Source organism: Thamnophis sirtalis, unplaced genomic scaffold (assembly GCF_051295495.1).
Source record: "Thamnophis sirtalis isolate CommonGarterSnake01/CBP01778 unplaced genomic scaffold, rThaSir2_p1.2 scaffold_3, whole genome shotgun sequence".
NCBI lineage: Eukaryota > Metazoa > Chordata > Lepidosauria > Squamata > Natricidae > Thamnophis > Thamnophis sirtalis.
The window spans coordinates 140,724,102-140,990,412 of record NW_028261383.1 but is presented as its reverse complement, the minus strand read 5'-3'; the positions used below and the strand labels follow the sequence as shown (position 1 = coordinate 140,990,412).

Here is a 266,311-nt window from a genome sequence, read left to right as displayed (position 1 = left end):
TTCAAGAAAAGTGTGATTGGAATTTTGAAAAACATGACTACTAAAATTTCAAAAGTTTGGATGGTCAACATTAAAGTTTTGACCAATTACATTCAGTTTTGTAGAACATTGTCATAAAGACAAAAAGGCTATACAAAGAATTGTTTTTGCTTCACAAATTGAAAAATGAAGATTTCCAGTCATTTTTGAGTGGTTAAAAAAAACCCTAGAATCTTTTTCATTTCTTCCTGGGAAATGGGCAAGACTCTTACTTTATTTATTTACATGTATATCCCAAGTTGGGCAAGTTGGGTTGAAAATGATTGGTCCAAAGTCACTTGGCTGGCTTTTGTATCTAAAGTTGGACTGGAACAGTCTCCTGGTTTCTAGGTAGTCCCTTAACAAAAGTGTCTCTCAAGTTTTAATTCAAGCAATCCTACTAGTTCAGCCATTACCAACTTAATGTTGACACCGATCATTTTCCAAATTGGGATAGTATTTCATTTTTACAAGAGCAGAGTAGAATGTTCATATCGTGGGATTTTTCTTACTCCTGGTTACTTACGTTACTTACTGGATACCCTAATACAGTACTGGAGAAAGAGCTCTTGCATAGATAAAATAGCACTCCATGCCAATTCCATCTGCAAACTTGTGCAATTATTTATGAACCTTCCTTAATTAGATGACACTTGAAGTGCAAAGTTACCGTGTCTAGAACAACACCACCTGCTATTCTAATAATCACTGGAAGTCAGACAGCATGTAAATTTAAATAATAATAGAAGATAAATGATTCTGGGTAAATTTCAGTCTGTTCAGTGGCAGAAATTTGTTCGGGCTTTATCAGATAGAAAAACTGAAGGAACGATGAGGATCATCTAGTTTCCACTGAAATTAATATTGAGTCGTTCTGTTAATGGAGATTCTCAATCACCCAGGTCACGGTTGTCCCAAAGGTACTTTTCAAGAGACAACTGGACGTTTTTCTTTGAAGACGTTTCGCTTCTCATCCAAGAAGCTTTTGAAGAACTGAGAAACCAAACATCTACTCTTCTCCCCCCCCCCCGAAAGTCCAGTTGCCTCTTGAAGAAGCAACCTTGAGTCTTTCTGTTGTTCTGGATTTTGGATTGGATTTGGACAAATTGTAGTTTTGATGAGATTTGTGAATATGATCATGCATCTTGAAACCAGTTTATTGAATGAATGATTAAATCTGTTCCTTTTGTCTATTGGGAAAAGCAGTTGTATCGTTTGGACTATTTGTCACATTTTTCTCTGAAACTCTCCCAAACCAGTCTAATGAGTGCCTGCTAATAGACAAGAGACTGTTTGGATAGTGGCGATACATTATTCCCCTTTAGATCTCCAACTATCAGTAAATCATTCTAGTCTCTATCTTAAGCAATGGAACTTGTCAAAGTTACAACTTCTTTTGAGATGGAGCTGAGAACCGAGGTGGCATAGTGGTTAGAGTGTAGTACTGCAAGCTACTTCAGCTGACTGCTAGCTACAGTTCAGCAGTTCAAATCTCACCAGCTCAAGGTTGACTCAGCCTTCCATCTTTCCAAGGTGGGTAAATTGAGGACCCAGATTGTTGGGGGCAATATGCTGATTCTGTAAACTGCTTAGAGAAGGCTGTAAAAGCACTATGAAGCAGTATATAAGTCTAAGTGCTATTGCTACTTTGACTTGCTCTGAGGGTTTCTCTTTTATGTCTTTATGTTCCTCAAGATGTAAGGAGAGCAATTTGCATGACTAAGTTTGAGTTATTACGCTTCTTCTTTCCAGGTCCAGCTTATGTGTAGTTAGTTTATAAAAGCCATCTTTTAAAGATTTTTTTAGAATTTTAAAGACTTTAAAGACGAGGATAACTGTAGAATTTTGAACTCCTGCCACAAGTTCTTACTGCATTTCAGATATAAAGTTAAAAGGTTGTCTTAGAGCAGGCCCAGGTGACATTCACACATTCATGAGTCTCTCCTTAAGAAACTGCATCTTATCCTGAAGTTGTTTCCAGCCCCATGAGCCAGGAAAACATGCATCTGATTTACGGAAGTACCAACTGTGCATTCCATACCTGCTCATACATCCCTTTTTGGTTTGGAATCCAAAGCCTGACACATTCCTGTTGGTTAGTATCAATACATTTTTGTTATACTGCTGTAGAATTGTGAAGTACCGTATTTTTTGGACTATAAGATGCACTGGAGTGTAAGATGCACCAAGATTTCAATGCCCCTGGCCCCAGGAGCATTCTGGAGGCCTCCCAAATCTGCGTGCCGAGTTTTTGTGAAAAACAGGTCCGTTTTTGGCAAAAATGGGATGTGCGGGGCAGGGTTTCAGGAAGGCAAAAATGGCCATATTCAGTCTATAAGACGCGCCAACATTTCCATCTTTTTTTAGGGGGTGAAAATGTGTGTCTTATACTCCGAAAAGTACATTAGTTTTGTTTATAAGCTGCTCAAATTTATGCCATGACAAACTATAAATGTAACTTGTAGAACATCATTGTAGAGACAGTATATTTCCCCTATAACATCATTTGGTATATTTAGTTTAAGAAAGGCCAAATTACGTTATATCTGTAGTCTTCAGATAAGATGATTAATATGACTTAATAGGGAGAAGATAAATGTTCATCAGAGTGAGAAACACCACAAGTATTTCTCTGAAATAGAATAAATGGCTCTTTACAAGAGATTCATAATAATAATTTAATGAAGTTGTGCGAATTTCAAGTAAGCTTTATAACTTCTATGGAATATAAGCCCTTGTCTTCTGGGTGGTTTATTCTCTGTAAATGTTTCAGACTTCCTTCAATCTTGTTCAGTTCTGAGTAAAAATGTACCTAAAAAGTAAAAGTAAAAATTTTAGTCAACAAGTAAACCTGCATTTTAATATATCATTCTTCATGAGAACCACGTAATAACTGTCTATGTAGAATGAGTAAAACAGCAGAGATTTATGTTTTTTGTAGGAATGGGAAGATAGATCTAGTATCCCTGTTGTTTACAATAATTACAATCAATTTCTGCTTGTGATTATGGTATTAACATGGAGGAAAACTTACTTGGGCTCTAACAAACTTGTGTAGCTTTGAAAGCAACCCTCTTGCTTCTGGCAGCATAACAACAACGGTGAAGTGAGCATCTAGTAGGAGGCACAACCAGTCCATAATCTGAAAATAAAGTCAAAATACACAATCACCATGAACATTTTAGTATTTAGCCACTAAAATGCAAGTCAGTCTTCTATGTATACAGAATTTTGTTGTGTACCTACTTGCAGTTCAGTCTTTTAATTTCAGTGTTGAAACTAAAAATTTTCAAGGCAGCATAATTATTACTTTTATTTGTTTGCAATTATCGTAAATCTGTGAAGAATTTACCAAATTAGGTATTTCTATAATTTTAATCTCAGGCAAGAGTGACCTTCACATCAGCGCAAATATATTTCTACTACAATTTCCAATGCCTTTTCTCCCATGAAATATAGAAACATTACAGCAATGCAATCTCACTCATAATCACAGCTAGCTGATCAGTTTGTTACCACACATTTAACTAGAAATATTTTGCTATGCTTTAGTTTTTAACATAGGAAGTACAATTTGGGCTACTAAAAACTAGTTAAAAGTGACATCATATTACAGGATGTTCCCAACACCTATGGTAAATCAAATAAAAACAAAGGCATTATAGGTGAAGCTCTAATGCAATCACTACAGTCAATATGCTTATATTGTTTACAGGATGCCACTCGTGATCTACAAGCAAGACTAGATTTTCTGTATTAATGGTTTCTTCACTTACAGTACAACAATACATTGAATCAAATTTAGCCATCCCATATTAAATTAATAAGAATAAATAGGCCTAAATCTGAATTTACCTGGATTGAATTTAGTAATAGGTGGCAAACAGATCCAATTAATCATTTTCTTAGACAGTCTATTATTACAGTGAGAGCTGGAAAAATTATCTCATTTTTCCAGAGGCACTAAATCTGAGTATGCACCTCTTAAAAGATTTCTTTGGGCATATTTAAGAATAACTTGATAGCTTTCGTAGGAAAAATTCTCTATACCTGTTGTATAGTCAGATGAAGTATTCCAGGGAAGTGTGTGGAAGACTCTTTACTACATTGCACATATACGTACTGAAGATACTGGAGGAATAACTAAAAAGAAAACAATAACATTAGATGTTGCTGAATACAACTGTATATACAAAGATCCTTTCAGTCATTTAAAAAAGAATGAATTGTTTTATTTGGTGGTGTAACTGAGACACCCCATATATTAATAAGCAAAATAAATATTTTCCAGACAAAGTTCCTACAGCAAAGTTCCCCTGACCTTTACGCCTTTGCAGACCACCCCCCGGGTGGGTGGGTGAAGGAGGGGAAGGAGGGGGGATAGTTTTGCATGAGCGGCAGGCAAGTGTGCGCACAGTTCCATTTGCTTGTCTGCTGCTCATGCAAATGAGGATGCACACATACTTGCCCAACACTTCTGTGGCCCAATTCCAAAGGGCTCAAAGCCTGGTAGTGGGCTGCAGCCTGGGGGTTGGGGACCCCTCCCTCCTTTTTTGGAATACAGTAAAGTGAATTTCAGTCTGGATTCTCCTCCCAGATAAAGTCTGATACATACAAAGCAGTCCAGGTGTGGGAGTTAAATTTCTGTTAATTTTATGATGTTCATGTGATTACACAAATATTATTTGTGCATTATTTATATTGACATAATTGAAATTTAACACACATTCATACATAACAGGCATCTCTTCTGCTAGAAGAGAATAAAAATAGTTATCGGCTTACAATAGTTCATTTAGTGACCGTTTTTTACACTTACAACCGGGTATCTTAACATCTTCTGTATCTAAACATTAAACTATCAGATATAAAAGGGACAACTTTAGTGAAGTGTCATAATCAAGTGTAAAATTAATTTGAATTACTGAATTCTGAAGGCACAAACCAATACTTACTATGACTTCCTTTGCCGAGAGGTCTTTCAAATGAGGTAAAATAAATGTTTCACTGTAAGCTGAACAAATAATTGTATTTCTGCATAAGGTAGAGATACTGAGTCAAGGATATACTTCTATTCAGATGTGTCTTATTTTATCCCTTCCCCCCTTTAAAAAAAGTACTTTTAAAATTCAAATATATATATTTTAAATTAACAAGTAAAGCAGCCTTTGTTTGTCAAACAAAGACCTGAATGATCCAAATTACAGAACAACAAGAATCAAAACCTGGGCACTTTGCAAATTAAAACTGCTGGTCCTAACAACAATTCTACCAAGTCTTTCAATCTACCAGAAAGAGAAAAAAATGTGACCAGTCCTTTACCTATATAGATTAGAAAGGGTTAACAGTGATTATGCATGTTGATATTTCTATGCATACATCATGAACGCCAACGTCAATTTTTCAGTGAAGATTTAGCAGAACCAAATAGCAGTATTGCTACTTCTTGATTCAAGAGAAAAGAATTCCTTTCTGCAGACCGCTTAGTGTAGAGAGATAAAGTTGGGACTGAGGAGGATGAGTTAAAAATAAACATATTGAGCAGTGGCTCCTCAAAGAAGGAATGCAATTAAGGAATGCAAAGACTTGTTTGGTCTTTATCTTTGCAATCAGATATTGTAGCAATGCAGCAGAGAACAGTACATGTAATCCTTTACTTTTCAGAGGAATTACTATAAGATTTACTTCTCACTGTATCCATTTGATTCTAGCACAATAGTGGGAGACTTATGGCTCTACAGGTAATTTCCAAAACATCATTCCTGAGTAGACACATTGCCTAAGGTGTGGCTCAAGCAAAATTTTTAATATTCTAGTGTGGTGTGCTAGTAAAGTCTAATCTTGTGGCACTTTGTTGAAAAATAGCCATAAGACAAATGAGGTTAGCAATTAAGACACTTTCAGACTTTAATAAATCTCATACACAACTTTGCTTCAGCTGCATACATATTTTTGTATCAATACTGGTAAAATTTGTTACGGATATGATAAACAATCTAAATACAATCCATAACAAAATCTATTTTCACATATTATTTAGGTCAACCAATTATTTCTATTAAAAACAAGCTACATTGATCGGTATTTCAATATTTTATTTAGACTTTTAAAAAAATACCTTACTATATTTTTTAAACATAGCTATTTCAACAAATGTTCTTTATGCAGTGGTTTCCTAAATGTATACTTTTATGTAAATTTTGGAGCTAAGACTGAAAGAAGTTGCTAGAATTTGTTCATTGCTTTTTGGTGCATTATTACATTTTGCTTCCAATTAATAATAATAATAATGTGTGTGTGTATGTGTGTGTGTGTCAGGGATGTGCAGTCAGGGGAGGCGGGGCCTCACCAGTGTCATGAGGAAAAGAATTTTTAAAGTAATTAAAAAGGCTAAGGTAGTTGCTGCCAGACTCCAGAGTCACAGTGACTCTGAGTCTGCTTAGTGCTAACTGTAGGGGGAGGCGAGAGAACTATGGGCCTCCTTTGCATAAGGAATTTTTTGCCTTTTAACCCTTGCTCAGAGTTAAGCAAGGGTTAAAAGGCAAAAAAATCCTTATGCAAAGGAGGCACGTGATTTTCTCGCCTCCTGATCTGGGAGCAGCAAATGATGCCTTGCTTAAGTAAGTTGCTTTTTTAATTTTTTACATTTTCATCATGGCGGGCGGACAAGAGGAGAATTGAAATCCACAGCTGGAAAAAGTATGTGGATCGGACAGAGGGAGGGGGGGATTCAAAATTATTGTAATTTAATTTGTAATGTTTTATTGTGAGGAATTTGTGTTTCTTTCTTCACAGCGGTGGGGTCGGAGGAGGCGGGGGGTGAGGCGGCGGAGCGTGGCAGCGACGTTCTCACCGCTGTGTCCAACAGGCCAGGGGTCTTGCGTTTATGTCCGCCATAAACGCGAGACGCCTGGCCTGTTGGACACAGCGGTGGCGGGCTGGCACTTGCTTTCTTTTGCCAGGCCCCTCGCACCCGTGTCCAGCCCGCTGGAGCTTGCCGCACTGGGGGAGGAATGGGATGGGTGGGCTGGCTGGCTGGGGAGGGGGGAATCATGGCTGCTCAGGCCCCGTCGGCAGGGCTTTAAAGTCTCAGTGCCGCGTCCACTATAGAGCGGGTCCCGGTACCGCTCTATGTCGGACGCGGCGTCGGGGCTTTGGCGCTTGCCTCACCGGCCATGAAGCTCACCGCACGTCACTGGTGTGTGTGTGTGTGTGTGTATGTATACATACATATGTATACATACATACATACATACATACATATATACACACACACACAGTGTCACAACCCTTGGTATGCCCAAATATGGGAGGGAGCATACTACTTCCTTTTTCTGTCTTTTGGCTCACCCTAGGAGCCATCCAGGCAGAAAGCCATTTTTTTTATGTTGCCTTTGTTACATTTGTGTTGCATTTGTGCTGATAAATAAATAAAGGGAGACTAGTATAGATCTATTTCAAGCTATTTAGCTCTCATCAGCTAGCCATACCCTTACTAGGAATAGAACCTGGGCTGTATTACATATTAGGCAGTTGTATTAGCCACTAAGCACTAATGGAACACACACACACAATTTACATTGTTAAACCACAATAATTCAGAGGCCAAAGACTATATCTGAGGGTTATCATTTTCAATTCAGATTATACTGAATAAGAGGAATAATGATATTTTCTTTTTAATCATTCACATCAAAAATATATTCCAAAAGATACAGTAAAGTTGCTTTGCGTGGCCCAACTGGACATATTTCACTTAGTTCTATTTCTTGGGATTTTTGTATTGTCTGCGTATCACAGCTATCTTCCTCTATGAGTTCAAAAGTGCAGCCATTCTGTACAACTTTAGACAGTTCATCCATTTTGTTGTTTTGAACATTATGAACATGATCTGGTACAAAATCTGAATTCATATTCATCGTTTCAAGGTGGTCATCACCAATGCTACAAAGAAACAAAATGTCCACAGATACTCAAATTAGTTTAAAATGTTATTTAAATCTAATCCTGAAATTGAAACCATAAGAAATCTAAGACAGATTGTTTGCTGTTAAAATAGAACATAGGGAAAAATTAGCTTTTGGCAGGCAAAATTGATAGGGATAATAGTACATCAAGGGTGATAAAAGCCATTATTGGTTAAGTGTTTGAAGATGAATTTTTCTCAATCTGTATCAATTAAAAGAAAAGAATCCACAATCTGGATTTTATAAAAGCGAAATTATTTAGAATTGTGCAGTATTAAGTAGACCTAAATAAATAAGCTTGTAAAATGAAAAGTTCTCCAAAGAAAAAGAGATGATTTATAGTAGCTGTCATTTCTTCAGCTTGTCCACATGCAGATCTAAGACTAGTGTCATCTTTTTAGAGCCTTTTTATAAACACAAATTAAACGGGGGGGGGGGGAACCCCACTATTTCAAAACAAACTTTTGCAAGAACTATTAATACATTTAAGTATAAATGGAAGTATATATATTTACCTCAGAAAAATCTTCAGGCAAGTACAAATAACTGCTTCAGGGATATCAGGAAATTGCTGCAGACAGAGTTGCAAGAGATGTATATCTGTTTTCTCCACTGCAATTGCCATCAGTTCTGGACACATGCTGGAAGATAAAATAGTGAAGTTAACTATGATTGGTTACATAGTCAGCCACATGTTTAGACTGGATTTGGCGTTTGTGTCCACCCTCTGAATCCCTATTATTACTATTATTTTCTCCTGCCCTTGTTTATATATAGAACTCAAGATGATATACATATCGAATACTCCTGGCTTTCTATTTCCCTCACAATAATAACTCTGTGAGGTGGATTGGGGTTGAGAGATAACAACAGGTCCAAAGTTACCCAGCTGGAGGCCTAGAACTCAGCCTCCTGGTTTTTAAGACAGCACCTTCACCATGACACCAAACTAGCACTCTACTATGTTAATGTTTTATTTTTTTTCTGGACGTTTTTCCATACATGTTTTAAAAATTTTCTGGTTTATAACATAACCAAGTCCTGAGAGCTATTGCTACAGAAATGTGAAGCAGGCTGTTTGTTAGAAAATATTAGATATTTATTACCTATAAGAGAGGCCTTGTGTTTGAATTAGTTGTACCAAGCAACTGCGAGGAAAGAATGAAGATTCTGCTTTACATCTATTCACAAGAGCAGATATTATATATCCAACTGAAGCTTGAAAGACTGTCACTGGAGTGCTAGACAAAAACGCCAGTAGTTTTTCTTCTACAGTATTCTGAGAAGCACCCTAAAAAAAAAATATTTTACTTATTTCTTCCAACGTAATTATTTCTTTTGTTGCTAATTAAAATTATTAACTACTGGAGTAGTCACCCAACATGGTTATTGTAAGAGTTTGGTCCATTAATTCTTTTTTTTAAAATTCTTTTTTATTTATTTTCAAAACAAACACAACACATAAAATCTTCCTTCCTACTGTTGAAAGTGTATCAGTTGGTTACAAAAGGTTTTCGTGCATCTCTTCCACAGTCATCAAACATACTTCATATTGACTCAAGTATTTTAACTCAGATATTTATACATATTATCCTTATACCTCCATTTATATTTGACTATAATTATTATTATTATAATTATCATAAAATATACTGAAATTTAATACATAACCACATACTGGCATTTCATTTAATATTTCTAAAATCCTCCAATAACACTGAATCCTTATGTCCTATTCTAGCTAAACATCCATAATATTTAATAACAGACTTTTCTAATCCTCCTTTCCAGATCGCTGTTGGCAATTTTCATCTAGTTTCCTTATATTATACTCATATATATGTATATAGGTTGTCATCATTATCCCTCCTTTATTTGACTATATCCTGTATCATAATATTTTACCCCTAATAATCAAAACTTAACTGTATTTAACTTAATTCACACTGACCAGATTTGTCAATTAACTTAAAAATGCTAATTAATATAATCATGAAATTCATCTTTAATTTGGTTTGCTGATACTTAAAGAATTGCAAATTAACAACTCATTTCACTACACATTTGTACATAGAGAAAATGCCATTAAAGATTGCCACGTCACCCTTTGTTTTCAATATGGAGTGTTCATAATTACCTTAATAATGTTAAGAAGCTGTTCCACTGTCAGGGTACCTTCTTGAGCATTCTTTCTTGATCTCAACTGCAATATTTGACAAAGAAATTAAGATTCTCTGAAACAAGTAGGTAACATTCTTTCAAAACTAGTAATCAAGATTATGTCTTCAATGAGATCTCCATTCTAACAGGAATCCCTGATTCATTTATTATGAAGGTACCATCTGGGCAAGAAAGACATTATCTGATGAAAAGGATCATGTGACCCAGATTGTCTAAGTAATGCATCCAAAGAAAACAGAACTCTGAGGCAAATGAGTTCCTCAAAGAACAGTTTATTAGCTACATCATATTGGCACAACTGGTGAAAGCCGACTCTGAAATTTCCCACCTGATTAAAAGTAAAAGTTGTCCCGTTCCTCCAAGCTGTCCAAGCCAAATGCTGGCCAGTCGCTTGGTTACTTGCTCCTCCTCTGGCCAGCCACCTGTGAGAATGTCCTGAGTTCCCACAGGAAAACTTTGTTTTGGCTACAAAATCCCATCTAATAATTTATTTCCCTCTCACTGTCGTGTGACAATCACCTGAAGCATCCAAGCTGGCTTCAGCCAGGCTCACTTCAAGGTTGATACAGGCATTCTTAACACATATGTCAGCAGTGATTTTACCCACTACAAATGTTAACAAATACATTTAAAAGAGTCCCTTCTATACCACAAAAACTCACGCTCCAGAATGGATGCAAAACAAACTGTGTAATAGGAAGAAATATGATGCCACCGCTGGCCTTGGTTAGATTATGCTGAAATCGTTAATAGAACTGGCTGTGGTTTGGATGCCTCTAATACATCAAACCAAAATTAGGCCCTGAGATGTGCAGGACAAGTCATGCAGAAGTTGAGAAAGTGAGGTGCTGGGGTGTAGTGCAAATGCAGGAAGGCCAGGGAAAGAGGTTGTGAGTGCATGAGAAAGCAAAGAGGCCTGGAAAGGATGTTTGTTTGAGTGTGAATGAAGGAGGATGATCTGTGTATAAGTGAGTGAAGGGGGGAAAGGAGGGTGTCATGTGTGTAAAGCCAGGCTGAGGAGGGGGAGATTTATCTAAGTGCACAACCTTACCTACATGCTTCCCCAATGACCTGGCTAGTGGCAGACTGGCAGGAAAGATTGCAAATGGCAATTTTATGATAACAGGACACTGCAGTCGTTCTTAAATGAGAGCTAGTTGGCAGTTGTGTAACCTTGGGGGCTGTGCAACAGTGGAAAGTTTGAGAACCAATCATAAGTCCCTTGTTAAACACGGTCATAACTCTGAACAGTTGCTGACAAATGGTCATAACTCGAGTTTTGTATGAGTTTTAGTGCTGCCTTAGGAATAAAGCTACCTGGATGACTTAGGGATAATCACTCTCTCTCAACCCTAGGGAGATGGCTACAGCAAACCACTTCCAAAAATCATGCTAAGAAAACAATGTACATGGACTATAAAATGAGTCAAAATCACAAAAAAACAAAAACATCCCTTCCCTCACAACTTCCCGGTTAGGATTAGATCAGTAAATGTTGCTTACTGGATTGTTTGAGGGACACAAGTTAAAATCTGAAGAAATCTTCAACATTATGTGAATATTATGTATTATTACACTATAATTAATTAATCAGCATTTGCCTATCCCAGGTCTTTGGGAAGGACTTGATAGGTGGATAAAAATACCAAATCCAATATGAACTTCTGGCTGACTTGAGATGAACTAAATAATATAAATATTATAGAAATAGAAGAACTGTGGCAAAAGAAAGCAATAGTAATAGGTGCCTTGGGTGCTCTGGCACTGGCAAAGTCACCATCCGTCAATTGCTACAGGCAGCTTTACTCGGAACAGCTTACATCCTGCAGTAATGTATCTGTAACATCATCAAATATCCACATTTGCTTATCCCAGATCCTTGGGAAAGACTCACTAGTCTGACTATCTGGCTGTGTGACAAACCATATTAAAATTGCATTGTAAGATTATGAATCTTATGTGAATATCTCAGCTCAGTTAATACATTTTGTGTTTTGAAAAAAAGAAATGGTGTTCTGAGAATCAAGGCTAGAAAGCCTGGGTTAGCAACCACATTAGAGACTTGTGTGAGGGCTGATGGCAACTGCTTCAGAGGTGCATTAAGAGAGAACAGCTTTTCCACTTGTTCAAAGATGATCCAGCTATTTCTTTCTATTGATGGGAGCCCCCTAGTGATCCCATCAAGAACTGCCATGTGCTGATTGGTTCCAAAATGACAACTTCTACTGCTGTTAAAGAAGGGGAAAAGAAACTTCCATCAAAGTCTATGGAAGGCTTTCCCTAAAAACATGCTGGGGACACTTTTAAAGTTGGGTGACTTTAATACTCCTTTAAACACAAACATGCTGGCTGCATGAATTTTTCTCTGCAGCTTCTGAAATACGCCCCCCCCCCCCATTATATGATGAAGGAGGTTGAAAAAAGGGCAAGAAAAGACTCAAGAAATACTTAGATGAGCCAAAAGCCTTATCATATAACAACAGTAATACAACGATGCATTGGAATATCTGCAAGAAATATAACTGGCTTGCAGGCAAGAATTGGTGGGACCACAAAATAGAGAAAGTAATACCGTCTTTCCCCGAAAATAAGACAGGGTCTTATTTTCTTTTGACCCCCAAAATATTGATTGGGCCTTATTGTTTTGAGGTTGTCGGGTGGCTGCCCTCATGCAAGCGGGTGCTCGAAGAGCCAGGAACAGCCTCAGGACAAACAGCTCTGTTGCGCTGTCGCAGTAGGGCAACATACCAGCCATGAGGTAACCATGCTCATGAGCCGCCACCCGGCAACCCCCCTTTCTAGCCGGGCAGAGAGCCACTCACGGACCCAGTAATATCCCAAGAGGTACTAATCTGCGTGGTGCTCTGCCCTCCCCCCCAGCTTACGCGGCTTGACGCATTCGTGATACCCTTAGGTCAGTGCATTGCGCTCTGCCCGGCTGGAAAGGGAGGTTGCGCGAGCGCCTGTTCCGTCCCCAGCTTGTGTGCCTCCCAGCCTCACCATGCCCTGGTCCAGCTCTCCCTGCAGGGCCAGGGTGCTGCTGCCGCGGCGCTCTGACCATAACCTATTCTCTGGCTTCCAAACTCCGGAGATCCACAGCTGAATCTTCAGGCAGCAGCCGCTCTGGGAGTACGCTCTATGATTGTGGACTGGCTGCCGGCAGAGCGTATTCCCAGAGCGTACAACCATAGAGCGTATTCCCAGAATGGCAACTTTTAGAAGACTCGGCATTCTACCTCCATGCTTTGGAAGCCGCAGAAAAAGCCAGGCAGCGACGACAGCAGAGATGCCCTGGTTCTTCAGGGAGAGTTAAGCAAGGGCATCGTGAGGCTGGGAGGCACACGAGCGGGGAGTGGAAAAGCCACTCGCGCAACCCCCCCTCTTCAGCCATGCAAAGCACCATTCACTGACCTAGGGGCATTCCGAAGGCACCAAGCCGTGGGAGCTGGAGGGTGGCTTATGCGGCCTGGCGATACCCCTAGGTCAGTGAATGGCACTGTGCCCGGCTAGAAAGGGGGTTTGCTGGGCGGTTGCTCGGCTGCTGCAACAGCGCAACCCAGCCATTCGACCCTGACGCTGTGCCCGGCTCTTTGGGGGCCCGCTTGCAAGAGAGCAACTGCCCGGCAACTCCCCTCTCCAGCTGGGCAAAGTACCACTCACTGACCTAGAGGTATCCTAGTGGTGCCAAGCAACGCGATCCTTTGCCCTCCCACCCCATTCCTGTGGTTGGCGCCTTCGGGATACCACTAGGTCGATGAGTGGCACTTTGCCTGGCCGGAAAGGGGGGGGGAGGTTGTCCAGAATGCTTATTTTCGGGGGAGGACTTACATTACAGCTTACATCAATGCAATGAAACATTTAACATCAACTCACAACATCTGCCCATCCCAGATCCTTAGGGAGGACTCAATAGATGAATACAAGTACCAGCTCCAATCTAAACAGCCAGCTGATTATGCAACCAACCATAATAATGTCACATATTCCTTAATTTACCTGGTAATTGTCACATGCTTCTCCTACAACAATACAAACACACATATAACACGCACTCATGCTCTGGGTTGGTAATAAATAGCCTCAGAAATAATGCTATGAGATATAATTCATTAGTTAATTGTATTCCATTTTCTACTGTATACATTTTTAAAATGTTGAAATACATGTTACTATAAAGGCAAATGATATATACATGCACACATTTTGAACCTTTTAAATGCTAGTATACTCAACATATGCAAGGTAAGATCAAGGGCACATTCCTGGAGAAAGAAGTTGCATTTAAGTAAGAGAAAGAGAGTGCTCTGTTCTCATAAATTTTGTATCTCAGAACATCACAAGGGAGAAAAATCAACTCAAGATTTTTCTTTTCTTCCATTTTCAAGCTAATTCTCCATAATCACTAACCCAAGCAACAGCTAGCCATGCCTGAGCACTCATCTTTCTTGATACTGATAAAAACACACAAATGGAAATATGCTAGCTCACATTAATTCCATTAAAATGTATGCTTTCCTGTCCATCCACAAGGTGGCACACTGGCCCTTTGTGGGGAAAACACAATCACATCATCCACCACTGTTTACACAAATCTGGACAATTAACAAAAGCAGTTGAGAATTTTTAGGGTTAAGCGGATGGCTATTAATTGTGGATTCCACTATGCAGTGATCGGTAAAGTAATATTAAGGTAGTAGTATAAAATATTTTGGTCTGAAAATATAGAGTTAATGAGTATGTACATCATAGAAGTTAATTACCAGGCTTAGCCTACATGGAAATTAATTAAGGTTTGACTGGTCATAATTTTTCACATCAAGTTTAGGGAGCATAAATGATTAATTTTGTTTCAAGTCATCTGAAGAAAAACCTTTCAGAAATCAAAAAGGTTGAAAAAAAGCAATTACATAATGCCATATTACTTTAGTATTAATTCAACCATTCAATTTAAGGGCCATGCAACTTCATGAGACCTTGTTATCATTCAGCAAAATCAGAATATTAATAATCTATACTGGGCTGAATATATATAAGAAATTGTATTATACACATAGGAAAGGTAATTAAAAATAATCACATCAAAATAAACATACCGGCCTCTTAGATTCATCTTTAGCAGCTTTATCAGGTTCGGCACAGATTATGCCATCTTCCTGAAGCCTATTCCAATCAACAGGCAGAGTTTTCATTTCTGGAAAAGAATTTTATTTCAAAGAATGCAAAATTTTTCTTGTTATGTTTCTTTCCACCCCCACCCCCAACGCAAACAGCCAGGTTCCTGGCAATTTGTTCATCTTCTGACTCAAAAATGTACAAGAAAATATACATTTTGATCATATGTTTCAAAAAGTTTTTATTTAGGATCCTGTGATGACAAAATTTCTGTCATCCAGTTCTAAAGAGCCTGCATTTTGTCATTCAGAAAATATTCAATTAGATATTCTTTCACCTTATAGAAGATTACCTGTATTATTTAATTGGATTCTTTCCCCTGATTCTTAGTAGAAATAATACTGCAGTGTTAAAAGAAATATAAGCAGCAAGAAATAGACCTTGGTCCTAAAAACTAAACATGCAATTTCCTTCAGGGTTCTGTGTGTCCTTTAAAAAATGATGTGGGTACTTTTAAAAAGGTGCTGCACTCCCACATATTCTAGAATACCTCTTCTGAAACATTTTTAAAGCTTGCCCAATCCTTTTTTTTTAATGCTGGCCTCCCACAGCTTCAAAGTCCTGCATGAACTTCCTCATATTTGCCTGTTCTCTTCTTCCACAGTGCAAATTTCTCCTCCCCTTTAAGTTGTAAGCTGGTCAGTAGCTCCCTTTCCTTATCATTTAAAGAACCATAAACACAGATGAACTTCAATCATTAAGAAACCGTTTTATTGGGGCATTTTAAAATCAATTCAGAATTTTCAATTAATTGACTAATAAATATTACAGTTGGTTATATTTAAGAAATAAGCAGGAAAATTGTCACCAGTTTTATTAATTGCATTCTTAGAACTTGGAGGAAGTCATTATAGCTTTAGTACTAAAAAGCCTGAGAACTAGGCCTTCTAATTTCCCCCCCTCTTTATGACCCTGTAATCCCTTTTATTGGGGTGAAGTCAGGGAGACTAAATGGAGCTGAGGGTTTACGGCTCAGATGCCTTTCTTGATGCCTATGCGGCATTCACAGCAGATATCTTTTCCTTGTATCCTGATAAAGGAACATTTGTTGCTACCTAGGATTGAACTCTCAACCTTCTGAATGGGAGGTGAGCATCTTCACCTCTAGGCCACCACACTACTCAACTATGCCTTATACTAATAAGCAAAGCATAATATAAATTCTTTTGGTTTTAACTGTTTTTAACTGTTCAGAGGGTGCTGTACATAAGTGCTACTGCTATTGCTATAATTGAAAAATATTGCAGTCAAATTCCTACCAGAAACATATGTATCCTTGCTTTTTCCAACTGCAGCAGCCAAAGAGGATGTTTTGCACTTGTATAGGATTACTTCTAATTCTCTGCCGTGTATTATGAATAGCTTATCATTGTAAGCCCAACACTGAAATAAAGAAATACACATAGTTTTTATATATTAGGCAGAAATAGTTAGTGAATATATAGACTTTCAACTTTTATATTTTTTATAATAATTGAAGGTGCCTTTGGGTTGGAGAGAGTAATTAATGATTAACTTTTCAGAAGAAATTAAATAACAAAATGCGACCTCTATATTTTATACACTAGAAAAGGAACCCATCTTGCCTGGTGTTTTGCAACTTGCCAATTTTAACATTATTTGTTTAATCTCTACTGTGGATAGAGGAGCAAATAAAAATGTTTTTTTGTAAATCATCTAAATGCATTAAATTAATTTCATTTTAATCAGAAAGGATTTACATTGGAGCTATGTTTGTTTGTTTAGTGTATGGCATCATACATGGATGGAGCTATGTTAGCCAGGAGAGAGGGAAAGCTATCTGCAACTCAATCTCTTCATTATTACCTGGTCTCTTATTACCGCAGTAGTATCTTGCTCTATTGAAACTGGGATTTAAGTCTTCGATTGTTACCTGTCCTAATGACAGGATCCTGGATATAAAGTATCAATAAAAGGCTTAGGAGGGAGATGCCCATTATCAAAGTTGCATGTCTTTTTTTTCAGACCCAAAATGTAGCTTTTTTTGACATATTATATTATACAATTTTAAAAATATTTTTAAAGTAGGAAAAAATGGCTTATGGCTCTGCCTTCTATATATTTTGTAGCTGTATCCATTGCCTTGCTGAATATTCAAATTATGAAGATAATTGTCCAAAATGACTTGCCTCCAAAATAATGTAATTTGAAAATGGAACTATCCACTTTCCTTGTTCCTGAGGCTTAGATATGCTTCTTTTAATTTTTTAGTATTGAACATTTTTTCCTTTTTGAGGCCAGATTTCATTCTTCCAGCAACTTTTAGATATGTCAGCCATGGTACATTCCAGCCTTTGCCCAGTAATCTTTACTTCGTCTTTAATTTATTCATGGGTCTGAGTGGACCATTTTTGGATATGCAATTTACACTTTTCTTACTGTAATTATTTCCAACATGAAAACCATTTAGGTGAGAAGCTAATAGTGATATATTTGGATTTACTATTTTCCTTATAGAGGTGCATACTTTTATCAAGCTTTGTCTTATAATGTGTACTTTTAGGTTTTTATCCTATTTTGTGTTGGGAAACTGCCAGCAAGACTGGATGGAGGAATCAAGCAGGGACCCAGCTTGGAATCTTTGCACAGTTGCATAAGCTTGATCTCCCATAAGATCAAGACCATAAGTTTTAGCTGGTCCTTCCCAGGGGAGATTCTTGTAACTTGGATAGAGAACAATAAAATTGCTTATAGTTCTTCATGGGCGGCTCTGGTTGCTTGTACCTGACATTACTGTTTCTGTACCAGAAACATCTATGGAACCCATTAGTTAGGCCAGCTCCTTCCAATATTGGTGTTCTGTTGCTCTAGGATTTTATTTCACAAAATCTTTTGGCTAATATTATGTAGGAGTTGTTCTTATCACTTTCCAAAAATATCTGTAGATACTAACACAGTAGGCTTTATTATAACCTATCCACAAATACTTAATTTTGGAATGCAATACATTCATCATCGTAGATTTCTGATAAACTCTGTTACTTGATTTAAAAACATTCTTCTTGTAATTGCCTTCATGGTGTCCCATTTTATAGTCAACAATCATAAAGCTGTCACTTTGGGGAAAAAAGATTGCCCACATTCTGGGGCAAACATTTTATTTGGAATTATATAGCAAATTAGAATTAAATAAATTGGATTTTGACATTCAAATTAAAGCCCAAAATTATTGGAGCAAATAAATAAGTTTTGTTAATTGATGCTTAATACCCCAAATATCATTAGTCCACAATTTATAAATTGTTTAATGATGATTTAAAGTTAGAATGGTCTTGGGAAAAATGATTTACAACCTGTCCTAAAAGTTACTACGGGTAGTCCTCGACTTTCCACAATTGAGCCAGGAATTTATGTGGCTAAGTAAGAAATTTGTTAAGTGAATTTTGTCCCATTTTACAACTTTTCTCAAATTTGTTAAGTGAATAACTGCAATTCTTAAATTAGTATTACGGTGGTTATGTGAATTTGACATACATACATATATACAAACATACAAACATACATACATACATATATGGAGGGAGGGAGGAAGGGAAATGTTATACTGTTATCACCAAAAATCTGTATTGGTTTTAAATAAAATGGCTACCCCTTTTGACTTGCTAGGCCCTCCCACCAAAAAAATCTTTTAAAATCTTATCTGATGTATGATTCCTGTAAAAAGACCACTGATTGAGATCCCTTCTCCCAACACACGTAGATAATATGTGAATTAATAGTTTAACAGATCTAATTTAAGAGCATTATGCTGAATGAAACCCAGGTCCTTGCTTTTCAGTTTACATTGTCCTTATATTAATTGTAATTATTTTTTAATTTTTTCCTCCACCACTCATGTCTTTCTTCAATGCCAAGTGTCTCAGTCATCCTTGACTCATTCAAGTAAGGCTTAATTCTTTGTCTGCTCAGGGAAATACCCTTCATAGTCATCCTTTTATTGCTCATTTTGCCTATTAGTTAGCAAAAATAATCTGAAAAGCTGAGTTGGGACGATGCTTGGTCTAACCCGTCAAATTTCACTTTATAAAATAATGAAATTCACCGCTTTGTTACATTACATAACAGCTATATTCACATGGGATAAACAACCTTTATCAAGCTGTATTTGATTTTGAATGGAATCCTGATAGCAGCACTCTCTAAAAAATGATGAAGCCATGGCAAAGTGAAAGCTGATTTAATTTATTTTCAATTAACAGTTACTGAATTAAATATATTAAATGTGCTAATTCCCCATATATTAAACTATTTCCCTCATCAATCAAATTAAAAATTGTATTTTGCTAAAACATTTGAAAGATCACAGCTATGATTTTGTAACCCCCATGGGACACAGAGGTTTCTGATAGGATAACCCTTGGCAAAACTAATGTATAATGCGTTTCCCTCTGTCTTCTGGGTGACTGATTGACTTTGGAAGCATTGTTGTGGGTTTACACACCTTGAGTTTTATATATAAAACATCTGATTTAGTGCAGCAAACGGATAATTTTTTTTTCTAAGTGAGGCAAATAGTGCTGCCAAAAAAGCCAACACAATGCTAGGCTGCATAAACAGTGTTAATATCACTTCATAATGCCTTGTTAAGGCCATACTTGGAATACTGCATTCAGTTTTGATCACCACAATGTAAAAAAGATGTGGAGACTCTAGAAACAATGCAGAGAAGAGCATCAAAGATGATTATGGGACTGGAGGCTAAAACATGAAGAACAGCTTCTGGAACTGGATATGTCTAGTCTTATGAAAAGAGGGCTAGGGGAGATGATAGCAGAGCTCCAATATCTTAGGGGCTATCACAAAGAAGAGGGAGTCAAACTGTTCTCCAAAGCACCTGAGGGTAGAACAAGAAGCAATGGATGGAAACTAATCAAAGAGAAAAGCAACTCAGAACTAAGTAGATGTTGGATAACCATTTTTCTGAAGCAGTGTAGGGTTTCCTGCCTAAGCAGGGGGTTGGACTAGAAGACCTCCAAAGTCCCTTCCAACTCGGTTATTCTATTCTATTCTATCCTATCCTTTCATATCCTAAATGTGTTTTATAATCCAGTGCATTCAAAGTCAAAACTTAATAACAATTCTGAATCCAAATGATAAAGAAAATAGAATGCAGAAAAGCACTTCCAAATATATGGATGTAAACTGTTTCATTTCCTCCCCACGAGATGCTGCTACAGGACACTGTATGCCAAAACAACTAGACACGGACAGTTTTTTTCCCTTGTGTCATCACTGTGCTGAACACCTAATTCCCACAATACTGTCTTATGTATATTTTACCCATGCAATATGGCTGTACTACTATTATCCTTCTCATCTTTTCTACTACCTTCTCTTATTGGTATCAATAAGATTATTATTACTCTGCTGTATATTGAGAGCTTCTGCACTGGAGACAAATTATTTCTGTGCCTAACCATACTTAGCCAAATAAAGTATGCTGTGCTGTTCTATTCTCTATTAGCAAAATAAGAAAAAGGCGCACCTAGGCTTGAGATTCACTTATGCTAATGGCTTAATATATTTATTGGCAAAATGGGAAAAATTTAAAACACTGACTTAAACTATCTCTTTTTAATAAGCATGGATTTCTATTATGACAGAATTGCTATAGATATGTTAAAATCAAGTAACTGGTCTCAGCTTACTTGTCCTGTTGTTCCTTGTGGCAAATCTTTTGATGCTTCCAGAGTTTGAAACTTAATATTCCATATTGAAAAGCAGTCTACCAAGAGGAAAGACAAAATTTATCAAACTGTGTGCGATTTACATATGCATAGTTCTCATTTATAAAATGTCACTTGGAAACTAATTAAAAGTATTCTGGCAATAAACCGTGTCCCCAAAGTAATTAACACATCAGATCATTCTTGTTGAATGCTATTAATAATCAAGTGTCTCATTTCAATAGGGCAGAGACGGGCAATCAATTTCCCCAGAGGCCACATGAGAAACTGAGACTAGTGTGGATGGCTGATGCCCTGCCCCCTTCCCCCAAGATGCTGCACCACTATCCCTGCTGTTGCTGACACTATGGCCCCTCTCCACTAGTGTGGGCAACTCAGATTGCCCAGGGGCCAGATGTGGTTGTGGACTGCAAAATGCCCAGGTCTACACTAGAGCATTGGAAAGAAAACAATATTCAAATAATGTTTTATGGAATCAGTGTCTCATTAAACATGAGTTATCAGATCAAAATAATCCATATCTCTTTTTCTACCACCTTATAGAATCTTCCCTGACTTCCTTCATTGTTGACGATTATCAGCAAGTTCCAATCAGGTTCCATTATTTTTTAATTCTACATTTTGTGTTGCAAACAATGTAACTTGAGGTCCTTATTGTTAATGCTTTTCCAAATGTCTCTTGGATGTTTTCCTTTTGTTTTGATCCAATTCTTAAGCTAAGTTATTTTAGTCCAATTGTTCAATGGTTTACCTTTGACATTACTTTCTGAGGAATCCAGGCCTCCTGTTACAGCAATATGGTCTTCATCAAGAATCACAATTGAAGTTCCTTTAAGAATATTTCCACCCACACTGAGTCTGAGTAGAATTGATTTTGGTAAAATCTGTGTTTCTGCTGTTTTACTCTCTTGTAGCGGCACCAGAATCTTATACACACAGCCATTGGAATCTGTGTACAAAATCAAGTCACATCTTGATTTACAATAATATGAAAACTAGAACTGACACTTAATACAGATCTATGAACTTCGTCCATTGGTATAGCCATCCCTTTTCTTCCCTCTGCTATGAGTGACCTACAGTATGTAGTGCATGTATACACTACACAAGCCTAAGCTAAGAAATTATAATCAAAGAATTAAAAATAATATGTATGCCACTTGCCAGAGTACTTCCAAGAGCTGAAAAAATGTATTTCCCTGCCATGTGTTTCATGGTAAAACCCTATAGTAATATAGCTGGCCAAACATTTACATACCTCCTCCCAGAGATTCTAAAGCAGCTTTAAATATTTAATATCTAAAGCAGCAATTAAAAGTAAAATAAATACTATTGTCTTGTAATATTGATCCATATCATGCACTATGATATCTTCTTTCTTGCTTGGTATATGGGAATTCTGCTGGTGTAATTTGTAAACCATAGTTTATGTTTAATGTTATGTGGGAACCAGATCATTATGACTTCCCCAAAGGCCCAAGACTACTAAAATAATGTTTAGCATCATGTGTAAATCTAATCATAGTGTCCAGAACTAAATGCATTTTATATGCTTATGTGACTGTAACAGAAAATAAGACCATTTATAACTACTGACTGATAAAGCAGAAAGAATACACAAAGCACACACTCAGGGCTTTTTTGGTATCTAAAGTAACATTGTCTATGATATATTAAACTGGGACTCTGCTTTAAAAACAAAATTGGAAAATACAGTTATACTTACACAAGCAAAAGAGTGTGATAACTTTGTTTTTCAAATATGCCGCAAAACTCAACGGAGTAGATGACCCAGCTCCTTGTTCAAATTTAAACTTCTGAAGGGTATATGGATTGCAATGCTGCACATATATGAAGTAATTCCCATCCTGAAAATAAAGGCTTTTTAAAATATCCACATCTATCTCGATAAAGTATCACAAAAGGAAGATAATAGTTTACATCACATACCCAAAGTAACTGAAACCCCAATTAAATAACAGAAATGATAATCCAATGGGAAACACATGCCAATATAGTCATTATAAAAAAAGCAGTGTCAAAGAAAAACAGTCTAAACAATGTATAGGTAGTCCTTGACCAATGACTATTATTGGGATTGGAACTTCCATTGCTAAGCAAAGTAATTGTTAAATACATCATGCCTGATCCTATTCAATGTTCCCTCTACACTGTGTGGCTGCGTAGCCACGCACGTAACAAGAAAACACCGCGCAGAAGTTTCAAACTGCCCCACAGTTTTTTAATGTCTTAAAATATGACTGAAAATATCCCCCCTCTCTCCCTTCTCTCTCTGCACCGAACTCTTCTCCATCTGGTGATTGGTGAAATCAAGGAAGACTGCCCGGAGACCGATGACGCTGCAGAAGGGAGAATTTCCATTGGTCCTCTGGGGCTTCGTCGGTTCCTGGGAAAACGCGATTCACGGGTTGTACCCTGTGTTTCTCTGCACATCCGGGGTTTCTCAGGCATTGCGTCATCTGAAGTCCCGTTCTGGGCTCGGCAGTCTTTCTGCGATGCCTTCGCTTTGCGGAGAGAGGAAAGCAGCGTGGAGTTGGACTGCCTGAGCCAAAGGGGTCCACGAGATCTTGAGACTTGATTTTTGAGCAGTACCAATCCATTCCACTTTTCCATTTCCTTTTCTGTCCTTCTATTTTCCTTTCCTTTCCCTTTCTTTCTTTTCCATTTCCTTTCCTTTTTCCTTTCCTTTTTTCCTTCCTTCTTTTCCATTTCCTTTCCTTTCGCCTTTCCTTCTTTTCCATTTCCTTTCCTTTCTCTTTTCCTTTCCTTATTTCCTTTTCTTTTCCCTTTCCTTCCCTTTCCCTCCCTTCATTCTTTCCTTCTTTCCCATTTCCTTTCCTTTCCTTCTTTCCCATTTCCTTTCCTTTCCCTCCCCCTTCCTTCCCTTCCTGGGGGTGTGAGGGAGAGGGAGGGGACCCTTTTCCTCCTTGCCCCCCATCCCAACATCTGCTCTGAAGGCAATTATGGCTAAAAAAAAATTCGGGTGCTCAGGCATGATAATGTGCCGCTCAAACACTAGACTTTTCCGCACACACTGAAAAAAAATTAGAGGGAACATTGATCCTATTACCTGTTTTTTTGGTCACAGATCTTAAGGGAATCACCATGGTAGTTAAGCAATCATGTGACTGTTAAGCAAATCTGGCTTCCCCCATCAACTTTGCTTGTCGGAAGCCAGCTGGGAGGTTACAAATAGTGATCATGTGACTGCAGTTAACTGCAATGGTTGTTAAATGATCAACTAGTTGTAAGTCAATTTTTCCCCCAGTATCATCGTAATTTTGAGGGGTTGCCAAACAAGTGGACATCAGTCAAGAACTAGCTGCAAAGTTTCTTTTATCTTTGTATCTGTAAGAATCAGGAAGATGAACCAAACAGAAAAATTCTATCCTCTTCCACCCAAGACAAGGCCTGGTTCATAAATATGGTATTTTAGCAGAATAATTTCTTAAAAATTCAATCTGGTAAATTACGGTGCTCAATAACAGAAAATAGCTTTTCTACATTTGAAGACTGCTTCACTATATTGTTTAAAAATATTCCATTAATTATCTAGTGCACATTAATATTTCCAGAGAGGTCAGTTGATCAGATCTGTAACACTGACATTGAATTTTTCAAAAATGAAGAAACACTTGATTATTATAGATTATCTGAACATTTGATCAAATCTTTAGTCCTCATAAAACTTCCAAGAGTCATCTGACTGCAGCAGGATATAAATGCAATAAAAATAAAGAAATAAAACAAAGTTCTCAAATATGTCTCTGGTGATTAAATTAATACTATTCAGCCTTCAGAAAGTCAGTATCTGTTGATAATGAGAAATAGAGCTGAACATTTTTATACCAATGTCCAAGGACTGGGAACTCTGTCACAACACTTACTGCACTGATATAAATGAAAGATACATCAATAATAAAACAATACATCAAGAATGGAACATACAGCTATTATCTTACTAGAAACAGCAGCCTTGCCAAATTCATAAAGTATCTATCATTTGACTACAACTATCTATAACACTCACCTGCTCAGTAATAAATAAAATAACTCTCTTTTCAACTCCAATTAAAGCATTGCTCCACCTAAAAATAAAATACATGGTTATCGCTATAGGGGAAAATGCAATCAAATAAAGTATCGGACATTATTGCAACTACCTAGCATTGTATGTTATGGATTGGGGTCAAGATAAGGTAATATCATGGGGATTTAGCAGAAAGAAGAGGAATCTTCTGTGATTACATTCAAGCAAGGAAAGAATCTCAATTCCTTCTTTTGAGGGATTCAAAATGATGAAATATCAGGATCACTACTTACATTTTGAATTTTAAAGCTACTACAGGGAATGGCACTCACCTAATAACTTCATTAGAAATAACATTTTCAACTTCTTGTTTTGGATCTGCTAGCAAAGCATCCAAATTTTTAACAGCTCCACCCTTGAACAGAACTAAGGGCTCAGTGTGTGGTAATGAATGTATCCGATATACATCTGATGATAGCTGAAAGATAATTTTAAAAAAAATGAAATGAGACATATACTCATATATACGTATGGCTACAAATGAAATATTTATTGTCAAAATAAATATTTATTCTAAATGATAATTTTTCTTCATCCAGCTTCAATAATCTTATGCTCCTAATGAGCAGGGTAAGTTTCATTCCAATTCTCTAGATAAGTGAATCTGCACAAGATTCATGTCACTTGCTCTTCATTCACTTTTCCAAAATGGAAATATTTTCTTGTTTCAGGAAAACAAATCTGATTATGATTTGAAAGAAGAAAGGAAGGAAGGAAGGAAGGAAGGAAGGAAGGAAGGAAGGAAGGAAGGAAGGAAGGAAGGAAGGAAGGAAGGAAGGACGGACGGAAGGAAGGATAGAAAGATAGAAAGAATCTTCACTGGCAAAAGGATCCTACTCAATTGAGCTGATCCGCTTCTTTATTTAATCTGGTCTTTAGGTCCCTGTTTTGATGAAGGACATCCCACTGTGATGTGTAAAAAAACAAACCAGTTTTATGGTCATGGACCAGCAAAGGGAGGGAGAGGAGAAAGAAAAATTGTCATTTTACTGATTCCTTATAACTCTGCAATTCTCTACACAATTCTGCATAATATGAACAGCTTTTCTCCACAGCAGGTTTTGAACTGAAGGAAAAATATAACTAAAAATAATCATTGCAAGCAAAAATCCACAACTTCCTTTACTAGAATCTTTTGTTGAATTCAGGGTTCAGCTGCACGAAACAATTACTTTAAAATATATTATCAGTACTTACTGTGGCTTTAAAAACTTTATCCAAGTCAGTATCATCTTCTTTCCAGATCTGTAAAACCTTTTAAAATTTACAGAATTACCATTTTAAAAAGATCACAATGAAGTGTTTGCTAACTATCCCTCATGAAGCTTGGAGAAAATCAAATGCTTTTGAGATATATTTAAGATGATCAATCTTGAAGTATTTGATTTTAATGGCACACAAAAGTATTTGGCTGAAGAACTGAAATATATCCACATATACCCTGGTAAAAATAAAGGAGTCCCCATGGACTTTACTCTGCCAGTCATTGCCAACTATAGAGGGTAGTGCTCCTCTCTGTTTCAATGCCATTGAACCAGCGTTGCCTGAAGACATTTCTGCAGTCACATGGCCAGAATGACATCACGAAGCACTGTTACTTTCCCACCAAAGGGTTACCTATTTATCTACTCGCATTTGCATGCTTTCGAACTGCCAGGTCAGCAGGATGGGAGTTCACCCCATCGCGTGGTGCTTGGGTCTCAAATTTGGGCTGCTGGTTTTCCAGCTGACAAGTCCAGCATCTTTAATCATTGAGTCACCATGTTGCCTATATATTCTGGAGCGGCATCCAATACATACATGAATTAAACGCATGAAAGACAGGCAAAGAGATAAAGATGCAGTTTTGCTTTTCGTTCTTCTACTGACTTCCTAGACAAGAGAACTCATTCCCATAAACATTTTGTTTCTTATCTAGGATTTCAACTTCACTTTACTAAGGAATAAAATATCAACTCAATGGAAACATAGACGACACTTTAAGCATACCTACAGCATGCAATGTCACAACATATTTATTTACATAGGCATTTCCTTTTCTCTTTTCATCTTTCCTAGAAAGGGAAAGTACTCGAAAATGGAAACAAACTTTAAATAAAACCTATCATTAACTTCTGATATGGTTCAATAAAACACTGATAAAATTGGTTTATGCCCACAATCATATGGATTAGATATCATACCTTGTCATCATGAACAAGAATGAATTCTTCTGTTTCATAGTTCCATGTGGCTGGACATGAAATTGTTTGCCCTTGTTTGACTGACCAGCAACCCAGTGGTTTTTGATCAGATACCTTGAAAAAAAAGAAAGATCCAAATAAAATGGGCTGCTCAGTAACACAGCAGTAATTAAGGAAACCAGAATAAAATATCACATGATTCTGAGTTCAAGTACATGATTTGGAGCTACTACGAAAAAAATCAATATCATTTTGAAACATTTAATAAAAATGAAATATGGATTAATTTTTAAATTGTAAGAATCATAAGATATATTATTTTATTTTACATAATATCTGGACCCGACTGTGTTCAAAATGGGTATTTCAAAATTATTCCACAATTCAGATACATAACTAATGCTAACTTTCATTTTACTTTTTAATTCCTTATAGAATTTAATTGTTAAACTATTTAAGAGCTGTATCTCTTAAGGATATCAATTTGCAAGTATCTTGGAGACTTCTAGTATCCAGGCTAGATTGTTTGGTTAGTATATGCCCAGTTGCATTCATTGACAACTTTAGTTTGCATGAATGTAGGCAAAATAAGCCCCAAAATGTGAGCCTCAGTAAATCCCACTATCTAAAATTATTAGAATTATATTTGAGTATAAGTAGTTTTTTCATATTACAATCTTTGCCTGTGTATTTTATGCATTTCAATACCATTTTCTGACGTTTTTACAAAGGCCCATTGCATGAATCTCTGGTCTAATTGAAGAAAACAATATTTCAAGAACCAGATTAAAGAAAGCAAAGGCCATACAGGTACTCTTCAACTTACAACCACAATTGAGCCCAAAATTTCCACTTCTGAGCAAGACAATTAAGTGAGTTTTGCCCCATTTTACAATTTTTCTCATCACAACTGTTAAGTGAATCATGGCATTTATTAAGTTAGTAACCCAGTTGTTAAGTAAATCTGGTCACAAATGATGATGACCTTGGGACACTGCAAGCGTTTTAAATACATGCCAGGTGCCAAGTGTCCAAATTTTGATCGTTTGAAGCTGCAAAGCCTTATAATATTGGTTAAAAACAATGCTAAAACATCTTTAAAAAATTTAAAAATTAGAATAAATGGTATGCATCTGTGTGCCTGTATGCAGAATACAAATAGTCCTCTACTTGTTATCACAATTGAGCCAGAGTTTATGTTGGTAAGTGAGAAATTTGTTAAGTGAATTTTGCTCATTTTACGACTTTTGTTAAATCAGTAACCCGGTTGTGAAGTGAATCTGGCTTTTTTCTGACTTTGCTTGTCAGAAGGTCGTAAAAGAGGATCACGTGACTATGGGACATGGCAACTGTCATAAATATAAACCAGTTATGAAGAATTCAAATGTAAATCAAGTGAATACGGGGATGCTGCAACGGTCATAATCACTCGTCAGTGCTGTGGTAACTTTGGTCACTAAATGAACTGTTGTAAGTTGAGAACTACCTGTAGTGGAAAATGGGACCACTTGCCACAGCCAACTCACCATGGTCAACTCATCACAGCCAACTCGCTGTGGGACATCTCACTATGGGTCAATTTAACAATTCTATTTAATGATTCAAAATAAATAAAAAATATTTTAATGTTTGTCATTCACATTTCATTCTGTCCCTCCTTTCTTTCATGATTCTATTTCACCATTTCTTTGACATTAGTGTAACTCTTGTCCCACACCGAGTTGTCCTGAGGCGAGATGGCCTTGGTCAGTTGTCTTGCAGCGAGTTGGCCATGGCAAGTTGGCCATGGCGAATAGTCACAGACCGCAACTGTCGCCTTCCCCAAGCCCAGGACTTCGGTGCCCAGAATCCCCAGTCCAACAGAAGCGGCTTCAAGTTGTCATTTCACGTGGGAACAAGCCAAGGAGGCATCCCGAGAAATCTTCAAAACAGAGAGGAGAAATACCCTCTACAGGACGATAAGTGGTAAGTACAGATTTAAAAAGGTCGCAACAGATTCGGTTTCGGGTATTCCACGGGGACCGGACACCAAACCCGCATCGCCCCTGCAGGGTCACATAACTGGGACGCTGCTTCCCAAGCACGAGGCTGCGCACGAAGAGCCCGGGCGGGCTCCCTCGGCCACGTTAAAAGGGGCGCACACGTCGCATCCGGGCCGCGAAGAGACACCGAAAATCCTCTCTCTGCTGCTGCTGCTGCTAACGCCGCCGCCAGGATTTCCGCGCCACGCTCGCCTTTCCAGCAGCCCTTGTGCGACCCCGTCCCTCCCTCGCTGCAGAACCCCAGGACCGCCGGCATCGGCCCTCTCGCCTTGCCCCAGTGGCTTTGCCTTTACCTTATACAGCGTTACCGTCCGGCCTCGATCCGTGACCAGCACCCGGTCCTCGTCCGGTTCCAATCCCAGCGGCGCCTGAGGGGGAGTCCCGGGCAAGCTGCACAATGTGAACCACTCTCGGAAAGCCGCCATCTTGCAAAGCGCGCGAGAAGCTGCGGCTCAAGCCTCGCGAGAGGGAAGACCGCAATGCGCCTGCGTTACAATTCTCTCTCCACCCCACCCCACCCCCTCTCTCCCCCTCCCGCTTCCTCCCCAACGCGCCGTACTCCAGCGGTACTCAAGCGCGGTTTCCTTCTGTGGTGCGGAAAACCTGCAGCGCTCCCTGTTGGAAAGCGAACGCGACGCAAGCGCGTGCACTAGATAGGTCTCTAGGCTAAGGAGCTTTAACTTTGGATGAAGAGAACGCCTGCTTATGCCTATAGCCCGGTTTTGTAAATTTCCCTGAAAGACTAAACTAGACATACAGGTTGGTTTTACGCAACAGTTAACTGATCGTTGTGTGGTGTGTAAACCCAGTGTGTGTGTGATGCAATCATTAGAGAATCTACACATTGTCTGAAGCTACCACTTCAGGTACCATTCTACCACTTTTCTTGTCACAGATATTCAGTGAATCACTGCAGTTAAGTTAGTAACATGGTTGTGAAGTGAATCTGGCTTCCCCATTGATTTGCTTGTTAAAAGGTCGCAAAAGATAATTACATAACCCTTGGACACTGCAACCATAATAAATATATGCCAGTTGCCATTTTGAATTTTGATCATGTGACACTAGGATGCTGCAATGGATGTAAGTGTGAAAACGGTCATTAGACACTTCTTTCTGTTCCATTGTAAACCTCAAATAAATGGTTGTAGGTCTAAAATAAGTAAAATGATAAGTAAAAAGTAGACAGAAAGCAATAATATTAATACAGAAACAATACAAATAGGGTCAATCCCCAAGATTAGTACCAGTTTTCATTTGCAACAAATAGAATAAATAAAGGCATAGAAAGTGCCACATTGTCCTACATAGAATTCAGAGGAGCATCGACTTATGTGGCACATGCCATTTGCCAACAGTGCCCTGCTGGATTCTATGTAGGGAAAACAGTAAACTTGGTGCAAAATAATTAATGGACACTAGTTTGCTATGAAGAGAGCCAGTTTGGTTTAGTCAGTAGGAATGTCCATCTTTGGAAACTTTAAGAGCTGTGGAGTTCAATTCCCAGAATTTCCCAATCAGCAATTTGGCATGGCTGGCTAGGGAAGTCTGGGAGTTGAAGTCCACAAGTCTAAAAATTGTCAAGGTTGTACAATTTTAAGACTTATGCACTTCAATTCCCAGAATTCTCCAGCCAGCCATTCCGAATGGCTGACTGGAAAATTATGGGAGTTGAAATCCACAAGTGGCAGTGGTTAAAGACACCTGGCTAGAAACCCGGAGACTGGGAGTTCTAATCCCATTTTAGGCACAAAGCCAGCTGGACGATGTTGAGTCAGTCACTCTCTCTTAGCCCTAGGAAACAAATAAGGGCTTCTGTAATCTTACTAATACAACTATAGGCAATCACCAAGAATCAACGCTATTTGGAAAACACACAAATTTGATATTAGGTTTCAAAACAAGGATGAAGTGGTGTCTGAACAGTTTAAGCCCCTAGGATATTCCATCACAAAATAAACCATTTTTTGAAAAAAAGAAACTTTACCAGTATAGTCCACAATTGAGCAAGACATGCTGAATACATCAACAAGTTTCTCAAACTTTGTTTCTCAACAAAGACACTGGATTTTTAAAAATACATTACAGTTAACAAATTTGTCGTTTGTCTCACATGTAACCTGCATCTGCATAACTAGCTAGTCTTTTCCACCTGTATCATTCCAATTTAAACCCTGTATCAGTTTAACTATTTTGTGCAATTCATGAAGTGAATTGAATTTCACTCCGGTGTATTTCACATGGTGCATTAGCCACAGTGAGGTTAGGTTTAGCAAATTTAGCAGACTATAAATTAAATTATGATTTGAGCAGAATGCTGCCTGCTTTTGTTAACCGACAGTATTTCCTGATTTGGACATAAAAGCAGCCACAAAGAGGGTTTCTAAGCTACCATTGTTTCCACTCCAATTCTTGCTAAGCCAATTAAGATTATTCCCATCTGTCTTCATATCTGCCACCCTTGAAATGCCAAAATCCAGGATCATTGGCTTGTTCTAAGTTGCTGCAAACACTTCAGTAAAAAAAAAAATCCTCTCATCCCACTACATGGAAAACCAAAAATGGGGAAATTGCTTGTATGCACACATATTTTTATCCTGCCTTTATTAATTGATAAGTGACTAAAGGCCGTGATATACTTAACAGTGCTTCCTCCTGTTTTCCCCACAACAATAACCCTGGGAAGTGGACTGGGCGCAGAGAAGGTGACTGGCCCAGACTTCCATGCCTAAGGCAGGATTAGAATTCTCCTGGTTTCTAGGTCAGAACCTTAACCCTACACCTACATCCCCGACTTTATTTCAACTTCTGTTTGCCTCGTTGTGTGCTCCTGGTTTGGCCCGGTTTGGCCAAACCAGTAGCAGTGATTTGGCCTGGATCGCAGAACTGACAGTGACCCAGGCTGACCACACCCCTGAACTGGTTCCCTGGTCTCTTCTGCCGTTGCCAGCATGTTTCTGCGCATGCGCAGAACAATTAGCAGTCAACTGCGTATGTGCGAGCAGCGCACAGATGTGTGTGAAGCAAGCATTTGCACGCGCGAAGTGAACTGGTACCAACTGGTACAGGAACCCACCCCTGTTGTGTGCAAAACAATTTCAGTAGTTTCTATGGTGAGGAATTGCAAAGACATCAAGTCATGCTTATCCTTGAAAGCTCCAGAATTGAAAGCATGATTTCCTATAAGCAGGGAAACTGACAGTCTATAAACTCCATATATGTTTGTTTAAAATGCTTTTAATGCACTTTCAGATACATCGTATATCTGAAAGCCAAAAATAAATGGACTCATCTGTTAAGCTGCTTTTGAACTGACACAGAATCCTGCTTTGTGTGAAAGTGCCCCAAACAGTAGAAACTCCAGCTACTATTCCATTGTTCCTTGTTTTATTTCCCCAGGTTGCAAACAAATATGCAAGATTTCAGCTGTTAATATAGTTATTTTATATGCTTGGTGTACTATACACACTGTCTTCCCGGACTCCAGATTATTAGAAGATTCAAGAATAGCATCCTTTAGACTTTGGCATTCTTCCTAATCGAGGGGCAGTAGTAATATAGTTATAGTTCCTTGTCAGGAAAAGAAATTCCCACTCTTCTGTGTGCAAAGGTTCAGCTTTATTACATCATATCATATTACATACAATACTTGCTGAGACTTGCAATTGAACCCAGGTTTAAGTAATTAATGTGGTGATTGACATTTAAATTGCAACCAAGACTGTTTTTGCCTGCTAGGGTTGTTTTTTAATAATGCTACTTCATGGATTATTATTATTCATTGTCAAACTGGATATTGTTGTGCAGATCACTTGGCAGCAACAGTAACAGAGAGGCTGACAGGGAAATATAAATAAGTTAATCATTTTCAAAATGTAATGAAAGGAAGAACATATTTCCAAAGCTCTTAGCCTGAAGTCAGGATGAAGTAATAGTGAAAGAAATATTTTCATTTTAGACAATATGCATGCTTTTATTTATTTTATTTATTTATATCCTGTCTTTATTATTTTTATAAATAACTCAAGGCAGTTAACATGCCTAATACTCCTATTTTCCTCCCAACTATAATCAGGTGAGGTGAGTTGTGCTGAGAGATTGACTGATCCAGGGTAATCCAGCTGGCTTTCATGAGTAAAGTGGGACTAGAATTCACAAGCTCCTGCTTTCTAGCCTGGTGCCATAAGTGCTATTACTATTATATCACTAACTGAAAGTGGTTTTTAGCTCAACAATGTCCCCAACTGCACTATCATGCTTCGAAAACATGTTTTACCCTTCATCCCCATGATCTCTTCATTATATCCTCAGCCAATGAATAAGATGATCTTAAATAATCCTCACAGATATTAAAGTATTTTTTCACCTTATTCTATCACAGCCTCAAGTTGTGTAGGAAGTCCAGTGACTAGCATTGACTGAGAACAAACAAAACAGAGGCAGGATAGGAATCAGCAGCTTAGAGAGAAGTGGCTTTTTTTTTTTTTGCCTTTCAGTTATCTCCCAATTGTGCAAACTAGGGGTGAAATCCAGCAGTTTCTGACAGGTTCTGGAGAGCCGGTAGTGGAAATTTTGAGTAGTTCAGAGAACCAGCAAATGCCACCTGTCTGCCCCCAGAGTGGGGTGGGAATAGAAATTTTGCAGTATCTTTCCCCCAGGAGTGGAGAGGGAATGGAGATTTTGCAGTATCCTTCCCCTGTCACACCCACCAAGCCACGCCCACCAAGCCACACCATGCCCACCAAGTCATGCCCAGAGAACTGGTAGTAAAAAAAAGAATGAATTTCACCACTGGTGCAAACCCAAGGTGACTACCTCAGTTTTCCATATGATGGGACCACCTTTGTGTATTAACAAGTTGGGGTAAGACTATGGTCTTAGAAATGGAGATGGGATCTATTATGTCCCCCTCACCCCATGTGAATTAATAATTCTTTTCTAGCGGTTGTTCAAACTGCCATACAGATGGTTAGTCATGCCAAATAAATTTTGTTGGTGTACTATGGATGAGTTTTACAACATTTGATAAAAATCTTCAGAAAAGATCAGCCATACTTGTCTGAATTATTTTCAGATTAAATTTGGTTGTAAGAAATAAAAAACATTATTACAAATCCCTTATTTTATTTAGAATCAGTACAGACTTGTATTAATATCCTAAAGTGTTTGGATTTTAAAAATAAAATTGCTACTATAATTTTTTAGGGACGGAGTGCACTTTTTTTCTCTCAGATACAATGCACAGTTTGGCTGAAGATTGGATTGCAACTTTGGCAGTTGCTGTTATGGTATATAAAGCAGGCCCACTACTGTAATTAATTTGTTCAAAATTCTTGCTTTAAGGCAGGGGTCCCCAACCTGCAGTGGGCTGTGGTCTATTGGCAACCGAGCCACCTGAGTGGCTGGCTGATATGTGCGAGCATTGCAGGGGCTCATGGCCCCACTTGCAGGAGCATTGGGGGTACTTGGGGGCCCACTTACGCATTGTGGGCGCTTGCAACCCCATTCACTTGAACATCACAGGCAGTTGTGGCCACATACATGCGAGAGTTCGCGGCCCCACTTACACAAGCAATGGGTACTCATGCACACACATGTGCCTTCCCCTCCCATAAAACCATCTCCTCTTTCCCCCCTCCACCCCGCTCTGGGCCACCAACCCAGAAAGGTTGAGGATCCCTGCTTTAAGGTATCTCAAATGAGTATTCTAGCTGTAACTTATGGATCACAAAGGTTTTTTTTTTCTGTTCAGAAGAGTACTCGTATAAATGAAAATATTACATAATTGTAATATCAACATATATATTTATATTGGGAGCCGTGGTGTTGCAGTAGTTAGAATGCAAGTTTGCAGGCTAATTCTGCTGATTGCCAACTGTCAGCAGTTTGGCAGTTTGATTCTGACCAGCTCAAGGTTGACTCAGCCTTCCACCCTTCCAAGGTCAGTAAAATGAGGACTCAGATTATTAGGGGCAATACGCTGTCTCTGTAAACCGCTTAGAGAGGGCTGTAAAGCACTGTGAAGCAAGTATATAAGTCTAAGTGCTATTGCTAAGTGCTATGTTATATAATTTATCAGAATGCACAGCCACCATTGCTGATTTTAGTTGGCACTTAAATTTCCTTTGGTTTCAAACAAATCTACACATTTCAGAAATAATCTGCTTTACAGATAATATGTAATATCTTCAGTACTTCTTCTGTGGATTATTTTCCAATTTATTGTATCTCAACATATTTTGTTTCCATTTGTTGACTTCTGTTATTTGAACTTAGATGGATCAAAAAAGTCTGAACAGATGACACAAAGGAAATGAAGGCAGAGGAGAGAATGCAGTCCCTGTCATGTAGAATCAACTCTCAGTGTAAAAGTTACACAGTCTTCTTTGTTTATTTGAAACAGGGAAGTAAATGTCTAGTTTTATCATCCTAGTTTTGCCTAAGTTTAAACAGAGGTGTATTTCAACAACAGGGACACTGCAGAGCTGGTATTCAGCAGGTTCTGAACAGTTCTGGAGAACCTGTAGGGGAAATTATGAGTAGTTCGGAGAACCAGTAAATATCATCTCTGACTGGCCCCACCCCCATCTATTCTCTGCCTCCCGAGTCCCAGCTGATATGGGAGGGGATTGGGATTTTGCAGTAACCTTCCCCTGGAGGGAGGAAATGGGGATTTTATAGAATCCTTCTCCTGCCACACCTAACAAGCCACACCCACCAATCCATGCCATGCCCACCAAGCCACGCCCACAGAACCAGTAGTGAAAATTTTTGAAACCCACCACTGGAACACTGAGCTAGAAATAGATCCAGCCTGTTCTGGATGAAGCTCCATTCTCTCTGAAGGTTCTAGATGTAAAGTTGTAGGATTTGGAACAGGACCACCTTGTTGATATCCAGAAGTCTAGATGGCTCCTTTATTTTTTTACCATAAAGAGTTTTTTTTAAAAAAACGATAATCTTGTTAGATTGTGATGAGTGGTTTCCTTTGGATCTCTTCCATATTGCTGCTGCCTGTTACTGCTATTTTAAATTGACTAGCTATTTTTTAAAAAACTCTTAAAGAGCTGTGGTTTTAATTACTATGAACATGGTCCCAAAGTAATATATTAACATTACTACAGTTGCAAAGCTACATGCTAGGCATTGATGAGGATAATAAGTGGCTTTCATAATATCATCAGCTTCAGTCAGTTTAAACAGGGTAGCACAAACCTTTATGTAAACAGTGTATTTTATGCCGGGTGGAGAGTGGGGAAAGAACAAACTGGAAGAAAGAGGCTGTAAATTATAAACCACAAAAAAGGATTTCCTGACATAAACAGCAGAGTGCAGTGGCCCAGCACATTCCTTCTATGCAGAAAATTCCAAGTTCAGGCTTTTTCATTTTAAATTAAAAATACACTAAAAAACTTTTAGTGAAAAGATCCTTATTTCTGGACTGCTCAATAACAGAGTGTTCAAAGGTCTTACTTAGCATAAGATCATTGCTTATACAGTTCACTCAACATATCTAAAATTATCATTCTCAATCATTTGATTTACATTATGAATGAAACTGAAACAAGTCACCCTGCAAAGTAATCCTTTATGACTTTAGCCTTAACTGACTAAATTAACTGAGAATGAACCCCACACCTTCATCTCTAAATCCCATTAATTGTACATTTTATGCATAGGGAACATTATAGGTAGGTTCCCCAATTGCCTAGATCTTGCATTCAGAATGTCACATTTTGGCAACTGCTATCATATAACTGTAATGACATGGGAATTACTTTATTTTATTTTATAAATGTATAAATATTATATTTTTCAAAAATAATAAGAAAGAAAGAAAGAAAGAAAGAAAGAAAGAAAGAAAGAAAGAAAGAAAGAAAGAAAAAGCCATACATGGCATTTCCCTCCCCATATTTTCTCCAAAACCAGCAATGTTATGAGTAGATTGGGTTGAGAGTGGGTGACCAAATTCTCTCAGGGAGCTTCCACAGTTGAGAATGAGCTTCAGCCTGGCTCTCTCTAGGCCTACTCCAACACTTCCATTACATGAATTTTTGTTTACACAAACAAAAAGCATCTTGTTGTACCTTAAAAACTGATGTGACCTGATCCAAATTCATTTCATCATACATCTGATGAAGCTATTTATTTATAACTGATATAGTACTCATTCCAGTAAACCCTTGACAAAAGGTTGTGCATTTGTTGGTCTTCTGATGTATTCAAAAACAATTCATTGGTTTGGCATCAAAAGTCCACCATGTTTTCCACTAGAAATTTTTTACTATCTTCTTATCCATCATTCGAAGACTCACCCTTTTTCCACCAGAGAACGTTCTAATGTTGGATCCATTTTGTATTATCCTAGATATTTTGACCCCATGGATTAGAGCTGAAGAGGTAACACCTTAAATATAGCAAGATGAGCCTTTTGCCATTACAGGAATTCAGAAATGAAGCAAGGCAGTCTTGGAAAGAAGATTGCTTGTAGTTTATTTACAACAGAATGTAAGAAAAGTCAGTTTTACAAACAATAATAAATAACTGAAAAAGCAACAATTATGTACGTATGGAAACCATGAGACTGACTCTTTTATTCACGTCTTGTATTGTGTAACTTGGAGCATTTGGTCCTTCCTTCATTACACTAACCTTTATCACCAAAAACAAACAAAAAAACAAAAAACCCTCAGAAACCTCACTACTATACACAACACTCAGTCACAAAGATTGTCACAGAAATAAAACAAAAAACTTATTTCGAGAAGGAACATTTTAAAATAACCCATAGTCAATTGTAATTGTAAGATGATGCCGTCCAAACAAAAAGACCTTTCCCCACAATTAGTTTAGCTTCAAGCCTTTATGAAAACAGAACACTGAAGGATGGTAATTAATGAGTTCCTAATGACAAGTTCATGAATCCTTCCCATCTTATGATTTAACTACCATGAAGTACATACATTGGATGTCTTTTAAACAACAGCCATGTTCTAAAGTTCCAGTGCAGCAAATCCCAACCCAAAATTGCATGAGAGGAATTTTGCTTGACTATCGGCCCTCAGCTAAGCATTGGGAAGGCTAACTGAGGTATTTGGTCAGCCTGTTTTGACTTCTTCCGCTCATAGAGAAGAACCTCAGGATCCAACCCTATGTGTGATTAAAGACACACATTCACATAAAAACAGCAGAGCAATTTTTATTTCTATTAACAAAATTTTAAAAAGTTTCATTAAAAAAATAAACATTGCCAATGAAACAGAAATCTGCAGTAAGAAAAATTGCCCAGAGCATTTCTATTCTAGACAATTCCATTCCAGGTGGGCTCATTAACAGTAACTTGATTTATTTATTATCCCACCTTTTATGAATAATTCAAGGTGGCAAACATACCTAATACTCCTTCCTTCTCCTATTTTCCCCAGAAAAACAACCTTGTGAAGATTCTACCTAAAAATTGATTAGACTGTTTCTATTCATTCAAATGAAATAATTGATCTAAACGTACATCAATTGCAGTATGTACACTGATATGTGAAAAACAGCTAGACTCAAATTTATTTTATGGCAATTTAACAACTTTTGTTGCAAACTTTCTTAGCAAATATAACCCCATGAAGATTTCTTGTACATGGATTTTTAAAGATTTGTTTGCATTACTGATGAAAATACACCAGAGTTTTCAACAACAAAGTTTAAGCAACCTTCTTGAGACTCTCATGAATAAACTTTAAAAAAGCTTTTTTTCTTTTGCTTAGGAGGTCCAAGATGGGTCTTGAAACAGATAATTTCAGGAGCCCCTTTTTGGATAGGAAAGGTTAATTTAAAGCCAGCAGTATATTCATTTTCAGAACATAGTCCTCCTTCCTCTTCTTAGCAATGATCAAATGTTCTCATTGAAAAAGGGGAACAGGCCTAAGGTTCAAAAGCCCAGTCTGGCTTCAGTTTGCTTTGCTGCACCAGACTTTATTGAAAGTGCCACTTTGTTCCACAAAACAAATAGATAAACATCCACAGGTCTGATCTCACAAAAAACAGATAGCTAAAAATATACAGCAGATTCTGTACAAAATAAATCAGACAAGTCAACAATACAGCTCAGCCAAACCTTTTTCCCCATGGAAAAGACACATTAGTGCAACCAAAAATATGCTAGAAATTTAATTTAATTATTATTCTTGTGTTAGAAATATGTTTTTTTTAAAGCAGATGACAAAAATCAAGAAGGGTAAATGGGATAATTGTCTACCTTAGTGACAAAATCTATGGAAGGAAAACAGAATGTGACAAAAGAGCGTAAAATAATTTGTGAAAAGCATAGGTGCCTGAGAGTGTATACGCTGAAAAAAACATCCATTTGATTTTTGCTAATTCCTGGAAATATAGGAACAGCAAAGAGTAGGCTGATTGACACATGGATTGTGTCAGCCATCATTTAGACATGCAGAAGAATCAAATGTTGTCTATTAATTAAGCACCCAATTTGGATAGCACATCAAGTTGAACAAATAATTCTTGCTGCAGCATTGAGAGCATCTTATTCCCAAGCCAAAGTATTGAGGAAGAAGTGACAGTTAATATAAATCAGCACAATGATTTTGATGTCTTGGCTTATCAATCCGTGCAAGATTCTAACAGCAGATACAGGGAGAGCAACATTTGGCTTAAAATTAAATAAATTGTCATAATTTTCTACTAACTTAAAGCCACAAACTCAAACTGTATGTATAGAAATGTAATAATAATAATGAAAACAGGTATTAACAAGTGTCGCACAGAACTTCAGAATGCTGAGCAAGAAAAAAGTTATTTTGAGTAATAACAAAGAAAAGGCATGAAGCTAAATGATTGGGGGAGGGATTAAATACAGAATTAGAGCTACTGCATATTTTGAGTTTTCAAATGCACATAGTGCATTCTATTCTCCCACTCTACCTTTTTATGACTAAAACCTAAACAACAGTTCTCTTGGTATGTACAATTTAAGTAAGAAGTCACTTGAGAGTTAATTGGAGATTTAAGTCTGCTACAATTTTTCATATGAAAATTCATGCTGCCGTGCTTACTAGATTTTTTTTATTATTCAAAGTTATATTTATCCCCCCTGAGGTCTGGATATATATTTTTTATATTTCCCTTGTACTAATGCTATATGTTTATAACACTTTCACAAATGATTCTACTTTAGATGTGGCTAACTACTGACTTCATTTACTAAATTAGACTCTGAATGAATTGTAAGGAAAGGAACAGATGCCAAGTGTCCTAAATTGTATATGGAGAAGTATCTTTAATTCCTGAGACTGAAGGGTGATGGAATTAGCAGGCCAATATTTTGTCTCTCCAAACTATGTGGCTGGGTGCAACTAATATCGCTTTCTGGGGTGCCAAAAGCCAAAAAAAAAAAACATTTCTATTTTCATTGTTGGAAAAGAATACAATTGAAGGAGCTCAGGAAGCTGGCAGGTTGTTTTGTTTCTGTCAGAAGATTCCCACATTAACTGTTTTGCTCTTAAACAAAGTCTAGACGAAGGTTTCTTAACAAGTTGTCAACTATAGCAGTTTTCCTTTTCCTTTTGAATTCAGCTGCCTGCACAGGTAGTCCTTGACTTACAACTGTAATGGAGCTGCCCGTTATGGTCATAAATTGTGACAGTTGTGTAGTGGTCACCCACATGACTAACCTGATTTTATGACCGGTGGTTGTTAAGCAAACCAATGGTTTCCTATGGGTAGGTTTTGCTAAAAAACAGAAGCAAATGACGCTTTTTGGCAAAAAATGTAATAAAACATGGTATGGGATATGGAATGCTACAAACAGCCATACATGCAGGCTGGTTGCTGAATGGCTGAAATGCTGTCATGTGACCACAGTAGTGGTGGTGGGGAGGGAGGGGGTAGCTGTTGGAACTTGGAGTCAAGTTAAGTTCCTCGAGATGGTCTGTCCTAACCCTGAACAATCACTAAGAAACTGGTTGGAAGTCAAGGACTACCTGTATTCAAAGGAAGTAATAATGATGAGCATAATTGAAAAAAAGTACCTCTTTTGGACAAAGTACTCATTCTCACTCTCTTGAGCATGATATACTAGACTTACTGGTAGACATATCTTTTCAAAAAATTGTTTGGATCTCTCCAAGTTTTCTTTCTTAATTTTATTCATGGCTCAGACTTACAATGTATTCACTATTTCATATATTTATATATGCATATGCAAGATTCTAAAAATCTTGTATGTGCATTTCATTCTAAAAACCCTGTATGTGCGTGTGTGCACGCACGTACACACAAACACAATTTTTAAAATGAAAGAATCTGCACAGTAAGCCTAACATATTTTATGCTGCAATCTGTTGCTTTTCTTTTAACAGGCCAGCATAAACACCCTCAGCAAAACTTCAAGTTGTTGAATAGATGAATGACTGCTCACAATGTTGCAAAAAATGGGCTGACTTTTTAATGGGGTTTTCAATCTCGACTTTCATTAATTTCATAGGAACTCAGAAGACCTGAATTGAATTATGAATTAATAATAGCATTGTTTCTTGGAATATATTTGTTCCATTTCGACTTTGGAGCCTATTTTATTTGTTTGTGTTTCCATTTTTCTTCCTTCAAAAGGTCCCAGTTCCCCAAAACCAACACAGAAAAGTTTCACAACAGCACAGAATAAAAAGGAGTTACAAATTTTTGTGCAAGATACAAATAGGATCTTGAAATGATTATAATTTAAGACAAAGCTAGAGCACGTTGGTTCTTTAATTTTTGAAGAGCTTAAAGTGTGCATTAGCTACACCCAAATCCTGAGTTGTAATCTGTAAAAAGGAATCTGAATCTATTAGTATTCAAGTGTTGATCAGTGAATCAGCAGTTTCAAGGTTTACTTTAAGGTGCATTCGGCCTGAGAGTAAAAAAGGATTTCAGAAATGGAGATATAATGGCTTGAAATGAGAAATGTAGCTAAGGAGAACCTCATTCTCTCTGGATGTCCTCGCCAGCTTCATGAAATCCCTGTAACCCTCTCCAGTCACCAACACTGCAATTTTAGATCTTCTGCTTGCAGCCATCACTACAAGAGACTGCTTTTACTTTTTTTTTTTTTTTTTTACAAGATACTTCATTCTGGTTTGACAGCAACATTTGTCATATGGCTTAGAGCTTTAGTTTGGGAATCAGAGCACATGAACCTTGCATGCATTTAGCTAACTAGTTTCAGGGGAAGCCTAAGGGAATGGGGGAATGGGAAATGCGTGATTCCAGATCAATATTTGTTTAAATCAAAACAACTACCATGAAACTTTGCAAATGATATTCTGTCAGTCATAGCTTGTCATAAGGGGAAAAAAAGCCATGCTGGGTTTAGAGAGCATTTTTATCTGGATCTGGCAGCGTGAGAGTTTCTGGGGCAGACTTTTTCCGTGGACGATCTTTGGGAACCGCTAGGAATTCCGGTGCGTCTGTGGACAGAGGTGTAGATGGAGCACTAGAAGGACCACTGCGGATCGAAGAGGGAAGGGAGATATTCGAGATGGATATCACAGGAGGGAAGATTCCAATTTTCTTGTTGGTGGCTTCCTGAGTTGCTCGTTCAAATTCTCGGACTTCATCCATAGTCATGTCTTCAAGGAGAAGAAAGAAAGAATTTGGTTAGAACAACTGTGCAAGTTGCCATCAGCACAAAGCTTTATTTGGGTGATTTGTCTTTAAGAAGTTCATGCCCGTCAGTGTGCATATTTACTTAAGAGGAGCTACGGTCACTAGTTCAGAAGTGCTGCTGAAATCTCAGGAGCCACATCTGAACAGCATTCATCTCACTGTTAAGAGTTGCTGACATGAAAAGAAGACTCTGGGCCTGCAAAACAAAACTATTTTTTCCATGGTGAGCGAAAAACCTAAGCTAGCAACATTTGTTTATTTCCAGAATTATGGTAGTCCTCGACTTACGACCACAACTGAACCCCCAATTTTTGTGGCTAAGTAAGGCAGTTGTGAAGTGAGTTGTGTCTCATTTTACAACCTTGGTTTTTTTGCCCTAGTTAGGCGAATCACTGCACCTGAATTTTGTTCACATGACCACGGAGATGCTGTAACAGTCGTAAGTGTGACAAATGGTCATAAGTCACATTTTTCAGTGCCATTGTAATTTCAAATAGTCATGAAATGAATGGCTGTAAATCGAGGATTGCCTGTATATTTTTATCTGGTTTCACTCAAAACAAGGACGAAAGTCATAAAAATGAAAGCTGAAACAAACTGTTGCAGATAAGATGGATCCTTTGTTTTAGCTAGTATCTAGTGGTCATTCTAACTTGTTTTAGGTCATCATGCTTATTACAGGTTCTCTGACTCTTTTGTATAGGATTTCCTTATCAATGAGTTATAATATAGCCACAGACATATATCCAGTGGGCTGCATCCAACTTTATGATATAGTTTTATTGTGCAGTAAAATTATCTTCATCTCTCTCCCACTGGCCTTTCCCTTCATCTGCTTTGGAGTTACTGCCTTCAAGCCTCTGGAAAATGAAATTACCAGTAAATTCCATGGGAATTCCGTGTTTCCCTGAAAATAAGGGAATAATAAATTATTTTCTTTTGACCCTCGAAATAAGCACTTGGCCTTATTTTTGGGGAGGTCTTATTATTTTTGAGGTGCAGGAGGCAGCGAGTGAGGTCACCTCATGGCTGCTGCTGTGTTGCAATATTTTCAGGGAGGACTTATTTTAGTGCATGCGCCCCAAAGCCTGATTGGGCTTATTATCCAGGGAGGTCTTATTTGCAGAGAAATAGGGTATTTCAAAGAGACACAACTTGCAATTATTTACCCATTCCATCGGCAGACAGTTAATGCAATTCTAAATGCAGGTTGAAAATAAAAATTGAAAGAGTTTAAAGTATTCTTATATTTTATATGGTAAGTTAGATTTCATGATGTTAGCATTTCTATTTTTATTGCTGATCTTTTTGCCCAAATGGGATAACTTTTAGGGTTTACTGGCATTTCCGACTAGACAACAAGGACAATTTTATATTGTTAAATGCTGCTTTATTATATAGTGAGCAAATGCTGTCCTACTATAAGTATTAATTGTTAATAATTCTGCAATTTTCACCAGCATGGATTATTTTTCCTTTTTTTTGTCCACATAGTATGGCTGTAATTTAGCCTTTTAGGACAAGAAGAGTCATTTATAATTTCACCTTTTTTTACAGTGAATAGGAAAACTAATTAGAAAACGATGATGTTTTATTGTTCTATCAGTTTCCATGCTGTAGAATACAACATAGCTGCAGTTCTCTCATGTATTTTTAAAGATATATAAATATACTTATGACCACAATTGAGCCGCAAATTTCTGATAAGTGGGACATTTGTTAAATGAGTTTTGCCCAATTTTACAATCTTTCTTGCCACAGTTGTCAAGTGAATCACTGCAGCTGATACGTTAGTAACCCAGTTGTTAAGTGAATCTGGCTTTTCCATTGACTTTGCTTGTCAGAAGTTTCCAAAAGATGATCACATGATTTTGGAACACAGCAACGGTCATAAATATGAACCAAGTTGCGAAGCATCTGAATTTTGATCACATGATGATGGGGATGCTGCACAGGTTATAACTGAAAAACGGTCATAAGTGTTGTTTTTCAGTGGTGGTGTAACTTTGATCATTAAACAAACTATTGTAAGTCAAGGACTATCTTTACCTCATATTTAGATAAGGAGAATAATTTAATTCTATCATCTTCCAGATACAGTGTGAAATTTTATGTGCTCACATACAACATGTATCATATGCCTATAAAAAAGCATTACAATATTGTACTAAAAATAGTTGAGATTATTTTAAATGAAGCTCCAGTGTTTTAAAACTCAACAAAAGTATTATTAAAAAATTCAGCCTAAGTATACAGTTGAAAAAAAGCCAACAAACATTTCATTCGTAACATGAGAAGAACTCAAGTGAAGGCAACAAATGAACAGTGCCCCCTGCAAGTTAAAATTGACTGAAAAATATATAGTGGCTTTTTTCCCCAATAACCATGAATTGTTAGAATTCAGTTGTTATATGTGTACACCTGAAATAACTGCACTATCTAATTATGGCTATAACAAAAGCTCAATGTAGCCAGATCAGATTCTTTACCTAACTGGAAAGATACATAAAATATGTATTCAGATACATAAAATATTACATCTTGAATAATTCCACCAGAGGGCAGAGTTACTTTGTGTGTGTGATTCCTTCAAACATACATTACAAATTTCATAGAGTAAATATCCCCTTGGCTTTTTCCCCTTCTAACAGTTCAAAATTCAAGATGGGTTCAGCAAAAGGTCATTTGAGGTTTCTGGACTTCAAAGCCAGGTTAATATTTTGAATCTTGGGGAAGAGTTTCTTTAATCACAATAAATTCCAGCTTCCTTTGAGTTTCAACTTTCCTGCAGTGAGCATGGATTCCTAAGGAAGGTAACTAAGAGAAGTTCAAACACAAATAACAAACAAATGGTTGTTAAGAGCTGTTTGAAACCATACACTCGGGAAAATCTAATTAGTAAAGTTTTAAATTACCACTCATCACTTCTGGGAGATGGATAGTGTGAAAGACTTTAAAAAGAGCATTTGGTACTGATATCAATATTATGTGGCTCCTCAATAACTTGGATTAATGGCTGGAGTCAGTGGTGGGATTCAGCCAGTTCGCACCATTAAGGGAGACATTTGTTAAGTGAATGTAACCCCATTTTACAACGTTTCTTGCCACAGTTACATGAATCACTACAGTTGTTAAGTTAATGACATGGTGGCTAAGTGAATCTGGTTTCCACATTGACTTTGCTTGTCAGAAGGTCGCAAAAGGTGAACAATGCAACCAGCATAAATATGAATCAGTTGCCAAGCATCTGAATTTTGATCATGTGATCCTAGAGATGCTGCAATCAATAAGCCATAAGTGTAAAAAAGGGTCATAAGTCAGGTTTTCTCAATGCCATTGTAACTTTGAACAGTCAATGAACTGTTGTAGGTTGAGGACTATATTATAAAACTCTCTATCTGTATTTAATTATTCCAGGAAACAAGGTTCAGTCCAGGGGTGGGATTCAGTCGGTTTGGACCGGTTCGGGCAAACCGCATGCTAATTTTACATCTGGTTTGTTGAACCGGTAGTTGCAAGGATTGGCTGGTCCCTTCCGCCCAGCTTCGCCCCTTCCAGGAATCTCCACTTGGTCTGTTTTGGATGCCAGGTAAGTGCAGAGCCCACGTGGAGGCTCTGGGGGGTTAAAAATGGGCCTCCTGGAAGTTCCAGAAGTCCGGAAATGGTGTCTGGAGCCCAGGGGAGGCCATTTTCACCCTACCAGAGGCTCAAGGAAAGACTCCAGAGCCTGGGGAGGGTGAAAAATGGGCCTCCCAGAAGTTCCGGTTTCTGGCCTCCAGAGAGCCTCCGAAGCCTGGGAGAGGCCCTTTCCCCTCTCCTGGAGGCTCAAAGAACAGCTCCAGAGCCTGGGGAGGGTGAAAATACCTCCCCCTCACTGTGGTGCAGGAGGTCGAGTAGGCCACGCCCACCATGGCCACGCTCACCCAGCAACTGGGCAGAGAACCAGTTGCTAAAATTTTTCAATCCCGCCCCTGGTTTAGACATATGGATCTATTGCATCAAAACTGTGGAGATAACCATGAAAGACTTCCAGTGCCCCTGTTTATTGAACATTTATGCCAAAACGAACACTGAGATTTCTTGTCCTTGTTTCCCCTGGCAACTCTATGTCAAGGGCTAGCAAGGGAAGAGATATCCTTTCCACCTGTTTCTACTTTTGTTAACAGCATAATTTAGGGTTATTTACTTTTGACCCATGTGAGATCTTAATACAGGTAATACTTGATTTACAATATTTCATCTAGTGACCATTCAAAGTTACAACAGCACTGAAAAAAAGTGATTTATGACCATTTTTCACAGTTACAACCTTTGTAGCATCCCCATGATGATGTTATCAAAATTCAGATGCTTGGCAATTGGCTCACACTTATGACTGTTGTGGTATCCTTAGGTTTTGCAACCTTTTATCAAGCGGTCAATGGGGAGGTCCAATTCACTTAACAACCAAGCCTCTAATTTATCAACTGCAATGTTTCACTTAACAACTGTGGCAAGAAAGGTAGTAAAATCAGTCAAAACTCACTTAACAAATGTCTCACTTAACAACAGAATTTTTGGGCTCAATTGTGATCATAAGTCAAGGACTACCTATATGAAAAGAGAGGACTTAGAAGGTACATTCTTAGTTAATATGAAAATTTTTGGTTTTTTTTTTTTTTTTTGCAAGAATTCCCATTTCATTCTTTGTCTATTCCAGTATCCAGCTAGGTGATACCATCTACCAGTAATTAAACTTATTAGATTTCCAAAAACTAAATGTGGTTAAACTTGGTTAGTTTTTGGATGGGGGAGTATAAGAAAAACCAGGAAACTATAATGGATGGTTTAAAAAAGATTGTGAAGAGGGCAATGGCAAAATACTTCGGTACCGTTGCCAAGAATCTTATCTATGAAGTCATCCAGAGCTGAGCTTGATTGAAGGAGAGTTTACTTTTCCTAAATTAATGCTTTTTTCCTTGGAGATAAAAGTGCCACTTTCATTTTCTTTTCCTATTTGATGACTGCTCCTTGAGTGAAATGCAGTAATTTTAATGGAACGAGAAAGTGAGAATGCCCACGCATACAATACCAGCCTGATTTGTACATAACAAAACATGTATTATTACTTAATTATTTTTCAGCATGGTATGAAGAATGAACTCATCCATTATGTCTGTGTATTATAACTGGACCAAACTGGACCATGATAGCTTGTTAAATAAACCAACGTTTAAAGAAGTTCTAGCTCAGCCATCTGAACCAGGAATATTATCTATTTCTGAAGAAAACTGTAGCATTGGGATCAGGGCTGGGTTTCAACCGGTTCGCACCGGTCCCTGCGATCCGGTTGGTCGCCGAACCCGGAAGTAAGTAACTTCCGGGAACGGCGAAGCCCCCCCCGCGCCCGCGCGCGCCCGCACACCCGCGCCCGCTCCTTACCCGGTTTTTTTGAATTTCGCGCTTTCCACGCATGCGCAGAACGCCTGCGCGATCCTCCAGGAGCAGCTGGAGCATCGCGCAGACGCTAATATGCATGCGCGCGCCGCGTGCGTGCACGCGCGTGCCGCATGCGCGCGCGAGGACGCCGCGTGCGTGCACGCGCGCGCCGCTGCGTGCGCGAGGACGCCGCCGGCCTCGTTCCAACCGATCCGGTTGGAACGGGGCGAGAAACCCACCCCTGATTGGGATATTAATTGCCTGAATCTGATCTAATAGATCACAGCCAGTGACAGAAAGGATTGTTCCATCAATAGGCACAGCGAACAGAGACAAAACTACCAAATGGTACCTTCAGTTAAGCCTAACCTGACGATTTCATTTTCCTTGGAGATAACTCACTGCAGCTAAAGATGAGCACAGACATGCAGTGCAATGCATCATCCCTTGGGTTTATTTTTGATTCATAATTCAAGGATAGATGTAATCAGCAACTCAAATGCCATTCACTTTGTCATGCCTATTTTTTTAAGCTTAGCAGAACGTTCGTTCAAGTGAGCACCGTTTTTTTCCTTTATTTCAAACACATACACCTTAAAGCCCCTTAATTTTTTTAATCCCAATGTTAAAAAGACAACGAGAGACTCTTTTGACAAAAGAGAAATGTTCTGAAGGCATCACAGGGAAACGAGACATCAATATCTCTGTCCAGCCAGCTCAGAAAATTCTGAGAATTCAATTTTTAAGCGACAATTGTATATGGAAACGCCTATCTGTCTGTCTGTCTGTCTGTCTGTCTGTCTATATCTCAGGCTTCTACTCTGAGCAAATCCACCAAAATATGTAAGCTTGCAAAACCCTTTTCAACCTTGTGTTGATCCTTCCAAAACCTGATGGGGATAATGGCATACGAGAAGCAGACAGTTGCAGTGACCAGGCCTACTCCCATAGCAATCTCCTAAAGCTCCGCATGTTCTGTTCCTTGTTTGCATTAGGAGATGGTGGGCAATATTTTTAAAGGCACTACATACACTTCCTTTGGCATGGCTCTCTATTTCATCCACAGGAGATGAATGTTGATCGCACACTTTAATGTTCGTTTTTTCATGCATATTTTTCTCATACTCTCGAACATCTCCGAAAGTCATATCTGAAAAAAGTTCAAGACGATGGGACCTTCCATTAATTCAAGCTCAATTTTTAATCAAAGGGAGAATTCTAGTGGGGAGGGGGAAATTCTTCCTAGCAAAAGCCACAAAGCAGGAAGCCAATTCTGGTATCAGTAGGCAAACAGCTAGATAAACCAGCCAAGGAAAGTAAGTTATAAGAAGGATCAGTTAAAAGGAATCACTGTATAGGGATTTGGAAAGTTGTTATTTCTGTGAAATGAACTAGGAAAGAAAAGTGTAGGGTGCAGGCTATGCCAAAGGCAGACATCTTCTAAAATAAATTTAGAAGATTTCCTGGTGGAAAAAAGAGGAAGGGTTAAAGAACAGCTGAAAAATCTACTTACCTTGTCAGGAACTTTGCAACACAATTATAGAGTACTACTTTAAATAACATTATGCTGCCTATCAATATATTAAATTGTTTTCACACTACCTAGCCTAGACTGTAAGGGATATTGAGCCATAAGATCAGAGCTGTCAAACTCGTGAGCCAAATGCGTCATGCGCTGGCCACTCCCACACCCAGTTTAGTAAAGGGAGGAAAAGTCCCAATATGTCACATGACACCACCGTGATGTGAATTTGACATCCCGAGTAATAGATTAACTAAAAATTTTAAATGCTTTGAAAGTCAAGCTACCATCAGTATCTCTTCATTTTTTTATTGCAAGGCTATCCAGTAGAATTATACACAGTCCAGTTCTCCCACAATAATGATAACATGAATATGTGGGCAATATTAAAAATATCTACTTGAACATGTGCACTTTGAATTTTGTTTTTTCCTCTGGAGGAAAGAATGTTCTTACGTTGCAGTAGAAGCCATTAAATTATATTCTTTTAGCACTTTCCTGTTTTAGCACATTCTAGTAATTCAACTCTCATAATACATTCCATTAATACTTATTATGATTCACTTATCACGTTTTCCTTTTTTTCCTCGTTTAAAATTAAGGAGCATTAAAAGGCACTGATCAAAGAAGCTTATAAGCAATGGGACCAGCATGATCAGAAGCATTTCTGCCAAGCAGTATTCATGCTCTTCATTAGCAACTTTGAAGTTAATGCAAGAAGGCTGTCTTATGGCAAAGCTAACGGTGTATTAGTCAACAATCTTACACATGTCTACAGGATAGTAAGTCACACTAAAATCATGGCAACAGGTCTTTGTAAACAAGTTTAGGATTGAGGATTAGTCTGCAATTAGAAGATGAAACCCTTGCATCAACAAAATATGCATTTCAAAATAAATTAGATTCTGAGCAGTTCTATATTAGTCCAGGGAATTCATTTGATACCTCTAAGAAATGTTAAGATTGGTCAAAGTTGTAAAATATTCTAATTCTATACATTCATCTAATGTTATTCAACAATAATAAGACCAAAGACTTTTGTTAAAATCTTAAAAGTTAAAACAAAAGGACTTTTGCAACAAGACATTTATGTCAAATGATAAAACAGTGGAAAGCAATTCTCATGAGAGAAACAAACTCCAGTGATATTTCCTTTTAAAGATTTACCCTTTTATACCTAAATAAAATTTTAATCTTTGAAAAGTGGTTCAAGTCTGGATAACAAAGGCTGGCTGGGAGGTTCAATTATACATCTGAGTAAAATCCTAATATTAATTGCAGTGCATTTAATGGAACAAAATGTCAACTTTCCTGATGACCAGACTCATTTCACTCTCCTTTCCGTATTCCATGTTTTCTAACTTAGATATATAGGGATTGCTTGAATTCAAATATTTATTACCGTGGATAACTTTTTTATTTTATTAAAGAAAAAATAAAATAATTTTATAATTTTATTTTATAAAATATAAAATAATATTAATTATATTGAAGTTTACAATTTAATCATTATGGTAATTTTTATGGTTGATATCTCTTTACAATGTAAGTTTAAAACTTAGTTATTTAATTGATTTATTGCATTTATACCAATGTATATTTATATTTGTCATCCAGTGCAACAAATCAATAGATTTAAATTGGATCTATTAAATGAGTTTTTCAACCCATTTCATACTCAATTCTTCTGATCCATGAAGCCCTTATTTAGCACTGAAGTGAACATTATGAACCAGGACAGAAACAATACAAAATTGTGGTTTGGAGCCTGGAAGAAAGCCATAAACTTGAGTGTTTGCCTGTCTCAATTTTGGAGAAGTAGAAACTTCTGCAGAATTGTTGCTTGGCAAGAATATCCCTAACACAATTAATTATTTCTATTTCTCCTTTACTTTAAGCACTCAAGGCCACCCATATTACTGTCTTCCTTCATTTTATCCTCACAAAAATTCCCTAGCCTTAGATAGATTGGTTGAGAGACTGATTGGCTGAAACTCATCTATGTGTTGAATTTCCATGATTGGGGATAGATTTGAAACTATGCCTAGGACAATATCTTAGCCATTACATCATGATGCTGATGCTGAAATTCAAACTATGTTTTTAATACCTATCACGGTTTGAGATTTGGTACTAGTCTTTAAAACAGATATGTTAGATTTGAACCAGAAAGATTTAGAATTTAAATTAGCTACTTAGATTTACAGATATTAAAGTACAAATTTGATAAAATTATGAAGCCAGCATTGCAGGAGGATTGTACCAGAGCTGCAAACAAGTAGAAACATTGTAAAATTCTTAGTATTTTGTCTGAAGGATAGAACACACCCTCCTCCATGTTAACTGTTTTAATAAAAACAACTAGAATAAAAAATAAACAGGTCACTCAGTACATGTCTGAAATAGTTCTTGTGCTTCTAAATAGTTCTCTTTAAAAAAAATCATGACTTACCATACCATTCATCCACCCATGCAAATGCTTGTCGGTGACCAATTAGCAATATGTCTTTGACCACCTAGGAGAATTAAGAAAGATTAAAAGACTGAGAGGACAAGAGCCAGAAACAATAGTTTGTGGTAGAGGTAAAAAACATGGAGTATTAGGATCACTTAAAGGTCTCCGAAAGCCTTAGGGATGGTCTTCCAAGACCTTCAGGAACTGTTAATTTGGTTTTCTAATGAAAGAAAACCATGAAATCCAGAGCTAGAAAGTAGAGTGCAGGTAGTCCTCGACTTACAACAGTTTGTTTATTGACCGTTCATAGTTTCAACAGCACTGAAAAAAACGACTGATGGCCATTTTCCCATTTATGACCATTTTCCATTTATGACCATTGCAGCATCCCTGTATGTAGTCATGTGATTTACATTCGGATACTTAACAACTGGTTCACATTTATAATGGTTGCAGTGTCCTGGGATCATGTGATTCTCTTTTGTGACCTTGTGATCAGCAAAGTCAATGGGGAAGCCAGATTCACTTAACAAAGGTATTACTGCTTTAACAATTGCACTGATTCACTTAACAAATGTGGCAAAAAAAGTGATAAAATGGAGCAAAACTCACTTAACAAATTTCTCACTTAGTAATATACATTTTGGCCTCAACTGTGGTTGTAAATCGAGTACTCCCTGAAATGTTATTTCAGTATACTTAAGTTGGAGCAGGGGGTTCTTTTTCAGTATACAGTGTCTTGCCTGGCTGTCTCAATGTGGTTTTACCCCAGTTTGTTCATTGCACAATTCTATCTCTGCTTCTGGGAATCCCACTTTTAATTTCTCCTTTGTGGCCGTGTGACTCTGGCTTCCCAGCAGTTTCCCACATTGTTTACACTACAGTGAGCAAGTCAGGTGGAGAAGTTTTGTCTTTGTGCTCTCCTTTGATTCCCCCCTCCCCGCCCCACTCTTAAATCTTTTGACAAATCTTTTATCCTTTCTGTAGGGTACCATCCTGGAAAGGAACAAAAGCAGCAACATGAAAACATTCCTCTCCCAGGTTCCTGAAGGTTGTAGGCAGCCTAAGAGACTTCGCACAACTAGAACCAAGTGACAAGCTGCTCGAAGCCACAATCTCATTTTTTCCAATTGTTTCTTTCTTTTTTTCATCTCCAAGAATCATAGAGGACAAGGTGGTAACAAGCTGAAGCTATCAGAGGGCAGCATCTGATTTTACCCTTTGCATTGTTTAGGTTTTGAGAAATTCTGTATAATTGGCATTTTCAAATATGAGAGGCTTAAGAGCTATTGGTTTTTTGGGGGTGGTGGTGGTGGTGGTGGAAGTAACAATTATTGTATGTATCTGCTATTCAACTGTTTGCCTCCATGAGAAGTTAGAAAGGTGTCAAAATGATATGGAGATTCATAGGGACTGAACTGAAAGCTGATTTCACTTCATCTGGTGAGGATCCTCTTGATATTCCTGGCCTCTTACTGGAAAATATATTTTCTGCAAGCTCTGGATAATTCCCCCATCCTCTTATGGTGAAGCTGGTGAGTGATTTTGTGGCTAGAACTAAAAGCCCCTTAACAGATTTACTATTAGCTTACTTTCCCATCTTCCACATAGTGGTGAATGAGCATTCTTTTGGTTTAACATTTTTATTGAGTTATAAGGTAAAATAAGATACAAAATGCAAAAGTAAATAAGAGAACAGAGGGAAGGAAGAGGGGGAAGAGAAGTAAGGACGGGTAGGGAAAAAAACAATAGCAAGTAGTAGTAAAATGAGCAAGGTTTGTGCAGTAAGAAGTGCACATTGTCTTGGAGTAGCTAGCTGGAGAAACATGCCCCTGCTTTGTACAACTGAGCAGAAGAGAATTAGAGTCATGGCAGTAGGCAACTTTTGAAGGATGGCTTATAAACTAAGCATGCATTACATTCTCGTCTACTGGATCTCTAGACATAAAGCAGTATATAAAAGTAGTCCTCGACTTACAACCATTGGCTTAGTGACCATTTGAAGTTACAATGGCACTGAAAAAAATAACTTATGACTGTCGCAGCTTCTCCATGGTCAAAATTTGGATGCTTGGCAACTGGCATGTATTTATGATGGCTGTCCTGTCCTGGGGTCATGTAATCACTTTTGGTAATCTTCTGACAATCAAAGTCAATGGGGAGCCCAGGTGAATTTAACAACCATATTACTGTCTTAAAAGCTCAGTGATTCACTTAACAACAGTGGCAAGAAAGGTTGCAAAATGGGACTAAATTCACTTAAGAACTGTCTTGCTTAGCAATGGAAATTTTGGCCTTAATTCTGTTTGTAAGTCGAGGACTACTTGTACCTGTATATTAAGATACAATTTTGGGCTTTGCGTATAAGACGCACCAAGATTTTGAGGAGGCAAATTTTTTAAAAAAGTTTTTGTACTCGGCAGATCTCCCCAAAATGGCCCATTTTTTGGGAAAAATGGGCCCTTTTTTGTCAAAAAAGGGGTATGCATAGCCTTTAGGAGGCCTATAGAGTGCTCCTGGGGGATGGGTGGCAAAATTGAGCAAAAAATGGCCTGTTTTTCGCTTATTTCTGCCCTCCCCAGCCCCCTGGAGCTCTCTGAAAGCCTTCTACAGGCTCTCCACGGCCACTTTGGTGAAGGGGGTGGGGTTTCAGGAGGCAAAAAAATACTGTATTCGATGTATAAGACACACCCAGATTTTCAGTCTCTTTTTTGAGGGGAAAAAATGCATCTTATACTCCAAAAAATATGGTGTATACTAAGATGCAATCTTTTTGTAGATGGGGTACAATGTTTTACTCAGTGTTAAAATATTTCTGCTTAAAACAAAGCTACATGGCCCCTGATATATTTAGTTTTGCTTCTAAATCCTGGGCGGGGGGGGGGGGAAGGTATTAAAATGGAGTATTTAGACTTCAGGCAACCTCCTCTCGAAAAAGCAAGTCAAGAATTGGGGCATAAGTCATAGAAAGTGAATTTTACTATCTTTGAAACATGGAACAGCTGTTTATCATCAGGGTAGATTTATCTGGACACCATATATAATCAGTTAGATGCAAATAATCATCAGAAATAGTCCTGCATTCCCTGAAAATAACATCCATATCCTCTTATATTCTGCAGAATATCATTTTCCATTTTGTTCTTCTTTGTCTGTTTCAGACCTTCAATCTAAAATAAACCCAAAAAATGTGCAGAATTGGAGGACATAAATTACAAGCAGATTACATTAGCAAGTGAACACATAGCTAAGGATTTATCTCTTTCACGCACATCAAAGGCATCAAAGGGAAGAGAAATGTTGGTTAGTTTCATTTTCATGTGCAGGTTTGTGTCAAGATAGACTGAAAAACAGTGCTGCAGTAGGTCAGCAGCCAGGGTGCTTGTCAGCAGAAACTACCTGAGAAAGTGTTAATCATGCAATTTTGGGAGAAAATTGGGGTTGGTAAAGTGATATAATGATAGGGCCTCTAAGAAAGCTTTTTCTAATAAACTGTGTATTCTGTCAATAGGATAAAGTTAATCTGATGGGATTAGAGCCAAGGAAGGGGCACAACTTCCTTGAAGATAAATACTTCAACTGTACAACTAAATTGTTTTTAAGAAATACGTAAAGGAAATAGCATTCAATGAAAATGTGTGTTGTAGAGAGAAACAGAGAACAGAGATAATTTATTATTTTTCTCTAATTACAGGACGTTGACTCAAATGAGGCCAGCTCAACTTGGCAATTCTCTACTACTCAATGGGTTGGTGGTGCCCACCAAGTTAGCAGTCCTAAAAATGGATTAGGTAAATTCATGGACAAGACAAAGGCTACAGTAGGTGATCTCCAGGACAGGAGTCCTGATTTGCCTTGACATTTTAGAAGCACCTGCCTTCTCTTTCCTTCTTAAAAGAAATCGTAATTATTTTGATTCCATATCTTCAGAATGACATGCAATTCTGAATTCAGGAAAACTAAGTCGTACCCGATAATTGCTTCTCTTGTTATGAGCTTTCAGAAGGACATAATTCATTTCAGTCTTAACTTTTCCCCTTCACCTCCTTCCCCAACTTCTTTTTGTTGGCACTGTTTCATAGTTCCATTGTTACTTTTTCTGAGTCAATCATTCCTTGCCTTCTGGTTGTTGTTTTTAATTCTGCTGTTCTTAATTCTTCTTTCTCTCTTTCTTTCCCTTATACACCACTGAGTGAAAGCTCAGTGGATTTATAAATGGATTTTCATATATAAATTGTCATGGTGCATTTCAACCGAGCTGAGATTTGCAATTATGGTAAAGCACATAGATTTTCATGGAAATCACTCTCATTATGGTTAAGGTAAAGGTAAAGGTTCCCCTCACACATACAGTGGGGCAAAAAAGTATTTAGTCAGCCACCAATTGTGCAAGTTCTCCCACTTAAAAAGATAAGAGAGGCTTGTAATTGACATCATAGGTAGACCTCAACTATGAGAGTCAAAATGAGAAAACAAATCCAGACAATCACATTGTCTGATTTGGAAAGAATTTTTTTTGCAAATTATGGTGGAAAATAAGTATTTGGTCAATATCAAAAGTTCATCTCAATACTTTGTTATATATCCTTTGTTGGCAATGACAGAGGTCAAACGTTTTCTGTAAGTCTTCACAAAGTTGGCACACACTGTTGTTGGTATGTTGGCCCATTCCTCCATGCAGATCTCCTCTAGAGCAGTGATGTTTTGTGGCTGTCGCTGGGCAACATAGACTTTCAACTCCCTCCAAAGGTTTTCTATGGGGTTGAGATCTGGAGACTGGCTAAGCCACTCCAGGACTTTGAAATGCTCCTTACAAAGCCACTCCTTCGTTGCCCGGGTGGTGTGTTTCGGATCATTGTCCTGCTGAAAGACCCAGCCACGTTTCATCTTCAATGCCCTTGCTGATGGAAGGAGGTTTGCACTCAAAATCTCACGATACATGGCCCCATTCATTCTTTCCTGTACACGGATCAGTTGTCCTGGTCCCTTTGCAGAGAAAAAGCCCCAAAGCATGATGTTGCCACCCCCGTGCTTCACAGTAGGTATGGTGTTCTTTGGATGCAACTCAGCATTCTCTCTCCTCCAAATACGACGACTTGTGTTTCTACCAAACAGTTCTACTTTGGTTTCATCTGACCATATAACATTCTCCCAATCCTCTTCTGGATCATCCAAATGCTCTCTAGCAAACTTCAGATGGGCCCGGACATGTACTGGCTTAAGCAGGGGAACACGTCTGGCACTGCAGGATCTGAGTCCCTGGCGGCGTAGTGTGTTACTGATGGTAGCCTTTGTTATGTTGGTCCCAGCTCTCTGCAGGTCATTCACTAGGTCCCCCCGAGTGGTTCTGGGATTTTTGCTCACCATTCTTGTGATTATTTTGACCCCACAGAGTGAGATCTTGCGTGGAGCCCCAGATCGAGGGAGATTATCAGTGGTCTTGTATGTCTTTCATTTTCTAGTTATTGCTCCCACAGTTGATTTCTTCACACCAAGCTGCTTGCCTATTGCAGATTCCCAGCCTGGTGCAGGTCTACAATTTTGTTTCTGGTGTCCTTCGACAGCTCTTTGGTCTTCACCATAGTGGAGTTTGGAATGTGGCTGCTTGAGATTGTGGACAGGTGTCGTTTATACTGCTAACAAGTTCAAACAGGTGCCAGTAATACAGGTAATGAGTGGAGGACAGAGGAGCCTCTTAAAGAAGAAGTTACAGGTCTGTGAGAGCCAGAAATCTTGCTTGTTTGTAGGTGACCAAATACTTATTTTCCACCATAATTTGCAAAAAAATTCTTTCGAAATCAGACAATGTGATTGTCTGGATTTGTTTTCTCATTTTGTCTCTCATAGTTGAAGTCTACCTATGATGTCAATTACAGGCCTCTCTCATCTTTTTAAGTGGGAGAACTTGCACAATTGGTGGCTGACTAAATACTTTTTTGCCCCACTGTATGTGCTAGTCATTCCCGACTCTAAGGGGCGGTGTTCATCTTCGTTTCAAAGCTGAAGAGCCAGTGCTTTCCAAAGACATCTCTGTAGTCATGTGGCCGGCATGACTAAGGTGACCAGACGTCCCGATTTTGGTGGGACAGTCACGATTTCTAACAATTTGTCCCATGTCCCGGGGTGTTTTTAAAAAGTCCCAATTTTCTGGCTTCATGTTGAAAGCCCAGTGGATTTGCTTAAGAAATCCTAACCTCTCTCTATGTCTCAGTACTTTCATTGAAGATATTAAAATGTTAAAGCAAGAAAACGGAACACACACCCCGCCTTTTTTACCTCATTTTATAAGAAAAGATGACCCAGTACCAAAGAGCTCCAGGAAATACTTTGGCTAGAGAAGTAGCGAGTGTTCCTCCCTGGATTTTCCACAGGGGAGGGGCACAGAGGTTGGAGGTCGGCTCGTGTGGGAAAAATGGTGAAATATTTTTCTTTGAAAAATATTTTTCTTTGAAAAATATTTCCATGGGACTAATTTCACCATTTTAATTTGCTCAGTTCTTTGTACTAACATCTACATCATTCTGGATTGACTTGGAGTGCCTGCCTGCTGGTAAGTGAGCTGGGTTTTTTTCTTTTATTTTTTTAATGTATTTTAAAATATTTTATTTATTGTGCCTAGGATTTTTTAAAATAGTTTTATTCTGTGTGGATTCTTCTTTTAAATTGTCTTAGATTATTTAAAAAAAGATTCTATCCAAAATAAATTGAAGTGAAATCATTTTTAAAAATTCTATGCACAATACTTTGAAATATATGGAATTTTTAAAAATAGTTTTACTTCAATTTATTCTGTGTGGAATAGTTTGAAATGTTTTACTTCAATTTATTCTGTGTGGATTCTTTTTTTTAATTGTCTTAGACTATTTAAAAAAAGATTCTATCCAAAAAAAAATACCAGCTGCAGTTATTCACTTAAGAACTGTGGCAAGAAAGGTGGTATAGTGACCAAAGTTACAATGGCATTGAAAAAAGTGACTGATGACCATTTTACACATTTAGCAACCATTTTCACTTAGCGACCGTTGCAGCATCCTCATGGTCACGCAATCAAAATTTTGATGTTTGGCAACAAATTCGTATTTATGATGGTTTCAGTGTCCTGGGGTCATGTAATTGCCTTTGTGACCTTTTGACAAAGTCAAATGGGGAAACCAGATTCACTTATGTTACTAACTTATCAGCTGCAGTTATTCACTTAAGAACTGTGGCAAGAAAGGTGGTATAGTGACCAAAGTTACAATGGCATTGAAAAAAGTGATGACCATTTTTCACACTTAGCGACCATTTTCACACTTAGCGACCGTTGCAGCATCCTCATGGTCACGTGATCAAAATTTTGATGTTTGGCAACAGTTACAATTTATATTTGTAAATTGTAGTTATATTGAAATAAAAAAAATATTACAATACTATTTTTGCGTTGTATGAAAATTTTTGTTGCTCCGTATAAAATTTTTAATCAAGCCCCCACCCCCACCCCAGTCAAAGGTGTCCCTCTTTACCAATCTGAAAATCTGATCACCTTAGGCATGACTCAACGCTGAAGGCACACAGAACGCTGTTACCTTCACACCAAAGGTGGTATCTATTTTTCTACTTGCATTTTTACATGCTTTCGAACTGCTAGGTTGGCAGAAACTGGGACAAGTAATGGGAGCTCACTCCATTACATGGCGTTAGGGATTTGAACCGCTGAACTTCCAACCTTCTGATCGACAAGTTCAGCATTTTAGCCACTGTGCCACTGCATCCCACCCTCATTATGATTAAAGAATGTTATATTTTGGAATAAATGTACACATTATTTCCTGCTTTTTTTTCCTTTTTGCATTGTTAACCGTTAGTAGATATCCTTTGTGGTTATGTTTAATCCTTGAATCAATTTATTGCAATCCTGATGTCGTGCAAACACTTTTTCAGTTTCGGTGGTGTTTTACACATTAGGACCTTGAATAAATATATACCATAATCAAAGAGACTTTCCTCACCAGGAAACCCAGCCCTTTCTGTAGTTTTATAATATCTTGGCAAGATAGCAATATGTACTCTGCGTCTTCTTGTTTCCTAGATGGCTAATAAACTGTATTATATTTATTGTGGTAGAGCAACTATTTTGAGGATGATTGGCATGAATTTCCTCCCTCCCTCCCTCTCTCTCCTCCTCCTCTCCCTCCCTCCCTCCCTCCCTCCCTCCCCCTCTCCTAAAATCCTGATATTTCCTTTAGGAATTAATCAATGACTGAACAAAACTAGTCACGGGGATGCATTTCCCTGGAAAAGGTGAGAACTCAGAACGAAGTGTATATGCCATAGCCTTGTAGTGGCAAGGTAGTCTGATGCCAAAGTAAGTGGAAAGTGACTAAAAGTCAGAGTAAGTAATTGTAAACATTTGTAAATATAATCGTATCAACTTTTTGAATAATGCTCATTGCTGATCGGTGGGGAGGGGAATATGCAGGCACTCCCCCTTACTCACCTTGTGAACAAACTGCTCAACTCGAGTCTGAAGTCCCCATACTTCAAATTTCACAGATACAAGTTTGTAGGAGCACATAATAGGGTCTTGCGTTTCTCTCCAACCTTCTTTTAATAGGCCTCTCCCAGTCTTCTCTGATTTGAAGCATTTAGGATCCTATTGAGAACAAGGAGACTGATTGAGCAATCTAGTTAAGAAACCTACCTTTGAAAGTCCACAATTTATGATCACAATTGAGCCCAAAATTTTTGTTGTTAAGTGAGACATTTGTTAAGTGCAAATTTTACCGCATTTTACAACCTTTCTTGCCACATTTGTTAAGTGAATCGCTGCAGCTGTTTAGTTAGTAATATGGTTGTTAAGTGAATCTGACTGCCCCATTGACTTGGCTTGTCAGAAGGTCACAAAAAGTGATCACATGACCCCAGGACACTGCAACCGTCATAAATATGAGTCAAATGCCAAGTGTCTGAATTTTAATCACATGATCACGGGATGCCGCAATGGTCATGTGAGAAAAATGATTATACGTCACCTTTTTCAGTGCCATTATAACTTCGAATGGTCACTGAATGAACTGTTGTAAGTCAAGGACTACCATTCTAGTAAGAATGGGACTTCACAACCTTATTTCTATCTATGTCAGGAACAATGTTCACTTTGTGTTTCTTTTCTATATTTATTAACATTAGGTCTGGGAGCTGGTTGCTTGGAAAAGCAGACTGGAGATTTTAGCAAAACAACTATATTAACCCCAATCCTTATTCTTAAATCATAACTGAAGCATTTTTCTTAGCCCCATTTAATATCCTCTCTAAATTACATTTGTGAGTTTGGCAGCCACATACATGAAATCAAATCAAATCAAATAAAGGTGTAAGCAAATAAAGAACTGAACTGTGGGAGAAGGCATTGATTGCCAGGTGAGAAGATTTCTGTGCACAAGCTACAGCAATAAGTCAATAAACTTTCATGTGTGGATGTGCCTGATGTAGGAGATGACCAGGCTGAGTCTGAGGGCAGGAGTCAAGTACATGAATCAGTTTGGAGACACCATGTCCCTGTAAGAGACCTATTTCTAACTCCCCTTGAAGTCTATTGACTCCTATCTGGCACCAATTTGCTTTGACCATTACTAGTTCAGGTTCTTGTTTATAGGTAGCGTGAACTTCTTGTACCTGATTGCATGAACCCAACTGGAGCTCCCTATGTCTTGAGCTAGGGCCTGACATTTGCTTAGCAACCATGTGATTTGCTTAATGACTTTCTGTAAAAAATGGTTGTAAAATCAAGTCCGGTCAAATGATGCCCTGACTTACGATCACAATGTTTTACGATAAAAATTCCAGGCTCCACTGTGGTCATAAGCCAAGGACTACCTGTACCTTCTCGGGTATCAAATAAAAGTAGCTTTGCAATGTTTAGTACACATAGTATAGTTACGTTAAGCTGTACAAAGATCAGGGCAGAGGTAGGATGGTGATTGGGTGCTGAATATTCCAGTTCAAAATTATAAATATAGGCTAAAAATTACCACATTCTAATAAGCTTCCATCAAATATTATTTCTGTTGTAAATGTATGCATTCGTTTGGGGCAGAGTAAGATTTACTAATAGGCGAGATCTTTTTGGAAAATTTAACCTGCTTAAATACCCTTTGGGTCAATGGCTAATGTATTGCACATTTTAATTTTGAAATTTCAAGTTGATTTGCAACTAGTTGGGGTCGTTTTGATACCAGATAATTCTCTGTTTTCCATTTTCCAAGGACTCATCTCATTCATAATCCTGACAATCTAAAAGTGCTTCTTCAATGTATTTGGAAGTAGGTTTTCCAAAATATATTTGGCACATTTCTCTCCTCCACTCCCACACCAAAAATAATTACATTTGGCAGCTTCTTTTTTCCCCCTCCCTTTCATTCCAAAGCAAATAAAGCACAGACAAAGCAGTGCATCTGCCTTGGGAGCGCTCAAGGCTGGAAAGTGCTATTTTAAAACATCCTGTGCTTGGCATCACAATGTACTGAAAACACGGAGCAATTTGTGCTATTTGGAAGGAAAATTATTCCATCGAAATGAGTTTGCCACATAAATTATGTTTGACTGAAGCCCAGAAGGGAGCAAAGGAGAATTCTAACACAAGTGATTGAAAAAGGTCTTTAACATAGTACTTGCAGAACAATTATAAAGCAAATCTTAAACTAAAACGTAAGTGGGTTGTTTTGCTTTTCACAGGTGTTTTTTGACAATAGGGAAAGAACACAGTGAAAAAGATCTCTGTGAGAAAGTTTTAACAAGGCTAAAAAATTTCACTGCTCTTGAAGGCTTGCGAGTATAAATGGTACCATTGATATTGTAAGAAAAATTCTGTATGCTTAAGGGAATGTATGTGGTTATGTATATCAGTGTCTGTACATACACATACATGTACATATACACCTATATCCTAAGGCACCTGACAAATTGCTTTGGAAACTCCTGCAAATCTGTGATATAGAATCTACTAATCTAGACAAAAATATTAATGAAACACAGGTAGTCCTCAACTTACAATAGTTCATTTAATGACTGTTCAAAGTTACAGAGACATTGAAAAAAGTGTCTTATGATCCTTTTTCACACTTATGACCATTACAGTGTCCCAAGGATCATGTGATCAAAATTCAGATACTTGGCAACTGATTCATATTTATGACGGTTGCAATGTCCCAGGATCACCTGATCAAATTTTGCAATCTTCTAACAGGCAAACTCAATGGGGAAGCCAGATTCACTTAACAACCGTGTTTGTTAACTTAACAACTGCAATGGTCCAGTTAACGAATGTGGCAAGAAAGGTTATGCAATGGGGCAAAATGTATGTAACTGTCTCCCTTAGCAACAAAATGTTTGGGCTCAATGGTCGTCGTAAGTCAAGGACTACCTGTATTACATTTACAAAGTAGAATTTTACTGTAGGATTGCTTCCCTTTATTAGTGGACTAGGATTTATCTGTATGGATCTGCTAAGTGTATTCAGCTAGCCCAGGGGGCGGCAACCTGAAACACTCAAAGAGCCACAAAGGTCCTAACTGGAAGCCTCCCGTTCAATTCTGGGGCTGGCCAAAAGTCCAGTTCCCCCACCAGAGTCTCCTCCTAGCACGGTGACCTTTTTCCACTACCAGTCCTAATTGAAAGCGCTATCAATTGTTGCTGACCGGTGACAGGGAGCCACAGCAGAGGGATGAAAGAGCCACATGCGGCTCTAAAGTCACAGGTTGCCGACCTCTGAGCTAGAATCTACCCTGGAGGAGACACACACCTCTGATATTTCCTACTGTACACATTTCTTGTTTATAGTTTAGTCTATGAAGGGTGCATAAATCAAGATTCCAAATTGGGAGATTTGAGATCTGAGTTGACTTCATCAAACTACTGTTGCAACCTTTTTACGATATCCTTTTTGTTATTGGGTTTGGAGGTTGTGGTTGTTTGGGGGGTGTTGTTGTTGTTTTGCTATTGTTAGATTTCTGCTGCTAAGTAAGATATTTATTGAGTTTTGCCTCATTTTATGATCTTTCTTGCCACAGTTGTTAAGTGAATCACTGCAATTAAGTTAGGAATACAGCTAAGTGAATCTGGCTTCCCCATTGACTTTGCTTGACAGAAGGCTGCCAAAAGCTGATCACATGACCATGGGATGCGGTAGTTGTAATAAATACATGTGACCACAAGGATGGTACAATAATCCTAAGTGTGGAAAAACTGTCATAAATCACTTCAAACAGTCACTAAATGAATGGTTATAAATTGAGGATGACCTGTATTGTTTTATTTGATATTCTTAATGTAAGGAAGGAAGGAAATGTAAGCCACTTAGAATCTCTCTGGATTGGAATGACGTATGAATCAGGGGTGAAATCCAGCAGGTTCTGACAGGTTCTGGAGAGCCGGTAGCGGAAATTTTGAGTAGTTTGGAGAACCGGCAAATACTACCTCTGGCTGTGATAGCAATAGCAGTAGACTTATATACCGCTTCATAGGCCTTTCAGGCCTCTCTAAGCGGTTTACAGAGAGTCAGCATATTGCCCCCAACAATCTGGGTCCTCATTTTACCCACCTCGGAAGGATGGAAGGCTGAGTCAACCCTGAGCCGGTGAGATTTGAACCGCTGACCTGCTGATCTAGCAGTAGCCTGCAGTGCTGCATTTAACCACTGCACCACCTTGGCTGGCCCCAGAGTGAGGTGGGAATGGAGATTTTCCAATATCCTTCTCCTGGAGTGGGGAGGGAATGGGGATTTTGCAATAATCTTCCCTTGCCACGCCCACCAAGCTATGCCCATAGAACCGGTAGTAAAAAAAATTGAATTTCACCACTGGTATGAACCCTATTAAATACTCTGTAACTTTGATCAATAGCATACCAGGGAATCAGGCCTAATATGCATCTTTTTAAAAAACCTTTATTATTATTTTTTGCAAAAGGGGAAGAGATTTGTGCAAAACTGACAAGAATAATTAGCTCTGATTGGCTGCTGATTCTGAAACTCCTTTACTGTAAATGTGCAAGGAAGTAAATACACTTATATTTGTGGTGATTGAGAGAGAGCCCCTTTCGTGTAGCGGTGAAGGCACCAGGCTAGAAACAGGGAACTATTGAGTTTTTCCTTCCTTACCCATGAAAGCCAGTGGGTGACTTTGGGCCAATCACTCTCTCTCTCGCTCTCAGCCCAATTCACCTCCCAGGCTTGCTATTGTAGGAAAAATAGAAGGAGGAAGGAGTGTTAGGTATCCCAAAGGTGCTTTTTCAAGAGGCAACTGGACCTTTCTTACTTTTCTTTGAAGATGTTTCACTTCTCATCCAAGAAGGTTCTTCAGTTCTGAAAAAGCACCTGTTGAAAAGTACCTTTGGGAGAATCATGACTTGGATGACAAAATCTCCATGGAGTGTTAGGTATGTTTGCCACTTTCAGTTTATTTATAATAATAATGAAGGCAGGATATAAATAGATAAATAAATAAGCCCACTTCTGAAAAGCCCTGACAAGAAAACTGCAGGGACCAATCCAAGCAAGGACCAAGGACTCAACATTGAGTCGAAAGTACACGCATATTTAGAGAGCCAGTTTGGTGTAGTGGTTAAGGCATCAGGTTAGAAACTGGGAGACTGAGTTCTAGTCCTGCCCTGGGCACAAAACCAGGTGGGTGACCTTGGGCCAGTCACTTTCTCTCAGCCCTAGGAAGGAGGCAGTGGAAAACCACTTTTGAAAATCATTGTCAAAAAAGCTGCAGCAACTTGACCAGGCAGTTTCCCAAGAATAAGACACAACTGAATGTTAGAAAAAATATTATAAATAATCAGAAGAGGCCATTCCAGTCTTGTTTCATTTTCATGGTAAAATCAGGTCCCTTAGCAGCTCTAAGGAAGTCTTGTCTCCTTGAGTTGCCCATAAAAATTAGTGCCTCTTTTCCTAGGATTCTATTTTTACCTGTGTTATATTAATACGGTGATACTATGCAAATGAATAACTATGGCTGAATGTAATACTGGATGCAACATTCAGCTTCCTGAAAACGTTTATCTTTTCAAATGAATTTTCATGTGGTTCCTTGTGGTTAAAGGAAAACATAGGCGTGTATATGCACCAACCATAAAAAAATTAAATAGCATTTTTAGTGAACAGGAATGTAATTAATATGTGTTACACAGTCTCCTCATGGGAGGAGCAATATAAAACAGCAGAAACACAAGGAAAGCAGGAACATAATCTTTGTTTGCACAAACTTAACAGCTCTTAACTTTTTGGTTCCTTAAAGCAAAATGTGAAAAAAAAACAATGTAAAGTGAAGAGGTGCTGGTTTTTGCAAACAAAGAACAAAGATGCATTTGTTAGTGGCTTTCTCGTAGGGCTACTGCCATCCGTACAGTAGCTCAGCACTATTGTTAGAAAAGCTGAACTTCTGTATGCTCTCAAGTTTTGGAAAGCAGGAAGGAATGCTCTTTGTGACTGATTGCTAGCAGCAATATCTATGTCATGTTTACTGTTTTAATCCAAATATTATATTGGGAGTTTAGGTGTGCGAGACTGTGTGAAGGAAACCAAGGAGGAGGAGGTTTAGTACATATGAGAAGAGGCAACACAAGCCAGTTATGAAAGCTCTGGAAAGAAAGTGCTTCAAAAAGATTCCATTAGCGAACTCACAATAAATCTGGCTGGGAATGTTTTCAAGATTAGTATCTAGTAGATTTGCATTCAAGAGGCCTTTCTGAAATCCAAGTGATTTCTTTGTTTCTTTGGTTTGCCAACTATGTGAGGCCATTCAGATTCCAATGTTTAGAGTGGCATTTAAGAGGAAGGAAAGGTCACATTTGACAATTTTTGGCTATTTTCGGCAACTATGAGTTCAGCAAAAATTTGTTGACCCATCTCCAGAATGTCTTCTCTCCTTCCTCTGTGTTCAAGATGCAATACAGGACTCAGAGGTTTCTTTTTTTCTACCAGGAGAGAGTCATAAAGCTGTTTTAAGGGGACTGACTGTGTTCTTACTGCTGTGCAGGTAATCCTTGGTTAAGCCAGGAGCGGCCATTCAAAGCTATAAAGGCACTGAACAATAGTCCTCAAAGTTCCAGCTGTCCCAGACACCCCACACTCACATAATCACAATTGGGATTCTTGGCAAGTGGCTCACACTTATGATGGTTGCAGTTTTCTGCAGTCTTATGATTGCCGTTTTTGAGCTTCCCTGCTGGCTTCCTACAAGCAAAGTCAATGGGGAAACTGACAAAGAAGATCACAAGTTGCTCCTTTAAGTTGCCCCCATTTTCACTGCTCTTTCTCTCGAGTACCCCAACTACAGAATAGCTCCATGGTGCACATCCCTAGCATCTCCTGCCCACACTTTATAGTTCATACATGCCTGGCCACAATGGCATGGTGCTGCAATAGCCACCAATGCCCCTTCATGCAACTGACAACAGCCACTTCCGGCACCACCATGCATATGCTACAGCAGGCACTTAGCTGCCTGCTACAGGCCTCCTTGCAGGACTTGGAACTTTCTGCAGCTTCTCCACTGATTTTGCCTGTTGGAGGCTGACAGGAAGTTGCAAGGAGGTCCTCACTTAACAACTTATTATGCCTTGGGGACTGCCTGGATTGCCATGGCTATCATATAAGTAGTTATATAACATTGTACATGATGACTGCATCACTTACTAATGGGAATTCTGGTCTGAGTTACCACTGTTGAATGAGAATTACCTGTAATGCATTCTTTCTTTTAAGAGAGCTAACCTGCTTATCCCTGGTTCTTATAATCAGGGCTTTAAGACATTTTAAAGATAAGTTGCACATGAGCCAGCCAGCAAGTAAATGGGCCCTACAGTTTGGAAGGGGATTCATCTTCTATTGCAGGAACACAGCATGCTGTCCCACAATATACTTGGCATCTATCTGTATAATTATAGAATAGAATGAAAAATTTCAGAAGACTCATATGTGGACATCATAGGATTTAAAAAAAAAATAAGTTCTAGCCATAGGATTTCTGATCTTGAGTCAAATTCCAATAGTTACTGTATTTTTCAGAGTATAAGACGCACCAAGGTTTTGAAGAGGCAAATAAAAAAAAGTTTTTGCACTCTGCAAACCTCCCCAAAACGGCCCATTTTTCACAAAAAGTGTTCCTGGGGGTTGGGGAGTTAAAACTGAGCAAAACATAGGCCATTTTTTGCTCATTTCTGCCCTCCCCAGCCTGCAGGAGCTCTCTAAAAGCTTCCTAGAGGCTCTGCATGGCCATTTTAGTGAAGGGAGTGGGGTTTCAGGAGGCAAAAAATGCTGTATTCAGTGTATAAGACGGACACAGATTTTCAGCCCCTTTTTTGAGGGAAGGTGCGTCTTATACTCCGAAAAATATGGTACATCTTTTTTAAAAATGTGATTGTGAGTCTCTCTAAGGGAAGAAGCAGTCCACTTCCACAATGCTCTGCCTTCTTGCTAATATAAGGAGTGCACTCAGTGAATCGGTTGTTAAACCAGTAGGATCCATCCCTGGCTAGTTGGCCTTTGATGACTCAGGAAGTTAGAGAGGCCTTTGGTCTGCTCTAACAGAGTCTTTCTCATGTGCTTTAAATACAGCACAAATGCACAATCCAAATTATCACACTTCTGCATATGATATGTAGGAATATTTCTTGGTTCCAGCTCGTAGCATGATTTTAAAAACAATAATAGCCAAGCTACTCAAGAATGGGAACATTCGCCGCAAGCTAGCTTTGGTGTTTCCATGAGTTACTTGCGCAATATAAGTCAAAATCATTGTGTCCTTTACTTACTTCCGATTCCTTGTAATAGCGCTCAGGAATTTCATCACAGGCAATATCAATGAAGCAGACTTCTCGGTCAGGATCTTTGGCTTCATTATCAAATATCTGCAAGATTTAAAACAAAAACACTTAAATTTTTTAATAGACCCACATATTCTGAAGCTAAACTCTGTGAACATTGTGTACTGGCACAACGTGTTTCGAGGAACAAAACTACTAGTTTCAAAAGTGGCAGGATATGTTCTTGGTCTTGGTTCCTAATTATAGCTTAGCTGTACACAAACTATGCAGGTTGCAGGCAATTCTTCAATGCAGAAACCCAAATTTACTTCCTGCCTCTGACCAGTTTTCCATGTTATTCTCATAAGTGACAGAATGAAAACGTGATTTAAGAGGTAAGATGGGAAAAAACCTCAAGAGGCAAGCAGCCCTAGACCTTTCAGAATAAAGGTAAATATTTCCCTGTCCAGCTGTGCCTGTCTGTAGGGCACAGTTCTCAACTCAGTTGTTTGGCCAAGTGGTACCTATTTATCTATTCACATTTGCATGTTTTCGAAATGCTAGATGGGCAGAAGCTGGGGCAAGTAACAGGAACTCACCCTATTATGCAGCGCTCAAGTTTCAAACCTGGCCTGTCAGCTTTCCAGCTGACAAGCTAAGCACTGAGCCATCACACTCCCTTTCTGAGCAAACCTATTGTTATTCTCCATTTCTATGACCTTGATATACCATATGCTTATAAAATGTTAACACAATTTTGAATACATATTGTACAATCCACAACTTCTGGGCTAAAAAGAATGTTCCAATTGGATAGGATTATATTTTGATATTGATTGTTTCCTGATTCCTTATTTGTACTCTATGACTATCATTAAGTGCTGTACCTTATGATTCTTGACGAATGTATCTTGTCTTTTTATGTTCACTGAGAGCATATGAATCAAAGACAAATTCCTTATGTGTCCAATCACACTTGGCCAATAAAGAATTCTATTCTATTCTATTTGTGAGGAGCAGAAGCCACTGAAAATTCACAGAATGTGCTTCTTTTATTTCTTATAAAGCTGCCTCATCTTTCCCAATCTCTGATGTGTTACTCATTCCAGCAGAAGGCTAATCATTAGCCCTAATCAGCCAGTCCTTCTGAGCAACAGGCTTTGATATCAAGATACCCCATTATCCATGGAAAGCAAATCAAATATTCCTGGCACTCAGAATTGCCTTTTTACCCTCTCTTCCTGCTAAATAACTGTTATACGTAGATAGAACAAAGGCCTCTAAACACTTTTCTCAAGGGAATCTTCTTGCAATTTCTTTCCATGGGGCTGCCCTTTAAGTTGATTTGGAAGGTACAAATGGTGAGATTGGTGTCAGCAAATGAACAGAATAATCCCAAATATTGTGAGATTCTATTCTAGGTAGTGGTTATTACCCATACAAATATTGATTGTTCAGGTCCTAAGTACCTCCAGGACCATTTGATCCAGAGAGAATCGGTGGGTCAAACATGTGCTGCCTGATATGGGATGCTTACCACTTCCTGAATATTAAGGGAACAGGAGCCTAGATGAAGGCCTTTTCAATTATAACCTCCTTGCTCTAGAATAGGCCATGCCTGGTTAGAACTCTTAGGGAAGCCTATTGAGGCAGTTCTTCTATAAAAACTTTGGACTGGAACCTATTTACTATTTTGTAACTTTATTGCACCCTTTATGGCTTCATTAGATGATACAATCACCCAGAATTGTCAGCTGAGGTAGCACACAAATAACAATGAAACTGAATTAAACTAAACTCCTTTAGTTGAATCAAATGATTTATTTATTCTTTTTTCTATTCCTTCCTCCTGCTGTTTTAACAAAAAAAAAAAGTTAAGTCGATATTGGCTTTTCAACGTACCCATTTGCAAACATTCAAAGCACTGTGCATGCATTGGGTAAGTATGGATGACCAATCTCATCACCACTTTGTAAAACAGTACCTTGTCTTGAGGGAAGCAGTAGCTTGACTAAGGTCATTGGTTGAATATGAATGTCTGATGAGAGATTTGAGTTACAGATCATCAGCCTAACAGCTGTTTGGCAAAGAACTCTGCTCTCCGTAAGATATTGCTTTCATCTTCCCGATCAATTTTAAATGGATCCTAAATCTAATAGATTTCACTCCTGGGATGTCTGAAGTTTTTATTCATGTATAATTTACTCTTCTATTCAGGTTGAGATTTAATCTCTTATCTTGAAACACTCTCTTCTGTGACAACGTAGCCTGTGCATTTTTGCTTTGATTAGTTTATCTAATACTTTATTGTATTTTAAATGATTTTAGGAGGTACTTTTTGCTTTGATATTGTGAAATTTATTAAAGTAAATAAATAGCTACATCAGAAGTAAGAAATGGAGCTATTTATATACTAAAAATGTGGATAATTATTGTTTCTAGCCAAATATTCTCTGAAATATTTAAGTCTTTAGAGGGGATAATTTCATTAATTATGCAGTTGAGCTGGGGATATTTAAAAGTGTTGTTTTAAAAAAGATTAAAGTTCATGGGGGGAAAGCAGAAGGCTTTCCAACCGACTTTTTTGTGCTGGCAAAGAACAGAAAGCAAATGGCAAGAACATTCTGTGTTCTTAACAATGTCAGGATTGTAGAACAGACCCATAAATATTATGATATGAAAGAGAAATTAGAGAGGCTTGCTTTTCAAAAGTAATGTAATATAGCAATATAAAACACCTATGACTAAACCAAATCAAGAATTCTCAAGAACCAAAAGTGAATTATAAATTATAGCCTTTATAAAAATGTTAGCCATTTCTTTTTTTATTATTATTGTATTTACAAAGCTATTTGCCCAGTATCGATGGTAATGAAATCCAGTGGAGGCTCACATTAGAAGAAAAGGAAGAAAGCAATTTTTGCACATTCTCTCTTCTCCATTCTCGTATGTTCTGGAACATTCCTCATCTTTTCCAGAGCAGATTTTTTAGGAAGCATTGGGGAATTGACTTAAATTGCCTTGTTCTTTAGCAGAAGTGGTCAAAAGAAATCTGAATCATGTTTTTTTTTTATTACACAGTCAAGATAGAATTTGGACCAACAGATCAAATACCGTACAGACAGAAATATAAGACTAACAGAATAATAGAATACCAGAGGTGGAAGGGACCTTGGAGGTCTTCTAGTCCAACCCCCTGCTCAAGCAGGAAACCCTACACCTTTTCAGACAAATGTTTGTCCAATCCCTTCCAGTGTTGGAGCATTCACAAATTCTAGAGGCAGGTTGTTCCACTGATTAATTGGTCTAATTATCAGAAAATTTCTCCTTAGTTCTAAATTGCTTCTCTCCTTGATTAGTTTCCATCCATTGCTTCCTGTCCTGCCTTCTGGTGCTTTGGAGAATAGCTTGGCTCCCTCTTCTTTGGGGCAGCCCCTCAGATATTGGAACACTACTATCCTGTCACCCCTAGTTGATTACAACCCATTTTTTATTAATCCAAATGAAATTTAGCTGTGATCCCTGAACTTTACTGACAGAGGAACTATACGATTTGACAAGAACTCTGTTATATTAGTAGAATATAAAATAAAGTGCTGCCATTAAAAATAAATCCTGGAAAGGCTGTTATTTTAATTCAAGTCACACACATAAAATCTTCAGGTTGCATTCTCCGTGTTCCTAAATCAGTTCATTATGATTAGGATCCACCTTTTACAATATATTAAAAATTGCATTTATGAGAGAAAAGATTCTCTGAGCTAATGAATATTTTTAATCTTAACTGCTAACGTCCATCAACAGACTCCAAATGAAATATAATAATCCAAACTGAGAGGTTCCCCCCCACCAGCCTAGATTAATACACAGGTTGCCTCAGTTTTCTCAAGAGTAATTTTTATATTTGCATATACTGCCAATATACTCCCCAAATACCGTATTATCACATGTAATACGGCAGTGGTTCCCAAACTTGGCAACTTTAAGACTTGTGGACTTCAACTCCCAGAATTCTCCAGCCAGCAGAGCTGGGAGTTGAAGTCCACAAGTCTTAAAGTTGCCAAGTTTGGGAACCACTGTAATACGGTAATGTAACCAGTTGTGGGATTCAGCCAGTTCGTACCACTTTGGAAGTTTCTGAGCAGTTTGGTGAACTGGTTGTTGGAAGAAATCATTAGGGCAGAAAACCGGTTGTTAAATGATTTGAATCCTACCACTGAATGTAACCTTCTGGTCCTCCCAAGGGACAATAAAGAAACAGCGGATCAAAGCTTTAAAAGGCTATTTCTGTGGCTTCAAGAACTTTGTTCTCTTTTCTCATTATCTATAATGTATTATACTAATAAGATGTAACAAGATTAGAAATGTATAGTATCTATGATTGTCTTCTTACCTTTAGCATTCAAGATTTCAGATCCTGCTTACTTTTGCTCTGTGCTCATTTGGCTTTTACTACTAATCGATCAAGGCGTAAGAGGAGGAGGGAAGGCATTAGCAGGTTAGAGTCAGCTATTGATTAGAACTGTGACAAGTGATTCTTTGGAAGGGCAGATACTGAAGCTCAAATACTGTGGCCACATAATGAGAAACAAGGTCTTATTTGAAAAAAAAAACCAGATATTGGGAAAGATTGAAGGCAAAAGGAGAAAGGGATGGAAGGGGATGAGATGGATAGTGTCATTGACACAATGAAAATGAATTTGGATAAACTGCGGGAAACAGTGGAGGACAGGGGGAGGGGGGGTCTGCATGCAAAGTCCATGTGATTGTGAAGAGTTGGACATGACTTAGTGACTGAACGACAACGACAAATGACAACTGACCGGCTCAAGGTCACTCAGCTGGCTTCTGTGCCTAAAAGAAGACTAGAATCCAGGTTTCCTCATGACTACTCCAGCATCTTAATGACTACATTATATCATCTCTCTAGCATATTCCACACTTACTAATTAAAATTAAACTTAACAAAAGAAACATTATTAATACATATTTGATTAAATATAACTATTGTTTCTAATGGACTTTAGACTTTTTAAAAAGGCCTTTGTTTAAGAGCATTTCCACACCACCAGCATTTCCAATCCCAAAGTAATTAGGAAACAATCTATCATCATCTTTCTCTTCTGCCAATTTTGAAACACAAAGAACGCACAAAGAACGCAATTCAGACTCTTCCCTTACAAATGGCCAGTAGATGAGTTTTAAAAATAATATCTGATCTGTGTTCTGTCTAGTGTCCTGCAACAATTGTCTCCTTGTTGTTACCACTTTACACATAACAATGATGTGAAATTAATTGCTAGGACTTCTCTCGCCACAGTTTTCAGTATATGCTATATGTGTGGCTGGCCAGAAAAGAAAAAAAAACAAAGCCAAGAGGTTGCATAGTTTGAGCTACAACATGCCTTATCTGTATTTGCCATTAATCTAAATCTGAGTGCCCTGGGGTTGCATATGAACTGTTTCAGTTCTTGCAGCCATTTCCCTAGGCACTTGTCAAACTCTCTGCTTTGCCTGATTCTTAAAAAAAAAACACCAAAAAAAGCCAACAACCAAAAAACCAAATTAGATTCTTTAACGTCAAAAAGCAGAGGTGTTGGCACATTGCAAAGCAAAATGTCCTACTGGAATAGCAGCTTCATTTCTAAGGCAGCCTCTGCATTCCGCATGTGCGTTAAGGCCTTATGTGGTACAAAAACAGTCAAAGCCAACAGACAGAGGGGGGGCTCAGGCTCCCCCTTAACTCACAGCCTCAACATATGTGATGGCAAATCTGGACTCCATGGTAAATCAGACATATTCTTGCATAAGATTGCTGGGCACAGTTTGGTTAGAGCAGCATTTTCACATTGCAGCCAGGAATAAAAAGCCACATGCGTCTGGCTGGATATTGCTAGTTCCAACCCTCGGTTGCTTTTCTCCTTGTCCTCCGCTATCCCTGATGGTTCAGAATCATTTCTTCTTCCCCCTCATATCTTCGGAATTAAAGTATACTTGATGCGTTGTGGCTGTAAATCTGTACAGGTATTGAATTTACCCAGGTCCCGGACTGGAAACTGCCAATTCCTGTCTCACCTGCCTCAAACCTTACACCTAGTTGTTCAGGATCCTAATGGGAGTTGTAGTGGAGTAAGGTTGCAGAAGGCACGAGGGGGGAGAGAGATAGCTAACACCCCTGCTGTTATGCCCTCTCTTCCACTGCTGCTCCTGCATTAGTCATAATTTCAGGCAGCAACAGTACTTCTGCCAATTTGCAATGTTTCTTCTTCTTAGTTGGGGAAGGCATGCTATTAGGCCATATCACAGAGTACAGATCAGAAAATAAGGTTCACGTTAGATTTATTCACTGGATTTCATAGGTCTCATTAGGTAAACTTACGGTTAAGAGTAAAAAATATATATAGCTAATATATAGAATCTTGGAAACCGAATACACCAGGACTCTAGCATTCATTCAGTAGATAATTCATTAAGGTGGGATTTCCAAGAACTATTTGAATCGCTTTTCTCCAGGAAAAAAAAAGGAGCTAACCATCCTCAATCCTGAAATATCCATCTGCTTATTTCTGAGGTTTTGAGATACTCCTATTTTATTCCCAGCCCCAGAGTTTTAGTGTGCAGTGACTGAGGAATAGGGGAGATTCTTGCAGAGCTTGAGCCAGTGGAGCAAATCCTTCTTCCTGCTTCCTCCACTCTGCCCTAAATTTAGAGGGGGCCCAGTGTCTGAAAACTTTAATCACTGGGGAACCCCATCCAAAGGCCCAAAAACCTCTACTTTGCCCCAGCAGAAGGTGTCCCATGAAATGGGAGCCACTATTGAGAAGGCCTGTCATCAATAAACCGCATCTCATAAAACTCAGGCGTGGGGAGTCATACAGGTGGCCCCCTCTATCTGGACTGGTTGGGCAGATTTGATTTTGGCAAAGTCTTATCAAATGATCCCCAAGGCTGAACTGTAAAGAGGATATGCCCTTTAAAGGGGATAATCAGCATTTTCAACTGGAAGCTACTGGCAATTGATGGAATGAACTTCAGAATGGGTGTTATCTCATTTGATGAAGCTATCAGGAGTTTAAGCTACGACATTTTATACCAAGTATAGCTTTTGGGTATAGCTTTTGAGTTGTCCCTGAAAACCACTTCACGGATAGCAGCAATCCATCCAGGCTATGGTTATTATCACCAGGCCATCTTGACTCAGGTAGAGTTGCAACCAGTATTCTACCTAAAGGTTGACAAAGTCCTTGCAGGTCACGGCTTTCACTTAATGTTGAAAAAGGGACCACAGGAGCAGAACAACCAACATCTGTTGGGCTTACCAAAGCTCCCAGAGTAACTAGGGGAACAGAATGTTACAAAATCACCATAATCTACCAAGATTATGATCCACCAAGCAAATCTGTCTTGGAAGGATTTAACCTGGGCTTGTTTTGCCTAGAAAGTTGTTCATTTGGTGCTTAAGCAACCATTTAATGAAGATTTCTACTTTCAGTCAAGGAAAAATAACACAGACTACGCATTTCAATTCATAACTTCTCTGAGTCCTTTGTACACTAGCACATAACAGCTGATTCTCCTCTCCTTATAGATAAAATGGCTGGGTTTACTGAGCAGTTTGTAATTTCTTTAGTGTTAAGTTTATGACATTAATCCTTCCAACTGTTACTTAATAAATAGCTTGTGGTTAAAGCACAATATATGAATCACATTGGTGAGTGAATTCACTCATTAAATTCACACAACTAAGCCATAATGTTGTTATATGGTTTTGGTTTAATTGTTTAATACATTGTATGAATCAGACCATTCTGGTTTTAAAATCATGACTTTTAGACTAGAAAGTTAGATGAGTCCAGCCAAATAGTAATTTTCTGAACAAATCATGGTTAAGCAAACCATGGCACTGTTATTTAATATATAATTATTTGCTATATAGTTACTATAAGAAACCACAGTGGGTTACTAATCACATCATTTGTGTTAACTTATTTTGAAAGCCACGTTATGTGGTTAAACCATCAGACTAGAAAGTAGGAGACTGTGAATTCTAGTTCTGTCTTAGGCCTGAAAACTGGCTGGGTGACTTTGGGCCAGCCTGCCTTCCTTCCTTCCTTCCTTCCTTCCTTCCTTCCTTCCTTCCTTCCTTCCTTCCTTCCTTCCTTCCTTCTTCTCTCTCTCTTCCTTCCTTTCTCTCTCTTCCTTTTTCTGTCTGTCTGTCTGTCTGTCTGTCTCTCTTAACTCAAAGTGTTGTTGTGGGGAAATAGTAGAGGGAAGATGTGTTGAATATGTTCTATGCCTTGAGTTATTTGTAAAAAATTATAAAGGCAGAATATAAATAAATAAAACATAAAAATCCAATCAGTGAGACACAATTTTCATGAACATTTTCCTGTGATTTTTTTTTTTTTTTTTGGTATGGTAGAAGTAAATTAAGGCAAGCTGCTTAGAGCTCTGGTCTGCATAAGAGGTACATAATGACTTTCATCCACCATTTAAAGGATGAGTAATGTATGAATTGAGGCTTAAGCTCTTGAAATTCTAGCCTTTTACTCAGAGTTTGTCATCAATGTCTTGATTTGAAAAACATCATTTACAGATAACTGTTTGTGCTCTTCCAATTGAGCAGGGACAGCTCACTGAACTGTTTAGTTTATATAAAAGAAAACTAATATTCAACAGAAAGGTCTAAGATTGGCTTGCCAGCCAACCATCACTAATTGCTCATAGGAATTCATTCAGACTGCTAGGAACTTGCTGTGGCCCTCTTCACAATGTTATGTGTTCCCTGAAAGAATTCAATATACAGCATGAAGCACTTAAGATGGTGAGCTTAGAAAGAAATCATAACCTTGCTGGGAAGCTCTCTTGGATGATGAGAGTACAAATCAAAAATACTGTTATTGTTTTATACGTCATAAATGAGCTGTAATAAACTGGAGTTCCAAATATTATGGAGAATTTTTCTTATACAGGACATGTTAAAGGTAGACTTATAATCATTCATTTAGTGACAGATTGAGGTCACTGAAAAAAGTGACATGACTGTTCTTCATATTTTTGACTGTTGCAAGCATCCCCATGGTCATGTGATTAAAATTCAGTCACTTGGCAACTACCACATATTCATGATAATTGCAGTGTCCTGGGGTCATGTGACCACCTTTTGTGTCCTTCTGACAAGCAAAATCCATGGGGAAGTCAGATTCACTTAACAACTGTGTTACTAACTTAACAACTGTCGCGATTCATTTAATACCTGTGGCAAGAAGGAACATAAAATGGAGTAAAACATTTTACTGTCTTGCTCAGCAATAGAAATTTTGGGCTCAATGGTTGTAAGTTGAGGACTAGCTGTATTTCACAGTATCAGTCCTCCCAATCATAAAAGATACTCAACATTCCGTGCTAATGAGAACCCACCATATTAATGGACCTAGTTTGGGTTCCATAAAGATTTATTTTCTCCCTTATGAGATTAAATCAACTGAAGACCAATTTTACCAATTTGCATTAAGTGAAAACATTAAAACCTTGAATTAGAAAAATACACATCAACAATATTTAAGGGATTAGGTTAGGAAAAGAAGGTATTTGGCAGAAATCTGACACAGAAGGGTATGAGATGTGACAATGAGCCAATGCTGGAAAGAATACTGTGGCTTTATGCCAGGCAGAGGTTTTGCAGACCTGAATGTGCACTTCAGTGTCAGAGGGGGGAAATGTTTAAATGTCAAAAAGTTTATTGTATGTTTTTTTGATCCAGAGAGAACATGATAAAGTGGATTGGTCTGCGTCATGGAAAGCTTTGCATAAATGCGGACTTCCAAGTTGCTTTCTTGTATGCTCTAAGAATGGCATATGATGGAAATAAAACATTAGTGTGAATCAGTGCTTAGCAAATAGTCCAACGCTGAGCAGGGAGGATGTCAAAGATGTGAAATGTCTGCACTCTGCAGGATCCCTTGGTCACCGAGATCAGAGGTTTAAGTCTTCTGGGCTTTCAGACTTGTACTGGAGTCCATTGTCTACAGAGAAGTTCCCTGAGGACGGACTCCAGTATGTGTCCGAAAGCTTGGAAGACTAAATCTCTGGTCCTGGTGACCAACCCAAATTGGATCCTGCAACAATATCTTGGGACAGATACTGTATATTTGCCTTCATTCATACGGAATGCCTCTTTGGTTGTTTAATGCATTTATGGACATGAATGCAATAATACATGTGCGGATGTTAGTGTGCTTTGGTATGCAGAGGATGCCATGTTGTTGGCTGAATACCCAAAGGATTTAAGAACAAATGTTAGACTGTGTAATGCTACAAAGATTATGGATCTGAACATTAATGTATCACAAAGTTGAAGTAACTGTTTTTGTCAGGAAAAAAAATGGAGTGAACAAGGGCAAGTCAATGGAAAAAACACCCCTAAAATAAATAGATGAATGTGGTGTCTACTGGTTTATATTTATTAAAGATGGGAAAATAGCACGTGACATTTATATTTGGATAACGCCATGTTGATCAATACAAATTTTGGAAAATACCTTTATTATTAGCACACTAATTTTAAATTAACTTAAATCTTGCTTCAGTCAATAAATGATCTTAATGTAATTAAAAATATAACGAATTGTGGGTTTAGTTTAAATGTGATCATTAATTAATTCAAAGTCACTTAATAGCCACTTGTGAAATCTCTGTTATGAAATGGTTGAATCACTTTAAAATTTTATTTACAAGACTGGCTGACATAACTTCTTACAATTATTTTTAATTTATCTGTACTAACTGCTAACATTTTTATCCACTGTGTCATATTTGATCACATTAATAAACTTGATTGTGGCCATGCAAATTATGGCAACACAGAAAATCCTCTTGTCTTGGACAAGGACATTTACATGAAACTTTTTTTCTAAGTCATGTTATAAAAACTCCATCCAATTTTCCAATATGTCTGTTTGTATCAGTTCTTAGTACATATTTGTCAACTCACAAAAATCTGATTCAACTAATTAGCTCTTTCATAAATTTTAAGTCCTATGTAGTTCCTTTCAATTAAGAAAATTCCTATTTGTTTTATTAATTGTTTATACATTCACTCACAGATGAATTGAGGAATTAGTAAAAAATGAAACTATTTCATTTTAGAAGTGAAGGAAATAGTAGTTCTTCTTGGCCACAATATAGCTAAATGAAAAATCCTATATTGTTTATTATACTATATCACAAAATTATTTATTTATAACTTCTTCAGATTTATGAAGAATGAATTAATATTAGATTAGATGCTATGGGTCCCATTTATTAAATTTATTAAAGAACGCAATCTGATGGGACCCAGGAAGAGAGCTTTTCAGTCATGGCATCCACTTTTTATAATACCATCCATGCAGAGATTAGATTGATCCTGACTTTATTAGCACTGAAGACATGACTGTGTCATCAGGCATGGGGATCGAAATTTGGGGCAGAGCTCATGAGAATCTATGTTGATCTGTGTTTATGGTTTTATAATGGCTGACATTTATGTATTTATTTTTGTGGTGTATATTACATTGGAATTTAACCATTGTTAGTTGCCAAGTATCATCATGGTGAGATGAGGAGCTACATAAATTAAGATGGAAAGATGGATGGATGGACGGAAGGACAGACGGAAAATCGTGTTGGAAGAAAGCAACAGAAAACCATTTATAATTGTTCAAAGTACAGAAAAGGACATGTCCTTGCAGTCACCAGGATTCAGTATTGGTTCAAATGAGACTTTAATATAGGAAAAGATAAGTTAGAACAATGCAAACTTCCTATACTAATGAGTTGTTAAAGTCATTATGTGTCAGCACTGAATTATCATAGAAATACTCCATTCCAAATAATTAAAAATGAAATAGAATAAGAACAACATTACACCTAATTTGATAAATAAGAAACAAATAACCAAGACAAATTGAGTTTACAAGCAATTCCAACATAGGAATGAATAGCATTTCTACTAAATCATGTGCTAATATTATCACAAATTACAAAACAATTTTTGGCCAATTAAGTATCTCCATAAGTACTAACATAGTAACTTGTATTCTATATATTATAGATCTAAACTCTTTGAAGCAGAGACATTATATATAATTTCATAAAAAGTACACTTTATAAGACAGTGCATTTTTACTTTTAGCAATTCTAAGTATTTATATTAGGCAGGTCCAAACAAACTCAGTTGTTATCAAGTAAAAGTATGTAGAATAGGTTATAAATCTCAAAGGATTACCAGTTGTCTGCTTGCAGTTTTATGTTAGAACTATTCTTAACCTGCTAAGCTGCATGTACTTCTAGACACTGATGAAGTTTTGCAATTGAGTAACTCACCCCTTAATCTGGAGTAGAGGCAAGAAAAGCAATCATTATTTGCACATTTTATCAGACTAGAATTAAGGCTATGGGAAGTGATATGTCTTGATACTGTATTGTATTAGCGTATATATACTGTGTACATTCATATATTGACAGTGAGTGGAATACAAGTAATAACATTTTCCTCTTTCTTGTAACCTCTGCCCATGAAATAAGAACTTGGAAATATATGGCTAGAGGTCAATAAGCTTCAGTGTGCAATTCTATCTCTGTGGACCAGCGTTAACCCAGGCCTAGAGCATCGTATTCAACTTAATATAGAAACTCCTGTCATCAACACTGCGTCAGCATTTCCAAGGCAAAGACTTAGCATGCTGCAAATTAATTTCATTTTAGAGTTAAATAGAGAAAGATGCTGATCTACCTAAAGGAAGCGTTTCCTTCCAAGAGGAGGAGGAGGAAGACAAATGGGAAAGTCAAATGCTACCAACATGCTGAGGATGCCACAGGAAAATGTTTCTTGGATATTATTACAAAGGTCTAAGCCCAGTTGTGAGGAGGGGTGGGGGGGTGCTAAAGTGCTTTAGTTTTATAGGAAGATGGGGATAACGAGTATGGTAGAAACCTGGCGCTATAAACAGAACCAGCGGGAAAATGTTTTCTTTAGAGACTAATTCTATCTGAAGAATAGGGAATACCTCCTTGAACATCCAAATAAATATGTGATGACATGTAAAAAGCAATCATAGGCAGGAAGTAGCAGAAAAGATACAGCTTAACAGTTCATAACAAGAAACATTTACTACTATAAAGCTGGTTTAAATATTCTCTGATTGTCATCAAATGCTATTACTGTTCTTTGTCTACATCAAGAGATGTGTGCATATCCTTTTTTTAAAAAAATCAATGAATCTCCTTGGTATATATTGCTATATATGTTTAATATACTGTATATTAGTATATCTATCTATCTATATATCTATATCTATATCTATATCTATATCTATATCTATATCTATATCTATATCTATATCTATATCTATATCTATATCTATATCTATATCTATATCTATAATCTATCTATCTATCTATCTATCTATCTATCTATCTATCTATCTATCTATAGTATGTGTGTGTGTGTGTGTGTATGTGTATGTGTGTATGTGTGTGTGTATGTGTATGTGTGTATGTGTGTATGTGTGTATGTGTGTATGTATGTATGTATATACATTATGGCTAAGATGTCTGCCTAGTATGTAATATAGCCCAGGTTCAAATCTCAGTAAGGGTATGGCTAGCTGATGAGAGCTAAATAGCTTGAAATAGATCTATACTAGTCTCCCTTTATTTATTTATCAGCACAAATACAACAAAATGTAACAAAAAGACAACAGTAAAAATATTGGGTTTCTGCCTGGATGGTCTCTTGTGACGAGCCGAAGGACAGAGAATGGAAGTAGTGATTTTCCTCCCATATTTGGGCATACCGGGGGTTGTAAAAATCTAATATATATATATATATATAAATTGAAAAACTAATTCTCTATGTCTGTTTGATAAATATTCTGTTCTAAAATGGACATTTTATAAAATTTCCATGATAAGTCCAAATATTGCATTGCCATATGTTACACTTATTACCTGTAAGAGTATCTCTATATACCTCATTTTAAAGTGTCAACATTTTGATAACTAAGAACAAAAGTCTGTTCCACTGTAGGTTGAAACAAATACATTCCTTTTAAAGACAGAAATAGCTTTCACTATTTAAAACTATCTTTAAAGAGATAGTTTTAAGAATATTCTTTAGTTTGGTGGATGAGAAGCCATATTTCTGAGTTTTTCTGGTAGCATGTACTTATACTGTAGTAATATATGTTTGTGTGTGTGTGTGTGTGTGTGTGGAGAGAGAGAGAGAGAGAGAGAGAGAGAGAGAGAGAGAGAGAGAGAGAGAGAGAGAGAGAGAGAATCAAGAGTCTTTTGATGCCTTGAATGTTAATGTTCAGAGCACGAAAATTGTGACAATAAATCACATTTTATAAGAAATTAAATAAATCTATTCATTTTAAATGTGCCATAAATCTTTTGTTCTTGTTTGTGTAATGCATTCATACATTTACCCTCACATGCATAAATAAGCTTTAGTCCATGGCAGATCTCTGATCTGTTAATCTAAGTTAATATTTATTTTTCATCCTCTATTACCATAGCATATCACAAAACAGCCTTAAAAATGTCTCCATGTTAAAATTAGCAAGGTACTCTTGATTAATCATCTGGAGCTTTAATTAATTCACTGATTAATGTTTGCTATCTTATTTGCTTTATAATATATAACAGGAAGCACAATTAATGAATTATTTCTTGACAGAAAGTTATTGGAGATCTGTATGAGAAATTTTTTACAAAGTTTACAAACTCATGATTTCATTAAATCGCTCCTATTTACATGAGAATTAAAGGACTGCTGTGGTACAGGGAATAGGAGACAGTAATTCATGAATGAATTCTAAAGCTACCTTATCTCTGTCTATTCTATCCTATAGAGTAGGTTATTGCAGGTTTCAGGTATAAACATAGACATGTCCTCTTTCTTGCAACAGTTGTCTTTAACTGTATTGATGTTAAAGGAATGTTTCCCCTTTAAGCTGAGAACATTTATATGCAGCCTCAAGATGATTGAAATCTGTTATGCTTCATCCTTATTACCCCAGAAGCAAAATCAGATGACCAGCAGTGTGATCAGAGGGGTGCTAATTGGTCATCTGCCACCATTTGTTCTTGCTCTCTAAAAAACTGGAGCTCCTTTGGGTTTGCCCAAGGCATTATGACTGTTTAGCCAACAATACGTTAATACTTTAAGCCTGTAGCCCTCACCAGTTTAGTGCAAAGTTTAAGTAATGTAGGTATATTTTATTTCTTCCAACCTGGATTCTCTACTTGCATGCCTTCAAATGCCATATTGCTGCCCTTCAAATATGAGGGGGGAAAATTAATAATTGGTTACACAAACTGGCTGAACTGTAAGGATACACCCACGAAGCGATCCAAATACCTTAAAAATGATAATTCCACTCATGATCAGCTCTTTTATAGCACCTGAAACCCTGGAATTGGTAAGCTTCTTTGCCTTACCATTTGGTAGTTTTGACTAGGTTCTGTGATGGCATTTGGGAATAGGAGAAAAATTCCTGACAGGAATTTTATATAGTATTATTCAATAGGTACAATAAGAAGCTCAACCTATGACCTACAAAACCAGTCTATGAATACAATTACCAAGGATTGTGGGAGGGATATACCGGTATTAGTTACCCACATATAATTCCTGAACTAACATACTGGCAGTTCAGACATACAGTTTTGCTATAAAAAAAATAAAAGTAATTATCCTTAGAAATTGTTACCTTCCTAAAAAGTATTAACTATCTATGAAACAGGGACATTCAAGCTTAAAAGGTATTTCATGTAAACCTTGGATAGTTATTATTTAAATTACATATAAGTGGTGGTATCCTAACATGGTGCTGCCATGCACAATCTTCCCTTGTGTAAAGGTACTGACAGAACCAAGGGGAAGAGTTAAATGAGATATCAGTTTAGAATCATTAGATAGCCACAGCCCCCGCCCCCTCTTGAACACAGTTGACCCTTATCTAGTCCAGGTGCAAGCCATTAGTCTGAGAATATTTCTGTGCATAGGCTTTAGCAATAAACCAATAATTTAGAACCTTCACATGTCGACCTGTTTTTTTTTGCGCCTAACACCTTGATTTCTTCTGGGCTATCTGCCCTACGTTTTAAATGTACTTTACATTCAATTATTGAAAGGAGAGAATACTTACATTATCATTACTTCCTTTGTTGTCCTCATATTTGGTCTCTATGTGAATGGAGAACTTGGGCAAAAATGAGCACTGTAAAGAAAACATATAACATAAAATGCAACAATTATACCCATTAACAGTTTCATGATGTCCTTTCTGCATTGCAGTATCCTGGCTATCAGTTTTTATCTGCCTCATATTTGGGAGAATAAGCCTGACATTTATAAGTGCAAAATCTCTATAAGGACAGAGGGAGGGGGGGGACTTCACAAGTTCAACAGTCTCAACATTCTCCATGAATTTTTCAGCTCATGGATAGTTTCCTAATTTTTTTTCTGGCAAGTAGTTACACTGTCCTCAGAACTGAAGCCTTTGTTTTATGTGTAGATAGTTATGCTGCACTTGAAAAGGGTAAGCAATAAAAGCAAACCAATTTCTAGATAAAACAAACTTTGAGAGGAAAAGCAGAAGAGCAGATGTAATAGGCATATGAACTGAAGGATGCTGAATCTTTTTGCCACCCATTATATTTCAATTGCCCAATTATCCAAATTATTTTTCCTGCCATAGAATTGTATACTTGGAGATGTTTTTCACTGATATAACAACTTTCAGATTTATGACAAATAAATCAGGATGGAATGAATGAATAGAATGAAATCATCATTATTATGATTATTATTATCATCATCATTATCATCATCATCCCTATAAGACAGGGCTCTCCAAACTTGGTCACTTCAAGACTTGTGGACTTCAACTCCCAGAATTCTGCAGCATGACTGGCTGATGAATTCTGAACTTCAACTCCCAGAATTCCGCAGCATGACTGGCTGATGAATTCTGGGAATTGAAGTCCATAAGTCATAAAGGGGCCATAGTTTCCCACCCCTGTTGTAAGATGTCAATCTACTATCTACTTGTCCCTCTGCATAAAGAAACCCCACAAATGGACTTTAAATGATATGTCTTCATGACATTGCCATTGCCTCATCCGCAGTCCACAGAGAAAGAAGCCTAAAAAGGAGTCTTTGCTCCACCAGACAGAATTTTGGTCATGGCCACAACCTAGGACACAAGTGACAACATGCTTGAGGCTGCAATCTACACATCTTCTATGGGAAAGAGTTTCTTCTCTAGTTACTGGACACTGGATTCCATAGCCTCGTTGGCTTGAGCTGCAGAAATGACCAGTCATTACCTTCCATACTGGAATCTATTCACGTGAGTTCCAAATAGCACTTTTCTTAACATTTGTCAGATCTTATACACAGGTAGTCCTTGACTTAACAACTATTCATTTAGTAACCACTCAAAATTAAAACAGCACTGAAAAAATGACTTACAGCCTTTTTTCACACTAATGACCACTACAAGCATCCCCATGGTTGTGTGATCAAAATTCAGGCACTTGGCAACTGATATATAATTATGAGAGTTAGATTGTCCTGCGGTCATCTGATCACCATTGGCAACCCTCCCAGCCAGCTTTTGACAAGCAAAGTCAATGAGGGAAGCCAGATTTGCTTAATGACCACATGATTCACAACTGCAGTGATCCACCTAACAACTATGGCAAAAAGGTCATAAAATGAGGCGAAATTCATTTAACCACTGTCTTGTTTAACCATGGAAATTTTGGGCTCAATTCTGATCGTAAACCAAGGCCTACATAAAGTCTCTTTATAATCATGGGTTCTGAAATCTCTTCAGATGTGCTAGTTGTGTTTTTTGGACATGGGTTTAAAGATTAAAATAGAATAGAATAACAGAGTTGGAAGGGACCTTGGAGATCTTCTATTCCAACCCCCTGATCAGGCAGGAAACCCTACATCAATTCAGACAAATGGTTATCCAACATCTTCTTAAAAACTTCCAGTGTTGGAGCATGCACAACTTCTGGAGGCAAGTTGTTCCACTGATTAATTGTTCTAACTGTCAGGAAATTTCTCCTCAATTCTAAGTTGCTTCCCTTTATTAGTTTCCACCCAAAGCTTCTTGTCCTGCCTTCTGGTGCTTTGGAGAATAGTTTGACTTCCTCTTCTTTGTGGCAACCCCTGAGATATTGGAACACTTTCATGTCAACTCTAGCCCTTCCTTTCATAAGACTAGATATATCCAGTTCCAGCAATCATTCTTCATATGTTTTAGCCTCCAGTCCCTTAATCATATTTGTTGCTCTTCTCTGCACTCTAGAGTCTCAACATCTTTTTTACATCGTGGCAAAACTGAATGCAGTATTCCAAGTGTGGCCTTACCAAGGCATTATAAAGTGGTATTAACACTTCATGTGATCTTAATTCTATCCCTCTGTTTATGTAGCTGCTGCACACAAGATTGTTCAAGTCTTGTGCTGCATAGGAGTTTGACTGATGTCAGAAAACAGATCTAGGTTCTTCTTGTTCTGTACCCAGTGAGGGTGTTGTAAATATTCTGCAACTTTGGCTGGCAAGGGGTTTGACATATTGGGGCGGCCACTGCCACCCGCAGCAAACCTGAGAATAAGTAGGTACATTCAATTGCATGGACATATTCCTGTTAATGTAAATAATTGCAGTATTCCACCCATATATGTCTGTGCTTCAGGACAAAGAGAACAATTTCACAGAATAACACAAAACTGTCTGTTGAAAGAGCCTGCTCTTGGAGGCCAGGGCCTAGCTCTTTCATCTCTTAGGCACCTACAAAAACCTTTGGGGTTGCTATGCTGCAGAGGAGAGATGCTGGGTGAAGTGATAGGGACTGACCCTGGTGCTTTTCTTAAGCCTCTTTTCATCCTTCTGATCTGTTAGCTAGACTATTTTTGGGCAGGTGTTTAATGCTCCCTCCAAAGAGTGCTATGCTAAGATTGCTAGAATTAGCTAAGATTACAATGCAAGTATTTTGGAATTCATCCTATGCATCCATTGTACTTTAGCAAAGCAAAGGTAGTAAATTATTGCAACCTACAGAATGGTAGCTTAGTGACAAGATATTAATTCATACAAGAAATCAGATACAAATGCAGAAAATTAATGTTGCAAGTATATTGAAATTTAAAACATGATTCCTTCTTCTTTCACTTCCCTTGGGCAGACACTTCTCAAGTACTAAACTGGCATTTTTGTTAGCACACATGACATATAAAGGAATACACAGAGCACATTCTCCAATTTCCTATTTAACATTTCTAGAAGTGGCCAGGTGCTGCTCTACAAATAAATAATAATCAAAATAATATTTGTAAGAGATTTAGAAAGCCCATAATACTTTGCCACAAACTGAGCAGGCAACAGAGAGAATCTCATTCTAAGCATCCGGTTTAACAGATTTTTGAGAAACCTGAGGGAAAAAAACTATTAAATGTTAACAATTTCCCTTAAGCCAATATTACTCAGCCTCCTTTATTTGGGTTTTCACCACAAAATCAGTTTGTTCCACATGAGATTATGTAGAAATTTTTCAGCATATTTGAAAACTGTTGTCATACCCTATTTTAAACTAAACACATCCCCTTAGTACTCATTTAAATCCATCTGATAATCTTGAATCTCTTTCCAATCTGTCTGAATGTGTGAGGTCCAAAATGTGTGGTTTTGCCACTGCGGAACAGAAAGCAACTCTTTGGTTTGAAAACTCTTCTTTTCTTGATGAATCTAAAACTTGCTGACTCATAGCTTGGCATCATTTGTTTTTATTCCTAGAAGAACAATGCATTTTTCTCTAATGAATTTTATACTGCTAGGATCCACCCATTTTTGTAAATCATTTTGGTATTCTAAAGTATTAACTAGTAGTAATCCTTATTACTGAGTTACCCTGATAAAATAATATCCATTTGCCTTCATTTTGCCTTTGGGAAAAATATTAGTGATATTTATTTGAAAATGAATACATCTGCATAAAGTTGCAGCTAAGTTGTCCCCAAAGTACTTTTCAAAAGATAACTGGGCTTTCTCCTCCCCCCACTTGAAAACATTTCGCTTCTCATCTGAACTGAATCTCCATAGACATTGAAGACAAGTTCTCAAAATTTCAGTCCTCTCAGATTTCTAATAGCAATGGGGAAATGCATATTAACTCTATCCCCATGATTACAAAGGGCTGTGCTTGTTTCCCACCTATTATCTGTCCAGAACTGTTTATCTTCACATATTTTAATATACCCCCCAGTAGAGAATAACTTTCAGCATACCACAGTGGGGAAAAAGCAGATTAAACTTTGACTTAATTAATTGCTTTGTGAGTATTCCCTACTTGTCTAGTCTTCCTCTGTCTGAGGAAGAAAACAGCCCTGGAAAACACATAGTGATAGTCAAATTTTAAATTCACTGCAGATGCCTTCTATTAAAAAAAAAAGAAAGAAAAAAGAATTAAGGCTATTTTTAGGGTGATGATTGATTAACGTTGCCATGGCAATAAGAAGCAACAGCACAAATATGGTATAATTTGCGCAAGCTAGGACAAGTGCCAAAGAATTAAAGACACCAAATAGAAAACACATGACATTTTTATCAGTCAGTAGTGACTGCTATAATTATAACCTTTCCATAACAACCACACTTAAAATGATAACGAGATTGCAATATTCAGAAATAGAAATATTGAAAAAGAAGACAGCTAACGTTTCTCCACTCTTTCATTTGAGGGGCCTGTTTTGTGTGGTAATATCTGATGGGATGTTTACAGAACAGCTGAACTGATTCTTAAGTCATTCCTCATTATTCTGCTCATTAGAGGAATTACTTCTGAATCACTGGAAATATTTTTGAGTCTATCAAATAATAGGAGTAAAATTTATTTATTTGTCATATTTACATAACTGCCCATATGAAGGTAACATATGTAATATTCATAACTAATTATGTCCTTTAACTGCATTATCTGCATTACTATCAGGGACTAGTGGTATCTCTTTAAAAAACTCTTACAGTTGAACAAATGACGTCTTCCTATAAGCAGCTCAGTGGTAAAATCCAAACTTTTTTTACTACTGGTTCTATGGGCGTGGCTTAGTGGGCGTGACAGAGGAAGGATATTGCAAAATCTCCATTCCCATCCCACTCTGGGGCCAGCCAGAGGTGGTATTTGCCCATTCTCCGAACTACTCAAAATTTCCACTACTGGTTCTCCAGAACCTGTCAGAACCTGCTGAATTCCACCCCGGTCCCATCTATTATCTATTATCAAATCCTTAAGGCGTCCTTGTTCAGTCTTGACCAGGAAAAGCCCATTAAGGGTTACCAGAGATAACATATCTATTTTAATCTTGATGAAATAAACCAACTTTATATTCCTTCACCTTACTTTTAATAATATTTATTTTTCATGCCTTCCTTCAAATAATGTTCTAGAACAGGGATGTTAAACTTGCGGCCCACGGGCTGGATGTATCACACCTTGGCCACCCTCAACCCTGGTTTAGCAAAGGGGGGAAAGTCACGATATGTCACGTGATGATGTGACAACACGAGTTTGACACCCATTCTAGAACTTGATCTCTTTTTGTTTTTTCCTTGACCTTTTTTACAAAATTGTAATAACTTTTTAGACACAAGGATAGTTTCTTCCCCTATGCCATCACTCTGCTAAACAACTAATTCCAACAACACCATCAAACTACCCAGTGGGGCTGTATTACTATTATCATCTGTCCTATTATGTATTTCCTTAACTTTTTATGACTATAACTTTGTTGCTTGTATCTTATGATTTATATTGTTTTATTTAGTATCCTAGTATGATTTAGCAGTTAGACTTATATACCGCTTCATAGGGCTTTCAGCCCTCTCTAAGCGGTTTACAGAGTCAGCATATCGCCCCCACAGTCTGGGTCCTCATTTCACCCACCTCAGAAGGATGGAAGGCTGAGTCAACCTTGAGCCGGTGAGATTAGAACCGCTGAACTGCAGATAACAGTCAGCTGAAGTGGCCTGCAGTACTGCACCCTAACCACTGCGCCACCTCGGCTCTTTGATTTGTATTGATTGCTTATTTAGTATCCTATGATTATCACTAAGTGGTGTATCTTATGATTTCTGATGAACATATCTTATGATGACTATGATACTGGCTTATCACTTGTTGCTTGTATGTATACTGAGAGTTTATGCAAGCAGAAACAAATTCCTTGTGTGTCCAATCACACTTGACCAATAAAGAATTCTATGCTATTCTATGCTACACTACGCTACACTTCCATTATATGAAAGTTATCCAGGATACTTTTGGTTTGTCATTCATATATTTCTTTTACTGAGTAAGACTTATTAACTTAATAATAATCATCATCATAACAACAACTTAATAATTTGTATATCCAGTGTAGCATCTTCTTCTATGTCATTCTTGTAGCATGTCATTTTTAAATCCATATTCAGATCAGTCTGAGTTTTGTTCTTCTTTCATAACATCTTTCAGTCTATCTTGTTTAACGTAACAATCTATGTAAGTACAAACATTCTTAAAATTAACTTCTGGGTCCATTGTTCAAAAATATCCTTTAATGCACCCAGTGTTAAGATATTTTGCTCCATTCTGTGTTATTAAGTCAAATTCAAGTAGTCTTCTCTTTTAATTGTTATCTGTAGCTCCTTAGTCTCATCCTAACATGTTTTTTTTAAGAGAATTCAAAACAAAAACAATTTTCCCATGGGAAGGATGGTTATAATTAATTCCAAAATCTTGTTTCAAATCTCTATGGACTCTTAGTCCATTTCTAGCTTTCTAGAATCCAAGTTATAATCACCCTTTTGCTGTTTATTCCAAAAGAGAAAAAGAAATTAAACTTGGAATTTAACTTCTAATTTCTACAGATTGAGGCAATCTCATCCAATGCTATAAAACGTGTCAACCTAAAGGTCCTAATAGCTGAAAAGTAGTTAACAAGCGATTTTACTGATTAGAAAAGGAAGTATGCAAATCCAGTGTCCTTTTGAAAGGTATAACCATGGCTTGAGTGGCTTCGTTCAGCAGCTCTTGATTCTACTGCAGTCATTGGCTAAACTTTAAGTGGATCCATCTTCATTTCTTCCCTAGAAATCCAAATCAAGGGCTAGGTGTTTTATGGAATATAAAATCAGTTTCTTATTATTTCACAAAAAGTCTAATTCAACATTCTCTAGACACCCTAGAATCTAGGGTCTAGATAATGTTTTTGTTAGGATATTAAAATTTAATACTTGGAACAGTAAAGTATATAATGGGCCAGAACACACAGCTGTAGTTGATTGGTTGGAGAGAGCTGGCTCCTCCTATGATTGGTTGCTTGGGTGTAAAGGGAGTGTTCCCTTTCCCCCCTCTGCCTTTTTCTTATGATATTTATTTATTTATTTATAAAAAATTACAACATTGGTGAGGGGTCACTTATTCATATAGGTTCCTCCTACTATTGCATTGTTTTGCTTAAATATTCATAATATAGTATTCATAAAATACTTTTGAATTATATACCCAACACTTTCAATGTAGTATTATGGGTCAATCAAGGTGATGAGGAACAGCAAAAATATTATTATTCAAGGTTAGAAGAAAGTGTTATCCTAGATTTATAGAACCTGGATTAAGAGTTAATTTGCTTTCTGTGTATGAGTTGGTTCTCACTATCAATATAGTGGAAAGATTGATCAATATTGTTTTGTCTGGTCAGGAATTAAAAAAGTATTTTAAATAATGATGAAAGATTTTCTACATGTAACTTACAATGTGCATGTGTGTGTGTGTATGTGTTTTCTTTTCCCACTCTGTTTGTATGTTTTCTTTTTTTTCTTCTTTAACTTTTTTTGTAATTAAAGGAAAGCAATGAATAAAATGATTTTCTGTTTCTATATTTGCATATTTCTTGCTGGCAGTAATGCTCTTCTTACTTTCATTATTTCTGGCAGTAAAGAATATGTACACAAATCATTAAAGTGCTGATGTTTTAGCATTTTAACTGGCTCATTGCAGCATAAAAACAGTTGTTTATTATTATGCTATTTCTAAGAAAAGTAATGGGGTAACTGAGGTTTTTTTTTAACACAAGAGCAGGAAATGAGTAAGCCTTACCCCTCAGGACAGCAAATAAATTCACATGATTTCCTGAGAATGGGGGGGGGGGGGGGGAAGAAAGAAACAGAGAAGCTGTGTGGTCTGTCCTTGTATATATCTGTTTTCTCCTGACTCTTTAAAAAAAGTAATAGACATATTACTCAACATGGGACTTAGAATAGGATAGAATAACAGAGTTGGAAGGGACCTTGGAGGTCTTTTAGTCCAATCCGCTGCCTAGGCAGGAAATCCTACACTATTTCAGACAAATGGTTATCCAACATCTTCTTAAAAACTTCCAGTGTTGGAGCATTCACAACTTCTGGAGACAAGTTGTTTCACTGATTGTTCTAGCTGTCAGGAAATTTCTCCTCAGTTCTAAGTTGCTTCTCTCCTTGATTAATTTCCCATTGCTTCTTGCTCTACCCTCAAGTGCTCTGGAGAATAGTTTGATTCCCTCTTCTTTGTGGCAAACCCTGCCTCCAGTCCCCTAATCATCTTTGTTGCTTTTCTCTGCACTCTTTCTAGAGTCTCCACATCTTTTTTTATATTCTGGTGATCAAAACTGAATGCAGTATTCCAAGTGTGGCCTTACCAAGGCATTATAAAGTGGTATTAACACTTCACGTGATCTTGATTCCGTCCCTCTGTTTATGCAGCCTAGAATTGTGTTGGCTTTTTTGATAACTGCTGCAAAAAATATTTCAGATTTAGTTTGGAAATCTAAGCTTTAGAGCACAAATTTATGTATTTTAGATCAAATCTTACTTCATAGGCACAATATTTCACAAAACTTTTACATTTCAAGTGTGAAAGTTCTAAAACACTGTGATTTTGGACCCAGCAAGATTAGAATAAAAAGTGCAAGCATTTTGTCTGATATTCCAAGACAATTTATCAATTTTCTCTCCAACTACTTCAATTTATATGCAAGAATCCATCAATAATGTTAGCTAGTAAATGTAATCATACTGTTGAAATAAATACACTTTTTGAAGTTACAGTTTTTACAATGCAGGTTTATAGTTCAACTGACATTGTCAAATTACAGTTCTAAAGTAGCTGATTAAATTCTTTCATTACCACAATAATGATTCATGGTGATCGAAAGCTACTTATGGTATGGTTAGAATATGACATATTCTAACTTCCAAGTGTCCTTGAGTAATGGTTAATATAAATGCGAAATATAACAGATCAGTTTCCCTCAATATGAAATTGAAACATCAAAATGGACAGCATGGTTCAACCTCCCACTTCTTTCAGAATGATAGGAAGAACAAATATATCAAACAGAAAAGGATCAAAACCAAATAAGAGTTAGAAAAATTTGCTGGGGAAAAGGGAAACATAACTTGCATAATTCCTGGTATTTTCAGTTAATAGCTTTGGTTTGTATAACATATTATTAGTTGGATCGAGATAGGTTGAGAGTCTGACTCAGAGTAAGGTAGTTCATAGTTTAATCTTATTTTTCAAAAGACATTTCTCTTCCCATTTTCTTATTAGAGAAGTCCACTATTAACGACCTTTTGTTTAACAACCATTCTAAGTTATGACAGTGCTGAACAAATGACTTATCTTCACACTTATAACCATTACAGCATCCTCATGTTACACGATCAAAATTTGGGTGTTTGGCAACCAGCATGTATTTATGAAAGTTGCAACATTTCCATTTGTGACTTTCCCAGCCAACTTCCAATAAGCAAAGTCAATGGGGGAAGCTGGATTTGTTTAACATCTGGGTGAGTCATTTAATGACCCCAGTGGTTCTCTTAACAATTCTGGCAAAAAGGTCATAACATTGGGCATATTAGTTCAGATCAGAACAAAAGTTCTGATTCCAATTGTAAGTGGAGGACTACCTTATATATTTTGAAAGAATACAAGAAATAGGTAGTACAAATAAGAAAATGAACTACAGATAGATAAATATTATCTAGCCATTGTGAAATGGGCAGATAAACAACAAGTGTTAAGTATCATCAAGCTAACATATTTTACCACATCATTAGAAATGTATAGTAGTATATTTTATATCCAATTTTCTAGTCAAAATCCATAAGCCCATTAGATTTTAAGCTTTAAAAAAATGCTTGGTTCATATTGTTCACATCATTGAAAGAAAACTATAGTAATGAATAATGCACTCCACCAATAATATAAATTATCAAATTAGAATATGGATTCTAAACCCAAATTTTGGATATGGTAAATTCCACATATAAAATTGCAGCTGCAGGAATGGTTTCCAAGTAGCATTAAATTATGCACCAGACATATGTTTAAATACTTAACTTTAGTTTTTGTTATTTAACAAAAAACTTTGCTATCAACCCCTGCTTAGCTACAAGTAGCAAATAATTCTGCTGAATGTATAGGCTATTAACTATACCTGATCTCATGATAAGATTCCAGACCACAGTTTTCCTCTGTAAGCCTTTGTGATGCATTTGAAATTAAGTATTTAATGTTATATAGATGATGCTCTTTAACAGATTGTCTCAGTTGTTCTTAGTGATGGTTCAGGAGAACAACTGTTAAGATTAAGGCAGCTTTCAAGATGCCTTTGGAAAACTTGGTCTGGGATAACCTGTTCAATGTGTGTTTGATTTTTTTATTAATGTCTATGTTCTCAACTAATAGCCTAGTTTAAGCAACCTTTAAAAGTAACTACTTCACTGATTATTTAGTTCCATAATTGTACATGTGCTTGCCCCCCAGCTTTATACAGACACCCTGAACAAAAGCAGGAATAAAATAGATCTTGTGGATCCACAAGAGAAATGTTCTTAAGAGCAAAGGGCAGACTTACAAAAGAGTCAGAATTTTTGATAGCTAGCTCTGGTAAAAAGTCTTGCAGCAGCCTCTTCACCGGCATGCCAAACATTCTTCAAGAGCAGACCCAATTAAAAAGCCTTAGTATGATTCACTATAATATGATAACTATTGTAGATCCACCTTTGCTGAAAAACAGACACAGTTTGTTCTCTACTTGCTCCCGGTTCGGTCTGGATTGGGCGAACTGGTAGTAGCGGCGGTGGGAGGCTCCGTCCACCCACTTTTGCACAAGCACAAGCAAACTGGTAGTAAAAAAATTAGAAACCCACCACTAGGCTGCAGCTAAAAATCCAGGACTACACATCAGCTTTATGTTGGTTTTTCAAGAAAGTAGATTTTACATTGGTAGCCATTTGGTCCATGCAGCATGTCCCATTCAAGCTGCAGTTATGTTCACTAGGCATGAGAAAATGAATGCAGTAGAATTTCTGCTTTTTACGTAACACAAGCATGGATATAGCTGTCTTAGTTACAGCTCCTACACATGAATCTGCTTTTCTGCTACTCTGCATTTGCTCAAGAGTAGCTGTACATCAGAGAACAGGACCACATACGAGGGTTTACCTGTTTGCAAGAGGAAAGTACCTGTTGACAGTGCTGCTCCCTCTGTCCATAGAGAGAATGGCTATTTTTACTGGACAAAATCAAGTTTTTCTGATATTTTTCATGCATTGGGACTTTATATCTACCTGTTTCTTCCTGCCCTCCTTCCCATTGCAGAATATTTTTAAACACATACAGCCTCCTGTCTTCAATAGTGAAAACCTTGATGGTTCTTATAATAATGTATTTTGTAATTACCTTAACAATAAAATGCCTTAAGCCACTATTGTTCAAAACAAATATTACAGATCATGTCCAGAAGAGGAAACATCCACAAGGAGAGAAAATAGCATTAGTTGTCCTGGGAATGCACCAAGGGAATAATTAATAAACTAAACATAACAAAGATGAGATTAAACTCTTATGTAAGTTCTCTTGGAGTCTCTAACCATAAACAAATGTTATATCCCTATTGTAGACTATTCTAGGACTACCAGGACATACCAGATCTGAGCTGAATAAATTTGGACAATTTGAGAGCAAAGAGATATAGTATTCTGTAGTGGTCTTTAAGTTTTTTTGTACCACAAATCTCTAACCCTACAATGACTGGGTTCATTTTTGGATGACATTTTGTTAAAACCTCATGTTTAGCCAGGTTAATTATCAAACCTCCTAACATGTGGAAGCAACCTTGTCTAGGCATGAAGCTTAGCATTGGGGTTGGCTACTACTTGGATGGAAGGCTCGCAAAGACCATAGGCAAGACTGGGATGTAAAGAATAAAATCCCAGAAGACAGTATTAACAAACAGCTGCCAATACTGCCACCAAGAAATCTACATGGACCTTAGGACTATGTATGCTTCAAAAGTAGTTCAGAAGAAGTGCTTCTACTCTGCGTAAGTTTGAGAAAAAGGTGTTGCTTGAAGAGCCGCATTAACTTTGAGGAGTGAATTTGTTACAGCTGACACAGACCTTTTCAGGCTCATTTTAATGAGCAGCTGACAGATGTTTCATACATATTTGGTTCCACACAGGACTTCTGAATTATTCCTAAGTGCGCTTGGCGATAATAAACAAATGCAAGTAGTCAACATCAGAAGTTTGACTTAAGGACATCTTTACCTTTTGAATTTGTGAAGACCAATCTTCCCATCTTTTTATTTAAACTAGCTATGGATTATTTTTTTTTAAGAATGTTGATCAAAACTTTATAGGGAAGAGTGTGCTTGCTACAGAAATATATTTCTACATATATTGATTTTGTTTCATAGGAGACAATGGAACAGAAATTGATTTTGCTCAGAGTAGGGTACAGTATTTTTAAGTATGCTCTGTGTCTCTTCTGTCTTATGCTGCCTAGTTCAGTTCTTATATTTTCTGGGCATGGAGCCCAGAATTGTTTAATTCTGTCTGGAGATTGCAGCATTTTCCAGGTACTGTATCAAGACAGATGGTTGTTTTATAAGTTAATGAAAGATAAAATGAAAAACTGTCTCTCTATTACTAGCAATAACAGCATATTAAACCTGTATATCTCTTTTTTATATATAAAGAGAGAAATCTTTTTATTATTACTATTACAGCTACTGGGCAACAAAATATATCAAGCTTTGAAATTACTACATTTTTTTATATCAGTGACATAACTGATAATATTAGAAGCACTATTCTTCAGCTACATAAAAGGAGCAATCTGCTGCTGTATATCAGTATTTTTATTCTTTTAAAAAGCCAAGAATCTATTGTTTTGTTCTAATCATAGCTTTTAAATACTATTTAACATGACAAAGAAGAATCAGAACTTACCGTGTATTCTGATCCACATTTGGCCGATGGGAATAAAAGAAAAGGAAAAATAATGGCATAAAATTATTTCATTATTCACATTGCTTCAATTAAAATGCAAAATACACTGCTAATTTTGATGCATGATACAAAGCCTTAAGAATCATATGGGTTGAACATAATTCAAAGGGGCACTATTTGTAATTGTTCAATAATGATCGGGCAGAGAAATTATTAATGGAAGTTGTGAACTGAACTTGAGTGTCATTCTCACATAATTTTGCTTTTCAGCTTCCCTGCTCTTAATGAAATGTTAGTTACAGAATTGTTTGAATGTGTGTATTGTATATGTGTGTGTTCATATATGTACATATACACCAAACAAATTATATACTTTTATTTTATCTTAAATGCACATAAGTTATTCAAAATTCTACTGGAAAATCAGTTGAATTAATATATCAAGAATACCCCTAGGGTTCCAATCAGCAAACTGCATAATAATTCAAGCTAGAGTCAAATGCTAGAGTATCAAAGCATTGTGAATTTGTGTCAAATGCTATCTTAATAATGACAAATGTGAGTCAGGCATAGTCCTTAGAGCAGGAGTGTCAAACTCATGTTGTCATGTGATGTATCACAACTTTTCCCACCTTCTCTAAAATGGGGGTGGATGTGGCCAGCGCAGGATGCATCAGGTCCATGGGCCACGAGTTTGACACCCCTGCCTTAGAGGATTGAAACCACCACTCCATGTCACCGTTTAATTAATTTAATTTAAATTATTACAGTTTTGCCCAATAAATTATTCAGTTTTGTTTAAATTAAAATTGTTGACAATAATGATATTTATCTACAAATATGTGTGTACTTCTTTGTGATGGAATGTTATGGATTATATCAAAATACTAACACTACACCACCAAGGGAAACATAAAAAATTGTGCATGTGTATATGTAAGAGAATCTTAACCCTGCAGTCTCCCACAACAAATACAATAGAGGAAACTGAATTTAAAAATATTGCTCCAAAATGTCTTACCAATTTATATTTTTTCTTGACAGCATACACTTTGGAGGGCAAGGGAACAATTAAGCGTCCCATCATAAATAAGCATGGAGAACATAACAAGCTTGCCCCAAACAACTGCAAAACACTTGTTAGAGAAGGTTATATTTTGTTAATCCTGTTTTATCTGTGAGAATAGTTGCCTTCTTTTAGGAAAGTAGATACGATAGTTTGGGATGAAGAACCGGACATGAAAGCTAAAATGGCACCATAAGACAACTAAATTCATGGGATACAACAAAAATCCCTTGAGATTCATCTGTCCAAAGTTTTTTTCCTCTGACTGACAACTGCTCTCCAAGGCTCTACTCTCAGGCAGACGCCTTCCATGATACCTCCTCCATTTTTAATTTGTAAACTGGAGAAGTCAGTGTGTGCTCTACCACTAGGCTACCTTCCCTTTTTCCAGTGGAGGGACTCTTCGAGATGGTGCTGGTGCAGTTGGAAATTCTTACGAGATGGAACCCCAAGGATAGTTCCACACAACAATCTAAAGAGAGTAGAACAACAGAACCCAAGGAGATCATTTCTGTCCCCGGAGAGTAGTCAGGGCTTCATTGTGGCTTTTCGGGAATGTACACATCTCACAACTCTGGCTTCCATTCAGGCAGCACAATTCTCAAATTCCCTGTTAGCTCAAAGTTAGAGCATGTTTGTTCTCCTTCTCTGGTGCCAAAGAAACTCTAAGGTGCCAGGAGAAATATGCCCTTGACATTTTACCTCAGATGGCAGAAGTGAGAGCAGGGTTTTTATGTTTTGTAAGAACACTGGGTATGCCCTGGACATGTCAAGCAATTTTCAGATAGGCATGGGAAGAGAGCAAACTGAGCCCTGGTACCATAAACAATAATTTGTAGTCGTATGACTAATTTGTGTTCAGCTTGCCTCTCCAGTTAGCAAAACTTCTAATTATGAAGAATGGCAACTTGTCCTCGGATGAACTGAAAGAAGCAGTGCCTGATCCTTGTAACCCTTACTAAATAATATCCCTGGTGTAATACAGATATTACATTAACTATGAGAGAAATCAGCTGGAGTAACCAGGTGAATTATCAAACCCACTTCACAATTTTATTTAGTACACCATTTAAGTAGCAATGAAAAGAGTTGTGGGATGCATATCTAGCAAAGACTAGACCAAGAAACAAAATATGGGCAGTCATTATTTTTAAAGGGATTAGGGCAGTGGTGAAATTCAAATGTTTTTACTACTGGTTCTGTGGACGTGGCTTGGTGGGTGTGGCAGGGGAAGGATACTGCAAAATCTCCATTCCCACCCCACTCCAGGAGAAGGATACTGCAAAATCTCCATTCCCACCCCATTCCAGGAGAAGGATACCGCAAAATCTCCATTCCCACCACATTCTGGGGCCAGCCAGAGGTGGCATTTGTTGGTTCTCTGAACTATTCAAAATTTCCACTACTGGTTCTCCAGAATCTGTCAGAACCTGCTGGATTTCACCCCTGGATTAGGGAGTTTTCTAATCTGTAACTTATAAAACTTTCACTTATGAAGGGGAAATAAACAACAATGACCAGAGGGACTACCTGTGAATTTGCATTATAAAAATAACAGTTATGTGTGGCACTTTTAAGGCTATGAAATGTATTAGAGAATAAGCCAGTCTTTTTCAACGACAGGCAATCCTCGATTTACAACCATTCGTTAAGCCACTGTTCAAAATCACAAAGGCACTGAAAAATCTGCAGCTGAAATGGGAGGTAGAAGGCAGCCTGACAACTCCAGAATTTTTTTTTAAAAAGAAATAATTTTAGTACAAGCAAAGATAAAATTGCTCACACTGAACATATAGTAAAAAAAGAGATAAACATAGGTAGTCCTTGAGTTATAACTACAGTTGAGATCAGAATTTCAGCTTCTAAGTAAAGCAGTTGTTAAATGAGTCATGTCCAATTTTATGACCTTTTCTGCCATGGTCATTAAGCAAATCACTGCAGTTTAGTGACCCATTTAGTCATTAAGCAAATCTGCCTCCCCCCATTAACTATTTGCCAGAAGCCAGCTGGGAAAGTTGTAAATGACAAGGCTCCAGGATGCCACAACTGTCATCAATATGTATTTATGCGCTGACATTTTGATCACATGATTGTGGGGATGCTATGACAGTTATAAGTGCAAGGAATGGTTGTAAGTTTTTTTTTTTTGAGTGCCACAGTAACTTTGAATGGTTTTAAGTCAAAGACTACCTGTAGTCTATAATAAAATAACTCAGTCTTGCCTGAGGGAATCCCTTCTTATCTGGCCATCTCAAAAAAATAATAATAATAATCTCAAATCTTTGTTTCTATTGGCTCTCAGGGATCAGGTGATTACTAATGGGCACAGGATGATGCCCATTTGCTATTTAAAGGGGCCACAGCTCCAGTTTCTTGAACCAAAATAGGAATGAAGTCCAAAATTCAGCTACCCAGGAAGCTCTCCACTGATGGGCCTTAATGCAGTTTCTATATTTTGGGGGGGGGGGGGGCAGGGGGAGAAGTTAAGAACTGAAATGAGAGCAGGTAGTTTTGGGGATGGGAAAAAATCTCCTATTTTCATCCATAATCTACAACCCCCACTCTAAAAGTGCCCCTCTTTTACATTTGCATATCTTTTTATATTTGCACAGGACATGGGAAAGAATCAAGTGATGCAAATCAGTTATTAGAAATTCAATCTTCAGAGTCAGCTGGAGCTAGTCAGAATTCCACCCGCCTGCTACTATCCTTCCTGTGCTCATTCTTGAACAAAGGAATTCCGAGGGAAGGCTTCGGCTAAAGTTCCATTCTATTAATTTGTCTAAACAGAATCCATGATTTCCCATTTCGCTGCAGAGGTTAATTAATTCAGCAGTGTTGTATATCAGCTGTCACTGCCATTATAAAAAGTCACTGTGATTATTTTGCTTAACACCAATCTCCAATCTAATTGTCACTCTGTGTAGACTTTGCATGTCATTTCCCTCTGATTTAACTGCTCACAATTCAAAACTCTAACAAATAATATATGCATACCCAACTGAAAATTAATATGCATGGGATGGAGCATTTAGTCTCTAAAATATTAAATGGTAATAACATTTTTAATCCAAGATAGAATAGCAGAATCATGTAACAACTGAAATAATTAAAACATCTATATTCTCTACCATCAAAACCCCCTTAAAACATACCTGTAATTGTATATGGGTAGTAGTTCCATGCCTTCTCTGTGATGTAAAATATTTTGGGGACAACAGCTCTTGCCCAGCTTGGAAGTTTGCTACAAGAAAAACAAAAGCTCGAATTACAAATACAATCCACCCTGTTAATTTCCCTAATGAATAATAGTAGATGACATAAAGTTGTATTAAGGCTAAAGACATATTGCAATAGACTTATATATGGCTTCATAGTACTGTACAGTCCCCTGTAAGTGGTTTACAGAGTCAGCATATGGGCCCCAAGAATCTGGGTCCTCATCGACCTCAGAAGGATGGAAGGCTGAGTCAACCTTGAGCTGGTAAGAATTGAACTGCTGGCAGTGGGCAGTAAGTTAACATGCAGTACTGTATGCAGTTGCACTGCATTGTACGACTCTTAGTGGTGGTGCAGATCTATATTTTATGCCTAGAGCTGTTTGAAAGAAGATAGGTGGAAAATTAATTAAACAAACAAACAACTACATATTTCTTACTAAACATTACAAAACGAAAGCCTCAATTTTTCCAGGTTTCTCATTCACACATTTAGAACTTGGACAGTAGTGCCACAAGAAGATGTGTCTTCCCAACGGGACGTGTTGCAGTTATAAATTGAGAAATTGTTGTCCATGCATAGCAGCCTTTCTTTTTTTCACAGTGGCAACTGCTCAAAGGTATCTTTGAAGCTTAGTTTTAAACAGCCATAAAACGGGATTATTTTTCCCAGTGTCACCATTCAGTAAATATAGTTTGAAATGCATTTTTATAGTTTTCCTGGCAGCAAGACACAAGTGATTTGGCCACTCCCTTCTCCTGGCCTTTTTTCCTAGCCTACACCTGGGCTTTCCCATGATTTATTCATTTATTTAGAAATTTTATTTGCCTCCCATCTTATCACAGGCTAACTCTGGGTGGCTTACAATTGTTGTATTTGGGTCTTTTCCTTTGTAAGATTGAGATTATCTTGGCAATGTTTTGGCGAGGTCTCACTCGCCATCTTCAGGTTGGAGTTTTCGACTTAAAGTGTGGTCGGAACTGCCATCTTTCTCTAAATCTTGGTGGGGTGTGTGTGGAGTGCTGGCGTTGTTTCAGTAAGTGGATTGATTGGCTATGTGACTGTATCATGATTGGTAGATTGACACTGATTGGTGCTGGCTGTGTGTCTGTTGTTGTTTTGTGTTGTAATGGCCTGAGTGGTGGGTGGGGCTCATTTGTTTACCAGGGCTGGTTTCCAGATGTCTGGAAGGCGGAAGGCATCATCATGTTTATTCATGTTGTGGGGGTGTTTCTTTGTTTCAATGGCTTCCATAATTATTCTCTTGTTGAAGTGTTCTGTTTTGGAGATTAATTTGGTTCCTTCAAAATTAATTTCATGTCCTGTAGCTTTAAGGTGCTGGAAAAGGGAGGATTTTTTTTTTCTTACTGCGTTCTTGTGTTCTGCGATGCATGCATTTATTCTCCTGTTTGTTTGTCCTATGTATGTTGCAGAGCTGATTTTGCATGGTATTTTGTACACTCCTTGGTTTTCTAGCTGGATCTTGTCTTTGGGGTTTCTTAAGATGTTAGCTATTTTTTGGTCAGTGTTGAAGGCTGTCTTGATATTGTGTTTGTGGAGAATTTTGCTGATTTTATCTGTGGTGCCTTTGATGTAAGGGAGGAGGGCGATGCTGTTGTCCTTTTCTGTGTCTTGGTTTTTGGGGGGAGTCTCCCTTTGGATTAGGTTGATAATTGTTTTTCTTTGGAATCCATTGGAGATTAATACATTTGTGAGAGTGTGTAATTCAGTTTTCAGGTGGTCTTTGTCGACTAGGTGTTTGGTTCTGGAGATGAGAGTCTTGGCTACAGAGTTGATCTGTGCAGGGTGGTGATGGGATTGTGCGTTTAAGTAGCGATTGGTGTGTGTTTTTTTCTGGTAGATGGTGTGTCCTAGGAAGCCATTGGTTTTTTTGTAGATTAGGATATCCAGAAAGGGAAGCTGATTGTTTGCTTCTATTTCCATAGTGAATTGTATTTTGAGGTGTAGGCTGTTGAGATTTGTGAGGAAGTCGTCCAGCTGGCTCCATAGGCTCACCTCTACAGAATCTTGCCAAATTCTTAGCCAAACAACTCCAACTCTACGCAGAATCCATCACCTCACACATACAAAATTCACTCCACTTCATAGAAACAACAAAGAAACAAAACCTACAACCCAGCGACCTACTCGTGAGCTTCGATGTCATATCCCTCTTTACCCAAGTGCTGTAAAAGAAGCCTTGACAGCTATCCAGAACAAACACAACACCCCCCCTAAACACATCCTGGACCTGACCAACCACTGACTAACCAACACATATTTCATCCATAATGAACAAAGATACAAACAGATAGAAGGAGCACCCACACATCTCAACAGCCTACACCCCAAAATACAATTCAATGCCCAATCACATAGTTTCGTCGTGAAGCACGAGTATCCAGTTACTATATTACAAATGAGTAAAGGACCAAAATAAGTATCCTACCCTGTTTTCCCAAAAATAAGACCTCCCCGGATAATAAGCTTAATTGGGCTTTTGAGGGCATGTGCTAAAATAAACCCTCCCCTGAAAATAAGCCCTCCCTAAAAATATTGCAATACAGCAGCAGCCATGAAGTGACAACGCTTGTCGCCTCCTGCACCTCAAAAATAATAAGACCTCCCTGAAAATAAGGCCAAGTGCTTATTTCAGAGTCAAAAGAAAAAAAGACCCTGTCTTATTTTCGGGGAAACACAGTATTAAAATGAAAATGTTCTGATTATTTTTCAAATATGAGTTGTACGTATTAGAAACTCAACCCTTTTTCTTCATCTAAATAATCACACCAGTGTTCCTATACTACACAATGTTTAGCTGCTGTATAAACCCTGAATAATGAACAACAGCAAAAGTACAGCCTGATAGCATTTTTCTGATTAATGATCCAAGATGTTAGCTTTGTATTGCACCCTAATAACTTTTAAGGTTTACTTTGCTCTCCCAATTCTAAAGTTGTTTTCTTATTATCAAGTGGTGGCTGAATGAGTGATGATACTCCTAACATGGGAAAAATGCAGTCTGCTAGCATGCTGACATCAGTATAAATCCTTCTCATATGCTGGTAAGGATCCAGCAGAGAGCAGGGAAGATGATAAAGAGATAGGTGGCAAACCCTACAGGAATCGGATTATGGTTAGCTTAAAAAGAAGATGAATAAGATGAATAAGGTTCGATTCAAATGTGCCCAAATCCTAGAACAGGGAATTTTGCCAGACAATGTGAAAAATGGAGGTAGTCAATGAGTTGGGACATGCTTACTAACTGGATGCACAGAAAACGTGGGAGCAGGGCTACTGTGCACGGGGAACATTTCCTCAGGCATTCACTGAGCAAAGAAAAAGTAGCAATGTGTTTTCCAAATATAAAAAGTATTTTGGTTGGGGGAGGGGCAATTATGATTGCCTTTATTGTCAGATGCTATTATGTGAGTATAATCTTGAGAGGTATCCAGAAGTGCCATTTAGTGTAAAATGCAACAGTGAAGTTATTATCCCTTCTGCACTGCTAGTGTCCACATTAAAGAAAAAGACTTCACTTATTCATTTAAACAGATTTATGTGATTTCTCAGAATCACTTGAATGCACTGCAGTGACCAGCATATGAAGATCTGGAAAAGCAAGGATATCAGTCTCAATACCAAGTGCAGAATAATGAATGCTATTGTTTTTTCTGTAACTACCTAGTTTTTAAAACTGGATAATAAAAGCACAGATGGAAATTAAATTCCTTCTAATTATGGATATAGATATTGCTACTGTACAGAGCTTAGACACAAAGGGAGGGAAGGAGGGAAGGAGGAAGGGAGGGAGGGAGGAAGAGGGAGGGAGGGAGAGAGAGAGAGAGAGAGAGAGAGAGGGAGAGAGGGAGAGAGGGAGAGAGAGAGAATAGTATCAAGAAATAAATGCTATGTTTACCAAGCTCAGGCTCTTTTATTTTGGTCATACCATTTATTCAAATTCTTAAATTAGCTATGCTAAGAATGGAGGTGCTAGAAAATGAAACTGGCTAAAACCACACTGGATAGAGACCATCAACAAGATTCTGGTTTAAATTTAGAGATATTAAACCAAGTTGTAAACTATCAAAAGCAGAAAAAACTAAGAAAGTTATAAATAAGAAAAAGAGAGAGAGCAAGAATGTGCCTCCCACACAATTAATTCTAGGTAACTTATAATTCTAAAAGAATAACATTATCAAAACCAGTCCACCATACTATGTATGTATTGGCAGGGCCAAAAACTTCCCAGTAAAATGCTGACTGCATTATATAGTGCTCAGCCCTCTTGAAACCCCTGCAGAAAAGCATGGGGTTTGCTACTTTTTAAAATCAGAACAGGTTAAGGGTCACCCAGACCTACAGGCCTACTCCTCTTCAGTTAGGCACCAACATTGCCAAGATCATCCTCCAGGCTTCCTTATTTCCTTGGGACAGAGGTGTGGGAAGGACATGATAGCATGCTTTCTTGGGCTAACCACATATTGGTTAGGTGGGTCCAGAAGTGGGTTCCTACTGGTTCGGATCAGTTTGGGCGAGTAGGTAGTAACTTGGCCTGCCACACTCCTGAACTGGTTCTCTCGGCAGTGCCATAAGCACCACCGTCTTGTTTTTTTGTTTCTGCGCATGCAGAGAAGCATTTTTTTAGTACTGCGCATGCACGCAGTGTGTCCCTGAGGGAACCGGCAGTAGCAGCAGCCGGAACCCACCCCTGGGCAGGTCCCACTTGGAGCAAAGAGACTTAAACCAGTGATTTCTAAGACACATTTTAACTTGCTAGCATTTACTTTTTAAACCTTACCTGGGGACCAATCTAACTGAAAGTCTAGTTCTTGTGATATAGTGACAAGGTGCTGGATTAGAAAGTGGGAAACTCACTCAGGCAAACCCAAAGGTGCTTTTTCAGGAGGTAACCGGGCTTTCTGTTTTTTTTGTTTTTTTTTGAAGATGTTTCACTTTTTATATAAGAAGTTATTTTAGCTTCTGGGCTGAAGAAGCTTCTTGGATGAGAAGCGAAATATCTTAAAAGAAAAACCAGAAAGTCCAATTGCCTTCCGAAAGAGCATCTTTGGAAAAACCATGACCTGGATGACTGAGAATCTCCATAGACATTCCCCAGGCAAAAATACTAGCTGGGTGACTATGCGCCAACCACTGTCTCTCAGCCCAACTCACCTCAAAATATTGTTGTGGGGGAAGACAGGAAAAAAAGCATTATTTAAGCTGCCTTGAACTGTAAAAAGTAAAGATGAGATATATAAATTAAATACACAGATAAAGGTATTCAGATATTAAGAGCCTTCAATCAGGGTCTGTTTATTGGGCGTATCAGAAAGGGTCTACTTCTCCATGACTCTCAAGCTATAGCATATGTTCTTCATAGAGTTGCATTTGACCCCATCCACTTTTCTATTTCTTCCATCAAGGTTTTATGGTTAATTGTCCCTAGTTTCATCATTCCATTTAATTTTTGATTTTGCATCTATATTTTGCATATTGTGAGTTGCCTTAAATATTCAGCGCCAATAAAAAGGGCGACTATGAATCAGATAAATAATTAGGAATGATTGGGCAGCAGGATTATGCTGTCCAGGGTGTTTAGGAATCTCTAATTGATTTTTCAAATAATCTGTAGCCAGATGCTTCTAAGAGAGTTTTTACAACAGCATACATTTAAGGTAAAGATGATGATGTCCCCTGAGTCAAGTCTGACTCCTGATAACCAGACATGTCCATCCAGATTTCAAGGCCACAACATGGGAGTATTTTGTCACAACCTTCTTCCAGAATCTTTTCTGAGTAGTCCATCAAGTCTATAACCTTGGAATCCCTCATCCCAATTTAGACTAGGTCCAACTTGGCTCAGCTTCCAAGTCCAGACAAGATAGGAGACTGTGATGAACTGTGAGCAAAACCCAAAACTGTATTCTTTTTCCCTTGATACAAGTAGGGGACAAAAAGCCAAAGGTGCTAAAATTTATTTAGATATGCCCCTATTATGCCAAGCCAACCTGTCCCCAATCAGAAGACATGTGGACACCTTGGGGCTGAAATATACCTGGAGAAAACTGGGTTGAAAAAGCCTTGGCTGAATTAATGGAGTCTCCAAACGTGGCAATTTTAAGACTTGTGGGCTTGCAACTTCTAGAATTCTCCAGCCAGCATTGAAACAAGAAAGCTTGTTATATTGGGAATAATGAGCCTTTAAAGTCTCTGAAATGCAGATTCATATTCAAGTTATACACTAGTTAACTACAATAATTTGCCTGCCTTTGTCTTTGACTCGCCTGTGCTTGACTGTTGGTGGTCCCAGCCCAGTTTACGGCTCAGTCTGCAGGTATCATGCAAACAACTGCTTAGACTATTTCCACATTGACTTATAGTAAGGTAAATTTATGTATTTAAACAATTCTCCAAAAAGACAAAAGATCCCCACTACATGCACATGTGACACACCTGCGCATAAATGCATTTGTATACATGGTTCTGTATGCCTCTATCTACTACCTACTTACAAAAAGCCACCCCATACACACCCACTTTTCCTGGTCCCAGAAAGCAAAATATGTTAATTGAATTAATAACTACTGATTAAGGCTTGCCTGCAAAATAGGAAAACTAATTTGTAAAGTTAATTATCTCCAGCCCATATATACAAACGCAGTCCTCTCTTTCATGCATCTGTTTGCAGGACTCTAAGTATAAACTTTTGCAGGCTTACTCTATAACAGGGGTGTCAAACTCACAGCGTCACGGCGGCATCACGTGACATATCGGGACTTTTCCTCCTCGCTAAACTGGGCGTGGGTGTGGCCAGCATGTGATGTATCTGGCCCGTGGGCCGGGAGTTTGACAGCCCTGCTCTATAGCAAGATTCTTTTTGGTCCATGATTCTCAGCCCAGGTTAGTGGGCAGAGGCACCTGCTATGCTGTAGATGGCTCTGTGTAAGCCAGCTTGTTCTATGGGGCTATAATGAAAACTGAAGAACTTTAAAGCTGGGTCTCTTTCTGTCTTCAAAAAAGAAAATAATTGGGGATTTGTGCAAGCCTGGAAGGGAAACAGAAATTAGCGAGCCACCAGATGGCAGCAAAGTTCATTTTTTATATCACTTTGCTGCCTCCTAGTGGGTATTTGGAGTTTGCAATTCAGATGGCAGTACTGTATGGTAGTCTTCTCTATTCATGGAGATTCTCCATGCACTCTTCATTTGTGGGGAGAGGCTCTATGGACAGAGAGGTTTCCCACTACACAAACATACATTTAAAAGTGAAACGCGGAAGAGGGGTTAGTAGACTTTTCCAGGTTTTCCCTTGATGACTCTTCTCCACTTTCAACAGCACCTGCCTTTATTGCTACATATTTGGCAAATGTACTCAGCCTTCCCGCTTGAAAGGCAATTATTTGGGTTTCCCACAAATGCTTGACTTAAACAAATTGAGATTACAATTGAAATATTTCTGTGTGGGGTCAATATTTACTTTTGCCTCTTTATTACCGTAATTTTGGCAGTATACGACTGGGCATTTGTAATTATTTGATAAGCCTTTCAAAACACCATTGCATGGATCACTTTACTGATTTTTGAACTCATGATCTTAAATACATTTAAATATAACATGGTGATACTAGTGGAAGGGAGAGCAGATAAATCTCCCTTAACATCACAGTTAAATCTTTTTGATATGTTTGCCAAGTTCGAATCCAATCTTCTAACCACACTGACTCTTATAGATTTTTTTCTCAAGCCAAAACATACACTAGAGCTAGGTTCATTTGTCTTGATAAACTATCATTATCCATGCCTCTCTCTGTGTACGTACAGACAATGCATTTTATATTTACTTGTCTTAACAGGAGCTCTTCTGCATGTCAAGGAAATAATAGCCCATGGACTACGACAGAGAGATTTCCAGAGATTTTACACTGCAGCTCCCACAACCCTTTACCACTGAACATGCTAGCTAGTCATAACTGACAGTCAAATTCTCCAGAAGGCACTAATGTGCCTAGATTCCAACACTGGAAACTTCTAAGAGACTGGACAACCATTTGTCTGAAATGATATAGGGTTTCCTGCCTAAGTAGGGGTTGGACTTCAAGACTTCCAAGGTCCCTTCCAAGTCTTGTCTTCCCTTCCCTTCCCTCCACTCCACTCTATTCTAGTATCTATCTAGACAAAAGCTGGCTTACAATTTATAAATTAATAAAGCTTAATCAATTTCATCATGTAAAATATCCCCATGGTTACTAACATTCAAAACTGACTTGATGGCGACTCGTAATCAATCTAAAAGTGAATGCAATGTGAATTGGAGCTATACAAAATATTAACATGTGGGTTTGGGAAATTTCATGCAAGATGGAATGAAAACTTATTAAAAACTTTCTTTTTCTGGATACCCTAAACAGATTTACAAGTTCTCATCTGTGAAAGTGATAGGCTGTACCAGTTGAAGACAAAGGAATTCACACCCTCAGTAATTTAACTGATTTAAATGGAAAAATTCCTTTTTGGCATACAGTATTGCTTTCAATACCCAATTTCAACTGAAACTATATTTAGTAATGAAATACAATTAGCACCTTTCTTGGCATTTGTAAAGGGTGGTGGAGAACAGAGGGCGGTTTATATATTCTTTCGTATAAGAAGTATCTTAAAATTGAAATAATCTGCCACAGTGTATAACTGCAGGCCAATATGTATTGGATGGGAGGGGAGATTCAAGATGGCGAGTCTATTTAATCTTTAAGTCTGACGTGTCTTCCTCACATTTGTGCAATTTTCGCTTCTTGGTTTGCCAGCTAAGTGGGACTTGACTGAGGGGGCCACAATCACTTTGAGGTCTCACTAGAGCAGGGGTGTTGTACTCAAGCCCCAGGGGCTGAATCCAGCTTGCAGGATGCTTTGATTTGGCCCACGGAGCCACCCTGGAAAAAGCAAAGGACCGGCCCATGGTGCCTCTGCCAGAGAAAACAGAGCTTGGGAAGGCTGCAGGAGGCTGTCCAAGCCCTGTTTTCACTGGCAGAGGGTTGCAGGAAGCTGTCACAATCAAAACCAGAGCTCGGAAGCCCATCTTCGCTGGCAGAGCGCTCAGGCCACCACAAGTGCTCCCAGTCACGCCTACCCTGGCCACGCCCCTCCTGGGCCCCCAAGGTTAAACACAACCCTGATGCATCCCTCAATGAAATCAAGTTTGACACCACCGGACTAGAGCAATGCAGTTGGTCTGGGGCTGCCTTTGAAAACCTTTCAGAACCTACAACTGCTGCACTATGGGATGGTCTGTCTACTGTATCTGAGAATCAATACAATCCTGTTTTCTGGATACTGCATTGGCTTCCAATAAGTTTGAGGATGCTGATATTAATCTATTAATCTTCAAGCTGATGGTGCCAGTCCTATATGCACAGTATTGGAAAGGAAGTTTCCCCTCTATGAAGTTAGGGTGGCAGGGGCAGACTTTCTTGCCTACCATCAGAGGCGCAGTCTGCCCCCCCCCCCCCAATGTCCTCCAGAAAATAAGCAAAAACAGCCCTTTTTCATAAGGTATTTTGTGGGATGGTAGTGAACAGGACAAACATAGGAGACGGACTTTCTTTCCTGGAAGATTAATGGGTCTTTAAGAAAACATTTTTACTTTGTTATAAGGTTTTATTTGCAACTGTGCTGTTTTGCTATGACTATAAGCTATGAGCCACCTGGATTTGTTTTGCAATCTGGTGGTACTGCCATGAGTCATTTGATTTTACTGACAAATAAATTAAAAATACTGTCAAACTAGTGATAAATAAATATTCCCAAAATCAGGTCTGCCTGCCTGCAAGCATGGCATTTTTTAAATCGTAGAGAACTGGGTATGTTAGTTAAAAAAGCAAAAGGGGAAAAAATGAATATCCAGAACTGAGTATTCCTGAACAGGTAGTCCTTGTTTAGTGAACACTTCAGTGAACAACTTGGTCATTAAGCAAAGCAATTGTTAAGTGAAATACCACAATGTTACAATCTTACTAGCTTTCCTTTGCTTTTCAGACCACAAATTTACAAATTTGTAAACACAAGGATGGGTCACCAAGGTTTCTTTTTCATCACCACTACAACTGCAAAGTCACTAAACAAGGCAGTTGCTAATCGAGGACTGCCTGTATCTTTATTAGACCAAGCCAATAGCATAAAAAAGTATAGATTCTTCCCTTCTCCAGAAGTATTCCTCAAGTCACACACTACAAAAGCAGGGAAAGGGGAAGAAGCAGAAATATCTAACAAGGAGAAGGGGTGGGAGAAGAAGAAAGGACCAGGTATTTCAGGTCTTCTATACCACATACCAGGGACTTGGTGGCTCAGTGGCTAAGATACTGAGCTTGTCGATCAGAAGGTCAGCAGTTCGGCGGTTCGAATTCCTAGCACCATATAACGGAGTGAGCTCCTATGACTTGCCCTAGCTTCTGCCAACCTAGCAGTTCAAAAGCATGTAAAAATGCAAGAAGAAAAATAGGGACCACCTTTGGTGGGAAGGTGCATTCCATGCACCTTCAGCGTTTGGTCATGCTGTCCATATGACGACAGTGATGTCTTCAGACAGTGCTGGCTCTTTGGCTTTGAAACAGAGATGAGCACCGCCCCCTAGACTAGCACATATGTGCGAGGGGAACCTTTACCTTTACCTATACCACATACCATGCGGTATGCAGTCATTGTAGGATGAACAATTTCTTAATGATGGATGTTAATTCCCACCTCTCATTTCATGAATAATAACAACAACAAAAATCCCCACATTTTTTTTTCTGTGTGTTTTCATCACTGTCTTTAAACCATTTACATTAAGCAACATCCATTATGACGACAGGGGATACCACAAACTCTCAAACTCTTGCAGTAAACAAGTGCCAAGCTGTTTTTTCATGTTTGCTTTGAGTTACAAGTCATTCATTATAGAAAGTGCAACACCATCACTGCCAATATATTAAGCAGGATCAGCGCAGACTAAACAGCAACCGGTTAGAGTGAAGCATCAATTTAGGAGGCCTGGGTTCAATACACCTTGGATGCAATGAAAAGACTGCATTGTTCTGCTACTTCAGCCTGTTATATTTTTTTTCACCCTTTCGGAATGTCAGCCTTATAAGGGTCACAAAGGCTACAGAGTAAAACCATTTATAGTACCATCAACCCCCCCCCCCCAGGCAGACAAACCTAAGAATCAATTCCATAGGAAGTGAAGATCACTTTTACTGAGAGTGGTTATAGTTGCAGAATCTTGCAGGTCTGATTGTGATGGGCCTTCCTCCCCCTTTTATACCCATGTGAATTAGGGAGGTATCTGTCTGAGATACCTAAACAGGAGGCTGGACCTGAAGACCTCCAAGGCAGTGGTGGGTTCCTACCAGTTCGGGCAAACCGGTAATGATTTGGCGGCCTGGGTCGCTGGAACTGGCAGCAACCCAGGCCTGCCATGCCCCTGAACTGGTTCTCCAGCCAGCGCCATAGGCACTGCCATCTTGTTTTTGAGTTTGGCACATGCATAAAATAAGTTTAATTGTACTATGCATGCACGCACAACACACATTAAGCTTGCGTGCGCAGCACACCCGTGAGCAAGCCGGCAGCAGTGACTGCCGAAACCCACTCCTGTTCAAGGTCCTTTTCAACTCTCCTCTCCTCTCCCCTCCTCTCCTTTACTCTCCTCTCCTCTATTCTAGTATCTACCTAGACAAAAGCTAGCTTACAATGTATAAATTAATAAAGCTTAATCAATTTAATCATGTAAAATATCTCCATGGTTGCTAACATTCAAAACTGACTTGATCTAAAATCTAAACCAATCTAAAAGTGAATGCAATGTGAATTGGGGCTATACAAAATATTAACATGTGGGTTTGGGAAATTTCATGCAAGATGGAATGAAAACTTATTAAAAACTTTCTTTTTCTGGATACCCTAAACAGACTTACAAGTTCTCATCTGTGAAAGTGATAGGCTGTACCAGTTGAAGACAAAGGAATTCACGCCCTCAGTAATTTAATTGATATAAATGGAACAATGCATTTTGGCATATAGCATTGCTTTCAATACCCAATTTCAACTGAAACTATATTAAGTAATGAAATATAATTAGCATCTTTCTTGGCATTTGAAAAGGGTGATGGAGAACAGAGGGTGGTTAACGCCTTCTTTAAGATAGAAAGTATCTTAAAATTGAAATAATCTGCCACAGTGTATAACTGCAGGCCAATATTTCTGTTTGCTTTGTAAGATATTGGATGGGAAGGGAGATTTAAGCCTGTCTACTAGTTTTGAAAAGTCATGCGTTTCTGCTTACTGCATAGTAACAGATCTGGCCTGTCTGTCAAGATCATCTTCCTTATGTTCTACCAATACTGATGGTTGGGTATTTTAGCATCAATGTACAGTGCCAATGGACACTCTCTCCACACTTTAAGAAGACAGTAGCAGAATGACGGCAGACATGGCTGATTACAGAATGGTGGAGACAGAGCTTGCTCACATCGAACTTAAACAACCAGTAAGTGATGCTCTGAGTATTAGACACTCCACTTTTGAAATAAGATGTGGCAAACCATTGCAGTTTTCACCATACCTTGTGGTTGTTATCAGGCTACAGCTAAGGATGAAGTAAACTTTCAATCTTGGGATGGGAAAAAGGGAACAACAAGGCCGGATGTGACAGTAAACAATATTTTTAGGATATTTTTTTAAACCCTCACTTTTATTATTTTTGTAAAGAGAGTGAGGGAGAGAGGGAGAGTGAGGGAAAGGGGGTAGGGAGAGAGAAATTGGCCCAAAATCACTTAGCTGGCTTTCATGCCTCAGGCAAGGTTAGAAAACGTAGAACTCACAGTCTGTCGGTTTCAGGGCAGCATCTTACCCATTAGACTAAACTGGCTCACTATTGTGTCATGAAAAAGAATCTGAAACAATTGGGGTGGGGGGGGGAGAGAAATTGATACAACAATTGGCCAACTGGGAAAAACTGATATAAAGCAGCCCAAAGACAAAGCTTTCCTGTCCTCTGATGTCCAATTCAGTTCTAGGGCCAGGATTCTAAGCCTACCTATAATATAAGTCAACCACTTCTATGAACTATTTAATAATAATAATGAGGCAGGCCTTATAATTGGTGACTTCTGATTGCCTCCTCGACTGGCCTTCTATCATCAATCCACAACATTCCAAAACCCATTGTTTATCTGAAAAAGTATAAAGTTTCTGCGGCTATCTAGGGTGTGGACTTCAGCCTAAGCAGAATGCTTCAAACACAATTCAGAACAATGTGATCCTGTGCTAGGATTTTTATTTACCGTATTGATCATTCCTTCAAGATGTGCAGAGAGAGGGTCAATCTATAACAATTCCAATTGCAATACTTCAATCCCACTAACTTTTGGCCTAATTTGCTTAGTAAAGTAAATTGTGTGCTAAATTCTTCTATAAATTCCTTGATTGGATTATCTAAGCAAAGGCTCCAGCTGAAGAACAAGCCAGCCTCATATACTTAATCGGTCAACTTTTGACCAATGCATTGCATAACATCCAGCAGAAAAATACAGCAGTTGCTGTATGAAAAACTCCCTGTGTTGCCTTCTCTGAGCTGAAGATAGCATTGGATTTAATCCCTAGATAGAGATGTTCTGCAAGAAATTGATAACCAGAACTACAGATCACCATTTACTCTGACCAATTATGGTGTTGCATGAGAATTCCTACTTGCTTTGATGATGAAATCCTTCTCTATCATTCCCCACTCTAAACACTATTAAAATAGAGATGCATCATCTTATTTAACTATTACAGATAATGCTTGACTTACAATCACAATTGAGCCCAAATTTATGTTGTGAAGTGAAATATTTGTTAAGTGAATTTTGCCCCATTTTACAACTTTTCTTGACACAAATGTTAAGTGAATCACTGCAGTTGTTAAATTAGTAATATGATTGTTAGATGAATCTGGCTTCTCCCTTTATTGTTGTTAGTTGCAAAGCCATGTCTGACCCATCACAACCCCATGGACAACATTCCTCCAGGCCTTCCTGTCCCCAACATTCCCTGGAGTACATTTAAGCTCACGCTGACTGCTTCAGTGACTCCATCCAGCCACTTCATTCTCTGTCATCCTCTTCTTCTTTTGCCCTCAATCTTTCCCAGCCTTAGGCTCTTCTCCAGTGAGTCCTTCCTTCTCATTAGGTGGCCAAAGTATTTGAGTTTCCTCTTCAGGATCTGGCCTTCTAAAGAGCAGTCAAGGTCGATCTCCTGTAGGACTGACCAGTTTGATCACCTTGCACTCCAAGGGGACTTGCAGGAATCTTCTCCAGCACCAGAGTTCAAAGGCCTCAATTCTTTGGCACTCAGCTTTTCTTATGGTCCAGCTTTCAAAGCCATACATTGCTTCTCCCTAGACTTTGCTTATCAGACGGTCACCAAAGGTAATCATATGACCCCAGGACACCACAATTGTCATAAATATAAGACAGTTGCTGAATTTTGATCAAGTGACCATGGGGATGCTGCAATGGTTGTATGACTGGAAAAACAGTCATAAATCTCCTTTTTCAATGCCGTTGTAACTTTGAAAGGTCCCTAAACGAACTGATGCAAGTTGAGGAGTATCTGCATATCAATCCTATAGTACAGGCTTCTTTAAATTTAAATTCATCAGCCCATTTCCATCTTCCATTCTGCAGATGATGTCATCATTTTTTACATGAATCAATTTACCCTTCATCATAGATTAGAATAACAAAATAAGAGGTTTGGAAGAAACTCTGCTCAAGCAAGAGACCCTATACCCAGTCTCCAGCCACTAGTAATACTCTGCCGTAATAAAAAAGAACCTTCATTTCACTCTAAAATGGAGGCAGTCGTATTGAATAAGAGATGTTCCAACTACCATCATAATTGGGGGGGGGGGAATGATGTCCACACTAAACAGATTAAGGTTTTCAAATATTTAGCAACCCACTTTCAATTTCCTAGTACTTGGAAACAACAAAATCTGAGAAATTACAATAAATGTGCCCCAAAGGCTTAGAACATTATAATTTTTTTTCATAGCAAATGGTATCCCACAGTAGTTAAATTATTTAGAACAAGGGAACTAAGCCTCCTACTTTACAGCATCCATTCTATGCTAATAAAGATAAAATGACCACAAAAGCAATTAAGGCAAAATTCATAAGAATGACACTCTGCAAATCTTCAATCTATGTCGAATAATGGTTTTTTATTAGAACTAGGCTATTTTATGTGGAGATCTGCATGGCATTACCTCACTTGAAATATAGATGTGAAACATGTTCTGAGGTGAAATCCTGAGTCACTTTATTCTCACAGGCAAGTCCAACTTCCCTTGGAAAATATCTATTTTGCTTATACCAGAGGTGTCAAACTGGCGGCCCACGGGCTGGATGCGTCATGCGCAGGCCACGCCCACACCCGCTCCATGAAAGAGAAAAACAGCACGAAACGTCTCGTGATGGCAATGTGATGCCATGAGTTTCATCTCCATGGCCTATACTGTGGCCTCCAAGCCTTGTTAATGCTTGGTCTAAAGAAACTATTCCTCTTTGTGGGATTCTAATGCAGGTTATTTTCCTGATATTATTTGTGGATGAGGAATTATGCTGAATGCATTTTCCTGGATACTTTTCTTGATTAAAGTACTTTCCCCCCACCTTTTGTAACATCAGGCCTGCTGGAGGCAAACTTTCAGCCTGGCAAATGTCTATGAAGATTCTCAATCATCCAGGACATGGTTGTCCCAAAAGGGGCAACTGGACTTTCTTGGGTTTTTTCTTTGAACAAACAAAGTCTGGCAACTAACTCTAACATTTTGTTGCTACTTATCTGTTCCACTGATGTCAGTAAAAGTAAGCAAGCATCCAATCTCATGCAAGCTCTGACAATCCCTTCCAAAACATCTATCTCAACAGGTTCTTCATTTTTCTTCAGTCAGATAAAGATATATTTCTAGACATGCTTGGAATGAGACGTCTGCACGCAAGGCTGATTTACATACTCAGTTCTGGTTTTGAGGGCAAAGCTGTGGTTGAGCTTAAAGAAACATTTTGCCTCCACAGATTTTTTTCAACTTGAACATAGCTGGTAACGTAAATGCTACACTTACAAAAGGTCAGAAGTATCAAGATTCTAGGGCTGCACTGCCTGATGTAAGGGGCACATAGTTGCTATGTCTGTTACCAAGGCCACAAGCTCAATAGAAGTCCATTGACCCCAGGCTTCCAGGCAAAAAAAGGAAGGCATCAATATTTAGTTAGACCACCACTAATCAAATGACAGTGGTAGATGAAGCAATATGTATAATTTTTAGAAATCACAATATATCTCTTGAAGGACAGTAAAAGTAACAAGTATCTTACAAAATATGCAGACTTTGTTTAAGAAAGTATCAGACAAGAAAAAGTATTTCACGCGATAAATCATTAATAGTGGTGCTTTGGGGCAGTGATGCACAAGGTTAGTAATCATTCATGATGGGTGCTGTTCTTTACCAAGATATTTTGCCGCCTAAGGAGCTCACTAAAATATTTCTTATGAAGCTAGGTTGGATATTCCTGTCGTAAGCAGTTCTTCGTATGCTGTGAGCCAGACTTGATTTTTATCCAAGTTGCTGAGGTTGAACAAATGGAAACAAGGTCAGATTTTGACCTTGGTACCAAAAAGAATTTTATTTTAAAGGCAAGGTTTTTTTCCCTGGAAAGGTTTTTGTTACTGATTTGGGAGTTTCAGATGTATTTACTTCGCTGAGCCTCAAGTTATGGCAATATCATTTTCTCTTCTGTTGTATCTAATGCATCAGATACTGTAGAAAATAACCATAGGAAAAAAAACGAACAAATTAATCTCTGATTCCTTTTGAGCAGAAAGTCTACCATGATCATACTCAGGTCCATAAAATTATCTTCAAGCATTCACAAAGCATGTTGGATTTCAGTGACAGTTTGTTTACATAGCAACCTAACATAAATCTTTGAGATTGTGGGGGGTTTGCTCATGCAAATCTGCACAAATGTTGATAAGTGTAACCTGTAATTTGCCCAAGTTTTGATCAGTACCAATTCCCATTGATGATCCAGGCCACATATTGTACAGCTAGTCCTCAACTTGTGACCCCAGCTGAGCCCAAAATTTCAATTGCTAAGCAAGACAGCTGTTAAGTGAGTTCTGTCCCATTTTACGACTTTTCCTGTCACAGTTGTTAAATGAAACACTGCAGTTGTCAAATTAGAAAGGCAGTTTTTAAGTGAATATACCTTCCCGATTGACTTCGCTTGTCGGAAGGTCGCAAAAGGTGATCATGTGGCCCCAGGACACTGCAACTGTCATAAATACATGCCAGTTGGCAAGTACCTAAATTTTGGTCAGTCTTAAGTGTGAAAAACAATAACTCACTTTTTTTCAGCGTCACTGTAACTTTGAAAAGTCACTAAATGAATGGTTTTAGGTCGAGGACTATCTGTTCTGTGGTTTTTTTTCCTCATGTAAACACATAGTTTGCTTAATGTTATTTATAATTTCAGTTGCTTTTTCACTGCTTTGTACTTAGCATAATGTATGAGTCCATAGGTATCTGACATGACTGTTCATTTTCACAACTTTCCTTTCTCCAAAGTTTTTAACATTGAAGGAAGGAAGTGACTGGCCACATATCTGAACCAGTAAACATGTAATTTATAGGAGGAATCCTGGCCATTCTCCTGGTATGTCCTACCACATGATTCTCATAAAGCCACAAACAGAGGATTGGTGCAAAGTGCACTAAACCCACAGTTTACTTCCCAAAACTGCATATGCATTAGGGAAGGATGCCATGGCAGAAGGCTTACAGGAACTTTTACCTATTCAGATAGACCCGTTTTTCTGTCAGCTGACCATTCCCGTAGTTTGGATCTTCATAGGGCTCATTCTGTACCACCTCCACACCTTCTCCACGATCACTCTGCTCATGGCTATGTTTACTGATCATGTACAGCTGTCCAATTCTGTACTGCAATGCAAAAAGAAGGAAAAAGTGTATTTAGGTGACAGGTTTATTTTCTTTTTACAAAATCCTTAAAGAAAACATCTTCACAGTGAGTAGCACATTTAAAACTAATTATGGAAACTACTACAGTAACAATGCTAAAAGCTGATTGTTTCAGGTGCAAAGAACCAGGAACACTCGCTGGGTTCAAAGCACAGGATGTAGGAGATGAACTTGAGGGAAGGGTCAAGCATGCCATTGGTTTGGAGTTCCTTCGCACCCACAAAAAAACTAAATACAGCCCACCTTGGATTTCTTTGACTTTAATCTACCAATCTGCCTTGACCCTCAGTAGATCAGATTCTTGTAGAGAGCTAGCATGGAATAAACTTGTTCTCATTTAAACAGCCTTGTTTCTTGTGCCTGACACAGAAGAGTTTAATATTGCTACATATACACAAGAACCTGATCAGCTAATGGCCAAAGCTGAATTGGCACTAGATAAGTTTCAAAAGAATTCATGGGAGGTTGGGGTGGACTTGGGTCTCTTGTGACTGTGCAATGATTCCAAACTAATGACACATTTAACCCTGCCTTCCAGCTCAGTCTGCTCATATTCTACATTGTTGTTATAATAATATCTTTGGTGAATCCTTTATACAGAGTCCCCTTAGAAAGCTTTGATAACTATCTAGACAAAATTATAGTATGAGGTAGCTGTAAATTGTCCCATATGAAATGATCTCAAGAATATAGGGAGGAGGGCAAGTAGCATTTCAACCTGCTGCATATATAAACACAGGTTTTGAACTCTAAGTGCAGCCAGTGACTGCAAATGCTCCATGGATTGTATAAACAGCTCATTTGTCAGCTAAATTCAGTTTGTGGAGGCACTAGATCTGATCTAGTTGGGACATACTACACAGCTAAAATATCCTGCAAACTATTGTTTTCTGGCAACATTATGGACATGGTTTACCATCACCTTCTTCTATTTGCTGTCTCAGGAATTATGGGAGTTGAACAGAGGTGGTATTCAGCAGGTTCTGGCCAGCTCTGGAGAACCGGCAGCGGAAATTTTGAGTAGTTCGGAGAACCGGTAAATACCACCTCTCACTGGCCCTGCCCCATCTATTCTCTGCCTCCCGAGTCTCAGCTGATTGGGAGGGAATGGGGAGTTTACAGTATCCTTCCCCTGCCATGCCCAAGCCATGCCCACCAAGCAATGCCATGCCTACCAAGCCACACCCACAGAACCGGTAGTAAAAAATGTTGAATCCCACCACTGGAGTTGAAATCAACGTCATAAAGGGGCATATAGCCTGAAGTCCTGGGATTTCTTTATAGACTCTACGTATATACTCTACGTATAACCTGGGCATTACAGGTGAAGAAAAAAATAATAATGAAACACTGAAGATATCTTCAAAGGAGCTTGGAAATTCCTTGGAATCTATCTGCAAATAGAAGTCAAAGTTTCCCAATGTTTCATAACTGTTATAACAAAAAAAACATCATTTCAAACTAATTGAACCATCTGCAGTTATGTGAAACAGTACAATTCTGGGGAGGTTTTTAGTTAAAAACCATCCAGCTAAAACATGTGTTACTTAACTATTTTCATAACAGAATGTGATTTCAATTTAGCGGAGTGGAAAACATACCTTAATACAGTTTTTTAGTCCTATAGCACTGGTTTCCCTTTATTGGAATTAGGTACAGCTGTAAATATTTGTGTGACCAAACTGGGTATTTTTCAAAGTTTGTTGTTTTCCATTTTGTTTAGCCTTGTTAGACAATGCTGAACAAAGAGCTAGAATCAAATTGTGGTGTGATTTTCAATATGAAGAACTCTGTTGGAGTTGCTAATAATGTAAAAGGGAAAGATCCTGCAATTTAAGATAAAATGAGTAGTCCGAGCTATATAATGAGGCAAGTGTCCTGGAACTATGGAGATGCCCATTTCTCAAAGTACTACAACTGAGATTGTACCCAGGACAAAGCTCCACAACACAATATTTCAGCCTTCGAGCGTTTTATAAAAAACAAGTTCTTCAGCTGCGTGAACTGACATTTAAATTGTTATTTTTAAATGGTGCTTAACAAGAGCATAAAGGATTTTGTTATAATTAAAGTATTCCCCAGACAACCACTTTAATAGCATAATATTTAAACGCTTGCGAGTTTTCTGACTTGCAGAGATACTTTTCTTCTTTAAAACTGCATAAACACAGATTGCTCCCAAAGCCCAGTCTTTCCTCCGTTGAAGCCAAGAATAATTTTACGTCAAAAGATCTGGCTTGTATATTATAGAATGCAATACTAACATTTCCTCCTCTCTCCCACCCTCCTTAACTGGAAAGAAAAGGAAAGGAAAAAGATTGTGGCCTTGATTTTGTGACAAAAAATTTCTAGGGACAAGCTGCTTTAGTCACGACACTATATGTGTCAAGCTTGGGAAATCAGGAAATCCAGAGAGCTCAAGGCAGTTCACATGCATATAAAATTTATTGCAAGATTAAGCTCTCAGCAAGAATCTGAACTACGAGCTGTCAAAGTAAATTGGTGGCAAATAAGAATCAACAGAATTTAAGGTGGGCTGCACTTAGATCTCTTGTGGGCTCAAAGGGACTCAAGACTGATGATGCGTTTGACCCCTCCTTCAGGCTCGGCCTGGTCATTTCCTACAATATGTTGAACAAAGGAAGGTCAAAGTAGAAATTGAGAAATGTAACAATTTCCTGGAACACAGGTAGTCCTCGACTTACAACCATTCATTTGGTAATGAATGTAACCATTCAAAGTTACAACAGCAGTGAAAAAAATGTGTCTTATGACTGTCTTTTACATTTGTGGCTGTTGAAGCATCCCCGTGGTCATGTGATCAAAATTCAGACCCTTGGCAATTGGCATTTATTTATGACAGTTGTAGTATCCTGGAGTCATGTGGTCATCTATTGCGGGGGGTGGGTGTCAAATCTGATCGCATCACAGGCCATATCATGACGTATCAGGATTGTTTTTGCCCTTGTGGGCCCAGGGTGGGCGTGGCCTGAGTGGGTTGTATCTGGCCTGCGGGCCACATGTTTGACACCCCTGATCTATTGTGACCTTCTGACAAGCAGTCAATGGAGAAGCCAGATTCATTAACAATTGTGCTACCAACTTAACAACTGTGTTTTGTTTGGCCAACTGTAGCAAGAAAGGTCATAAAATGGGGCAACATTCATTTAACGACTCTCTTGCCTAGCAAAGGGAATTTTGGACTCTATTATGGTCATAAGTTGAGGACTACCTGTACATTAGTTCCAAGGAGAGCAGCAATTCCTAAAACAGTCCAAAATGGTTACAAACATCCAAGCGGTAGATATTTGAGTGATTCCACATCTCTAATTTACACCAGGCCCATATTTCAAATTTTCTCCGTGAGAAAGAGAATGAGATAGTAGATCGATTTGAGGTTCTTGATGCTCTCAGTGTATTTGGCGGTGTGTGTGTGTGTGTGTGTGTATGTGTGTGTATGTTGTTACTGTACGCAAAATACTTCAAATGATGAACTTTGTCCACAATCCCATCTCTCTCCCTCATATGACTGACCTTTTTACTAAGCATTTTCTAATTGTCAGCTGGAATTGTGCGTCACCCAGAACTTAAGAGAGGGGGGGGGGACCCTTACTGATACACAACCATTAACCACATAAATACCAAACAGAACTAAATTTAAGTAAGTTGATGGAATAATAAGACTCTAGTCTTCACAAATGCATGTCAGAAAAAACCTATTTGTTTCTTTGGCTTCAGTTACCCCTTCTGGGGTTTGCATTTAGGAACATCAGTGTATTAATAAGGAAGAAGAGACAATGAACAGTGCATTATTAGCAGGGTGGGGTTTATTTAAACCATTAATCAGAAGGATCAAATTATTTAAATCACAATTTAGTCATCCCTTAGGAAGACACCCTTAATATTTTTTCTGTTGGATACAAGAAGGTTCAACAAAGCTTGGTGGGGAGCATTAGTGCAGCAACTTGAGAAAATATAGGCTATTTTTGCCACAGGAATATCAACTGACCAAGAGACTAAGAGACCGATATTGCTAGGCAACCAACCAACCAATATTGACCCAGAGCTGTCAAAACAGATCTGCTAATATTGGAGCTCATAGTAGTGAAGGGGCCGGGATTGCCCGGAATCCCTCCAAAGGAATATACTGAAGATCTATAATGACTTGTGGTATATACAGTAAATTGATTCCACTCTCTTTACTTATACTTCATAGACTTGTGCAGTTCTTCTGCAAAACCTATTCAACCAGAAACATATGATGTTCTCTGGAAATGAAAAGCCTTCAGTGTAATCCAACCATTCTGATTAGAGCAAAAAAAAAAAAAAAAAAGTCTGGTTTGCAGGGAATGTGCAATGTATAATTATCGTAAACTCTGAAAGTTGTAGAGAGGAGAGGCTATGAATGATCACAAGTTCCTAAACACTTAACAGCCCCGGGTTATATTTTACAGGGCTATCTGAGTTAACCCTGAAAAGAGTCTGGAACTTGTTAGAAGTATATATTGCAGTAAGTTGCCCACAATGAGGTGCTGAATGCTTAGTAATATAATATAGGACAGTGATGGCTAACCTTTTTGTTGTCGCATGCCGACACCCATAATGCAACGCATGTGTGAGACCCGCTGCGCTCCCGCTGCGCCCCTCCCCCGGACATGTGTGCCACCCCTATATCCCGTTTTGGTCCTAGCAGGATTCCTTCTGGGACCAAAAATGGGCCGGGGGGGCACTGCACACCTCGTGCATCTCCTGCATGCACTCTGCCCCCTGCGCATGCGCGGCAGAGACTCGAAAATCAGCTGGTCAGTGAGAGGCACACACACATGCGCGGTAGATCTGAGCTGAGGCAACAGCTCACATGCCCTTAGAGAGGGCTCTGCATGCCACCTGTAGCATGTGTGCCATAGGTTCACCATCACAGATATAGGAGAAGAGTCAGCAGAGTCTAGGGGTGAAGTTAAGAGAAGATTTAGTCTAGAATCGTTATGTGTCTATAAACGCTCTAAGTTCAAATCTTTTTTAATTATGTTGTCTTATTTAGTGCTAATTTCGTGTTGACGGTGAGTTGACTAGATTCTTGTGTATAGCTTTGAGCAATAAACCTTCTGAACTGGAAATTATGTGTGATCCTGATTCTTCGTGCCTGACATAAATACTTCAACAGTTATATTCGTGCAAAATTGTTTCTGGGGCCCACTTCAGGTAACTGAATATTACACAAAGTGTAATATAAAACCTGAATATTTTGGCATGATGTAGGTAGGGCGTTCTTATTTTGTACCACCATACTAAGACACCATTGCAACCAGGTAAGTACAAATATGACACCAGTATTTCGCTGAAAAAACAGATTTTAAGGATGTACACAGATATTTTTTTTCTAGAATGCTAGCTCAAAAGAGCTTCTTATCTTTGTTATTATCGTCTCTGAGCTCACTGCATTTAATTATTATGCACTATCTGCTTTTCTTCAATTCCATGACTTTCAGATGTTGCATATTTTCTGATGTGGGAAAATATTAAATGCAATATATGTATTCCCTCTCTCCTTTTTTCAGCTGCCGACATATTACCTTATTTACACATACTTACCGTATTTTCACGACCAAAAGCCGCACCGGATTATAAGCCGCAGTATCAATTAACGTTAATTTTTCAAACTTTTTCCACATATAAAGCGCACCGGGTTATAAGCCGCACATTTCCCGACGCTTCTGGACATCTGTTGCAGTCGCGAGGAGCGGCACGAGGGTTCTTGGCGCTCCGGGGGGCGCCGAGGGCGGCTGGGAGGGGCGCGCGGCTTGGTTTCTCCTCCCTGGACGTCGCAGCGGAGGCCCCGGGCGCACCGATCTCTGTGTTTTTCGCATCGGGGCATGCTCTTGCAGCGCGCCCCGATGCGAAAGGCACTGGGATCGGTGAGTTTGGGGCTGCTGCTGCGGCGTCCAGGGAGGGGAGGCCGGGCCGCGCGCTTCTCCCAGCTGCTTTCGGTGTTTCCTGGAGCGCCGGGAGCCTTCGTGCCGCTCCTCGCGACTGCAACAGATGTCCAGAAGCGGCTTTTGGGGCTGGTGGGGATTGGATTTCCGGCTCGGTGGCCCCTGTCGCTTCTGGACGTCTGTTGCGGTTGTGGGGAGCCGAGGAGAGTGTGGAGGGGAGCGCGCGACGGTTCTTGGCGCTCCGGGAGGCGGGAGAGGCGCGCGGTTTGATTTCTCCTCCCTGGACGTCGCGGCGGCGGCCCCGGGCGCACCGATCTCTGTGTTTTTCGCATCGGGGCGTGCTGCAAGAGCATGCCCCGATGCGAAGGGCGCGGGGATCGGTGCGCTTGGGGCTGCTGCTGCGGCGTCCAGGGAGGAGAGGCCGGGCTGCGCGCCTCTCCCGCTTCCCGGAGCGCCGGGGGCCGTCGCGCGCTCTTCTCCGCGCTCTCCTCAGCTCCTCACAGCTGCGGTGGACGTCCAGAGGCGACAGGGGCTGTCGAGCTGGGGGTCCGGTCCCCATTGGCCCCAGGGGCCGCTTCTGGACATCTGTTGCAGTCGCGAGGAGCAAAGCAGCTGGGAGATCTTTTTCCACATATAAAGCGCACCGGGTTATAAGCCGCACTGCCGATTTTGGATCAAATTTTAGGATTTTCAGTGCGGCTTATGGTCGTGAAAATACGGTACATGCACACACATGGATCATCTCCATCTTGGACTGGATTCAGGGTGGGTTCCTGCCAGTTCTAACCTCTTTTATAGAAGAGGTTCCACAAATCTACCGTGGCATTTAGAACCGGTTCCAGCTCCCTCCCCCACCTGTCCGCACCATGCTTGCCCTGCCTGCTGCTCACTGATTGGCTGGCTCACCAATCACCCCGTCTGCCTCTAACAGTCCTATCTAATCCTTAAAGTCTTAAAGCTGTCAAGTTTGAACATCCCTGGGTTTTTTCCCCTAAAGGGTTAGAGGAGCAAGGGTCTTGTAACTGCCAAGCCACTCCCACTCAGTCACATGGCTGGCAAGCCACTCCCACCTGGTCACATGGCCGGCAAGCCACTCCCACAAAGCAGGCCACACCTACAGAAGAGGTTCTAAAAAAATTTGAAACCCACCACTGACTGGATTCCATATTGTCAAAGTCAATTCCAAAATCTACATGGGTTATCATTTTTATATTCAACACATCAAAAGTAGCACTTGGCATTTTACCATATTTTTAAAGCAAGTCCATGCTAACAAAGTATGCTTTATAAATACAAGACACAAAAGAAGGAAAGCTAGTATCTTAATTAAGGATGTACAGTACTCCTTAAACATTTAAATCCCAGTATAAGGGATGCAAATTTGAAAAGTGAACCCTGGGCTCGGCAGATCTCAGACCAGAGTTGGCAACTGTGTAAACAGTCAACTGCTCAGCTTCAAGTCCTGCTGTGGGAAAAGGCAGGAAGTAAATTATGGTGCTGGAGAAGTTTCCTATGAGTCCCTTGGATTGCAAGGCGATCAAACCGTTCAGTCCTAGAGGAGTTCAACCCTGACTACTCTTTAGAAGGCCAGATCCTTAAGATGAAACTCAAATACTTTGTCCACCTAATGAGAAGGAAGAACTCAGTGGAGAAGAGCCTAATGCTGGGAAAGACAGGGTAAAAGAAGAAGGGGACTACAGAGAATGGGGTGGCTGGATGGAGCCACTGAAGCAGTAGACGTGAGCTTAAACGGACTCCAGAGGATGGCAGAGGACAGGAAGGCCTGGAGGAACGTAGTCCATGGGGTCGCGATGGGTGGGACACGACTTCACAACTAACAACAACAACAACACCAAGGAAGTAAACACCACATGTCTCAACCATCAGGTCAGGGTTTTTACACTCTTGCCCATGGGATGGGCACTCGGCTGTTTTGTAGGTCTCCCTTATTGCCTGCACAGAGTATCTTTCCCTAGCTCAGGCCTCTCTGTAAGATTTCAGCCAAGTTCCAGCCTAAGACCAAATTTAGCTACCTAAAGGCAACATATCAGATATCTATTGTGGGGTCCTGCTTGGGGGAGCTTGACCCTTTTAGAAGGAGGTGTCTGTAATAGCACAGGCAGAGCTGAAGCCTCTTTGTGAGTCAGCAGAAGGAGGATCTTACCAACCAAACCCTGCAGAGAATTGTTTTGTGCCTACTGTTTTGATAAGAAAGCATTAGGAAAAGTTTTAATCCCTTCTATTTTTCCACCCATGATTCCCATTTTCTGAGAAATAATCTAATGATTAACAGTCAAATGCTATTAGCAAAGCTTGCTTAGCAGTCGGCATCAGAATGAAAAAGGGGGAATGCATTGACTTGCAAATACAGACGCCTAGCCCCACATTTCACCTTTAAAATGCTCATTAACGTTGCTTCCCCCCCCCCTCTTACAAGCCCCCCCTTTTTTACAATGGAACATAAATCAATTTAATACATATTGACCATTTTATAGAGCTGAGCACCTCAGCTAGTGCTATAAATATAGCTGGTCCTGGGCTTATAATCACAACTGAGAGCAAACTTTCTGTCACTAAGCAAGACGGTTGTCAACTGAGTTTTGCCCCTTTTTATGACATTTCTTTCTCCAGTTCTTAAGTGAATCACTGCAGTTGTGGATTAGTAACATGGCTGTTGAGTGAATTTGCCTTTCCCGTTGACTTGACTTGTCAGAAAGTTGCAAAAGGTGATCACATGATCCAGTGGTGGGATTCAAAAAATTTTACTACCAGTTCTGTGGGCGTGGCTTGGTGGGCATGGCAGGGGAAGGTTACTGCAAAATCCCCATTCCCTCCCGATCAGCTAGACTCGGGAGGCAGAGAATAGATGGGGGTGGGGCCAGTCAGAGGTGGTATTTACTGCTTCTCCGAACTACTCAAAAATTCCGGAATTAGTTCTCCAGAATTAGTCAGAACCTGCTGAGTACCACCTCTGACATGATCCTCGAAAACTGCATCAGTCATAAATACATGGGAGTCGCCAAGGGTCTTAATTTTGATCACGTGATCATGGGAATGCTGCAATGGCCATTAAGTGTGAAAACTGGTCATAAGTCACTTTTCAGTGCCGTTGTAGTTCCTAACTGTCACTAAACAAATGGTTGTAAATCAAGGACTATCTATAACTAGATGGATTAGTTTCTGGTTTCCATTCCGCTACACAACCTCACTCATTGTTCTATATCGAAATAAACATGACCGTGATCCAGCTTAAGCACATTTAAGTAAGTGCCATGGTGCTCAGGGCAACAAATTTTTCTTCTTTCATTGAAGTATATGCATATAATTTAGACACACTGCTTGGAGCTAGCAGAATGGAATCTATAAATTATGTCAACAGATATATAAATATTGCCAGGCTGTCTTTTACCCAGACGACAGAAATGTACTTGTACATCCAAAGCAAGACTGTAATCTCTGCCTTTTTAGTTGGGATAAACTTGGTTAGCACACTGAACTGACGCATAGCATGGGATTATGTGACTCCCTGTAGCCTAATCTCTCAATTAGTGCTGCGTAGTGCTATCTACTTAAAAATGAAAGCTATGTACTGTATTTTTCGGAATATAAGACGCATCTTTTTTCCTCAAAAAAGAGGGTGAAAATCTGGGTGCATCTTATACACTGAATACAGCATTTTTGGCTTCCTGAAACCCCACCCCTTTGCAAAAATGGCTGTGCATAGCCTTTAGGAGGCTTCCAGAGTGCTTCTGGGCCTGGGGAGGGCAGAATGAGCGAAAAATGGGGCATTTGTTTCTCGTTTTTGCCCCCTCAGCCCCCAGGAGCACTCTGGAAGCCTCCTAAAGGCTATGCACAGCCATTTTTTTGACAAAAAGGGCTGTTTTTGCTTGTTGGGGGGGGGAAGCACTCTACAAGCCTCCTAAAGGCTATGAATGCCCCCCCTTTTTTTTTACAAAAAATGAGCCCATTTTCGTGAAAAATGGGCTGTTTTTAGGAGGTCTGCAGAGTGCAAAAACTTTTTAAAAAAATTTGCCTCTTCAAAATCTTGGTGCGTCTTATACTCCAAAAAATACGGTATGTTTATATCGACTTGGAAAGTTCAATATTCATTTGCAGTATATGACAACATTTCTCAAATCGCCAGTTACCTTAGCTATAATTAGCCTATTTATTTGCTCTTAATCCCTGCTAATTTTAATACTAATTATTCTGCTTTTATTGGATTAATTTCTCTCATACATTGTCAATGCAATCAGATTCTTTCACTTAGGCCCATGATGGCGAACTTATGGCACAAATACCACACAAGGGTTGGGTTGCTGCCAGTTTTACTACCAGTTTGCAGTGCATGCTGTTCAACGTAAATTGTTCTTTGTGCATGCGCAGAACAATTTACAGTGAACTGTGCATGTGCATTCACTAAAAAAACAAGACGTTGGCGGCCCTGCAGTGGCGGGGGCATGGCCAATGTTCCCTCTAAGCTGTGCAGCTGTGCAGCCACGCACGTGAAAAGAAAACACCACACAGTAGTTTCCAACTGCCGCAAAGTGTTTTTTAGCATGATGAATCCTCAGCTCTGCCAGCTGCCTTCCTCCCCTGAAACAAAACTGCCCAGCTGGGGTGAGCAACGAAGCCGAAATGACACCATGCAATTCAGGACCGAGAGGAATTGACAAGCCGGGCAGGTAAAAACCCTCCCCCGCCGCCACCACCAGCAATCCCTGGCCGAGGACTCCATTCAAGCTTGTGGCTGTGCTAGCAAGCCATTTCCGTCTTTCAGCAGGTCCAGCCAATCACTGCACGAGCAACTTAAAGGCGATCATGAATAATAAATGTCTCCCGGGCCCTCGGAGGAGCGTCTCGGGGGTAGACTCGGCCTCCACAGAAGGAAATGTGCAATGGACGGGAGGGAGGCGGTGGTGGAGAGGGAATTGCGGCGGCGGCTTGTGCCTCAGTTCAGACCGGCGTGTCACATCCATTTTGCCGTGTGGCCTGGCGGGCGCTGGGGCTGCTCCTGGTGGTTGCCTCCTCCTTCCCTCTGGGTAGAACGGAGTGCTTCAATTGCCTGGCACCTATAGCCCCCGTCGCTTATTGGCGTCTTTCTGGGACTGTTTCTTGAAGCTCTGAACTGGGAGGGCTGCTAGAAGCACATTAGAGCACTCTGCCTTTGGGAAAGCGGTTGGGTTTCAGGTTCCCGATCGGTCTGTTGCACTTATCTATTGCAAAGTATAGGCGCGAAACACAGACACAGACACAGACATACACACTCGTTTAGTCTGGGAGGGGATTTCTTTCTGATTCTTTCTGTTTGAAGTGTAGGGTCATATACCTCTTTCCCTTAGCCATCAGGGGAAGGCTTTGCTGACACTTGCATGCTGTCATTATGTATTTTCTTCTTAAATGCTTTGAATTAGTCTTCTGTTTTTTTGAGCCATTTAATATATTGAAAACCAACTTTATTTTCTGTTGGTTCATTCTCTCAAAGGTGACTGATCAGATTTCTTTAGCAAGTTCAAATTGACCAACCTCCATGTAGATTGTTTTGGCAGCAATACAGAGTTTACTAGTTTTTGGGGGATCAGCCATGGTCAGCTAGGTGTTACCATGTTACCAATACTATACCATCCATAGTATTGATATAGCAAATGGCTCCAGTTCTTGAATCATCATCTAAAAACAAATGGCTAAATATAGTTTACAGCCAGCCAGTATATAAATGTTGTATACATGCAACTCAATAAATAATAGCTTTGTTTCTTTATATACCCCAATTGCTAATCTACATCAATTAGTAATTTATTCATAACTTGCTAATATCACTGCAGACTATTGGATAGTAAGGGGGAAAGTATAAAGCATATAAAGTAATTCATAGTATGGAAAATGTAGATAGAAAATTTTTGATCCTTTTCCCATAGAGAGTCATCCATTCATCTTGTATACAAGTAGTCCTCAACTTACTATATATATATATATATATATATATATATATATATATATATATATATATATATATATATATATATATATATATATATATATATATATAAACATTTTAATTAAGCAGGTACCTTGAATAAACATAACTTTGAGTTTAAAATAACACTGATTTCGTTGTTGTCTTGGATGACATCTATGAAAAAAATTCAGGTGCTCAGGCATGAGAATGTGCCACTCAAACACTATACTTTTCTGCACACACTGAAAAAAAATTAGAGGGAACATTGGGCATGGCAGGCCTGGGTCGCTGCCGGTTCTGCGACCCAGGCCTGAATTCCACTACTGGTTCGACCGAACTGGGCACAACCTACTTCTGGTGCCACAGGTGCATGTGGTCACGCTAGCCAAGCTCCACCATGCATGTGTGCATGCCCCCCGCCAACCAGCTAGTCTTCGGGTCTGTACCACACATGTGTGGGGAGTGGGGCACATGCAGGGGGCAGTCACATTGCATTTTGGGGCCTTGCGCAGCGCCCCTGTGCCCCGTTTTGGCTTTCAGATTGATGCAGAATGCCTTCCAGGCCCAAATCAGGGTGCAGTGTGTGTGTGTGTCTAGAAACCACAATTGACACCAGAATTTTTGCTGTTAAGCAAGACTGTTAATAAGTAAGTGAGGCCCACTTTTATGATTTTGCTTATGGTTGTCGAGTAAATCATTGCAGCTGTTAAGTAAAACATGTGGTCATCAAGTGAATATGGCTTCAGGATTGATTTGGCTTGCTGGAAGCCAACCAGGAAGGTTTCAAATGGTGATCACATGACCCCAGGACGCTGCAGATGATGTAAGTACATGTCAAATGGAAAGCGCCCAAATTTGATCACATCACCATGGGCAATGCTACGCCGATTGTTTAGTTTACTTTATTGTCATTGCACATCGTACAATGAAATAAAATCTCATCTTCAGTGTACATTATAACTATAAAAATAAAAACATAAACACACATCCTTCACATGCTATGTATATAATTGAAATTGAAAACCCGATATTGCATTGATATTGCACTATACCGTAGAATTTAAGTAATTGCAAGTAAATGTAAATGCAAGGACCGGTTGTAAGTCACTTTTTTCATTGCTGTTGTAACTTTGAACTGTCACTAAACAAATAGTTGTAAGTTGAGGACTACCTGCACCTTTCACATTCCAATGAAGTAAAGAAGTTAAAACAGAGATGGGAATGAACATGCGTTACACTTCTCCACGGTGTTCTTGTTTTTAAATGAAATGTTCAGATGCGTATCTCAGACTCTTTTTCTTCCTGTTCTAAACTTTGCAAAGGCAAGTTGGCTGATGCAATACTTGCTACACAAAGCACAGATACGAGGAAGCTGTCTCTTGCAGTGGATGTGCCCAGCCCATTCAAAACTCTTCCTACACTATCCCAATTTGACAACCTAAAGATCCATCCATCCAGATCAGTGATGAAATTCATATTTTTTTTACTACCGGTTCTGTGGGCATGACAGGGGATTGATACAGAAAAATCTCCATTCTCACTCCATTCCAGGGGAAGGATACTGCAAAATCCCTATTCTTTTCCCACTGCTGGGGGAAAGATATTGCAAAATCTCCAATCCCTCCCCACTTTGGGGCCAGACAAAAGTGGCATTTGCCAGTTCTCCAAACTATTCAAACTTTCCACTACCGGTTCTCCAGAACCTGTCAGAACCTGCTGAATTTCACCCCTGATCCAGATGTAGCTATTTTCCTGCCTGCCGTGGTAGTGGGAAAACCTATTCCAAGGAGCCGAGATGGAAAGACAGCTCAATTCTGCTTCTTCTGTGCTTGGATGAATAACCCCTGTGGTTCCACCTCCCCTTGTTGCTTGTAATTGGGAACAGAATCTTGTTTTATCTTCATTTTTAATGTTATAAATACATTCAGATTACAGAAGGGAACTGGCTGTGCTTTGCTTTGACAATGCTTTATGTGACATTCAACAATTTATGCAGCTGTTCCATACCCGCTGTTTAAAGGTTACATTTGCTAGCCTTGTGTTTCCCTGTGACAGAGAGAGAATGCACAATTAGGAGTGGCATCCCTAAAAAGCCGCAAGGGTATTAAATTTACTTTGTCCATTGTGCATTTATTTCTAACAATAAATGCCAAGCTCTGTTTCAGAGATAACATGTTTTGGTGAGCCCATTCTTTACCTGGCTTTTTTGGATGTCAACCCAGAAAGTCAAGCTTGGCTTATTAGGTGGAGATAAGCCATCTTCTGTGTGGTACCCACAGAAGAGAAGTAGCATGGAAATATAATATCTTTAAAAGGAGTGGCTTTCCAGTAATCTGGCTCTAAATGTATTTTGCTGTAACCCAAGTATTAAAAAAGCAGTACCTTCCGTAATGCAGTTTAATCACCATGTTAAGGCTTAATATGGTTGAATAAACGCAGCTATTAAGGTCTATAAATCTCTCTCTCTCTCTCTCTCTCTCTCTCTCTCTCTCTCTCTCTCTCTCTCTCTCTCTCTCTCTCTCTCTCTCCCTCTGTGTGTGTGTGTGTGTGTGTGTGTGTGTGTGTGTGTGTGTGTGTGTTCCAGCATAACTCTGGAATGCCTAGAGCAATTTCAACCAAACTTGGTACACAGATGACTTACTATCTGGAAAAAAAAACACTGTGGAGATAAGACACCCCTAACACTCCTTGGTATATATTCTGTTAAGTATTCTGTTAAAATACAGCCTGTTGTTCCTTAAAATGGCTTCTACTGTACTGCCATAAAATGGCTTTTACTTTACAGAGCAAAGGAGTTGCCCTTGGTAACAGCTTCACAGTACTCCACAAGGGGGCTCCCTCTGGTAAGGGGGAAAACCTAACATTAGAAATTATGTTTGGTCGGGACATTTTCCCCCTATAAATAAATACTCGAGCAATAAGACAATGAGCTAGTCTTATTATACTGGTCATTGTCCTGATTAAACAAAACCAGCCATCTTTATCAATCAAACCAAATCTTAGGATTTTGTCTTAATATATTTCAGTTGTTATTTATATGAATTTGCCTTTTTGGGTTAACTCTCATATTACATTCAAGTGGTTAAAGATTTCCCATGTAACATTAAAGTGGTCATCCAGATAACCCTCAATGTTGCTACTTTTAACAGAGCATTATTTTACATATCACACTTATTTAATATTGACCTGCACTATTTTGCATACATAGATTGTCCTTCCAATTTTCTCCTCTTTTTTCCCTCTGTCCTTCCATTCCTCCAGGCACAGTGGCACAAAAAGTGGTCTTTATGACAGATCCCTTAGTTCTTATCCTCATCCTTTTGCCTTCATCTTTTCAGTCCTTTATTTTCTCCCTTATTTTTCCTCTGACAGAATGCTAAACCTCAAATCACTCCTCCTTGGTTTCCTATGATCTACTACAGGTCTCTACAAACCATGGTTGAATGAATAAATGAATGAATGAATGAAGACATCTGCAGGATGGACAGAGAAACTTCTTCAAGACAGCTGGCCACTTTATAAAGCCTTAGTAAGGCCACACTTAAGAATACGGCATCCAGTTTTGCTCACCACATTACAAAAAAGATATTGAGACTTTGGAAATAGTGCAGAGAAGAGCAACTAAGACTATTAAAGGCCTGGGGACTAAAACATATGAAAACCGGTTGCAAGAATTGCGTGTAGCCAATCTAGAGAAAAGAAGGATTGGGGGAACATGATAGCAATATTCCAGTATTGGAGGGGCTAACCACAAAGAAGAGGGGCTCAAATTATTCTCCAAAGCACCAGAAGGCAGGACAAGAAATGATGGATGGAAACTAATAAAAGAGAGAAGCAACCTGGAATTAAGGAGAAACTTCCTAACAGGGAGAACAATTAACCAGTGGAACAGCTTGCCTTCAGACGTTGTGGGCACTTCATCACTGGAGGTTTTAAGAAGAGACTGGACAGCCACTTGTCTGAAATGGTATACTACAGGGTCTTCTCCTGCTTGAGCAACAGAGTGGACTAGAAGGCCTCCAAGGTCCCTTCCGGCTTGATTCTGATAAATGAATGAATGAATGAATGAAATGTGCATTATGGAGATAGAGCTATGCCTTTCATACTTGTGTCCCAGTATCAAATTCAAATACTGATATCCAAGTTACCTACTTCGTATCACAATAAAAATTTATTCATTTGTGCACCCCTCCGTAGATCTATATGAAGTACCATGGATGCACCCTGTGCAATAGTAATGTGTACTAAAAGTAGCTTTGGAAACAAACTACTTCCATACAAAACTTTTATTTTATCATCAGTGAATTTTATATTAGATCCAGAAAACACTGTGTTTCATCTCTAACTCTTCAGGACTCTCCCGTCATTTTTTATACCAGAAAAAAAAAATCTGTTAAAATTTGCTTAATTCCACATTAACTTTTCATAATTAATGCTGGAAACACCTACCAGCAAGATCCACATTTGCAGAACAAGAGCATGCTAACAGAATGGAAATCATAAATTGAGGAACCTGGATTTAGGTTTTGTGGTTCTACATTTGCACATCACCACTTCTTTCTCCAAGTCCACACAAAGCAATTAGAAGCCTACTTCATGTTTACCTCAGTTATCTTAAAATCTGGACGATATTAGTGAATTGGTCAATGCCTACCTCCAGCTGACCAATTACAAAAATGTAAGATTTCTTCTTATTAGGAAAAGCTTTCTGGCTGCAAAACTGCATTTCTTCCTCATTCAAAAATTATCCTTCTAGTGATAAAGATTAAAGGACCGAGTACTTCAATTTCTGCAATCAATACTTTCCCTAGCAATTCAACCCAAGGATGTACGCTATTACAATGGCTAGACTAGGATAGAAGGGAAAGTTTGTGTGTGTGTGTGTGTGTGTGTGTGTGTGCGCGCGCGCGTGAGGGCATGCACACATTTGTTGAAAGAATACTATTTCAAAAAACAACAATCCCTCACAGTAAATCAGGGATAGAGTTCATCTTTGAATGTTGTATGGCAATTCTTCCAACCATCAGCTATGCCTGAAAATTCCAAGTCTTTTATGGCTTCACAGATTTCAAGGTTTCCTTATATAGCCAAGAGGAAGATATGTATTCTTCATATAGAAGGAATAATCCAAAGTCATAGTGACCATATTGTTGTTGACAAGACTAAACCATATGAATTAATGTTTCAACAGAAGTACTTCAACAGCAGTGTGGTTGCAACAGACTCTTATTAAACACTCCCTGAGGAAATGTTTTCCTTCAGCTAGATGCCAAAATTAATTTCTCCACAACTGTTAATCAGAAATAATAGCACTTGGACAAATAAATCATGTAAGAAATGTTTAATCAACTCTAAATAAGCCATAAATAAACTTTTCTTTAGAAACTCATAGCTTCCTCAGAATTATCCGAATAACACTGTTAGAAGGTCAGTCCCCCTCTCCCCAAAAAGGCACTATCAGACACAATTTTTAACGGGTCTTATTTATCGCATTTTGTGGTTCAATGGACCAAATTTACTTTGATTTAATATTTTCCATGAACTGTATGTTGCTCAAATATCACAAATAATCCTGAGCAGAGATCCTAATGCTTTCTAAAGCCTCTATGGCATTGGATAATAACTCCTAAAGTTTAGAACAGTGGGCCAAAAGTCCCAGGTGATGGACTGCTATTGGGCTGCAGCCTGTTGGGAACTGGTCCACCAAAGCAGTGGGCGAGTACATGAAGCTTCATTTGTGCATGCACAGGATTTAGGTTGCATGCAAAAGCATTGTCTCCCCCCCCCCCCAACTGCTGAAACTACAGAAGCCACAACTGCAGGTCTGCAGAATAAAAAAGATTGAGGATCCCTAGTTTAGAATATACATTCTAGGCCACCCCAAAGGTGCTTTTTCAAGAGGCAACTGGACTTTCTGGTTTTTCTTTGAAGATGTTTCGCTTCTTCGCTGAAGAATTTTCCTGGATGAGAAGCAAAACATCCAGTGGTGGGACCAATGGTGGGATTCAATTTTTTTTATTACTGGTTCTGTGGGCCTGTCTTGGTGGGTGTAGTGTGGCTTGGTGGGCATGGCAGGGGAAGGATATTGCAAAATCCCCATTTCCTCCCGATCAGCTAGGACTCAGGAGGCAGAGAATAGATAGGGGCCAGGACAGTCAGAGGTGGTATTTACCAGTTCTCCGAACTACTCAAAACGTCTACTACCAGTTCTCCAGAACTTGTCAGAACCTGCTGAATACCACCTCTGTTTGGGACAACCATGACTTGGAGGATGAGAATCCCCATTAGACATACTTTCTAAGCAATGCCTCAGTCAAACATTAAGAATCTGTGGTCCAGAAGCAGATGAACAGATGAGACGCGATTTCCCACCAAGGAAAGCACAAACTGCTTGCAAGTTGTGCAAGGTTTCAAAGTAGAAGAGCAGCTTTGCTTAAAGAAACTTGCATGGAAAGGAGACAGGAAAAAACAAAAGGGACTCAGTTCAGATTGTCCTGGACTTGCTGTGTCTGATCCTAAACTGACTCAGAAAGCCTGATGGAAAGAGTCTATCTGCAGGTGCTCCTTGACTGATGATCACAATTGGGGCTGGACTTGTCATTGCTAAGCAAGGCAGTTGTTATGAGTAAGCTGTGTCTAATTTTGTGGCTTTTTGCCCGGGTTACAATGTAGAGTTTTTGCTTTGCTTGTTAAAACTGTATAAAAGCCAAAAAAACTCTGCGTAAGGCAGACAGACATTTTGGACACCACTGCTGTGATGGATTCCTGAAACCTACATTACAAGAGTCCTTGCCGTTGTTAGGTGAGTCATGCAGTCACGAAGCGAATCTGGAATCTGGATCCTTGTTGGAAGTCGCCCAGGAAGGTCACAAACAATGATCATGTGACTGTGGGGATGCCGCAACAGTCATAAAAGTGGGGACTGGTCGTAAGTCACTTTCTTCAGTGCCATTGCAATTTGAAAGGGTCGCTAAATGAACGGTTGTAAGTAAAGGATTATCTGTACTCAGTGACTCTGTGTGGAGGGCATAGGAAGAGTCAGAAAGGGTGTAAGTCCGTGGTGGTATTCAGTCGGTTTGGACCAGTTCGGGCAAACCAGTAGTGGCAATCTGCAGGTGGGTCCACCCACTTGACCCCACCTCTATGCTGTCCTATTTAGCCACATTTTCTAAACCGCATACATGTGTGCAAACCGCACGTGTGTGCAAAGCACATGCGCAGAAGGTGCGCACGCTCATAGTTTCAGTGTGCAGCTAACCGGTGGTAAAATTATGTGAAACCTACCTCTGGTGTAAGTGATTTAAATATTTACTTTCCAAGCTGATGACAAAACCCCTGGCTGAGCTTGGACCTAAGCTAGCTGCGTCAACAGAAGAAAATATTTGTAGCTCAGGCTGAACTGTTGGGTCCTTGGTGCTCCCTGGTCGCTTTCCTGCGGATATTTCATTACCAAACTAAGCTAAACATCATTAGTGTTAGAAGGGAACGGGGTTTGCTCTCTTTATATGCAAGTGGTTTGCCCTGTCAGTGTTGGTGAGGGTGGTTTTGGCAGTTTCTTAATTAGGCTGTTGTTTACTGTTCATTGGTTGGTTTGCATTGGTAGTGCCCAAATCAAGGGACCAAACCCTAATGACTGTGATTGTTTATCTCTAGCAACAAAACCAAGGAGGAACACCAGGGCCCTTTAAAGGCCCTCGGACCTATTATGGCATCAGCTATTGTGAACAAAACACGCACATCCATTTTTGTTTAATAAACTGATAAGTCATTAAGGTATCACAATTTCATTTGTAATTTTTAGAGGACGGGGATAGGGTTAGCTATGAAGATGAAGAACTAAAGCAGACGAAGACTTCCATACCACAGTTAGGAACAAACCACAACTAGCTGGCTATGGTAAAGTAAGTTATAATGGCTTGTCTGCTATGTTTTTGTCTCTATGTAGGAAAAAAAAACCCAAAAGAATGTTACTAGTTCCTATATTAAAAACAACAGTTATTAAGCCCTTATTACTATCATATACCATTTTTAAAATTCCATTTATCTTGAAACACAGGGTATAATGAGATCAGCTTTCTCGTTTCTTAAAGCTAAGCTACAAAGGAAAAAAATGAGCAGACAAGTAAAACATGATAAATCTGGTACCAGTGTATATCACTCCTGTGGGGAAAGGATGGATGTGTGAATTCTAAAAAGTGGAGATCAGAAAGCAATGAACATAAAGTGTAGCCATCCGGGAACATGTGGATTGCACTTGCATGCTAAACTCAGCTATGCTGTATCACAGTGTGGGACTACAACTCCCATTCTCCTGGTTTGTAGGTTGACACCTTAACCACTACACCAAACTGGCTCTACTAATGATTTTACAGTTGACTAAAGAAGTGTTTTATTGTCTCATCTGAACCTTGATGAAAAGTCATTAAGGGGCTAGGTGAGTTGCCACAATCTATTTTAGGTTAAGTACAAAACAGCAGCTATTTAAACCCCAATGAATCAGCAATGGGATTCAAAAAATTTTACTATCAGTTCTGTGGCCATGGCTTGGTGGGTATGGTGTGGCTTGGTGGGTATGGCAGGGGAAGGATACTGCAAAATCCTCATTCCCTCCACATTTGCTAACCTGCTTTCCATCTCCATTCTCCTGTGCAAGGCAACAAAAGAAGACCCATCTGGTCAGCTGGGAGGTGGGGCCAGCCAGAGATGGTATTTGCCGGTTCTCCAAACTACTCAAAATTCCCGCTACCGGTTCTCCAGAATCGGTCAGAGCTGGCTGAATACCACGTCTGCAATGAATGCCTGGTGAAGCAAAATTGCTCCTATATCAGTGTAACTTCTGTTTCCGTTTTGTTTCTCAACCACTTCAGGCACATGGAATAACCCTTCCTATTTATTTATATTTATATTTTGCACTTACACAAAACATTTCGAAATGTTCAACTGGAAAAATGAGAAAACACTGATGCAGGAGGAAGTTATTCGAAAAATAATGGAATGTGCTGAAATGAATAAATTGACATTTGAAATTAGAGAACAAGAAGATGAACAATTTTATAAGCTATGGGATTTATTCTATCAGTGGTTAGATTACAAAATATGGAAATGAAAAATGTTGGAGAATTCTTCATACTATAATAATAATAGAATGGTACAAGTGATATTATAAAGGTATATTATTATTAAATAGACTAAGAACGATGCAATAGAATGTTATTATATATATGAACCCAATACCTAGGATATATTGTTCAAAATGAAGGAATAACAATTGCAGCTGAACAAATGATGTACAATGATAATAATGTATTTATATACATTTTATGGATAATTTGTGATTTTATATACAATTGAAAGTGGTGACTATGGAAAGGATGCACAAAAGCCTGTAACCAAACAACACGCTATATGTAATTGAAGGTTTTATGTTTTTTAAAAAAAAACATTTCAAAATGTTCTATCTACCCAGGGGATGAAATAGGAACCTCTTCATAGTGTTATTACTGCCAGACTTCATCTTTCAAAGTTCTGATAGTGTTTTTATTGATTATGTAGTTAGATACATAAATGATTTCATCGATTTCAATAAGATGGCAAATCATGTTGCAGCAGAGGTACTGGTATGGAGTGGGGGTGCTACTGAAGTTGTTCAAAATATATAGAAATCAGACTCCATAAACTCAGAGCTACCCCCAAAACACTCTAAAGTTTTTCAAAGAGAAAAGATTGCATTTGGAAATACTTGAGACTTTTAAAAAGAGTCTGGACAGCCATTTGTCCAGAACAGTGTAGGATCTCCTGTTTGTGCAGAGGGTTGGACTGGAATTCCTCCAAGGTACCTCCCAATTCTGCTATTCTGTTCTGTTAAATACAGTCATAAGCAACATTTGCTAAAAAACAAGCTTGAAAGGGGCAAACTTTTCCCACAGGAATTTTTTCCCCACGATGGAAAAAAGAAGGAAGCTCATTGGGGATTTGCACTATGCATAGTTGTGCATGTACACCTTTAAGTCAATGTTGACTTCTCACAATTGTCCCTGCAGTCTTCTTGACAAGATGTCAGAAGTGGTTTGCCTACTTCCTAAGACTAAGAGGGAGGGATTGGACCAGTGGTACAATTCAGCAGGTTCTATCTGGTTTGGGTGAACCGCCCTCACTTCATCATGTCCCGTTTTTGGCATTCTGTGCATGCGCGGAAGATCCTGCCCACTCACTTTTGTGAACTAGTAGCAAAGGTAAGTTGATTTTAGCCCTGGGTTGGGCCCAGCTTTGTGGCAATGGAGGAACTAGAACTCATACACTCCTAGTTTCTGGCCTGATGCCTCAGCCACTACACCAAACTGAATGTACTAAGACTTTTACAGCTGCCAAAAGTATCTTTAGGTTAAATCTCCTGCCACTCTGTAGCCAGATCCTGTTCCACCTGCAAAAATGGGTTCATTGTCCATCGTCATTCACTAACTCGTATTGTCCTCACAGCTGTGTTTTGAAAGACCTGTGGGAGGGAATGCTTCTCATCCAATTTCTCCACCTGCATGGTTTGAATGGAAGGTACACCTTCTGTAAAGGAAAACAGACTTTGCTTAACGTCAGGTGTGTGCAAGTGTGCCTTTGAGGTCTAAAATAAATGTCAATATCCTGAGATTCTCTGGGCATGATGAGATCCTTCCATTTATCCCATAGCAATGAATCCTAGGGGTATTTCCATGTCTGAGGCTGACTTCTGAGCTTTGTACAAATCAATCCACCCCAGACTTGGACTTGATCTTCGTAAATGTCAACATCCATAAGGCAGTGACCGTTGCATTGTGAAGGCCAGGGGCAGGACATCACAGATTACAGCACGCCATTGATCCCGATTTAGGGAGACTTGTTGGGCATCGGTTATCGAAAAATGGAGTGGTTGAAGATCGTGAGCCACTTGGGATATCCACGTTTTCTTTGGGGCATTTCGTGCGATTTTCCACCCATCCGGTCGCAGCGAGTTAATCGATCGGTAAGGTAATCGGCTATTGTCCATACGGCAAACGTGTCCAAACCATCTAAGTCGTTGTCTTCTTAGGTAAAGTTCGATTGTAGTTTGGTTTTTACACAGCTGCAATACCGTTTCGTTTTTCCACCGGTCCCGTAGAGTTATGTGCAGAATGTTGCGCAGGCATCTTAACTGGAATCGCTCTAATAGGTTCAGGTCGCTTTTAAGTAAAGTCCACGATTCCGAGCCGTACAGTAAGATTGTGCGGATGGAAGCATTAAATATCCTCATCTTGGTCGCAATCGTCACGTCATTTTGGCTCCACAGGCACTTCCTTAAAGAGGCGAATGCGGCTGTAGCATTGCCAATGCGGCTTTTGATGTCATTTGTAGCCACTACACGTTGGCTGTCGATGACCCCAGTGTGATGTCCTTAAGAGCAGTGAGATAACACTCTCCATGGCACAATAGAAATGCTGTCCAATAGATCTAGGAGAAACCTCTATTACCCTGAAGAAGGGTTATCTAAATGATCTTCAGCATCACTGATCTACATACCTTTGCTCAAGTGATAATTACCATGTTTCCCCAAATATAAGACCAGATCTTATATTAATTTTTGCCCCAAAAGACACATTAGGACTTATTTTCTGGTTAAGTCTTATTTTCAGGAAAATACAATACTAAATGTGTCTGACTGGCTGATGAACTTAACTGGAGTGTATTTTGGGGGTAGGGTAGGGCTTAAATTATGAGCATCCTGAAAAAATGATGCTAGGGCTTATTTTCTAGTTGGGTCTTATTTTCAGGGAAACATGATACTTTCAGATATTAACAGTTCCAACTATAAGGATTTAATTGTCCCAGTACAATATATAGTGGTGTAGCCCCAAATCCTATTTTACTATTTGGTGATTGTAAAGTAAGTGACTTGGGATTTTTACTGTTTTAATAATGTTTTTGTTTAATAAGGTGTATTCATTGTAAGGCATAATAATGTCTTCTAATTGAATGGCCAATTAAACCATCAGAATACAAAGATTTGAGCCAAGGTTGGAGGGCTGAAAAAATAAGGACACAATTTGAGGATTTATTATTTAAGGATTGAAATAAATAAGCACATAATAGGCTTTGCATAGGAAATGGTTGTTGCAATGACTGGTTCCTCTGACAAAATCTAGGACTCGGTATATCTGCCTCATTTTACTTTGTACTGGCCTAGCACTTTAGGAACTATATTTTTAGCCCATAATAAATCTGGATTTCAATGGGCACATCAAGGTACTTTTCCACCTCATTGTCCAGGGAAATATTTTTGCTGTATATGGAGCTAAACTTAACATTCGTTTGCAACAAGCAAGTTATTGTAAGAGAATAAATGAAATATTATTATTCTGATGAATTCTGGTACTATACAAGGTGCAATAGGTGTTATGAATAAAAATATATACGAACATATCCCATTTTTCCTTCTTATACATTTTCTCCAGAGGCTGAAGATAGATTCCAGTGAACAATTTTGTACTTTCTATTTCATTCCTCTAAATTGTTCTGTTCTTTCTTCTCAATGAATAATTTCATTGGGAATATTAATTTCTTATTAATTTTAATGGGTTTAAAAGGTTTGCATTTCCAGTTATAGAAATATTTAAGCTATAAACATGTCCTTCTATAAATTGAGTTATACTCCCAAATGTAACACTGCAATTCTTAAATACGATACCGATACTGTTATGTCCTTTGATACCTAAGGAAGAACATTGTTCAGTAACAAATAATACCATCAACTAAGATTTTTTATAATTTAATTCAACAGATATCAATCCAGCCCTAATTTATTTCACCATTCCTTTGAACGGTCAAATGTGTTGGGATTATAACTGATTGAATTTCCAGTTAGAATGACTGTTGAGAGTTGAAATCAATCTATTTGGTAGAGCCAGTTTAAAGTAATGTATTTAGATTTGACATATTCCTAATAAAGTACAGATAGTCCTCAACCTATGACCACGATTGAGCCCAACATTTATGTTGTTTTGTGAGAAATTTGTTAAGTGAGTTTTGCCCCATTTTATGACTTTTCTCAACACACTTGTTAAGGCAGTTGTTAAATTAGTAACATGGTTGTTAAGTGAATCTGATTTCTCTATTGAATTTGCTTGTCAGAAGATTGCAAAAGGTGATGACAGGACCCTGAGACACTGCAACCATAATAAATATGAGTCAGTTGCCAAACATCTGAATTTTATTCACGTGACCATGACATGCTGCAAGTCATAAGTGTGATAAATGATCCTAAGTCACTATTTTCAGTGCCGTTGTAACTTTGAGAGGTCACTGATCAAGCTGTTGTAGGCCAAGAAATACTTGTAAATGCTCTCATATCAATAAAAAAAACATTGGTGCAACTGTACATGCCCACAAGTAGAAATATATCGAAATCCCTGGATAGTGTGCCAGATAGTAGATCTAGCTAAAAAAAAAACAATAAAGTTATCAACCACATCTTTGGGGGAAATGTAATTGAAATCCATAGCAATTCAAGATAAGAATCCAGTTCTCACTAATCAAAATATTATCTATACAGTAAAAGTTGATTTATTTTTTCAATGAATGACAAGTCATGCCTTATTTTTTCAGTACTGTAAAACTACACTAAAATCAAATTTACACTGTTAACCTGCAACTCAAAAAACTGAGATTACTCCCATTCCAACTATTTTGTCGGTTCCAAGACTTGAAATCCTAACTCACGTATGATAGTTCAAATTGAGCTTGCTACATCCTCATAACTTTTGCGATTGAAGCAGCTATTGTGGTTACTTAAATCTTCAGTAAGAATGAAGTCATAGTTTTCCAGGAAGCAATGATGGTAAGATAGCAAGTGGAAGATCTTCTTTTTCTGGATGTTCTAGAAAAAATACATGGCTGTAGTGTAGCATAGAAAGAATGCTTCTAGAAGTACTCTTCACACACAGCATGTCTCTATTCTCCTTTTCAAGAATCACAATCTGTATTTCATGTCCTGGTCCTCAAAACTGATTCCGATTTTTGGAACTAAATATAATAATCAACAACATTCCTTTTTTTTCTGCCAACAACTTAGTTATCATTCATAAAAATGATACCCCGTAAGACTGGCATAATATAGCAAAACTAAATATTTAAAATGTGACATAATCAAATATTAAATTTCTGGAAACTCAACTCAACTAAACTTAAATATTAAACTTCTGGAACAATATAATAATGAACAATGTTCCTTTTTCTGCGACTTAGTTATCATTCAGAAAAATAATACCCTGTAAAACTGTCATAAAATAGCAAAACTAAATGAGTTTTTTAAAGGGATATAATAAAATATTAAATATTTGAAGTAGAGGTTGAATTAAAAATATTACTTTAGCATTTTCATGGTAGCAGAGGTTGTATATATAGTTTTTGGGAAGAGTCTTTATATTTAGAAATTGTTGCCATTCTAACTACTATTCTGTCCTGTTAATTAATCTACTGCAGCTTAATTAGCCTGCCATAGAACAATTAATCAATCTAATCACAACTGTTCCCCTGAAAAGGATACTGGGCAGGCGGGTTGTTCTTCATGGTTAGGATTCAGGCTCTGCAACCTCTTCCTGCCATATTTGCCAGCCTGATATTGAAAGGTGGGCTCAATTCATGTCTCCTCAGTTAGAGATTGTAAGCATCTGAAGCCATGTAAATGCATTTTTCAACCCTCTTCATCTGGAATAGCCCTGGAAATGAGAGGGATTGGCCCCTGCCCAGAGGTGGTATTCTACCAGTTTAGACTGGTTTGGCCGAACCGGTAGCGGAAATTGCAGGTGGTTCCGCCCATCCACCCCAGCTCTACGGCATCCCAATTAGGCCCTTTTGCTGCCAAAAGCACATGTGCGGAAGGCTGTGCACATGCACGGAGGTGCGCACACGCGCTCAAATTTGCAAACCCTAGGAAAGGTAAGCAAATATCACCCCTGCCCCTTCTTTTAGGGAAGTTCTTGACCTACTCTGTCACGCCAAGGTGGTAAATTTGCTGCAATTATCTCTCAGTCAAGACAGTAGGTGTCTCTTCATTATTGTAATTGCAACTCCACTTCAACATAATTATTTTGTTCAGTTGCTTGCTTATTCATTTATTTATATTCAGCATTTTCTGCTTTTATAAATAACTCAAGACAGTGAATACACCTCCTTGCTATTTCTCCCCACAACAACGACACTGCAAGGTAGGTTAGGCTGAGAGACAGTGACCGACCCAAAGTCATCCAGTTAGCTTTCATGCCTTAGGACTAGAACTCACTGTCTCCTGGTTTCTAGGCCAACATCTTAATCATTGAAGCAAACTGGATATTATTATTATTTTACTCAAATATGTATTGGGAAGTTGAACACCTCAAGCAATTTCAACCAAACCGGGTACACAGATGACTTACTATCTGGATAAAAATACTGTGGGGATAAGACACCCGTAAAACCCCTCAGGTGATGTGTTCTGTTAAGATGCAGCCTGTTGTGCCTTTAAATGTCTTCTACTGTACTGCCATAAAATGGCTTCTAATGTACAGCACAGTGGAGTTGCCATGGTAACAGCTTCACAGTACTCCACAAAGGGGCTCCCTCGTATAAGGGGAAAAATCCAACATTAGAAATTATGTTTGGTCCGGACATTTTCCTCCTATAAATAAATACCCGGGCAATACCGTGTTATTGGCTAGTCATAAATAAATACTGTTTGTTTGAGAGAGATTTAACATGCTTAGCCAAATTGCAGTGTCTTGATCTCGCAAGAAGAAATGGAGAAATAAAATGAAAATGTGACCTTTAAAATCCTTTTCATGTTCTTGCAATTGTTCTACAATATCAGTAGTAATTGTATTACAACATGGAAGAAATGACAACATTGAATCATTAAGAGAAAACACAACATGTCTTCTAATGCTGTGGTCACTGAAAAGTGTGAAATACTTCATCACTACAAATTTGGCGCGTAATAAGTTTTTCTAGACAAATTGACAACTGTGACTAGACTCACTGTCTAATTAGTATAAAACAGAAGGGCTGAATTTACTGAGCTTTGCAAGATTTGGCCATTTTAAACTGAAGAATCAGTTACTGGTAACTCTTTTCTTTGATTTCATCCAAAATCGTTTGGCTCATGAATGCGGGTTTAAATTTAGAGCAATCTAAAAGGTTTACACAATGCTTCTTTCATTCTTTTTTTAAGGAGAACATTTATGTAATCCTCCCTAATATTAATTTTCATACAACAATTATGAAAATGCCATCTGCTGAAGTTACTAGCACTTCGGGAACATCAAGTTTTGGCTGTATGTACTGTATCGAATTATCCGGAATGTCATCACTTGGTGCCAAGTGTGGATCTGCCCTTGAAAAAAAAAGCACTGATTGCTATTTAGGGTAACATCTGGAAAAATTTTAGTGTGCGTCATTCTGTAAATGGGGTAATTTTTTTTAATGGAAAAGGTCACTTCTGAGTTTTTATACTACTTTTTTCCGCTTACTTACAAAATGGGATTATGGTAGGAAAATATTAAATAATCCCCCTGTTCCAGAAGTAGAATTTAGTACAATTTAAAAGAAGCCAAGTGCACCAATTGGGAATTCCAAAGAGAAATGATAGATGGGACAGAGACCAGCAAATCTGGTTACACTGAAACAGATTCTTATGACACATCTCTAAATAATAAACATAGTCCTGAGAAGATGCTTAAAATCAGAGGTGGCTGTGATCCTATGGAAGGAGCTTTTCTGAAGAACTGATATGAGAAACACCCTGTCAGGCACAAGCAACAAGAACTACTTATAAATAGCTATTGTAAGCAACTTTATTGTCCACCACGTATGTTACAAAAATCTCCCCAGACTACTTGCCTTCCCCTGGGAACAACCAGATAAGGCTTTGTGGATCTTGGGCAGGGGTCAGCAATCTTAAACACTCAAAGAGCCACAAAGGTCCTAACCAGAAGCCCCCCGTGCAATTCTGGAGCTGACCAGAAGTCCGGTTCCCCCACCAGAGTCTCCTCCTAGCACGGTGTCCTTTTTCCTCTACCTGTCCTAACTAAAAGCCCTATCAATTGTGGAGCCAACCGGAAAACCCACCCCTTGCCATAGAATCTCCTCCGGGCATGCCGTGCTCCCCCCCCCAACCGGAAGCTCCTCTCAAAATTGTGGTGCCGACCAGCAACAGGGAGCTGCAGCAGAGAGATGAAAGAGCCACATGTGGCTCCAGAGCTGCGGGTTGCTAACCCCGGATCTTGGGAGAAGCCAACCTTACGCTACTTGTGGCTGAGCAAGGACTCTAAGCTAGTCCCTTGCTTGACCCCTCCTTTTAGTTTAGCTGGCAGTTTTCCAACACACCCTGAATACTCAAATTCTGTGGCAAAGGCTTATATAGTGTTACATTCAGTTATATAACTGAATCCTGCTCATACATTTCAACCAAGATCCACCAGGTCAAGTACCTTTGGGTCAATTCCCTCAAAGGTCTGTGTTTTATATAAATTTAACTTGCAGGAAGGCAATGCAAGCAAAGACAACCTGTATAGGAAAACAGTAAGAAAACTGGAAGAAATCATTCTAGGCTTAATTTCAAAAGTCTATTCAAGCCATCATTTCAAAGTTCCAGCAATCGCTTAGAGAACGAGCCATTTGTGGCAGTTGCAATTCTAAAGCTTTCCTAATCCAGGTGATGGAAGAGCACAGCACCAACCCAAGTGAGAAGGTGGCTGAAATAATTGTTTGGTAAACATTGGGCAAGCTTGTCTTTCAAGCTAATAATTCTCCCCAAAGTCACAAGCCTTCTTGGTCTTAATAAAGACATGTGAACATGCAGCTGAGTGTGTGCTATAGTTCCCTTCCTTCAGATCAGCAGGAATACATACATACATGCTCCTGCAAACACAACAACTTCTTTCTTACAACCAACCAACCAACCAACCAACCAACCAACCAACCAACCAGAAGACCCCTTGAAATTGTCTGTTTCTGTGAAGTGATATACAGCCAAATTGTCACTGCCTTCTGAAGAAGTAATCTATCACAACAGTCCTTTATTATGGGATTATATAAATTCCCCTTGGTTACTGGGGAGCGAATGACACATGCATGATGATGTCCCCAGAATAGAGACAGAGATAGAGAGGCAAGTTCTTAGCAATTAAATTTGGATTATGAGCTTTTCGTTGCACCATATTATACTGCTATCATATCATCCTGGTAATGACAGACAAGTTGTATCAGCATGACTGTGCTGCTGTCATTGCTAATCAAGCAGAGCTCGCTGGGTCCTGAGACGCGTCACTCTGCTAGCACCCCACCCCACCATCAGTTGAAAAGTTAGTGGCTACACCTGAGGGAACAAATCCGTTCTGGATCCAAGGCTTGTACCCTTCTGCCTCTTCTGGGAATAAGGGCAGCAGCCATAGCTTGGAGAACATCTTCAGCAGAGCTAGTATGAGGCATCATTGAGCTACCAGATCCAGAAACATGCAGAGAATCAGCCTACAAATCACCATGTCAGGGTTCCAAGTAACACCCCCAATAAAATCAAAACTCCAAGGCAGGCATTTTCCTCAAAGTTTGAATTTATCAGAGATAAATTCATATTGGCACATCTGTGAAAACCCGAATCTGAAAGCTTCCAGGTTTTCCCTACCCAAAGAAAGTCAAAGTTCCTTCCCCTGCATCCACATGGGCATCACTTGGTCCAATCAGGTCACTGTCCCAACTGTAGTTGACTCCCAGTCATGCCTCTCCAGATGCAGTCTGACTCCCAAGCGAAAAATGTTGCTAAGACTATATACCCTACCCTGCTTCCACTCCTCCCTTCCCGTTTCCACAGATTGCCCATCCACTGCTGTGGCAGCCCTGAAGACTCCAATTTAAAGATGGCTCCAGGGCTGACACACAATGTAATTTGGTTTAATACAATACAATACAATACAATACAATAGCAGAGTTGGAAGGGACCTTGGAGGTCGTCTAGTCCAACCCCCTGCCTAGGCAGGAAACCCTATACCGTTCCAGACAAATGGCTATCCAACATCTTCTTAAAGACTTCCAGCGTTGGGGCATTCACAACTTCTGGAGGCAAGTTGTTCCACTGATTAATTGTTCTAACTGTCAGGAAATTTCTCCTCAGTTCTAAGTTGCTTCTCTCCTTGATTAATTTTCACTCATTGCTTCTTGTTCTACACTCAGGTGCCTTGGAAAATAGCTTGACTCCCTCTTCTTTGTGGCAACCCCTGAGATATTGGAACACTGCTATCATGTCTCCCCTGGCCCTTCTTTTCATTAAACTAGACATACCCAGTCCCTGCAACCGTTCTTCATGTTTTAGCCTCCAGTTCCCTAATCATCTTTGTTGCTCTTTTCTGCACTCTTTCCTAGAGTCTCCACATCTTTTCTACATTGTGGCGACCAAAACTGAAAGCAGTATTCCAAGTGTGGCCTTACCAAGGCATTATAAAGTGGTATTAACACTTCACGTGATCTTGATTCTATCCCTCTGTTTATGCAGCCTAGAACTGTGTTGGCTTTTTTGGCAGCTGCTACACACTGCTGGCTCATATTTAAATGGTTGTCCACTAGGATTCCAAGATCCCTCTCACAGTTACTACTATTGAGCAAGGTACCACCTATATACTATACCAGTGCATTTTGTTTGTGTTGCCTAAATGTAGAACCTTATTCTTTTCACCATTGAATTTCATTTTATTAGATAGTGCCCAATGTTCAAGTTTGTCAAGATCCTTCTGTATCTTGAGCCTATCTTCTGGAGTGTTGGCTATTCATGCCAGCTTGGTGTCATCTGCAAATTTGATGAGTTCCCCATTTATTCCCTTATCCAAATCATTGATGAAGATGTTGAAGAGTACTGGGCCTAAAAAAGAGCCTTGGGGTATTTCACTGTTTAGGATCCCATTTAATTACTTGATGTGGAGCTATGCCTCTTTACTCTGGACATGGTGCCAGACATGCATATTACAGAAAGAAGGAAGACCTTGCTGGTCCAAATTTCCCTCCAGTTTGCCATATTGTGTTTGATGTGAACCAACCTTTGCTCAGCTTCTATTAAAAATGTATTGGTTTACACTGATTTGAAACAATGCTTCTGTTCTACAACCATCAGGGGTGGGTTCCTCCCGGTTCGCACTGGTTCGCACGAACCGGTTCGTCGGTGAACCCAGAAGTAATTAACTTCCAGGAATTCCGGTACCGGTCCTGGCCCCTGTCGCTGCAAAGTGCCCTTTTGCCAGCACATCGCAGCTCACTTGCTCATTCGCCCGCCCATCCGCAGCTCGTTCCCTCGCTCCCCCGCCCATCCGCACTAAGCCCAGCCTGCCGCTCACTGATTGGCTGGAGTCCAGCCAATCAGTGAGCGGGCTGGAGGCGAAGCGAAGCTTTTTTCGCACTTGACCTCCATTTGAAAATTCCCTTCAGCCTTCGCTTGCTGCTTCCCCCTCAGGTAAGCAACAAAGCCCCAGCAGCGGGACTCGGGAGGCTTCGGGTGGGTGGCGGCGGCCCAGCTTTTGTGAGGGAAGGCCTCCAGGCCTTCCCTCGCAAAAGCTGCGGGCTCGCATGCACTATGCGGCCAAAGGCGGGCGGGGGGCGGCGGTAGCGGCAGCGGCATTAGCAAGCCACTCCCATCCGGTCACATGTGTAGCAAGCCACTCCCACAAAGGAGGCCACGCCCACCGAGTAGGTTCGAACAATTTTTGAAACCCACCCCTGACAACCATCTAGCCTTATTCACGGAAATACTGGGAATGGAGGCTGGTGGTGGTGCTGAAAATGGTGGAAGTGCTCATCTATACATTTCATGATTTTGGATTGCTTGCTTCTCCTTTTTCTTGACCACAAAGAATCAATCAAGGATGAAACCAGGAACAGAAGCATAATGTCTATAAAAGTAGTCTTCGACTTACGACCACAAGTTGGACAGGATTTTCCACCATAAGTTGCTGCAATCGTAAATCACATTGACCAGCAGTGAAATCCTCTGAAGTCTGCTATCGGTTTGGTGAGTCTGCTACGGAGCATGCACTTTGCGCGCACATGCACTCTTTGTACACATGCACACCTGAGGCACGCTAGTGCAGCACTAAAAAAAGGAACATTTTGAAGCCTTCCAAGTCTGCAAAGATAAGTAGAACAGCAGGGGGGGCGGGATCTGCTGTGCCATGTGTTTTAGATTAGATAGAAAGCAGGAAATCTGACAACTCTTGATATAATAAATTGTGTGTCACAGCTGATCATCTCCCAGCTGATCGTTGGAAATACCAGTTGGCTCGAACCAGTAACATTTTTTACTACTGGTTCGGGCAAATCGGTCCAAACCGGTACCATATCACCACTGAGATTGACTTGATTTTATGATAATTTTTACAGTAGGCATTAAGCAAATCCAACATTTCCCATGATCCTCTTTCTTTGCAACAGATCAGCAAAAAAAGTTTTCAAATTGTGATGACTGTGGGACACCGCAACTGGTCATATATGAAGGCTGGATGCCAAGTGCGTGAATTGGGAACCTGCAACTGCAGGGGTGGTATGACAATTGTATCTGTGAGTACAGGACATAAATCACTTTTTCAGATGCCACCATTTAAAATGGCGGTTAAATAAATGGTCATAAGTTAAGGACTATGTGTAGAACTAGGAGTTGTAAGCACCTTTAAGCAAATAAAGGATGTACACACTGACTCAGTGCATTCCCAGTTTCTTAAGTCACAGAAAGCTGGTGCGACACGAACAAGCTGCAGCATTACATGACTTTCTTACTTTACATTAAGCCCAATCATTTTTTTAAAAAATTGCAATTATAGCAACTGAGTTACAATAGTTTCAATTATATGTATTAGGTCAGATAGTATACAGTGCAATGCAATTTTAGATAAAATATTGCATTAATGCAGTTTCCTTGGTCCTCTACATTTTAGAGGAGTTGGAATTAACTTTTGCTATTGCACCTGCTAGCTGGAATCTATGCATTGCATCCTTGAAATATCTACTGGAGAAATCTGTTTTAATCCATTTAAAGTCCAGGCATTCATTATTTACTGCATATTACTAATGTACACCATTTTTCATTAATATTAGAACAGGTTCTAGATTTTATCATATCAGTGATGGACAGGATAACAAGTGTATGCTGCGGTTTGCATCCAAGGGTTGTGGTACATTTTATTAATAGACTTTTAAAACGGTAGACATGATGCAAAATTGGAATATTTCTTTGTAAAAAAGCATAAGGGTATAGGCAGAGTTGATTGTCTTTTCTGCTGTTAATATTCTTCAGATGATTTTAGGACTACAGTGTTGATTTTGAAGGCTATTCACAGATTGTTACTATGCTTACAAATCAAGCAGTCACTATATAGACATAAAGCTTCCCATTTCTCCTGATTGGTAATTATCTCTCCCCACTTCCTGTCAAATGAAATATTGTTTTAATAACAGGCCCGTTATATTAGTCACTACCTGATCATACAAAGCCCTTAGGCAACCACTGTAAACTGCAAGGACAAAAACAACAACAACAACAACAACAACAACAAATGAGCCTCATGAAATCAAGACACAAATCCCAGCCTTTTGTACTTCCCTCTTGATATAGGACAAAAGCGGCAGTGGGATTCAAATAATTTAACAACCAGTTTTCTGCCCCAATGACCAGCTGGGTAGACGGGGCTCGGTGGTCATGTGACTGCGTGTGTGTGACCAACTCAATAGCACTCATGTCAATGGGCGCTTTGCCTTAGCTGCTACAATGTAATAAGGGTTAACCGGAGAGGCAGTTTCTGTAAGCAGGGCAATAAAGATTAGGCTAGAAACAACACCAGAATGTTTCCTTCCTGCCTTCCTTACATCATTAGCCTTGTAAAGTGGGGTGGGGAGGCAGGGGGAGAGATTTCTTCCAACAACCGGTTCTCCAAACTGCTTAGAAAGTTAGCAAGTGGTTCTCCTGAACAGATGCGAACTGGCTGAATCCCACCACTGGACAAAAGGACTACATTCAAGTCATAGCATTTACAGTGTACACATTTTTAGTCACTTACACTGCATTCCATCCCTCTATCCTGCCACAAACAACTATGACTAAATGACGGATTGTTCAGTTTTTGGCTTTACGCTTTGCCTAAAGGTTTTTGCCTGAGGCTTTATTCTGTGAACCACGTTTAAGAAAACCATGGTTTGATATCACTTTTAAATACTTGTGTGCTTGGTTTTTACTTCCTAAATAATAGCTATAAGAGGGTATAATCCTGTGTGAATGAAAAGAGAACTGAACCTTTTCTTCTCTCCTACTCAGAGGTTGAACCATTCTAGTTTTGAAGCTTTTCATTTCAAGTTAAAAACAAGGGCTGTATTTAAGGTACGTTTGTGCTTAAGGTCATTATATAGGCTAGGTCTGCACAATAGGCTAAATTATAATATGGGTGTTTACTCACAGAACACAACGTGCCCAGCATTTTTTCCCCACAGTGTCCCTATAATATCTTCATTTTATACCCAGCCATGAAGACGATACCTTCAAATTGTCTTTAACTGTGATAGTATTACTTTCCTCCCTTAAGCCTACAGCATATGATAGCAACACCCAAGTGCGCTGTATTGCACTATTAATTGGCCACCCAGAGTCCACTGGAGTTGGGTGGCCAATAAATTTAAATACATACATTTATCAGAAGCAAAGTGAAGTGACCATTAATGGGTGGGATAAGAGCAATGCTTACTGGCTGGGTCAGAGGAGGTAGGCACATTTCCTCGTCTCCAGTCCCTTAGTCAACCTTACCTGCTTCCATTTTCCTGTTCTCTCCCTAAAGTGCTGGAGACACCAATACTATAATGATGATCTATCACATCATTAGTAGAGGAGCCTAGCATCTAAATCATGGGTGTCGAACTTGCATCATCACAGCGGTGTCATGTGACATATCACAATTTCCCCCTCTTCACTAAACTGGCATGGCCAGAGCGTGATGCATCCGGGCTGCTAGCCGCAAGTTTGACAGCCCTGATCTAGACCTAGCATGGTTGGCTGGGGAATTCTGGAAGTTGAAGTCCACAAATCTTAAAAGTTGCGAAGATTGGAGATCCCTGATCTGCGCACTTATCAGTACAAAGTAACCATTTTCAGGAGTTCCAGAATTACAAGCAAAATATTGTAATATGGTTCAGCATCATTTCATAAATAATACTAAAGAACAACTTACATCCTTGGTTGAACAGGGAATATGTTTGTGAGAGCACGCAAAGAGAGAAGCCTACAATGCACACCTTCAAGAGCAGCAGCTGTGAAAGATTGTGAGGAGGCTGAGAAAGGAAAGTCAAGAGGCTGCTGGTGTGTCAGCCAACAGTTTATCCATAAACAGCAATTGAGCCCAGCTGAAAAACCTGGGAAAAACAGTTTAAATCATTTGGAAGAGAGATGCCACCTGAATTTAATCATTCTAACTAAGATTGGGAAACCTCTACTACAATATCCAAGATTCTGTATTTATCCAAGACTAGCATTAAAAATACAGCTGAATCTCTTTAGTTCTTGCTTCCTTGATCTTTCCCAGCTGGTGAGGTTTGGCAATACCACAATGACTCTCCCCTTTCTTGAATATTCAAGAACCAGAAACTGATCATTTTTAATCCTGAGTAGCTGTTAACCTGGCGTTGCCCAGGTATTTGTTTATCCCAATCCTATATTAGACATTCACAAATGTCCCGACCAAACATAATTTCTAATGTTGGATTTTCCCCCTTACCAGAGGAAACCCCCTTGTGGAGTACTGTGAAGCCATTACCATGGCAACTCCACTGTGCTGTACAATAGAAGCCATTTTAAGGCAGTACTGTAGAAGCCATTTTAAGGCACAACAGGCTGTATCTTAACTGAACACATACCCCTTGGGGTGTCTTACCCCCACAGTGTTTTTTTTCCAGAGAGTAAATCATCTGTGTACCAAGTTTGGTTGAAATTGCTCGAGACATTCCAGAGTTATGCTGGAACATACACACACTCACAGAGCCATTTTTATTTTAATCCTGATAAAAAGGACTACTAGGGTTAATCCAGTGGCTGTCACAATTCTATCAAGACCTGCATAAAATTGCACTAAACGCATCAAATAACAGCCCCATAAGTGTTATTGACTTGGGGTATTTTACTGATTAACCCAAGACTGAAATAGCAGAACAGTGGCATGGTGGCACAGTAGTTAGAATGCAGTGTGTAGGCAACTCTGCATTCCACTGCCAGCTGTTTGATCTTCACCCACTCAAGGTTGACTCAGCCTCCCATTCTTCAGAAATTGGTAAAATGAGGACCGAAGTTGTTGGGGGCAATAGGCTGATCCTGTAAACTGCTTAGAAAGGGCTGTGAAAGCACTATGGAATGGTATATAAATAAGTGCCATGGCTATTGATATGGTGGGAGTACCTCTTCCATGCCTCCTTAACAGATCATGGAAGAATTTGGAAATTGGCATTTGTTGCCTATATCCTGAGAGGGGGGAAAAAGAGGGGGGAGATAAAGTCTACATTAAAGTGCTGCTCAAGCCTTGGTTGTCCTTGTTACTCTAATCTCTGTGCTAGGGTTTTAAACTTTATTCAGCAGACATTATGTCAGATCTGATCCATTCGTGCTTCAAAGCAATTATTTGGTGGCTATTTTCCCCACTGTTGGTGATATCCAGAAGAAGGGAAGAGGAGAGCAAACTTGAAGTAATCCACTAATGACTTTGCTTATCCTATATAGGATGATGGGTATGATAAGAGTAGCACTACTGATAGTCAGAACCAGGAGAGCAAATAGTTTTCTACCAGCTCAAGGACAGGAACCTTCTTTTTCTTGTGCCCTATCTCTCATTGGACATTGGCGATCATGTTGGCAATCCTATTTTTGTCAACAGCCGCATGAAAAAGTGCTGTTGAGTCTTGTCCAAACCAGTCCCTTAGGTTTTGAAGCCATGATATTCTTCTTCTGCCTGGACTTTGTCTGCCTTCAATCTTTCCCTGGATGATTAAGTGAAGGTTGCTGTATTTTTCTGGTTGTTACATCACATGTCCCAAATACTCTAACTTTCACTTTTTAATGGCTTTGATGATTTCCCTTTGCTTTTCCAGGCCGTTTATCACCTCCTCATTTGTGATTTTGTCAACCCAGCTTAACAGCCGTCTGTAAATCCACATTTCAAATGCTTCTAGTTTCTTCAAGTGGCTTTCTGTCAGAGACCAAATCTCTACTCCATAGAGCAGGATAGAAAAGATTTAACATCTGACAAGCCTGATTTTCAGTCAGGCTTATGTTGTGACTGCAGAAGACTTTTTTTCATTTTGAAGAATGCTGTTCGAGCTTTCTTTATCCATGTCCTTACTTCACTGATCATGTCCCAGCTTTCATGTAAATTAAAACCGAGGTACGTGTTCCTTTCAACTTTTTCTACTGGTATTCCTTCCGAATTTATCAGTGGTAAATTAATGGGTAGTTTACTGACAACCATGATCTTGGTTTTTGAGGTGTTAAGCTTCAAGCCATATTTTTCAGATATTTCTGAGACTCTGTTGATGAGAAGCTGAAGGTCTTCATGCTTACAGGCAAGCAGAACTATATCATCAGCATATCTTAAATTGTTGATCTGAACATCATTTACTTTGAGGCCAGCATCAATGTTTTCCAGTGCTCCATTGAAAATTGACTCAGAGTAGATAGAATACAGCCCTGTCTGACCCCTCTTCGTATTTCTGCATCATCTGAGTATTTTTGGTCTAGTCTCACATTTGTTACCTGATGCCAGTATAGATTATTTATGATTTGGATGTCTTTGTCATCTAGTCCCACTTGTTTCAGGATTTGTAATAGTTTGCTGTGTCTTATTTTATCAAATGCTTTTTCAAAATTGATGAAGCACATGTAAACACTGTGATTGACATCTCTACAGCACTGTACAAGAACTTGCATGCTGACTAGGGCATCTCGTGCACCAATATTGTTTCTGAAACCAAACTGTGTTACTTAGACAGTCCTCAATAAAAAAAAAAATAAAAAAAAACAAGGGCAGGAATACAATTTTTAATTTGAGGTGGCACTTTATTTTGTATAGATTCACCTTGTGTTATTAGCATGTAGTTCACTTTATTGTGCAAACTGAAGCAATTGGGTTAATTTGGTATCATAGTTCATTGAACCAGTTTTCTGAGCCGAGGTGGCGCAGTGGTTAGGGTGCAGTACTGCAGGCCATTTCAGCTGACTGTTATCTGCAGTTCAGCGGTTCAAATCTCACCGGCTCAAGGTTGACTCAGACTTCCATCCTTCCGAGGTGGGTAAAATGAGGACCCGGATTGTTAGGGGGCAATATGCTGACTCTGTAAACCGCTTAGAGAGGGCTGAAAGCCCTATGAAGCGGTATATAAGTCTAACTGCTATTGCTATTTCTTTTGACCTATATATGCTATTCACAGATACTGCTTGAATCCCTGGGGTGACTGCATTTGGGAAACTATTTATTTATAGTTGATAAGGAAAACAGAGCTGCCAACCATTAAATTTATTTCAGCATCCAGGAATTTGATAAAAGCCTCTGTATGGGGGGGGGGGGTTGCGGGTGTGGTGGGTTGAAGCCAAGCTTAAATATCCCTTTGCCCCACAAATGTCAAGGAACTATTGCTGAGTTCAACCCCCTTGTTAAGTTAGGGTCTTTTTTAGCTAAATTTAATGACATAAGACACCTATAGATCACAATAAAAGTAAGACAATCTCATTAAAATAACTTACTGGGGTAAGCATTCTAAACCTCTTAGATTAGTGCAACTATGCAACACTGGAGTAGTTCAACCTTTAAAAGTCGCCCTAGATTTTTTGAAATACAGCAGTTTCAATGAGCTCCTTGTTAAACAATCTCTTATATGTGTGAGAGAAGATTACAATGATGTTATCCCCATGATATATCTACAAAGAAAATATGCTACACCTTTTTGGACACAGAGTTGCTTCTAAATGGTATTCTCCAAATACGGTTTTGAAAATGCAAATTGTACTTTTCACATAAAATGGAAAACCTTAAAGGAGGAAGGGGCAATGGCCAAGTTGAGAAACACAGCAGTTGCTTGTACTATGATGTAAAAGATAGTTTTCATCATTCTTACCACATAAGAATCAGTGACAGAAATGTAAGGGCAATTATACCCTGGGTCATCTTGGGCATAAAAACAATCACTAAAAATATAAGTAATTAGAAATAGCAAATGTCACTTTTTCCATCATCTCTCAGAGTACTTTTCATAAAGCTGCCAGTTTTACCTCACAAAATGTCAGAAACTTCTCCCAGCTGTCTTCATTGTTCATTAAAGCATCAGGCTAAAAAATGGGAAACCAGGAGTTCTAGTCCCACCTTAGCCATAAAAGCTGGCTGGGTGATCTTGGGCCAGTTGCCCTGCCTCAGCCCAACCAGAGGTGGTATTCAGCCAGTATTCTGACAGGTTCTGGAGAACCGGTAGCGGAAATTTTGAGTAGTCTGGAGAACCGGCAAATAGGCTGGCCCCGCCCTGCTGCCTCCCAGCTGATCTTCTTTTGTTGCCCTGAACAGGAGAACGGAGCTGGAAAGCAGATTATTGGGACGGAGAGGGAATGGGGATTTTGTAGTAACCTTCCCCTGCCATGCCCACAAAGTCATGCCCACAGAACCGGTAGTAAAAAAAATTGAATTTGAATCTCACTACTGAGCCTAACATCTCAAAAGTGGTTGTTGTGGAGAAAATAGGATAGGAGCATTATGTATGTTTATCACCTTGAGTTGCTTGTAAAAATAGTAAAGGCAGAATAACTTCAATAACTTTATTAAAGTATTAAAGTATTCTTTATTAAAGTATAATAAATAACTTGAAAATAAATGAATAACAACATTATGATGTCTGCATAAAGGGTAGCAAGGAGCTCTGCCCCCTTGACTTCATAAGTCTTCATAAGGAATGGTGACAACCACAGCCTTTTCAGTAGGCAAGTGGGAAGGTCATGGGACTCAGAAGTTGTGAGAACTCCAGCCAATGAGATAATGCCTGCCCTGCAATTCCAGCATTAATGGGGCAAAACGTTAATACTGCAGCTGAAGCTAGAATTGAGGTAGAAGTTAATTAACTATACCGCGGAATGCTTGAAAACTGACAAGGTTAGAGAACGTAGAGCATGGCTGCTAGTCCCAAGGCCTCTGTAGGCCTAACATCAATGCTTCAGTTCAATAAAGCAATTAAATATTTATTACAGCACTTCCATAAGAGGTATTTGTGCTAGTCTCCTTGATCCCATGCCATCATTTCTCTTTAGCTGCTAAATTGATTTACTTCTGGCTCAAATGCAGTGCAAGTGAATTGCCCTGAAGCGGATTTTAAAGCTGCCATAGCTGTGCAGAACACGGGCAGTTTTCTCCATGGGAGCCTCCCTTCACCCGCCATTTTCACTCTCCTCTCAGGCTCAAAAAGTTCTTATAAAGGGAATGTTGGCTTAACAGCTTTACCCCTCGGTGTCAAGTCAGGGAAGTTGAATAAGGTATTCTTCTAGGCAATGGACCATGTGCATGAAAGTACTAGGGTACGTTGGTGTTTTCTTTCCTGTCTGTGTGGTATTGAACGTCAATACATTTTGGCTGCGATAATTTGGGCATGTGATCATTCCTCCTTAATCTTAGGGTTACAACTTCAGTGGCAGTGCCTTGTTTATTAAACTGCCTTTGAAAGGTTGCTTATGTGCCATCACTGCAGTGGTGGGATACGACCGGTATGCCCCGGTACGGGCCTACCAGTGCCTGATGGGAGCACCAGGTACCATTCCAGTATGGTGCTCTGGAGGGCCCACCTGCCTGCCCGTCCTCCTTACCTTTGTTTGAGCCGATCGGGGCTTTTGCGCATGGGCACGGAGTCTATGGCACCTGTGTGACACTCCACCGAGCAGCTAGAGCATCGCAGGTGGTTAGTACGCATGCACGGGCTGTGCATTTGCTGCACGCATGCACATGGTGGATGCCGGGCCCCATTGCAGCGTACCGGTTGCAACAGGATCCGGAACCCACCACTGCATCACTGGTACTAATTCTCAGAAATCACATAGATATTCTCCAAGGCCCTCTATCCCTAACCAGATCCTTCAGTTCTTCCAGCAGTACACCCATTGCTACTGTACCTAAATCCATTCACTTTGCTTGAACGATTAGGATGTGAAAAACACAGTGGTGAAGGAACATATTCTGAATATGTTTAGACTCCTCAAAACACTGGAACAAAAAAGTTAGATTTGTAAAAACAGAATATCAATGAACCACACGGAATGCTGTTGATTTTGCAATGCACTACTGCAGTATTCTGCTTCTCAGAACTGTAATCACCCGTATAGTCTGGGTTGCTATTGAGCAAGAAATGAATTAAATATTGAAACTCCAAGCAGAACAAAATGGAGACCAGATTAATCTTTCCCAACTTGATGTGGTCCACATGGGTTGGACTACAACTATGTTCATCCCCAGCCAGCATGAGAGAAGCTGTAGCACTTTTCAATTTTTGGGAACCCCACTTAGGAAAGAATGGAACTAGAGAAAAGTTTAGTCCAATCAAAGGAATAGCCACCAAAGCAACACATGTTTTTACTTAAAACAACAATAACAACCCAAAAAAAATGCTGGTGTTATGTAAGAGTCCCAGAGATTGACCCGTTCCAAGAAACAACCAAAAACAATTTGTTTCCTGAAACTCAGACCTTAAACTAATTACAGATTCCATGTTAAATTCCACAGCATTAATTGCATATCCTATCTCCCACTACACTGCCTACAGTCATTCACTTTGTAAAGTTTTCAAAGGAATTCAAAGTGATGTTCAAAAGAGATAAGCTATATTTAAAGAAGCAATAAAAGAAATTGTGGTTAACAATCAAATGGAAACAATAAGAGTTTTATTTTTTTTTAAAATACAGAAATCAAGGGAACTTGTTATGCAAAGTTGAGCACAAAACGTTCTTTTATGCATGGGGCAGAGGGGGACATGATACTAGATAAAGGAGGCAAAGATATAAGATCAACCAAAGAAAGAAGATATAAAAAGATGAAATAAAGAGAAGAACCATAAGGAAAAGACTCCAAAACTGATATTTACAAACTTTGTTTAACTAAAACCAAAAATTCTGAAAATGAATATGAAAGGAGTTCATGAACTACTGGAGAATTTTTTAAAATCTTACAATTAAAGTGGCACTTGTAATTTATAATAAGGTATGAAGAACATAGCAGTGACTAAGGAATTGGGGAAATCCAATTTATATTCCAAAACACAAAAGAACAATGCTAAAGAATGCCTAAATGAACAAACCACTGTGCTTATCTTACAACATGGAACAAACAAAATGTTAAGAAGTTATGGTATTTATGTAATTACTTATCAAGCACATCTAAACTATATTAAAGTATCCAAAATCTTTACCATCCCCAAGACATATCACAACTTTTAAGCATACCTAATGTTTGGAAATTGAAAGTTGAAACTTTTGACACTGCGAGTCCCTTGGACTGCAAGGCAATCAAACCAGTCAGTCCTACAGGAGTTCAACCCTGACTGCTCTTTAGAAGGCCAGATCCTGAAGATGAAACTCAAGTACTTTGGCCACCTAATGAGAAGGAAGGACTCACTGGAGAAGAGCCTAATGCTGGGAAAGATTGAGGGAAAAAACAGAACGGGACATTAGAGAATGAGATGGATGGATAGAGTCCCTGAAGCAGTCAGCGTGAGCTTAAATGGACTTAAATGGATGGTAGAGGAAAGGAATGGCCTGGAGGAACTTTATCCATGGGGTTGCTATGGTTCAGACACGACTTCGCAACTAACAGCAGCAACAACATTTATTTCTTACATGCTTGTAAGATAATACTGTCAAGATTTTGCAATCCAGAAGAACACAAGGAACACAAGGATTTTGCCCCCTCTAGAGGCCCCAGGAGCACTCTATAAGCTTCCTAAAGTCTATCCATGCGCTTTTTTTGACAAAAAATGGGCCTGTTTTCACGAGAAATAGGCCAATTTTTTGCTCGTTTTTGGGGGGCCCACCCCCCAAGAGCACTCTACAAGCCTCCTAAGGGCTGTTCATGCTCTTTTTGGGGGGGGAAAAACGGGCCTGTTTTCGCAAAAAACACCATTTTTGGGAGGTTTGCAGAGTGCAAAAACTTTTTTTTTAATTTGCCTCTTCAAAACCTTGGTGCATCTTATACTCCCATGTATCTTATACTCTGAAAAATATGGTATTTGTTTTTGCCTTCCTGATTTTTACTAAGACTTTTGACTGTTGGAAAGAACAAATTGTCGATGGCAGTTTGCATGTATTTATGATGGTTAGAATGTCCTGGGGTCATGTGATCTCCTTTTGCAACCTTCAGACAAGTAAAGTAAGTGGGGAAGCTGGATTCTCTAGTCTAGACAACCACATTACTAACTGAACAACTGCAGTGTTTCATTTAACAATTGTGGCAAGAAACGTTATAAAATGGGCCAAAATTCATTTAACAACAGTCTTGCTTAGCAATGGAAATCTTGGTCTCAGTTGCGGTTGTAAGTGTAGTTAGTGTAAAATACTTTTCATCTGTAGGAAATGAGAACCCACCCCTCTCCTGGAAGAATGAAATATCCTGGGAAATAGTGAAAAGGCAGAATATTATATTTCCCTGGATAAGAAATGGATAAACATGTTTTTAGGCAGGAAACAGACTCACTCTTAATAGCCCCCACCTTTGTCAATGGCCATTAAAAAAGCCGGGGCCAGTTTATTTTACATAACAAAGATCTCTCCTCTTCAGCTCCAGGGTGATGGGATTAAGGCATGATAATATTAGCCCTTTACCCATCCCACCACAGGGAACCTGGGAAGAAGCAATGCTCAACCCAACTTGGACTCAATACACAGCCTAGAGAGTTGCCCCTGTGTTGCCCCATGGGAGTCTGACAACCATTCAGAATACATTTCTTACACAGGAACAGGAAACAGAGAGGTGGGGCTCAACAGAGAGTATAAAAAACCCAGGAACTCTCAGCAAGCCCCTTTTTCTTCCTCTTTTCTTCTTCACCCAACATCTTGAAGCATGTGATCCCCCTTTTCTGTTCAGGAGTTCAAGCCATGTGATCCTGTCGACCATTAAAACCATCTTTCCAAGCAGCCTCCATGTTTCCAGTGTCTTTTTCCACACTTGGAACTGAACCCAGAAGGACATTTCTTCCAACACATCATAGTAAAATTATTGGCAGTCAAAGAACTTGCATCATCCCTCTGTGGGGGCCCGCTTCGTCCATGCATCTCTAAATACATTAAATTTGAAGCAATTCAATCCAAATTTCTAAGAAAATTTGTTTTAGATTGCACAATGCATTTCTAGTAAGGCCATTTATGTGGAAGAAGGGCTGAGAAATAAAATACAGGCTAGGGTTCAATTATTGGGCAAAATTAATTTTTCTGACATAAGACCCTCTCCAACTCTGGTTCATGACTTTCAGTCTTCCTAAAATAGGACTTCAGTGACAGATTCCACACCAAGATGATTCTTTGAAGGGTATTTCTGCCTTTGGGCTACAAGTAGTTTATGCAAAGCTTAAATAAAGGATTCCGAATAAAAAATCCCTAAGGAAAGGTCTAAGAACCATTTTCAATCAGTTAAGTACCTCGAGCAATTGACAGTATGCAGGTACCTTAGGGTTTTCATGCTAATGAAGTTTGACTTCTCCCTGTTAGCAATTTTCAAAACTTAAATATCTCCCTTGCAGGAAGAATCTGCCTTCAGGCAGGGATGTTGAGTCATTGACACATGTCCCAATATGCTGTGATAAAGTATGCAAAGTTACAGAGGCAAATGTTCAAAATTAGTCAAATGTGAATAGTGTCAATTCCCATTTTAAGTATTGCTACAGGAACCCCCTTTTGCTAATTAAAGTACAGATTTCCAATCTTTATGAAAAGAAAATTGGCTAGGGATATGCATGCACATATACAGAGAACAGTTGTACTGACAGGGAAAATTTTTGAAACTTGGAGGAATGCCACGGGGACATTTCTACCTGGTTGCAAATATTTCAGCACACTCATAAATAAAACAAGTTCTGCTGGAGGAAATTCTGCTTCATCATTCTTTCTTCGAATATGTCAGGAAACCATGTGCATAAAGGAAAAATACTGAGATCTAAAGAGCAGCTTTAGGCATTCTCGGAGGCACAAGCATGTACTGCAGTCCAATTCTGACTTTCCTTTGATTGATACCTTGATCTGCTTTGACTGATCTGGATATACGTTGTCAGAGAACCAGTGCAACAGAACACAGGCCAAAGTTGTCTTAGGATTGCAAACTAGTTTGGCGTTTTTTGAATCCTTGTCTGAGACTTTCAAATGCTTGTTGACCACGAAGTCATCAAAGTGTAAGGAAGTTAAAACCCATCCCTCTCCTAGAAAATGAAATATTTTAGGGAATATTAAAAAGGCAGAATATTTCCCCTAAAAAGGGAAATAGAAACTCAGAGAGGCAGAAACTCTGCCTCCCACCTTTGTCAATGGGCCATTAACGCCTGAGCCAGTGAAACATGTTTTTAGGCAGGAAACAGACTCACTCTTAATAGCTTCCCCCACCTTTGTCAATGGGTCATTAAGGCTTGAGCCAACCTATTCTACATAATCAAGATCTACCCCATCTCATTGCATTTCATTGCACCACCCACCAAGTTTCAACCAAACTTATCACACAACCTACAAAGCTAGCTATGACCTCTGAAAGCAACCAATCAGAATACATTTCTTACACAGGAACAGGAAACAGAGGTGGGGCCCCAGAGAGGGCATAAAACCAGGGACTCTCACAATCTCTGCCCTTTTCTGCTCAGGAACTCAAGCCATGTGAATCTGTTCAGGAGCTCAAGCCATGTGATCCTGTTCAGGAACTCAAGCCATGTGATCCTATCCACCATTAAACCATCTTTCCGAGCAGTCTCCATGTTTCCAGTGTCTTTTTCCCCACTTGGAACTGAACCCAGATGGACATTTCTTCCAACAAAAGGATCCACATTTCAAAATAGGGTGGTGGAGCAGAAGCTGGGAAAGAATGGAATTGGAATTGGAAAAGGTGCATTTTAATCACTCTCCACCTCAACATTTATTACTTTGCCCTGGTGAAATGTTAGAAGGGAAGGGAGAGTGACATTCTTTCCATGAGAAGCCACCCTGAGTCACTGTAGGGGAGATGGGTGGCATACAAATGTAATAAATAAAATTTGAAAATGAGGACAACAGAATCCTGGAATTGTGGTGTTCCATCGCTGGAGGTTTTCAACAAACAATTGGATAATCATTTGCCCGAGATCAGAGGTGGATTGCTGCCAGTTTGGCCCAGATTCGCCAAACCAGTAGTAGCGGCAGCAGGAGGCTCCGCCCAGCCTCCCAGACAGGGAGTGCACCCTAACTGGTAGTAAAAAAATTGGCAACTCACCACTGCCCGATATGGTATGAGGACTCCCGCCTTGGGGGAGGAGGTTAAACTAGAACAGTGGCCCCCAACATTTTGGGTCAGATTTCAGTTCGGTGGAGGGTGTTTTTTCCGTAGACGGGCGGCGGGCATGGTTTTGCATGCTGTCTGGATCCTACTATGCAAAGATGGGCCTTTGCTTGCTTCTGCGGCCCCGTTCCTGGCTGGCCATGGGTTTTATTTGTTTTATTTGAGCAGTGCAGTGTTACATACTACTTACCACCCATAAAGCCCTTCATGGTAGTGGATCTGCGTACTTGAGAGACCGCCTCCTGCCAATTACCTCCCTGCGACCTATTAGATCGCATAGATTAGGCCTCCTCCGAGTTCCATCTGCCAGTCAGTGTCGACTGGCAACCACACGGAGGAGAGCCTTCTCGGTGGCAGCTCCGACCCTCTGGAACGATCTCCCCGTGGAGATTCGTACCCTCACCACCGTCCAGACCTTCCGCACAGCCCTCAAGTCCTGGCTATCCCGTCAGGCCTGGGGATAAAGATCGTAATCTGTCCCCACCCGAATGATGAATGAATGTTGTGTACTATTTTTACTCATGTATTGTTTTATGTTTATTGTTCTGTTCCCCCTTCCCTATATTTTGTAAGCCGCCCTGAGTCCCCTCAGGGAAAAGGGCGGCCTATAAATAATAAAACTAAACTAAAACTAAACATGGGTCTCCAGAGAATGGACAGTGTCAATGGAATGCTCTAAGTCAGTGGTTCCCAAACTTGGCAACTTTAAGACTTGTGGACTTCAACTCCCAGAATTCTCCAGCCAGCAGAGTTCCACAAGTCTTAAAGTTGCCAAGTTTGGGAACCACTGCTCTAAGTGTAAAAAATGGACAGTTCAAAATTTGTACTATTGGATAAAAGGTTTTTTAAAAATACATCTGGATTTCTTTCTTTTTAAAATTGTATCTTGCAAGGAACAAATAAGAAGCCCTCAGGTGTGCTTCATTTGAAAATAAACCAAATGTGAGGAGATTTTTTGCTTTGTTTTAATCCTATGCTTTTGGATTGTGAAAAAAATGGCACTGAGTCAACATTAACATTTCAATCCTGAATGCAATGAATCAAAAATGAAGTCTACTGAATTTAAAAACAGTTCTTTTGAAATAAATAAATTGAGGGAACAATAAAATCATTGAAGGGGGGGCATTTTACAAAACTCTCCTCTATTTCCTAGATGAATGCTGCCCTCAATAATAATAATAAAATAACTATTTCTCCCCAGAATGACTTGGGACAAGCATAACTGAACTTTCACATACTATATGAATTCCAGAACAGAAATGTTTATAAGAGATTTGCTCCCATGTTTAACCAGGATTTCCAGGAAAATATGCTTTCTTTTTAGTAAATTCAAAAAAAAAATACAGCTGGAAAATATGCTAACCCTTTTGCTACATTTGACATAGAAATATATTTTTTATCAAGAGCAAAGTAACATTCTCCAATGACAGTTTTCCCACATTGGTGCACTTATGAGCTCTAAATACCCAACTGGTAGTTATGTTTTGCGTTGAATGATATGATAGCTTCCTAGTGATCCATCAAAATACCCAAATAATAAACGAAATGGTTCTTTTATTAATTTCCTTTAAAAATATATGTTATACTTTTTAAACCAAGCAAAGCTTTAGCCATCCTAAATGAGAAGTTTAAAAATCATGAAAAAGAAGACGTAGATTACAATCAATACAAGTAGTTCTCAATTTACAACCATTCGTTTTATTGACCACTTGAGTTGCAAAGGCTATGATTGATTTTCATACTTTTAAAAAGTTGCAACATCCCCATGGTCACATGATCAAAATTTAAACACTTGGCAATTGGCACGTACTGCATTTATGACAGTTGCCATTTCCTGGGGTCATGTGATCAGCTTTTGCGACCTTTTGACAAGCAAAGTCAATGGGGAAGCCAGATTCACTTAACAACCGTGTTTCCAACCTAACAATGTTAAGTCATTCACTTAGCAACTGTGGCAAGAAAGATTGTAAACTGGAGCAAAACTCACTTAACAACTGTCTTGCTTAGGAATGGAAATTTTGGGCTCAATTGTGATCGTAAGTCAAGGATTGCTTGTAAATCACAGATCTTCTGATCAACTCTCAAAACGTGCTGTTGATAAATCTCACTTGCAAAGAATAATAGGGGCTTGAAAATGCAACATTCTTCAAGCCTGATAATATTTTTCAATCTATCCAGAGTAATCTGGAGGGAGAAGTTAAAAAAAAGTCAAGTTGGTGGTCACAACCATGTGATTGAATCCCTGTCCCTTTTGTTTTTTTTTAAATAATTTACATAATACACATAAAAAGGAACAAAGCTTCGATCACATTTTGAGTTTTGTATTCCATTTTCCTATAAAATGTTCTCCTCAATGGAAAGTTAGTCCCAAAATCCTTCTTTAGATAATTTAGCATTGTACCCACTGAAGGCACTTATTGAGTGTATTTTCAAAACTTGGAGATGCAAATATTTTTAAATAGGGAGTCCTGTTAAGATATTTAAATTTAGTAGCTGGAGTCTTGGAGTTGTGCAGTGAGCCAGAGAACATACATTTATAGTTGATTGGTTGGAGAGTGCTAGCTCCTGCGCTGTAATTGGTTGCTATGGGTGTTGAGTTTCCCTTTTCCCCTGACATTTCCTTGTAGGTACTCTGTGATTCACCTCATGATGCTCCTGTTTGCCTGACTACCTTCCCTACTGTAAATATGTTAAAAACAAGAAAAAAGTTAAGGAAATAATTGGTCGATTGCTGGGGGAAAGTGGCAAGAAGGTGACAAACAACAGGGAGAAAGCAGAACAATTTAACTCATTTTTTGCATCTGTCTTTACACAAAGGGATAAAACAGTCCAACTTATCAAAAACTGCACCACAAAAATCAGATTAGGAACACAAGTTGAATTAGGGAAGAAAATGGTAAGTGAGCACCTGGTCTACCCTAGACGAGTTCAAATCACCAGGACCGGATGGATTACACCCCAGGGTTCTGGAGGAACTGGCAGACGAGATCTCAGAACCACTCAACTATATCTTTCAGAGATCCTGGAGTACCGGGGAACTGCCAGAGGACTGGAAAAGACCTAATGTGGTTCCCATCTTCAAAAAAGTAGATCCAGGAAACTACAGACCTATCAGCCTGACCTCAATACCAGGAAAGATTCTGGAAAAGATAATCAAGCAAAGAATTAGCGAACACCTAGAAGTAAACAAAGTAATAGCCAAAAGCCAACATGGGTTTGTCAAAAAGAGATCATGCCAGACTCATCTTATTGCATTCTTTGACAAAGTGACAAAATTAGTGGACCAGAGGAATGCCGTCGATATAGTTTACTAGGACTTCAGTAAGGAATTTGATAAGGTAGACCATAACCTACTACTAGATAAAGTAGAAGAATGTGGGTTAGACAGCATCACAACCAGATGGATTCGTAACTGGCTGACCAACCGCACTCAACGTGTAATCCTCAATGGAACTGCATCTTCATGGAGGGAAGTATGCTGTGGAGTACCCCAAGGCTTTGTTTTAGGACCAGTACTCTTCAACATCGTCATCAATGATTTGGATGAGGGAAACAATGGGGAACTCATCAAATTTGCAGATGACACTAAGCTGGCAGGAATAGCCAACATTCCAGAAGATAGGCTTAAAATACAGAAGGATGTTGACAAACTTGAACATTGGGCACTATCTAATAAAATGAAATTCAATGGTGAAAAGAGTAAGGTTCTACATTTAGGCAAGAAAAATGAAATTCACAGGTACAGTATAGGTGGTACCTTCCTCAATAGTAGTAACTGTGAGAGGGATCTTGAATCCTAGTGGACAACCATTTAAATATGAGCCAGCAGTGTGCAGCAGCTGCCAAAACTGCCAACACAGTTCTAGGCTACATAAACAGAGGGATAGAATCAAGATCATGTGAAGTGTTAATACCACTTTATAATGCCTTGGTAAGGCCACACTTGGAATACTGCATTCAGTAGAAAAGATGTGGAGACTCTAGAAAGAGTGCAGAGAAGAGTAACAAAGATGATTAGGGGGCTGGAGACTAAAACATATGAAGAAAAGTTGCAGGAACTGGATATGTCTAGTTTAATGAAAAGAAGGACTAAGGGGAGACATGATAGCAGTGTTCCAATATCTCAGGGGTTGCCACAAAGAAGAGGGAGTCAAGCTATTCTCCAAGCCACCTGAGTGTAGAACAGGAAGCAATGGGTGGAAACTAATCAAGGAGAGAAGCAACTTAGAACTGAGGAGAAATTTCCTGACAGTTAGAACAATTAATCAGTGGAACAGCTTGCCTCCAGAAGTTGTGAATGCCCCAACACTGGAAGTCTTTAAGAAGATGTTGGATAGCCATTTGTCTGAAATGTTATAAGGTTTCCTGCCTAGGCAGGGGGTTGGACTAGAAGACCTCCAAGTTCCCTTCCAACTCTGCTATTGTAAATATAGATATAAAATGTATTTATTTATATAAAGCTACAAGTTTGTGTCAGCATTTCTGACTTCATTTGGAGACCTGCTGCACAATTCCCTAACAAGTCTCCTAAGTGTCATGCCTAAAACGATTTTCTTTAATTTTTTTCTTTAAGAACTACGGTATGACCTGACTAAGCTAATAGTATAAATGAGATTGCCAACTTCCTGGAGCATTTTGTTTGATTCAATAAACTAAAGATTCCACACAGAGAACAGGCATTTCTTCAGAACGTCATATGTCCATGATGACGAATCTGTGACGTGTGCCAAAGTGGCACACAGAGCCATGTTGCCTAGCACGCGTGGTGTCGCCTGTTCCTCTTCCGAGTTTCTAGTCCGCATGTGTGTGCAACAATCAGCTGATCTTTGTGCATGCGGCACAACGGAAACCAGAAGAGCTGGTCTTCCATTTTCCGGCATGAGCATGCGCACTGGCAAGCTGAATGGAACGTGCGCATGTGCAGTAACCTGAAGTCTTGCTGGCTTGTATGCACGTATGCACGTTCATTTTCTGGCACACGCATGCCCCCTGGGCAGCTACACTTCTGGGTCACGGCCTAGACGAGTGTTAATGCTCCCTTGTCAGCATTCAGTGCCCTGCACCTGTATACTCCTTTTTCGGCACTGTATATATCAGTGATGGTGAATCTTTCAGCACTGAGTGCCCAAATCAGAACGCGTATGTATGTCCATGTACCGCAGCACTGGAAACCTAAGGACCAGCTGGCCAGCATGCGTATGCCTGTTTTTTTGGCTATTTTTGGCCCGAAAAACATCCTGAAAACGGCCTGATAAATGGCCTGCATTTTGGCACTTTTTGGACCATTTTCAGGCTGTTTTCCAAGCAGCTTTTCGGGCTCTTTTCAGGACATTTTAGGGCCGCTTTCAGGCGGGTTTTGGCTGCTTTTCAGGCCATTTTCCAGCACTTCAGTTGCCCATGAAGACCAGCTGGCCAGCGCGTTGGAAACCAGAAGAGCAGCTGGTGATGGCACACGTGCCCACAGAGAGTGCTCTGTGTGCCACCTCTGGCATGCGTGCTATAGATTCGCCATCACGGGTATATGTCTTATGTGCTTGGATATGAACTTTAGATTTTAATATATTCACCTCTCAATGTGATTTGAATCTGAGTTTTAAATGAATCCAGAGAATGGCAAGCCTAAATATTTATGCTTCTCAAGTTGCACAGAATACAAAGAAAATATAATAAAAGTGAAAGCAAACACATTTGGATGTTGGATGTTTGCTATGAATTTAATCATATCCTAGACACTAAATATGTGCTGCCAAATAATCAAATAAAATGTAACAGGCCAAGAATCTGTTTTTGTTTTAATTGCATACTAACTGATTTCTCCTTTTCCCCCCTGCAGCTCTCCAGATACCAATATCTGCTAGAGAAATGTGTTGGCAATACTGAATTTAAAGTACTATTTAAATACTATTTAAAGTATTGGGGAAATAAGTGCAATAGAAGCATTATGTTAAGGGTAAACAGAAAATAGGGGCAAAAGATCTGTAAATTAAAAGAGAATTCAGTAATTAGAGAATTCAAAGAATGGTTCAAAGAAGCTTTTTTTTGGTAGAAATACAATGATGTCTCTTAACGCTACAAGACTGGAGTAATTGGAAATCCTCTGCCTATGATTCAATTTAGAAAGTCAGAATTGTAGCTAGATGAATTCTTAGAGAGAAAAAAAAATATCACAAATTTCTCAAAAAAAGTGATCAAACCTTACCAAAATATTTGGTAGGATAACGTGGAGGAGAAAATATAAGAGAGAAAACAAATGCTATTTAACTCCAATGGTGGTAGGAGGAACAAAAAAAAGGAAATAATAGATTCACTTCAAATATTTAACAATGAAAACAGTAAAACTAGTTGGCTGAAACCATTACTTTCATTATAGTACTTTAAGAGCAGAACTATTAATAGCAGGATAAAGTCTTAGGAGATCATATGAAAACCACAGAAGCTATCCCTCATGAACAAAGGAGCAAGAAGACTGCAATATTAGCAATAATTTAAACATGAATTGCACTTTTTAAAATCCCAAGGAAGACCACAAGGCCTTTAGTTCATTGTGGCCCACGTGGTCACCTATTTTGTATCGAGGGTAGAAATTATGGCGCTGCACATGGATCAAAAATGATCTGCAATGACTGTTTTGCACCTTGGGAATCTCTTTGCACTAATAAATAGTCAATTCATTAAAGTGACTCTTAAAGCTGTAGCATCTTTCAGTTTGCACAAAAACCTGAAGAAGACACAGTTGCTTTAATGAGCATCAGTGAGGCATTGTGACATCTGTTACTAGCTGCAATGACTTACTTGTAAACAAATAACTTTATTTAAAAAATGTTTTAGCAATCAGTATCCCTGTTTTAGTATGCTTGTTGGCAAGTAATAATAAACTTGGCTGGAATATAACTGAAAATTGAAATTCAGATATATTGCAGGTATGCATAAGATTTTACAATAAAGTCTGTATATGTTAAATCTGAATTCTCTTATGTAGTTCTTACAAAGAAACATCACTAAATCAGAGAGCAAAGATCAAACTCCTAATATAATGGGTACAGAAAATGGTAACTTATTGTCATTGTTGTAGCAACTTTTATTTCATTAATAAAGAACTAACAAACAAAATAATATTTCTTTGAGAAAGGCAGTTTCTTAAGAATACTCAGGATGTGTAGTTGGTCATTGTGGCTTTTCAAGTTCTGAAATGAGTCTCTGATCAGAAGAAACTTTCCCATGTGAAAGATAATTTGTAACATGTTTCAAACATAGAGAAGTGGACGGAAGCAAGTCCTCTACCATGTTTCTCTGAAAATAAGACAGGGTCTTATTTTCTTTTGACCCCTGAAATAAGCACTTGGCCTTATTTTCGGGGAGCTCTTATTATTTTTGAGGTGCAGGAGGTGTTGAGCATGGTCACCTCATGGCTGCTGGTGTGTTGCAATATTTTCATGGAAGGCATATTTTGGGGAAAGGGTTTATTTTAGCGCATGCGCTCAAAAGCCCAACTGGGCTTATTATCTGGGGAGGTCTTATTTTCAGGGAAAAGACCGTTGGCTTACCTGGGTGGTTGTTCTCTAGGCACTGCGGGAGTGTCCAAGCACGGGTTAACTCCAGCTTGCTGCCCAAGGAACTGAGTTTTTAAATTGTTGTAGCTCCACCTCTTGGTTGCCTCAGAGGCTCAGTTTCAAAAAAACCCAAAGAAGATCCAATAGTCCATAACTTGAACAAGTCCAAGTCCAAGTCCAAGACATAAGGCGAAAGAAACCTCGCGGCCCCACTTCAAGGGTGGGTTGGACACTCTCGCAGCACCTAGAGAACGACCATTCAGGTAAGCCAACGGTCTTTCTCCTAGGCGTTGCTTGGAGTGTCCAAGCACGGGACATGCCAAAGCTATGTCAAATTCGGGAGGGAAGAAGAACTGTCCAGGGCCAAGGAGCTCGCAATGACCCTTTGCAAAACTCTCCTCCCAAACGATGCCTCCGCTGAGGAGAACATGTCAAGTCTATAGTTCCGTACGAATGGCGACTGGCTGGACCATGTGGCGGCACGGAAAATCTCTTCAATTGGCATTTGAGTAGCCCAAGCAGCCGAAGTCGCTACGCTCCTCGTAGAATGTGCAGTAGTACAAGGAGGAACCAGCCTGGCCTGAGTCTCGTAAGCCATCTTAATACTCGCTCTCAGCCAATGTCCTATGGTGGAGGACATGACCTTCTTTCCCATGGAAGCAGGTTGGAATGACACAAAGAACGCTTCCGACTTACGAAATGAAGCAGTCTGCTTCATATAAATGTGCACCGCGAGGCAAACGTCCAGCTTGTGCCACGTTACCTCTCTCGGAGGCCTGGGACATGGACAAAAGTCCAGAAGTATCACCTCCTGCGCTCTGTGAAAGATGGTGTTGATCTTTGGGACGAAGGCAGGATCCAGCCGTAGGATAACCCTATCGGAGTGGATGCCACAAAGATTGCCTCTAACTGACAAGGCGGCCAACTCCGATATCCTGCGTGCCGAGGTAATGGCGACCAGAAAGGCAGTCTTTAGGATCAGGTGGCGCAAGCCCACCGTCCGCAATGGGGGGCGCGGAAAGCGCCTGTAGCACAACAGTCAAGTACCAGGTTGGGTACCTTTGGATTGTGGGCGGACAGATGTTGGAAGTCCCTTTTAGGAAGCACTGAACCTGGGGGTGTCTAGAAAGTGGTCACTGAGAGGCTGTGGACAGAATGGTGCCCAGAATGGTGCCCTGCCGATGGAGAGTGTTGGGCCCTTGTCCAAGCCGTCCTGCAAAAAGTCCAGAACCTGTGTGATGGTCATGGACGAAGCATTTATCTGGTGGTTCAGGCACCAATGTGAAAAGGACGACCAAGTCACTTCGTAAATTCTGACGGTGGAAGGTCACCTAGAAGCTTGAATAGTCTGGATGACTCTGTCAGAAAAGCAGTGAAGCCTCAGGAGGTCCCCCTCAAGTGCCAGACAGCGAACTGCAGCCACTGGGGCCCCCTGGCTGAGGGAGATCTGCTCCTGAGGTATGTGCCACAGTCGGGACATCGACAAGCTGACCAGCGGGCTCAGAGGAAGAGGGGGGAAGGCATACAATTGACCTGGAGGCCAGCGGGACTGAAGAGCATCCGTGCCCTCCGCCCCGGGGCAATGGAACCTGGTGAAATACCAGGGAAGGTGTGTGTTGGCCGGCAAGGTGAACAGGTCGACCACTGGATCGCCGAACCTCCAGGACAGCTGGCAGAATAGTCTCGAGTGGAGCCGCCACTCCGAGTTTTGGATGGCGGTCCTGCTTAACCAGTCCGCTGTTACGTTGTTTATACCGGAGATGTGGTCCGCCCGAATTGAGGCCAGACGTCTCTCCGTCCAGCGGCCTAGAGCCTCCACTTCCGATATCAGTGCCAGGGACCGCGTGCCGCCCTGATGGTTGATATAAGCTTTGGCAGCTATGTTGTCGGTCAGAATCAGTACATCGCAGCCCCTGACCCCATCGAGGAAATGGCGCAAGGCTAGCCTGGCCGCTTGAAGCTCTAGCCAATTGATGTTGAGGGCGAGCTCCGCCTGTGACCATCTGCCCTGGACTACCAAGGTCTCTAGGTGAGCACCCCAGCCGAAGAAGCTGGCGTCTGTAGTTATTATTCGGCGCTCCGGTTCCCTGAACTGCCTTTGAGGAGGGCCTCTGACTGCCACCATCTGAGAGAACAGAGGACCTTCGGAGGGACCCGTATCACCCGTCTGGAGTTGCTGGCCTTGCGTCTCTGGAGAGGGAGCAGGAACCACTGGAGCTGTCGCGTTTGCAACCATGCCCACAGGACCACCAAAATGCACGACACCAGCTTCTCCATCAGCTGAGAGAGGGATACGATTGGCGCTGACCCGGTTGAGCAGATGCTCCTCACCAGGGCCTTGATGCTATCCACCCCCTCCTGCGTAAGGAAGACTTTGCAGGTCTCGGAGTCGATTACCGTTCCGAGGTGCTGGATTCTGCAGGTCAGGGTCAGGTGACTCTTGGCAAGGTTGACTGAGAACCCGTGGAGCTGCAGGACCCTGATGGTAGTGTTCAAATCGTTCATGGCTTGCCCCCTGGATGACGAGTGGATAAGGATGTCGTCCAGGTAGCATTCCAATCTCACGGGAAGAGACTGGAGACATGCAGCGACAGCGGCCAGCAGGTTGGTGAACGTCCGTGGTACTGGAAGTGGCAATCGGCGAACTGAAACCTCAAGAACTTGTGATGCGCCGGGTGTATAGGAACATGCAGGTACACTTCTTTCAGGTCGATCGAAGTCAGCAGATCGCCTTGCCTGACGCAGCCCAGAATGGTCTGAAGGGACTGCATCTTGAAGCGCTTGTATGCTAGATGTTTGTTCAGTTTCTTGAGGTCCAGAATCGCCCTCACCCCCCCCCCCGATGACTTGGGGACCAGAAACAGGATGGAATAGAACCCCCTGCCTTCCTGACCCCTGGGGACTTCCTCTATGGCCGCTATCTCCAGAAGATGGTCTATCTCCACCCTCATAAATTGGAGCTTGTGGGCGGACCTGGGGATGGGACAGCGGAGAAAGGTTCTCGGGGGAAGGGACAAGAACTCCAGAGTCAACCCGTGGCGAACCGTGTTCCTGACCCAACTGTCCGTCGTGGTCTCTTCCCACTGGACGGCATAGAGTTGGAGACGGCCGCCTATTGGGGGAGTCCTGTGATGGTCACTTAGATTTCCGAAAGGGTTTGCCAGAGTAACCCCCTCGGAATTGTTTGCGGTTCCCTTGTTGCCTGCCCCTGTCCCTAAACGAGGGCCTATCCTGGAAACGGTCCTGAGGTGGAATGTAGGCGCGACTGGGCCCGCCAGAGGAGGTAGAGGGCTCGTTGTTTCTAAAGGAATTCTTATGAATTCTTATCCTTACACTCCTGCTTCTTGGTAACTGGGGGAAGTACCTTGCGTTTGTCTTTGGACTCTATCAGGAACGGGTCCAAGGCCTCCCCAAAGAGCTTTCCCCCTTTGAAGGGAGCGGAAGCCACCTTCCACTTCGCCTTCACATCAGCCTGCCAGTGGTAAAGCCACAGCAGGCGCCTCGAGGTAACGTTAGAGGCCAATGCCCTAGATGAAAACTTAGTGGCCACGAGGGAGGCGTCAGCGGAGTACTCCATGGCGGAAATTATCTTATTGACGTCTCCTCTGGTCCTAGAGTCTCCTGCCGAATGTCCTGCCAGCAACTTTCGAAGCCAGAACAGGGTTGCCCTGCCAAAGTAGGAAGAAAACGAAGAAGCCTGCATGGCCCAGGCGGTAGCCAGGTGGGTCTTGTGAGCTGCTGATTCAGCCCTCTTGTCCTCCACCTTAAGCTCTTCCAGTCAGTGGGAAGAGAAGAAGGAGAAGTGAGGGACACGATAGGGTCATCCACTTGGGGAAGCTTCAGCAGTCCCTCCAGAGGAGCCTCCATGGTATAAAGCTTCCTGTCTGTCCCACTAGGATTTGCCATGGACCCAGGTTGAGCCCATTGCCGTTGTATAATATCCAGGAATAACTGGGGGGTCGGAACTAAATCCAGAGGCGGAGGCACCTCCTTAAACAAGCCTGCACCAGGATCCTGGGGCCCTATGGTCACACCAGTAGCCTGCTCAGATGGGGCCTTGGCCACAGGGGCTGGAAGGCTCATCTGGGGCCCCACTGCCTGGGCGTTGTTGAGAATTGCTCTGAACATCATGGGGTTGAAGAGACCTGAACTGGTGGCCTGCTCAGGGGCGGGGTTCTCATCATCAGAGAGAACCAAGGACTCTATCTCAGCTTCCTCCAAATCCGATACCTCATTGATGCCCGTGGGTGTTGGAGAGGCCTCCCTAGCTTCAGGCACTTTAGGCCATGCTGCACAATTCACAGTTTGGATGCCACAACAGGCAGCTTAGCTGCCAGCTGTTGCATGCCAGCAGATATGCCTCATGATATGGCACAAGCCACAACTTCCTCCATGGCCTTGGATAATAGGGCCTCCTTACCTTGAGTGGGGGGAGGCTCCAACTCAGAAGGAGCCAAGGATTCCTCCTCAGCCCCTGAATCCATCTCTTCCAGGGAGTCTTCAGCCATGGAATGGACTGGGGACCCCAGAGATGCCCTGGAGGGATTGGGGGAAAACCCAAAATCCTTGCTAACTGGGCCTAAGGGGGACTCCCCTTGCTGGGGACTACTCATGGGAGACCCACCCCTGGTTTCATTTGGAGTGGGGCCCACAGAACCTTTGCACTGCGTGGCCTGGGCCTTCTGGAATTGTTTCTCCAGGGCCTTCTGGCATCGCACAGACATTTTCTCCTCAGCCTTAGAGGCCATCCCCAATTTGGGCTGAATCCCCTTGGGGGAGCATCCATCCCAACACCCTTGGCCACTGGATTGGGCCTACTGCGTTTGCTGGGAGTCGGCCCGGTCAGGTTGTTTCCTTGCCTCTCTTCGCTGCTTTGATGAGGGCTGAGTTGCTTCTCCATGGTGACAACAAAACAGAAAATACAGGACTGAGGGAAGATGGGCCTGAGCCATGTGCTGGGCCTCCGAATGGCACTGGGCCCTGGAGCAATAGCAGAAGACTGAATGGAGCTGGCTGTGGAGGCAGCCAAGCGCCCGCAGATCCGTGCTGAGGCAGGTAGGAAGGCTAGTTAGGCCGAGGTTCCCTGCAGCCACTGGAAAGGAGAAGGAGGACAAGAGCCTGCCTGGCCACCCAGTGCAAGGCCCTGCGCTTATGGCAGCCCTCCGCAGCGATCTGCAGAGGTGGACAGGCTGCGCGGCAAGGCTGGAGCCCAGAAACTAAAGTGCGTCAAATTTGCTAACCAAAATGGCGGCTGTTCACACACGCGCACCTGGAGTGTCGTCGGGGCTTTGAGGAGCCTAGCGCTCCTCGTGAGGGGATTCCTAGCTGCCTACTGCATCACTCGTACTCACAGGCTGCCGCCCAGAGAGCCCCAACTCGGAGATCTGCCCAAGACAGCATCCGGGCTGTCAGCGCTCCAGAGAGCCTGTCCGCGCGATGTGGAGGCAAACAGAGCAAACGGAGAAGCTAGATATCTGCAAACACTATCTGGATACTTAAAGAACTAAAAACCTAAGGAAGAAAAATAAGGAGCTACACTATGCTATGAAGGATTTGGGGTCCAGCTTGCTGCTCAAGGACTGGAGCCCCAGAAAAAACATCCTGTAGGGCGACTGAGTTTTTTGAAACTGAGCCTCTGAGGCAACCAAGAGACGGAGCTACAACAATTTTAAAACTCAGTTCCTTGGGCAGCAAGCTGGAGTTAACCCATGCTTCGACACTCCTAGCAGTGCCTAGGAGAACAGGGTAGTTCATGGTTAACTGTGCTTGGGCTCCCAAGCAGAGATGATTAGGGAAGAAATTCATTTACTTGAAATGTAAGATATTCTAAATAACTAACTGCAATTATCTATGATAAATTAACTGCCAAATATACATATTAATTGTCTCCAGTTTTTCGAAGGAGAAATAATGGTTTGCAGGCCTTTCCTTATTACCCTGCTGATTTATCTCTACATTAATTCTGAAGTATTCTTAAACTTCTGGTTGTATGTTAATTGTCCCTGGCAGGGATGATGATGGTGGTGATGATGATTGATGATGATTCTTTTAAAAACAAACTAAGCTGGAATGTTAGGTAGAAGACATGGTTTAAATAGTTACTATTGTGCCTTTTAGGATGAGGATCATCTGATCTTCCAAATGTGCTGAAAGACAATTTCCGGAAGCCCGCTGTAGGGCCTATTCTATTGGGGACTGCTGGGAATGGTACTTTGCTTAACATCTGGCTGATTCCTTTCCCGATGTATTTAAGAGTAAAAATATGGACTTAGAAATTAGACTTTAATCAGTGGAAATACAAACAGACTTCTTATAAAGAGCAAACAAAAGGAAATGCTCCTCTCACTCCCACAATAATTGCTTGGGTCACATACTGCCATTTCATATTATTTCTACTTTTGTCTGGCAAAGGGAAGCAGAGGTTAAGATGTCCGCCCACTTCTAATGATTCACAAGGCTAGAACTTGGACCATATAAAATAACAGAGCTAACAATATGATCCTTTCATGCACGCAAAGCCATTAAGTCTCACATCTCTCCTAAGCAATTGTTTACACAATGTTCCTGGCTCGTTTTCAATCTCATTTCATCCATTCGATTGTTTCAGAATATGCCAAACTGCTTTAGGAAATTTGTTTCTACAGAGCATTCTTGACATCTGGTTGAATAGAAACACTTGCATTTCATTCTCATCTTCCAAAAACACAGAAGAATGTGACCCAACATTCTTCCAACAAGAAAAATATAAGACACTCAAGAACCATCATCAATTTCTCCTTCTAGAGAATGAAAGACAGCCACCTGAGCAAACTATGCAAGTGCCACAAATCTTTGTAAGAGAAGGTAGGCTCCTAAGAATTAAAAAAAAAACACCCCAAGAGCCACTCTGAGAAAGAAGAGGTACATCACAACAATAGACAATTTTCCTGCTAAGAGGAACAGAGGGAGATACACGCAGTGTGATATACTGTTGGAGAAGATATATTGTCTTTCTGATCATTATAACCAGGACATGATGGAGTCATTACCTGACTATTCAAGCTCACTGTAGGAGAACCTGGGGACAGAGTCAAAAGAGGAATCAGTCTAAGTCCATTTATGGCTCCAAAGAAACTCTAGGCTGGTTCCTCTTTTGATTCCCTCCCCAGGTTCTTCCACTCTTTCTCCACATCCACCAACAACTACCCTCCCTCTTGATATACATACGGATGAACAATGGAGGCAGAAGACAGTAAACTTGAGGAAGGAATTGAGACCACAGGTAGCTTCTTCGATTCCCCAGTTGTGGATTAAGGCAAAATAGAGAAAACAGAACTTTAAAAGTAAACAACTGGCTATGCAAAGCTACAAAAATGAACTGGATTCTATAACAATGGCCCTTGCTAACCTCATGAAGGAAACCTAAAAAAACAGAATACCTGTTACAAAAACTGGAAGGAAAATGTTTGACAGGTGCTTCGGCAGTTTCATCAGGAAGATGCTAAAACTAGAAAAAATATGGATGGTGACAAAAATCCAAAACTAAACATAAAGCCAAGAACTGGGGTAAAAAAAATCTACACAAATGGAGAAGCAGAAGAAGGGATTTCTGAATTTTACAGGAAAATACAACAAATAGTGAAATTTACACAGAATAGATGGCTGGAAGAGCACTTCTAAGGTACCTTCCAAAGCTATAATTCTGTGAACAAGACAGTTAAGGCCTTCTTCATTCTAGAACTAGGCCCAAAGTTCTGTTTACCTAAACCAGGGGTTGGCAACCTTAAACACTCAAAGAGCCACCAAGGTCCTAACTGCAATCCCCCTGTTCAATTCTGGAGCCGACTGGAAGTCCAGTTCCCCCACCATAGTGTTTCCTCCTCGCACAGTGCCCTTTTTCCTCTACCTGTCCTAACCAAAAGCCCGATCAATTGTGGAGCCGACCTGTGACAGAGAGCCGCAGCAGAGGGATGAAAGAACCACATGCAGCTCCAGAGCCATGGGTTGCTGATCCCTGAACTAAACTAATTACCATCATCATCATTATTTCTAGAGCTTTCTAGTTGAAAGTTTAAAAAGTCCTATAAAAATATCAATTTAACCATATTGTCAACCTTTCTAAATCTATAAAAAATAAGTGAACAGTATGAAAAACAAAGAGAAAATAAATCTTACCCCTAAATCTTCATAAATATCTTCAATCATATATGGATATAAAAAGCTACCCACCAGTGCTAAGCAACCTGCAATGGTGTGCTGCTCTTATGAAAATTACTGCAAAGTGTTAAATATGGCACTACTGCAATTCTCTCAAGGCTCTGGTTCAGTAAGATACATTTTTGGACAAAGAAAAAGGAAGCCTCTGCCCATTCACAGCTGGATGCCAAAGAACAACATCTATTTCAGAAACTTGTTCTTCCAGATGCTGATCCTCCCTCCTCCTGATTTGGCCAGGCCCAGACTGCCATGAAACGAAGTTGGTCCCACTAAATTGGCTCTAAAATTACATGCACATGTTACTTTCTCAGAATTGAGCCCAATAAAATATAGCTAATAAATGTTCTATGTGTTTTTATAGCAACACCATTCATATGTTTTATGGTGTTGTGGCTTCACTTTCAGTTTTTTCCATGGAATATGAAAAACCAAGTTTATATTCACATCCAGTAAGCACCAGCATGGCTGTTTGCATAAAATATAAGCTTTCTCCTGTAACAGAAAGCTACTTTTACACATCCCTATTGAATTTAAAGTAACAGCTAAAATCAGAAGAGAAAAATCGTAGTTGTTTACATACAGAAAAGATGGGATCTTGTACATTTTCAAACAGTGTTGAAGTTCCAGAATTCCTTATCACTCTAGAGCAGGGGTCTCCAATCTTAGCAACTTTAAGACTTGTGGACTTCAACTCCCAGAATTCCTCAACCAGTGAAGCTGGTTGAAGAATTCTGGGAATTGAAGTCCACAAGCCTGCTCTAGATTACCCATACTGCCATTTTAACTTATTCAATGCTAAAGATCCCCTCTTTCACTAAATTTTGTGGAATATTCATTTTGCCTTTAATCTTGTAAATTGTCCAAAAAAATCTATTAGGAAACATTCAAAGATTTGCAATGGAAGATTTTTGGAGAGGAACATTTTCAGGGAAAAAGGAGATGGTGAGAATAACCTCTGGTGAGGATAACCCTACTGAACCAGCACCTAGCTCTGCTGGCTGGAGAATTCTGGGAGTTGAAGTCCACAAGTCTTAAAGTTGCCAAGTTGCCAAGTTTGGGAACCACTGACCTAGATCTTTAGGAAACAATTGTAAGAAATGGCTGTGATACACAAGGATGTTCCTATACTAGAGTCTCTGGAAAAAAATAGCAGGAGAAAAGAAACAGATAGTGTAATGACAAATAAGAGATCTGCAAAAGTATTTTGCAATATACAAAAGTATTCCAATTTATCATTAAAGAATGTTGATCTTCTCCAGGATAAAACAAATATACAGGATACTACCTACACTGCACATGATGGATGGTGTGTCCCTGAAAACCTTCTTTCATGTCATAACATATTTTTGTTCAGCGGTTCAGTTGCCTCTGGACTATTGTAACTCGCTACACAGAATTTCTTCAGGATTATTATCAGTCAACATTTGCTCCTCTGAGGTCTTGTCAACTCATGTTGATATTATTAGTGATAGTACTTAACCACTTTGTCTTCTGTCAGCACCACATTACATAATTTGAATGACAAAACTGTGAAGAGTGTTTCTAATCTCATGGCCATGAGACATTGTTTAAGGAAGATCAACTTGAGGCAGCCATTAGAGAATGAACATTTTCTTGTGAAGCTTCCTTGCTGCCTAAAATTATTATCATCAGCATTCTCAAGCTGGAATACCTAGCTAGAACACCAAGTGATTAATGTGCCAACAATGTCGTCTTTAAAACTTAATTTGATATATTTTAGAACATGAATCATGACACGTTTTTGCAAGAGCAAATTAATCTCAACCAGTGGGTAACAGATGGCAAACCTAACTGCTAGGAATTGAAATGTTGTCCCACAGATCAGATGCAAGCACCTGGTGTCTTCCAGATGTTTATGCTACACACTCTGCAGAAGCCCCATGCTCTTTGTATGGGGCGGATGGAAATTGTTTGGAGCCAATGGGAATTAAAACCAAAACAGCTGGAGATCACCAGGCTGTCTATTTGTATTCTGGTCTCAGGTCAATTTGCCAAATTAAAAAAATATATATCTTGTCTTGAATGAACTGACGTAGACCAGTGAATAGGACCATAGCAGCCTACCAATTTTCAGATTCAGAAAAAGTGAATGTTAAAAGTTCTTGACTAAAGCCAAGAGTCTTTCAGAGCTACAAGGTAGATAGACCAGGAAACTGAGTCTATAGGAAGATTAGAACTCTATTGAAATAGGTTACAATTATAGAATCATGCAAATTTCTCTGTGTAATTTGTAAAATAATTGAAAATAGCCTTACCAATGCAAATTCTAAACCAGTGAATTTACTGCCCTTATACTGAAAGATCTATGCCCAAGAATTAATGGTGCATATCAAATTACAGCAACTCTGCAGCTGTGCAGAAGTTTTAGATTCATTATGCAGATTGGAGATACAGCTGAAACTAAACATAGCTTAGGACAACTCCATAGGGTTAACTATTGTTTTTATTAATGCAATCCTATTTTATAATAGCTGGGCCAAGATCAGATAATATAGAGGAATGGAAGTTAAGACCGGTAGAATGCGACCTTCTTGGTTTTCCTTGACCACTCAGTGGTTTCTGATATATCAACCATGGCATGCATGCATGCATGCATGCATGCATGCACTGTATGTATGTATGTATGTATGTATCTATCTATCTATCTATCTATCTATCTATCTATCTATCTATCTATCTATCTATCTATCTATCTATCTATCTATCTATCTATCTATCTATCTATCTATCTATCTATGGATGTATCAGAGGTGGTAGTCAGCCAGTTCTGACAGGTTCTGAAGAACCAGTACCGGAAATTTTGAGTAGTTCGGAGAACCAGCAAATAGGCTGGTCCTGCCCCTGCTGCCTCCCAGCTGATCTTCTTCTGTTGCCCTGAACAGGAGAATGGAGCTGGAAAGCAGGTTAGTTGGAGGGGGGGGGGGGAATGGGGATTTTGCAGTATGCTTTCCCTGCCACACCCACCAAGCCACACCCACCAAGCCACACCGTGCCCACAGAAGTGGTAGTAAAATATTTCGAATCCCACCACTGATATGTATGTATATATGTATGTATGTATTTCTATCAAATTATGAATATAATTCATTAACTTAATAAATCTTTATTTTTTTTATTTTTACAAAAAACTCAAAGTGGAGGAATACATCCAACACAACTTCCTCTTCCTATTTTCCCTACAACAGCCCTGAGAGATGAGTTGGACTGAGAAACTGACTGACTCAAGATCACCCAGCTGGCTTTCATTGTTAAGGCTGGACTTGAACTCCCAGTTTTCTGGTTTCTCGTCTGTGCCTGCACCACTAGACCAAACTAGTACCCTTCTGGATTGTTTCCAAGAGACTGGAATAGGGGCAGTGATTTGCAGTAGTTCTTTTTCTTGAATGGGTAGCTCTCATTAGTGTGGATGAGAGGAGCAGAGCCCCTACTTTTTGCAATGCTTCAAGATCTCTTTTTCTTCACCTCTTTTCAATATTTGCACGGATTCACTGGGGCATGTCATCTGTTGGCATAGCAATTTATAGTTCTTATTCCTGCCCTTCATATTTTATACAGCAAAGCTTTTGCCCAAAACTGAGGCTGTTCGCTGTTTCCAAATAAATAAAGCTTTTAAAGGCAAGAACAAAGCTTGTGATTCTTCTCCTGGCTTATAAAGGATATATCAACCCGTGATTTCTATTTGTTCAATCACTAGTAGAAGGAATCACATTTCTCGCTTAGCATTAAATGTGATTTTATAGACTTTATTCTAGCATCTGTAGGATCAATCGTTTCATTCCAAATGTGAATCTCACTAGGCTCGAGCATGTACATATTAACCCTATCTAAATTTAATATCAAAATTTAATATCAAAAATACTTTTGATAATATTTATGTTTAAGAATCTTTTTAAAAACAATCTCTTACCCTGTTAATTATTGTCTGAAAAGTAAATTACGCAAACAAATTACCATGAAGCAAAGCTCCAAGAGATCAAAGGAAAGATACAAGGACAATACTATAGTAAGTTTGAAAATTCTCTAATCTACTACACTTTGTTTACTGTCTAATCTCTGTTACAGACAAGAGCCAGTTTGGTATAATGATTAGAATGCTGAATTAGAAATCAGATGGTGAGTTCCAATCCCACCTTAAGACATGAAAGCTGGCTGGGTAATTTTGGGCAGGGCAAAAGGTCTCAGAAGAGAGATGGAAGACTGTACTTTCAGACTAGCAATATTCTGTCAATGTACTTTAATTTAAAAAAAAAAATTAGCTTGTCTGGTTCTGATTTCTATCTGATTTACCCTGTGAGGTTGGACACGCTTTTATGCTCCATCAGCAAGAGAAAGAAAGAAAGAAAGAAAGAAAGAAAGAAAGAAAGAAAGAAGAAAGAAAGAAGAAAGAAAGAGGAAGGAAGGAAGGAAGGAAGGAAGGAAGGAAGGAAGGAAGGAAGGAAGGAAGGGAGGGAGGGAGGGAGGGAGAAAGGCTCCTGTATTAGTAAAAAACTGTAGGAAACTTTCATTTTTTATTTTTTGCTAGTAAACATTGAAGGAAGAACCAGCTGTTGATATGAAATACACAATGCTATTTTTGCAGTCCTTGGTGTGAATGTAGATCCAGCCTTGAAAATAGAGAAGGGGTGAGCAAATCATTAAAAGGAGGGGGGAGAATAAAAGATTATTCTGTAACTGAAACAGAAACCCCATCTTGATTTTGTTAAGCATAAGATGAGGCAGAGAGAAACCCTGACAGCCTTTCAAGATTCTGCTGCCCTTTCTTATATTAGAAGGCAATCCTGAAATCCCTGCTGTGACTGTTTCTTGACTATGCCCACAGTATAGCAAAGAGCTAACCCTTGGGAAATAATAGCAGAAAAGCTGGAAAAGGGAGGGAAAAAAACTTTATCTTGTCTAAGATCAACCTCTCCGACAAGGCAGAGAACTGCTTAACAATATTCTATGGAAACTCAAGAAAAGGATCATGATTGTCCTCAATCCTTATGAGGTCTGCTGGGGTCTCATGGGTAGAAGCTGAACAGTGTCATTTTCAGTCAATCCCTTGGAACAAAACTGGACAAGCAGCTTCAGCCCGTTCTTGGTACCTATCACTTGGCATTATGTCTCAGCATCCTCTGCTAACTGACAGGGACTGCCTTGCTGCTGCCCATCACTTGTCCCCCAGCAACTCACACAAATGCTGGGATGCAGCAACAATAATGTTGCCTCTTCTTCCTTCCTTCCTGTTTTGCTGCTGCTCTTAGTGCTTCATTGGAGGAATCAGTCAAAGCCTCTGTGGAAACCCCTTGTAGCTGTGGAAAACCAGAGCACGTCACACCATTTTAAGAGAAAAAGAGATGAAATGAGTTGATGATCCCCTTCTCATCATGGCCTCCAACCATACTGGGCCAGTTTTGTCCAGTATCCATTCTTCTTTTTAGGGAAGGTTGTTGAGAAGTGGTAGTGCAGGAATGTCAAACTCAAGACCCAGGGGCTGGTTCTGGACCATGGGTGCTTAGATCTGGACCGCAGGGCTGCCTTAGAAAGAGCAAAGGACTGGTCCACTGTGTCTCTGCCAGCAAAATGAGGATGGGAGGGTTGCATGTGGCTTTGGGCTCTGTTAGCCCTTTGAGATAATCCACACAAGGAACACTACCAGGAGTATCAGCACCATCCTTATTTAAGATTACATTAAACAGAATCTTATAAGACAAATTTCTTTCTTTCTCTTTTCTTAGTTTCTGAAAACTCTAGGGAGGGTCCTTTCTGAAATGCTTCTCATACTTTACCCCCTTGATGGCGAACCTATGGCACATGTGCCACAGGTAGCACGTGGAGTCCTCTCTGCCAGCACGCGTGCTGTTGCCCCATCTTATCTACACCGCACATGCGTGTGCACCTCTGCCAGCCGATTTTCAGGTCTCTGCTTGGAGCACGCAGGAGGTGCACGTGTATGGTCACACATGCATGTGGGGGGTGCAGGGGATGTGGTGCAGTGCCCCCCCATAGCCCATTTTTGGTCCCAGGAGGCTTCAGGGAGGCCTGCTAGGCCCAGAAGGTGCTGTGGAGGGTCCTGTACATGTGCGGGGAGGGCTGCACAGGGGTGGGTCATGTGTGTATGCACAGGGGGAAGGAGTGTGGAGGGGTCATGCACGCATGCGCAGGGGAGCAGGGCGCATTGCATTATGGGTGAGGGCATGCACTTAAAGTTAAGGTGGAAGCCAATAGATCCTTTGAACAACTTCATGTTATCCATCAGGTGTGTCTCTTCCTGGACTGGGAAGCTCTACTCTTAAGTCATTCATGCCTAGGTCACCTCCTGAATGGATTAGTGTAATCATTCTACATGGGGCTGCCCATGAAGAGCATACAGAAGCTGCAATTGATGCAAAATTTGGAGGTGCAAGTTGTTATGCACATTCCTCAATCAGAGCATGTTATATCTCTGGTCTGCCAGTTGCACTGGTCACCAGTTTTTTTTTCTGGGTTCAAAGTGCTGATAATGACCTATAAAACCCTCTGCACCACGGGGACAGGTTATTTGAGGGACCCCCTCCCCCATCGTTACATTTACCTGTCCCATCAGGCCTAGGAGAAGAGGCGTGTTACAGATCGAATCGATTAAGGAGCATCATCAGACAAGACCCAACAGGACACCTTTTTTTTCCGTGGTACTTGCCTTTTGGAACCCCATTCTTATGGAGATTAGCTTGGCCATGCTCCTTCTTGCCCTTCAGAAAGCTCTGAAGACATGATCTTGCCATCATGCCTGGGGATCCATTTGTGGTGTGCAGCCTGCTAGATTACTGCATTGATTGAGATACATGACTTATATTGTCTTGCTGATTATCTTTTACAGTTTTAATTTAGTTTTTAATGGTTTAATCTGTCCCGTGTTTTATATATGGCGTTGACTGTTTTTGTTACTGTTTTAATTATAGGAGCTGCCCCAGGGCCTCAAATGTGAGATGGGCAGCTATATAGATTGAATGACTGAATAAACAAATGAGTCCATCAAATGAGCCAGTCTACTAAATAGATGGAGCCAAGTTCTCCATTAGATTGGTAGAGAGGAGAGATAGAGCCAAGGACTGGTTTTTAACAGTTTTCAAAAATTTCAAGCCAAAGGTATAACAATCTCTCAGTCTCTTGGAAGATATGGAACCGTGATGGCAAATCTATGGCTCTCTGCAGGCATGCCAGTTGTCGCCCCAGCCCAGCTCCACCGTGTATACGTGTGACCTCCCGCCAGCCAGCTCAGGTCTCTGCTGTGCATGTGTGGGGGTGCCCCCCCATAGGGGGTATTTGCATCACATTTTAGGGCCTCCCCCGTGTCCCATTTTGGGCCTGGAAGGCCTCTACACCAACCTGGAAGCCAAAACTGGGCAAGACAGGGCAGGGCACATATGTAGGGGGTGGGGAAGCGCAGTGGGGTCACGCACGCATGTGCAGGGAGGCAGGGCATGCAGTGGGGTCATACATACATTGCATTATGGGTGTGAGTGTGCGCGTGCTTTCGGCACATGATGACAAAAAGGTTAGCCATCTCTGATATAGAACATAAAGAGATAAATATCCCCATGAATTCGACAGATCCTCACTGCAACATCTGGCAGCCTGTTAAGCGTTTTAATAGCAAGCAAGCTTCCCCATTGCCTTGGCTGGAAACCTCAGCTTTTGCCATCGCACTCCATTCTACTTGTCTATTTAAATGGTGATGTGTGAAGATCTACCAGGAGATTGATAGACCTTTCTCCTGGCAGAATGTCATCTCTCTCCCCCACCCTACCCTGCCAAAAAATGAGTAAATATTGCACCAATGTAAAATTGTTAGCCAAATTGTTATAACCTCCAAGCCACGTATCCAATCTCACTCAAAGCTGAGTCAAAAGGGCAATACTTTTACAGCAGGGGTGTCAAACACAAGGTCCGGGAGCTGGAGCTGGCCTGCGAGGTGTTTAGATCTGGCCTGCAGGGCTGCCCTGGAAACAGCAAAGGACCAGTCTGTGGTGCCTCTGCCAATGAAAACGGAGCATGTGAGGGCTATGGGTGGCTCTCCCAAGCTCTGTTTTCATTGGCAGAGAGTTGCAGGAGGCCATTGCAGCCAAAAACATAGCTCAGGAGCCTCTTTTTGCTGGCAGAGTGCTCAGGCCGCCATAGGCGACCCCCAACATGTGACATTGAGTTGGCCATGCCCACCCTTGCTACGCCCACCCGAGTCCCCCAAGGTTAAACATATCCCTGATGTGACCCTCAATGAAATCGAGTTTGACACTCCTGCTTTGCAGTGTCCAGTGACTACATGGCCAAAGCAGACATACAGAATCAATAGGACTTTGCAGTTCCCAGACCCTGAGTGTGATAATGTCAGGTTCATCACTGAGGTGCCCCAGATTGTTCAGAGGTCAAACTCTGTGTTGGGAGAAGAAGGAAAATACCCCTTCCACTCCAGAACAACTACTCTGCCTCAAAAGCAGGCTGAAGATAATATGGATATAATATCAGCCCTGATGGGGCAGGAGAGAACAAGGAGCCCTGGTGGCAGACTGGTTAAAGTGCAGTATTGCAGGCTAATTCTGCCCACAACCTAGAGTTCGATCTTGATGAGGTTCAACGTTGATTCAGTTTTCCATCATTCTGGTGCCAGTAAATTGAGGACTCAGATTGATGGGGGCAATAGGTTGACCTTGTAGACTGCCCAAAGAATGCTGTAAAGCACTATGGGATAGTCTATAACTGCTATTGCTATTATTATCAGGAGAACATGTCTCCATAAGCAATTAATGGAGCATCTAAAACATGAAAATGAGCCCACAATTTCCTCTGAATAGTTAATACTCAGTTAATACTCGTTTTAGTTTGCACAGGCCGAGGCTCAATCTTTCTTCCTATCCACCATCTCAGTAAAAGAAATTGTTAAATGTTAATATTACCAGGACAATTATGGTTCACTGCACACCCTCTTATCCCAGGAGATTCATATAGGTGTTAAAATAATATTATGTTTCCCAGAACAGTGAAAGATTCCAGATATGTAGTACCTATATACAGTGATGGGACTTGAATAACTTAACAACCCGTCCTCTGGCTGGGTAGGCGTGGCCGGTTGGTCATGTGACTGCATGGGTGATGTCATTCATCACACCAAACCTTGCCTCCTGGCCACTCACCTCAAAGGCAGAGGTAGGATTCAGCTGCTTGGGGCTAATCTCATCCATGGTTGGCCACGCCGCTGCCTGTTTTTTGGCTGTTTTTCAGGCTGTTTTTGGGATGTTTTCAGGCTCTTTTTGGGCTGTTTTCAAGCTGTTTTTGGCCCAAAAAACAGCCATTTTGGTGGGGTGTTTTGGAAGCATTTTTCAGTCCATTTTTGGGTTGTTTTCAGGTCATTTTTGCCCCATTCCCACACCATTTTTGGCCCGTAAAATGGCCTAAAAGAGCCCAAAAAATGGCCCAGAAAACAGACCAAAAATGAGCAGGGGTGGGGCCAGCCAGGGGTAGGATTTGCCAGTTTGCCGAACAGTGCAGAATCTTAAATACCAGTTCGCCCAAACCGGTGTGAACCAGCAGCCGCCCACTTTTGCCTATATATTTGAAACAAATTCATTGTCTTTTCCCCAATTATATCCTTATTCATTGCCTATACAGGTAGACCACCTTATGATCATTCATTTAATGACAGTTGGAGGTTACAATGGCAATGAAAAAAGTGACTTATGACAGTTTTTTACACATACGACAACTGTAGCATCCCCATGGTCATATGATCAAAACTTGGGAACTTGGCAACTGGCATGTATTTATGACAGTTGTGCTGTCCCGAGGTCATGTGATTACCTTATAATCTTCCCATATGGCTTCCAACAAGCAAAGTCAATGGGGGAAGCCAGATTCATTGAATGACTGCATTATTCTAACAATTGCAGTCGTTTGCTTAACAACTGTGGCAAAAAAATGTTGTGAAATGGGGCAAAACTCACTTAACAATTGTCTTATTTAGCAATGCAAATTTTAGGACCAACTGTGGTTATAAGTCAAGGATTATCTGTACTAACCTCTTGAGCCAGAAAAAATGGCCTGTGATAAGCCAGGCTGGAGTGGAATGACTAGACTGGACTGACTGGGCTGGACTAGATTAAGCTAAACTAAGCTGAGCTAAATTAAGCTAAACTAATAAAGCTAAAGTATGCTAAACTATATTTCTACAAGAATTCTCCCAACACCCTCAGGATAAAATAAAATCCATCTGCAACATATTCCCACCAAGGAATGTAAAATAAAGGAAATAAAATAATGGAATATTTTATACAGCAAATCATGGGGCGACCAATTTGGAAGAGTGCATTTTAATTGAAGAAAGCTTTGCAGCTCTGTCAGGTTAGGGTGCCACTGTGATTCTGGCAGATGCCTTAGAGGTACAGATGGTAAAGATCTTTGAGCACCTGGCATCTGCACAGGATGACCTTGAAAACAAAGAAGTATTCACCAGCATCGCTACTGCAAAGAAAGCAGTGAAATGTTTTCCTCCCCGTGCATTCCAATCATAGCTCCTGCTGTTACATTGCCTCCAACAACCAGTAAATCATTATCAGTTCTTTTTCCAGACTGTGCCATAGCCACAGTTGCTGACACACAAAATTGTGAATTAAGAATCCTGCTGCTCTATTACAACTGGTTAATTAAACAATGATAAGGAAATATTTTATTGTTCCAATAAAATGATCCAGCTATATTATACATCAGCTTCACTGAGCCCAATGCTTAACCTTAGCAGTTAAGAATTAAACTCTCTCTTAATAAGCCAAGACTAAGTAATGACTTTGTAGTTAAGGCTGAGGAAGAAAACAATTAACATTATCAAGGAATAATGTATACTTAGTTAAATGGTATTTAGAATAAAGATAATACTATGAATCTCTTGGGATCTTGGAAAGCTAAATAGAAGAAGGTGATGATCAGAAGTGGTATTCAGCAGGTTCTGAACAGTTCTGGAGAACCGGTAGCAGAAATTTTGAGTAGTTCGGAGAACCGGTAAATACCACTTCTGAGTGGCCCCGCCCCTATCTATCCTCTACCTCCTGAGTCCCAGTTGATTGGGAGGGAATGGGGATTTTGCAGTAACCTTTCCCTGGAATGGGGCGGGAATGGAGGTTTTACAGTATCCTTCCCCTGCCACGCCCACCAAGCCACACCCACAGAACCGGTAGTAAAAAAAATTGAATCCCACCACTGGCGATGATGGCAAATCTTGTTCATATTATTCCCTACCAATGATGCTGACATATCCCCGAAGTCACCAAGAATGAAACTCAACTTGAAGGCTCAACTTTACATCCCTCTAATTTTTGCACACATAGGGTCCTTTGTTTATTTGAAGTTGTGGAATATTTTACCCACAGGCAGAAAGTTCAGCTTGATGACAGAAAAACTTTCACATTCACCTTGGAGAGAGTACTTTTGTGTACTCAGACCTTGTCCCAGTAAAGAAGCAATCTAAAGTGAAGGGGAGGGGGAGATAAAGAATGAAGACATCCAACTTAATTTGAAAAATGGAAGCTCAGAAATGATTCTGAATCTGAGCTAAGTCAGACCTTCTGATTGTACCCAAACAATGCCTAGCTTGAAAACTCTGCATTAATTTGTAATTATTTACCAATCCACGATCAGCTTTGTAGCTGAGTAACAAAGATCTTTTGGGGAAAAAACAGGACAGCTACCTGACTGAAATGGTACAGGGGGTTGGACTAGAAGACCTCCAAGGTCCCTTCCAAGCTCTATTCTGATTGAAATAGTATGGATCTGAAGAATCTCCTTCTTCTATAAAGGTCTGCTTAATCTTTGGGTCCTATGCTTTTGCTTCCACTCCAAAGACTGCTGACCACTCAATGAGGATTTTGAGAAGGATGCCCTCTGTTGTGTGAAATTAATTTATTCAGTCTCCATATCAAGATTAGTGCCTAATAAGAAGTAATTATTTATTTGTTTGTTCAAATCTTTCACCAGTCATACTATCAGCCGCTGCTATTTTATAGTTTAAAAAAAACAGATTTTATTGTGTTTTGTTATATGAAATATTGTGTATTTTTAATAAGCAATTTTGGATTTTTTAAAATGAAATGAATGAGAGCATGCACACCTTTAAACAAACAGAATTGCCGCATTATCTGTTAACTCTGAATTATAGTAATGCTATACAATGATAAGGGCATTTTTTACTAACTTTGATGTGATAAACCTTACCAAGGGATTCTGGTTTTGAGAATGAAATTCAAAAAATAGATAATCAAAAAGACATTCCCATAATTATAACTCTAGTCTATAAATACTGAAAATTGCTCATTTCCTTCAACCATTTCTATGGGGGAAAGGCCAGTTTCAAAAGATATCATTTTGAAACTAAAATCCCATTTAATCAGTTAACCAAAAAAACATCCCTTTTTTTAAAGTAATACAAATTCTAGATGTGGTATTCCTGGGCTTAAATAGTACAAATGAATAAGTAGGTAAATGTCAACCTCAGGTGTTCTGAAACTCATTTAAGAATGTTTGAAAATGTTCCTTAAATGTATTAATCTTAAAAGTCAAATAACCATTATAGTCTATTTATGCAAATTCATCTAACCTTTGTTGACCATATTCCTTTAGAACACTCTGAAAAGCTTACTGTATTTTTTGGATTACAATATGCACCTAAATTTAGAAGAGGGAAAAAAAAGGTATTTGGCCTCTGCACACCCTTTTGGGGGGGCTTTTTTCATCCCTTTTCCAGCCTTTTTTCTATCCATTTTCTAGGGTTTTTTGGCCCGTTTTTAAGGCTTTTTTCAGCCTGTTTTTGAGGGATTTTCAACCTGCTTTGGGGGGGGGGTTTCAGCCCATTTTTGAGGCTTTTTGAGCTATTTTTGAGGCTTTTTGGCCAGTTTTTGAGGCTTTTGGGGGGGCATTTTTGAGGCCTTTTTTGACCCATTTTCGAGGCTTTTTTCAGGCCATTTTCCAAAAAAATGGACCGAAAAAGCCTCAAAAACGTCCCCCAAAAAGGCTTGAAAGCAGGTCGTACAGAGGCCAAAAAACGGCTGGCAGGTGGGCAGGGCTTTGGCGATGTTCGGTGTATAAGACACACAGACATTTTCACCCCCTTTTGGGAGACAAAAAGGTGTGTCTTATAGTCCGAAAATATGGTAATTTGGGCAACTAAGCTATGCTGGTGCCGTTCTAGAAGAGTTATATGAAGAACAATTAATTTTAAAAAAAGATTGATTTTGATGTGATTCACAATTTTTCCAGGAAAAAAGCTAGGAAAGCCCCTTTGTTTGGCAGAATATAAATGCATATTACATCAACTATAATAGCTGTTACAAGCTTGTAATCAATTTAGTATTAAATTCATTGCTTATGTATATTGTTTCATTATTGTTTATATACTAATGTGTATTATTGTCCTCTTTTTAATATATTTGCAAGTATGTTTGAATGTAATTAATAAATGTACAATTATGACATTATTGATTTATATTTCCATGTGTAGGTGAGGGGGGCCATATTAGTCTTGTTCTAGCACTTAATCCTCTCAGTGGTCCTGAAAATAGGCTTGAATAAAAAAGCAATTGAACTAGTAAACTTCTTTCACTGGTCTTAAATATCCTTTGATTGTGTGCCATCAAGTCATTTTTTATTTCTAATGAACACATAAATAGATTTTCTCTGTGATGATCTACCCTTAACTTGGTTTTTCAAGTCTTCCAATAGTAAATATATTTTACAGTATAGAAAGAAGAGTTTAAATATTGCCTGGAGCTCATGGAGAAAGGGTAGTTCTTTGACAATTCTAGATAAGGTTTCCAAGAGAGAGATATGTAGCAAAATTATTGAGTGAATTTCTGCTGAGAGTATGAATCTTTGAGGTTGAGAAACTTATTTCACTAAACAATGATTTAATAGTGTTGTTGTTAGTTGCGAAGTCGTGTTCAACCTATCGCGACCCTATGGACAATGTTCCTATCCAGGCCTTCCTGTCCTCTACCATCTCCCAGAGTCCATTTAAATTCACACCTACTGCTTCAGTGACTCCATCTAGCCATCTCATTCTCTGTCTTCTTCTTTTGCCCTCAATCTTTCCCAGCATTAGGCTCTTCTCCACTGAGTCCTTCCTTCTCATTTGTGTTTCATCTTCAGGATCTCACCTTCTAAAGAGCAGTCAGGGTTGATCCCCTCTAGGACTGAGTGGTTTGATCACCTTGCAGTACAAGGGACTTGCAGCACCACAGTTCAAAGGCCTCAATTCTTTGGCACTCAGCTTTTCTTATGGTCTTATGGTCTTTATTATGATTTAATAGTAGCACTCACCAAAACTTAACAGAAGAAACCCCTTTTGCTGGAACTTGAAACTCCTGGCTTTCTACAGCTCTCATTCATGCATTCATTTCAATCAATCAATTTTTATTACAGACCAGCATTACAAGTAAAAATATTAAAAACAATAATAGTAACAAAAAGTAGAAGATAGACAGAATAATGTATTGTGATTGGTGGTGGATTGTCAGTAGGCAGTTAGTCTGTCTAATTTTGTGAACATCATAACAAAATTTGGACACATTCATATAAACTACTTTGTACTGATCTAATAACAGTAGTTGCACATTAAACAGATCAGTATTTCCCAGATATTTTATTAGGTGAGGTGTTATATATTGAGTCCATAAGTTCTTATAGAAGTCGCAGTATAGCAGGATCAGAGGTGGTATTCCGCCAGTTTGCCCCGGTTCAGGCGAACCGGAAGTGGTGGCAGCGGGATGCTCTGTCCACCTGCCCAGACGTCATCACAGATGCTCCGTGCATGCGTAGAAGTGCTGTGCATGAGCGAAGTGAGCGCATGCTGTGCACATGCACAAACCTGGTTGCAAACCGGGAGCGAAGGTAAGAGGATTTCATGCTTGAGCAGGATATGAGCTATAGCTTCAATGGGCCCTTGTCCACATGACCCTTGGACCCTTGACAAATATCGTAAACACATAGCAGTTGTCAAGTGTCCGAATTTTGACCCAGTGAACATCAGGATATGCAATGATCGTGTGAAAAATGGTCATGTCACTTTTTTCCCCACGGTTGTTGTAACTTTGAACAATCACTAAATGAATGATTGTAAATCAAGGATGTAAATTGTAAATTGTAATCACAATTTTAAAAATCGGATGGGTTGCCACAATCCAAAGTAAAAGAGGCCACTGTAAAATAGTCGGGCCATATAAGGGGTCAGTGAGTTTCATCTGAGCTTATAAACCTCCATCTTTGATGTCAGTCTAAGCAACTAGGCCCTTGATTACAGACTAACTCCTTCTCTGGAGTTATACACTACAGTCTTTTTCTGCTGACTTGTTTGGCAAAGCATTTATCTGATACTCAGGGCCTGCCTTTTTCCATCTAATGAAAAACCACTCAGGTTTCAGTGCCACATTGCTTCCATAAGGGCTGAAAATGTTGTTTATGTGGCCCTAGCTATTCAAATCCCCATGCCCCCGTCAATGTTCCCTCTAAGCTGCGTGGCTGTGCGGCTGCGCAGGTAACAAGAAAACACCGAGCAGAAGTTTGAAGCTGCAGCGCAGTGTTTTTTTAATGTCTTTAAATGTGACTGAAAATATCCCCCCTCCCTCTCTTCTCTTTCTGCACCGAACTCTCTCTTCCATCTGGTGATTGGTGAAATCAAGGAAGACTCTGTCCGGAGACCGATGACACTGCAGAAGGGAAAATTCCCATTGGTCTTCTGGGGCTTCGTTGGTTCCTGGGAAAACGGCAGCCACGCGAGCGATTGTGGGTGCACCTCGGTACACCCACGTTACACCTATCCTCCACGAGCTGCACTGGCTGCCTATTGGACTCCGGACGCGCTTCAAGGTGCTAGTTGTTACTTTTAAAGCCCTACATGGTATTGGACCTGGGTACTTGAGAGACCGCCTTCTGCCAATTACCTCCCTACGACCAATTAGATCCCACAGATTAGGCCTCCTCCGGATTCCATCAACTAGTCAGTGTTGACTGTCGACCCCCCGGGGGAGGGCCTTCTCTGTGGCTGCTCTGGCCCTCTGGAACAATCTCCTTGTGGAGATTCGGACCCTCACCACCCTTCAGGCTTTCCGCAAAGCCGTTAAAACCTGGCTGTTCCGGCAGGCCTGGGGCTGATGAGTTCCCAGCCCCACTCGAATTGTTGCGGCTGTTGATGAGTTTTTAAATTGTTTTCTGTATTTGTTTTGTCTTCTTTGTTTTTTGTACTCCCCTTTTTCCCTATTTGGTTTGTTAGCCGCCCTGAGTCCCCTTGGGGAATAGGGCGGCATACAAGTTTAATCAAATCAAATCAAATTTCCTTTTCTTTTTCCTTTCCTTCTTTTCCATTTCCTTTCCTTTCCCTCCCCTTCCCTTCCTTCCTTCCTGGGGGTCTGAGGGAGAGGGAGGGGACCCTTTTCCTCTTTGCCTCCCTCCCCAACGTCTGCTCTGATGGCAATTATGGCTAAAAATAATTCAGGTGCTCAGGAATGAAAATGTGCTGCTCAAACACTATACTTTTCCGCACACACTGAAAAAAAAAAAGAGGGAACATTGGCCCCGTGCCTCCAAATAATTTGCTAAAACCTGAAGGTTTACGGTCAACAAAATAGTATTTATTTGCCCGGAAATTAGTGATGTTTTTGAATAACTACCGGTAGCCGGAGACAGTCTGTAGATAACGGCATCTTTTCTACATTTTTTTTGCCTTCTTGGCAAAGGCTTTAGTCAGCTGAATGGTTTTAGAGAAGATGAATGAAGACTTCAGCAATCAGCATGTACACATTTGGCTTCCCCTCATCCGCCTCTGCTCCGAAGTGCAATAAATAGCTTAAAGTAAAGGTAAAGGTTCTCCTCGCACATACAGTATGTGCTAGTCGTTCCTGACTCTAGGGGGCGGTACTCATCTCTGTTTCAAAGACAAAGACCCAGCGCTGTCCACGCTTTCTCCGTGGTCATGTGGCTGGCATGACTAAACACCGAAGGCACACGGAACACTGTTACCTTTTCACCAAGGTGGTCCTTATTTTCCTACTTGCATTTTTACATGTTTTCGAACTGCTAGGTTGGCAGAAGCTGGGACAAGTAATGGGAGCTCACTCTTTTAGGCAGCGCTGGGGATTTGAACCGCCAAACTGCCAACCTTTCTGATCAATAAGCTCAGCATCTTAGCCACTGAGCCACCAAGTCCCTCTAAATAGTTTACCAAATAAATAGCTTACCAAAAGACAAATCAAACATTACATAGGTATAGATTATGGCACAAAGGCAAAAAAAGGTTCAGATAATCATTGACTTGCAACCATTTGTTTAGTGACCATTCGAATGACACTGAAACAAGGGACTTATGATGAGTTTACACACTTATGACAGTTGCAACATCTCCAGGGTCATGTGATCACCATTTGTAACCTTCCCAGCTGATTTCTGACAAGCAAAATGAATGGGGAAAGCCATATTGCTTAAAGCCTTTGTGATTCACTTAAGAACTGCTGTGATTCACTTAAGAACTGCTGTGATTCACTTAACAACTGTGACAAACAGGTCCTTAAATGGGACACAACTCACTTAACAACTGCCTTGCTTAGCAACGGAAATTTTGGCTTCAATTGTGATCGTAAGTCGAGGACTTACTGTACCCTGTGAATTTAATCCTCTGATAACCAGATGCTCCATTAATCTAATGCTCTGATACCCAGATGCTGCTGTAGAGGGTCCATTTGGGCAACCCTCTGCTTGTTAGGTGCCAGCAGAATTGTGGCAAGACACAAACAGAAAAGAAATGAAAGTCAAAAAGTCTTCAAGACGGATGGGGTTTTTTTCCAAGGAGGAGATTAAATTTAATGGAAAATTGAGAGAAGACATTGATGAAAGAAAGGGGAGAAAGAGATGAGAAGGTGAAATGAGATGAGATGAGAAGCAAAGCAAAGCGAGAAGGTGCCTGCACAGCAGAAATTTGGCCAGAAAGGCAAGGAAGTTGAGAGAGGAGAGGGGATTTTTTTAAAATAAAAGGAGCAAGATAGGGGTGGGTTCTAGCCGGCGTTATTGCTGATTTGCTCATTTGTGCACGAGCTTTGCACATGCACGCATGGATAATTCAATGGAAATTGTTCTGCGCATGCGCAGAACTCCAAAAAAAGATGGCGGCGGCGGCAACCAGGGAACTGGTTTGGGGTGTGGCCAGCCTGGGTCACTGCCGGTTCTGCGACCCAGGCCGGCATACCACTACTGGTTTGGCCGAACCGGTCCAAACCTGTAGGAACCCACATCTGGAGCAAAGAGAAAAAAGCACTTTAGGAGTTAAATGGAGGTTTTACCAGCAATAGGGACCAGACCATTTGTGCTCTGCAAGGATTTTTTCTCTGCAGTGGCAGAGAAAAGCATCAACCAAGCAAGGTATGTAAGAGGAATGATAGCTTTAATGTTTACTTGTATGCTGAGAATAAACTTCCATGTTATTGTTGGGGGGGGAGTAGAGGCCACAGCCACCAGAACAGTGAGAGAATGAGCAGAGCTCAAGTGAGGGAGGGACCTGGTGAGGCAGCACATATGAAGGAGGAGACATGGAGATATTTAACCAGAGAGAGGACTTTGGGTGGTTCAGTCAGGAAGAGGCAACCAGCCAGGTTAATTCGTCATGTTACTTTAAGACAGCAAGTTTTCAAAGAGAGTCAAGCTTCATTTCATCCAATGCAGGGGTGGGAAACTACGGCCCCTTTATGACCTGTGGACTTCCCAGAATTCCTAAGCCATCCTGACTCAGGAATTCTAGGAGTTGAAGTCCACACATCATAAAGGGGCCATATTTCCCCACCCCTGCTCTACTGGGAGGTACTCAACTTACAGTCATTCATTTAGTGACTTTTCAAAGTTACAATGGCACTGGAAAAAGTGACATATAACTGGTTTTTACAATTATGACCATTGCAGTGGCTCCATGATGACATGATCAAATCTGACTACCTGGTAACTGGCATGTATTTATGACAATTGCACTGTCTTGGGATCACATGATCCCCATTTGTAACCTTCTTAGGCACCATTTTGGTGGACAACTTAATGGGAGGAGAGCCCCCAATTGGGTGGATCCTGGCAATGGTGATGTCGCTGGTTGATTCTTTCACCATGGGAATGCCTCATGCTTCCAGCATGGAAGTAGTGTATAGTATGATGTTTATACACCTTATGTAGAACAGATTTTGGAGCTCCCCAGGGATGGGGTGAAAAATAAGTTCTCTTGCGTCCTCACCATGGATGGAGACATTCTGATGGTGCCAATTTTGTAAATCATAAAAATATATAGGATCTCAGAAGAATTTAGCTCAATTCCTCAACTTGACAATCCCAAGTTTAAATGGGACGGGCTATATATGTGAATGAATGTCATTAATATTAAGGGCTACTAATACTGTACTAATACTACATAATACTGTAAACGAATGGACCGAATAATAGATTTGGACAAAGGCATGAAGACTGAATAGTTCTGCCCATGAAGTCACCAAATGTTGACCTTAATTCAGAGCATCTCTTTTTACATGCAAGTTGACATCATAATTGCAATGTACGAATTCCTGCTCAAAAAGGGCACCTAATTAGTGGTTGAGTTCACACACTATGTTTATGTCACAAATGTAATTTGGCTGTGAGTGATATGTGAACCAGGACCCATGGTTTGTTCCAAAACATATGATTAAAACAAGTAAATATCATGCCTTAAACCTATTTTTCCCTATATGTTGTTTTTAATACAATATTGACTTCATCAAGAGAGATGGAATTTTGCCACAAGCAGAGACCATTTAAAAGAATGAAATAAACAAACAGAAAACCCCTAAACAGGTTTATTTTTAAAACAATAGCCAAGCTAAAATAGGCATCAGTTCTGGGGTTCCAGCAAGATCACTCCCAAAGTAAGAAACAAGATTTTATATTAAATTTGAACTCAAACATGTCTCCTAATTCTGAATACATTAGGACTCTGGATCAAAATCCAGATTCATTCATGCTTCCAGTTTGTCCAATGTGGGAAGTTATCATCCAGCCCTCTCCCAGAAAAATGAAATATCCTAGGAAATATTGAAAAGGCAGAATATTTCTCTGGATATGAAAAGAAAGAAACATGTTTTAAAAGACAAGAGTAGTTGCCTGTAGCTTCCTGCCCATCCCCACTGTTGATGGGCCATTAAGAAGGCCAGGCTAGTCCCTTTTACATGGTAAAAACTTCTCCACTGCAGCCCCAGGGGGGATGGGAGTAAAGGCATGATAATATTGGCCCTTTACTCAACTGACCACATGGCATCTGAGAACTCAACTAAACCTGGATTCAAAACGCAGCCTAGAGAGTTGCCCCTGCATGGCCCCATGGGAGTCTGACAACCAATCAGAATACATTTCTTACACAGGAACAGGAAACAGAGAGATGGGACTGAACAGGTTATAAAAAGCCTAGCAAGCCCCTCCCTCGGCCCTTCTCTTCTTCTCCACCAACATTGAAGCATGTGATCACCTTTTCTGTTCAGGGCTCAAGCCATGTGGCCCTGTCCACCATTAAAACCATCTTTCCAAGCAGCCTCCATTTCTCCAGTGTCTTTTTCCCCACTTGGAGCTGAACCCAGAAGGACATTTCTTTCATCAGAAAATTACTGTACATGATAAGAATCAATTTGATAATAGCTAACTTGAACTTTTAAAGCAACGATTATCAGTTACTTCTTCCTCATTCTGTCTGCCAAAGATATCTCTGCTTTATTTATTTAATTTTTGAAAGGAACGACTATATCAGAAGTGGTATTCAGCAGGTTCTGACCAGTTCTGGAGAACTGGTAACAGACATTTTGAGCAGTTTGGAGAACCGGTAAATACTACCTCTGATTAGCCCCGCCTCCATCTATTCTCTGCCTCCCGATTCCCAGCTGATCGGGAGGAAATGGGGATTTTGCAGTAACCTTCACCTGGAGTGGGTGGGAATGGCGATTTTATAGTATTCTATGGGAGAAAAGGAGCTAAATCATATGGAGCAAAGAATATGGGACATTGCTTATAGATCAGATTTTGCCAGTTATCTACCTTAAGTAAGCTGCAAAAAGAGAAAGGGATGCTTAGGAGGAAATATTCTGTTCCATGACTAGAATCAACCCTCACTCATTTTCTTCCATCCTGCATGGAGTTAAAGCAAAGCTGGACTTACAAGTGCTCTAGCAGGAATGTTCAGAGACTCAGCAATTGTTTGATTTTCCCAATAACTTCTTTTCAGCCTTTGGGAAGACGAAGAGGGGGTAGGTAATACAGGGATTAGAGGAAGGGGGAGGGAAGTCTTCAAAGCCCCATAGTTTCCATGAGTCAGCCAGGCAAACTGCAATAAATCTACAGGCTTAACAAAAGTTGTCCGTCTCCATACTACAGTGGTTCGCAACCTTGGCAACTTTAAGACTTGTGGACTTCAACTCCCAGAATTCTCCAGCCAGCAGAGCTCCCTTCTGGGAGTTGAAGTCCACAAGTCTTAAAGTTGCCAAGGTTGGGAACCACTGCCATACTAGATACTTGAAGCAGAGTTCTTTCAGGTATTACCAATCACCTTTGTAAGAGCAGTTTTCTTAATATCAATCAAACTACCACGGTTGTTTCTTCACGGTGGAAGAACAAATGGCCTAAAAAGAATGCAAGCAATATTGCTGCAATTCAATAGCCAAACTATTTCCAGACAAACAATCCCAAGATTAATAGGAGAGAATATTTGTGGCCAAGGGCTGAACTGTGGGGTCCTTGATGCTCTCTGATCTTGTTTTCTTGTAGATGTTTTATTACCAAACTAGGTAACATCACCAGTGCTGGAAGGAGTGATGTTTGTTCTTTGGTTATATACAAGTGAGGTGGGCTGAGCTGAGAGGAACCGACTGGCCCAAAGTCACATAGCTCATTTACATGGCTAATGTGGGACTAGAACTCACAGTCTCCGGCTTTCTAGCCAAGGGGGCCTTCACTGCTGGACTAATGTGGCCTTGGCAGACAGACACTTATAGAAAATCTTCCTGTTAGATAGGATGAGACAGGACTCATTGCTTCAGTGACCACAAACAGCTCTTTATTCAATAACTATGTACAGATCCAGCGCTGGCCTGGCCTGTCTGACCACTAGCCCTTTTATAGGGAGCTGTCAGACGGCTCAGCCAATTGCCTTTGAGTATTTTCCTGCTGGAATGGAGGATCTTGGTGGAGCCTATTGCTCCAGTCTCAATATGTAACACTTCCCATGCCTGCATGTAAAATGGCAGATATTTTAAGGTCTTACAGCGGTGGAAAATTCCTACTCCTAATCAGCTTTTCTATTTCTCCTGCAGATAGGAAATTGAGGCTAGCTAGAGAAATGTGTTGGCTGTCAGAAAAGAAACCTGTAAAACCTTCACCCTGTCTAGGAATTACATGCATGCATGCATACATACATATAGTCATAATTTAGGGCCATCCTTTGCAGTGTCATTCGGAAGGCCTCTCTCATCTTTCCTTGCCCTCAGCCATTCTGAATTGTACTTCCAAGACATTGGAAGGACATCAATTTTACAGAAGGCTGAATTGGGCTGAAGGGAATGGGACATCCTGAGGTGCTTAACTGAAGGGGGAGAGGGCATTTGTTGAGCTGATTAATTATTATAATTCATTAAATGCAACTTTTTTTTAATCCCTTTAAACATTCAACACTTAACTGCAGTAATGTCTTTTCTTTTAACCTAAATACCGATACCTGTGAGAACAATGCCAACTTGAAGATTGTGATGTTAACTTTAATGGCTCTATGACAATTCCTCACAGCCAACTCGCCATGGCCAATCTGCTGTGGCCAATTCACTGCATGACAACTCGACACAGCCAATTTACTGTGGGAAAAACTCGCTAGGGCAGTGATGGGCAACCTTTTTGGCGTGGTGTGTCAAAAATCGGCAAAAAATCGAGCATAACTCGCGTTGTGTGTCACTTCGACAAAAACATAATTTTGCGCAATTTATAGTTTAAACTACAAAAATGTATAATTGCAATATATAATTGTATTTAATAAACCAAAAACAAATTATTTAACATACCTGCTTAGTAACTTCTTTGTTAAGCACTTTTGCATGCTGAGCTATGGAGTGAGCAATGCTCAAACTTGCAGAGTTTAAATTTGTAGAGCCTTTCATAAATTTAAGGATGGAGTTAGATTGGCTCTTATAAAGGTGTAGCTTCCTGGAAATGTATTCCCTCCTTTCATCCTCACTTTTTTCCAAGAGCTGGGAATGATTAGTTTCAAAATGTCTATTTATATTCCACGTTCTGCTTACTACCGTTTCAGTACATAGAACGCAAAATGATCTGCCATTTTTTTCTATAATGCCATACATCTCGTACCATGTCTCTTGAAAGGGTCGGCCATTGCCACTACCACTCCCTTTACTTAACCTTTGTTTTTTATTTTTTGGGTGCTCCATCAGTGGGCCAGTGACAGCAGATAGAATTATAGATAGCCAATTAGGGGTTAACTAGCCTAACAAGCTAACACAACCTCCCACTCACTTATCTCAGTTATTGTGGGCAATTACAAGTCCATGGCACCCCAATAGTTGCTGCTAATGGCGCTCACAGTTCCCGTTGGCACTCCGCTGTTCCCTGCTGTGGTGCGGTCGTAACCGACAGTCCCAGGAGTAGACTCTCTGTGCCGGCCTGACTGGAGAGAGGCGCGCACTGTTCCCGCGCTCCTCTCCTGCGGGTCCTCCCTCGCCTCGCTGATGACGTGTGTGCGCACGGCACGCACGCCTTACCAGCAGCCCCTGCGCTCAGAAAGGGGCGGCGGCGATACAGTAAGTGAGTGTGGGCGGGGGAGATCACACGTCCCGCCACCCCCGTTCCTCCAGCACAGATTCTTTCATCCTCGGCGGCCGTGCAGGAGCCGAGGATGAATCGCATGAAATCCTGTGCGTGTCACCCCAAATGGCTACGCGTGTCAGCACTGACACGCGTGTCATAGGTTCGCCATCACTGCGCTAGGGGAATAGAATCATTAAAGAGAGGATGCAAAAGGAGGGACCAGAATGGCACGTGTATTGCAAAAGTTAAAACATTTTTTTATTTTAAATAATTAAATAGAATTGTTACATTGTCCCGCAACAAGTTATCCTGCAGCGAGTTGGCCCAGCAAGTTGGCTATGGCAAGTTGTCCCATTCTGAACTTGAATTATACGGTGCTATGATCTGGCAAAGCTCTCCAACCACATCTGAACTCCACATTTCTTTTATACTCAGGATAGAGATGAAGGAGGTGGAGTAGTTGCTTGGGAATCAGACATGTTCAGCTAATGGTCTGATAATGGCATTTCACCCTTATTACAAAGCACAAATGCCAAGTGAACAACAATGCATTTCATATCTTAAAAGCTTCTTTCCTTTTCCCCTTCCTTCCTTCCTTCCTTCCTTCCTTCCTTCACCCTTCCTTCCCTCCCTCCCTCCCTCCCTCCTTTCTTTTCTTTTTTCTTTCTTTTCTTTTTCTTTTCTTTTCTTATAGCCACCCATATCAATAAAAGACTCTGGGTGGCTTATAATTCAAAAATGTACAACAATAAAACATTTTAAAACAATACTAGCAATAAAAATTACTACTACTCATTACTGCCCTAGGATAAAAGGGCAGGATTACTCCCTTGTCAATATCGAAATACTGTCTAATGTCTGGATTAGATGCACTTTGCCTTTCTAATACAAATCTGAGTCCCATTATTCCATATTTTTGTCTCTGTTTGTGTTTTGTCTAATGCATGATTGCTTTTAAACACATAGTTCTAAGAAAGACTCAAACCTATATTTAGAAAAAAAACGGATTTGGAGACTAATCCTTAATAAAATTACATGCATAATTTCAATAAAAAATATTACTATACTCCCATATTATTTAGAGCTAGTATAATAAATCTTGATTAATCCACAAACTGTCACGTCAAAATATCCCTCCAATTCATTTACTAATGAGAAAAGCAATCCTAATTAGTACTGCATTCTAAAATCTCTCACCATTTTAGCGAACACTAAAGATTTTTACTTCGATGTTGGCTGACAGTTCAACTAAAGCAAATATATAACTTTATCATAGAAGAAGTAATTAACTAAAATATAATTGGGCCTCTTTAAGATATCTATACATTATTCCAACAAATTCAAGAAACTAAAGGGAATATAGGCATTCCTCAATTTACAATCACAACTAAGCCGAAAACCTCCATTGCTAAGCAAGGCAGTTTTTAAATGAATTTTGTCCCATTTTATGACCTTTCTTCTCAGATTTGTTAAGTCAATCATTGCAGTTGTTAAGTTAATAACATGGTTGTTAAGTGAATCTGGCTTCCCCATTGATCTTGTTTGTCAGAAGGTCACAAAAGGAGATTGCAGGATCCTAGAACACTGCAACTATCATAAATACATGCAGTCGACAAGTGTCTGAATTTTGATCACGTGACCACAGGGATGCCACAACGGTCATAAGTCGCTTTTTTCAGTCACATCAAACAGTCACTAAAGAAATGGTTGTAAGTTGAGGACCACCTCTATGTATTATTGGCATGGTGACACAAAATTTACACATATCACATATATGATTCAACAGGCAAGACTGCCTTGGTATTTATATAGCTAATTATATGTGCGATGCAAGAGTTTCACATCTTATGCTTGGTTGCCTATTTGTATTTTAGTTTTTTTCCCCTGGTATTGATCTGGACTTAAAGTTCCAAAAATTCTCTAATCAGCATTGCTGTCATTGAGAATAATGGAAGCTAAAGCCCATTCATCTGGAGAGCACCCAAGTGGGAAAACCTTTTTTGAAATGTGATTTCTTTGGTGGTACTTTTCCTATAATGCTGTTACACTTAGACTTAATTCACACAAAGACTGCTAATGATGACTCGGAATAGCTCCACTAATCACTCTCTGAGTATATCACCTCATAATTTTAATTATTTTATTATTTATTTGTTAAATTTATTTGCCACCCATCTCACTGTTGATGTGAGTCAGTTGTCAAGCATATGAATATGGGGATGCTGCAATAGTCAGAATCAGTGGCGGGATTCAAAAAAAATTACTACCGTTTCTGTGGGCGTGGTTTGGGGGTGTACCATGGCTTGGTGGGCATGGCTTAGTGGGCGTGGCAGGAGAAGGATACTGTACAATCTCCATTCCAGGAGTGAAATCCAGCAGGTTCTGACAGGTTCTGGAGAACCGGTAGCGGAAATTTTGAGTAGTTCAGAGAACCAGCAAATACCACCTCTGGCTGGCCCCAGAGTGGGGTGTGAATGGGGATTTTGCAGTATCCTTCCCCTGGAATAGCATGGGAATGGAGATTATGCAGTATCCTTCCCCTGCCATGCCCACCAAGCCACGCCCACCAAGCTACACCATGCCCATCAAGCCATGCCCACAGAACCGGTAGTACAAAAATTTGAATTTCACCACTGCTCCTTTCCCACCCCACTCCAGGAGAAGATTACTGCAAAATCCCCATTCCCTCCCCATCAGCTGGGACTTGGGAGGCAGAGAATAGATGGGGGCGGGACCAGTCAGATGTGGTATTTACCAGTTCTCTGAACTACTCAAAATTTCCACTACCGGTTCTCCAGAACTGGTCAGAACCTGCTGAATACCACCTCTAGTCATAATTATGAAAAACATACATAAGTCATTTTTTCTAAGTGCAGCTGTAACTTCAAACAATCAGTAAAGGAACTGTTTAAGTCGAGGACTACCTGTAATATGTTCCCTATTAACCTGCTTCGATTTGAGATTTCCAGGGCTGCATTAAAATTGGCCACCTGGGTTGGTTATAAAGCACATGGGACTAGGATGCTGCCTTGCTCCTCAGAATCTCCCCAATTACAGATGGCAGCACTCGTGCGAGACAGAATACATTTTCACTGTCATGTTTGTTAATGGGTGACTATGAATAGTGCTACGTGGATAAACTGAGAATTAAAGTTCAATTCACTTTTCTTTGGCTGTATACCTTGTTACTTGTTTATGTCCTAACCCTTTTATCAGTGGTATGTCTATACAACTTCCTTTTACTCATGGTAGAATTAAAAACTGTTTATTAATAGCTTTTAGTGGAAGCTGTTTTGCAGGAGGGAAATATGAGTTGGTAGGAAGACAAAGCTACCCAGCCATTACAATTTTTCCTTCTTCCTGCATATAAATTCCCCTCCTCCTAAAAGCTGTGAAGATGGCCTGATAGCCCTGCTTTACAAGCAGGAGCATTTTTTCCAACAGCTGCAGCCAGGATTGTAGGTCGGAGCAGAGGAGGTGATGAGTGAGAAATGGCTCATTTGAGTCCAGGGTCAGGGCAGTGGGGCAGAGCAAGAGTTCAATGCAGGCTGCTTACACCAGCGACAAAAATGGAGCTGGATGGTTTTTGCTGATTCAAACCAACCAGAAAGATTAAGATGGGGATTGCTGATAGATGAAATCTACTAGAGAACTCCAAGCATTAAGTATAAGTAGACCTTGACTTACGACCACGGTTGGGCCCCAAATTTCTGTTGCTAAGAAAGGCAGTTGTTAGGTGACTTTGACCCCATTTTACAATCTAACTTGCCACAGATGTTAAGTGAATCTCTGAAGTTGTTAAGTTAGAAACATGGTTATTAAGTAAACCTGGCTTCCCTATTGACTTTGTCAAATAGGGATAGGGATAGAACTAGAGATAGGGATGGAGAGAGACAGCTATTCTCATTCTCTGTCTCTCTTTCTGTCTCTCTCTCCCCCCCCCCCCTGCACTCTTATTACACTCTCTCCTACCTGGTTCAAACAACAGCAACAGTTACAGAGTGAGCCTCCCCTCTTAATCCAATATTTTAGCTACTACAGCAGGTTGATTCTATTCTGTGCTTTTCCCCGAAAGAAATATATGAGATGGCTGAAACTCAGCTTCTCTTGCACAGTATGCCTGTAAGTTAGATTCCCCAAAACAGTAGGTGGAAAAAAAATGGACTTTTGTCTGTTCTGCTTTTGAATACAGACAACCAAGTAGGTAATTATCACATTATATTCTTTTATCTCGTTTTCGTCTAATCTCAGTGTTTACCATTCTCAGCGTCTCAAAACTAGGGGGCATATAGAAATGCCAATTTCAGCATAAAAATCCATAATGAAATGGATATGGCCCCTGAAATATATAAGATGAAATAAAGTAGACTTTAAATCACCATAAGGATCTTGGTTCCCCCCCCCCCTTGATGGAGTATAGTTTAATCTGTATGGGTGCAGAAATATTATAGCTAAAGCTGAGGCATGAATTAATCAAACAAGAGAGAGATCTGAATCTGAAAACTGCAGTGCTGACGTGTATGATGTCAAAAGAAAGTCAATTCGCAGATAAGGCTCTCCCCAAAAAAATAGAGTGTAAAATACATTAAAACATATTTTGAATGAAACATTTCTTTGGTGAACCTGTGGCACACATGCCAGAAGTGGCACGCAGAGCCCTCTCTATGGGCATGTGCGCTGTCACCAGCGGCTCTTCTGGTTTCCGGGCTGTGCATGCATGCTGGCCCTTGTCTTCAAGCGCCCTGGAGTGCTGGAAACCCTAAGACCAGATGGGGTTCTGGTTTGGGCACTTGGTGCCGAAAAGGTTCACCATCAGTCTTAGAACGCAGTAAAGATAGTTGCCACACACCTTAGCATCGCTACAATGGATTTCTTAATGGGTAAATAGCAGAAGTTAAAAGAGCAGTTGAGTTCAATGCAGTGTCTTCCTCTATTAAAATTAAGTACAGATAGTCCTTGACTTACAACAGTTCATTTAGTGACAATGGCACTGAAAAAAGTGACTTAAGATTGTTTTTCACATTTGCAACCATTGGGGAAGACAAATTCACTGGATTACCAATTTAACAATTGTAATGATTTGCTTAACAACTGTGGCAAGAAAGGTCATAAAATGGGGCAAAACTCACTTAACATATGTTTCACTTAGCAACAGAAATGTTGGGCTCAATTTTGGCCATAAACTTACTTATAATCTTCATAGCAGCTTTCAAGGCAGAATACCAGATGGCGATAGGGCTATAGATTTCTCCAAGGGCAAGCATTAGTTGTGTACCCTTTGTGTGCAGATATTGTACAACATGGGAAGATATGAAAATTGCAGCAGCCTTTGCAATAATCAAGAGTCTCACCACCTTCCATTTCTGCAGGGCTTAAATTTAACTTTCGTGCAAAGGTGACTTTAATAATTTGTGGGTTGTGTAATAGTTACAGACACCCAGCAAAAGAGAATTTTAGAGTATTTCTTGCTGGCAGCTTGTCATCAACATAAAACACGTTTGAAATAAAAAATAAGCAGATCAAAAGGGAGAAAAAAGTTTGCAGCATCTAAAAATATCATGGAACATTGCCAATATATCATGCAAGAATAACAAAAAAATATGCCAATGTCACATGAATTCCTTTTGGAGTATTTGTAACTGGCAAACAAAAATATCAATGAGTCCTTCTCTCTGAGGGATATGAAAGGTTAAGGAGTGGGGGGATAGATTTTTTTAAAATCCTTTTGAAAAGCCCATCTACCTCTACTTCCTTGAATTAAAGAGGAAGTTTGATTGATCCCCAACCTAAATAATTTGCAGAACTATTAACACTTCCAGAGGTGGTATTCAGCAGGTTCTGACCAGTTCTGGAGAACCAGTACCGGAAATTTTGAGTAGTTCAGAGAACCGGTAAATACACTTCTGACTGGCCCTGCCCCAATCTATTCTCTGCCTCCTGAGTCCCAGCTGATGGGGAGGGAATGGGGATTTCACAGTATCCTTCCCCTATGAGTTGGGAAGGAATGCAGATTTTACAGTATCCTTCCCCTGAAACGCCTACCAAGCCACACCATGCCCACCAAGCCATGCCCACAGAACCGGTAGTAAAATATTTTGAATCCTACCACTGATCACTTCCCAAGGTCAATTGGAAATAGATTACAAAGGTTGCCATTTTTATAACAAGACCAAGCTGAGAAGTTCTGACCCAAATGATTATAGCTAGAAAGTGATGGAAGAGAGTCAATCTGATGGGCCAGTTAAAGCACAGTATAAGACTAAGAATGGGAAAACTGAAGAGTTAAGTCCGTTCTCCAACATAGAATGTCACCAAGTACAGGTAGTCTTCAACTTACAACCATTCATTTAGTGACCCTTTGAAGTTACAACTGCACTGAAAAAAGTGGTGTAACTGTTTTTCACACTTATGACCATTGCAGCATCCCTGTGATCACCTGATCAAAATTTGGACGCTTGTCAATTGGCATGTATTTATGATGGTTGCATTGTCCGGGGGGGTCATGTGATCACCTTTTGCAGCCTTCTGACAAGCAAAGTCAATGGGGAAATCAAATTCACGTAACGGTGTTACTAACGTAACAGGTGCAGTGATTCACTTAACAACTGTGACAGGAAAGGTTATAAAAAGGGGCAAAACTCATTAAAACAACTGACTTGCTTAGCAATTGAAATTTTGGGTTCAACTGTGGTCATAAGTCGAAGATTACCTGTAAATTATCATAGTTAGCCAAACTGCAACACCACCAGTAGTCAGTTGAAGCCGATTAAGCTTTGGATCAAGCTTCTCATTTCTTTCACGAGTTCATACCACCCAGCTCATGAGAGCTGCAGTCACCAGTAATCTATTAATGCATTTAACCAGTACAACATTAATACAAAAGTGTTCTTTATGAGGAATTATATTTAAATTAGCTGGATACCTCTGCTCCACAAACTATGCTTGATAAATCGACACTTACAGCTTGAAAATTAATGAGTAGTTACCATTGGCCTCTCCTTTCCCCTTCTCTGCCTCAGGCTTGCCCCATAGAGGCCTTTCCTATCTTATCCCCTTCTCTCCCTCAGCCTAACTCCTTAGCATCAGAGTGTTTTTCAGGTGGGGAGGTGTTCTGACCCCCCTCTTCCCTCGTTCACAAATGACAGTCAGACAGAACTTCAAAGGAAATATCTTTATCAGTCCTGGCTCAAGCTGGCTGCGAGCCCAAAATAAATGTAGATAAAAGTCTCTGGCAAAAAATTACACAGCAAATGCAAAAACAAAAAGCTCTTACAGCAAACCAGGTTTACAGAAAGCAAATCACTTATCCAAGTGCCTCTTTGAATCAGGTTTACAGAAAGCAAATCACTTATCCAAGTGCCTCTCACCAACAACAAACCACGACCGATGAACGACGTTGACTTCTGCCACTAAGGCGTGGCACCATCCGTCTTTTATCTGCAGAAGACGACCCTAACGAGGAACAGCTGCTCATTATTCCTGCATCCTGAAACAACTCACAGCAAGCTGCTGCTGAGTCACAACAGGAGGAATGTTTAAACTCCCAGCCCGCAGGCAGGATGAGTCACGCACTGGTCAAGTCCACGCCCAAGTGGCAATTGGAACAGAATTCTTTTCAAGTGAGGAGGGTGAGTAGAACGTCTAACTCCTTAGCATCAGAGCATGTTAATAATAATATAAGAAACACTAATGATCTGATGGTGATTTAGAAAAATCCTTTCTTGGCGAGCCCCTAGAAGCTAAGAGGAACATACCAAGAGCCACATTTCAAGTTTGTAGGCTTTACGGTTTATATTGCCAAAAGTATTCGCTCACAACTGAGTCTGATTATGTGGATGGGTGAGTGAATACTTTTGGCAATATAGTGTATATATATATAGATTCAGCATCTAAGATTCAGAACTCCCGATAAGTTCTTTTTTCAGCTTTTTTATGAAATTCAATCATTTGATCAATTCAATTCTGCTATACTAGGCATTGCATCTGTTTCAATAACTGAATATTTTCTTCTATGTTCCTTTTCACCTCAATTATGTTTAGTTTGCATGTTTCATTGTGATGCTTCATCCATAACACAGGTCTGCAAAAAAAATTATTCCTCGTAATCTTTATGTTTTTGGGTGCCCTGAACCCAAAAATGACCTCCATTTTGTCATAGGCCATCATGTTTCCTGACAATTTAGGTAACTATGTTAAATAAGGCAATACCTCAAAATAAATGGAAATAGACTTATAAAATTAAAGTGTTATTACAATATTTTCATGAAAATCCTTTTTTGAACTGAAATGAGCTCACCTACACACACTAAACTCCATTCTTCTTTCTTGTGAGGCTCCTCTTGGTGCATTTACGCTTGTGATTAGCATCTGGACTGTCTCTCTGAAGCATCCAACAGTAGTCTGCCATCATTGTAATGCTCCATTTTCCCTGGTATCTCCTTTCCATCTCTTTAATGTCTTGGTGGAATCATTCACCTTGTTCCTCACTCACAGCTCCCAAATTTTCAGGAAAGTAGTCAAGGTGGGATTGGAGGAAATGCACTTTCAAACTCATCAGGCAACCTAAAGCTTGAAATGCTTTCAGCATTCTTCCGACAATCTTTTTGTAGTGATGATCTTTGTTATTGCCTAAAAATTTCTGTACGACTTCTTTAAATGCAACCCACCCTTCTTTCTGAGGATCCGTCATGGTATTGACAAACTCTTGATCAACTATAAGCCTTCTAATATATAGTCCGACGAACACACCTGCCTTCAATTTTGCCTCCAACAGGCATGGAAACTTGGTGACCAAGTATTTGAAGCATTTTCCATCTCTTGAAAGTGATTTTACAAATTGCTTCATCAATCCCAATTTTATGTGGAGAGGTGGTAGAAGAACTTTATGGGAAGTACCAAAGTTTCTCGGAGGACATTTTTTTAACCGACTGTTAGCACCCTCGGCTGCCAATTCTTCTTGGTCCAGTGATTTTGTCAGTTTCGACTGTCCCATAGACAAAGAAAACAAGGGTATTTGGTATACCCAGCTTGTTGCCCGAGCAGCATGCACAAGACCTTCAAATCCCCACACACTTGCCAACCATGGTCTTCATATTTAAGTTTACGAAGAACCAATTCCAAATTCTCATAGATTTCCTTCAAGTGTACGGAATAACCTACAGGTATGGAAGCGTAAAAACCATTGTGGAGTAAAACTGCTTTGAGACTTCTTTTTGAAGAATCTATAAAAAGACGCCATTGCTCTGAATCATATTGGATTTTAAATTGACCCATCAGACTTTCGACATCGATGCAATAAACCAACTTGTCTTCCTGGGTGAAGTAAGGAACAAACTCCTTTTCACGATGTCTGAACCATGAAGATGACACTCCTGGCAACAATAAATTCCTGCTTTTCAGCCTTGATCCGAGTAACTCAGCGGCATCTTTGGGAAGATTCAAATCTCTTACCAAATCATTCATCTCCTCCTGAGAAAACAATTTTGGTCTTGTATCATCTTCAAAGTCAGAACTTGATTCGTCATCTGGTTCAGGTATGACGTCACCTTCATCGGAGCTAGGTATCTCTTCCAAGGTAGCAGGAGGCTTGGGTACTGGTATTTCTGTGCCATGGGGGATGGGATGAATTGCTGAGTGAAGATTGGGGTATGAAATGGAATGCTTCCATTTGAAATTAAACCCTTTCACATCGCATGAACAAAAGTAACAGTCATCACTATGGTTCTTTTGCTCTCGCCATACCATAAGAATCCCATAACAGAAATATTTTTTCTTACCCTTGAACCAGTTTCGGAGGTCCTCAACACACCATTTGCACACTTTATGAGGCGCCCAAACTTTATCTTGATCTCCAATTTTTAGTCCAAAGTATGCAAAGTATACTTTTTTCACAAAGTCTGTAATGTTCTACTGTTGCTTCAACACTGTATATTCACCACAGATGAAACAGAAACTGTCTGGCGAATTAATACACTTTCACAGAGCCATAACATAATGGTTGAAGAATGATGAGCTAACATGAATTGAGATGAAAAAGTGTGAACAGCCTAGAACCAAGAACCTGATGATGATTCGTGCACAAGTGTGGCATGCAGGAGAGAACAGCTCTGTGTCTGTACATGAGATGTCACAGTGCTAGCCACGCCCCCTGCACTGACCGGAGATGCGGCTATCTGCCCTGTGTCTCCCTCCCACTGGATTCTTCAGGAAAGATTAACCCCTTCTACCATTAGAAGCACAGACTTAAAACTTGCTTAGCTTATGTATATATTGCTGACCATCAGATTTACAGTGCTATATTTTTTTACCTAACGTGGACAAACCCTTTAAGGTTTTTTTGGGCATTTTATATCTTAAATACACTCATGTGAATTAATTAATAGTAATTTGGACTTTAAATTTGGTTAAAAACCCATAATACAAAAAAATACCAAATTTTTTTTAAAAATGATAAATTTGAAGACAATTTTGCATGTTGTGGCAAATCATGACATCTAGGAGTTTTTTCAATATTTTATTTGTTTTCAGCACACCCAAATACATGGAAATTAGATGAAAATAACTAAACAGCTTTTTAGTCGCAGACCTGTGTAATGAATTGTTTTTCTCAGTTCTTAACAGCTGCCATGAAGATTCTTTTATCGTTTTCTGAAAGCGAGAGGTAAAATTATTTTTGTAAGCAATCATGAAATTAAGACAGCATTGTGTAACTTAGTTGAAGTCTGGGTAATTGTGTTAAGAGGAAACCCTGCCTAGATGCTGCGAACTGGAACCAAAACCAGGAACAATTAAATCTTCAGAGAAAATTTATTTCAGACCCTTTTCCAATCCTAAATGCTAATTATGCCAAGGGGACTTTGTCTATAGTAAACAAGCATTAATAGTTATCAGGAAGCAGTCTAATGCTTTCAACCTAGAGTATTTTTGTATTAAAGAGGCTATTATGTGAATCAGAGGTGGTATTCAGCAGGTTCTGACCAGTTCTGGAGAACCGGTAGCGGAAATTTTGAGTAGTTCAGAGAACCGGTAAATACCACATCTGACTGGCCCTGCCCCCATCTATCCTCTGCCTCCTGAATGCCAGCTGATCGGGAGGGAATGGGGATTTTACAGTATCCTTCCCCTGCCATGCCCACCAAGCCACGCCCACTAAACCATGCCATGCCCACCAAGCCACACCAACAGAACCAGTAGCAAACATTTTTGAACACCAGCACTGTTGGGAATTCCTATTTGAAATACCAGTGAGTGACAGATTTTGCTCAGAATGCACTACAGGCAGTTCTCAATTCATGACCAAAACTGAGCCTAAAATTTCTGTTGCTAAGTGAGACAATTATTAAGTGAGCTCCCCCCCCCCCCATGTTATGTGTTTTCTTGCTACAATTGTTAGGTGAAGGTCGCAAAAGTTATCACATGACCCTAGGACACTACAACTATCATAAATATGAACCAGTTGCCAAGCATCTGAATTTTGATCATATGACCATGGGGATGCTGCAACGACTGTAAGTGTGAAAAATAGTCAAAAGTCACTTTTTTCAATGCTGCTGTAAGTTCACCAAATGAACTGTTGTAAATCAAGGACTATCTGTATTTAAGTAAAGCAGTAGAAACCAAGTAATGAGAGCCTTAAAGGTAAAGGTTCCCCTTGCACATATGTGCTAGTCCTTCCTGACTCTAGGTGGCAGTATTCATTTCCGTTTCAAAGCCGAAGAGCCAGCACTGTCTGAAGACATCTCTGTTGTCATGTGGCCGGCATGACTCAATGCCCAAGACCCATGGAACACTGGGACAAAGGTGGTTCCTGTTTTTCTACTTGCATTTTTACATGCTTTCGAACTGCTAGGTTGGCAGAAGTAACAGGAGCTCACTCCGTTACGTGGTGCTAGGGATTTGAACTGTCGAACTGCTGACCTTTCTGATCGACAAGCTCGCGTCTTAGCCACTGAGCCACCGCATCCCTGACAATGAGATCCTTAATCAATATATAAACAGCAATTTAACAAAGTCAGATGTTCCACATTACATTATATTTCTTCCGATCTGGGAAGAAATTTTACCAGAAGTTTTATCATAAAGCAAGTACAGCAACCTAAATCTGAGCTTTTGACATTTTATCCCAATCTGACTCAGGTCACATGGGGATTACAGCAAATACACATCAAGTCCAGCTTGATGATTTAAAGGTTAGATACTCATAGCCATTTAAAAAAAAAAAAAAAAGGAAAGCAATTTAGTAACCAAGGATCCAAGGGAAACTACTGCTTGTTGCTATAAGCCTAGTCACATAATGTACTCGTGCATTTATCACTGCTTATAGTACAACATGGGAAAGACTCCAAACATTAACGAGAAGGTGACAACAGTTCCTGAGAGGGAAATAAAGAACCCAGGAGGAACCTATTTAAATACATTTCCCAGTATTTGATGAAGAATCAAGTACAGTTGCTGACAGCTTCATTTTTCAACTCATAGCATGGGCACAATTCAAAACCACAGGTCTTCCAGAGTAGATAATTTATATTTGCATAAAGGATTAGCGGTTTCGTTCTTGATATGATTGTAAAGACTCCAAGCTGGGTTTGATATCTAAGCAAAATTTGAAGGACATGGTCAGCTACTGAACTTTACCTCCTTGTGCAAGCAACCAAGATGGCAAGCTGATTGCCAAGAGCTTTCTGGAATAGAAAGAAGGCAACCTGTGGTCATCTAGCATCCCTCTATCATGCTAGGTATAGGTACTGAGAACTGAAATTCTACAACCTGGAGGTAAGATGGCTGGTCTATAAAACAAACATCTCAAGATCTAGTTCTAGAAGCAGGGATGAGAGCAGGACTCACATGTCTCCATGAGTGGGAACGGCATATCTATACTATTTGTGAATATAGTAAAATCTTACCTTGCATCATCTGCACAATCATAAACACAATCCTTCGAGGTTACTTGTAAAAAGGTGGACCCTAAAATCCATGACCTTTTGTTCCTGAGTCACATTTTGAGCCCCCAAAGTTCATTAAACGTTCATTCATATACGACACAAAATTTTGATTTGACGACAAGTAAGCCCAAATCTGAATTGAGCGTTTCTGTGCTTCCTTCATTCGCTTTAAGCAAACCCGTTTTGTATTTTTCCCAAAGGGAAAAATCATTTGCGCAAGGCAAGGAAAGCATGAACCACCATTTGCAAATTCAGACATTATTACCCAGGGTCAGGAAAGTACAATGTTTTTCCACATCTGTGCAAAGAAGTAAAGGATAATTGGCTTTTTACTTCTACGGAAATATATTAGTCTATGTGAGTATGTTCCTTTGAATCAAATGTTGACTCCTGGTGACTATCTGAACAAGTCTCTGCAGTTTTCCCTGCAGGCAAGATTTTTCAGAAGTGGTTTGCTCCTGCCTTATTCCTAGAGCTGAAAGAAAATAGATGACCCTGGCTTCATGTCCCAGGCAGGATTAGAGCTCAATCTTCTGGTTTTTAGCCCATTGCCTTAACCATTATATCTCAGAAGTGGTATTCTACTGGTTCAAACCAGTTCACCCGAAACGGTAGCGGAAATTGTGGGTGGCCCTGCCCACCTGCCCGGCCTCTATGGCATCCCATTTAGGGCCTTTTTTCACAAAAGTGCATGCGCGCACAGCTGAGCGCATGTGCCCGTGCTCACATTTGCTAATTGGTAGGGAAGGTAAATTAATACCACCCCTGATCAAACTGGTCCTCTGTATTGAACATTTAGAGTACATTTTAAGTCAGGCTTGTAAACAGCCATTTGTCTCATTTGATTGTGACAAGCGCCAAGCAACCAGGCTGTAAAAGTTTTGAAATGGAAAGGGAGGAAGAGGTAGTGTTAAAATTTAACTACCGAGAAATTAAAGAGGAACATTAACAACATAGGTTTAGAAGCATTCATTTTTAAGAAATAGCAACTTCTGCTGAATCCTTGGCCAAACTCTCCTAACCACCAGAATGGTGGTTTCTAAAGGAAGAGCTTGGAGGAAAAAAAACCCATGAAGCTACTGGAGGAAAAGTTCATGCAACATCCAGGCAGCCTCCCAGTATTAAAAATACAAAATAGATCACAGGCACTGAATTTTGACTGGCGCAAATAATATAGATAGGGACTAAGGTGAATGATATGACTGACATCTGCATTTGTATTTTCTCATGACACAAATTGTAAAGAATCGTGGCCTCACCAGAATATTTAATTTAGTTTTTCTGCAGCTGAAAAACTCATTCGACATCTTAGCAAGGAGCCAAAAATGTAGGGATGCAAGAATAAAACATTATTATAGGGGAAAAAATCCACCTATCTACCTATCCCTCTCTCTCCTTCCCCAAATCTACGAATATGATTCTTCCCACCGTAGCTACAGTATCTGCATTAAACAGAAAGGAAAAGAACAACGCTCTGTCTAGAGAAAATTCTATCCAAAACGCGCCCCCTTGTGGCGCATAGCATATTTTGGAAGAAAGAACGAGACCGAATATATATATATATATATTGGCAGCGTCAAAAAAGAATAAAGGCGAAAAAGAAACTTAAATGGTATTGACTGGTTTTCCATACAGAGTCCCTGCAATTGAAACTGTTCCCCGATTCAGATCACAGCCTTTCACGTATCACAGTCAAAATCCGAGAAGGCTAATAGAAAAGAGGGAAGCAAAAGAAAGACAACCTGAAGTTTAACGGTATAAAACAACCTCCAAACTTTTACGTCGGGTAAAGCGACTATTATCAGTTTGGTTAAAACTTTAGCTTGGTATGACACACACACACCCCGAAACCTGTTGCAATCTGCACATGAACAGCCCCTTGTATGTAGTTCTCCGTCGTCATGCTTGTTCGCCACCCGCTTCAATTTAGGCATCTCAGCGCAGCGCGCACATGTTTATGATACGCATTGCTTTTCAGTCGAACGATGTGGCTACTTTATCCCACGTCTTGGAAGCGGCAAGCAAACCCCCTTTAAAAAGAACGCAAGTTTAAATAATAGAAACGTCCCAGCATCCTTAGCTAAATAAACTTGGGAAATGAAAAGAACGGGTGGCGGGTGTGGGGAGAGAAAGACCGAATGTTTTCAATGTTAACTTAAGTGAGTTTTTTTAAAAACGTATTCTTCTTACATTCATTGCAGCCCACATCAGGGCCACCCAAGGTATGTGTGAGAGAAAGGTGCTTCTTTCCTTTCTTTCTTTCTTTCTTTCTTTCTTTCTTTCTTTCTTTCTTTCTTTCTTTCTTTCTTTCTTTCTTTCTTTCTTTTTCCCCTTAGCAAAGCTGGGTTCTCAATAGAGATTCTGATGCAACTGTGCCTGACAACCGTGCAGAACGAGGCTGCATTTGCAAGGAATAAAAAGAACTCCGTGGAAAAAGGATCGCCACTGGATCGCCGACGGTTCTCTACCCCACCCCCCCTCGTCCCCCACTCCTTAAGCGATCCCCTTCTCGGCCCGTATTAGGCAAGGCGCACTCACCTCCTCAACTGTCAAAGGCATACAGATCCGGTACTCCTTCATGAGCATATTCCGACACATGTAAGGCAAACCGGCAGTTCAGGAGAAAGGCGGACCGCGGGGACACCCCGATCCTGCAAAGAAGCAAAGCCGCCGCCGCCGGTCTACAGCGCTAACCCGGAGGTCGCCTCCCGCTTGGCAATTGGGGCCGTAGACGTCGTCGCTGCTGCTGCCGCCGCCGCCACCATCCAGCAGGCTGATCCAGCCCCCGGGGAGAAAGAGGGAGATAACACCCCGCGAGGCTCGGCTGCTCCGATCTTCCAGGTTGGCAGCTTCACACCGCGGGTCAGGCGCTGCTGCCTCTCACAACCTGCACACCCGCCGAAAGGAGGCTGGCGAGCCAAAGGCGGCGATCATACAAAGGCATCCGCCGGGACCGCTGCAACCAGAGGCATTTTCTTAGCCGCAGCAGCCCTCAAGACATGTTGCCCGAAGGCGAAGTCCGGGCGAAAGAGGCTTGGAGCGAGCAAAGTCCGGGAAGATCGGCCGCCGCCGCCGCCGAAGGTGATGCTTCCTTCCAAGACAAAAGGCGGTTTTCCGCCGTTTCCTTCCCCGGCGGGTAAACAAGCGCCCTCCGCCTTCTCCGGCCGGGCGTTGGGAAGGAAGGCAGGCAGGCAGGCAGGAAGGAAGGAGCGGCGTCTGCCCGGTCCGTGGATTGGGGCTGGCCTCGCCCCGGCGGAGAGAGAGTCCGCCGCTCCGGGTCGTGGCTGATCGCGCCGAGGAGGTTCTGCCGCAGCAGCAGGAGCGGCGGCGGCAAAGCTTAGGAAGGGTGTGAGAGCGTGGCTGACATCAGCAGCCCCGGCAGGAAGGAGGGCCTCATCCGGCCAATGGGGACGAGGCAGAGCCAGGCAGGCGACCCTTTGAAACAGCAGAGCCAGCCTCGGCGGGGAAAGGACAGGACAGGAAAGCCGCTGGCACGCCAGGCAGCAGCGGCAGGAGGAGGAGGAGGAGGAGGGAATGCTTGGGGGAGGAAGGCGCGAAATCAGCTCACGGTTTTTTTTTCTTCAGAACGTCTGTGTGTCAGTGGTGAAATTCAATTTTTTTTATTACCGGTTCTGTGGGCGTGGCTTGGCGGGCATGGCAATTGAAGGATACTACAAAAGATCCCCATTCCCTCCCCACTCTGGGGACAGCCAGAGGTGGTATTTGCGGGTTCTCCAAACTACCCAAAATGTCCGCTGAGACCCTGCTGAGTTTCACCCCCAGGGTGTGTGCGTACGTGCGTGCGTCTGTGTGTGTGTGTGTGTGAGAGAGAGAGAGAGACAGACAGACAGACAGACACACGGTCTGAAGAGTAGTGGAGGGCAACTGGCAAGTTAGAAATCTCCGGGGTCCAGGAAAGGGGAGGAGGGGAGAAGCAACAAGGGTCTTTGAAAGGATGGACAAGCCATTTGTCTGAAATGGGATAGGGTCTCCTGCTTGAGCAGGGGGTTGGACTAGAAGACCTCCAAGGTCCCTTTCCGGCTCTTGTTATTCTATTCTGTTAATCAGACAGTGGGGGGGGGGAGACCCCATCCAGAGGTGGACGAGGTGAAATCTAGGCAAGCGGAGACACCTGATTTTCATCAGCATAGAGAAAGGAAGGTAGCCTTGGTGGGTGGGGAGACCCTGAGACTCTTATTAGGGCCTTTTCTAGGGACTTCATTCCCTAGGAACAAGAGGAAGAAAAGCAAGGGGGGGGGGAACGTATGTTTGTATGTATGTGTGTATAGGGGGAGGTGTAGGTATTGTGTGTATACACAGGCAGCTGAGCTTTGATTCCTGCAAAACCCCATCTGTGCTGAGTTGGAGCACATTCAGCAGGGCCCTGACTACACATTCCATCTGGTTTCCTTCCCTTGACAGATCTTATTGTGCAAAGCCCTGCGGGCTGAGCTCAGAAACACTAACGGTGTTTTTGCTGAGCATGTGATCTTAGCCGTACATCCTCCACAAGGGAACAGAAGCTGAGAATAAGGAGAACTCCATTTTAAGAGGCCAAGCCCCTTTTCTTGCTCCTTCCAAGCCATCTGAGTATATAAACACTCTTTGTAATCCTTGCATGGGTAAAAGAAACAAAACAAAATCTTAAATTTCATCATTGTTCCTTGGGCAGAGTTCAAGCAAATGATAACTGGTGCATACAGTATGTATTTATATCTTTTCTTGCTTTAGAGCTCCGCTTAAGTTAACTTTCGTTTCTCTTATTTGATTGGATTCTTCTTTTTAAAATTGGATGATTTTATCCGCAGATTATGTGGATTTGATTTTGTGTCTGTGAAGAATACTTGATTGCAAACAGACTCCTTTGAATTTTTAGGGAGAGTAGCCGTAAAACCTCTTTTTTTATAAAGAATGAAAGCTGAGACATCTAAAGGGAGAATATATTTATTGTGACTAAAATGGATAATAAAGGCATGAGCCAATTTCCAAGCTCTTTGGGCTGATATGCTTTAATTGTTAGAAAAACTGTTTTATCTCTATACTTTCTGAAAACATGAATACCATAGTGAAAAACTGAATTATTTCAGTTGTCTGTGGCTGATTGTTTTAAAATATTTTTAAAGTAATTCACATGGAATTTCTCCTGCTGGACTTTTGAATCTCTAATTTAACATTATATGAAATTACAGGTAGTCCACAATATACAGCAGTTTATTTAGTGACCGTTCAAAGTTACAACGCACTGAAAAAAGTGACTTATGACCGGTTTTCACAAACTTAAGACTGTTGCAGCATTCCCATGGTCACATGATCAAAATTCAGAAGCTTGGCAATTGACTCATATTTATGATAGTTGCAGTGTCCCGGGGTCATGTGATCACCTTTTACAACCTTCTGACCAGCAAAGTCAAATGGGAAAGGTATTCACTTAACAACTGTGTTAGTGATCTAACAGCTGCAGCGATTCATTTAACAACTGTGGCAAAAAAGGTCGTAAAATGGGGCAAAACCCACTCAACAACGGTCTCACTTAGCAACAGAAAGTTTGGGCAGAATTGTGATCATAAATCAAGGGCTACCTGTAGTCTACAATCCACAACTTACCTGGAAGTGAAAGCCACAACATTTTACACAATAGCATAAGCGTTTATGGACTGTAGACCACTTCAGCAGATGTGTGGTGCTGTCCTTGTTACATGTTATATGTACATCTGGTCAAAAGAGAGAATTGTAAACAGTAAGATCAGCAAAATGACCGGCACAAAGTATAGTGACTATGACAATATTTATAGAGTCTGTTCACAAAAACATAAGAAAGGTGATAATGCAAGATATCCTGGCATTGGTAAATTAATTGAATTCAGTAGGAATCCACAGAGAATAGTGCTACTATAGTCTTGGGCAAACTAAGAATATTTTAGCACGTATACTCACAACAAATGACAAATGTTACTACTGTATAGTTTTGACACCTTGCAGCATCCCAGTGGAACAGATGCTTCATGCATGAATCAGAGCATCACAGAATTTCCTAATTCTGCTTTTCTTAAGGATTCATATACACCATAATCTAAATATTAAGATATGTACAGTGCAGTATTTTTAAGTTTTCATACAAACAAAAGTAGGATTTTTTTAAACTCGTACAAACCTAGACTTTGGATCAAGTTATGGATTAGACACAGCCTCTTAATGAGTTCTGTTGTAAACGATTTACCTCTGCTTGGGCTCTTAATATTGCAAAGACTGTGAAAGGAAAGTTAACCTTCCAAGCTTAAAGCATCTGCAAAATGAGGTACAGGTAGTTCTTGACTTACAACCATTAATTTAGTGACCATTCAAAGTTACAATGGAACTGAAAAAAAAGGGATTTAGGATTGTTTTTCACACTTATGACCGTCGCAGCATCCCCATGGTCACATGATTACAATTCAGACGCTTGGCAACTGACTCATTTATGACAATTGCAGTGTGCTAGATCGTGTGATCACCTTTTGCAACCTTATAGCAAGCAAAGTCAATAGGGAAATCAGATTCACTTAACAACCGTGTTCCTAACTTAACAAATGCAGTGATTCGTTTTACAACTGTAGCAAGGAAGGTTATAAAATGGGGCAAAACTCATTTAACACACTTCTCGCCGAGCAACAGAATTTTTGGGCTCAATTATGGTCGTAAGTCGTGGACTACCTGTAGTTACAGCCACATATTTACTCACCCTCTTTTTTTTCTGTCTTCAAGATTATGGAGGGAAGGTACAACAGAAATCTAAGAAGGAGGGTGAAGAGGAATTTAGAGCTGACCTTAACAGATTAACAGAGTTGGAAGGGATCTTGTTGGTCATCTAGTCCAAACCCCGCCACCCAAAATTCTTTGAGGAACGTATGAAACATCCAATAAGGGAGGGTGGAGGAAAAGATGAGCCATTAAAAAAAAGAGAGCTGGGGAGATTGTCTGGCAGAAAAGATCACACAGTCTTAGAGAAAGAGGGAAGCATTAGAAAGAAATCCAATCCCATGTTAATTTTGTGTCATATAGGATGGGATAGAGTAAAAATTAGAGCGATTGTCAGGATTGTGTGGCCCTACATTCCTAAAATCTCTGCCATGTCTGAGTCTTTGCCCCAGTGTCTTTTGATCTGGCCTATCCCCAAATAAATGGCCAGGATGTTAAAGGACCCTTCTCCTCTCCAGTCTGCATTGAGCCTCCATGGATTTTAATTATCTTATCTCAACAGTCAATAGTAACAGCCAGGGCCAGCTAGTCAGAATCATAGGGCTAGAAGGGACCTTGGGGGTCTTCTAAGCCCAACCCCCTAATTAAGGTAGGAGTCCTTATACCATCTTGGACAAATAGTTGTCCAGTCGTTTCTTGAAAACCTTCAGTGATGGAGCATCCACAACTCTGGGAGGCAAGCTGTTCCATTGACTAATCATTCTCACTGGTAGAAAATTCCTCCTTTTTGTCCATGTCCGTCTGTCCCCCCCATTGCTTCTTGTCCTGCCCTCAGGTGCTCTGGAGAGCAAATCAATGTTCTCTTCCCTGTGATATCCCTTCAAGTATTGGAGGACTTCTATCATGTCTCCCTTAAGCTTTTTATTCGTAGGCTAAGCATGTCAAATAGAGTAGAGTAGAATAGAATAGAATAGAATAGAATTCTTTATTCACCAAGTGTGATTGGACACACAAGGAATTTGTCATTTATTCTAAAATGACAATAATTCTTACTGGCTGATTGAACTCCATCGTATAGAGCTGTATTGGAAGGAAAGAAAGCTCTTCAGAATAGAGCAGAACAGAACAGAACAGAATAGAATTATTTATTGGCCAAGTGTGATTGGATACACAAGGAATTTGTCTTTGGTGCATATACCCTCATTGTCCACATATGCTCTCAATGTCCATAAGGAAAAATAAAATAAAATACATTCATCAAGAACCATAAGGTACAACACTTAGTGATAGTCATAGGTTACTAAATAAGCAATAAAATCATACTAGGAAACAAGTAAAACATGTCTAGTTCCCTTACCCATTCATCATATGATTTAGCCTCCAGACCCCTCATCATTGTTGTTGCTCTTCTCTGCACTCTTTCTAGGACCTCAGCATCTTTTTTGTATCGTGGTCACTATGAAAATGCCTGGAATTCTCTTCCAAATTTCCATCCCAAGCCAAATGGAGCAGTCTTTCATTTGCCAGTTCTCCTATGGCCAGTCCCATATGGGTAACAAAACCTAGGCTAGATGTGATACAGGGGTGAAATTCAGCAGGTTCTGACAGGTTCTGGACAACCGGTAGAACCAGCAAATGCCACCTTTGGCTTGCCCCGCCCCCATCTATTCTCTGCATCCCAAGTCCCAGCTGATCGGGAGGGAATGAGGATTTTGCAGTATCCTTCCCCTGCTACGCCCACCAAGCCACGCCCACAGAACTGGTAATGAATTTCACCACTGATGTGATATGCAAATATGTTCCAACATTATCAACTAGCCGCTACATTGCCTTGAATAATCATCTGTAGGAATGAGTCGTGATGTGCAGTTCTTTGGATTTGGATTAAGGAGTTGCAGCTAAGTTTGCACTTCAAGTTATTCAAATCCAAAACTTTGCCCTTGAATCCCAAACATTGCACAGTCCTGACAATGACTGTGTCATCACTTTATTGAACTAGACCTGAAGGCAAGCTGAGATCTTTTTATGAAGATCACTGTTCCTAATTGGATGACTCACAGGTCTATGGAGATTGCAAAAGAGTGGAAAAAACATTTTCCAATGCTGTTTTTATTGTTACCCAATATTCTGATTCCCCCCCCCCCCGCATTGGAGACAGGAAGGGCATCTGGCTATTAAACACTGGGCTAGCTCCAGTCAGTTGCATTATCTTCACCTCAAAAATAGCAGGGTAGTAACATTTAGAAACTTGCATCTATATTTCTAACCAAGGTGGGAAATTAGTTTGCAAAACTTTTAATGGTTTTTAATGAAATGGTGACCTAACGGGAAATGGGTGAGGTTGTTATATCCTGCTCTTATATGTCCACTGATCTTTTCTATTTATAGAACTTCTAAGTTTCATTTTGATGCATTTGTACTTTCTACTGCAAAAAAGAGGATTAGTCTGAAATTACAATAATTCTTATTGGCTGATTGAACTCCATTGTATAGAGCTGTATTGGAAGGAAAGAAAGCTCTTCAGAATAGAGTAGAATGGAATGGAATAGAATAGAATAGAATAGAATAGAATAGAATAGAATTCTTTATTGGCCAAGTGTGATTGGACACACAAGGAATTTATCTTTGGTGCATATGATCTCAGTGTGCATAAAGAAAAATAAAATAAAATACACTCATCAAGAATCATAAGATACAACAGTGATAGTATAGGTTACTAAATAAGCAATCAAATCATGCTAGGAAACAAATAAAACAATATAAATTGTAAAGATACAAGCAACATGGTTATAATCATAAGGGGGAAGAGATAGGTACTAACTCTAAAGAGTTATGGAAGAAAAACAATATTGTCATATGATTTTTAAAAATCTCTTCTATTACAATTTTATTGGATGTTTAGGAAATTATTTCTGATTACAACATCACCATAGAATTTATGTATAACTAATTCTCAAATTATTATAAAGGCTGACATATGGAAGCACTGCAATGAAGTAACTATCTTCTAATGGAATGATAGTTCTATGTGTCATGCTAGAATATTGAAAACACATTCAGAAATGGCCTATAATAAAAAATGAAATAATGTAATAAAAACATGAACAGAATTCTGGCAAGAAAAAGCATTTCATGGTCATTTTCTACAAAATATCAAAGGAAAAGTGGATAAAGATAAAACCTGGCAATGGCTTACAACTGTAATATTAAAAAAAAAGAAACTAAAGGCTTGATTTTGCCTACTCAGAAGTAAGCTATTTCAACTAATACAATCAAGGCGAACATTGAAAAAAAAATCATCAAATTCAAAGTGCAGATTGTGCAAAGAGATAGAAAAAACTGTAGGTCATACACTCAGCTCTTGCAACATTGCACACGCTGATGGTAAAATAATCAGCTGGGTTGTCAAGGAGAGTGGTAGGTGTACATATGGTGGCAAATGGGCTGTAAGACTCAGGACTGTTGGTTGACCAGATAGGGCCAAAGATTGCAGGACTACTGGAAGAAAAGTTGTTTACCCTGTTGCAGATATACAAAGATTGAAAACAAAGAAATAATAAACTGTTATTACAAATTAAGTCCAATAAGAAGAGGATATCTAAAGAGAATATATTAGTTCTGGAAAGAACAATATCCAGAATAAAAAATAACAGAACACAATGTCAATTTATAATATGAAATAAACTATTCACAGAAACAGAAGAACTGGAAAGGTCTATTCAGGGCAAAGAAATCAAAGCCTTTTCAGAAATAACTGAGACTATAAAGGCAAACCAGGGGGAGTCAGCAGAAGAGGAAATCAGTATAACTATTGAATCATTTTCATTCCCAAACCAGGCACCCTCTCCTCTGCCTTCTTCTTAGAAGAACAAAGCGCTAATTGAAAAAGAAGAATTGAAACAAAGAATAACTGAACATCTAGAGCAGCACAAAAACAACAGAATAAGATCTTCTGCGTTGAAGCTCATTAGAAAGAAACAGCACAAGTATCAAAACATGTCAATACTGTAATATCAACTATAAGCACCACCTCACTGCTAGAAACAAACCAACTAATGAGAGTACAGCTACAGCTGTAACCAAATACCTGGGATGCAAAATCAACACGCATGAAAGAAAGTCAAACAATGCACCATGAAGTGGAAGACCAGCTTGGAAAATAAAATCAACATTCTAAGATCAGATGCAAACTAGAACAGATGAAAGAAAATAAGCTGAAGAGTAGGAAGACCAAAGAATATGACCAAGAAATAACACCTAGAATCAAAGAAGATTAAGGAAGAATTTGAAATAATAAAGTAGCAAATAATAAGTAGCAAGAAGATCAGTAGATACAAAGCTCTAATTGCACACAATAGTCAAAATTTCCAATTTCAGTCAAATAAAAAAATATTGCTACCAAATCCATCAATGGAGAATCTGTGTTAAATTAGCCAATACCTAACGAAGAAGAAACAATGCAATTCTTGGTGCAGCTATGGAACAACTTCCAAAAATACAACAAGAATGCAGCTTGGATTTATTTATTTATTTATTTATTTAGCATATGGCATACAGCTTGAATAATGGAGGTGGATGAGAATAAAAAGAAACTGAAATGAAAGAATTTGTATAACAGCAGAAAGGGTGGAGAAAATGGCAAGGAAGTCCAAGTATTAGTCACTACCAGGTGAAGACAAACTCTATGGTTTTCAGTTGAAACATTCACCATTTGTTGCTAAATAGTGTTCTGACTGCGGCTTCCCGAGAGCATGAAACAAACTCCTTGTACCAACAAAACCCCTTTTATTAATTTACTGTGAATTCTGCTCATTCACATCCAGCAAAAACTTTTAAGGGAGGATTTACAGTCACAGACCTTATCTGGCTTGGAGAGCTGACAGGCCGATATCTACAAAATATCGTGACTCGGAGAGTCACCAACCAATTAAGCAAACCAATTGTGTCATGCAAACTCCACTCGCCTTTCGCTCCTCTTTATTTCCTCTGGGCGGGGCCATTCATCATCCATCTGTGGCCTTACTCCCAAGTCGACCCCTGTTCTTTTGCTTTCCTTCATCTGGCAACTCTGCATGCGCACACTGGGAACAGGCTTCAGCTGTTCATCTGCCTCACTGATGTCTGACTCTGAAGGCAGCTGATAACTGGCATATGGCACTGGCCCCCTCTCTGCCTCGGACACAGAGCCCTCATCAGAGCCTTCCCCAGACTCCAGGACTGGCCCATGTTCCTCCCCAACCTCCTCGCTATCCGAATCTGCTGCCAGCTCCGCTGGCCACTGGCAGGCCACAACAAGTAGTTAACAACTCACTGCAAGGAGGCAAAATTGAAGAATGGCTAACATCTGGCAAAACCTACCTGATAATGAAAGATCAAACAGAAGGGACCGAACCCAGACAACAAGTCTTGCTTACCAACAATTTAAATTTGTGTGGTAGCTGAGGCAATGCAACAGTATCTAGTTGAAAACATGTTCTTTTCCACTTGAACAGAAAGGAAACTGCCCAAACAGTAGAGGAACAAAAGACCAGCTTCTGTCAACAATACTGAACAAGTCAGATCATGGCTATCAAACATCAAAAACATCTACCCAGTCATCCCACCTCCTTTACATGGATGATCTGAAGCTGTATGGAAAAACACTATCTGAAATAGAGCCATATTCAAACCTGACAGCTAAGATACTGCAATGGAATTTGGACTGGACAAAATGTACCAGCCTCACCATCAATGGAAAAAGTAACGAAAATGGAAGAAATCAAGATGCCCATGGAAACAATTTCAAGAGTCTGGAGGAAGACACTACAAATATCTTCTTCTTGTGCCCTATCCATCATCGGACATTGTCGATCATGTTGGCAATCCTATTTTTATCAACAGCCTCATGAAAAAGTGTTGTTGAGTTTTGTCCAAACTAGTCCCTTAGATTTTGAAGCCACAATGTTATTCTGCCTGGATCTCATTTGCCTTCAATCTTTCCTTGGAGGATTAAGTCAAGTATGCTGTATTTTTCCAGGTGTCCATCACATGTCTGAAATATTCTAACTTTTGCTTTTTTACGGTTTTGATTATTTCCCTTTGCTTTCCCAGGTATCTGGTCATCCTTTAAGATGACAACATCAAGCACACTGAAGTCAGGAAGATTAGAAATGACTACATCATGTCAGTGAAGATCTTAAAGGCACTGTGGGTGCAATCCCAAAATACCCGGGGCAGCATTTGAATACCATCAGCATTGACAAAATCACCATCCATCAATTGCAAAGGCTGGAGTAGTTTACCATACTGCAATGATACCTTTTAACGCCATCAAACCACAACATTTGTCTATCCCAGGTTCTTGCAATTTGATAAGTGAATAAAAATACCAAATCCAGTTTAAGCATCTGGCTGTGTGACCAGCCGTAATAATTACGATTCTATTATTTCCTGCATATACATAGCAGTGTGGGTTCCTAACCGGTATACTACCGGTTCGCTGAGCGGGCACTTTGCTTTGCTGCGTGCGTGTGCACAATTGAATGAAAATTACTAAGAAAAAAAGCAAAACAGCTGAGGAGCGGCAATTCAAGCTGCCGCCCTGGATCAGCTGGGCTTCTGAAGCTGGAATAAAGGTAAGTATAACCCAGGGACAGGCGGGCCCACTTAAAAAAAAAACCAGAGAACCGGTTCGCTCTCTGTTTGAAGGCAGCACTACCGGTTCAGGAGAACTGGTCCGAACCGGTAGGAACCCACCTCTGACACATAGTTATTAACATTTTAAAAATAAATTTATTTTTATCTATTGCAACATTTTGACTGCCCTGTTCTCAGATATCCTGTTAGGTGAAATTTATTATTTATACAAGCATAATTATATAACCAAACATAATATTTGATTATATAATCAAATATTGTCATCTAACAATACCCATCATGCCAACCATTTAATGGCCCTAAAGTTTGAAGATACCTGAAAAAGACTTTTTTAAAAGTAAGATTGATGAGTTCCTGGACCTTTCTTTAAAAACATATTTAACAAAAGGGGAAATGGATGCAAGAAGAAACAAATTTCCACTTGGTGGAATCTATTGCATGTTATATGTACTGTGGTTTCCTCTGCATAGGCCTGGGGTTTTCAAGATGTATCTATGATGCCTGCAGAAACCTTTGTCCTATTCCTCCCCATTTTCTATGTGCAGCTTAATAGATGTTTTAATCCCTCCCTAGCATGAAGACATCAGTGCTCTGCTGTATAAGTGGAAAAGAAATGTTCTTTCTCAAAATAGCTTACCAGCTGTTGTTCCACAGGAGAACAAGGTACATTGTTTTGACAAGGTGATAGGAGAGGAATGAAGCCAACAAGTCCAGGGCTGGCTAGGAAACATATGTCAAGGGCAAAGATATGGTTGGGCTCCCTTAACTCACTTGAACTAAGTTTCCACAATAAACCAATACAAAATGTGAGTTTGTCATTTATTATTTTTGAAGGCAGCCCATTTTGATTGTAAATCACGTGTACTACTAAACTTTATTGAAAAGTTGATTATGGATTTGCAAATACTCAACCATGAATATTTGGTCTGGTGGCAGTTCAGTTTAGAAAGCAGGAGGTCGTGAGTTCAACTCCCACTTTAGCCATGAAAGCCGACTGGGTGACTTTGAGCCAGTCACTCTTTCTCAGCCCAACCTATTTTGCAAGGTTGTTTTGGAGAAAACAAGAGGAGGAGGAAGAATTAGATATGGTTGCTGCCTTGAGTTATTTATAAAAAATAATAAAGATGGCAATACAAACAAACAAATAAATACTAAGCCAGCTCTCAATCGTCTGTCCAAGTCTACTGGAATGGCTAGCTATGAAACATTTTAAGTAATAAATAAACACAATGGTCATGTTCTGGTGTATGCTTGAGTCCAACGTTAAAATCAGATTGGCTAAAGAACTGGTCTAGATCAAAAAGGAATTTGTGAGAAGAATTATTCTAGTAAGGATTCAGTGGACTCAACATTGCTCTTTGTCAGCTCAGAACAAGCTGGGAATGACTTGGCTGAAATCTCTCTGACATTCAATACAGCACAGTTAGGTAAGAATCTTTACCGGAAACTAGACTGAAGCCACAATGAATACAGTAGTTGATTGCTGTCTGTCAAGGTGAAGGTAAATAGACACTGTCTTACAGACCGTTTGCTGCTTCTTTCTGCTTCCACATCTCAAATAACTCTTTGCCTTACGCTTTATGGCTTTGAGATTTGTTTTGTTGTTGACATTCTCTGCCTTGAGAAACCCTGGTGGATTATTTATTATCTCATGATCTTACTCTGGGTAAATTGTGCCTGCCGCTGCAAGTAAGGATGTTGCCTGCTGAAGATGCTCCTCAGACGACACCAAAAAAAGGAGTTCCCGTTCTAGACTTTAGACCTCTTGATGAGGGAAAAGAGCCACACAGATCTCTGGAGTTGATGGATCAGATTTATAAGGGCGGCTTTTAAGAAATTGGGGCAGCAGTGGGCTGCTTGGGAGTTCAGGCGATCTTCTAGCGAAGATTCTGCTCGGTTTGGCGAACCCCCAAATCCCACTCCTGGCTAGCCCTGCCCACCCCACCCCTCCCACCTCACCCCTCCCAGGAGTCTCCATGCAGCTCGTTCATCATGCCAGGTAAGTGCAGGGCCTGCCCAGAGGCTTGGGGAGGGGGGAAAATGGGCCTACTGGAGGTTCTGGAAATCCGGAAACGGGCTTGTTTCCAGCCTCTGGAGCATCTCCAGAGCCCAGGGAAAGCAGTTTTTGCCCTCCCAGAGGCTTGAGGAAAGCCTGGGGTGGGTGACCCCCCCCCTCGCCATGGTGCAGGAGGCCGACTAGGCCACACCCACCCAGCAACGGGGCAGTGAACCTGTTGCTGGGATTTTTGAGCCCATCCCTTGGCAGCAGGATGGCTCAGCAGTTAAGATATTGGGCTTGTCAGCTGAAAAGCTGACAGCCCAGGTTTGAGACCCAAGCATCATGCGATGGGATGAGGTCCCGTCCCTGCCCCAGCTCCTGCCAATCTAGAAGTTTGAAAGCATGCAAATGTGAGTCGATCAATAGGTACCACTTCAGTGGGAGGGAAACAATGCTCCATGACATCATGCTGGCCACAGGCCCATGGAAATGTCTTCAGACAGCGCTGACTCCATGGTCTTGAAACGGAGATGACCTTTGTCTCCTAGAGTCAGTGGCAACTAACGGAGTAAAATTGTAGGGGCCTTTTTTTAACAGATTGTGTCACATTCCTTACCCTGATACCCATTTTTTAAAGTTGCATGTTCAGAGTCCACCTTTTTTGCTCTCTCCTCTGTTTCCCAGGCAGCCATCCTTCCTATTTTCACTCTTCCTTGTAATTTTGCTTCTTTGACATTTTTAAAAGATTGCCCGAATCTTTGGGATGGGGAAAGAGGAGAGCATAAACTACTTAAAAGAGGGGAAGAATCCATTTATTTTACCAGTGTGGGAGTGTAGGATGACTAATCGTAGGATGGGGATTTTAGGATGATTGTTCACCCCCTTCATTAAAATTGATATCTAAGAATGGTACAAGATTTTTTTTCCCCTGTCAGGTTAGGGACGCAGTATTCTTAAGGGGAACTTCTTTGTGATATTTTTATTAAACAACTTCAGTTTCGATTCCATTTATTTTCTGGCTCAGACACTTCACAAACTTGTTGGGACCTAGCAAATATATATTTGCTCTCAGCAAAACATCTCAAGTCTGTGTTATTTGACACCGTCCCTGACCCTGAATGGAGGGAATGTCTGGGAGAGTCCAGGTTACCAAATTAGGCCAATCACAGTATGTTCTTGTTGTTTGTTCAAGGTATTGGTGGAAGATCATGCCTTATGTTTTAAAAGCTTGTATGTATCTTGAGTAAGTTTTAAATTTTTGTATTCACCGTGGCTTCATTTTTAAACCGATTGGTTTTTTTAAAAGAAGGAAAAGTAATTTATTATTGTTTTAACAAAATTTGGTTTATTACATTTGAAAAACACCCCCCCCCAAATTCTTTTATCCACAGTGGCATGGTGAGGTTATGGAGAGAAACATAATTACTGCCTGATCCTATATAGCAGTTAATAGCCGTAGGCCCAGTTATCACTCCAGAGATCAGCTGCTAACCTTCCTGTGACTTCTCCAGACAAGTTATACAGGTTTATGTGACAATGAATTAACAGTTTCAAGCCAAATAGTTTTGTTATAAGGCTTGACCTTGGAGTTTTGTAAGAAAATCAGAAGTTAGTTTAATATAAAAAAGATGACAAAAATAGAGCCTAATATTAAAAAAAGGTTTCTGAAGGGAGGCAACCCCGCCCCCACAAAAGAATAATGGAGAATGTCAATGTTTTTTTGGAGCGAAGGAATTCAGCAGTGAAACCGAACTGAAATGGTGAAACCGAAAAACTTTTTCTTAATTGTCTTGGATAGCATCCATGTAATATGTAACTGAGTTTCTTTAACTTGCTTAATCTTCTTGTTTACACGGGAGGAAAGTTACAATAATCATGGCAGTGAGAAATTATTATTCTTCCTCCTTGAAAGGAAAGTGAAAGAATGAATCCTTTAATGTGTTTAGTAGCTAAAAAAAAAACCCTCCCCAATTTAACTGAAAGCTGGAAAAATAGATCTTTGAAGTTTGTCCCCAAATGTTAGTAACCTGATGGTAATACAGGTAGTCCTCAAATTACAACAGCTCATTTAGTGACCATTTGAAGTTACAATGGCACTGAAAAAAATGACTTATGACCATTTTTCACACTTACAACTGTTGCAGCATCCCCAAAATTGAGATACATGGCAGATGACTCATCTTTATGACAGTTGCAGTCTTCTGGGGTCATGTGATCACCTTTTGTGACCTTCTAACAAGCAAAGTTAATGGGAAAGCCAGATTAATTTAACAACCGTGTCACTAACTTAATAACTGCAGTGATTCACTTAACAGCTGCTGCAAGAAAAGTCATGAAATGGGGCAAAACAAATATCTCACTCAGCAACAGAAATTTGGGGCTCAATTATGGTCGTAGGTCAAGGACTACCTATATAAAGAAAGCTTCTAGGGTGCTTCCTACCCCCATCCATTCCCAGAGCCATGTATTAGGGTGTGTTTTATACAGAGACCAATGATGTATTTATATGTAAGTGTTAGTCAATTTTCTTGGCCTTGGATATAGCCTGGTTTTTGCTGGTACCCAGGCCCTATTAGCTAGATCCCAACTGAAAATAATTTGGGCCAAACTTACTTTGAGAATTAGGGAAAAGAGTGCACAGGCATTTATTTACAGAACCAGAACCGAACTCAATGATTCTTCCACTTCATAATTTCAGGCCAAAGTGATCGTACTCTGACATCTCTTGCTTTCATGAGAATAGGTAAGATGATTCATGACATAAACCTCAATGAAATGGAGCTTCTCTTCCACTTGGGTTTTCCTTCCTTCCTTCCTTCCCAATTCTTTCCTGGCTATCAGAACGGAGTGCCGATGGAACAGCTTTCCTCCACCTGATATGCTTCAGCTGTGTCACATGATGACTCCTGAAATGGACTTTTGAAAACTGCAGTTACATACATCTCCAGGTTACCAAGTTGGGGGATGTAGGTCAGTGGTGGGATTCAATTTTTTTTATTACCGGTTCTGTGGGCGTGGCTTGGTGGGCATGGCATGGTTTGGTGGACGTGGCAGGGGAAGGATACTGTAAAATCTCCATTCCCACTCCACTCCAGGGGAAGGTTACTGCAAAATCCCCATTTCCTCCTAATCAGCTGGGACTCGGGAGGCAGAGAATAGATGGGGCAGGGCTAGTCAGAGGTGGTATTACCAGTTCTCTGAACTACTCTGAACTCTGAAATTTCCGCTACCGGTTCTTCAGAACTAGTCAGAACCTGCTGAATACCACCTCTGTTGTAGGTTTACAACTTCCCCTTTAACACACTCCTTTCTTTGGGGTCTTTGGTGCTCCCTAAGCTTGCTCTGTTTTCCTGCAGATATCACTTTACCCAACTAGGTAACAGCATCAGTAAACAACAGCGCAATCAAAGAACTACCAACTCAGACATACAAGCAAACCACAGCCTAATCAAGGAACGAAACCACCAAGACCACTCCCACCAAAACTGACAGGGGCAGCCCCTTGTAGATAAAGAGAGAAAATCCCACTACCTTCTAGCACTGATAACGTTACCTAGTTTTGTAACGAAACATGTGCAAGAAAACAACCAAGCTCAGAGAGCGCTAAGTTCAGCCCTGAGCTGAACTTTTGTTTCCCCGAAAATAAGATCTTCCCATAAATAAGCTCAATTAGGCTTTTGAGTGCATGCACTGAAATAGTCCCTCCTGTGAAAATTAGCAGTCCCTGAAAATATTGCAACACAGCAGCAGCCATGAGATGACCACGGTCGCTGCCTCCTGCACTTCAAAAATAATAAGACCTCCCCGAAAATAAGGCCAAGTGCTTATTTCAAGGGTCAAAAGATAATAAGACCCTGTCTTATTTTCGGGGAAACAGGGTACATATATTCTCTTCCATTGGCAGATCCCTCAACAACCCTTGTTTCCCATCTCTTTCTTGAGGATTAACCCCTGAGGCTTAATACAGAGCTTCCATATCTTTGCTGCAAAAATCCGGACGCCCACTAGAGGGCAGAGAGAGAGAGAGAGAGAGGGCCCGGGGGTTTGGGGGAGAGAGAGAGAGAGAGAGAGAGAGAGAGGGAGGGAGGGAGGGAGAGAGAGAGGGAGAGAGAGGGAGAGGGGGAGGGGGAGAGAGAGAGAGAGAGGGGGAGAGAGAGGGAGGGAGGGAGGGAGGGAGAGAGGGAGAGAGAGGGAGAGGGGGAGGGGGAGGGAGAGAGAGAGAGGGATAGGGAGAGAGGGGGAGGGGGAGAGGGAGAGAGAGAGAGAGACGCAAAGGCTCATGATGGGGCAGAAGAACGGCTGTGATTCTACAGCGCTCCCTCCTCCCTCTCTCCAAGGTGGCTAAGGCAGTGCCTGTCGCCGGGCGTGAAGACGCGAGGGGTCCTGGGCGAGCAGGCTGCCCTCGTGTTTGCCGCTGCCATTCTAGCCAGGGGCTTCCGGTTCCGGTGAGTCAGTGCGTGACTTGAGTGTTTGACTGGAGAGCCCTGCGAGCCATTCAGGGCTGGACGAAAGCGGGCCATGGCGGACGCGGACACCGAGAGGGCCGATGGCCGCATCGTGAAAATGGAGGTGGATTACAGCGCCACGGTAGACCAGCGCCTGCCCGAGTGCGAGCAGATGGCCCGGGTAAGCCAGCAAAGGCCTCACCGAGGGCTGAGTCATGGCGCGGCCCGACTTTAGGCCGCATCGGCCCCTTCGCCGGCAGCCACTGCTCCCCCCCGAGAGGGATTGGGGGGTGGGGGAGGATCGCCTCTCCGGACTGACCCTGGCCGGGGGACTCTGGCGAGGCAGATGTGGGGAGAAGGGCGGAGAAGGGCCCTTTGGGCTCGGCAAGCCGCTTTGCCCGGCATGGGAAAGCCCAGGAGGTGCCGCAGACGGGGTGGCTCCGCTCCCTGGGCGGCTGAGATGGGAGAAAGGGGGCGAGATGCTGCTGCTCTCTTTCCCACGGGAAGGGCCGATCGTGCGTGGAGTAGGCTAAGCCGATGCCGTCTTTCTAACATCAGGAGTGGAAGAAATCGGGACGACCCCCCCCCCAATCCTGTGCATGGTTTTTCGGAGGAACGTGCCCCTCGAAATTAAATAAAAATGTAATAAATATGAAGTACAAAAAAATTAAATAAGGCCTTTGTTGTAATATTACGGCGGCTGGTCTTCAGAGGTAACAAAAAGATGCCTTGCTTGCATTGGAAAAAAAGAAGCGATTATGGCTATTTCTTTTTTGAGGTTCGGCAAGAAGAACGATTGACATTTCTCCAGCGTTTAACTCCGTGGTTCTCAACCTTTTTTTGGCCGTGCCCCACCTAAGCATCTCTAAAATCCTGATGCCTCCCTCCCCCAACATATAATTCTTACTTTACTCAAAAAGTGAACTCTACTCACGCAGAGAAAGCCTAAAAGGCCATTAACTTGGTTTAAACAAGGTTCCAGTTGCCCCCACATTGGGAACCATTGGTTTAACAGGAGCTTTAAATTCAGTGGGTTTCTTCCTCGCTGTAAATCGGTGTTGTTGCTGCGGCTTCAGGACTTTTAGCTTTATTGCTTAATCTTATTTAGAAACTGCCTCTCACAGGGGAACCCTCTGGCTTCCTTTTTAACTCCTGTCGGATTTATAAGAACATTGGTGTTCTATTGAAGTAATATTAAAAGATTTGCATGGATATCGGACTATACTGCAAATCTGGGATATCCTATGAATTGTACTGTTTTATTTGTTTCTTGAGTACATGGCATCTCTGCTTAGAATAGTCACATTTTTTTCTTTTGCTGTGTGTTGTTAATATTAATACACATTCTCCCCCAAAAAGGTGGATTGGGTACTTAAGTATGAAATTTTTCAAATTGTGTTTAGAATTGTGTTTCCCTGATGCTAAAACCTAGGTTTACTTCCTAGAGATGTAATAGCTTATTAAAAGATGTAAGTCCATGGGGGGAAAATCTATTCAGAGTGTTAATTATCTTGAATTTAGAAAATAATACAAAACTGTTCATCACTATCCAGACCAAGTGATGGTGAAGAACTGTTGCTCTCAGCCATATTGATTACATGTGCTATTAAGGGTGTGTACTCATGACTTGCTAAACCCCAAATTATCAAACTGGATTTTAATTTAGTTTGCTGGCCTAAGTGTTTTGATTTATTTAAGGTTAAGCATACTGTATGAATTTAGATTAAGTGGTAAAATCTCCCTACTACAATATTGATCTTAATTTCTGATGATTTCTAGGATGCATCCATACTAGTTTCATGGCAACCTAACTATAGAGAAATAGTTAGGTTTTATCTAGTTTTTTCTTTCAAATATTCTGTTTCTGGAATTTCCTGGTGGTCTTTCATTTGAATACCAGCCTGGTTTAAATCTGATTGACTGCTTAAGATCAATCAAGGTTGACTAAGTGCAGTCACCTGTTTATATAGGAATAAACCAGGATTAAATTGTACATGGAAAAAATGTGTAATGTTAAATACAAACTAAAACATTGAACAGAGAGTTTTGTGCAAAAGAAGGGTCATTAACATTCCTTAGAGTATAATAAATGCAGGGGGAAAACATAGTATTCACAGTAGGCATTGACACCCTTTAGGTTATGAAAAAAAGATAAAAATTATTTGGCTAAAGAAGTTACTGCACAAAGTAGGAACTTCAGATGCTACCTAGATTTGAAGATCTACCATAAGAAGTTTTCTCTTTTGTACATTTTTGAACATAAAGTTCCTTCCTTCCATCCATCCATCCATCCATCCATCCATCCATCCATCCATCCATCTATCTCTCTCTATAGCTGCCCAATTCATATTGTTGGTATGATTAAATTATTGGAAGAGGATCTCCTGCCTCTCCTAATATGGTGACTGTGTGGCACATGAAATTAACACTCTGAAATGGTCCATTACCTGTTGGGAATGTTGTCCTTTAACAGTACTGTTTTTTGGAACCAAATTGTAATAGCACTGTTAATTCATTTTGTCATGAAGGGCTTCCTGTAGTAACACATTTTTGAATTTGTTTGTTTGTGTAAACATTTTCCCCAGCTTGGGTATTTTTTGGGGGGGGGGGCAATAGCAAGGAATTTTTCAGGGCAATACACTAATGGCAATAAAGTACATATAACTAGCTGCAATAATTTAATTAGAATAGCTAATGTAAATTATTATGTTTGGAGAACAGAAATATGTTTGCTGTTTACTTGAGAGGGGAAGCAAAATGAGGTGCATGCTATAATTTCCCTTTCAGCATCTAAATGAATACCTTATAGACTTGTTCTTGATAAACATTAGAAAAATAATTTCTGACACAGCTTTAATAGCATCCTGTTCCTTTGAAATTGAGTATAAAATTAAGGAAACTGATTCTAAATTCAGGAAACTTAAAGGTATAGTTTGACACTCACTTTTTAAAATGGGTATATATTTTCTTGGTAATATTGGGTAGCTTATTTCAGGAATTCCCAACCTCTAGCCCACTGCCAGGCTGTGGCCTGTTTGGAACCGGGCTGCGTGAGCAGCTGGTTGGTGCATGCATGCAGCTCTACCTGTGCAAGTGACAGGCCAGCCCGCACACACTTGCGGAGCTCGACTTGTGTGAGCAGTGGACTGGCGTGCAAGTGGGCCAGGCTGGCACTTGAAGGGGTCAATTCCCTCCCCCCCCTTGCTGGGCTGCCAAGCCATAAAGCTGGGAACCACAGACTTCTTCGGAAGAGAATACAGGTAGTCCCCAACTTACATCAGTTTGTTAAGTCATTGTTCAAAGTTACACCACCACTGAAAAAAGTGACAGGAAAAAAGTGACAGTTTTCACATTTACGACCATTCCATTCATGATCCATTTGATCATGGTTACGTGATAAAAATTCGGATGCTTGGAAACTGACTCATATTTATGACGGTTGGCGTGTCCTGGGGTCATGTGATCACCTTTTGTGATCTGTTGACAAGCAGAGTCAATGGGGAAGGTAGATTCACTTAATAACTGTATTACTAGCTTAACTTTCAGTGGTCACTTAGCTGTGGCAAGAAAGGTCATAAAATGGGGCAAAACTCACTTAACAAATGTCTTCCTTAGCCACAGAAATTTGGGGCTCAATTATGGTCATAAGTCAAGGACTATCTTTAGAAAGTGGTTGTAATTTAAACTTTGCTTTCCATCTGCAAAAGAACCACAGATAGCTAGATTGGATACATGCATGCATGCATGCATGCATGATAGATCCATTGTCTTATTCCTGGTGTTAATATTGACATAAGTGTAGTTGAAATCAACATGATAAGTGATTCTGTTTTAAATTTAATTGCTTTCCATGCAGCTTGGTTACATTTAATACAAGCATTCCTATTTTAAATTTAACAAGTAACATCTTCCAACAATACAGCAGTATTTAGCCATGTTTTACTAAAGAAACCATCATTTTCTTATGTGATCTAATCAGTTGTGGTTTGCAAAGCAGTGTTTTTATTTTATTTTATAAATTTTATTAAGGTTTACAAAGAAGTCTTGTTGGATTCCCATAAACAAGCAAGATATATTTTGGCTTTGAAACCAAGCCATAGTTTCCTAACTTATAATTGCTCTTAACTCAGAGTCACTCTGACAATGAGATGGGCGGTACTTAAATATGATTAAATAAATAACACATTTTCATCCAGCTTTGTGATATGTTGTATTTACTGATATATAACTTGGCAATTTAGTTAATTTAGAAGTACTATTTTTTCGGAGTATAAGACGCACCTTATCCGGAAGAGGGGGAGTGAAACCATGGTTGCTGGCAGCGACACTTAAGGGCGTGGGCTCTAAGAAGCGGCTGCCAGGGCCAGGGCAGCTACTTCTTAGAGCCCATGCCCTTAAGTGTTGCTGCCAGTGACCATGGTTTCACGGCCCCTCTCTCGGATAACAGCCGACAGGAGAGGAGAGGCAGCGCGCGCTGGGCGAAGTTTCACCACCCCGCCCCAATGAGCGAGGGGAGGGAAGAGTCCAGCAGCTCCCGGGGCACTTCTTCGCCACTGGCAGGGATGCTGGGGACCCCATCCCCTGCCCCACCTGCCACCTCAAATTGTGTCCCACCACAAAATGCGCATCTTAATAGAGCCACAACGTGGGTTTCCTTTGCTGCCTGCGCACTCCAGGTGGCCAGCAGCCAAGCTGCCAAGCCAGCAATCGGCTGGCTGCCTCTAATCTGCCTGCCCTGTGTCCGTGCCCGGCTCCTGTCCTTTCGCTTTTCTCCCTGCCTCCTCCAGCCGATGGTGCTGGCCAGGAGAAAACCGGCAGCGAGTTGTAGAGGAGGAGGAGGCTCTGTGATGTGCACCGGGGAGCTGGGAAGGAAAGCATTTTCTGGTGGCATCGCCTGCCACCTGGAACTGCCTGCCACCTGGAACATGATGCACTTGTTTGGCCTCTGCAGGCGCCCTTTTTGGAATCAGGGAGGGGACCCTATAGCCCAAAAATGCTTTCATTGAAAAGGCTTTCATCGCAGTTCCCCAGGTAGCTTCAGGAATCAGGCACCATGTGAAAGTGAGGATCCCCGCCGCATGGAACCCCCCGAAAATGTGACGCGCGGAGCTACATTCAGAGTATAAGATGCACCCAGATTTTCACCCTCTTTTTGGAGGTAAAAAGGTGCATCTTATACTCCAAAAAATATGGTACTTTACTTTTTTCATTTTGTTTTAAACACCATACTTTTGTTTTAGGATGGAAGGCTTCAGGAAGCAATTGAAACATTGCTGTCACTGGAAAAACAGACTCGAACTGTAAGCATTTTTAAAATGAACTAGTCATTTCTTCATCTTTAAAAATTAGTCTTTCATTTTTTTTCATAAATTGTATATGACTCTTCTGCAGATACCAAAATAGCAATTGATGTCTTTTGCTCCAGCTTTTTATACGTTCTTATAGACAATGAGATTCTCATTGACTTTAGAAAAGCATGAAAGAGAGTTAATTTACAGTACACAAGTATGTGAGTTAATGCTTAAATAATCTTAAATAAGATAAAGTAAAATCTCCATTTATAAGCAAGAATAAAACGTGGAAAAATTTATGTGTACTGGAATAACGAATTTGTCATTTCTGAATTTTGAGTTATTTTTCTTCCTGTACACTTGATCTTGCAATCAGAAATGTATTTCTTTTCATAAATAGTTAAGTTTTTAAATTTTTTAAAGGAACTCTTGCAAATATTTTGCACTAAAAATGATATATTTTATCTCCTATGCTTTTTTAAGGCTTCTGATATGGTTTCCACATCTCGCATCTTGGTTGCTGTAGTAAAAATGTGTTATGATGCTAAAGACTGGAATGCTCTTAATGAAAACATCTTCGTTCTTTCAAAAAGGAGGAGTCAATTAAAACAGGTGAGTTTACTGAGGGAAGTTTAGAAGGTTAGAAAAAACATACTTTTCCATTCTTGTAAGAAGTTGTCCATCTGTTCCCCCCTCCCTCTCCAAATTACATGACCACATTTTGGATGCTTGGTAACTGGTTCACTTTTATAATCGGTTGCAGCATCCCAGTCACATGACTGCAATTTGTGATGTTTTTTGCTGATTTCTGCCAAAAAAAATGCCCATCCAGAAGAATGAGTTCTTATTTATGACTGGTGTTCACTTAATGACAGCAGTGATTTACTTAACGACCACCACGAAAAGTGCTGTGTGGGTGGGTTCCTGAACTTATAACGTAATGACTTATGACTGGCAATCCAGTCTCAGTTGCGGTTATAAGTTGAGGACTTCCTGTATTTCTCTGATGTGGTCTCCTATGGTACAGCTCGGCAACTATTGGCATCGGTTTTACATAAACAAATCAAGATTTCATATGTATAAAAGAGAATTGGATAGAATTGTTTCCTGAATCATATCAGGTCAAATGAAAAGTGTTTCTGTATTTTGAAGGCGGATTCCTTGCAGTTTAAAATAATTTATACTAGTTGTTTTAAGATTTCTGTAAGGTTAAATCCTGGTGACTTTTTACCATCCTGTGTAGCTTTTATTGCTTAAACCTAACAGTAGGTTTTACTTAAAGATTAGATCTGGTGCAAAGTCTACTTTTCACTTCCTATCTATTGCGGTTTATGCATAGTGACATAAGTGTACTGTGTACAGCATCCCGACTCAACTCCTCTTATTCGTGTGAAGTAGACTGGGTTGAGACACAGAGACAACGATCGATTCAGAGACAGCTAAATTAAATTACTTGAGTTTCTAGCTAATTTTGATTGATCACTGGATAACTTGAAGGTACATAATAAAGAAGTTTTTATGTTGATCCTAAATAATTCGAATGGTGTAGATTTATATTCAAGCTTATATTTTTATTGTTTTATAAAAATGGCTGCAATTTGTAATTAGATTTACTATGGTAGTGGCCATGAATGATAACATTGCTTTGACTGAAATGTGATGCTCCACAAATTGATAAGCTGTCCTGGTGTAAGACTAAGTTTATTTTTGTTGTTTAAATTCTTTTTGCTCCCTTTCAACTATTGCTTGATTGCTTTAAAAAAAAAACCACCCAAAAGATGCATTTGAAGCAAATAGCTCAAGATATATAGAGTACAAATAGCAGTTCAAAGTTTCAGGCAAAATTAAATTGTGGTATTTTTCTTTTTAGTAAAGTTGTACACAATGCTACTGTAGTATAGTATGCAAGGAAAAAATTAGTCCTTGTTTTAATTTTAAGTTGTAGAAGTCATGATGAGTATAAAGAAATAACTTCTTTTGAAATCCTAAAGTAGGCAAATGCCTTGTTCTTTTCCACATAGTACTGGAGATGTTTCTTCTTTTAGGAGGTTTATCTTACTAAAAAGTAGGAAATATTAGACAAAAATAGCTCAACTGTATCCTTTTGCAGGAAGGTTTATTTTTGTTTTGCTCCATGTAGTGCATATGTGAAAGGCAAAAAATCATTGACAACTTCCTATTTGTTTTGTCATGTCTTCCTTGGATTGCAAACATTTTCCATTCCCTTTGATATTTTGAAATAAAGTTCCATAACAGGCAATATTACTGAAACAAATGAACACCAATGCTGTCTGTGCAAGTTTACTTTCAGTAAGTGTAATTTTCCTCATTATTTATGCTAGGCAGTTGCTAAAATGGTCCAACAGTGCTGTACGTACGTTGAAGATATGGCAGATTTGCCAACCAAATTGCAGCTGATTGACACGTTACGTACAGTGACGGAAGGAAAGGTAAGATATTTTGCTTTTTGCAATCTGTGGCTTTTTTATTTTCTTTGTCATACTTATATAACACTCAGGGTTTTCTTGGTGTCTTGCAAACTAAATATAGTTATCATGAAATAATTTGATAAATTCCAGCTTTAATATTTGCTAATAGAGGGTATAAAACAGCATAGAAATCGGCACGCCAAGAAGTCAAGAAATACCCCAGTGACTAGGATTTGAAAGAACAACCTTGAAGGCCTTTGGAAAAATATTCAAATGCTGAGATGTGTCTGTACCTACAAAGATCAGAATCATACAAGCCATAAGGTTACCTGTGACACGCTATAAAAAGTGAATGTTGGATTTGGAAAAAGCAAGATAGAAAGAAGCACTGATGCTTTTGAACTATGTTGTTGGAGAAGACTTGTGAGAAAAATATGGATAACTAGAAAACAAACCAATACAATCATTGAACAAATCCGCCCAGATTTCTCATTTGAGGTACAAATGATGAAGCTCAAATTAAACCTATTATGTGAAGGCCTACCTCTCCAAAGGCTTGGAAAGATGGAAAGAAGAAGAGGATGGCCAGCAGCAAGGTGTGGGAGACTCAGTTATTGTGGCGATGAGTGCACCATTAGAAGACCTGAAGAACTAGGTTAGGAAGAGTTCATCATGGAGAAAGTCTATGGGGTCAACAACTTGATGGCATTTAATCAATTAATCTTGATCCATTTATTCTTCTATTTACCTTGTGATTCAGTCCTCATTCTCTCTATATAAAAGGTATCGGTTTTATAGTAGTCACTCACATTTGAATTCAATCTGCATATATTCATTTATTTACCCATTCATTCTTGCTCTTTTCCTTGTTTATCACCGGAGGTTCTTAAGAAACTTACTGTTTTCATTCAGTGTACTTTTATGTGGCGTTTGACATATCCAGCCCAAATGGCAGAAATACTGATGTCTACGTTTGACAGTATTACTAGCTTAGTACATAAGGGACAGTGTGTCTTCTCAGCAAGACATTCAACACAGTGTCTCATAATACCTTCATTAAAGAAATGGTAAAATGTCGATGAGGTAAATGTAAGATGGATTTGTAATTGATTCTCAGCATTCATAGAATACTGATCATTAGCTCCACATTAGCTTGGAAAGTATTATTGAGTAGATGGCAGAACACAGAATCAGTATACAGTAAGACCTCCAGTCATGACTATAATCTGTTCCATGACTTCAGTCACAACTCAGTTTGGTCGTGACCAGAAGTGAGACTGCACACGCACATACCAAAAAAAAAAAAAAAAAATGGTGTGGAAGGGGAAAGCGCTGTGGCTGTGTTTGATCACCGAGTATTTGTTTGCGATCAGATGCAAAAATGTTGTGAAATTTTTGGCCGTCACCCGTTTTGGTCGTGTCAGAAAGGTTTGTGACCAGAGGTTCTACTGTACAGATAAAGATATGACAGAAGCTCTGGCTTTCCCTCTTCTGTCACAGATCCAGGATACTTGGTAACTATTTATATGTCTTCCAAATCTCTCCTCAGTCATGGTGTATCTGAAACATCTATTCAATATATTAACTTGGCCTTTTGATTTAATAGCACATAAATATACATTAACTCATTAACATGTTAAGCTTTACTGTATTTTTACTTTGGCTTTTATTTTTTTCCAATTTATTTTTTATTATTTACATTATAAAATATGAATATGATGCTATAGAATATAGATTACAAGTGAAGATTTAGATGAATTAAATCTTAAACTGAAAAAACGTTTATATATCCATTATTTTTAAGATATTAATAAACATAAGATTGCTTGTATAATTGATTCCAAGTATATACAAATATATTTTATATTTGTAAAAATAAAAGGGCTTCTTCCACATACACAACACTAGGTTTATGCGGTGGTTAATTCTTAATTCTGCCTTGCTGTTTTTAGATATACGTTGAAATTGAGAGGGCTCGGCTGACAAATACACTAGCAAAAATAAAAGAACAAAATGGTGACGTAAAAGAAGCAGCCTCAATTTTGCAGGAACTTCAGGTAATATAAAAGAATAGTTTAGCTTGGGATCAGTGCCCATGTTTCAAATACTGTCATCTCTCTTTCCAATTTTTAAAAGTTGTTTTGATCAGTTATCTAGTAGTCAAAGAAGAACATTAAATAGTGCAGAGGTTTTGGGGTATTTATCTGTTGTGTTTTAGAAACCGTTTAAATAAAGTGGTTAAATACATTGACCACACAATATTGTTTACTTGCCAGTAAGGGTTGCTAAGCTTACCTTTTCCAGCCAGAAGATAACCAGCTTTCTAAGAAAACAATGAAAATATTTTCTAAGAAGATATACTAGGTGGGATCTGAAATCCAGTCTGACGCACATCATTTTTTTGCAGTGGTAGTTTTTTTCTCACCCTACCCCCAGCCTTTAAGAATAGATTTTTGAGGGCTTAGATTGATACCAAAAAAGCTTAAATTTCACTTTGAATTTGACCAACATTCAAAATAAATGAAGCTTAGCTGGGAATTGAACAGACTTTGTCTACAGAAACTTGTTATACTGTAATTGTTTGGATTTGCCGTAGACTTGTAACTACCAACCAAAGAGTTTTATGTCAGTTAAAAATTAATAATGCTTTTGTTAGCTTTGTGTGCAGTTCTTAGAATTTCACGTTTCTCAGTCTAATATTTTCATGCTCTGAACTTTAGGTGGAGACCTATGGATCGATGGAAAAGAAGGAACGTGTGGAGTTCATCTTGGAACAGATGAGGCTTTGTCTGGCTGTAAAGGACTACATTCGAACTCAAATTATAAGCAAAAAAATTAACACCAAATTTTTCCAGGAAGAAAACACCGAAGTATGTATGGTAGTAGAAAACTTTTGATTTGCTGCTTTATGGGGTGTTATTCACACATCTTAAATAGTCCTCACACTACTGGGGAAGTGAAGATGTGTATGCTTAATGTGTCTTTCCTAACCCAATGTTATTTGACATTTCAGAAACTAAAATTGAAATACTACAATTTAATGATTCAGTTGGATCAGCATGAAGGTTCTTATCTTTCCATTTGTAAACACTACAGAGCTATTTATGATACACCTTGTATCCAGGCTGAAGGTGAAAAATGGCAACAGGTAAGAGCAAGAGGAGATTAGATTATAAGCTGTTAATGTCTGTATAAGCAAATGCTGCCTTTATGAAGGTACTCATTTTAATTTTTAGGGCAATGAAAGTCAAATGTTATTGTTTTCCCATTATAATCAATATTTTAGCGAAAAAGTGATTTATATTCCATGTACATTTCTTGAAATAGCATTTTATTGTTTCTAGAACAGCTTCAAAGTTAGTTTCTTTTTTATTAAATAAAATGTAGTTCGTGTTATATTTGATAGAATATAACAGGGGTCCCCAACCTCCGAGCCCCAGCTCACCATCTGGCTGCGGCCTATTCAGAATTGGCCCATGTGAGTGGCTGATGGGCAGTTGGTGCTCTGGCCCATATGGAAAATACTGTATTTTCAGACATAGTTAGATACTTTTTGGCCCTTTTGCAAATGGGGAATGCTTCTTCACGTCTTGAAAATTGCTTTAATTCAGTTAAAGCTTTTGAAGTAGAAAGGAATAATTTTTCATGTTTCTCTGTAAAGCTGTTTCACATATTGCTCAAAGAGTTTTTCTCCCAGTTAAGATTAAAAAACTGCACGGAGAATGAAGAATCAGCATTGTTGGACATGCAGGCAGTGCTGGAGGCTGGTGCTTTGTTTTGCAACATCTAGCTTCCTATCTTTTTCATTCAAATATATGGGTACACAGGAGACCCAGATATACAGGCCTCTGTTGCATTGACAGAGGAAACACTGGGCAGAGAGCTCATTCCAACCTGCTTAAATCTGCATTGCTTAAACTTGCTTTAAGCAATGCAGATTTTTCCACATTCTGTTTACGATAACTAGAATTGGGCAGAACCTTTGAAGAGTGACCTTCATAAGGGCAGGATTCTCCACGGATGCTCATCTCTCTTTCCACCTTGCATACATTTGCTCCAGCATGTAGTCAATCTACTGTAGTAGGAATCTGAACCAAGCTTTATTCTCATGCATGTAAGGGCATGAAAAGATAGTTGGGAGCTATACATGATAGGAAAATACTGATATGAAAGAAGTCAGATTTTAACACTAAACCGCTCAAAAAGTTAAAAATACTATGTGTGAAAATCCTGAAAAGGCCCAGGAAGCAAAATTATTTGTAGTGATGGTATTCAAAATTTGCTACGGATAAAAATACATGTAAATTATTTAAGATGCAAGAAATCAGAGCTCCCTATTTGCTTAATTTTCAAGGAATTGAAAACTCCATACAAATTTATGGAACAATGTTCCAAGGTACATATATGGGAATGCCACTAATTCCCCTTATATCTTCTTTAAAATGAAGAATTCTAGCCTAACAAGAAAACTTTAAATTGTTTTCAACAAATCTCATTTTGTATATAAAATTGATGATCAGTTTGGTTCCTTTCAAATCTCCAAACTTGTAATTCTGAGTTAAGTTTGATTGCAAATTTGTACATAATTTTCTTTAAAAAAATCAGCTTCTTCTTCTACATAATGTTATTTTAACATATCACTAAGTCTACAGATCGGTTTCTTTCTCTTTCTCTGAAACAGGCACTGAAGAGTGTTGTATTATATGTCATCCTATCCCCTTATGATAATGAACAGTCTGATTTGGTGCACAGAATAAGCAGTGATAAAAAACTAGAAGACATCCCCAAATATAAGTATGTGGCTTCTATTTTTTTTTTAATAAAAAAATAAGACTACATTTGGGATCTGCAGAAATGCTAATTTGCAGAATATGCTCCCTGTAGAATTTCATATAATATTCATAACCCTGTGTTGTTGGTAGGGAGATAGCTAAGATATGTATTTGAACGTATTTGAATTACTCCATTTATAGAATGTAAAATGATAGTTGTGATGTTGGTGTGCCTGTAAGTTATCGATTTCTGTTTCCAAGTTTTGAATATGTATATATGTGAAACTGAAATTATTAGTATCCTCGATGCATATTTGTAAAGAATTTTTGGTAAATAAATATGTACATACTGATATGTATAGTGGTGCTGGTATACTCTTTTGCATGAATAGTTTAGTTTCTGACATATTAATGCAGTTACACATATCTAACTAAGAAAGCAAGTAAGGTAGATTAATGCACTGGTACCACTGGCAGAATTCTTTTAGAAAATGCAGTGTTCTGATGGACGTGAAGATGATTTAGCCATCTTTTTTTAAACAGAGATCTTTTAAAACTGTTTACTACTATGGAATTGATGCGCTGGACTACTCTTGTGGAGGATTATGGGAAAGAATTGAGGGAAGGATCCCTCGAAAGTCCTGCAACAGATGTGTTTGGCTACACAGAGGAAGGGGAAAAAAGATGGAAAGATTTAAAAAACAGAGTAGTGGAACATGTAAGTCAATTCTGTTTTTTAGCCCTTTGTCATTAATAGCCATCCTTTTTATTGAAGCTGTTTTGTTGGTGGGACTGACATAGTGTTTATTGCCAAACTCTATTTGAGAAGTTATTTTTGACAGATAATACATCTTTGTTCTAGTTGGAGTACAGGAATATAAATTGAATAGTGTAGCAGTGCTGTTCCATATAAATAAACTTCGATACAGAGAAGAATGTGAAAAAAATGTTGTCTTTAAAATGTAATTCACTGCTAATTCCTTCCAGCAACTTGTTTGATATGCATTAGAGTTGTATCTGAGAATATCTTGTATGTTTCCTACATAATAAACGGAATAAATTATTTAACTTAGTCTCAATAAGTATTGAAACGTAAACAAATGCTTGAATCCATTGCAAGATTTCCTTTTATATTTTGGGAAATTATTTCAATGAATACCTAACAAGGGTCTATTCTGATTTTTTCTCTCTTTAGAATATTAGAATAATGGCAAAATATTATACCAGAATTACTATGAAGAGAATGGCACAACTTTTGGATTTATCAGTTGATGTAAGTGATGCTTAAGATTGCTTATGGCTTTCACATGAGAGAAAATATATGACACAGTTGGAAAAAAAGAGCATAGTATTTTGGGAGCTTTTAGAAACTGATTTCCATGGTGATGTACATTTAATTTGGTAGTAGAATCAGTAAATCTCATTGAGATTCTGCTCCTCTACATACTTCTCTGGACTTATTTATAAGTGAACTTATATCTGAGGAAATTTATGTAAATTTGTACTAGAAGCAGGGGGGCAAGGGGGAGTTAGTTTTTGAATTAGTGTTGGCTCCTGGCAATTGCTGTGACTAGTCCCTGCGGCATTGGGGGGAGATTTTTTGAAAGTGGTTTACCAATTAATGAAATATACCTGTTATATTTCATCTATAATACAATGTTGTAAAAAGTATGCAAATTAAAAAGAAACGTTTCTTAAGATGTAGTTTCTTAGCTATTACCAATGATAGGCCAACTAAGCCAACTGTAACCTGAAATCTAGCAAAAAAGCTAGTGAGCCTTTCAGAACACTGGTGTTTGCTAATGTTTTAATAAATATCATCTCTAACCTACTGGAGGGGATCCAGAGTATTTCAGAACACTGGCATTCAGTAGTGTTTTGGTGAATGCCATTATTGCCACCTTTCATAGTGAAGACTAGCTCTCTCAACCTTCCAAAACAATGGCATTCGCTATCATTTTCACCAAGTTTAATGCCTGTTCCTCCAGTGCACCAAAGGATTTCCCTTCTGGAAATTCTGAAAAATCCCTTGCCATGCTGGAAGAGCAGGATGTGGAATGCTAGAGGACTGCTAATCTAGAAAAAGTGCTATCAAACACCATAACTAAATATCTTAAGTGCTATTGCAATAGTTTCAATGATAGTTCTCTTCTGGTAGGTTGGGGAGAGGGTCTAGGCCTCCTGGATTGGGGGCTGGCCCTCTTCCCAGCACTCTGTTTGACACCCTCCTCCCCCATAGTCACTTAAACACAGCTAGAAGATTCAGGATTGCAGCTAATGAGCAAAGTGGTGATATGGCATCTCACTTAGCAACTGCTTCACTTAACAACTGAGATTCTGGACCCAATTGTGATCATAAGTGAAGGGCTACCTGTGCAATCAAAATTTCAATGCTGAACCACATTTTCTTTAAAAAAATAAGGGATAACATCAGTTATGCCACCTAAATATAAATGTTTCATAAGTACATTTCATTGGAAGTATTTTTGTGCATGTACAGGTAGTCTTTGACTTATAACAGTTCATTCAGTGAGTGTTCAAAGTTACAACAGCACTGGAAAAAGTGAATGACCATTTCCCTCGCTTCCGACCCAAGTAGCCTTCCCATGATCATGAGATCAAAAATTCAGATGCTTGAGAAGTGGTTCATACTTAGGAGTGTTGCTGTGTCCCAGGGTCATGTGATCCCCTTTTGAGACCTTTGGACAAGCAAGGTCAGTGGGAAAGCCAGATTCACTTATCAACCGGGTAACTGACTTATCCACTTCAGTGATTCACTTAACAATTGTGGGAAGAAAAGTCGTAAAATGGGGCAATACTTACTTAACAAATGTCTCTTAACAACAGAAACTTTGGGGTCAATTGGGGTCATAAGTTGAGGACTGCCTGGATATTCATTCATTTGTTCAGAATATAGATAACTGACGTACTACTCTGAAACAATGACATTTCATTCAGAATGGTTTGTTAGTTTGACTACCTGATTCTCTGTCATTTATTTGCTTTACAGGAATCTGAAGAATTTTTGTCCAACTTAGTGGTGAATAAGACCATCTTTGCAAAAGTTGATAGGCTGGCAGGAATTATCAACTTTCAGAGACCCAAGGACCCAAATAACTTACTCAATGACTGGTCTCAAAAGCTCAATTCACTGATGGCTCTAGTTAACAAAACTACACACCTCATTGCCAAAGAGGAGATGATACATAACTTGCAATAAGGTGCCTCAGTAGCCTTAATGCTTTAGAGAGGCATTGAATTGGCCATAGAGACTTTATCCCACTGTATATTTTTTCATCTCTCCCTTCCAGATGAAACTTAGAACATAATCACTCTTGAAGAATTGTTGACAATTAAGTTCCTTTGATTATTGATTTGGTTTATAACAATTTTTTTTCTGCAATTGATGGGGAAAAATAAAATTGTACCGCTTGTGTAATGGAAATGGCCTTTGATTTATACCAATTCATCCTGGATTTGTCTGATTTGCATATCTTTTTACATTGTTAGATATAAGTTGTAATACATTCTTTTATAAAGAAATGTGACAAAGTGTTTATTTAATGTTGATTCTCCTAGACTGAAATTTCAAGCATGGAACAAGTATAATTTCTCTCCTATGTTAAAGTATGGTAGGTTTATAGCAGATCAAGAAAAGCATGGAATTAAGTTGTAGCTGTTTTGTATGGTTTTTATACATCAATACTTTTTACTTACATTTAGCTAGGTACGTTAACACAAACAGTTACCAAAAAAAGTCTATAACATTGCTGATACTTCATTGTCTTGATGAAGAATTATTTAGGCTGTTTCCAGTAACCTTACGATCTAAACTGAAAGCAAAATGTAAATAAGTCAAATTGGTTTTCTAACCTTGCATTCAACTGGTAAATAGCCATTTAAGTTTTGGCTCATAAACTTGAAGGTCAAATTTTAAATGTACAGGCCTGCAGAGTGCTATATGCTGCAATTAATTAATTGCCATGTTCAGATACTGAAGACAGGTTGTTTCCAAACAAACATGTTTTTAAAATGGCACTTAAAACAATATAAAGTGTGCATAGGTAAGTGTCTTGGATACATTGAGGCTAATGCTTTGAGCTTGCATTTTTAAAAATTGTATTCCTTTACATTATTTGGCAACTTGCAAATTTTCATTCATTGAGAGATTGTGATGTGGGATGAAGCAAGGGGTGGACTCTGCTGTTCTAAAGAACAAATTGCTCCAACATTGGATCATAGCCTATATAAACAAACAAAAATAGATTTTTATGTTACATGTTTTTTCCCCCCCATTTTGCATGGTATGATGTAAATAGAATAGTTGCTTGTACGGGCAAATTTTGTTCAGGCTCATTCTGAGATTCACTATTCCATATAAGCATTGTTGATAGTTAATCTTCATCTATTGCTGTTGTAGCTGATAATTTTCTATCAGAAACTTGAAGTGAGTTCACACAGCTTTCAGCAATCTCGTGATCAGAGGTTTAGAACCTGGACTCCAGTTAATTGTTTTTTAGAGAGAGATGCCCCTTGTAGAAGAGGATGGAAAGTGATATTTCTGAATTATCTCCTCCAACCCCCCTCAATTTCTTTGAGATAGGGAAGGTCTTTGAGTAGATTAAGAAAGGGCAATGGATGGTTTCCCAGAAGGTAGCCATCACAATCTTGGCCATGTAAAACTTATCCTTTTATTTAAGTGCTATGTATTGCATGTGATGTCTTATTAATGTAAAGAAGGACCAGAAGATGCAATACTTGACATAAAGTGCTTGTCCAACATGTTATGTGTGGCTATATTGTGCTACCTCATGTCATGATATGAACCCAGTGACTATCTAAAACCATGCTTGATTCTCATTATGTATTAAGGTGTTCAACATTGAGAGATTCATTTCTTATCCACTTTTTACTAAAGTGTCACGTGTCGGGAGGCCAATGTCAATTGAATTCTATTGCCTTTGCTACATTGCAAAATGTTGTTCACTGCCTACAATGATTACAGAAGGTCCCACTACCTGATATTTAGATAACTTCCCTTGGATTCTTGTGCCATTATTCAGTTTATACAGGATTATTCTACAACGTTTAGAAATTCAGTGGGGAAAAAACCAGAAATGGTCTGCCCAAATCCATAGTTCTGTGGATTTGAACAAATGCTGATTGCCCCTTTTTTTTTCTACAACACAATCCTAAATTCTCCTGAGCTTCTATCTACCATAGCAATGATGCCTCCCACGGTCTTTATATGACATTCAACTTGCATGATAAATTTATTTTCCCTGTGAATCCTGTTGCCTTTCCAAGAAGGGTCTAGGACAACTTGCTGCAGCCAACTCAATGTGGCCAACTTGCCACATCCAACTCGTTGTAGCCAACTTGCTGCGAACCAATTGCTCCACAGCCAGTTGTTCCGCATTGAGTCGGTCGTGGCGAGTTGGCCATACCAAGTTGTCCCATTCTGTTTTAGGGATCATTTTAAACTCATCAGAGACATGCATTCCACTGCGTCATTGCTTAATCAAAGTTTGCTGAATAAACCATAATTGGACATGTCTGCACTGTAATTTTAAAATTCTTGTGGCTGGGATCCCAGAACTTACCAATTAAACCAACTGCATTATCTAGGTGTTGTGTGATCCAGGTAAAAGTTAAGATCCACTCCAGCAAGATACTTTTCTAGATTACAGATTTTTAACAAACTGAAAAAGCTCTTGTTTTGAAGGCCGCTTCTGTATGATTCCTGTATACAATACAATTAAAACCATGGTGGGAAAGTTACAATTTACTGAAATAAGCTGGTAGGTATAGTATTTCGCCTTTAACTCTTTCTCTAATAAGCCTTGAATTAGAACTGATTGAATTGTAAGTGGAACTGGTCTAAGTGACAGGTCGTTAATGATGTCTTGCATGGGCTGTATATTTTCTATAATACATAAAGCTGGTTTAAAGATAGTTTAGTGGAAATTATATCCAAAAAGAAGGAGACAGTTAATTGCTGTTGATTGCCAACCAGACAAGTATTGCTTTATAGGTAGCCTTAGTAAAAAGAATAGTGGTTCTTGCCTTCATGTCTTCTGTGGAAAGCAGCTAACATATGTGCATTATGACAACTTAATCTGCATGAGTCAGACTGGAATGGTGTATTAACATGCAAATCCTTTTTCTTCAAGAGCTGATGAAATCACATTGAAGTTCCATCTTTAATAAGATTCAAACTCATTTCCATTTCCAATGCCATGGAATAAAATTCAAAAGAGGAATGGTCTATTAAGTATAATTTCAGTGAAAAAAATGAGACAAAAACTAATTTGAAAATCAAGGTTATAAGCTTTTTAAAAACAAATACGTGATTTTGTGCTCTGAAATGTTCAGCAATTACAATACCCCACACAATTTCTGATTATCCACCAGCAGTATATCATTCTCAGTGTATACCATTACAAACCTTTTGGAGTTATTGGGATTACAGTATCAGATAATGTGCTGAATGTTTATTACATTTATCTAGAATGAGATAAATCAGAACGCATGCACTGATTTGTCTGAGCAAGAATACATTTTTAGGGTGTCTACTTGAGATATAATTTTAATAAGAAATAGAGGAGTCTGTGTTGTGGTAATTCCATGCAATTCTGTTGTGCTTGAATTAAAAAAAAATAGATTTACTACTGACTGCCACTAAATACTTGTAGACAATTGCTACTTCTTTACACAGTACTTTGGTAAGATTAAGTCACCTGATGACCTAAACCGTGGTTTGGTTAATTGAGATTTGGTAAATGACAAATGGTTGGATTTGCAGAACATACTAAACCATAAACAATGGTTTGTAAAATAAAATGGCTGGATTCATGTAACTTAAAGCCAAAGTTAAATAAACTGCATTATGGCTTAATATGTTGTGAGAAATAAATCATATAACATCTATTAGGATGATTTATTAAGTGTACATATGAAAACCACAAATTTTGCTTAAATAACAGCATAAATATAGTATTCACTATAAGTTTTAAAAATAAAGTGCCTATGAATGTTTTAGACAACCTCTCACCATTTTGAGTCATAAGTTGTGCTGTGGGGGAGTTCTGCTAATTGTAATTCAAAACATTTGATGGACACAATTTTGGCATTTTACTTTGTAATGGATAGCATTAGCAAGACAGTACTGATTTTTAAACATGATTTGAGGTTTGGATATGTATACTTTCTAGAGTATTGTGTCACTTTTAATAGAACTATGTCTAAGGGAAGTGTGTATACATTTCTATATGTTATCAACATTTCCTGAAGTGATCTAGAGAACTTTGTATGCATTCTGTAGTTTCTAAAAGGTAAAGAGAGTGGGGAAAATAAAACTTATACATTCCAACCTCCCTAAACCAGTAATACATTCCCCTATACTTAGTGATCTTAATTTATATCTCCAATACATCAAATCTCTACCTTTAACTATATCTAAATACTAGAATCAGGTGGAAGGGTATTTTGGTCCTGCAAATCTAAATCTCTCCAAATTATTGCACTATGATAATTTCAGCTTCAACCCCCAGGCAACTGATTCCAGTGTCAAGATTGTTGCTATTAGCAAGAGTTGTCAAACATTTAACTGATACCTGTTTTGTTATTTGAAACCCTTATTCTTTGTTTTATCAACATTTGAAAGTATGCGCTCATAGCCCTCTCTGTTTTCCCAAGGCTAAACATTCACAATTCATTCAATCCCTCAGTGGTATTTTAGCTGCCTTTGGCTGAACCTGTTCTAGTTATTCTGAACCCACTGAGAAGATCAATATAACATGTAACAAAAACCAAAAGCAAGAATAATTCTGTAGGATGAAAAGGCAATGGTGTTTTTATAGCTCCAAAGGCTATATATGTTATCAAATTAGTGGTAAGTCCATAAATTCTATTTTCTTAATTACTATTTTTCTTTCATGGTAAGTTGGGAAACTTGTTAGTCTGCTTCCAAAATTCAGAGAGCTTAAAGAGGGGCAAGCCTGAGGATTGCAATTGGCTCATATCTCATAGGTGCCTTACTCCCTGCTACAGGTCAAATAATATAATTAGGAGTGGTGATTAACTACTTTCCTAAGATCCCTTCAGCCCCAAGGGAAATATACTTTGCTTCTCAACTTGACTAAGTAATTATTTTCCTGACATTAACAAAACTAAAGTACTGAGCATCAATTAACCACTGGTCCAATCTGAATAGCTTGCAGCCCAATAGTAAATCAATATTACATGACTCATTTTATGGCACCAAAGGAAACTCTAGGCAATTTGTTGTCTGCTTCCCCCTTTTCAAAACGGGTAACTGGAGTAATTGCACACTGAAATGTATGAACTTTAATATCAAACAAGGAGCAATCTTTCTTTGCAGAAAGAAATGATTCTTTATTTTCCAATCAAAACGTGATTTGTAATTAGAGGTAGAGAAAGCTGCTGTGTATTCTAATGTTAAACTTTCTAGTTTTTATTCAAGGAGTAAGCATGTGAAATTAATACTCAATGTACTGTCCTCGGCAACAGCAGTGCGCTGCAAACTCCTTTCTTGAATTTCCAAAATTTCTTTAGCTTGAAATAGTTATCAACTCCCATCATTAAACGTGATATGTATTCTCACACTGAGTAAATTGGCAATTGAGCCAAGGCCTGAGACAGAAGGCTGTATTAGCGATAGAAATAGCATTTAGAGTTCTATACTGCTTCACAATGCTTTATAGCTCTAAGCAGTTTATAGAATCAGCCTGTTGTCCCCAACAATCTGGGTCCTCATTGTACCTATCTTGGAAGGATGGAAGGCTGAGTCAACTTTTAGCCTGGTGAGATTTGAACTGCCAAATTGCAGGCAGGCAGCTGATAGGCAGCAGAAGTAGCCTGCAGTACTGCATTCTAACCACTGCACCACCACGGCTCTCACGTTAGCCTTATGTTTCGTGTCTGTCCTTATCAACTGGGTTCATATTAAAATTTGGAAGTAGTATACAAAGATCTAGCTCTCTTGAACAATCCATAATGCTGGGAAAGGAGGTAGGAAAGAAGAGGACAACCAGTACACAATCCAGAGGTCCTTCTGAACTGGCTTGTGTTTAAGGAACAGTAAATAGTAGCCGTAGATCAAATTGAAATGTATGGACTTGAAATAAATTCAATTTCAAGTATAGACTTGAAATTCACAGGTGAGCCTTGATTTATTTTTTAAATAATTGTATTAAGAATTATGAGAAGAATAGAAACAAACCTGAATTACCAAAAAAATAAAAAATAAAAAATCAAAACATCCAAAAAAAGAAAAAAGTGAAACAACGAACTTCCCCCTTCATCTTAGCAATTAAAGATAATTTTAATAGTTTATCACCATCTATTAAGTTCAACATAATCTCTCTTCACTCGGTAGTTCATCCTTTAAGCAGCACAATCTAAATGTCAGTCATTCTTTGTCAGCAAAAATTAAATAATGGCAACCAATTATAAATATTTTTCATTTAGCCCTGATAAAAGTAGGTAACCTTATAGTCCCTGGTTTTTTTTTTACAAATTTAATTCTGAGCCCTTCAAAAAGAGTGACAGTTTTCTGTTCCTCTGTTTTAAGCCAAAAACCTTTCAGAACTTTTATTATACAAATATATATATGTATGTATGTATGTATGTATGTATGTATGTGTGTATGTATGTATGTATGTTATATTTGTGCTGATAAATAAATAAAGGGTTTCTATCTGGATGGTCTCTTGTGACGAGCCGAAGGACAGAGAATGGAAGTAGTGATCTTCCTCCCATATTTGGGCATACCAGGGGTTGTGACTTTATATATATATATATATGTTATATTTATGCTGATAAATAAATAAAGGGAGACTAGTATAGATCTATTTCAAGCTATTTAGCTCTCATCAGCTAGCCATACACCCATGTTGGGAATCGAACCTGTGCTCTATTGCCTCTTAGGCAGATGTGTTAACCATTGAGCTACAGAGCTCGACTCCTTATCAGCCAGCCAGGGTGAGAGGTATATATTTAAAGTCACAACCCCTGGTATGCCCAAATATGGGAGGAAGGTCACACTTCCACTCTCTGTCTTCGGCTCGTCATATTTATCAGCATAAATATAACAAATGTAACAAAAAGGCAACAGTAAAAAATATTGGGTTTCTGTCTGGATGGTCTCTTGTGACGAGCCGAAGACAGAGAGTGGAAGTGTGACCTTCCTCCCATATTTGGGCATACCAGGGGTTGTGACTTTAAATAAATACATACATACATACATACATACATACATACATACATACATACATACATACATACATATTTAATATATGTATATTTAATAAGTAAAGTTTGTCCCTTGTTTGTCACTTCTAATAAAATCCTTCAAGACTTTACTGAACTCTTTTGTATAACTAGTTTAAAAAATACAAATCCCTTTCCTGGTTTAATGTTTATACATCTTTTTTAGGGAATAAATTATCAATTGATTCCATTTGTGTATCTTTTTCCATATCCTCATTGCTTAATGCATTTTAAGTCCCCCTTCAAAATAATTCGCTGCAACTTGTTTTGTAACTCTCCATATATTTTACCAAGGAGTTTGGCTGACAAATATTCAAAGGTTTCAATTACAGGTTTCTACTCCAGGCTTTTCTTCAACCTCTAGCTCCCTCTAGTATCTTAACTTTAAGGTCCCCTTACCGTAAAAAGATCCAAAACAATCACCATTTTCCAAGGGAACATTCCTTCTAATTAATTCAAATCTATAATTATAAATCAATCTGAACCCTTAATCCTTTGTTTAAAAAAATGCATATTCTAAGCATTTTTGCTGCCTCATCGAAAAATTCCAAAAGTTTTAAAATCAAATTTATACCATCTTCCTCTTAAGGAAGAGACTCACTGATGAATATAGTAAGTTTGGTCTAGTCATTAAGGCACCAGGCTAGACAGTGGAAAACAGTGAATTCAAGTTCTATTTTAGCCAGCTGGGAGATTTTGAACTAGTCTCTCTCTCACCCCCCTTCCCAACCAGGTAGTTATGGGGAAAAATAGGAGAAAGGTGTGTTGGATATGTTTACCATCTCGAGTTATTTGTAAAAATAATAAAGGTGGGATTTAAGGTTTAAAGGTTTCCCTTGTCCAGTTGTGATTAACTCAAAGGGTCGGTATTCATCTCCGATTCTCAGCCAGGGAGCCTGTGTTGTCTGAGGGATGCTTCCATCATCATGTAGCCAGCATGAAAGTATAGAACACAGTAAACCTTTCCTGCTGAAACAGTGGTGGGTTGCTCTTACCGTCGCTACCGGTACGCTGATCGTGGTCTGTCCGTGCACTAGCCTGATGTGTGCTGCACATGCATGCACAATCCACCGCCCTGCGACACCCAGCTGCTTGTCAGGGCGTGCGCAGGCACCGCACGCTGTGCTTGTGTGCGCAGTGTGCCTTTTGCCATAAAGACAGCCTATAGAGCGCAGGCTGGCGGGCCAAACGAGCCACCGTATCAGTATGCTCTCAGCTGCTCCCGGCCACTACAGGTACGGCCGTACCCACAGCAACCCACCATTGAGGAGTACCCATTTATCCACTCGCATTTGTGAGCTTTCAAAATACTAGTGTTCCAATATCTCAGGGGTTGCCACAAAGAAGAGGGAGTCAAACTATTCTCCAAGGCACCTGAGGGTAAAACAAGAAGCAATGGTTGGAAACTAATCAAGGAGAGAAGCAACTTAGAACTGAGGAGAAATTTCCTGACAGAACAATTAATCAGTGGAACCGCTTGCTTCCAGAAGTTGTGAATGCTCCAACACTGGAAGTCTTTAAGAAGATGTTGAATAGCCATTTGTCTGAAACAGTGTAGGGTTTCCTGCCTAAGCAGGGGGTTGGACTAGAAGACCTCCAAGGTCCCTTCCAATCCTGCTATTGTATTGTATTGTACTAGGTTGGCAGAAGCCAGGGCAAGAAACGGGGGCGCACCCTGTCCCAAGGCACTGGGATCTTGAACCTAGGCTGTCAGCTTTCCAGTTGACAAGCCCAGTGTCTTAACCACTGAGCCATTGTGCTGACCAAAGACAGGATACAAATAAATGATCCATATCAGTCTAAAGCATGGGTGTCAAACTCTGCTTCACATTGCCATCATGTGAGGTTTTGCGATATTTCCCCTATCTGCTGAGCTGGGGTGGGCATGGCCTGTGCATGACGCATCCCGTGGGCCACCCAGTTTGACACCCCTGAAGGGTCTTAATCTCTCCAGTATAATAGATAAAATTATAATAAAAAAACTGAATAAAAATAAGGCTAAGTCAAGCTTAATGTTTTCAAAGGCTGCTTCATGGCTGTTAGGTTGATGTAATCCTGATTCCTATCTAACTCAACTCCTAAATCAACCATAGAAATAGCTTCTGTGGTCTACTCAAGAGGAGCAACTGTCTAGAGACAGGTGGACAACCTCAACAATCTCCTTCCTCCAGATTTTGGTATCCAGTCATGACTTCTCCTTGCAAATGCAGTCCTGCTCCCAGGAAATGGCATACTTGACCTTTCGGATGCATTGTAAAAAGCTCTCATTTTCATATGTCCTGGTATACAGTATATTTTCTTTGGCTCTGAGAATTACAAATTACACTTGTACAGTAGTGTAAGAGCAATGTGCGTAGTTGTGAGTCACTGTAGAAAATAATTGCCGAGCTAGGCTGATTTTCAATTTTTATCAAGTGCAAAACATGTTATTCTCCCAATATTTTGGCCTGGATTATTTCCATAGTCCTCTAGAGGCTGTATCTCCATGACATACCTCTTTAGGTCAGTAGTGCTCAAACTGCATCTTTTGAAACTCAAAACATCTCCAAACTAGGACAGAGTTCAACCTGCCCCTACCATATCCAAGGTTTGTTATTAGTTTACTTATCTTGACCCCAACTTGATGCATGCCTTAGCCATTTCTTCCCTCTGACCTAGAGATAGGAAACTAGGGCATCCAGCAAACATGGAAATTGTGCCAGAGATGAGATGTGCTTGCAGGCACCACAGTGCCTATGCAGTGTCCTAGTGAGTTATTTAATTACCTACAGTTTCTGTGATGGGAATTGTAATTTATTTTAACTGACCAGTTGCCTTGCAAAT

General features: G+C 39.7%; 3 protein-coding genes and 1 long non-coding RNA gene across 6 annotated transcripts; 2 read left to right on the top strand and 2 right to left on the bottom strand.

Moving 5' to 3' along the window:
• Positions 1–2,682: 2,682 nt before the first annotated feature.
• NOL11 (nucleolar protein 11) lies at positions 2,683–29,831 on the bottom strand. Of its 3 annotated transcripts, none has more exons than XM_087710233.1 (18): positions 29,676–29,831; positions 27,341–27,454; positions 26,355–26,411; positions 25,430–25,575; positions 25,098–25,155; positions 22,773–22,914; positions 21,798–21,995; positions 21,008–21,084; positions 16,598–16,721; positions 15,260–15,357; positions 10,123–10,188; positions 9,092–9,276; positions 8,501–8,626; positions 7,735–7,962; positions 4,974–5,052; positions 4,069–4,161; positions 3,053–3,160; positions 2,683–2,830 (listed from the first exon to the last, which is right to left on the bottom strand). In XM_087710233.1, the coding sequence occupies exons 1-18, from the start codon at positions 29,805–29,807 to the stop codon at positions 2,717–2,719; spliced, it is 2,145 nt and encodes a 714-aa protein (XP_087566359.1). In that variant the 5' UTR covers positions 29,808–29,831; the 3' UTR covers positions 2,683–2,716. The 3 variants fall into 3 exon arrangements, with proteins under 3 accessions (XP_087566359.1, XP_087566360.1, XP_087566362.1); XM_087710234.1 differs by having other exon boundaries at positions 8,501–8,537; positions 9,162–9,276; XM_087710236.1 differs by lacking the exon at positions 2,683–2,830 and adding an exon at positions 3,265–3,297 and having other exon boundaries at positions 3,050–3,160.
• An 8,027-nt stretch (positions 29,832–37,858) lies between these two features.
• On the bottom strand, positions 37,859–223,626 carry PITPNC1 (phosphatidylinositol transfer protein cytoplasmic 1). The gene is made up of 9 exons (XM_087710232.1): positions 223,487–223,626; positions 120,765–120,913; positions 102,819–102,911; positions 91,222–91,225; positions 85,415–85,486; positions 69,228–69,323; positions 60,910–61,065; positions 52,431–52,494; positions 37,859–43,001 (listed from the first exon to the last, which is right to left on the bottom strand). Exons 1-9 carry the CDS (start codon positions 223,544–223,546, stop codon positions 42,742–42,744), a joined length of 954 nt encoding a protein of 317 aa, XP_087566358.1. The 5' UTR covers positions 223,547–223,626; the 3' UTR covers positions 37,859–42,741.
• Positions 223,627–223,892: 266 nt separating this feature from the next.
• LOC148048207 (uncharacterized) lies at positions 223,893–233,999 on the top strand. The gene is made up of 2 exons (XR_015696024.1): positions 223,893–224,029; positions 233,714–233,999. It is a non-coding gene; the product is annotated as an uncharacterized LOC148048207 (long non-coding RNA).
• Positions 234,000–240,697: 6,698 nt separating this feature from the next.
• Positions 240,698–256,640, top strand: PSMD12 (proteasome 26S subunit, non-ATPase 12). The gene is made up of 11 exons (XM_014057231.2): positions 240,698–240,884; positions 245,944–246,003; positions 246,478–246,606; positions 248,337–248,444; positions 250,376–250,480; positions 251,144–251,293; positions 251,437–251,571; positions 253,105–253,217; positions 253,739–253,913; positions 254,391–254,468; positions 256,206–256,640. Exons 1-11 carry the CDS (start codon positions 240,777–240,779, stop codon positions 256,413–256,415), a joined length of 1,371 nt encoding a protein of 456 aa, XP_013912706.1. The 5' UTR covers positions 240,698–240,776; the 3' UTR covers positions 256,416–256,640.
• Positions 256,641–266,311: the final 9,671 nt, after the last annotated feature.

Coding starts and splice junctions, on each gene's coding strand:
- PSMD12 (XM_014057231.2), top strand. CDS start 240,777: ATGGCGGACGCGGACACCGAGAGGGCCGATGGCCGCATCGTGAAAATG. Junction 246,004..246,477: donor TGGAAAAACAGACTCGAACT/GTAAGCATTTTT, acceptor TGCTTTTTTAAG/GCTTCTGATATGGTTTCCAC. Junction 248,445..250,375: donor GTACAGTGACGGAAGGAAAG/GTAAGATATTTT, acceptor TGCTGTTTTTAG/ATATACGTTGAAATTGAGAG.
- NOL11 (XM_087710233.1), bottom strand. CDS start 29,807: ATGGCGGCTTTCCGAGAGTGGTTCACATTGTGCAGCTTGCCCGGGACT. Junction 10,189..15,259: donor AAGATGAATCTAAGAGGCCG/GTATGTTTATTT, acceptor CAAATATTGCAG/TTGAGATCAAGAAAGAATGC. Junction 7,963..8,500: donor TGCCTGAAGATTTTTCTGAG/GTAAATATATAT, acceptor GTTTCTTTGTAG/CATTGGTGATGACCACCTTG.
- PITPNC1 (XM_087710232.1), bottom strand. CDS start 223,546: ATGTGTCGGAATATGCTCATGAAGGAGTACCGGATCTGTATGCCTTTG. Junction 102,912..120,764: donor AAACGGGTCTATCTGAATAG/GTAAAAGTTCCT, acceptor TTTTTCTTGTAG/CAAACTTCCAAGCTGGGCAA. Junction 52,495..60,909: donor TTGAGCAGTTTGTTCACAAG/GTGAGTAAGGGG, acceptor TAATTCTCCTAG/GTGGTCAAAGACATATTGCT.